Raw genomic sequence first — 288,358 nt, 5'->3', positions numbered from 1 at the left:
TTTTTAAACACCCTTTCAAGTGTTAAAGCCCCTAATGAGTTAAATTAACAAACCATTAGGCTTAAGAATAGTGGTGTGACTGTGGACACAGTGTTCCAATTACTGATGCCGGACACCAGGATGCCATGGTGAATGCAACACTACAAATCCCTCTATTTCTAATGCTACTGGACACTTGGCAAAGTGTTTACCCTGCATTGCTGTGTGGTCCATATGTTAATCCTTTGCCATTTTACAGATGAGGACACTTAGAAGCTTAGAGATGTGAAGTGGTGTGCCAACTCAGAGCTAGTAAGGGACATTTGCACGTAAGCTCTGAAACACCAGAGTCCCCACATCACCCTAGAGAACACCTGTTTTGCAGATGGCACTTGGTTTGGTTGTGGGCATATGCACACTTTTTGAATTTCAAATATAAACTGCCTGGGGCCTACCTCAGTACTGGCTTGAAAGTGATCTACCACGTTGCCACTTAGAGATCGAACTTAGCTGCTAAGCACAATCTCTTCATGCAACTCAGGGACTCCAAGGAGACCATTATAAGGACCATAGGATGTTGTTAAAAGAGATGTGTTGGGGCTGCCCCTAAAATCTGATGAGGTGCCCAGCTGCTGTCTTTGAATGGATGGAAACCCAACCCCACTGTGCAGGGATAATGCAGCTGCCACAATGGGAACATCCAGAGACATCCTCTAAGTGAAACTGTTCACAGGGCCCTAGCATACCTGTTTCAAGCTGATGTTACTAATCTTAATTATCACCATCATTTTAGCTTCCTTAATATTGGATGCTTAGCAGTTCAGTTAAAACATTTTCTTAAAATACTTTAAATGTGTATTTAAAACATCGAATCATCTCAACTCTCATATGAGGATAGTACTATTATTTTCCTGCCTTGCAGCAGAAGATGTTGAAGCTCAGTGCAGTCGAGTGGTTTTCCTGAAGTCAGAGTGGCGACTCCTCACACGGTCTCCTGGGGCACTTTGCCTGAGATGTCTCGGCTGGACCTCTCCTTTGGGTCGTTCGAGCTTTATTGCTTGTCTGCATGATCTTGTGCAGTCAGGTGAGCCCCAGGTGTATCAGATTCATCAGACTTTAGCAAGCCAGCACCAAAGCTTACCCGAGATGGCCAGCAAGAATGAGTCAGAAGGAGGTTCAGGTCACTGACATGGCCTAAATCAACCACAAACAGACTCTTGTATTTTAGGACAGTGGGGAAAGGAGCCAGGAATCACTCAAAATCAAGGGCTTCTACTCTGTGGGACATGTGTTTCTGTTGCCTTTCGTAAAATGAGTGGCTCCTGTCTCAAGTTTTCTAACTAAAGTCTAGCTCCCCAAATTCAGCCTCAACACCACCTATCTGCTAGTGTGAGCAGCACACCGCTAATGGGGGCTGCTTGCTGCTAGGGGAATTTGACTTCTTCTTAATATGGAATAATCACTATTACCTCTCAATTACTTAACAAATAGAGAAGCACAGGGCCATGTTATTTCAAAAGAGCCTCCTGAGAGTAGGGCTGGAGATCTCCAAATGTTACCCGGAATTAGCTAGGAGAGGGCAGGTGATCAGATCTTTTAATATATCTACCCAGGGGAAAATGCACATATTATGTACTAATAACTCAGGCAGCGCCTTAACTATTCCTCACCCTCTTACTTTAAGCGTAGACCTGGGAAACACCCTCCTCCTTCTCTTCCTGCTAAGAAATAGTTAGTTAAATAGTAAGTAAGAGGATTCATCAGGTCCCTTCGGTCACTAGCAGTGGGGGTGGATGGGCTGTCTTCCTCTCAAACTTAGTAGACTCACTTCTTGGCTGGAGATCAAATAGCAGTTTGGTAGAGATGTAAAAAAATGAGAAGAAAAAAATCATTAAATTAAGTAGTGGCGAAAAAAAAACCAAGTTAAATGGGTTGGTATTGTGCAGACAAAACCCACCACCCTGGGTTGTAAGCCATCTCCCTATCCCCTTTGGAACTATAGTGACTATCTTCTATTTGGGGGTTTCTCATAAGTCAATATTGTTAAAATTCTATGAAAAAGATGTTTTGGGTGAGTTAAACATAGTCCATTTTCTTGAAAAATACATTCTTTCCCAAGACAATTTTTTTAGCATCTTAAACCAGCATTGTTTCCTATGAGAAAGTAGGAGTGAAAATAGACCTTTAGGTTTATTTCCAAGATTTGATTAAATGTAATGTAGAATTGCAACTTTGAAAGGAGCTTCGGTTTTTCTGCTGGCATGAGAACTAAAATTAAATTTGGGTTAACTAAAAGTAAAAAAAAAAATAATGTGTAATGAGGATTAAATGTTAGGGACCAGTCTGCCCACGAGACTTTCGATTTCATTCTGCTCAGCATCTCTGAATGTTCGGAACAGAAGGCACGCTTTACGTTTACAGGAGCACGGAGACTTCAGATATTCTGCTCACTAGCTTTGCGTGGGTCTTTACGCTGAGTGAATAACTGTGCATTTGTTGTAGAATCAAGGACTAAAGAAGTAAAGGGGAGAGGAGATTACCCTTTCAGAACCCCAATTCCCACTAAACCAAAGGTAAGTTCTTTGTAACTATTGATCAGGAAATAAATCCCCTTTTATTATTCCACAGATGCAGGAAAACCTTTTCTCCTTCTGCTATTTCCCAACTCTTTCTACAAATACATAGTTTATACTGACTTTGCATTTCTTCTTACAGACCTGCTAATTCTGAACATTTATGACCTCAATTGCTTAATTCCACCCCCCACCCCACCCCAGGAAAATGGCAAGTGGAAACACCCCAGCTGGTGAGTTAAACTTTGTCATCAAAAAATATTCCAAACCATTTACTATTTTCAATTCACCCAATAAGAAAAACAGTGCAATCTGGGTCAAGTCATTGCAGCCCCCAATATCTCACATTCATCATCTAAAACAATGCTTTTAATTACATATGGGGAGTAGTGATGTAGGTACTTCAGATTTTTTTCTATTTGAATTTAGAGATTATGACTGTAGATGGGTTCTACACACTTTTTGAGGAAATGTAATTTTTCTTATCAATGCTTTGCATAGCAACACTCAACTTTGCTCAACTTACAATAAGTCTTTGTTGATGGTTGCTAGTGATCAACTACTGTAGGGGCTGGGGGATTGATTAGCACATATATGTTTTTGTTATTTTAGTAGAATATCCTTGTGCCATTGATAATGAATTAAGGTTAAATGACAATTTCTCTTTACAACCACTCTTGTCATATAGCCTGTGAACTGAAAACTGGATTAATCTTTAATTACCCTCAGTGATCTCTCAACCCCCAGACAACATTACCACTCCTACCAGTAGTATTTGCATATACAATTTAATGAGAGAAACATCTGTTTGCATATTTGGTATCATTAATATGATGCAGATGAATAGATATTCACGATGTGACAGGCATTTGTGCTAACATCTCATTTTCTTCCTTCATTTCTAGTCTTTCTTCCTCCACCCACTGATGCAGCTGAACTTGTATTAATTAGAATTAAGGCTGTCTGGAGCCAGCAGTCTTGTGCAGAATGCACAAATGCAATGTAATCTGCATGCCTGCAAAGCCACATTTTTTTCAACTGGGGAAAAGATACAACTGCTGAGTCTTATAAAATGTACTCTGCATAGGCTTGCGTGCAGTGTGTGTGTGTGTGCATACGGCTGTGCACTCTTTAAAGAAAACTATGTTTTCCACTCTTCACCTCCAATTTTTAAAACAATCCTTCATATGTGTATTTTTGGAAACACTTGCTTTCACACATAGCTTTCCCCTGATGGCTACATCAAATGCTTCCTACACAGAGATTGACAATTTCAGAGCTGTCCCAACCCTTGAGAGTCAAGCCAATTGAACCTTTATTTTCCTCACTGAAGCCTGACTGGGTTAAACAAATTGCCCGCATTCGCCTAAGTGGTTAGTGGTCTGGGTCTGGGCATTTGCCTGAGTAGCCATGTCTGGGTCTGGGCCTCTGGACTCCAAGACTAGTGCTCTTTTGACTGAGCTGTGCTGCTTCTCTCTATGAGTGAAGTTTGAAGACATTTACAGCAGCAAGTAAACTGATTTTATACAATTTCTTAGGAAATTTGTGTGGTTACCAGTTAAAGCCATCATTTTAAAGGTGTACACATATGCATTGCACATACAAGATGCATACTATCTATACAATATTTATCACCAAACATTATATTTTGTGTACATGTGTTTTGATTCCTGCATATGCAAAGTTTTTACTTTTGCATTGGTTCAAAGATAATGACAGATTCCTTAGAGATTTTCAGGGCTTTAATTTCATGGTACATTTTTCAATACTTCTTTCAATATGAAAAAAGAGGGCTGCTTCTTTGTGCTTTTTAAAGTAAAAAATTCTCAGTTCTAACTTAATTTCACCCCCTTCTGATCACAAGCCTTGAGCCAGGCACCACCACTTTCAGCACTTCCAGCTTCTCAGCATATGCCATGGAAATTATTTTATAGAGCTACTCCCCATGACTGTATTGTCTCATCAGAATGAAGAAAATTCTTGGCTTTCATTAGTGAATCTATCCTCATTAATTCAAACTAAATGGTGGTAGTGGTGAAGGGGCAGCCAGATTAACTAGGGAATACTTTGAACCATAGAAATTTTTTATGGGAATGTACTATTGTTACTGACATGGATGTTCTATAATTAAAGCTGAGCTGTGACTCTAAAGGTCTTTAGGATACATGATTAAATCAATTGGTTTGTGATTTCATATCCATTATTTGTAGGCAAAGGTATTTTATGAAACTATTGGAAGCAATTTGTTCTCTGAGTATTTTCAACATCTAATTTATACACGATTCATTTACATGATCTATAAAATAAAAAGCACTTCTTTAAAAAAAAGAGGGAGCTAGCTCAAATAGCATCTGGGTTAGGATCATTTCCAAATAAGTAAGATTTTTACCATATTATCCAAGTAGAAATGAACATAATATGACAATTTGATTCAAAAAGACATTTAAACACCTGCTGTAAAAAGAGCACTGATCAAGGATTAGGTTTCTATCTGAAGTACACTTAATTTTTGCAATCACTTTAGATTCCGTCTCCTGCTACTGTCATGCAAGTAACATTTTAATACCAAATGAAAATGTGTCCCATCCAATTGTGACTATAAATTCTGTGTATGAAGCTTGACACACAGAAGGCATTCATTCGGTTACAGTAACTATTTGTTGGATGGATGGATGAGTGGATAGATGGGTGGATGGATGGATGGATGGGCGGGTGGGTGGGTTGTGGCAGTGTGAGGCATCTTGACTATCTTAGCCATTTCTAAAATCTCAAAGAATGCACTGTTGCCAATGACCTAAGTATAGATTATGGTCCTAGGGCAAAGTTTGCAAAGAGAAGTGTCACTATAATTCATGGCTTCTAGCAGGTGTGGATCTATCCTGTATCTTGTGGGCACCCAATATAGGTTCCTGATCACTCTAGAATTGTCAGTAGACCTTGGGTAGTAAAGTTAAGGGTGTGTGTGTGTGTTGGGAAAATTCATAAAGGACTTATGGAAAAGTGCATTTAGTAGACAATTGGCAAGTACAAATTAGCTTCTCGTTCCATTGCGACATGTATGTTCTTATTATTCTTTTCATTTTATATTAATTGACCTATATACTGTATTAATGTGACCTATGGGTATTGGTATTTTATTTATGGCTGTGTTCTAGGCTCTAGAAACTATTGTATGTACTCTCAGGGGTGTTGACTTTCGGGTCACGAATGCATTCACTTCAAGAGAGGAGAAGATGTTAGAAGATGCAGGACCAGTTTCCCCTGTGGGCAGAGTCTGTGGAGGACACGTCTGCTGACCCACTGGTTGGGACTGCTTTGGCTCTTGCTGAAATTGCATTTCACTTGTTTCTGACCTAATTAGGTCTGAACTCTTGGAAAGTGGTCAGGCTTTTGCTTGCATGTGGGAGTGCAAACACAGATAGATGCCTTACTGAGATGGACAGGAAGAATCTCTGGGACAGAACTTGGGCTTCCATGGGCCCATCAACTTTGGGGTGTTTGCACTGTCAACAATCCACTGGGATGAGAAGAAGATACTAGAACTTCTCTGAATATATTTTGGTCAAAACGGTCAGAAAAGGTAAGAAATTAAAAGAAGCATGACTAGTACTTAGTATATATAGCTTGAAATCAATACATGTATACAATTTAATCATGACTATTCATATACCAGGGATGATCAAATAATTTAGGGATGGGGATACATGATTAAAAAAATTTGACAACCTCTAGTCTATGGGAAGACGCACAGTGTTTTCCAGGGCAGCTGAGTAGAGCCCTTGCCCACCCTCCCAGAGCTGCTCCAGCTCCTTCCCACTCATTTTCCCGTATTCCTGGACAGTCTGGATATTCCAAACAGCCCCCAGCTCTCTGAATGTGCTCTGCTGTTGTGTGCCGTTGGGCCTTTGCACCTGCCATTTTCAACTTTGGATCTCTTTCCCTCTGCTTAGTAAACCTTTTTTTACTTCTGTAAACAGTTTCCTGTACTTGCTGGACAACATGGATATCTCTCTGTCAGCCCTATTACTCTCTCCTCATAACTCTGTTATTGCTTTACAAGTTTGTCACCCTTTTATCTTTGGAGCAGCTGAAAGATAAAGCTTGTTCTTTTACATTTGTGTATAAACGTCTGTAGAATGAACGAAAGAATGAAGTTAACAGACCTGGCCTTCATTGATGACTAGCTGTAGGGTTTGCACCCTGAGACTTGTTTGGGTCACCAGGAGGGGTCGCTGTTGGCACTTCCTGTAATGGCCAGCGCCTGGCTGGTGGCTCTTTTCTGAGCAGTAGGTTCTCTCCCAATATAGCAGAGTCTAACTTATTACCTCCTTCCCTCACCCTTCCTCACCCACTTTCTTGAAAAGGAGACAGAGGCTGAGCCTAGAAGACAGGACACAGCCTCTGACTTCATAATAAAACTTTGTGTGCCAGGGGTTCCCCAAGAGCCCCCAGGATGAACATGTTGCTGGATAGACTCACAAATGCTGCTGGGGAAATTGTTGATGCTACCTTGCTTCTTCTAGACCAGAGAGCTATTCTGGAACAAGCAACAGTACATAAAGAGGCTTTTGAAAATGTCAGTGGCTGAGAAACTGCAACCAGCAGCTATGAGCGGATTTTGAGGGGCATAAAACCACACAGCTCCTGAATGCAGCTGGACGTTCCACTGGCAAGCTGGACAGAAAAGTGCACCAAACTAGGCGAGATCTTTTGATTAACCACAGTGTCAGAGAATGGAGACTACACGGCTATTTGGCTGTAATTATGAAAGCACTGGTACAAATAAAAAAGGAGTACAGAACGTCTCAGTCCCATCCTTTAAGATTTCTGTTAATTTTTAAACTGTATTTTAATTTAAGGACGTTTTTATACCTTAGTAATAAATTAACATTTCAAAAGTACTTTTACCTGCTGAGATGGTTCATTCCGCTAATATGGGTAACGCTGTGGACTCGAATAATTAGTGTAAATTGCCTTTGAATAACACAGAGCTGGGAACAACTTTAACTTGCTAGGGCTTAATGCCCCTTGCAGTACAGGATGAAGAGTCCTTAATGGGGCCTGGAAAAACAACTAATACCTACAAATCAAAGGAGAAAAGCCGTTTTTGATGCATTTGTCTGAGAGTGTGAGTTTTAAACTAAATTGTTAACACTTCCTCCCCGCTGAGGGTCATGGATTAGCTAGGCTGGGAGATTCTTTGAGAATCTTTCACACTGACCAGGGGAGGTGGGGGGTTCCAAATACAAGTGTTTTCTTAACCTTAATCCCTACCTCCCTGACCAGGACAGCTCTGCATTTCCCTCTAATTAGTTGAAGAATTAGGAGGTGGATAAATGTGTTCAGGGATGAGGATAAAGTGATTAGTTCACTCCAGACCATGATAGTGATTTCTAGGTGCTACTTAGTTCCTTTCAAGATAATAACTTTTCTCTTTTTTACAAAAACGTATTCAAGCAAACCTCAAACATGTATTTATAGGCAATGATAGTTATCTCTGGGCAAGTTACGGACAGCATATTGACAAACTATTTTTACTTTCCTCTGCATTTGCTTAATTTTCATAAGTTTTTTATCCCATAGAGGAACATCTAGAGCAGTTTCCAATCTGAACCACGTATTGTAATTATCTGTGCAATCTGAACAAAATTTAATAACGTAACCCAAAAATGTATTCACATTTAAATGATCCTTTCAGCGACAAGGGGAAAAGACTTGTTGCTTAGTAGCTGTCTGAGATAAAACCATTTGACACATTTTCTGCATATGAATAGATTCTACTGTGTATGCATTTTAAAAAGGATCTTATAGATATTCCTTACTGACCTGTAATTTTAAATTTCAAGTTGATTAAAAGCAGTTACTGAATAGCAGTGAACTTGGTGATATTAGCAAACTTTACCCAGGATGAATATCCCAGAGCTGCCCTGACCTCTAAATCAGTTTCTACACAAAGAAACCTAGACAGATATCAGAAAGAACACGTTGTCTTTTGCACTCAGACATCTGTTCCAGAATCACAGGGAAGGTTTCCTCCGCTTTTGCCCTTTTAGCTCACTAGCATACCATGAACACATTGCTTGCTGGTCTTACCTAGTAAAGGTCTATGTGCTATAAACACATAACAAAAATAACCTCGGGAAAAAGAAAAGTGATAACCACAAATAACAAAACATAATGTTCCTCTACCTCCTTACCGAGGGCATTTGAAGGCCCAAGGCGTTAGTCCCCTTGGTCCTTTTTGAGGGCTCATGTTTGGGAGTTTCAAAAGGCGGTAATCTAATTGTTAAATTTTGGAACAAGTTCTCCCAGTTTCATCCTTCTTGGACATTCATCTCTGAGGATTTTAATCAGCCAGAGCAAAACAGAAGTGAAATCATGAAATGGGTCTCTAGGCTAAGTTGACCAGGATTAGACACTGCCATGGCTAGCCTCCTCCCTCTGGAAGGCACATCACATTATTATTATTTTAAAAATCAAACTTCTTTTTAGCTGAAGTAAGTTTTCCTTTCCGCTCCTACAAATATCATGGCTGGTTTAAGGTTTGATGTCTGCTTAATGCCCAATTATGCTATACAAGACAGATCACACTACATTAGCCAGGATTATGTTGCCTCTTGATCTTATCAGCTTTGTTTCCTAAACTACAAAAAGATCTAACACAGTACTGGTTAGCAGTTTGGCTTAGACAATCTCTATCGTCATCCATCACTGTCACCAGTTAGCAGGAGGCATTAGGCACAAAGCTAAGAGACAGGATGCAGAGCTGACATTCTCTTCCCAGGCTAATTCCACATTTACGCCAGCTCTTCCTAGGCTCGCCCTTCCTTACTACGGAAGCTTTCTTTCCCTTGCTTATTTTTGGAAAAGGAAATCTATACTCGTAAGTTGTTTGCTTGCTTGGTCTTAAATTCTTTGTAACTATAGAAAGGAGAGGGAGTAAATGCATAAAGAAAATTAAAATATATATTCCTCAGCTAAAACGAGGGTAGTAAAGTCAGAGATCTGAGGGAGAAGATGGAGACTAATGGATTGAATCTGACCATTCCTATCTCTTGGGGCTGACTTGGGTAAACTCCATGCACAAAATGGGAATTCTCAGTGGCGAGGTACAGCCGGTCTAGCAACCTGTATTTAGCATTTTCTTTTCCATCATATGTGGGATGACTCCAAATGTGTCTGTGTCTGTCTTAAACTCTAGTTAAGTCAGGTGGGATTATTCCCAATTTGTCCACGTCTGCCTTAAACTCTGGTTGTTTTAAGTAGCATCAGGAGTGAGCCAGGATATCTGGGTTCTAACACATTCTATGTCAGAGCAGATACTGTCTATACTGGGCACTTGTTCTAGTTCAGCAGCCTTCACGGGAAGCCTCACACAGAGACACGAAAGAGCGCGAGATTTCAAAACAGACTCCATTACCCCATTTGTGGTCAAAATCTGATAGGATCAAGTAATAGGAATCCCAGTAGGGATATCTATGTGTCAAGTGGTAAACTTGATAATTGTAAGAATACATTTAATGTAGCAGGAGAGAATACCCAACCAGAAGATTAACATTTCTCTTATATAATTACAAGTTCAAGGAGTTCAGCCTCTTATCACTTTATAGTGAGCATAGAAAGTAGGAGTGATCCTCTTTAATTTGTAATTATTTAACTGCAATGTGAGGTCCAGCGGCCTTATTCTTACCCTTCTGGGCTAGAAGACATTGGTATGCAGAATCCATGCGAGAAGGCGCAGTACACTATCAGAAGAAGACATGTTTGATTATTCTTTAAAACCAACTAAGAGAAGTTAATCTCATTGAACTTCTTTTTATTCAACAAAAGAGTTGGATGTTTCCAAGTCTAATGTGACTATAATGTTCATTAAATGGACTTCTTTACACCTTTAAATGGATTAACTGCACATCTTTACAGTCTAATTATTATACACGTCATTCAAAAAAATCACAGATCTAATTCAGGGGATGATAAAGGCCTTTCTTTTGCGACTATGGAAAAGACATTGCAGTAAATGGATGTGATTTTTATCAGTGCCATTTTTTTAAAAAGGGCACATGTTGCTCCAAGGAGGTGGGAGGGAAGGACGGCACTGGATGTGCTGAATTTTTCTTCCCTGGTAATTTTATTTCAGAGATTTAGGATCTGACCATGCTGATGCTTGCTCCTTCCGGGCTCGCTGTGCCAGGCACCTTAGAGGTTCCTCCCGCCTAAGCCTGCCCGGCTAATGACTTCAATCTGTCCAAGACAGCTCTTAGTCAGATAAGCGATAAATTATGGACAGCCCCCCTTCAGTCCCAGGCCTTTGGGGATCCTCTGAGTTCTTTTACCCAGACCTTTCTTGAAAATGAAAGACACTCTCTCACCACGCTTCAAGAACATACCAATTCAGTTTTTTTTTTTTTTACAAATACATTTGCCATTATCTCTCTTTGGGCCTATACTTCTCTCTCTCGCTCTCTCTTTCTCTCTTTGCTGGGGGAGCATTAAACTTGGCATGTGATGGCAGTTCACTGGTGTCCTGAGGATGTCAGAAGCCTTGCTTGGCTCAGGCGTGTACAGATGCCCTGGAAGCTATCGAGAGATGCAAGGACATTTCTCTCTTTGGAGAAAGGAAGTCCTGAGGGGAGGATCCCAGAAGCCCCCTGAGTAATAATTCAGGCTTTTTCTGTTGGAAACTGAAGAAGGCACAGATTTGTCTTCATTCATTCATTTCACTGATATTTATTGAGAAGTTATTATAGGTCACAGACCATGTGTAGTCAACCAGATGCAGCCCAAAGTTGAGCAGACACAATTCCTACACTCAAGGAGCATTTGGTCTGAGAGACATTAACATAAAACTTTGTAAATTGAAGGAGGCTCCCAGTTTTCCATTGAGGAGGGGCTAAGCATTGGCAGTCTAGTTAGAAGGCGTGTTTAGAGCTTGGAGGCTGTGCTTGCTCAGCAAACTTACGCTATTTTTCCTGATGTTGAACCTACATGGTGTTTCTTTGGAGTGGTGAATGGGGACTTGAGGGAGGAAATGAAACACCCAGCCCCTCTCTGGACACTCCCTTGGAGCCAGTCAACAGTCACCACAATCCCAGTCCTGGCTCCCCCAAGCGAGAGGCTAGACCACAGGCAGAAACATGAGGTGCGTCTGTCTTTGGAGTGTCCTCGTGGCACCGTGGAAGGCGTGCACATGGAGCCAGGCAATGCTGTGTGGAAATGCCAGCACTGCCACTTCCTAGAAATGTGACCAACAACAAGTTACTCAACCTCTTTAGCCTCAGTTTCTTCATCTATAGATGGGGATAATTACATCCATCTTTCAATGTTCTTATGGGGACTTAGAAACGACAAATATATAAAGGGACTAGCACGATGCCTAATGCCTAATAAATAGGAGGTGCTCAATCCATTTTAGGCGCCTTGTCCTTCCCTATTAGTTTCCCTTTCATTGCCCACCTCCCCTCCCCTCCCCAGTGTGCCATTCTTAATCCTCAGTCGTGTCCAATTAACTGGGACTAAGGTCTTACTTCATAAACAAAGTGCAACAGCTCAAAGCTTACCTGTACTAGTGGTCTTTGCCTTTTGGAAGGCAAATCCTAAAGCACTGAAAATCCCAAGAAGCAGCGCAGTGATGGCCAGTGGGGTTGGTATTTGGCACATGCAGACATCCCCTTGGCATGGGTAGCCACAGAACCACATGATCGTAGACTCACTCAGCCAGAAGCCCCCTTTCAGGCTCCAGGGTCTCACTCTCAGCCTGGTGCCTCAAACTCCATCTCCAGCCTGCCTAGCATCTGCACTTCCAGTTCTGGATGATGCACAAGGCCTGGGTGGCTGGGGGCTAGCATGTGCTGTCCCTGTCTTCACCCGCCTTCTGGTCTCCTTCATTCCTCGAATTCCCCAGGGCATGGCAGCAACAGGCGAGGTTACTTTCAGAGATGCCTGTCTTGAGGCAGAAAACTCTTTCATAAATCATTTAAGGTCCATGTTGTACTAACATCAGTTATCAGAATTAATTGCTCCTTAAAATATAAAGAATTGTGCTACAAAAAGTCAACATTAGCTCGGGAACTGTAAGTCTCTTTCTCAAGTCTTCTGAAGGCTCACAAGGCAGGTACTGGGGTAAAGCAAACAGCAGCTCTTTGTGTGCTAGGTGCTGTGTCCCCCTTTCCAAACTCATAAATACTGAATGAGTAAATAATTTTGTTTTCTCTCTGTGTTATAAAGATTCAGTCGTATCTGGCCAAGTAACTTCAGGGAATATCATTAAATACTTTTCAAATAGTGCTTTCTTTAAGCCATATTCTGCTCTTGGAAAATGTCTACAGATCCACTTAGAAAGCAGAGGTGGAAGGAGGCCTATGTGGGGTGTGGGCTCAGCTCTAAAAGGCTCCTCAAGATTGAGCCTTGCCACTCTAAGGAGAGAAACCAACAGTGGGAAGCACCTATTGTTCATTCATTCACTCACCCACTCACTCATTTGTTTTCTTATTAATTCCAAATGGGCTAGGGAGTCAATGGTGTACAATGGAATATTAAAAAGAATTAAAATCTTACCCAAACAATAAATTTTATAATAAAAAGCCAGAAAAATTTAGTTATAAAGATCTGACTTCAGAATATTTAAGAATACAATGTTAATATTTCATTTTCTCTGTATGCAGCATATACAGGGATATCACGTTTATAATATAAATGTGTTAATTATATATAAATAATATGCATGTTACATATGAGATGATGTTAATTCCAAAGGTATTAGCCATGTAGGAAGACATACATTATTACTTCAAGATTTTTCTCTACCAGTGCACTCTGTGGTGATCCTATTTCCATCATACAGTTATTTGATCTATGAGACAGGAAGAGTAGAACAGCCTCATTATTTTTTATATTAATTTTATCCGAGGCTTATCAGGTAATAGACAACAAGCATTTGTCTTGTTTGATTTGCACATAGTCAGAGACCTGACACCAGCTTCAGTGCTTGGGAGGGAAAGAATCTTTGTTCAGGAAGTTACTTATTGGGCGATTAACATGTGGAAACTATACCAAACAGAATGTGAAAATGGTAAGTTCACATTGAATTTCCAAAGGGCGGAGGCTCATTCCTCTTGCAGCAAGACCATGACAACTCTTGCTGATGGAATAAATGGGATCATTATATTTCAGTCTCCAAGTAATTATCAGAAATGAAGCTTTGTGAATTATTTCCATTAGGAAAAGACCCTTCAGTCTTTTGTGTTTAATGGCATTTTGTTTTTGAAAACCTGGGCCTGAGTTTAGCTCTTCCAAATGTTAGGGACCGTGTCCTGACTCCGCCCTATCTTGCTATGATGAATAGATACATCAGCTGGTTTTCCATCCGCCACCCAACATGTGATTTTACGTGTCCAAAGTGCCTGTGGCAGGTATGTAACGTTATAGCGAAGCCAGGTGTTCGACCATAATTGTTGGCTCGTTGGTGGATTTGATGGCTGACACATCCATGGGGAGCGGGGGCTGGACAGTAATTTACTCACCACAGCTTCCCCTGGCTGCCTGCTGAGACCCAGGGCTGGAGCATGGCTCTGTGTGGGCCATGGTCAGGGACCTGGGGCTTCCACGACCTTGCTCAGGCCTAAGCCAGAATGCCAGCTCCACATCTTCTCTGCCGGCAGTCTGGCTGCATGTGCTCGAGACTTTGGCTCTGAGAATACAACTTGGCTCTGAGGTTGCTTATGTGACTCATAGGCTCTCAAATACCCAGCTGTCTCCTGAACCTCTGGTCGATTATTCAAGATTTTTCTCTACTAAGGTATTCAACCACTGGCATCATAGATTTGCTTGACCTGTGATATAGGAAGAGTTAACCTCATTGCATTTTATGTTAATTCTGTCCTAGTCTTATCAAGTAATAGGCAACATGCTTTTGTTTGTACATATTCAGAGAACTGGCACCAGTTTTGGATGATCAGGAGGAAAAAGGATCTTTGTTCAGGCACTTTCTAGTTGGACAATTAACATGTGGAAACTATACCAAACAGTGTGTGAAAATAATAAGTTCACATTGAATTTCCAAAGGGCGGAGGACTACCTGTTCCTTTTCTCACTGATCAGGAGGTTGTATTGTTTGGTTCAGTGGTATCTTTAAATGGCAGACATTATTCCAGAGCACTGGGTGACCCTCCGGAGTGGCTGTGGCTTGGCAACCGCTGAAGATCCACTAAAGATCTCTTTTAGTGGGCAAAAGAGTGTAGACAGAGTACCAGGTCCACAAGGAAGTGGCTTGATAAAGTACTTTCATTAGATAGTGCCTTCTGTTGAGCTCTCTAAAACAAGGAGGGAAAAGCCTTGAAAGTCTTTCTCATCTGAGTAATGATGTGAAAGTGCTTTTCAGGGCTTGGGGGTGAAGGTGGGAAATAATATTGAGTCCAAGTCCATGTAGTCATTGCACCTGGGCCATCTGAACACCTTCCTTACCTGGGGAATTACAGTCCTAAATGTCTGTATGGATTGGGGCTATAATATTTCTGGGAAATATAATTTCACACTGTTTAGGACTTCTCACAACCTACTTTCTGAAAAATTCAGATTTGCATTAGTGTTGCAAATTTTAATCCATAATCAAAAGTGGTCACTACCAATACAGGAAGAATTTCCCAATACTCTTACGTCAACAAAATACTTTCTACACCAAGCTGGACCCAGTGAAAGTACATGCCAAATTGGCATCTTAACATAGTTAAGTCTTGAATTCTCTTGCAAGTGATCGTTCTTTAGAAACATCCCCAAACCTCCTTTCACTTCCTAAAGCTTGACAAGACACAGGCATATCAGCACCTGAATGGCTGACCTGAACCGAGCCCTACCAACTTCATTTAACAGGTAGTGTGATTCTGACCACAGCCCCCAAGTTGACACCTGTTGAAATAATATTGGAACCACGTTTGTAACTAATTGCAATCAAGATGTCAACTCAATTAATCTGACAATAGAAATACTCAGGAGAAGCTGCTCATACCCAAGCTGCTGCTCCCAGTCAAGTCCGGGCTTGTTGTCTATTACCTGACAAGCCTAGGACCAAATTAACACTAAATATAAAGTAATTTAATTAACTCCTCCTATCCCAACAGGCAGGTCCCAGCACCCTGAGTGCCCCAGGCCTTCTAAAACAGAGGACTATTGCACCCCCAGCGGGTAAACACTTAGATGGTGCTTTTATTACTTTACGTGAGTGATTTGCAACCAAAGATCTCCATGAAACTCCTTTGGCCACTAAAGCAAAAGTATAACTTTTTAAAATCACCCTTAAAGACATGGTAATAAATTGCATGAAATTCACTCAAAACTTAACTTTCAAGAGTCATTATCCTTCAAGGAATACATGCGCTTCCTGGACAGAGGGGAGAGAAAGGGTTGGGCAGAGTCAGGGGTGAAGAGAAAGGAGAGAGAATCTGATTTAAAAGCAACAACAACAAGAGGACAGTCTAAAAGGCCCAAAAAATAAAGAAGCCATAATAGATATAAGAAAAAATACACTTTGTGGAATTGTCTTATTATAAAGACATTTCTTGAGCTGATATTTTGAAGGGACACAAAGGCGTCTTTTATTTCTAAATTAAAAACAAAACAAACAAACAACAACAACAACAAAAAAAACACTGGCCCTTAACTCTCTCATCTTCAGTGAACTGAACATCAACCCATTTAATTATTCTTCCCATTTCCTCACTTTCCAAGATGAAACCATCATAAAGGACATAAAGCAACAGGTTGTAATCTTTATGATTGCAAACCGAACTGTTCAGTCTGCAAAGGTAAAGTAGACAAGTGGAAAGGCTGGTAGGCAAATGAGACAGCTTATGGCCATAAATGTTAGCAAGTGGAGTCCTTAACCTGTGAATAGATTGCCCCTGGAGGTCCTGGGGAGGATGTAGGCTTTTCATGGTCAGGTTTGTGGAGTGGGAGAACTGGCTGAGAACTTGTGCATGTTCTCTCCTTGGCCTCCGGGTGGTGAGGGATGGCACAGGCTGAAGGCTGGCTGGGGCTTGGTTTATGTGGTTGTGGGACAGAATTTTTCTCCATGTGAGGCCAATTAGATTAGACATCAAAATGATAAGGAGGTTGCAGCACATTTTCAAGTGTAGATGAAATAGGTACCAGGGTCAGGAAATACTAGGTCAATAAAAGCCTGCAGACATCATGAAAAGGCAGATCAGTGGGATGGACCAACCCCATGAAATGCTTTAATTTGCAAAAAGGAAATGAAAACTCTGGGAGAAGCCTGTAGCCAATGGAAGTGCCAGCCCAGGGTTCTCTGCTTGGTGACCTTGGGTGATCTTGGGTGTTCTGGGCACCAATTTCCTTGTCTCTTTCTTGAGAGAGTTGGAGCACGTGATCGAAATTTATCACAATTCCATTTAGTACTTGACAACTCAGCACTGAAGACACCTTCAGCAGCTGCTTCACAGCCACAAGTGCACATTAGAATTACGTAGGGACCTTTTAAATATCCTAATGCCTAGGGTGCATCTGGACCAATTCAGTCAAGATCCCTCAGGGTGATCCCAACATGTTGCCAGGATCGAGGACCACCAAGCTCTCGTTCTTCCCAATAAACAGGAACCAGGGACATTTCCCTGCCATCCTTGAGAAGATGGGGAGGGATCAAAGGAGTTGTGCAATCTCTCACTCCATTTCCTGGAAAACAGCTCAGAACAAATTGAAATCAGTGACGGATAACAAGTGGAGACAGCAAACATCACAAAGTCCTGCAGCTGCCCCCTGGGCTTGCTGGTGGACAGACCTGGAGAAAGCTGCATGGGGCCCTCCCAAGCTGGTGTGTAAGGCATGGGTCATTGTGGAGCACCCAGAGCTTCTTGCTTCTTTGACTGGTGCTCCCAGCCTGCACTGAGACACAAGCAGTGCCTACCAACCACGTGCTGTCTGCAAAGCAGCTATCATAGTGTACATAGGCGCTTGACCTCTCTCCAAGGGAATAGGGATGAGGGAGAAAACTGAGACCCAAAAAAATAGTCAGTGTGAAAAATAGATTAAGGGGAGCTCTTTTAGAAAACTGCCCTGGGTTGAAGAGTGTCCTCCCCCAAATTCACGTTTTTCCCAGAATCTCAGAATGTGATCTTACTTGGAAATAGGGTTATTGCAGAGGCAATTGGTTAAGGTGAAGTCACACTGGAGGAGGGTGGGTCTTTTTCTTTCTTTCTTTTTTTTTTTTTTGAGATGGAGTCTTGCTCTGTTGCCCAGGCTGAGTATAATAGCATGATCTTGGCTCACTGCAACTTCCGCCTCCCAGGTTCAAGCAATTCTCCTGCCTCAGCCTCCCAAGTAGCTGGGATTACAGGCACATGCTACCACGCCTGGCTAATTTTTGTATTTTTTAGTAGAGATGAGGTTTCACCATGTTGGCCAGGCTGGTCTCAAACTCCTCATCTCAAGAGATCTGCCCTCCTCAGCCTCCCAAAGTGTTGGGATTACAGGCATGAGCCACCATGCCCAGCCAAGGGTGGGTCTTATAAGAAGAGATACACAGACACACAGGGACAGTGCCATGTGTATTAGTCTGCTAGAGTGGCCACAACAAAACACCACAGACTGGGTGGCATGAACAACAGAGATTTATTTCCTCACTGTTCTGAGGGCTAGAAGTCTAAGATCAAGGTGCTGGCAGGTTTGGTTTCTCCTGAGGCCTCTCTCCTTGGCTTGCAGATGGCCAGCTTCTCACTATGTCCTCCTGTGGTCACCTTCTGTCTGTTTTTTTGTGTCCTAATCTCTTCCTACAAGGACACCAATCATATTGGATTAGGGTTCACCCTAATAATGCCATTATAAATTAATTACCTCTTTAAAGGCCCTGTCTCCAAATGCAGCCACATTCTGAGGTATTAGGTTTTAGGACTTCAACATATGAAATGGGGACTAGGACACAGTTCAGCCCATAGCACCATGTGAGATGAAGGCAGAGATTGGAATGATGTGCCTGCAAGCCAAGCCTGCACTTGTGAGCCCCTAACTCTCTGAAATCTGTCTCTGCAGCTCCAGCAGCTGCCTGGCATGGACAACCAGATGGGTGCTGGTTCATTCATTCATTCAAGTTACAAGTCGAATGAATGAATGAATGAATGAAGGAATGAATTGAATAAATGAATGAATGAATGAATTTAAACTGGGAAGTGATTTAAACTGGAAAGCAGCTCTCACAAGGCAATTTTGCACTCAGCTTTCACTCCTCCAGGTAGCTGCAAATCATGAGAAAACGCAGCATGTGCACAGTCCAGTGCCCGTCTGACAACACCGCTCGTAGGAGGACTCAGTTTAAGAAAGATTTCAAAATGTAGGAGAAGGGAGAGAAGGGGCAGAGTGCAGCAAGGGGGCTGCAGAGTGCAATTAGATCAGCGAACAGCAGGCAGCCTTTGTCCCTGGTGGGAAGCATCCAGCAAGGGACCAGTGGCAAGGAGCCGCTGAGAGGTGCCTGCTTTTTAAAGGGAAATGTAATTTGTAAACAATCAACATCTTAACAAGCTAAAAGCAATCAGCCCTGACTTCTAGCAGATTTACTGATGCTTCAGTGACTAAAATTCACAATGTTTTTCCCACCTAACTTTGTTAATTTGTGGCCTGTGTTCATTAGGACAATTCCCTGGGGATGATTTCCAGCTCGGCTTCCAACGTAATGACGCCAAGCCAGGGTCCTGATCACTTCTCCAGCATGGGTGCCGGCCCACGGCAGCCCAACCCTGTCTTTCTCCCTTTCTCACTGTGTTATAGGCTGGCCTGGTAACTAATAGGATAGGATATGTTTGTTTTGTTTGAAAATTCTAGCGTTTCAAAAATCACCCATCATTTATCACTCATCTGAGATGAGCAATTGTGGGTTGATGCTGGCTGGATGCTTTTCCTCTGAACCCCTCCTCTCTCTACCTCCTCCCACCTCCCACCCCCTGGGGGAAATCAAGAAAACAAGATTCTACTTGTCCAGGCCCTTCAAGACTCCTCGGAATTGCTGGAATCGTCACAATAAGTGGCAGTAATAGAACCATATACAGGATTGTAAATACAAACTGCTCCATGGAGTGGCAAAAAATAATGAAGTAATTAGGTGAACTATTATCAGCACCTGTGACTGATGGGTACAAGCACGTTTCTGGCTTTATTACATTGTTATTTGTCAGAAACAATGTGCAGATTCTGAAGTCGCCTAACTTATTGTCCTGCGCCCAGCTTCCCTCTCCCGAGAGCCTCAGTCACCCCAGGTGGGTCGATGCCCGGGTCCAGCCTGCAGAAATGCACAATGGGGAAATGAGAGTCCTGCTTTGCAACCCATTAAGGGGTAATGCCATTTTAATTAGCAACTGATGTGAGCCTAAGAGGTGCTATTTCATGCGTCATTTCTAGGCTAAGCATGGGGCCCACGGACAGACAGACCAAGCCGTAAGCCCATTTCGATGGGAGACAATTGAGGGGATGGGGACTTGCAAATAAGTCACCGTTGATTCTCAATGGAAATGGCCATTCAAACGCGCAGCCTGCATTCTTGTAAGGCAGATGGCCCTGTCTCCTCATTGAGATTTCTGAACGAAAGTTCCCACTTGCCAGAAATCATGATAATTGGATGATGATAATAATAAATCTTATCAGTGTGCACCAGGCCCTGCTTTAGGCATGGCATTTGTACTTCCGCATCCATTCCTCACAACAATCCAGTGAGATAGATACTCTCATCATCCCCAGTCGACAGATGGGGAAACCGAGGCACAGAAGTTAAGTGACTGGTCCTAGGTCACAGAGCCGGGTTTCCAACCCAGGCAGTTTGGTGTCAAAATGTACCCTCCTCATCTTCTGTTCACTGCTCCTGCTTGGTGGGTGCCTTCCAGAGCTATGGACCAAGGCATGTTGACACTGTGGCTGGAACTGGCTGAGCACCAAGAAGGGAAGTGAAGAAGAAGAAAAAGCATTGTGCTAAAAAAAAAAAAAAAAAAAGCAAGGCCAGAAGACGATCTCTCACAGGCTTACCCATGGACTTGGGAGGATCCAGCGCCTTCCTGGAGCAGGGACAGGGAGAGACCCAGGTACAACCATTATGCACACGGAGATACAGATCACAACTCCCATCATTCTCTAGAGAAATGCATGACGTGGACAGGGTAAATTCATTTGCTGAGAGCCACACACACACAGGCTTCTTCTAAGCTTCCTTCCACCCAAAACCTGTCAGGGCCCACACACTTTGACTGGCTGGTTCCTGAAAGCGTTTTAAACCAATAGAGTTGGTTGAATTGCTAGCAGGTGATTGTGTTTTGCAAGTTCCACTTCCCCCAGCAGCCTGGGTCTTCCCCCATCCAGTCAACATTTCCAGGCCGGGCGCGGTGGCTCACGCCTGTAATCCCAGCACTTTGGGAGGCCAAGAGGGGTGGATCACGAGGTCAGGAGATCGAGACCATCTTGGCTAACACGGTGAAACCCCGTCTCTACTGGAAAAAAAAAAAAAATTAGCCGGGCGTGGTGGCAGGCACCTGCAGTCCCAGCTACTCGGGAGGCAGAGGCAGGAGAATGGCATCAACCTGGGAGGCGGAGTTTGCAGTGAGCCGAGATTGCGCCACTGCACTCCAGACTGGGCGACACAGCGAGACTCCGTCTCAAAAAAAAAATTCCAACTTTGCTGGATGACCGAAGACAAGTTACCCAAACTCCTGGGACCTCAGATTTCTCATCTGTAAAATGGAAATAATGACCCTACCTGTGAGGATTAAACGAGTTAATGTTAACTGCTAATTATCATTATTTTAAACAAAGGAGGATTGTCTGAGAAGCTAAGGAAGCTTAAGCTTCAGGGCCCTGTCTTGCAAGTTCACTTCCTCAAGTCTCTGTATTCTGTATCGATAATTTTGTCTTCTTTTTCTTAAGGAGAGCATTGCTCCCCACCATCCCTCGGATTGTATAAGCTTCAGGCTCCTCAAACCTGGATCTACCCCATGGTGATTAAGGCAAGGAAGCACATGGCTGGGCTAACCACTACAGCTCTGCCTAGCTCAAATGTGCAGAGCTTCTAGATAGTAGATCTGAAAACACGTGTAAAGGTCTCTGCTTTGTGAATAGGGGCACAAACTTCTAAGAAGATGAGAAGCCATAGAAGACAGTATGTGCTAGACTCATTATAGGGTGACCAACTTGTCCCTGTTTGTCCAGGACTATACTAGTTTAAAAGCTGAAAGCACCATGTCTTGAAAATCTCTTCCGTTCTGGGCAAGCTGGGTCAGTTTATCACCATCCTTGTTAAGAAGCATGTCACTACTATTCACCACAGGGCTCCTGGCTAGCTGAGTGCTTGGCACGTGGTAGGTGCCCAGTAAATATTTGTTAAATGAATGGAGTGTAAACCAACCATTGGTACCTCACGGGCTCAGAGGAGGACGAGTATACAGTGATCTAAGGTGGACAGGTAGATTTCATGGAAATTTAACATGAAAAAATAAGCTTGTGATGGTGAAGTTGGATCAGAAAACCACCATTATTGAAAGGAGGGTTATGGAATGTGATGAGGGAATCACCAAAATGCAGGGGGGCTGCTTATACCCCAGGATCATTTCTGTTTACTTTTGTGTACCTGATAACAAACAGTATGTCTTCCATTAGAATTTCCACATCATCATTTTCTCAGCTTAGAAACAATGCCTGTGTTCAAGGCAGAACCCTGAATACAAGCTGAATCTGGTGTGTGTGTGTTTGGTGGGGGCGGGGTGGGGATAAATGGTGCCCCAGGCAGGTCGGCGGTGGGATTTGGGGATGAGGGTGAGCTGCTCAGGACCCAATTCCACAGGCTGTGTAGACTCCAATTATCCGAGGACTTAGAGATCAAACAGCCCAACTGTGCCTCACAATAAAGGAGGAGGTCTTAATTTTACTTCACACTACACCCTTCCAGCCAGATCTTGCAAAACAATGCATTGCATTTATGTCTTCCTGAGCCCCAAACCTCTCTGAAATTGTCTCAGGCTATCCCAGCAATATCGCTACAAAGTGGACAGAGGAGAGAGTTAGATATTCTAAAGAATCATGCAATTTCTACTGGACTGTTCAGAATGTCACGGCAACCACAGATAGCTTGATCAAAATCTCACCCTTCTGCTTTGTTGAGGACAGAGCACTTTTACATGTTATTTATTTTTATTTTTAGGTATATTTGTAGTGGCGACATGTTGGCTTGTGGGGAAAATAGTTTGCATTAGTCCTCAGCTGAGCTTCCCATATGCACAGGGGACTCAATATATAGAAAACAAGAAAGCCCGGAAAATGCCAATGGCTAGAGACTGGAATTCTGCAAATTTTATTTTTCTCCACTCTTATAGTACAAACAGGATTTGTAGTAAGGCACAATACTGCCCAAATTAGTCTGATTTCCTTTTTAACAATAACATCAGCTAATAGGTAAATATTCTAGAAAATGTATTCATTTTGAACATTTGAGATTAAGAAAAGCAGAAAATCTGAAATTTTTTTGTAGACATCTAAATATGTAGGCAACGACAGAGACCCAAGACCGTAAATCTGGTTTATTTCTACATATTAGCATTAAAATATCTGTCTTGCTGTCAGACAATGAGTTTTTAAAAATTAAGAATAGTGCATCAAAATGATGAAAAATTTTAGGATTTTTTGATATGTAACTTAACCCACAGAAAACCAGATTCTTCATCTTGCTACTTGTTTATAGTCCTTTTTAAAAAATGAACATTTCAGACACCTTAAATTGATAAATGTTTCTCTTAAAATAAATCGCTCTTTGATAAAGAGAGTGGAACATAAATGTTTGAGATGTAGCTGAAGCTCTATCACCATTTATGGATCAGGATTATAGTTCAAAAGGCAAAAGCTGGTATTTTTTGAGGTTGAGCATTTTATACTGAAAGCATATAGTTATAATGGAAATTAACCTTAACATGAAGAGGAAATGATGTTATAGGATTTTCTATTTTGGAACTAATAAGCTATATCATTTCTTATTTGATGGTCTTAAGAAGCAGTTAACATGACTTGAAAGCAACATTTTTCAAGTACTGTAAACATGCTACCATGGAAAACCAGAGAGGAAAAATTTTCCTGTCTGTGAGATTCCTAAACAACTTATCTTAATTTGAGTTGTTTACTCTCAAATACTGAATGTTCTTCCCACTGTTCCGCTGTAGTCCGACACAGTGTATTTAATGATTTTTGTGAAATTTACAACCTAGTGACTTATCATCTTACTTTGAATTGTCTTGAAAATACTTAATGCTGATACTTAACCAAAAAAAAAAAAACAGAAACAAAAACAAAAAAAACCCCAAACTCTTAGAGTCCTCACTCTGTTTTGAACTAAGTAACTTTACAAGAATAAACCTGGAGATATTTATTTTTTCACTATTACTTTTGGATTTATTAATTCTTTTTATTATAGTAGCCCTAGGTTAGAAAGCTAAAAATTAAAATGGTTGATAATTGTGAAATATATTGTAATTCATGGCAAAATATCACGATTATGCATGTGTGTAAGAATTAAGATGTCTTAGGAACTAGCACGGAGTGAGCTGGATAAAATGCGGCACCTGCCACAGAATCTTTCCCCTGTGCTTTTCAGTAATGCCGGGCAAGTCCTCCGGGTTGTAGAAGTCATGGCCAGGTCATGGATTTCTGCACACAGCGATGGCTTCTGTGGGACAAAAAGCAGTGAATATCACGCTACTTAACCTTGCTTTATACCACAACTGTTGCAGGCAAGGGTGTCTCCGATGGCGTCTTGGTTTTGCTTACCTGCGTTCCAAAAGAAATCTTTTCCCTGACCAGTTAACTTCTTGGTTGTTCCTTAAGACACAGGGATTTTGGGAAAGACTGTGGCATGCTTTCCTCAGTGGTTCTTCTCAGTTTAATGCCTTAAAGATAGACAAATGTTCACTGGCTGCCCGATAAGCACTGAAATTCGGAGCAATCAAACTTGTTCCAGAAGCGTTTCCCACGGCATATGCACAGTTTCACGGATGGCCACTAGATGGCGTATGACAACCATTTGTGTCAGCCACACGCAAAGGCTTCCCATTCATTCTCCATAAAGGTATCAAAGGCGTCCTCCAGCAATTCCTCCAAGACAACTTCACTATTACGTTGTTTTCATTTCGATCCTTATATGGAAACTTAAATGGTACTGGTTTACGTTTTGGAAGTAAGGGGAAATTTTCAGTGGGCGAGCCTAAATCAGAATGTGTGCTGTTGTATTTATGCATCACCGTTAATAGACATTAGCACTTAAAGCTGAATTAAGGCACATCGTTAAATGTCAGTGTGTATCTACCCACTTATCTACGAATGTTTCAACAAACGTCTATTAAGTGTCTACTACTATGTGCGAAATGTGACTGGTTCTTCTAAAATACTGAAAGGACATTTTATTACCAGAAAGTAATACAAGCATCAGAAAATAAAGACATTTTATGTTGCACAGTTGGGTCATTGATATAATGTTAAAATTAAATACATTAGCTCCTCCTTATCTGAGGTTTTGTTTTCTGTGGTTTCATTTACCTGTGGTCAGTTGTGGCCCCAAAATATTAAATGGAAAATTTCAGAAATAATTCATAAGTTTTAAATTGCATGCCGTTCTCAGTTGCACGCTGAAATATCTCATCCTCTGTCCCACCTGGGAGGGGAATCTTCCCTTTGTCCAGCATATCCACACTGTCTAAGCTACCTTCCCGTCAGTCACATGGTAGCCATCTCAGTTATCACATCGACTGTCACCGTTTCCCAGTGCTGTGTTCAAGTAACCCTTATTTTGTTACATAATGGCCTCAAAGCATGAGAGTAAGGATGCTGGCAATTTACATATGCCAAAAAAGAAGCCATAAAATGCATCTTTGAAGTGAAAAGGTGAAAGTTATCAACTTAATAAGGAAAGAAAAGAATTGTATGCTGACATTGTTAAGATCTACAGTAAGAATAAACCTTCCACCCATGAATTGTGATCAATTAGTTGTAAACACCACTGCAGTTGGACCAGCTTACCCATGAATGGTAAGGAAAAAAAGAAATTCATGCATAGTGTATGTAGGGTTTGGTACTATTGCAGTTTCAGGCATCCACTGGGGGTCTTGGAAGAATATATCCCCCATAGATAAGGGGGGCAGTTGTATGCTCCTGGAATTTCATAAGCTTCTTTTTTTTTTTTTTGAGACAGAGTTTCACTCTTTTTGCCCAGGCTGGAGTGCAATGGTGCAATCTTGGCTCACTGCAACCTCCGCCTCCCAGGTTCAAGAGATTCTCCTGCCTCAGCCTCCCGAGTAGCTGTGATTACAGGCATGTGCCACAAAGCCCGGCTATTTTTGTATTTTTAATAGAGACGGGGTTTCTCCATGTTGATCAGGTTGGTCTCGAACTCCCAACCTCAGGTGATCTGCCCGCCTTGGCCTCCCAAAGTGCTGGGATTACAGGCGTGAGCCACTGCACCCGGCCCAGAAGCTTCGTTTCTTGATATAGAATAAATCTGAATGTCAGGGGGAAAAATCACATGAAACACCTTGCAAATTATATTTCCCCTTATAGCAAAATATGATTCTCCTTGCCTTAATAAATGTAAATTCCTGTAAAGAAAATAAATTAATAAAACATACAAGTCCTATAGTGGAATCACTTTTTCTTTCGTGTCCATTGTCACCAAGTATAGATATGAGGTATTTTATTACATAATTTTTACAAATCCGTATTAAGACAAACCTTAATAAGAATGACTTTATCACAAAGTGTTCAGAAAGACATGAGAAAACATCCCCAAAAGTTAGTTCCATATCTGTGGAGAAAATGAAGCAATCTCTAAGATCATTTCCACTTTTAAAAGTCAGCGGTTTTAAAAAAACTAGTGGCATTTGAGTTATTTCACCCTTCTCAAAAGAGGTGTGATATTTCTTCTAAGGCAATCTCTAACTGAAAGAAAAGAATGGTCTCATTTTTAGAATTACTGGCTTTTTGTTTGAACTGAAGAATTAGTTGCATTTCAAAATAAGGACATGCCTAATCAAATGATTAAAACATACAGAACATTAAATTATAAGCAGATGGGGGTGAAACCAAGGGAGTGGGGAGGTGAGTTTGCTGGAGACCTGAAGTCCAGGGAAGCTGACAGCTTTGGGTTTTCCTCAATAACACAGAAGATGATTGTTTAAGCAACAGAGGGTAAGAAAACAACCTTTGGAAGACAATCTCTCTCTCTCTCTCTCTCTCCTCCCTCTTTTTTGATAGGCAGCAACTTACAAGAAAAGCCAGAAAAGAAAACCCATGTGTATTGTAACAGTTTAAAGAGACAGCCATTCCAAAAGAAAATGGACATTCACATTGATGCCTGGAAAAGAACCAGGAGTCACCATGCAAATGTGTCATAGCAGCGAGAAGTCCTATGAAAGCGAAGGAGATCAGCCAGGCTCCCGTGAGTCACGGTTCAGGATTCAGATCTTCATCTTCCTAAGACACTGATCTCCCTGGTCCCAGTTATTCCTGAAACGCTGTCCCTCCTCCGTTTTCCCGAAATTTATCAATTAAAATAAGGCTCTGTATAGGTAAAAGATAAGAGTTTGATGAGATAGAGTTTACAACAGCTAAAAAAGAAGCTTAGCGGATGGGAGTGGTTCACAGACGGTGCAAATTGTCTGTTAAGTGGCACTTTATGGATGGGCAGAATCCATGAGAGTTTTATCTTGAATTTCTATCAGGCTGCATTCAGCAGAAGCTGGTTCCCTGGAAATTGGCATTAAAAAAAAATCTCTGTCGTGTGTCTATCTTTCCTGGATATACAATGGCAGTTTCGACCCATTTGAGCTGGCTTCCTGAACAGTGGCAGCGATTGTCTCTGAGTGTGGGTTAATGGATGTAGGTCTAGAGATAAAGGAAATAAACCCTCTAAGATGTTGTCTAATTTTAAAAAGGCATCTCGCCTTCCTCAGCTGTGTGTCTTCTTTGTCTTAGATGTCTGCAAGGGAGAGGACAGCATCACTGTGGTGACTGTGGCTTGCACCCAGGGCCAGGGCCAGGCTCCAAGTGAGGGCAAGGGTCGCCTTTAGAATGGAAATCGTTTCTTGCTTTAATAGCAGAAAGAACACCCTGGACATGAGTCGGTATGTGTGCACACACACATACACACACACAACACACATACACACACACAACACACATACACATGCACATACACACACAACACACACAGACACACACACATACACACACAACACACAGACACACACAGACACACACATATACACACAACACACACAGACACACACACAACACACAGACACACACACACATACATACACACACACACACACACACACACACACACACATTCTCCCCATGAAGGAATTGTCTGCTCTCATTCTCTTTGAGGTAAGACCCCTCTCCCCATTCATCTAAGCTGCTCCGTGTGTCCACTGAACTATATCACATCAGTGCTTCCACATTTGTCCTCATGGCACTAAGCACTTCTCTGGAAACTGACCAGTTATTGCAGAGCCTTGTTTCCCCAGCATCATCCTCCAAGAGAAGGTACAAGCTATTGATCTCACTCTACCTCATGCCTAATTAAAATTCTCAGAGCCATCTCTTCCAGGTAGCAATGGCTATGTGTTCAGGAATTGAAGGATGGGTCTCCTTCCCAGATGATTTGCCCCGTTTACCAGGCAGGTCGGGGTTCAATGGAATGCTTAGCTGCACCAATCACGTTGGCAGATTAGGGAATAGTGTTGCTCCCTCCCACCTTCCCCACCCAATCACAATATGATCTTAAGCTTTTCTCTTTAACCTTTAAGGTTCGTTGAATATGTCCTAATGTAAGCCTCTTTCAGTCTTTGGAAAGAAAATGGGCCATAAATATATACATTTAACACTTGTATATAAAAAAGTGTAAGTAGCATCTACTGAAGTTCCACCTTTAGGGATGCACCCTTTGGAGATTTGAAGGTATTCTCATCACTCTATGAGAAAAGAACGTGCTTGGGGAGGTTATCACCTGAAACCTTTCTTTATCAGCTACTGGCCAGAGTGGAAGCTGGGGGGCCAGAGTCTGGAAAGGACAGGAAATTACTTAGCAGCCAATCAAAAGCAAAGCTGATCAGGGCTTCATGAGGAGATAAGACAGAACTGACCAAGGTGGGGGCTGGGGTGGGGAGAGTTGGATATGGGGTGGAGTCAAAGGCACATGTGAGCCACTCTCTGTACCCATGTGACCCACACACTTTCCTGGTCTCTCCAGGATCCTACAGGAACAAAGGGATGCCTGTGGCTCTGCAACTGAATTGGAAGGAGCCAAAACTCTCCTGATTTGAGTTTCTGGTTCTGCTGCAGTCAGGCACACCTTCATGAAGACCTCAAATTTACGTCTTCTAAAAACTCATTGAGTAGTTGCCGTCATCATCACGGTCTTCATCATCATGGTGGTAGAAGCTAACAGGAGTAAGTCACCGGCATTATGCCATTTAGAACTCCCCATCGCCCTATGAAGTAAGCACCGTGTTCACCCCAAGCTCTGGTTGGAGCAGCAGTTGGCGCATAATAAGAGCTGCAGGAAGGGCAGTCACGGCGGCATTCTGTGCGCAGCACTTGCATGGGAACAGCCCCTTGAAAGGGAAAAGAGGAAGCTCTATGGCCTTCTAGGTGCTAAGGAGTGATTAATCCACACTCGTCCACTGAGCACCTATTCCATGTCCTTGTGGAAAACACGGGGATGCTGGGTTTGTAGGCGAGGCTACACCTGGCATGCTACGTTGGGCATGTAAAGGTTTGCCAAGTCAGCTGATGGGGGTCTTGAAAGTGTGGATGGACTACCCCTTGCCCTTGAGAAGCTATCTTTGAGGATGAGGGGAGGAGATGCAGAGTGGCACAAGGTATGAGGACGAGAAGCACAGAGCCTCTGCCCAAGACATCTGCCTCCCACACTCAGCTGCCAGCAGCATTTCTCCACCTTGCCTGGCCCAAGGAGCACCTGAGGGAGGTGGATAAAGACGCAGACATCTGAGCCCTATCCCCAGATATGTCGCTTTGGTGTGTCTGGAGTAGGCCAGGGAATTTGTATTTTTACCAAGTTTCCCAGGCGACCTTGGGGGCCCACAGACCTGCTGAGGAACAAAGACCTAGAGGAGACAGAGATCCGAGTGGACCAGGGTGCTGTCGGCAGGGGCTGCCTAGAGGAGGGGGAGATGTTGAGTGGGCCCTGACCTTTATCACAACTGGGACCATTTACCCCCCTGGGGGCCCTGTACTTCTTCAGGACCGGGTGCCTGGAAGGGGAAGCAGAGACAAGACCAAGTCACGCATCCTACCTTGGGAATCCATGCTTGGGAAGATGAAACAAGCTTCAGATTAGCTCTGAGGCCCCCAGAGTGCAGCTCAGGGCCCTGACTAGCCAGGAGGAGGCTGAGGGGCGCCTCACTCAGCTTTGTGTCCAGCTGCCTGGATGGAAACAGCTGAACTTCAAAGGAAGCATGGGGTTTACCCAAGGGCAGCTGTGGATGTGTGGGTGGGTGGGGCGCCAAGGGGAGCTGAGGAAAATACTGGAGAAGAGAGAGAGAGAGAGAGACTGAGATTCCGGGAGGAAATTAACAGCCTTGCATTTGGGCTTTATTTACGAGATGAGGTGGCTATACTTGGGATTGTCTTTCACTTTTGTGTTTTAATCAGCACTGAATAGTAAACTCACCCTGATCATCCCTTGAATATCCATGCAGAGAAATTGTTTCATGGTAATTCCGTCTGAAATCCTTTCTTGCACGCATCCTTTAAGGACCACCATTAAAACTCCCTGGGAGACAGAAGGTGAAGAACTTGGGGCATCCACGTCACACCCAGCAGATGCTTTTGTGAGTTTATTTTTTTCATGAGATGCAGTGATTTTAGAGAGTTTGGCTAAAGGATGTTGAAAACTTCAAACAAACAAAAGCGAGCCACTCAGGATTTGGAAGACTGAACAGTTAAGAGCTTGAACCATGTTCTGTCTCAGGAAGACAAGGGAAGACAGACAGGGCCCCCTCGCAGTTTCACAATAGGTGAGAAGATGTTATCGAAGGAATCGCTTTCAATGGCTTAAGTTACAGGAGGGAAAACATGGGCTCAGAGCCTGAAGAAGTTAAAACAAAACAAAACAAAACAAAAACCAACAACAACAAAAATCAGGGATTGTGCAGAAAAAAAGAACTAGCAAATTAAGGGAACGAACTTCCAAAGAAAGTGGAATTTCCATCCCTGGAGCTATTTTGAGTGGGAGGAGGGACCTCTTTATTACAGGTTGTTCAGAGTAATGAACTCTATCCCACCGCAATGCCTGGGAATGAACTAAATGACCCAGGCGAAGTTCCTTCCAGCCCAAACAACTCCATAATTATTGACCCAGGTGGCCAAGGGTTTGTCTCAGAGGATGAAGAGTCCGTTTTCCACTGACTTGCAAAGGCTCTGTTGCCAACAGTGCTTTGTCATTGACTGGATCATCTTCAAGTCATTCCGTTCAGCAAAATCTCCAATGGGAAGTCCACACAGCAACCTGCTAAGCACTTGCTGAGGACTCTGAGGCCTCAGTCCTTTCTGGCCAAATCTAATTCCCAATTGCATTGCGCAGGCTCAGGAAAGGTCCTAAGGTCTGCTGAAGAATTCTGCAGAATTTCTCCCAGGAGAAATGGAAGTAGCAAATACCCTCTGTGTTTTCTCTTGCTAGAAATTTCCATCTATTCATCTCTAAAGCTGGTGGCTGGAGTCCTCCCACCCCCCAAGGATTGTAGAGCAGAGCCTACCTCCATCCTGTTTTCAGTCACATGGATGTGAAATTACTCTGCCTTTCGCCTCTTTTCTCACCCACGGGCTTGGCATGCGGATATCCTCTCCTCAAAAAATAGTCAGAAAAGACTCCCAACCCATTTTCCATTTCTACTTCTCCCTTCATCTTCTGGCCTCAGGAAGGTCATTTAAAAAGGGGTTTTAGAAAACAGTTTCATTGTTTTACGTCCTTAGGCAATAAATACTTTTTAATAATAATTAAAAAAAAAACACGAGCCTTAATTTTCTCAGGCTTTACCAGCTTGAGGGGGCAAATGGCCCCACACTAATGAATAAACCACACACGACCTTGCTCCTGCCCCACCTACATAATACCTGGGGCCCCTCAGTGTGCAGCTCCATCTGGGGGACCTCAGAGGGTTTTTGAACGAGCTCCCACAAACAGACACAGGCAGTCCACTCTGGCTCCCCTCCCCAGGGGTCACTCTGAAGGGGAAATTCATCACGGTCCTCCACTGCCAGGACTCATAGTGACAACATGGATTTCCAGGCTAGAGCGTTTATTCTAGATGGTTCCTAAGTGGCCAACCCAGAGGCTGCAGCAGAGCTGTGATTCTCTGGCTCCTCCAAATGCTGACAACACGGGTTCAAGTCTTGCTGACACATGGTGATATGGTTTGGCTGTGTATCCACCCAAATCTCATCTTGAATTGTAACTCCCACAATTCCCACGTGTTGTGGGAGGCACCCGGTAGGAGGTGATTGAATTATGGGGGCGGGTCTTTCCTGCACCGTTCTGATAGTAAATGAGTCTCACTAGATCTGATGGTTTTAAAAATGGGAGTTTCCCTGCAGAAGCTCTCTTTTTGCCTGCCTGCTGCCATCCATGTGAGATGTGACTTGTTCCTCCTTGTCTTCTGCCATGATTGTGATTCCTCCCCAGCCATGTGAAACTGTAAGTCCATTAAACTTCTGTTTCTCTGTCATTTACCCAGTCTTGGGTGTGTCTTTATCAGCAGTGTGAAAATGGACTAACACACATGGGGAAGACCCCTGACCCTCAGCACCCATCTGTGAGACTCAGACACCAGTCATGGGGCTTAGCCAAGGTGCTAAAACTTGGGACAGATGAAGCCCTGCCCATTGTCCTCCCCTACCAAGGATCAAGAGCAAAATTCCCTCCTGCTTTGCACTCTCAGTGACCCCATCCACCAGACAACCAGATATGAATTCAGTTGTGCTTCTTGCAGTCATTTTCCAACTCCAGAGACTGTCATACTTTTTCTTAAGTTATGCCTGTTGACCCAATAATTCTATCTGAGTCATTTTTTTCTAGGGAAATATTCTGAGTACAGAAGAGCTAGTATACACAAAGATGTGTACAGAAGCTCTCATGTAGAACAGTGAGAAATAAGAAATCACCAAAATGTTCAACCATTAAATAATGGTTGGATAAATTATGGTCTATCCCTTCAAAGGAATAGTTCATGGCTGTGTGATGCCTTAGAATGATCTTTTTATATCTCTCAGTTATCTAGTTAATAAGCTTTGGTCTTATTAACAATTCTTTATATAAATTATCTCTGTTTAAATAGCTGGAGTGACTTCTGTCACTCAGGTAAGATTGCAAATTTCCAACTGCAAATACCCCTCAACCCTCACCATGCTACTTCTTTTACTTCACAGAAAAAGTAGACACCTTCAGCTGAGAATTACCCATTTCTCACAATCCACACATATAAATGTACCCACATCTGTTCTCTCCTCTCACCTCCTTTTCTGTTTTACAATAATTAAAGCCGTCTCTCCTCCTGTTTAAAAGGCTGTCCTACCCATATGCTTTTGAGTCCCTCTTCCTCCTGTCCTCTGAGCAAATGCACACTATTGACTAACATCCATTTCCTCTCATATATTCGACATTTTCTCAAATGGATCCTGTCTACTGGGTTTTAAATATGTGCAAATCTCACGGAATAAAAATAATGCTTCCTGAGTTCCCACCCCCCAACCAGCTACCAACCCCTCTCTCTCAACAACCAAACCTCTTTAAGAGATGTCCCTTGGGAGGCTGAGGCGGGTGGATCACCGCCAGGAGGTCAGGAGTTTGAGACCAGCCTGGCCAACATAATGAAAACCTATCTCTATTAAAAATACAAAAAAATTAGCTGGGCATGGTGGCGGGTGCCTGTAATCCCAGCAACTCAGGAGGCTGAGGCAGGAGAATCACTTGAACCTGGGAGGCGGAGGTTGCAGTGAGCTGAGATCACGCCACTGCACTCCAGCCTGGGCAACAAGAGCAAAAAACTCCGTCTCAAAAAAAGAAAAAAAAGAGACATTCCAACTCATTGTCTCCATTTTTCCCCTTTCCACTTAGTCCTCGGTCTACTGCAATCCAGTTTCTGGTCTGAGCTGTCTGCTCATGCACCCATGGGCCACATGCAATGGTTATTTTGAGGGAAGTCTTCAGTGTTTCTGCCTCTCTGGCTGCCTCAGACACTGTGGCTTGTGTGGCACAGGCTATCTCTAGTCAGAGACACTTCCCACAGGTAGGATTTTACATTTACACCTGGGGTTGATGGGTTGATGTTGGTCTCCCAAGTTGTATGTTCCAAGCAATCAGGGCGTGTACCTGCCTTGCTCTCTGCTTCAACTCTCAGGACCTGTCTCTTTCTTAAGATAGATGAGCATTTGTTGAATGAGTGAATTAATGAGTTTGAACTGGGGACCACTGCTCTCGGGACGTTACTCTCTCAATCTCTTTACACCAAGTTTGGGCCATAATCCTGGAAGATATCACTCCAAACTCCATAATCCCAGATATTGGAATCCTGAAAGATCAAAATTCCGGAAATATAATTCAGAAAAATAAAAATTTCTTTAAAAGACATTCATTTACATTTTTAAAAGGTGATTTATTTGAGAAAAATATAAAACATGACAATACTTTATACACCACTTTAAACAGTAAAATAGTCAATAATAACATATATATTTTTGCAAGCATAAATACTCGAGTACTAAACACAGTCACATGGATATAACAGTTGCGAGCAGATGAACCATATTCATAAAGGAATAGGTCAAAAGGAAAATGTAAAAACCCATTTACACCCAGCTTTGTAACTGCAGTCATCTGAAATACCTTGACAAATAACCTAAGTCTTTGACAAGATCAAAAACCACAAGGAATCACTACCGCATATGCAGTCGTCTAAAGAGCTGAGACATGGAGAAATTTCATCTTTCACAAATGCGGATGTACAAAAAAGACAACTCTTCGTTTGTTGAGGAAGTTTCAATGTTTTTGCGCACATACATAATGCTTACACACAAAGTCAGTATCATGATGATGCACTTTCATGGAGTCAAATTTGCAAAAATTGCGTAAAGCAAAGTAGAACTCTAAAAGTCTTTAGAGAGTTTATACCTCCAGTATTGGAAATAATGCCAGGATGAAATACATAGCATAGTGAATTGTAAAATATAATGCCAACAATTTAAAATAGTGGTGGGGGGGAACAAGAAAATAACACAACCCCTTTCCCCAAAAAACTAAAAAGAAAATTTGACATATGCAAAAGTGCATTACAGGGATAGGTTATGGGCAATTAATTTCAGAGGTAGTCCATAAAAGCTGGCTGACGTTCATGATCATTGACAATATTTTGAAGCCTTATATCTTGATGAATAGCTGCTTTTTCCTTTTTAGGGCATAGGTCCTCAGAAAATATGTTCCCATCCATTTTCTATGTAGCACTGCTCTTTTTGAAATTCTTCTGTGATTCGATATACACTGACATGAAACTTCCTTATTACATTTTCCCATTTTTTGTTCTATGCTTCTATGTTGTTTTGTATGTATGTATCCACGCATGTGGAAATCCATTCCCCATGTTCTTGTATACAGGCCACAGATCTGGCAGAAACAATGCAGGTAATGGGACAGCAACGTCATTGGGAAAGTCACTTCTTATCCTACCAAACACATAATTATTTTCCAACCAGTTAGTAACTTTGTTGTCTTCTTCAGGCAAATGCAGCTTTAGTTCATTAGACAGCTCCCAGAACTTCATCAGTTGGAAGGAATACCAATGCAGATAAACGATGGCATGGCATCCCTTTGTTGGTTGAAGCAGTCATAGAGGCCATATGGATTTAACAGAAGGGAACAGTAATTCTACTTCTGGATGTGAGGAGGGGGATAAAAGCTTCACTTCAATGTGTCATAATCAGCTACATCAGAATTATTATCTTTCAATGCTTTGAAGTATTTTTATTTTTATGTATGTATGTATGTATGTATGTATGTATGTATGTATGTATGTATGTATGTATTGAGACAAAGTCTCGCTCTATCGCCCAGGCCAGAGTGCAGTGGCGCAATCTCGGCTCACTGCAACCTCTGCCTCCAGGGTTCAAGTGATTCTCCTGCCTCAGCCTCCCAAGTAACTGGGACTACAGGCACGTGCCACCATGCCCAGCTGATTTTTTTTTGTATTTTTAGTAGAGATGGAGTTTCACCCTGTTAGCCAGGATGGTCTCGATCTCCTGACCTCATGATCTGCCTGCCTTGGCCTTCCAAAGTGCTGGGATTACAGGTGTGAGCCACCATGCCCAGCCACTTTGAAGTATGTTTTTCCTCAGATTTTATTTCTATTTAGGGTAAATACTGCCTATAACTATAATTGATCATTGTACTGTACAAGTCTTCACATTCTTACAATAACATCTATAGATTTAATAACTCAGAAGTGTTTATAGCAATCACAGCAGGCCATTGAGATGGGAGGTAAAGTAAAAAGAACAGAAGGGGTAGCAATACTTTGTGATGAATGAGTCCTAATAGCTAAAATATAATGACTCCCAGCAAGTCGTGGACACTCAAAGAACATCTGAAATGGAATATTATTATTAGTGTTTCGATCTCCTCTGTTTTCATTATTTCTTCTCTGATGCTTCTTTTCATTTTTTAAAGTTGTTGGGTTTTAATTGGTTTATTACTCAAATATCATTCTTTTGTCTTACAGCTTTATCAGCCCTTTCCTGTATTTTTAAAAATTAAACTTTTAATTTTGAGATAATTCTAGATTCAAATGAAATTGTAAAAATTCATATAGATATCTTGTACACTTCACCCAGTTCCTCCCAATGAGAACAGTTTGCAAAACTATAGTACCATTTCACAAACAGGATATTGACATTGATAAAGTCAAGATACAGGACATTTTTATCACCGCAAGGGTCCCTCACGTTGCACTTCTATAGCCACACCCATCTCCCTCGAATTCCACCCCTCCTTAACCCTTGGGAACTACTCAACTGGTCACTATTTTTATAATTTTGTCATCAAGAGTGTTACCCAAGGAAAATCATAGAGTATGTAATCTCTTGGGACTGGATTTTTTCACTAAACACAATTCTCTGGCAATTCATCTGGATTGTTGTGTTTCATGGGTTCATTACTTTTTATTGCCAAGTAATAGTCCATGAAATGGATGAACCACAGTTTACCTGTTGAAGAATATCCGGGTCATTTTCAGTTTTTGGCTATTACAAATAAAACTGCTATAAACATTCACTGACAGGTTTTAGTGTGAATCTAAGTTTTTATTTCTCTGGTGTAAATTCTCAGGACCGTAATTGCTGAAGATTGTAGTGCGTGTTTCCTTTCTTAAGAAACTACCAAATGGTTTTTCAGAATGGTTGAATGGTTGTACCATTTAGCATTCCCATCAGCAATGTATGAGTACCCAGTTTCTCCACATCATCTCCAGCATTTGGTGTTGTCATATTTTAATTTTAGCATTTTCCATCTCTATATCCTCTTCAGTGAAGTCTATTCATGCCTTTTGCCCATTTTCTATTTTGATTGCTAGCTTTCCCACTGTTGAGTTTTGAGAGTACTTTATATATTCTAGATATTAGTCCTTTGTCAGATATGTGGTTTGCAAATATTTTCTCCCACTCTGTAGCTTGTCTTTTATTCTTTGAACATGATCTTTTGCAGAGCAAAAGTTTTTAGTTTGATGAAGTATAATTTATCAAATTTTTCTTTTATGGAATGTGATTTTAGTGACAAATCTGATAACTTTACCTACCCTAAATTATGAAGATTTTCTCAATTTTTTCCCTAAGAAAAAACCCCTCAAAATCCATTTTGATTTTTAGTTTTATGTTTTTAATTTTTGAGGCAGGGTCTTGCTCTGTTGCCTAGGCTGGAGTGCAGTGGCATGATCACAGCCCACCGCAGCCTCAACCTCCTGGGCTCAAGCAATTCTCCCACCTCAGCCTCCTGAGTAGCTGGGACCATAGGTGTGCAGCACCACATACAGCTAATTTTTTTAGATTTTTGGGGGGGTAAAAGTGGTGTTTCCCTATGTTGTCCAGGCTGGGCTCAAGAAATTCTCCCGCCTTGGCCTCCCAAAGTGTCAAGATTATAGGCATGAGCTACCATGTCTGACCTGGTTTTATCTTTTATACTTAAGTTAGTGATCCATTTTGAGTTAACTTTTGGATAAGGTGTGAGGGTTAGCTCAAGATTACTTTCCCCTTATGGTTATCCAGTTGCTGTAGTACCCTTCATTGAAAAGGCTGTCTTTCATCCATTGAACTGGCTTTTTCACCTTTGTCAAAAATCAATTGAGCATATTTGTGTGGGCCTATTTCTTGGTTCTCCATAGTGTTCCATTGATTTATGCATCTATCCCTGTGCATGTATGACAGTCTTGATTATGGTAACTAGATAAACAGTCTTGATGTCTAGTACATTGATTCTTCCAAATTATTTTTTCTCTTTCAAATTTGTTAGCTGTTGTAGCCCCTATGCCTTTCCATATAGATTTTAGAATAATCTTTTCTATATCTATAAAAGTCCTGCTGAGATTTTAATACGAATTATGATAAACCTGTATATTAATTTGGGTAGAATTGGCATCTTTGTTGTGGTGAGTCTTTCAATTCATGCATGGAATATGTTATACCATTTATTTAGACTTTTGATGTTTTTCATCAGCATTGTGTAGCTTTAAGTATACAAGTCCTGTACATGTTTTATTACATTAACAATTCAGTATTTTATTTTTTGAAATGGAAGTAAATGGCATTGTATTTTTAATTTTGCTGTTGTTCATTGCTGATATATAGAACTATAATGGATTTTTCCATATTTATCTGGTATCCTGTAAACTTGCTGCACTCCTTTATTAGTTCTAGGAGGTTTTTTTTGTAGATTCCTTGAAATTTTCTATGTAGACAATTATGTCACCTGCAAACAGGGACCGTTTTATTTTATTTGTATGCCTTTTGTTTTTCTTTTCTTGCCTTATTCCACTGGCTAGCAATTCCAACACTATGTTGAATAAGAGCAGTGAAAGTGGACATCCTTGACTTGCATTCAGTCATTCACCATTAAATATAATAGCTGTAAGTTTTTTTTTGACTGATGCTATTTATCAAGTTGAAGATGTCTCCTTGATTTCTATTTTCCTGTGATTTTTGTTTTTATCATTAATGGGTGTTGAATTTTGTGAAATGCTTTTTCTGCCTCAACTAATATAATCAATTGATTTTTCTGTCATAATAAATTACATTGATTGACATTCAAATAGTGAACCTGCCTTGTGTCCTTGAAATTATTTCCATTTGATCATGGTGTATAATTCTTTTTATATGTTGCTGAATTCTATTTGTTGATATTTTATTAAGGATTTTTGCACCTCTACTCATGAAGAATATTAGTCTATAGTTTTCAGTTTTTGTACTGTCTTTGGTTTTGCTATAAGATTAATATTAGCTTTGTAAAATAAATTGGGAAGCATTTCATTCTTTTCTATTATTTAAAAGATATTGTGTAGAATTGATGTTAATACTTACAACATTTGGCAGAATTTTCCAGTGAAACCATCTGGGTTGGAGATTTCTCTTTTGGGAATTTTAAAATTATGAGTTCAATTTCCTTAATAGTTACAGGGCTGTTTAAATTATCTATTTCATATTGGGCAAGTTGTAGTATGTTTGTTTTTTCAAGTAATTGGTCTGTTTCATCTGAATTGTGACATTTATGTATGCAATGTTATTGCTGTATTCCCTTACTACCCTTTAGATGTTTTCAGGATCTGTAGAGCTATATTCCATGTTTCATTCCTGATACTGGTAATTTATGTCTTCTCTTTCTCTTTGTCAACCTTACTATAAGTTTGTCAGTTTTATTTATCTCTTAGAGAGTCAGCTCCTTGTCTCATTGATTTTTCTCTATTTTTTTCTGTTTTCAATTTCATTGATTTCTATTCTTGTCTTTGCTTGCTTTGGGTTTATTTTGCTCTTCTTCTAGGTCCTTGAGATGGAAGCTTAGATTATTGATTTGAGACTCTTCTTTTTTTTTGAGACAGAGTCTCACTCTGTTGCCCAGGATGGAGTGCAGTGGTTGATACTATCTTGGCTCACTGCAACCTCCACCTCCTGGGTTCAAGCAATTCTCCTGTCTCAGCCCCCTGAGTAACTGGGACTACAGTCTCACGCCACTATGCCCAGCTAATTTTTGTATTTTTAATAGAGATGGTGTTTCACCATATTGGTCAGGCTGGTCTCAAACTCCTGACCTCAGGTGATCCGTTTGCCTCAGCCTCCCAAAGTGTGATTTGAGACTCTTCTAAAGTAGGCATTTAGTACTAGAAATTTCCCTCTCAGTTCTACTTCATCTGTGTCCCACAAATTTTGATACACTGTATTTTTCTGTTATTTAGTCCTATGTATTTGCTGACTTCCCATAAGATATCCATTTTGACCCATGGATGATTTGGAAATGTGTATTTTGTTTCCACGTATTTAGAGATTTTTTCTTCTCATTTCTCTGTTATTGATCTCTACTGGTCAGAGAACACCCTCTGTTTGATTTCAATCTTTTAAATTTGTTTGTTTTATGGTCCAGAATGTAGTCTATTTTGGCGTATGTTTCATGGGCACTTGAAAAGAATGGGAATTCTGCTAATGTTTGGTGAAATGTTTTTTTAAATATTTATTAGATCCTGACAGATGATGGTGTTGTTGAATTCTTCTATATCCTTGCTAATTTTCTGCCTAGTTGTTTCATAAATTATTGAGAGAGGTGTTAATGTCCAATGACAATTGTGGATTTGCCTAGTTCTCCTTTCAGTTCTATAAACTTGTACTTTACATATTGCAGCTCTATTGTTTGCTGCCTATGCATTTAGGATTACTATGTCTTTTTAGTAGACTGACTTTTTCATTGTTATACAATGTTGCTCTCTGTCACTGGTAATTTTCTTCACTCTGATTTTCTTTGATTAATATTTGCATAAGATACCTTTTCCCATCCTTTACTTTCAACTTACGTACTTTGTTATATTTGAAGTAAATTTCTTATAGACAAAATATACTTGGGTGATATTTTTTAATCTACTTTGCCAATGTCTGGGTCTTTTAATTGGTGTATGTACACCATTTACATTTAAAATTATTATTGGCTTATTAGGCATTACATTTGCCACTTTATTTTATTTTATTTCTGATTCTCCCACTGTTTTTCATTTTTGTTTTCTGTTTCCTGACTTCCTGTGTTTCACTTGAACATTTTTTGGAATTCCATTTTGATTTTCCTGAAGTGTTTTTAATATATCTCTTTTTATGGCTGTTTAAGTGGTCGCTCCAGATATTATATTATATACACATAACTTATCAGTCCACCTGTGTGATCTTTTTACTAGTTTAAGTGACATGTAGAAACATTATTTCCCTTTATGTCCATTTATCCTTCCCCATATAATAAAATTGTGTTAAATATTTTCTTTAGTATATTTGGGACCACATTAGACAGTATTACAATTTTTGCTCCAGTAATCAAACATAATTTAAAAGACTCAAAAAGAGAAATGAAGTCTCCCATATTTTTGCTTTTCATAATCTTTCCTTCTCGCTGATAGTCTAAGAGTCCTTTATCATTTTCTTTCTGTTTAGAAAACTTCTGTTAGCTATTCTTTTAGGGTAGGTCTGCTGGCAACAAATTCTCTTAGTTTTTCTCCATCTGAAAACGTTTTGATTTTCCCTTCATTCCCAAGGAATATTTTTTCTGGATATAGGATTCTGTGTTGACAGTTATTTTCTTTCAGCAGTTGAACAAGGTTATGCCACTTCCTTCTGGTCTCCGTGGTCTCTGTTAAGAATTTCATTGCCACTAGCATTGTTTTCCTCCTGTATGTAAGGTGTTGTTTCTCTCTCATTGCTTTCAGGATTTTAAAATCTATCTTTAGTTTTAAGAAATGTGACTATGATGTGTCTTGATGTAGATTTCTTTGGGCCCCTTCTGTTTTGAGTTCACTCTGTTTCTTGATCATAAAATTTATGTGTTTAGCCAAATTTGGGATGTTTTCAGTCAGTCAATCTGCCAGTCCTTTTTTTTTTTAACTTCACTCTCTTTTTCCTGTCTTTCTGGAATTCCAGTGGCATAAATATTAGATCTTTTATCAGTGCTCCATGGGACTCTGAAGCTATGCTCATTTATTTTCTGTCTAATTTTTCTCCTTTGTTCAGGTCAGGTAATCCTATTGTTCTATCTTCAAATCCATTGATTCTTTCCTCTCTTCCCTTCATTTTGCTTTTGTGCTTACCTATAGAGTTTTAAATTTGTTATTATATTTTTAGTTATGAAATTCCCATCTGGTTTTCCTTTATATTTATTTTGTATTGCTTGGCCAAGACTCTATTTTTTTATTCATTTCATGTTGTTCATAATTGCTCAGCAAAACATTCTCATCATGGCTGCTTTAAAATCTTAGTCAGATACTTTGAATATCTTTGGCATCTCAGTGTAGGCATTTAATTGACTTTTTTCACTCAGTTTGAGATCATCCTGATTCTTGGAATGATGAACCATTTTGAAGAGAGGGCCTCACCTCCTATTGGCCAGGTAGGGGTGGAAATCCAGTTCCCACTTGGCCTCTGTTGATACCCAACTTGGAGGGGAGAGGTTCCTTGTTAGTGCTAGTGTGTGAGAGTTCTCATTCCTCATTAGGCCACTATTGACACCCCAGGGTGGGGTGGTCTCCAATTCCTGATTCTTCAGGTCCCCTCTGATACCACTCCAATGGAGTCAGGGAACAGGGGCATTTCATTACTCTTAAGTGGGGGCTAAAATTCAGGCTTCCCATATGGCCTTCACTGATTTCACATGGACATGGTCGGGGGAGCTCCTTATCACCTGGCAGGGATGAAAGTCCCAGCTACATAGCCATCTCTAACACCACTCCAGTGGGGATGGGGGTGGATTTTGGGTGTTTCCTTACAGCCTGGTGGGAATGGGCCCCATCCCCATCCATGACAGCAAAGGCCAAGTGGTAAACCTGGACTTCCATGTTTTCTGTGATGCTGTAGCAGAGTGATTGTTCACCAAAAGTGTTCTTTCTTGGTAGGCCACCCCTTACCTTGTCCGTTTGCTAGAGAGAGCAGGTTTTTGCAAAGGCTTTTTTGTCTGTACCCATTTGCATTTCTAGGTTGCTGGCTTTTCCAGCACTCAGTCTGGGATACATGAGTCAAAAAGAAAATCCATATAGCTCATCATTGTGTTGTTCTTCAGGTCTCCTGGCTCCTGGCCCATCTTCCTCCCTCCCCATCTACCTTTCAGAGCCTTCTGATATTTGTTTTGTATATAATGCTCAGGATTTTTAGTTGTATTTAGAAGAAAAAATAGGGAAAAGTATATCTGCTTCATTTTTCTAGAAGCTGAAGTTCTCACTTATCTTTATTTTTAAAGAGAATAAATATTTTGCTTTCAATAATAATTTCAAAGATGCAGGTTGCACAGAAGGAAAACAAATACAGCCAAAATAAAGCAAACTTAGATGTGGGGGTGGAGATAAATACTCAGCAAATTCTTTTAAAGAGCTCTTCAATCATTAAGACTGTTTAAAACCCTTATTAAATAAAAACAATGCTCCCTTATATTTAGAGTTCTTCATAGTTTCTTAAGTAATTTCTCATTTGTTATCCTATTTGATCCTACTAGGAATCTTGTAAAGGAGGTAAGGCAAATAACCTTATTCCAGTTTTACAGAAAGGGAAATGGTACTATAAAAATCAGAGTATAACATAGGCTCTACTAAAAATTTATACCGAGCAATTGCTATATTTGTTTTCCTACTCTGAAATAAATAATTGTCTTTTATTGAAAATATTGAAAACTAATATTTTCAGAAGGCTTTCTTCCCTATCATCTAAAAAGAGAATAATTTACCTGCTATCATGTTTCTAGGTTCCAACCATGAGAATACTAGTTTGGAATCAATGAGATGATGGGAATTTACTGCTTCTCCACCCACTTCAAAAATACCACACTGTAATTCCTCCAACCCATGAATCATCTTTTGAAAGCCTTGAGTTATATTCTGAATCCTCATCTGGACCCAAGCTGGAGAAATGGCATCTTCTTTGAATTTCAGATTCCTTCTGTGCAATGGAGGCCAAGCCCTGCAGTGTTTTCCCTACCTGCCTTCACATGTGTAGCATGCTGAAACATGGGAACCATTTTGAGGAACATGTCATAATGAAATGAGATGATACCTCTTCTGACCCTAAATTATAGACAAAGTACTTCATAGCTGAATTTTCCTCAGGCACAAAAATGTCTCACATGATGGAAAAATTCCTTGGACCTGAATCTCAACCATCTGCCTCAATAGTTCCACAAGTGGCAGAGAGCATAGAGGAACTAACTAGTCATAGGGCCTTCTCTTGGAGATGCGGCAGTTTAGTTACGTTGTTGTGCAGATTTAAGAGATTCAAATACAGAATCTACTAAAGAGGAGAGTGAAGAAAATAATACATTAAAATAGGAGATATCTTTTATAAAATCATGGTAAGAAAGGAAATGTTGAGAGTAAGGAGTTGAAGCATGGCAGAGTGTGATCCTGAGTTAATTGAGGTGCTCAGTAATGACTCCCAAAATAACTGAAGCAGTAACATGTCTTTACCACCCACTTAGCACCTCCTCATCTTCTCATCACTAGATCTGGCCTCCTCAACTGGATTGGAAGCTTCTTGAAGGCAGAGGATGAGTCTTCTTGACCCCAAAAGTTGCCTTATTCAGAGGTGATGGGCAACAGGTAATTCCTGAGAATGAATAGGAAAGCCAGACCTTGGCCTAGTTGGGGAAACGGTATGGGGAAATGCCCAACAGATCCAAGACATGGCATGGAGAAACCATTTCCCCACCTAAGTCAAGGTCTGGCTTTCCTGTTCATTCTCAGGAATTATCTGTTGCCCATCACCTCTGACTAAGGCAACTGCTGGGGTCAAGAAGACTCAGCCTCTGCCTTCAAGAAGCTTCCAATCCAGTTGAGGAGGCCAGACCTAGAGATGAGAAGATGAGGAGGTACTAAGTGGGTGGTAAAGACATGCTACTGCTTCAGTTATTTTTGGACTCAGTTGGCCCTATGAAGTAGGCCAGAGATGTAGAAGGGGAAAGAGATTTCAGCCAAGGAGGAGAAAGGAGGAAAAGCAGGTGGGTCTCCACTTTATTTTGAGGGACAATGAATGGAAATGCCTCTAGGATCACCACTAATAAGAGGGCTTTAGAAGGACATGGTGAAAAAGAGGGCCCAAGAGAAAGGACAGGTGAGACCGGGACTTTAGTTGGCAAGGAGGGAAAGCTCCTAATGGTCAGTGGGGGAAGAAGTAACTCACAGAAGGAAGTACTTTAGAAAGATGAATCCTGCAACGGAATATAGGATGGGTTGCAAAGAAGAGACTTGTACAAAGTGGTGACAGGTCATTTATTTAGAAAGAAATGTTTCCTTTTTGTTTAAACAACAAAACTTCATAAGGGAATAATTAATTTGCATTATCTTGATTTGTTTACAATAAATATGGTCAAATAAATGTCCAAAATCCAAACTCAGCCAAGTTCAAGTTTTCTCAACCCTGGGGATTTCCCTAATGTAATTGAAAAGCTATTATTCAACATCCTCTGAGCATCTTCTGAATCTCTGCACTGGATTATACTCATCATCTAATTTATGATGCAGGACTGAGAACAAAAATCTTTTTACGCACCAAAACGAAAATATTTCCCAATTTTGAAGTGCTACATTTACCCAAAATAATAAAAATTTGCTTCATGTTTGTGTAAACATGATTCAGATCCTTTGGGGCATCAGCTGCCTATGCTTGACAGGAAAAGTTAAATAATTCAAATGGTAAAAACAAAACAAAACAAAACAAAAAAACCCACATCCAACTGAAAAGTTTATGTAAGATTGTATTAGAAAAAGGTTGGTTAGTTTTGTCTTAGCATTCAGAACTAGGAATACCCTTTGAGAGCACATTTTACAAACTTTCACTTTATAGGAGAGGATGTTGAAGACCAGAGGGGTTTCAGGGCCTGTCACCTGTCTGATGAGTGGCCAGGCAGGACTGTGCTGGACACAGCCCACAACTTCCCTTTGACGTTCCCTAGGATGCATGTTTATTCTAAATATCTTCCATCTCAAATGCATTACATATTTTCCAGGACAGAAGAGGAATATCTTTTTTCCTTCCTCCTGGAAATCTGATTTAACAAAGTTTTTTGAGAGGCTACTGTGTGGGAAGAATCATGCTAAGTGCTGAAGAGGTAAGTGAGAAGGGCCCAGCTGCCCTGAAAACAGTGGAAAGGGGAGGAGACAAGTACAAAGCTCTTACCATCCTAGGCAGAGAGTCAAATATGGGAGAAATGCTAACCCAGGCTGATGCAGGCCCATAGCACCAGGTAGAGTTGCCCTGGCGAGAAGCAACTGATTACAAACCAGCATGAATCTGGGGCACTTTACACCTATAACTTTTGGGTTCAAGGTTTTTGAAACCACTGTCTGTTTGTTCTTGAAATGCAAGTCACAGCACTCCCCACTGGCAGTCACACTGGCCTCTCGTGGCACCCAGTTTGGGTTACTCTGAAGAGTAAAGACACTGGTCGAGTCCCATCCCAGGCTTCACTACAGTGAGTCTCACATAGGTCACATGCTCCGTGGTTCAAGTCAAAATTAAGTGAAAAATCTAAATTAGGTGAAAAATGAAATCTAAATTAAGTGAAAAATCTCTCTAGCCATTTTCTTGTGATGCTTTTGTAGAAATTTAATTTTATTTCAATAAATGTTTGTTCTATTTCTTTGAGAAAGAAGATTAAGGCAACTAACAATGATTCAACGGGATCACAAAGTTAAAAAGCAAGTGTATACCTTTCCTAGGGCTGCCATAACAAAATACCACAAATTGGGTGGCATAAGACAATGGAAATTTATTGTCTTCTAGTTCTGGAGGTGAAAGTTAGAGACCAAGATATCAGCACAGCCGAGCTCCCTCTGAAGGCTCTAGGGAAGAATCCTTGCTTGCCCCTTCCTAGTTTTTGAGGGTTCCTGGCAATCCTTGGCATCCCTAGGCATGTGGCTGCCCCATTCCAATCTCTGCCTCTGTTGTCACAAGGCCTTCTCCCTCTGTCTCTCTGTGTGGCCTCTCCTAGTCATAGGGCCCACCCCAACTTGTATGACCTCATCGTATCTAATTCCATCTTCAAAGACCCATTCCCATCACATTCTGATGTTCCATGCGAACAAACATTTTGAGGGGGATGGTATTCAGTTCACTACAGTAAACAAGAACATCAGGAACAGGACAAGGAAAAGAGCTTGCCAAATAAAACCAAGGGTGCGGCCGGGCGCAGTGGCTCACGCCTGTAATCCCAGCACTTTGGGAGGCTGATGCAGGCGGATAACTGGAAATCAGGAGTTTGAGACCAGCCTGGCCAACATGGTGAAACCCTGTCTCTACTAAAAATACAAAAATCAGCCGGGCATGGTGCTAGGTGCCTGTAGTCCCAGGTACTTGGGAGACTGAGGCAGGAGAATTGCTTGAACCTGGGAGGCAGAAGTTGCAGTGAGCTGAGACCACACCACTGCACTCCAACCTGAGAGACAGAGTGAGACTCTGTCTAAATAAATAAATAAACTAATAAATAAAAATAAAAATAAATTAAAAAACAAAGGTGCTATGGTCTAAATGTGTCTTCCCGAAATTTATATGTTGAAACCTAATCACCAAGGTGATGGTGTTAAAAGGTGGGGCCTTTGGAGGTAATAAGGTCATAAGGGCTGTACCCTGTGAATGGGACTAACGCTTTTATAAAAGAAGCCCCAGAGAACCTTGTCCCTTCCATCATTCGAGGACACATAGAAGACACTGTCTATGAGGGACGGCCTCTCACCAGACACTGAATCTGCTAGAGCCTTGATTTGGAGCTTTCCAGACTCAAGAACTGCGAGCAATACATTTTTATTGTTCATAAATTACCCAGTCTAAGGTATTTATTGTAGCATGTTGAATGGACTATGACAAAGGAGAAGGTTGATACTCAAGATGCCTGCCACAGGGTATTCCACACGCGATTAGAAGGTAGGCTGCAAATTTGTCATGGCAATTTCTTACATAGTAAAGTTGCTATGATTAAGAGCTCGGCCATCTGCTGAGTTGCTTATGGTTTGAATCCTGGCTGATTTCACCAGTGTTATTTGGAGAGAATTACTTAACTTCCCTGTGCCTCAATTTCTTCATCTGTAAGATAGGAATAATGGCTGGGGGAATAAAATTAAATAATGCATGCAAAGCACTTGTCACAAGTCAGTTCTTGCCATGGAAATGTTTGGTATGCAACGTCTAGAAGGCAAAAAGTAAAGGAAGCTTCAAAGTTATGGTGTGGGAGGGAATTTCAAATGAATGATAAAATCTGGCTAGGGAGTTTAGAAAAGGCTTCGCGCGAGGAGTGGCCATTAGAACAATTTGTACACTTGGAGGTGGGTGGGAAGATGCTTTTTCCAGCCAGTCTGGTTTTGGGGGAACAGGGACCAGTCTAGTTTGGCTGGAGCATAGAAAACAGAGAGGAAGTGTGTGGGACTAATTGGAAAGATGGGCAAAGCCCACCTGTGGACATCAGGGTGAAGAGGCTAACCCAATTGGCACAAGCGATCATGTCCTCTGCCCAAGTTCTGACATCTGCATTGGCAATGGCTCTCCCAGGAAGAGGGACATTCCCTGGTCTCTAGAGAAGCCTAAACCAGCCTATGCCCTGCATCTCTGCACTGCTCCGCTGCTGTTCCTCCTTCTGTCTGGTGGTTTTCAACCTGTTGTAAATTTTGTGGTTCTGCTTTGATGTATCTCACACCACTCCTCATTGGTAGAAACAGAACTGCCCACTGTTAGGGTTTTACACTTAACTCAGATGTTTTATTCCAAACTTGGAGTTTTACAATCTTGTACTGTGTGTCTCTCCACCCCCTCACTTCTTTATCTATACCCAGGGTTATATATGTGACTCTGTGTCTGGTCCACCGTGACCCCTGGATCATTTCCATGCTGTCTCTGGGATCCACAGGCATTCTAAATCTTATCCTGACCTAATTCGCCTCTTCCTTCTTTGCAGGGCACTACGATGCGCTCACATAGTACTGCTCTGTATCAGAGATGTGGCAAGCTGCTCTCCCCCAGCCATAAACCATCAAATTAAGAACGGCAAGACTCTCCTGATTAATTTCATTTGTCTGTCTTTAAACGTATTAAAGAAAATGCCTGTTTCAATCATTCTTTTGCAAGCATATTTGTAAATAATACTTAAAAAACACTTCGTCTAATTATTCTTACCACAGCTGAATGCTAACAAATTGAAGATGAGATTTATGTTTAGACAGCTTTAAGGTACTAACTTTTTCACAACAATAGGCGCTGCAATTGCCAAATTTAAAGAGAAGATGTAGACCAACAAAAATTAATTTGCACCAGGCTTAATAGTTTCTCTAAGTAAATCAGCCTCTCCTCGGCTGCCTAAGAAAAGCCATAAAAATTTCTGAGAAGAATCTGGAGTTTAGGATTCCACACTAATTGCTTTCTCTCCCCTTTTACGTCACCTCCTTTTCTTGTTCATCTTCACTGCAAGGGGACACGCAGTTTCCATGTTCAAAATGCCTTCTGCTGGGGTAAGGAAGTCAGGCAGAGGAGGGGGCAGGCCAGGGAACCACATAAATAAATGGGAATTTCTACATGGACATGAGGATTTTCTTCTTCGTTTTTAAAAAATGAGAATAAGGCACGAGTATAAATTCCAAAAAGAGCAATTTATTTAATTCTATCATTTTTGGCAACACAATAGAATGCGCTTTGGGATGAACAGTCACAAATCACTCCCCTTCCCACTGTTTTCTCCACCATATGTTGTGGAGAATACAATTCACATGCTGAAGCTTCACCTCCTCTCTATGTGAGAAAGCACACTGTGCTGTCAGCGGCCTGGTCACTGAGCCAGTGTTTTGGAGTGGTGGGGTGGGAATAAAGAGAAAGTAAGGAAGACAGCTAACCCTCCAGTCAAATATTTTTCTTTTTTCTTTTCTTTTCTTTTCTTTTTTTCCTTTGAGATGGAGTTTCGCTCTATCACCCAGGCTGGAGTGCAGTGGCGTGATCTCGGCTCACTGCATCCTCCGCCTCCTGGGTTCAAGCGGTTCTCCTGCCTCAGCCTCCCAAGTAGCTGGGATTACAGGCGTGTGCCACTACACCTGCCTAATTTTTGTATTTTTAGTAGAGATGGGGTTTCACTGTGTAGGCCAGGCTGATCTCAAACTCCTGACCTCAGGTGATCTGCCTGCCTTGGCCTCCCAAAGTGCTGGGATTGCAGGTGTGAGCCACCACGCCCAGCCACCAGTCAGAATATTTTTCAAAACCCCAAGAACTTTAAAAATAGTTTACTTGGCAGCAATATGGACTGGCCTGAGCTGGACTGGGTACTTCTGATGATCACTTTCATCAACTCTCAGAACTTCTGAGCAGAAGACAACTTGAGGGGCCACCAAGCAAGCAGGTGGCTTTGATGACCTATCGATCTCTTTCTCAGTTTGCTGTTTTATACAGAGTGGTCGCTCTGCTTCCCCAGAACCAGTGAGATGTGAATCAGAGGTATTTACTGAGTAGAAAACTTAGGTTTTGATATTTGCCCATGCCCCCCATAGACTCTCGTGGTCCTTCCCTGATGGATTGAAATGAGAGAGCAGTCATTGGTGAGACAAATTAAAAGTAACTGCCTGGCATACCAACTATTGCAAACTCATTAGTACTTTGTTGTAACCTAACAAGCTGACACATTCACAAGGCATCTATACACCCAGAGACACACTAAAGCTATACAAGATCCTTCAATACCAGTCTCTTCATCATGACAATGACTGTTGGACGTTCTCTGTGCCATAGCTTTCATAACTCCACATCCATGTACAGGGCACAGATGGCCCTGATGAAACAAGTCTTTCTAGAGACATTCTAAGCTGACTCAGTATGAGGTCAAATATTTTATTAAGCCCTGCTCTTTCAGATGTTTAAAGAGGAAAAAAAGAAAAAAAACCCAACCCTTGTGTTTTCATTTACAGCATGACAATTTTGAAGCACTATTTTAACAATGTTCTAATCAATTACAAAATGAAAGTTAACCTTCATGCGACTTTATGAAAAGCAAGAAAAATCTTGGGAGTTTTGAGAATCACAGGTGAAAGAGGAGATTTGCCTCCTTAAGTTGCACATCAAACTTTTCGTCTTGTCTAAATTAAACTGAACAGATGTGGAAAAAAATGAGTCAGGGTCTCCCCATATAATTCTAAACGAGCTTTCAGGTTCTGCTTCCTACGGCCAATTTTAGCCTAAGCTGCCTTATTGCCTAAAATCTGCAACTCGATACTAAAAGCTTGTCAAAATTAAGTGCATGCTTTATAAGTTTACATTTTTACAGTCTAACTGTTTTTCTTTGATATTTGACAGGGACACAGGTTCCCGTGTCATCTGGCCTTGAAGTACTTTTAGAACTTTCTCCTGGACCAATCTGAGGGAGCTCAAGGTTGTGGTGAGTTATGGGGTCTTTAAGTTGCCTGCCCAGCAGCCAACCCTTGGGCCCACACTTGAGGGCTAACACCTGCTGGCTGGACAGAGCAATTAATTTTTTTAAAAATGCGGTAAGCTGCCAAAAATCAAAGCTAGAGGATAAAAATATAATTTTACCTCTTGAGCTTCCAGGGGTGGCCTTTGATCTCTTCCAATGCTTGTGTGGCAGGAGGCATGGATCTTAAATTTTCCTCCAAAAGAAGCACCTTTGAAAGACACCAAACACCAAACGCTGACTGCTGACTGTCTCTATCCTCCGTCCTATCACTCTCGCATAATTACACTGACACCTAACCGAGATAGTCCCTCACAGCAAAAAGACAAATCTACCAAATGTCCCCTTCTTGAAGAAAATTATCATTGGAAGCTCTTAAATTATACCACAGTCCATCCCTCATAAGATCAAATGTTATTTCTCTAAAAGGCGATAGTTGGGTTTTCTGGTTGATGATTATAATGTGGCATTTGTTTCAGAATGCCTGTACATTAAATAGATAACTGAACTTCAAAGAGCTAAATACCAATCATGGGCTGGGGCACGGCCACACATACAGCCTCCCTCCTTCTCCAAACTCTTTGGTAGCCAAGACAAGGTCACTGGTCAGGGTAATTTGCAGGAAAAGTCAATTTCTCAAGTACTGAAGCAGGTGTTGTGGCACTCTATGACAATTTACTGAATCTAAATTGAGGAAGTTGAAAAAAGCAAAGGTCATGATCCACAGGAAGAAAGGAGGAAAGAAAATCTCTTTGACTGTATTTTTAACTCCTTTCAACCAAGATGCACTCACCAACCGAGACAATGAACGCTAAAAATAAATAAATGAAAACTGGAGTAGCTCATTCCAATCAGCAACTTATCTGATTTCTTTCACTAAAAGCAGAGGATTTCATGTTTGCTTGAATTCACAAGGAAATAAGCTCAATTTATAACAGCTAAAGAACAACTCTTCTGCTTGTGAGTGTTTGGGTAGCAAAAATCAAACCGAGATATCAGAACTTTCTGTCTTTAAATCAAATAATATATATTATATAATACATACTACTTATCATAGAGTATATAGCATAGTTATAGAATAATATATGATAAACATATAGTATATAACCTTGGATATTTTATTTGAAATCCACACAGTCCCCATTTCCCCAAACTAGGGACAGGGAACACAGTCAAAATGGAAAATACTTTCAAGAAGGGAAAAGAAACATGAAACTTACAATCCATAATGTTGTTGATGTGGCAAGGAGATCATGGGATGTGGAGTTAGATTTGAACATGAATCTAGTTAATCACGAATTAGCTGTGTAATTAGAACAAATCATTTAATCTCTTTCAGTCTCCATTTTCTCATCTGTAAAATTGGAGGTTGTAAGGATTAGATAAACTAATATATGTGGACGCATTTGGCAAATTAGAAATATTTCATTATCACTGCCAACCCTTATGGCATATTTTCCCGAAGGGTGAAATGCATATACCACTGGTATGCATGAGGTTGGGGTAGGCACTTAAGGTTTAAAAAAATGAGTCAGTGTGAAAAAAAAGTTAAATAAATAATAGTACAGGTGGAAAAATATTGAAAGTAGTGTGCAAAAGATTGACATTTGGGTGACTTCTCCAGATATAAATTCTTCTTGGGAGGAAGGGAAAAGAGATGGAACCCTCTTGGGAGGAAGGGAAAAGAGATGTCTCTAGCACAAAAAAAATTATTTTAAAATGTAGATAAATGGGTTACCTTTTAGTTAAACACTCAACCTAAAAAGAAAAATATACATATGATTTGCTTGCATGCCAACTTCTCTTATTAAAAAAAAACTCATGAAAACAACACTGTCCACATAATCCAAAACTGAGTCCTAGCCTGTAGGCTCAATATTTTCAAGCAATATTACATGCAATAAATTTGCATTTAATTGCTTTTCCAGAATAATCTGAATGTTCCCCCTTGGAATTTATGTCCTCTGTCTAACAAGGGGAGCTCATATAGTGTTTTTGGTCAGAGTATAATCGCCATAAGTTATCATAAATGTACACTAACCTCCTCATTTTATAGATAGGGAAACATAACTGGAGAAGGGCAGCCATTTGGTGACTCCCCATATGTTGTAGATCTGGAACTAGAACTGGCTTTGGGTCCATAGACTAAGTCCAGGGCCTCTCCTACTTCCTAAATGTCAAGTACTTAATGTCCAAGCAAAGTCAGGAGAAACATTTGACATTTAAATTCCCTCTGTTTATTTATTTATTTTTTTAATTTACTGGTGCTAGTGAAAATCCTGTGTCAAGCACAGTGGGCAACCTTAAAAAGCATTAAGCACTCAGTACATTAAGAATTGAAATATATTACCTTCTTCCAGTCTCATATTCTTATCTGTTCTTAAATTTTATGGTTCTTCTATATTCTTAGTTTAGTTCTGAAGTTACTTTCCCTGTTTCTGTTATCTCCCCTTGAGTATAAAATATACTTTCACGAAGATGCTTCTTAATCTTATCCAGGGTGCTTGTGAACCATCTACATTTATAGGAATATGTATTTTTTTCTTTATGAGATGGAGTTTCACTCTTGTCGCCCAGGCTGGAGGGCAGTGGTGTGATCTCAGCTCACTGCAACCTCTGCCTCCCAGTTTCAAACGATTCTCCTGCGTCAGCCTCCTGAGTAGCTGGGATTACAGGTGCCCACCACCATGCCTGGCTAATTTTTTGTATTTTCAGTAGAGACGAGGTTTCGCCATGTTGGGCAGGCTGGTCTGGAACTCCTGACCTCAGGTGATCTGCCCACCTCGGCCTCCCAAAGTGCTGGGATTACAGGTGTGAGCCACCGCGCATAGGAATATTTTAATATTTGGTATTGATAACTGAAAATTCAGCATACAAAAACACTTGTCTATAAGGAAAACAATATACATGTTGACACATATTATTACACTTGAAGTATTTAATGCGAAGGTAGTGTGCCTTTTTTTGTTGTTGTTGGTACTCCTTGTTTAGTGAAACATCTTCCAGCAGCCAGTCAAATAAATTGCTGGCAAATGAGCAATATTTTAGCCATCAAGTTTCAATGATCATGTTGGCCTCCAGAAACCAAACTCCAAACATGTTGAGAGAAACATTCTCTGCCATGGCAGTCTCAAAACACCCTGGCATTTTACTGATACCTCTGGCACTATGCCTTCCAAAATCAGGCCAGCCCAGAGGCACGCTTATTTTAAAGTTTCTTTTTTTTATCATTACATTTTAATTTTGAAATAATTTCAGGCATATGAAAAAGCTGCAAAAATAAGACAAAGAGCTTCCATATACCCTTCATCCAAATTTCCAAAATGTCCACATTTTACCACAGTAGCTTTAGCGCACTCTCCTTCTCTCAAAAGACTAATAGATCAGTGGGTACATTTTTTTTTCTTGAACCATCTGAGAATAAATTGTAGGCATTATAACCTTTTACCCCTAAATATTTTAGTGTTGTAGTTCCCCCATATAAGGACATTGTCTTTCATAGCTGCAGTACAAAAATCAAAATCAGGAACTTAGAATCAATATAGCACTGTTACCTAATCTATAGACCTTATTCAGTTTTTCCCAATTGTCCCACTGATTTGGTTTGCAATACTTTTGATACTTCATGTCATCTTCTAAATGCATTGCACTGCCCTATACATTGGGAATTCTGTAAGCCAGAAGCTCTTGTTCCCATACAAATAGTTCAAATATTTCAAATTAATTAGTTATATAAATTGCTCAGATTGAAGGAATATTCATGTTTAAATATGTATACCAGACATGTTAACATAACTTCTAGTGACTCAATATGAGTCATGTGATCATGCCCCCAGAGTGTGTTTCATGCTAAAACTGCAAACTTGCCTGAGTGCTTGTGCTTTGTGGAGGTGGGGTCCATAGCCATGGAAAGTTAACCATAGACCCTCACCTAAGTGCCCTGGAGAAATTCTCCCAGTGTCAGTCTTGATAGCAGGCTTGATCTCCTCTTCTGGCTAATGGGTCACTTGAGATCTTCCCATTGCTTCATGATGTGAATTACATGAGATAAAGAAAGCATTAAGACAGGGGCTGGCTTATTAAGTGCCCAATCACTTATAGACATAATTGGTTTTATTAGTTGAATGAACTAACAGTCAAATACACTATGTTTTGCATGAAACAGGATAAAATTTATTTTCAATTTGATTTAAAGTAATTAGCACATTCATTTTCCACAGCTTTTCTAATCAAGCTAAATCCTAGGCCTCCTCATGGAAGAATAAATAACCACAATATTATCTTGAAATTTAAAAAGTTAAGACAACACATGAAAGTAAGAACAGAGAATAGGGGTAGGAGCTGTATTATTTGTATATTGCCATGGATACTTTACTTACAATGCAATAGAACAACACATCCATACACTTTCTGTCAGATCATATTTCTAATCTTTGTCTAAAGTCTTAATATAGGAGCATTTATTGGAGAAATGAAATAGAAGCCTCCTTCTTTCCTTCTCTTTCTTTCTCCTTCCTTCCTTCCTTCTCTTTCTCTCTCTTTCTTTCCTCTTCCTTTCTCTTTCTCTCTTTCTCTTTCTTCTTGCTTGCTTGCTTTCCTCTCTTTCTCCTACCCCCCACCTCAGTCTTTCTTTCTCTCTCCCTCTCACTTTCTTTCACAAAGGGACACATCTAGCTTAGGAATGTGGCACAGAGCTAATTAGCCAGGCAAATAAATAAATACAGTAGAATACACAAATAAAGGTGGCCACACCTGCAGGCACTCAGGTTGAGTGAGAGGGGCCCAGTCCTTCACAGGTCACACTGGCCTCTTTTCCACCACCACTGACTGTCCTGTAAGCACAGCTGACACCATTTTGCCTTCAGCAAGGTCAGAGCACAGCGTCACAGGAACAGAGGCAGCATTGTCTTCATGTTCACACGGAAACACCATCCAATGTGCTCTGATCAGCAGCTGCAACATGGCCTTCCCCATGGCGGCAGCTCCAGGGCCTCCCTCGAAAGCCATCTGCCTCATCCTCCAATGGCCACCTTTCTTCCATCAACCTGCCTTCCATAAAATGCCTTATCTTGGTTTTTTAAAACTCTTCAATCTCTCTGGGACTGTGAGAATTCTCACCTTCCCTATTTGTACAAATTGCCTTTAAATGAGAAGTTATTTGGCCTGTGGTGGGCACTGTCACCTGGAGCCAAAAGCTCAATGTGAGCTATGATTAATGAATTGTAAAAGCCAATTCACTGAGCCATTACATTAGTGGAGCACTGTTGTAAGCAGGAACTAATTCTATGTGGAAATAAGCATTCAACCTGAGAAAGGCATTTCCTATCCATGAGAAAATACTACGAAGAGATAATACTTAAAAAAAAAAATCCACATACTATTGGCCAAAAGAAAATATTATTCAACCTTTGAAAACAAATTTGAATTTTGGCTTAATTGTAGGTTTTGCTCTTATAATAAAAGAAATGCTACTTGATTATTTGATTATAAGCAATTTAGTACACGACCAGTTCTTGAAAAAAAAATTTCTTTTAATTAAAATCCCTCAATTTGTGTTTTATTACCAAAAGCCTCCATAGGGGAAAAAATGTTTTTAAGACTATAACACAGGTTTAGGGAAAAATTTTGGTGATTATTGTTCATTTATTTTCCTTATTAAGCTAATTTAATTATCACTGAGACACAAACATTAGCTCCAGTACTGGGCTTCTCACATCTGTTAGTAAAGATTTGATTAGGGCTACACAAATGTGCTAGATTAAACTATCTAGTTGGTGAAATTCAAGCCACCTGGATATTTTAGCAACATCAATAAGAATAATTCTCTTTTTCAAAATCAGTAAATCCAAGCTATATTAAAAAGAATTAATTAATGAGTGCCAGATAGGCAAAACAAACATTTGACAATGAATCATATTATCAAAGGTTTTGAGGGAGATCCCTCTCAGCTTATGTTTAGATGTCAAATTATATTACCAAAACTAAACAATCTGTTAAGATGATGTCTTAATGCAATAAGTCTCTAGTGCCATACGGGGTTTTCTTGATTTTTTTTTAACTTCTTAAACATTGTTAGTAGAAAAAAAGATATGCTCTATTTACCGATGATAATCAAATCATAAGACATTTGCCCCCAAATGTTACCTTGGATATTTCCAAGAGCTGTTAGTCATTGAAATCCTATTTAAGATACTGTTAAAAGTTTAGTTAATGTATCACACATATATCTTGATGTATGCTTCATAGGAGGAACTCAGTAAAGACACAGGTATTGAAATAATTAATATATAAACATTAGGGGTTTCATAAAATATATAAAGAATTCTAGAATTAGAAAGAACTCAAAAAATTATCCAGTCCAGGGCTGGCAAACTTACTCTGTAAATGGGCAGATAGTAAATAACCTAGGCTTTGTGAGCCTGATGGTCTCTGTAACAACTATTCAACTTTGCCCTTGTAGTCATAGACAAGAGTAAACTAATGGGCATGTTTGTGTTTCAATAAAACTTTATTTACAAAGGCAAGTGGCAGATGGAATTTGGCCCACCAGCAGTATATTGATAATCTCTCATGGAACCCAATTTCTGTATTTTAAAAACCGACACCTTTGGCCTCGTGTGGGATGGCAGCTTGCCCAAGGTTAAACAGCAAGTTAAGCAGCAAGCGGCAGAGCTGAAGTTGAATTTGACCCTTCCAGCTTCCAGGGAAGTGCTGAATTCCTTGTAATGACACATGGATGGTCGCCTGTGTCCAGATGGAAAGTCTGCCTCAGTCTTAAAGCAGATCCGAAATGCTTCATGCATTTGATGTCTATAGAAATGTGATGTGTGGATGGCTCCTCACATCTCCAGTGAATAAGTTGCTTTTCAGAGACCTAAGCAGAATCACAAATAATATTTTTTGGGAAAGGAACATGAACATCCTTACAGTTAACCAAGCATGAAAATGCTTGCCTGAAAAGCCACACATGGCTTGCTTCATTAAAGACCATTTCAGTCTTGAAAAACTGCATTTCTATTGAATATTTATAACAAATATGATTGAATAAAAAGAATTTAAAGTGGAAAAAACCCTATGTGTTGTGATTCCAAATTAAATCTTATTTTCATGGTTGACAGTGTTTTGTATTCCCCTGGTTTGCATGGTATAAAGAACCATCTTATTACAATGCCCTTTTCCAGCACCAAATCATAAGACTTTCTAGATTAACACTTGAGTCACCAACATTCATTTTCCAGTGGGGTTTTCCCCTTTCACATAGCTCATTCTTTTCATTTGGAAGGAAGCTGAAGAAATGAGTCCCTAAGCAATCCTAAATGGGGATGTGGGTCTGGGTCTTTCTCTGTGGATATCTGCATGGAAGGGCTTTGTAATCCTTTCCCTAAAACTGACAGTCCAGAAAGACATGATTGATGAAAGGGAACTGGATATTTGAGTCAAAATGGACCGTCATTAACTAACTGAACCAAGTAAATGAAATGGAGTTTCCAAGGGGCAGTGGGGCACATTCTTCTTGAAAACATGGGCCCAATGTTCAGGATGTGTTTTACTGAAGGGGGTGGGGGAGTGGTGGGAGCCATTACTTAATGGCTCCCAGCTTGCAAAGGTGAAATAGCCCATACTATATATGTAAATATATATATATATATACTTATACATATATATACACATACGCACACATATTTTTTTCTTCAGCAGTTCTGTGTTGATGTTGATTTGCACATCTCTCACTGAACAGATGAGGGTGCATCTTCTCCTGTGTCATGCATTTTCTGGCTCTGCAATCACAAAAATCATACTCATAGATGCAAATAAAATTATGCTACTGAAATTGTTTTCTAGTTTAGTTAGGTATTTTATATCAGCTTAGAAGTAAATTAAGCTGTATCTTTTCCTACTTTACGTAATCAAACAAAAATGCACAAGATAAAAATCTTACATTTATGTGAAATTATATTTTCATATATGGGTTTCTTTTTGATCAAAATGGTAGATTTTTAAAATAAATTGTATCATTCTTATAATACTTCATGTTAGAACTTAGCCCATATGTAATATCAAGTACAACTTTAGAATATAATAAAAATCCATATATTATTGAAATATTGGAGCATACAAATGTTTTTAAAATAAAAGTTCAACCTCTGCCCCGCCACCAGCCCCCACACAAAAAAGCTACCATATTGCTTTAGGTCACGGATAACAAAAGCATGAATGATTCAGATGAACACCTTTTGAACTTTTTTCACGAGGACTTGAGTGGTAAGATGACTTAAAGTCTTAACCATAATGCATGCAGGTGGCCCTTTCTCGGCTTGAAACATCTTGAAACAGTTTCCGTGCCTAGCAAGGAGGCTCTTGTGTCAGTGTGGCTTGCTCAAGAAGGATGGAAAGAGAGTATGCAAATGAGTGCATATTTATTGGTTCAGGAGCAAGACTTAGAGTTGAGCGGTGCAAAATCTCATTACCCTTTCTTAGAAGCTGGCCAGAGTTCATAAAGGGAATAAAAATGCGTTTTTCATTATGTTTTATTCACTGAAGGAATTTCTGTCTTTTTTTGTTTTTTTTTGTAATAGATGATTAAAGAATACAGGACAGCATGTTATGCAAGAATAACAAAGACAAACAATTAGCAATCTATTGAGTTAGAGTGGATCTACTGTGGTGCATGCATAATTGTAGGACTAAACAAACGCCTGTGCATTGTTAATGGGTGAACATATTGGCTGAGCTATCTGAGCTATTCCTGCTTATAAAATAGAACCTGAAGCAAGTGTGTAAGACTTTGTAGTTTGTATTTTTATATTAGCCTTATTCTTTACTCCATGTTATGTTCTTACTTTTGTTTTTCTCCTCATTTATGTTATCTTGAAGTGTCTTATGTACCCTTAGAAGCTACTTTAGGTCCAATTTAGAGCTACACATATAGTTTGAATTTTACACAATTATGGAAATTTGAAGATGTTATCATTCACTGATAGGCACAAATTATTATAAGAAAAGCTGAAGTCATTAGCCCAAATAAAGGATTAGAATTAACAATGAAAGTGAACTTAGAGTATAATTAATGAATTCTCTAATTGCTCTTCCTGTGTTAGTTCATTAAGCCTGACTATTGAGTGGATATTCAGGCATCTGTCTCCAACATCTGTCATCTCATTGATTCCCGGGTAGACTCTGTTGAAGCCTGGGAGGAAGGGTTTGCCTTTCCTCCTTCACTGCTCTTTGCATTTCCCTCCAAAATCTGAACGTGCTATGAAAATGAAAACCTTTCTCTAATATAATTGTCTGACAATGGGCAGAACCACTGTGAGAAAGGTTTAAGACTTCCATGGAAAGGTTGCAGATTATGCTCACTTCAACCTTTGCTGCCATCGATTGTGCATGGTTAATAGCAGAGCAGCTCTTGGCCATGTGTCACCTTTAGGCTCAGAGTTTTACTGGTAATGAGATAGTATATGGGCAGATATCTGCTCAGATAGATGACATTCCCAACCCACAGACTCATTTGTTGGGAACAAGTTCACAGCCAGTGTGTGGGAGGCACCGCACGACCCTCCCCAGCAGGAAGACTCACAATAGGTCTCACTGTGTTCAAAGACTGACAGCATAGAGGGGAAATGAGCTCATCCTTTTCTTGTCTGGTATTCCATCCAGTCCAACCTTTATTGGACTGGTGTTCTAGGTAACCCACTCACTAAAATTTGCAGGAGCAGAAATATCTGGTGGGGTGGAGGCACAGAAAGAGACAAAAAGTGAGTCACTATCTTGTAATCAACTTGTTAAGTTCCAGGACTTTGCATTAAAAAGGAACAGTTGCTTAGGCTATTATTAAAGGGAACAATAGCACTTTAGCTGCAGAGTGGTTGGCTAGCAAAAGCAGTCCCAGGATAACTTCAAAGCTGGCAATGATGTTGGTTGGGGGCAGCATGCTGGGTTAAAACACTTTCTCTGCAGATACAGGTGGTGATTTACACATGCAGTTGAAATGAGTTCAGGATATATATATTATAAAGCTCACTGCTATTTTTAAAATAGGTTGGCTTCAGCTTGTACCTGCAGATACTTATATGTATACTTGTTCATACTTATATGTACTTACATGTATAGTTATATACAGATATACAGATACTTACATGTATACTTGTTCGTGACCACTAGTATTAACAACATATAACATTTGGGATATTTCAGAGTTCCACACTTGACCTTACCCAAAAGATCTAGAAGTGATTGTTTTCAGAGTTCCAGCTGCATGGATTTATTAGAAAATGCTCTTCTGTATGGAAGATATGGCTTGCTATTGTATTTCTCTTTTGCAGAAAAGCAAGTCCAGCAAATCAGTGACATTATTATAGCCAGAAATTATCTATGGGGCTCCACTTCCCCAGGCTCTATTTCAAATTGGTGTGGGGCTATATGGAAGTTACGGGGTGGAAAGACCATGGAATAATCAGGAGATTAAGTTTCCAGTCCAGGTTCTGCCACCAAACAGCTCCATAACCTCAGCAGGTCTCCTCCTTGTTCCGTCTTTGTGGAAGAAAGAATTGAACTCACTGATTTCTAAAGCTTCCTTCCAGGTCTTACTTGTTTGGACATTATGTTCTTTCCCCTCTGGAGAAACAAGGGTTATTCCCTCCGGGTGGTGGTCTGAGGAAATCACTCTCAGCGAGTAAACTGCCCTCTTCTCCCTGCAGTGGGAATCACAACTTCCTCTCAGCTTAAGTTGATAGTGCTTTTGCATTTTAAAATTACTAAGATAAAAGATCATCATGCAAGAGCCACCTGATCAATCAATTCATCCAGAAGGTCCTGGTTTATCATCTTATAAGTAAAGTACACTTATTGATTCATTGGTTTATTTATTTGTTTATTCACTTTTTCAACAAATATTTACTAAGTACTCGCTATGGGCCTGTCACTACAAAGAGGATAAAGCAAAGAACAGGACAGAGGAGTCCCTGTCCTTCTGAAGCTCATGATTGAATGGAGGATGCTGATTTTAAAGCATAAGTAATTACAATAGAGTGAAAAGAATAAAAATGTAAGTAGGTACAGAAAGTGGTGAGAATACTTAGCAGGGGAGTCCCAATCCAATCTAAGGGTCAGGGAAAGATGCTTCCCGAAGAGCTGGCATTTAAGCAGAGCCCTAAAGGATGAGGCATAGTTAGTGAGCTTAAGGGAGTCTTGGAGGGAGGGCAGAGAGCGAAAGTCACGTATCCATGCTCTGCAAATCACCTGACAGATGAAGCCACCTGCCCCAGGTGACAGGATCTTAATGGGCAGCTCAGGAGAGAAGGGAACCCTTCAAAACAGGAAAATATGTGAAGTCTGATTCTGCCCTTTGGAGGGACTGATGGATTCAAACAGGATGTAACATATAGGTTCTTACTTACAAGCAGTAGAGCTTGACTCTAGAAGATATATGCACAGAAGGTACTTATGTAAAAAGATATTGGGCAGGGCCTTTTTCTTTCAATCAAATTGGAATAAGAGAGATTGATTTTATTCTCCTGAAAAAGCCAACAGAATATCTTCAAAACAGTTTTTGAGATACTGATTATCGAACAATGGAGAACACTGATCCCTGAGAGACAGGTTTATTAACGAGGTGACCCTAGGATTGCCCCAGCTTACTGCCTGGAATGAGTTTCCAGGTGATGGTGCAGGACCAGACAACCTGGCAGACTCTCTGATTGAAGAGGTGGAACTGAGAATCTGGGGAGACCAAAGGAGCTGGAGTTCACAAGACACAGGGTGCCAGGGAGGAGAGAAGGCACACAAGGAGAATTCCAGAAATCTGCCGAGGACCCCCTGCAAGTATTTAGCTGATGATTGTTCATTGCAGGTGTGTGAAGAAACTATCCAAACTCAGGTAAAAAACAACTGAAAGGATTAGAGGCCACAGCGTCCAGCATAACACAGGATCTGGAAAGTGGTGTGTTCCCACCAGCCAGACTGGACAACTTCCTGGTTCATACAGCATTAGTTCATAGTGCATTGATAGTGGTGGGAAATTAATGTCTTTAGGCTGAGTACAGCTCTGCTACCACATAACAAATCTTAAAAGTAAGACCCAACAGTCCAAACTGTTTTCAAATAACTCAACTCTGTCACAAAACAGCTCAAAAATATTTACAGGAATACAAAAATATCAAGCACCCAATAAGGAAACTTATACTGTCTGGCATTCAAGTAGAAATAACTAGGTATGCAGAAAAATGGGAAAATATGACCTGCAATGAAAAAAAAAATCAATCAAAAGCAACCTGGACTGACATAGATGACAAGCAGCAAACAAGAATACCCAATTATTGTATGTATTCCATATGTTTAAAAAATTAGGCAGAGACATACATGGAAGATATTTTTAAAATACTCAAATTGAGGTCCTAAAAAGAAAATCTACAATGTATGAGATGTCAAATACATTGTATGGGATTAACAGAAGATTAGAACTTGCAGAAGGAAAGATCAGTGAACTTGAAGATATACCCACAGAAACTTTCAAGATGAAGCACAGAAGGAAAAAAAATTTTTTTAAATGAAAACAGCATTAGTGAGCTCTGGGACTTTCAAGGCTTAATATAACTAGAACTGGAATTTTCAAAGAGCAGGAGGGATGGGGAAAAGAAAAAAAATTTGAAGAAATAATGTCTGAAAAGTTTTCATGGAAACTGTAAATCCAGAGAGCCAAAAAGCTAGACAAAACACAAGCACGTGAAACATGAAGAAAACCACACCCAGACACATCATAATCACATTGTTCAAAAGTAAAATTGTTTTATAAACTTTTCTAAAAAGTAAAAAAATTCTCAAAAGTAGTCATAGGAAAAATAAAATTATGCTGCATACAGAGGAATAAAGATATGGATTCTAACAGATTTCTTGTCAGAAACAATGTGAGAAGACAGTGGAGCAACATGTTTATAGGGCTGGAAAACAAATCTGTGAACCCAGAGTTCTGTACCATAAAAATATCTTCACAGACAAAGGTAAAATAAAGCCTTCTTCAGAGTTTTCAGAAAATATAGATTTTCATCAAGGAATGAAAAGAAGAGGATATGGTATCTACATAGTTAAATATTTTTTTTCTGGTTTTAAAATATTTTTAAACAATCATTGACTATTTAAACAAAAATAGTTACAATGTAGTATGGATTTGTAACATATGTGAAAGTAAAATTTGTAGCAATAGCCAAGGCCTAAGAAGGGAGAAACGGAAGCATCCAATAAAAAAAAATCTTATAACATATGTGAAGTCATATAATATCACTTGAAGGAATAGCATAATAAATTAAATATATATACTGTAAACCCTAAATAAATTAAATATGTATAGTATAAACCCAATCATAAAGATGACAACAAAGAGTTATGGCTAAGAAACCAACAAAGGACATAAACATTGAATAATAAAAAATATTCAATTAATCCAAGAGAAGACAGAAAAAAAGAGAGGAAAAGGGAGCAAATAACTGAAGGGATAAATAGAAAACAAATAGTGAGATGAGAGACTTAAACATAACTATATCAATAAGCACATTAAATGTAAGTGATGGAAACACCTTAACTAAAAGCAGAAATGATAAGATGGGGTATGCTGCCTATAAGAAGCACACTTTATACATAAAGACACAAAAAGGTTAAAAGTAAAAGGATGGACAATATATACCATGCCACACTAAACAAAAGAACGTTAAAGTGGCTATATTAATATTAGACAAGGTAGATTTCAGATCAAAGAATATTACCAGAAATAATGAAGGCCATTTTATAATTTTAAAAGGGTTAGTTCATTAAGGGACATAATGACTCTAAATATTTATGTACTCAATAACAGAGCTTCAAATTACATGAGCAAAACTGACGGTACTGGAAAGAGAAATTTAAAAATCCAAAATGATAGCCACAGATTTGAATACACCTCTATTATTAATTGGTCAAAGAAGTAGACAATCAATAAGAATATAATATAGAATATCTAAATATTATCAACCAACTTGATTTGATTGGCATTTATGGAACACACCACCTAACAACAGCATAATACACATTATTTTTTAAGGACATGAATTACATTTACCAAGGACTATACTTTGGGCCACAGAAAGTGCTCAAAAAATCTAAAAGAATTCAAGTCGACACAAAGTATATTATTTGACCAAAATGAAATTAAATTAGAAAACAATCACAGAAAAATATTTGGCAAATCACCAAATATTTAGAAATAACACACTTCTAAATAAACCCCTGGTCAAAAAGAAATCAAAAAGGGAAATTAGAAAATAGTTTCAACTGAATGAAAATCTAAATACAACATATCAAACTTAGTGAGATGCCATTAAACAGTACTAGAGATACAGTTATCATTAAATGCATACGTGAAAAAAGAAGAAATACCTCAAATAAATGACCTAATTTTTCACCTTGGAAAAGTAGCAAAAAAGAGCAAATAAAACACACAGTAAGAAGAAGGAAGAAATCATCAAGATCAGAGCAGAAACTAATAGAATAAAAACCAGAAAAACAGTAGAGAAAATTAATGAACCCAAAAATTAGTTATTTGAAGGCGTCAATAAGATTGAAAAATCTCTGGCTATGCTGATCAAGAAAAAAGTAGAAAACACAAATTACCAGTATTAGAAATGAGAGAGTTTGGTGATATCACTACAAAATCTACAGATGTTAAAAGAATAATAAGGAGATTTTATGAACAATTTTATGTCAATAAATTCAACAGCTTAGACAAAAGAAACAAATTCCTTGAAAGATACAAACTGTCAAAACCCACTCACAAAGAAATAGATAACCTAAGTAGCCCTATGTCTAAATTGAATTTGTAGGTAAAAATCTTCCCACAAAGAAAACTCCAGGCCCAGGTGGCTTCACTGGAGAATTCTACATTAAAGAAATTAATAACAACAATGGTAAACAAAGTCTTCCAGAAAATTGAAAATGAGGGAATGCTTCCTAACTCATTCTATGAGACCAGTCTTACCCTGATAGCTAAACCAAACAAAGACATTATGAAAAAAGAGAACTGCAAACTAATACTGTTGTTAACATGGATGTAAACATTCTAAACAAATTTCAGCAAATTGAATCCAATAATATATTGAAAGGGGTAATACATCATGCCTATTATGTAAGGTTTTTAATGTAACATTAAAAAAGCAATCATAATTCACCATACAAATAAACCCAAAACAAAGATCATGTGATGATGACAACACATGCAGAATCAGCATTTGACAAAATTCTACAGCATTCCTGTTTCTTTCTCCATAAACATTTGATCCTCCTTAAACTAGGAATAAAAGGGAACTTCCTCACACTGTTCAAAAGCATTTGCTGAAAACCTACAGCTAACATTATACTTAGTGGTGAAAGACTGAATATTTTCCCTCCAAGAACAGGAATGAGACAGGAATGTGTACTCTCCCCACTTCTATTCAACATTTATTGGAATTTCTAGCAAGTGTAATAAGTCAATATATGATATAAAAGTCATCCAGATTGAAAACAAGTAAAACTGTCTTTATTTGCAGAAGACATAATGATCTGAGCAGAAAATGTGATGAAATCTACCTAAACATTACTACAACTAATAAATGAGTTTAGTAAGCTTGCAGGATACAAGATCAATATGCAAAAAATCAATTTTGAATATATATATGAATATATATATTCATATATATAAATAAATATATATATGAATATATAAAAATATATATTTATATATCAATATAAATATATATTTATATATCGATATAATATAATATTATATTATATATCGATATAATATAATATACTTATATATTTATATAATATATTTATATTATATAAATATTATATATTTATATATATTTATATTATATAAATATTATATATTTATATATATTTATATATATTTATATTATATAAATATTATATATTTATATTATATAAATATTATATATTTATATTATATAAATATTATATATTTATATATTTATATATATTTATATTATATAAATATTATATATTTATATATATTTATATATATTTATATTATATAAATATTATATATTTACATATATTTATATTATATAAATATTGTATATTTACATATATTTATATTATATAAATATTATATATTTACATATATTTATATTATATAAATATTATATATTTACATATATTTATATAATATAAATATTATATATTTATATATATTTATATATATTTATATTATATAAATATATTTATATATCGATATAATATGATATAATATAATATATCGATATTATATATAATATAATATAATATAAATATATATTGATATATAAATATATATATATCAATATAAATATATATTGATATATATATATCAATATAAATATATATTGATATATATATATCAATATAAATATATATTGATATATATATATCAATATAAATATATATTGATATATCAATATAAATTTATAAATATCAATATAAATATATATTTATATATCAATATAAATATATATACACACATATACCCTAGCAACAAACAGGAATTAAAATTATAAAAACAATACCATTTATAATAGCATTATATAACATGAAATACTTACAGAGAGATCTGGCTAAAGATCTGTCCCTAAAGAGAAGCCTGACTAATGCAGATGTGAAAGACCTGCATACTGAAAACTATGAAAACATGACTGAAAGATATTAAAAGACTTAAATAAATGGATATCATACGCTCATTAGTCAAGAAGTGAAAGTATATTTTCACTTGTTTCCTTAGTTCATCTACAAATTCAATGCAATCCTAATCAAAATTCCAGCAGATGATTTTGTAGCAATTGACCAACTTATCCTAGAAGTTCATATAAAAACATGAAGGATCTGGAATAGCCAAAAGAGCTATGAAAAAGCAAAACAACTTTGGAGTACTAACACTGCCTGACTTAGGACATATAAAATTACAGTAGTTAAGACACAGTGGTATTGACATAAAGATTGAAAAAGAGACAAATAGAATAGAATACAGTACAGAGCTAGACCTTCACATATCCAGACTACTAATTTTCAACAAAAGTGCAAAGGCAATACTGTGACAAAAGGATAATTTCTTTTTTAAATGGGTCAGAGCAATTGGATAAGTATTTGCAAAGATATGTAAAACTTTGAGAAAATAACACAGGAGAAAACTTTGTAACCTTGGGTTAGGCAAAAAATACTTACATACAATGCCAAGCTTAATTCAGAAAAGAGCCAATTGATAAATTGGACTTCATCAAAATTTAAAACTTCTGCTGTTCAAAAGACACTACCAAGAATATGGAAAAAAGAAGCCACAGACAGGAAGAATACATTTGCAAATTATATATCTAATAAAGTACTCGTATACAGAATATATAAATAACCCTCAAAACTCAATAATTAAAAAAACAAAAAATGGGCAAAAGATTTGAAGGATACTTCATTAAAGAAGAAATATAGTGACAAATAAGCACATGAAAAAAGGCTGACATCATTATACAATAGAAAAATGCAAATTAAAGCTGTGATGAGATACCACTACAAATCTATCAAATTAAATTAATTAAAAGGCTGACTATACCCGACGTGAGTGAGGAGGTGAAGAAATTAGAACTCTCACACAATGGTATAACTGATGTGGAAAACAGTTTGCCAGTTTCTGAAAACATTAAATATCCACTTACTATATGATCCAGCCATTCCACTACTAGGTATCATTTATCCAAGAGCAACAAAAGCACATGTCCACAGGAAGATTTGTACATGACTTATATAATATGCTCATAGCATATTCATTTGCAATAGCAAAGATCTGGAAACAAAATGTCCATTAACAGGGGAATGAATAAATAAATTGGCAAAACCATATAATGGAATATTACTCAGTAATGAAAAAGAGAATGAACTATTGTTAGACACAACAACGTGATTGAACCCAAAATTAATAATGCTAGGTGAAAGAGTATCAACAAAATAAGAGTACACATTATGTGATTTCACTAACATAAATTCTAGAGAAACTTAGTGTCAGAAAGCAGATCGGTGGTCACCTGGGGATGGGGAATGAACAAGTCAAAGAAAACTTTTGGGGGCGATGAATAAGTTCATTGTCTTGATTGTGTTGATGGTGTAGGTTCAACTTTGTCTAATTTTGCACTTTGTGTGCAATTTATTGTATTTTCATGAAGCTTTTAAAAAGCCAAACAAAATCTGGAAAAGTATATTTGCAAAAGATATAAAAATTATATCTATAATAGATAAAAAGTTAATATAAATTGACACAAAAACACTGATATTCTAACAGATAAACAGGCAAGGTCACACACAAATTTTAAAAATAATAAAAATATAGACTGGGTAAGGTGGCTTATGCATGTAATCCCAGCACTTTGAGAGGCCAAGGCGGGCAGATCACTTGAGGTCAAGAGTTTGAGACCAGCCTGGCCAACATGGTGAAACCCTGTCTCTACTGAAAATACAAAAATTAGCCAGGCATGGTGGCACCTGCACCGGTAATCCCAGCTACTCGGTCAGTCAAGGCAAGAGAATCGCTTGAACCCGGGAGGTGGAGGTTGCAGTGAGCTGAGATCATGCCACTGCACTCCAGCCTGGGTAACAAAGTGAGACTCCACTTCAAAAATAAAAATAATAAAAATATGACCAGTATTTTAAATGAGAAAATGTTCATCCTCATGGAGAACTGAGAAAATGGAAATTAAAGCAACTCAAATATATCAATTTTTACTTTACAAATTAGGAAACATTAAATTTTTTTTTTAGAGACAGGGTCTCACTGTGTTGCCCAGGGTGGACAACCTACTGGTGCAGTAGCTATTCACTGGTGGTATCATGGCATACCATAGTCTTGACCTCCTGGCCTCAAGCCATTCTCCCACTTCAGTCTCCTGAGTAGCTGGGACTACAGGTTCGTGGCTGGAAATATTTTTAAATGATAATAACAATGTTCATTAAGGTATGATAAAATAGTCTCTCACATATTGCTAGTGAGCATATAAATTTATATTATTCTTTTGGACAACAATTTGGCAATGTGGATTTCAAATAACAAACAACCTGAGCCTTGAAAATGGACCTGATATTGATGCAGTAATTCTACGACTGGGAATCCACCCTAAGGAAAAAAGTTCCAAAAATGGAAATCCACCTTCTTTCCCACAAAGATATTCATGGCAATAATACTTATAATAAGGTAGTCTTGGAAACAATGTAAAATTGAACCACAAGGGATCTTTATGTTATTGTTCTATCAATTTCCTGAAAAATTATACAACCATATAAATTCTATTTATAAAGATTTCATAATAACTTGGAGAACCAGGGGAAAATATTATAATATTAAAAATAAAAAACAAAAAGTACACAAAGTCACAGTATGATTACAACTGTTTTGTTAAAAAGTGTTTTTACAAGAAAAAACATTAAATAAAGATTACATCTGAATGTAGCAAGATGTTGACAATAGTTTTCTTTGGGATTCTAAACGTATAGCTGAATTTGTTTTCCTTCTTTATGTTACTCTCATATTTCCAATTTTTATGTGGCTATTGAACTTTTGTATTAAGAGGAAAATAAATCTTTTTAAAAAAGAAGCAGAAAGTCTGACCAGTTCTTCACAGATTTTATAATTTGAGAATAAAAGCTTTAATTACATTTTTCTTCCTAGTTATTTGGAGACTGTTCAATATAGGCTGTTTCTACTCACAAATTGATACTGGAAAGAATCAATATTGATCTGTTTCCCATTTCCCATTTTTTGTCATTTCTCATCTTTGTCACCAACTCTCTGTGTGACAAGGTTTTTTTTTTTTTTTTTTTTTTTTTTTTTTTTTTTTTTTTAATCTAAGTTTCTTCATCTTCTCAATGAGAGAATTGAACTGGGTTTATACATTCCTGCATCACATATTTCCAGAACATCTGCTCTGGGCAGGGCCTTCAAGATGGGAGTATGGGCAGCTGGAGAAACTACGAAGCTCCCAGTCCAAGATTCCCACTAGACAGCTCATGTGAAAAGCAGGTTTCTGAGAAGGGGTGATTTTCCATGGGCTATCCTCAGGGGATGAGACTAGCATCAGAGTAGAAAAAAAGCACTCACCCAGAAGGGTGAAAATAGCCCACTGATCAGCAGGGTAAATGCACCCTGCTGGGCATGTCCACCTCTAAGCCAAAAGGACAAATAAGTTGGGAGGAAAAATTTTTTAAAGATCAGACAAAAATAAAGTGCAGCATTTCTTAGAGTCCAGATAATGCATCCACCAGCATCTCAGAGAGAAGCAAGAGTGTGGAGGTGCTTCCCTGGAGAAAGAGATGGCAGTGTGAGGGAATAGGTTAGAGAGACAAAAAGGCAAAGTGACAGTGAAATATGTGTGTGTGTGTGGATTCACCCTAGATGCCAGGAACTTATAATGCGTTTATAACCAAGTTTACTTGATCCCAAAGACTGGGGGTTTTATATTAGCGGAATGGGTCACAAGCTCTACTTTCACGGAAGGTTACATTGCTCCAGCAAACACCTTGACTTCAGAACACACCTTCCCTACTTCTACTCCTGCCTCTTTTCCATCCTGACGTGAACTTTGATGGTTCCAGAGGAAGCTGACTGCTTCACACACTCATCAGGAAAAATGTGCTAGCTGCCTTTAGCCCGAATTAACATTATGCTTCTGATGTAAGCCTAAGAAAAGAATCTATTTTGACTTTCTTCTGTAAGCAAAAAGTGATCATTTGCTGATGGCTCCTTGTGCAATTCGAAAAGAAAATTATTAGATGTATGTAAGCAAGTACTGACTTGCAATGATAGTTTCTGCGAAGATGTAGAATGTATCAAGAATATATTGCTAGGAATTTTCTGTTTGTTTTCATTATCTAATGTGCACTAGGTTTGAGGGAGGTGAGTGTGTGTGTATACGTGTTTCCATGTATGGAGAAAGTGCAAAGTTATTAACATTTTCATCTGCAGAAACTGATTGAAATTGTGTTCATTGACTCACAAGTAGGATCCATTACAGGGTGCTGGTTGGCAATGTCTTCTGAAAAGCACATAATAAATGAGAAATTGTCGTGCCCAAGGCAGCTGCAGCTGCTTCTTCTAGACAAGGGTTTTGATGGTCGGTTTTCAAGGGACCTGGCTTGAGTTGGAGGGCCCTCCAGGCTCCAGGGAAGGGTTTGATGATAGCCAATGGGTCACACTATGGCTTATCACTTTCTCAGGAAAAGCTGTTCCCTTTTCTAAGTCCGCAAGTGACAGGATTATTGTGTAAGTGCTTCCGAGATGCTTTCATCTCGACTGTTTTTGTCTAAGGCTGTTGGAAGGAGCTTTGCCAAGAAAAGCAAAGAATAAAATTGAAAGACACCCAGTGCTAATGTCCTAGGTTCCACAGGCATGGGTGTCAGGGACTGCAATTCTAAATGGGATGGCCTTTGAGAGGTCCTGGAGATGGGAGGAAGCACATCAGAGAACAAGACACAGCCAGGGGGACACTAAAGGGCCTCTGTGGCTACTTCTCTTGCCCAGGGAAGATCCTTCAGGCATGGGGGTTTTCCATTCTAGCCAGGAATGACAAATTCATCCAAAGGTTACATTTTCAGCCAGTGAAACAGTCAATTTTGTGCAAGACCACAGGCTACGTACATGTTGGTGACCACACTGCCTCCCCTTAAGAGGCTCAATGCTTTCTCAATGTTCTTCTCTCCACTATAACGATGTCATGTGTTTCTCTGAGTCTGGTTTGCAGTCTCCCCGCTAGACCCTTTCCACTTACCCCTGTCTGTCCTTCACACTGGGACCAGGGGCACCTCTTTTTTGTATGAACAGACTCGCTTTTGTCATTGACACATTCTTTGGATATCATTTTTCTATCCTTTCTAAATTTCCATTCCAGCCAGGAGTGTCAGAATCTCTGCAGTGATAAATCCATCTAAAGGGTACATTCTGGCCAGGACCCACTGATGGCAAAATGGGTCAAGTGGGACATTTGTCTTCAGCATCTCTCTACCTCTCATCTGACAAACATCCTGTACCTGAGCTGCTTGTAGTATGCAAGGAACACCAAACACTTCTCTCTCTCCTTCCCCTTCTCCCAACAAAACCTATATATCCTGGGTACCAATCTCTCAGGGCCCTTTTAGGGGCTGAAGTTAAAGTACAATAGCTTGTAAATAAGTGACACCTTCTCTACGGACACTTTGGTATTTAACAGGGGCTCTGAGTGCTTTGAGCTAAAATGGGAAGCAAAGTTGGCCTTTTAGGCTCTGAAGTAGATTAGAGTGGGGAAGAATTTTGGAACCATGGAAACAGTGTAAGGGCCACTGCTTAGGATCCTTCATGTCAGGCTTAGCGATGGATATCCAGGAAACTACTGCCTTGAGAAATTCATGCTAAGTCCAGGACACTTAGCACAATATCTATTATGCTGAGAAAGCAGTGCAGCTTTTAAAAGTGGTTCAATAATTACTCTCAGACACAGAGTGTGTGTGCATGCGTGCATGTGTGTGTGTGTGTTAGCGTCACTATGCATGGTTATGCAGGTTGCGAACTGCAAAAGGGCTGCATGTAGGGAGGTACCGTTCCTATGGCAAACATTAATGCATATCTTAGGTATGACAATCAACTGGCAGAGGCTATTTCTAACTGGGAGATGGGAAAGGTCAATGCAGGTTTCAGTGAGAGATGGAGGCAGGTTCTAGCTCATCCCTCTTGGGCTCTCCCCTACTTCAAGGTCCTGATCATCTGCCCTATAACTTCAGGCTCAGCTTAAGAAGAAACTGCGTCTTGAGTTTATTTCTCCCGCTCCTACGATTGCTTGCTCTACACCATCTTAATGGTCCTGCTTCTCTCACCCTGACTGAGACAGCCCGGCCTGAGACTGCCCACAGCTTCTCACCTCCTGCACTCCAGCCTCCCTGGCTCCTCTTTCTGTTCCTGGGAAATGCCACAAGCTGCTCCCTCCCACCCTAGAGCCTTTGCAATGCTGTGCCTTCAGAGTACCCAGATCATATGAGAATATAACTTGACTCACGCCCTTCAGCTACAAAAGAAAGAAAAAAGGGATGTCCCCAGTTTCTGATGAATAAAGTGTCAGACCCTTTTCCAGCCAAGACATGCCCAACATGCTTTGCCCCTTTCTAAGAGCATGTGGTTTCCTTTTCCTCTCCCCTATTGGACAGCTGGCTGAGGCTGTCACTGGGAGCTCCACCCTCTCTGAGCCATGAGGCCACCAGCTCCCTCGAAGCTTCACTCTTGGGAATTTGAACCTTGAGCAGAGGGACAAACAGCTGGATCCAACTAGAATTGCATCCTGGCCATGGCTGCCTGTGTCTGAGCTCGCAATTGGGGCAGAGCCTGCCCTCCAGCCTCCACGCTGCCTTGGTTCCTTCCTATTGGTGGGGCCTTTCAAAATCCTTTCAATAAATTCCTCACTGCTGAAGCTACCCAGAATTGGCTATGGTCCTTGTTAACTATCAAAGAGTGTTCTTCATACCCTTGCCCTTCTTGTTCTTATTGCCAAATCTCACTCACCTCTCAAGATGATGTTGTGCAAATACTGCTTTCTCCACAAAGTCTTCCAGCATCTTTGCCCTCCCATCCCAGGCCAAAAGGAATGATCCTTCTTACTTCTTCTCTCCCACAGCCCTTTATCCTTCTCTGGCACTGTGTATCAGATAGTACCGTGTGTGAGCTCTGGATGAGGTCTTCATTCATTTGTGGGTCCCAAAGGGCCCCTCACAGTGTCTTACACGTGGTAGGTTCTCAGCAAAGCCTTGGTGGATGCATATTGAATTATTAACAGCTGGGGTGGCTGGGGCACATTATGTTCTCTCTGCCTCCTTGGCTAGCTCTGTGATTGTGTGATTATCTCTTCTTGTTTCCTTTATTTTGAAGAAACAGAGGTATTCCTTTTTTACAAGTTTCAGAGAACTCTACCCAGTAGTATTATACTGGCCAGCTTTGATCTTGTAAACAGCTAAAAGTGATGATTTTAGGGGATAAAAATAAACCGATGGCACAGAAATGTTACAGGCTCAATTGTACCTTGAAATGTAAATAGAGCTGGGTAAATGAGTTCTTATAATCTATGCCAATTGGCAGTGGTCTTCCAGTTCACTTCACACGCAGGTGAAGGCTCAGTGTCTCACAGCTTCCCTTGCGTGTGTCTCTCTGACGCCAAGCACAGGGGCGAACAGCACCAGGCTGCTGAGGCTCTGGTGTTCATTGCTCTGGGGCTCGGTGGAGCTGCTGAAAGAAAATGGCATCCATAGAGAATATGGGGGAGAAAGACAGAGAGAACAAAGCCTTTCCTGTTTCAGATTGAGAAGACATGTTTCAGGCAAATTGAGCAACTGAAAAGGCATATTTTCTTTCAGACTCTTTAAATTCTTACAGGAAAATTAGAGGAGACATGGAAAATTCAAAGCATGCCATGCTTCCATGAATTGAATTGTGTTATCTGATTTGAAGACTGCAAGGTTATTAATAATTTTATTTATACTAGCTCATGAAATTGGTTGACTTTGGAATATATCTTTGTTAAAGTGAAGTGGAATGCGAGTGATCTGGGGACAGGCAGAACATCACCATGACTTTTGAACACATCACTTGGTTTTGTCTCATCTCGTCTAGTGCCTTGCATGTCACAGAACATTGAATTTGGAAGGAAACCTAAAAATTCTGCTATGTGTCAGAAACTATTTTATTGAGCAATTGGCCTTTTAAAAATTACAAACTGAATTTCCTTTCAAGGACATTTTAGCTTGGCGTTGGCGTTACTCATTCATATGTGTAGTGCTACAAGAACATCTTGGGTATGGTAGAAAATAAATGCAATGTACAGTTTTGCCCAACTTTCCATGACATATTGAAGAGCAATGACACAGTGTAAAGAAATTTAGATGAACTGTACTTCATGTCCTAGACCATTTCGGGAAAGACTATCCCAGAGTCTTCACAAAAGCCTCAATAAGACATTGTTTTCAAGATGATATTGCCTGTTTGTGGTACTAAACTGATCTTTACTGAGAGTGCCTCTCATTGACCAACCCAATTAGAAACTTGAATTGTGATGATGGCACTTCAGGTCCAGTAGGGCTCCTCCTGATCATCTTTCCTCATGTCTTCACATTGTCACTTGAATCTGCTCTTCTTCCAGTGTCTTCAGCTCAGTAAGTGGCCTGCCTTTATCCCATTGCCAGCATGTGGTCCTCAACATTCACCTAACCAAACCCCCAGTAGAACTGTATCTTGCACCCATGTCTCCCTTCTCACTCCCATTCATAGTCCAAGCACCATCATCTCTACCCTAGACTACAGCCATGGCATCCCAGTTGCTGTCCTCATTTTTTTCTCTTCTTCCTCTTCCTTTAACTTCCATTCTACATACAGCAGCCTAGGCTATATTTTAGGACACCAATCTTACTGTGTCTTACCTCTGCTTTTCACCCATCAGTGGATTCCTCTGTGATACTTTAGCATGGCCCCCAAGGCCCAGCATTTTCTGGCCCCTCTCTCGCTCTGTATCACGTACCATGCATTCACTCTACCTATGCCTTAGCCATGCAAACTTTCGCCGTATTCCTCAATATGCCAAGACTCTGCCAATTCAGGACTTGCATTTATGCCGTTCTTTCTACCTGGAACTATATAGATCCTGCTACTTTGCCTCAAGCCTCCACCCCTCCACAAACTTTCCTGGATACCCCATTTTCAATCACTGATCTTACCTTAAATGCTGGTTCCTCAGAAATACCACCCTGAACACTGAGATTAGATTCTTTCTGTTAGATGTATCTAGAGGAGGGGCAGTAAACCTTTTCTATAAAGGGTCAGAGGAAAAATATTTTTGGCTTTGCTGGCCATACGGTCTCTGCAGCAACTACTCAACTCTGCAATTGTAGCAGAAAGCAGGCATAGACAATATGTACATGAATAAGCATGACTGTGTTCCAATAAAACTTCATTTACAAAACCAAACAGTGGGCCAGATTGAGACCAGAAACCATAATTTGCCAATCCATGCCTAGAACATTCTATCTCTTTGCATTGTACTATTTATAACAATAAGTAAGTAAGTAATTGTATCTCCATGATTATGGGTTAATGCCTGTCTTTGCTCCCTGGACTTCTTTTTCATGAAGACAGATCAAACCTGCCTTGCAGCCTCCAGCAGGGACAATAGACACCCAGATAAAACAGTGACTTAAGCCAAGCTAGTTTGCCCAGTCAGGCTTTATCCTAAGTCTTTAGCTTGAGCAATGGGAAAGGGGCCTTTATTCTTTCCTATAGAAGACAATAACTTGAGTGTATGGAAAAGCTGAGCTGCTCCAACGATCTTGGCATCAGTAGAAACTGAGAATGGAACCAGCACTGAGAAGTAGGTCTGAGAAATTAAGAGAAACTAACTGGATTATTGCTATATCATTCAGGACCTAGATCAAGCCCTATCTGACTTAATCTATCTAGTTCTTTTTTTTTTTTTTTTTTTTTTTTTTTTTTTGAGACAGAGTCTCACTCTGTCTCCCAGGCTGGAGTGTGGCGGTGCGATGTCAGCTCACTGCAACCTCTGCCTCCTGGGTTCAAGCGATTCTCCTGCCTCAGACTCCCAGTTAGCTGGGATTACAGTCACACACCACCACACCCAGCTAATTTTTGTATTTTTAGTAGAGATGAGGTTTTGCCATGTTGGCCAAATTGGTTTTGAACTCCTGACCTCAGGTGATCCACCCACCTTGGACTCCCAAAGTGCTGGGATTACAGATGTGAGCCACCATGCCTGGCCTTCTAGCTCTTGATTCTAAAGTTTCATGAGTCAACATATTCTCATTTTATTAAACACATTTTAATTAACATTTTCTGTGGCTTGCAGTGGAAAAATATGCATAATATCTGATATGTTCTCATTTGTACAGTGGAGATAATAAAACATAACTTGAAGGGCTATTGTTAGCATTTAAAAATATACATAAAGGTGCCTAACTGTATATTGCACACAGAAACCACTCATGTTTGTTAAATAAATAACTATTCTCATGAGCAAATACATATATTTTATGAAGCACTGTTTATCATAATATGCCTTTATCACACACCTTGCCCCATTTATGATTTTGATTATGGAAAGTTTTGACATTATTGTCAGTTGGTGAGCAATCAAAGTGGAGTGATCATCTTAATATGTACTACAAGGCACCATGAAAAGGAAATGCAAATTACAAAAATTGGTTTTAGCCACAATTTCAGGAATGTATACTGTATTTGTTCGTTTTCATGCTGCTGATAAAGACATACCCGAGACTGGGTAATTTATAAAGAAAAAGAGGTTTAATGGACTCACTGTTCCAAGTGGCTGGGTAGGCCTCCCAATCATGGCAGAAGATGAAAGGCACGTCTTACATGGTGGCAGGCAAAAGAGAATGAGATCAAGTGAAAGGGGAAACCTCTCATAAAACCATCAGATCTCGTGAGACTTATTCACTACCATGAGAACAGTATGGGGGAAACCGCACCTATGATTCAATTATCTCCCACTGGGTCCCTCCCACAACATGTGGGAATTATGGGAGCTACTATTCAAGATGAAATTTGGGTGGGGACACAGCCAAACCATATCACATATCTTGTCTAAAAAGAGGCTTGCTGACCAAAGAAGATATTAAAATGGTGAGTAAGCATATTAGAAGGAGTCCAACATTATATGTCATTAGGAAGTTGCAAATTAAAATAACAATGAAGTATCTCATTGTTGGAAATTAAACTACACACCTTTGAACAAAGTCCCAAACACTGACAACATCAAATGCTGATGAGGATATGGAGCAGCAGGAATACTCATTCGTTGCTGATGGGAATGCAAAATGGACAGCCAGTTATGCAGTTTGGCAATTTCTTACAAAACTAAACATACCCTTATTATATGATCCATCTAGCATGCTCCTTGGCATTTACTCAAATGAAAACTTATGTCCATACAGAAACCTGCATATGGATGTTTATAGCAGCTTTCTCATAACTGCCAAAACTTGGAAGCAACCACATGTCCTTCAGTATTTGGATGGATAAACGGTGGTATGTCCAGACAATGGAATATTATTCACCACTAAAAAGAAATGAGCTGTGAAGCCATGAAGAAACAGGGAAGAAATGTAAATGCATTTACTAGTGAAATTAGCCAACACAAAAGGCCACATACTCTATGATTACAACTATATGACATCCTGGAAAAGGCAACACTATGGAAACAATAAAAAGATCAGTGCTTGCCAGAGGCTGGGGAAAGAAGAAATGAATAGGCAGAGCACAGATGATTTGTAGGGCAGTGACACCATTCTGTATGATACCATAATGGTGGGTACACATTATTTTACAATTGGTCAAAACTATAGAATGTGCAATACTAAGAGTGCACCCTAATGTAAACTATGGACTTTGGGTGATAATGATATATCAATGTAGGTTCATCACTTGTAACAGAGGGTACCAGTGTGGTGTGAGATAGCAACAGTTGGGGAGATATATGTGGAGGCAGAGAGTATAAGGGCCCTTTCTGTACTATCTGCTCAATTTTGCTGGAATCCTAAAACTTCTCTAAAAATAAAGCATATTAATTAAAACATAAAGTGTATTTTAAAAAGAGGCTTGCCCATATCATGGTTCAAATAAGATGTATTTAATAATAAATTTTTTTCTAGGCACCTCTCTTCAAAAAAATTCTTCTCCCAAAGAGATTATTTCCGAAGAACCAGAAAAGAAAAAGAAGGAAAAAATAAAACAACCAAACCTCCACATGTACCTGAGGATTGAGCAGACTGTGTCTTTGGTACCAGGGTTTTAATGAGTTTGAAGAGAATAGAATTTGTTTGCTTTTGTCTTACAGCCCAGGTACATGAATAACCATTGACTGAAGCTTGCAAAGACATGGAAACAGTGAGAGTTCATCTGACTCAAGGAACAGTCACATGAATCAGAATGGAAGAAAGATGACAAGACCAAAGAAAAAAGCACCACCTAAAATATAAACTGGAGCCAATTTTTCCCTATCCTAGGCCATTGACTGGCCCTTTAGTTAGAATCAATCCCTAAGTTCTTACCAGTCCTGAAGAAGCCCTGTGTGAGCTGGTCCCAGGCTACCTCTCCAGTCTTCTTCCCCACCACTCCCTCCCTGCCACGCTGGCCTCCTGGTTGCTGCTTCAGGGCCTTTGCACTTGCCTGGAAAGCTCTCCTCCTCTTGCATGACTTTCTGTTGCTTCATTCTAGTCTTTGGTCAAAAGTCACTTCCACAGAGAGCCCATCCTTGGTCACAAAACTTAAAATATAACCTCCTTCCAAACTCTCTATTCCTCTACACTGCTTGATATTTCTTCATAATTTTAATCACTACCTGATCCTATTCCATGTCACTTTGTTCAATTGCCCCATGTCTGTCTTCCCCACACGTTTTGCATATGCGCTCCTGAGGACAACCTCGGCATCTGAGCTGGGCTCAACCTCAGCATCTTACCTCAGTATCCTCACCTCAGAATCTACAACAGTGCCTGATACATGGTAGCAACTCCATAAATATTTATTGATTGAATTTGGTGCAAACAATTTCTATGTGCCAACTTGGCAATCACATTAAGTTTATTGTTTGATTTTTTGGCAATAAAAAGAAATATCAGTTACTACAGACCTCCCTGGAACAGCTCACGTGTCTCCAATGACGGAGGCATAGGTGGCTGAGAGTGCAACCTACCTCATTTATTCCAGATCCAACTCAAATACTCATAATGTAAAGAATATCACATGCTTCCTTATGGCACTGAGACATACTTTTCAAGAGGATTAGCTTGTAAGAGTCAGATAATCCTCCTGGGTTGGATAAATAGATCTTATAGAAATTCCTGGGGCGCATTCTACATAAGGCCTTTCACTAAAATTAAATTAGCAACAAAATGAGCTTTACTTAGGGGTAAATTAATTTTTTTTTTTAACAAGCTGTTTTAAATGATCACAATCTGAGAGGTAGGGCCTTTCTTAGACACATATGGTGTTTCGCGTGCCTCATTGCAATCCCCGTGCCCTCACCCTAGGGAGTGAGGCAAGGAGAGGAAGGCTAGAGTTCTCCAAGGGGCATTAGCCATGTTTGCAAAGGAAAGCAGATTTGGGATTATAAAAAAGAACCTAAGAATTCCAAGGGTTTAGGAAAATGACTTGCTAAAGTTGGCATCTATAACAACATGAAACATGCACACCTCCCACCCCCTAACACACAGAAGCTGAGATTTTGATTATATCATACCTCAGCAGAGTTTGTCAATAGCTATCAGTGGGGCAGTGACCTAACCCAGGGCATATCCACAGAACAATACTAAAGTTTGCTTCTTTACTACAAAAATGTCGGTCCTGGTAAGGTCAGCCAAAGCACCTTCTTCTCCCTCAGGTGCAGTACTGTATCTACTCTCGACTAAATCACATAACTGTACAAATATTTTACTTTCATATATCATCTATAGCAAGTATAATACTGAGATTTAAAGGTAAACAGCTAGAGAAATTGCAGTTGCATTGTCAGACTGACATTTCTATCATCACAAATCAAATTTTGCTGTGTGCAGCCAAAAGCAAATAGTGGTTTTTAGACACAGCCTTTTTTATGGGCTCTTTCAGATCATACATACAAGGCTGTGGTTTTGGTCAACAAGTAATGAGGTAAAAATACATTTTGTAAGGATTATTCTTAGCTAAGGGGTTGAACTCTTTAATTTAGCATCACATTCTCTTCTCACTAGAAGGAGTTAGAACTAAATTGGGGGGAATTAACATTCTCATGGTGACTTAGGAAAAGGAAAAGAGTAGATTTAAATTGGAATCTTAAAGCATGGTTAGCTCCTGAAAGGAGCTGGTTTAACATGTCATGTCTCTCATCTCGGCAGATGTCTCAACTGAAGTGTTCAGGCCTGGGCTGTCATTTTTCTGTGATGATGAGTGACATTTTCCAAATGTGAAGGTACTAATCAGGATGAAGAATCATTCATTGAATCAATTCATCCATCCATCCATCCATCCATCCGTCCATCCATCCATCCATCCATCCACCTACTAATCCATCCACTAACCCATCCATCCATCCATCCATCCATCCATCCATCCATCCATCCATCCATCCATCCACCCATCCATTCATCCATCCATCCATCCATCCATCCATCTGTCATTTGAGACAAGCCTTCAGCCAACCTCTGTGCTAGAATTTGGGGATATAAAACATCCCCCAACCAGTTATTTATGTAAGTATCAGGATAAATGACACATGAGCACTGATGAATATGAAGTAAATGTATTACATAGTTAACAGTAAAAGGATTCCCCGAGGAGAAAGGCTCAGGTCCAGTATGGAATGAAGCAAGAGTGAACCACATGGGCGATTTGAGGGTGTCACTAGGGTGGAGTTCCCTCAGCACTGTCTAGAGGCTGTGCTATTTGAAATCCACAGAGCGTCCAGGCATTTCTCTTACTGGGTCACACAGGTGATTGGGGAAGGGGCACACGCAGAGAGTGAACCTGGGGAGGTTGTCAGTGGCCAAATGCCAATCATGGAGTCAGCGGCTTTATTACACATGTTCAGGGTAATGTGATGTGGTGAGAGATTAGGCCCAGGCCACATGCTTCATACTGAGCCAGGTACCAAGATGCTGGCAGCACATGAGCGGAGGGTGAGGGCAGGCTCAAGGTCACATAGGCAATAAGGGCAGAGTAGCATTTGACACATGGCCCGGCTGTCTCCACAATCCCTGTTTTCCATATGTACTCAGTCCTGATGAATTCAGCTTATCATCTCGGTCTATCTGTCCAAGAAGAGCTAGAAGCATTGTATGTTGAGTTTCTTAGGCTCTGGCAACTTTGCAAACTTCATAAGTTTGTAAGCAGGAAGGTTTTGAATATTCTTCAATCTTCTTTTATATTCTATCCCATATAAATAAGGCTTTATTTTTACCCAACTCATACATGGATTCAGGAAGTAGCCAGGTCTTCTAGCCTGAAAAGAGATTTAGAAGGCCCTCAGCACTTCTAAAGGGAGTGATATGGGTGAGACAGTTATCTCTCCACTCCGTTCCGTTCTGTTCCGTTCCATTCCATTCCATTCCATTCCATTCCATTCCATTCCATTCCATTCTATTCCATTCCATTCCATTCCGTTCCACAAGGAATGACTGAGTACCTAGTTGATTCCTGGCAGAGTGGAGATTGCACTATGATTAAGACACATTTTCTGCTATCCATAGGGTAGGAAAGACATTCATCTATAGGGCATAAATACAGCATATGGTACAGATAACGACATGTGAGTCTTGGTGCAAGACAGTCTGACTCCTACATCAGAAGGGAAAAGGTCAGACACTCATTTTCCCAGCCTCCCTTGAAACTAGCAAGTGGCATATTGACCTAGACCCCAGTGGTCAGATTCAATCATCCTAGACTTTTCAACCCATGGTTCAGACAACTAGGGACAACCAAGGATTCTTTCTGAGAGAGAAGAAGGTGGAGGCATGATGCACGTACCCACTGTAGTAATGACAATGATGTTAATGACAGCAATCAGGGCTGGGTGTTAGGTTGATGGTATAAGTGATGTCATCAAGTCTCCTAAATGAAGCAGTTCTGTGGCTTGAAATGAGGCACATAGATTACAGAGGCACATGTCATCACATGTCTTGGTACATACATTACGCTGGGATGTAACAGTACATTCCAAAGATTTGAAGAACTGCCCTAAATCCCTTTTTTAAGTGACAATTAAAATCAGCTTTATTGAGATATAATTGGCATATAATACACCACACATACTTAAAGTGTACAATGGGACAGTTTGACGTATATACATACACCTGTGAAATGATCACTACAATTAAGATAAATATAGACCTGTAAAAGTTTCTTCAGGCCTTTGATCTTCTAGTAGATCAGCTGCATTTTCTAGAACTTTATATAAATTAAATCGTACAGTGCAATGGACAGAGTGAATGTCTGTGTCCCTTCCAGATGCATTTGTTGAGATCTTAACCCCTAACGTGATGCTATTAGGACGTGGGGCTTTTGGAAGGTGAGTAATCTTGAGGGTAGTCACATGTTCTCACTCATAGGTGGGAATTGAACACTGAGAACACTTGGACACAGGGCGGGGAATATCACACACCGGGGCCTGTTGTGGGGTGGGGTGCTGGAGGAGGAAGAGCGTTAGGAGAAATACCTGATGTAAATGATGAGTTGATGGGTGCAGCAAACCAATATGGCACATGTATACCTATGTAACTTATAAGTGGGAGCTAAGCATTGGGTACTTGTGGACATGTACCCCAGAACTTACAGTGTAATAATAAAAAAAAATCATGAGGGTGGAGTCCTTGTGAATGGGATTTTTACTCTTACAAAAGGTATCCAAGAGAGCTCTCTCACCCTCTTTTAGCCATGTGGGGGCACAGCTAGAATATGGCTGGCTATGAATTAGGAAGGAAGCAGGTCCTCATCACACACTGAATCTTCAGGCACATTGATCTTGGACTTTCCAGCCTCCAGAACTGTGAGAAATAAATTTCTGTTGTTTAAGCCACCGAATCCATGATATTCTATTATAGCACCTCCAACTGACTAAAAAATACAGTGTGTCTTCTTTATTTGTCTGGTTCTTTCAGTCAGCATTAATATTTCAAGATTTATCCATGTCATTGAGTGTATCACTAGTTCACTCCTTTTCATTGCTGAGTAGTATTCCTTTATATGAATATACCAGTTTGTTTACCCACTCACATGTTGATAGACACACTTGGGTTGTTTCCAGTATTGGTTATTACAAATAAAGTTTCTATAAACATTTATGTATACACCTTTCTATGGACATATGCTTTCATTTCTCTTAGGCAAATAGGAATAGCTAAATCATATGGTAAATGTTTAATGTTTTCAGAAACTTGCAAACTGTTTTCCACATTGATAGTACCATTTTACATTCCCACCAGTAGTGTACAATCAGTCTTTACTTTAGCCATTGTAATAGGTGTACAGTGGCATCTCACTGTGATTTTAATTTGTATCTCACTAATGACTATTAACACCAAACATCTTCTTTTTCAACTTTTCTTTTAGATTCAGGGGGTACATTTGCAAGTTTGTTACCTGGATATATTGTATGATGCTGAGGTCTAGGGTACAAATGATGCCATCATCCAGGTACTGATCATAGTACCAAATAGTTTTTCAGCCCTTGCCTCTATCCATCCCTCTTCCCTCCAGTAGTCCCCCATTTCTATTTTTGCCATTTTTACATCCACAAGTGCCCAATGTTTAGCTCCTACTTATAAGTGAGAACATGCAGCACTTGGCTTTCCATTCCTGCATTAATTTGCTTAGGATAATGGCCTCCAGCTGCATCCATATTGCTGCAAAGGGTATTATTTCATTCTTTTTATGGCTGTGTAGTATTCCATGGTATATATGTACCACATTTTCTTTAGCCAATCCATCACTAATGGGCACCTAAGTTCATTCTGGGTCTTTGCTACTGTGACTAGTGCTGCAATGAACATGTGAGTGCATGTGTCTTTTTGATAGAATGATTTGTTTTCTTTTAGCTATATGTCCAGTAATGGGATTGCTGGGTCGAATTGTAGTTCTGTTTTAAGTTATTTGAGCAATCTCTAAACTGCTTTCCACAGTGACTGAACTAGCTTACATTCCCACCAATAGTACATAAACATAATGTTGAACATCTTTTTATGTGTTTATTTGGGTATATGTATCTTCTTCTGTAAAATGTCTGTCCACATTTTTTTGCCCTTTTCAATTGGGTTGTTTATTTTCTTATTATACAGTTTTGAACAGTTTTTGTATATACACATGCCCTTTATCAGACATGTATTTTGCAAAGATATTTTCTGAGTCCATGGTTTGTGTTTTTATTCTCTTAATAGTGTTTTTCTAACAGCAAGAGTTTTTAATTTTGATGAAGTCCAATTTATTCATTTGTTTTTTTATGGATCATGCTTTTGATGCATATCTGAGAACTCTGCCTAACCCAAAGCCACAAGGGTTTTCTGTTTTTAAGGAGTTTTATAGGTCAGATTTTAAATTTGCACCAATGACCCATTTTGAGTTAATTTTTTAGGTGGTACAAAGGTATGCATCGAAGTTCATTTCTTTGCCTATGTATATCCAACTGTCCCACCACTTTTGGTGAAATTAGTGGTTCTTTCCATTAAATTGCCTTTGCACCTTTATGAACACACAGTTCTTCACATATGTGTGAGTCCATTTCTGGACTCTATTCTGTTCTATTGATCTATCTTTATGCCAATACACATTCTCTTAATTGCTGTAGCTATATAGTAAGTCTTAAAATCTTTTTTTCCAAGCTGTTTTAGCTATTCTAGGTTCTTCATATTTCCATATAAATTTTAGAATAAGTTTGTCAATTTCTACCCCAAAAAGACTACTTGGATTTAAATTAGAATTACATTAAATCTATAGATTACTTGCAGAGAATTGCATGCTTAAAATTGTTGAGTGTTTCAACCCGTAAGCACTCTGTATCTTTCCATTTATGTAGGTCTTCTATAATTTCTCTCAGCAATATTTTGTAATTTTCAATGTCAGGTCTTCCACATCTTCTGTCAGATTTATTCTTATGTATTTCATAATATTGATGCAATTATAAGTATTATTTTAATTTCCAGTTATTTGTGTCAAGTTGTTTTAATTATAATTGCTATTGTTTGAATTATATAATTCTTCAAGTAATTATAGAAATACTATGAATTTCTCTATGTTGATCTTATGTCCCAAGGATTTCTAAAATCACTTACTAGTTTAGTAGCTTTTTACAACATTCCACTGGATTTTCTACATAGACGATAGTGACATCTGTGAATAAAGAGCATTTTACCACTTTCTTTACAATCTGGATACCTTTTATTTCTTTTTCTTGTCTGATTTCATTGTCTAGAAGCTCCAGGAAAATGTTGATTAAAAGTTATGAGAGACAAAGTGATGAGCAGTAAGACATCTTTGTTTTATTCCTAATCATAGGGTGTGATGGCTAGTTTTATATGTCAACTTGGCTGGGCTATGGTATCCAGTTAGTCAATCAAAGTCTAATGTAGGTGTTGCTGTGGAGGTATTTTATAGATGTAGTTAACATCTGCAAGCAGTTGACTTTAAGTAAAGGAGATTATCTTTGATAATATGAGTGAGACTAATGCAAACCAAGTTGAAAGGTCTTAAAGAGAAAGACTGAAGTTTCCCGAACAAAGAAGAAATTCTGCCTCAAGAATGTAGTAGCATCAGCTTCTGCTTAAGAGTTTCCAGTCTGCTGGCCTGCCCTATTCAAACTTGCCAGTCCCCAAAATCACATAAGCCAATTCCTTGAAATAAATCCCTGTAGATATATATCTACTATATATCCATCTGATATAGAGATACCTATGTCTAGATACCTGGCTGTAGATATAGATAAAATAGATATAGATATCTCTGACTGGTTCTGTTTTTCTGGAGAACCGTAACTGATTCAGTCTTTCATCATTAAGTATAATATTAGTTGTAGGTTTTCTCAGATGCCTTTTAATCAGAGAAAATGCCCTCTGTTTCTAGTTAGCTGAGACTTCCTGAAAAGGAATAAATGTTGGATTTAGTCAAATGCTTTTACTGCGTGTATTAAAATAATCAGATAGTTTTCTTTTCAAATTTGTCATATGGTGAATTATAGTGATTGATTTCCAATGTCAAACCAGTCTCACATGGTGATCATGATGTGATATATTTTTAATATATTGTTGGATTTAATTTGCTAAAATTTTGTTTAGAATTTTTGCATCTAAGTTTATGAAAGAGATTGGTCTGTAGTGTTCCTTTCTTATAGTGTCTTTGTTTCGGTTGGTATGAGAGTAATGCTGGTCTCATAGTTGGGAAGCATTACATCCTTTATAATATTCTTGAAGAATTTTTATAGCATTTGTATTATTTGTTCTTTGATACAGAATTCACCGTTGAAGCCATTCAAGCCACAAGTTTTCCTTGAGGGAAGGTTTTTAGCTACAAATTCAATTTCTTTAGTAAGTATAGGGCTAAACAGATTATCTAATTCTTCTTAAGTGAACTTTGACAGTTAATATTCTTCAAGGAATGTATTCACTTCATTTAAGCTGTGACATTTATTGGCATAAAATTCTTCATATTATTACCTTACTATCCTTTTACTATCTGTAGATTCTGTAGTGCTGTCACCTCTCTCATTCCTGACATTGGTAGTTTGTGGTTTCTCTCTTTTTTTGCTGATCAGTCTGGCTAGAGATTTTTCAGTCTTATTGATCCTCTCAAATGACAAATATTTGTTTTATTAATCGTCTCAATATTTTTTTCTGTTTTTATTCCATTCATTTCCGTTCTGAGCTTCCTTATTTCCTTTCTTCTCATTATTATGGATTTAATTTGGCTTCCTTATTTCCTTTCTTCTCATTATTATGGGTTTAATTTGCTCTTCCTTTTCTAGTTTCTTGGGTGGAATGTGAAGCCATTGATTTAAGACCTTTCTTTTTTCTAATGTAAGTATTTATGCTGTTAATTATTACAGTTTTTTGGTTAATTTGTATTTGTTAATTTGTGCTCTTAATTGTTATAGTTTTACAGTATTGTTTTTGTGTGCTTCAAGGAGGGTATAGTGGAGCTGGCTTTTACTAGTCCATAAAAGCTAATTCTGTCTCTTCTCAACTCTATGTTCAGTAATGTCTCATTGGTAGCTTGAAATTGATCCATGCTGGGAGTATTTACACCACACAAATTGGTAAACACTGCATATTGGGGCTTTTTGTTGTTTTTTGTTTGTGTTTTTCTTACAAGTCAGTTTACCAGCACACCATTGGGGTTAGTTCTTCTTCATAAATGTTTTCTTACATTATTGTTTACTATTCACATGTATCATACCATAAACTTTAGGATATTTTTATTTAAGATTTTTTAGCATTGTATTCAAGCTAAATTTAATTTGGAAAGAATTCACATCTTCCATGACATTCAATCGCCTCATTCTGATAAAATATTCATAACTATTGACATACCTCCTCAAAAATGGTTGATGGTTTTCTTTGTATGAATCACCTAAATTTTATGGACTACACCAGTAATAGTATTCTAGACTGAGATTGTGATAAAGTTGCAAAATGATTGACTCAAAAAGAAATGAGAATGAGAAAAAATATATGAGGACATTCCTTAGAAAGTTCGGTTCCATGCTCATCTTGTGCCGACAACACTGACTCATCTAAATTCAAAGGAGCAAATGAGAAGCAGTGTCTGGGATGCTCATTCTCAAAAAACTGAACCAAGAGATAGAAAACTGGTCTTATGAGGTAAAAGCAAAGGATCTTGATGCTTTGTCCTGAAGAGGAGAAGGCTAACGTATAATCTGATAAAAAATACAGAGAGTGTTCTAAAAATATGCTAAGGAGTTTATCCAAGAATGAGCACTTGCTGGAAACAATGAAGAAGAAATTCATGCAACAGTTACAGTTGAATGGATGAACTATTCAGGTTCTGCTAATTCTGATGGGTTAAGAGTTCAATTCTCTTTGACTATGGTGAACAAACAAGAAGAAGCTAACTGACATCAAAGTAAAAGATTCGGTTCAGTGTAGGGAGAATTCCAACTCTCTTAGTGCAAAAGCAAATGGAGAAACAACAAAAACAACCAACAAAACACTGGAAAGGGGGTTGAAGGAGGCTGGGTGCTCTCCAACTCTGTAGACTGTTTAGCAGTTCTCTTGAATAGCTCAGAACAGTGGCAGCAAACTGGAAGATGATGGTCTCCGTTTGGCAACAGACATATTTTATTCATCTGGCAAGGTAGCATTTGAAAACAAAATGACACCTGTATGTCTCAGGTGCCTGGGGAAGGGGTACATTCTCCTACTTGCCATACACCTGCTGTCTACTGTCTAAAATATTTTGGCTACAAGGTCTGCTGTAGTCATTTTAATTACCTGGTTGGCTCTGGGGGCAGACACATTTGAAGCCTCTGGCTTAAGCATTCAGTGCTCTGAATTTTACATACTAAATCCCAACTTCAGTCTTAAAATTATAAAATTCTAAACATAGGATTTTAAGCTGAAAGTTATTACCACACCTTGGATTTTTAGTCTTTTTTTGATACTTGCTAACATGGATTCATGCTCATAACAATGATTCAAAAGTAGCATTTAGCAGTAGGTAATGTTTTCTGGCCTCAGTTGGAAGTGGTAACATTTTCACCTTCAGAGATGAGTGTGCTAAGCCATCATTTTGGTTGATTATGCCATTAAGTATTGAATGATGAGGCCCATACATCAATAGTGAGTAAACATTAATTTACATATTCTTAAAATGTATTTCTTTAAAAATCCCAAATAAATAAAACAAGATATTTAAAAATACATTTCCAGATAATAAAATAATCTTTGTTTTCTACATATGGAGAAGTCTGGAGCCATTTTGACCATCACATTAAGAAATGGATAAATCCGAGTTCTAAAAGTTCAACTATTTTGAAGGCAGAAAATGGACTTCTAAAAATCCATCCTGATTTAGTAAATCACAATTATTGAACTTCTGACCATGGTTTCTGATCTTTCGCATCCAAGAGTAATGCAAATGAAAAGAAAAATAGCACAGAACTGAGAACAGCAACTCCCCAGAGGTCTGTGTCTGAGGTTCAATCTATTTGGCAGGTTTCTTGTCTCTCTTGCCCTTATCTTCTTAGCTTCAACTTGGAATGAGAAAGTAAGGAGAGAAGAGGCCTCATGAAGAGCAAATGTCACACTCTCAACATGGCTTTAATATTTACTATATTGAAAACAATATAAACTGAGGTTAAAGAAACTGTTTTATTTTCTTTAGATGGAACAGCAGAATTCCACACACAGTGTTTTGAAATCCAGAGCCTCCTAAATAAGAGTTTAAAGTTATTTCTTGGTACTCGTTTAAGGAGTTTTGGACAGGGTCATATTTTGAACATATGTTTAAGACAGCATTCCATAATTGATTTATTAACATATGAGGTCATGTTTATGATTTCTTTCTGAAATATTTAAAAGCAAACTATAACTGTATAATCCTATAAAATCTATTCATCACAAACCTGCTTCAAAAGTTCATAAAAAGCACAAAAAGAGCCAGCATATTGTATTTAGTTACGGTTGAAGTTTGTACTCCAAAGGATAAATGAATACGATTTGTATTTGCTATGGATCGGGCTGTGTTTTATTCACATTGTATTACATCTCAGGAGAGAGTTTGCTAAATAAGTCCAAATGGCAGAGATTCAGAAATCCAGAAAAATGCAAACATCACATTTTTTTTTTTCATGGTGGACAAGACAGGAATGATTAAGAAATCCTTTAGAAACTATTACATTTTCAAATGTTTTCTAAAGGACACAGAATTCCTAAAAGCTAAATCTCTTCCCATTCCATTCATCTTTAACTACCCTGTCATTGCATGTGATCTTTAAAAAATATAATGTGCATACTTTGCTCTGCTAAACCCTTTTAATTTAGGTTTCATGCATCCTTTATATTCAGATAAATTACTTGTCATCCCCTGCTGATCCCAATGGTTACCAAAGAAAACTAAGACCCTATGTTAGCTCAAAGATAGGGCAGGACACTTCTCCAAAAAAAGTATGTGTTAATAGCATACTTCTTTTATTGAGGGTCCCTGGAAGAGGCGACATATTGAATCAAAGTTACTCTAAGTTGTAAACATTATTAGATCTCTTTCTGAGAAAAGTTTTTTACTGGAGCAGATGGCAGAGATCTGGCACTTCTAAGAGCCCTTAGAAGGAGGAGAAAATTTGTAGAGAATGGGGTAAAATATCAAGAAAGGAGAGGCTTGGGGTATCAAAAACAATCAGCCTATTTCACAGATTTCCTGAGATGACTTAGGAAAGTAAAGGAAGGTAAAGAATGTGACTTTATCTGAGCACAGCTAAATGCAGGGACAGTGCTATTCTACAGCTGGTCCTGTTTAATACAATTGTAATCTTCAGAGGCTATCGTTTTATTTTGTTGATATGAAAGCATAATTTTTAAGTGGATAAAATCATGGCACTTGTACAAAAGATACACTTGTTAAAGGTTTTATTTAACTCATTAGTTAATGAGAGAACGAGTCAGATGTAACAGTTACAGGAACGATCCTTTGAACAGGAACATAAAAAAGCAATCAAGAGTGCTGAAATAAATTTGCTAACAGACATAAAACTGGTCAATATCCACATGGTAATAATCAGTTGCATCTCTACCAGGGTAAAGATCGTTTGTATCTGTATGGACAAGAATCACCAGCATCATTATTAGTTTCCTGCAATTTACAGAGCTGTAAAATCGCTCAAACACCACAAAAGGTATAGAACCCTAAAGAATCAGATAACCTAGCTAGAGGATCTGTTCAGACCAGATTTCTCAATCTCATTTTAGTCCAGATAATTTTTTTTTTTTTTTTTGCAGTGGAAGGCTGTCCTGTGCATTATAAGGTGTTTCACACCATCCCCACCTTCTAAGCACGGATTCCAGGAGCAATCCAAAATGTGACAACCAAAAATGTCTACAGAAATTGCCAAATGTCCCCTAGAAGGAAAATCATCCAGAGTTGAGACACTGGTTTAAATAATGCTCAGTATTCCATTGAAAGGACACAAATAAATTCTGCCCATTTCCAGTCTTCTACAGTTTTTCCAGGCAGAATGAGATTCAGAAAAGTTAAGTACCTTGGCCAAGATTCCAGAGTTGGTGGAATGGACTTCAAAACTATTTCCAACTCCAGAGCATATTTATTTTCATTCCACCATTCTGAAAATAGGAATTGATGACATGTAGCTCCTTACATGAAATGTTCTCTTAGTACTTATAATGTAAATAATCGTGAATCTTCTTGCTCTTGCCTTTAGAACCATTTTTGCTTGGTGTCACCATTAAGAGAAACACAAATCTAACTCTAAAGGGCTAGAAAACTAACATCTTCACTGAAGTCTCTTGAAAAACGGAGGAAATTAGAATTTCTTCACAAAATAAATAGCAAAACTTTAAAAAGCCCTTTGTAGGCATCTCCCTGCTGAAAGAAGCTCCACTTATCTTTGTAACTGCTCCCCTAATATCTCTTTGGACTCCCTGAAACTCCAGCTTGCTTCTCTCACATGCCCTAGTCCCATGTTCCACAGAGAAGCTATGCCCTTACATAAATCAATCTGGTCTCTACTTTTCAATTCACCTTTCCATTCCTTATTTCAAAGGAATAAAAAGGGTAAAACTATAGATTTTTACATTTTTGTATTTTTTTATCCTAATGCAAAAGTAAAAAATTCTCATTTTTAAATGAGAAGTCAGATAACATATCTGAATATCTCTCTAATGAAAGAATCTAGAAACAGTGACACTCCAGGACCAATAAGCCCACCTCGCACCCAGGTCTTGTTCTCTAAGTACCAAGTCCCTAAGTAGCAAGATCTCCACTGAAAGAAACGAGGATTCTTTAGAGAAATATACTGGAGTAGAGAAGGAAGAGGATGAACCTAAAAGTGCTCAAAAAATAATGGGAACATGTAAAAAAAATACAGGAGCCAGCTAAAAAAGTTTCTGTTGCAAAATTTGGGACAAATTGAGCAGCAGGAAGAATAATGACAGTTACGAATCACAGCACAAAGAATCCATGAGTCTATAGTGATGCTGAGAACAAAATGAAAACCAAAAACCTTGGGGTGCTAGAAGGAGCGGGGGAAGGGAAAGATTTTCTTTACCAAAGAATGCCAACTAATAATGTAGAAGGAATACTAGAGTCATACGATAGTACCTGCAGTTTGCCTGCATGATTTCAATTTAGAGAATTCCTCAGTTGGCTATATGTATATATTTACAAGTCTCTCTCTCAACCACCTATCTATGTATCTGTGTACATTTGGATTTCATATAAGAATGTTTAGATTCCCCAGCTGAAATAAAATTTAAGATTATTATTATACAATTTATTTTTTGTATCTCCTTCATATGTTTGCCTAGATTTCATTGCCTAGGTTTAAATTTTATTTGTTTATTTATTTTTGAGACGGAGTCTTGCTCTGTCTGTCACCAGGCTGGAGTGCAGTGGCGCAATCTCGGCTCATTGCAACCTCTGCCTCCTGCGTTCAAGCGATTTCCCTGCCTCAGCCTCTCAAGTAGCTGGGATTACAGGCACGTGCCAACAGGTCCAGCTAATTTTTTGTATTTTAGTAGAGACGGGGTTTCACCATGTTGGCCAAGGTGATCTCCTGACCTCGTGATCCGCCCGCCTTGGCTTCCCAAAGTGCTGGGATTACAAGTGTGAGCCACTGTGCCCAGCCTAAAATTTTTAATTGTTAAATTTGTTCAATTATTGCCAACCTTTAGCATATTATGTTGAAACGAATATTGCTATCCATAACTCTCTGTGTAGATTTCTTCTATTTCCTCCAGATAAATGCTGAGAAGTGGAATGGCTGACTCAAGAGACAGAAACAGTTTCAGAACTTTTGGTATAGATTTTCCAGAAAAACCATGTACCAGTACTTCCCTCCAGCAGTGGGCTTGTATGACTGTGTTTTATGAATACTAACAGTCATGCTAATTTCCATTTTCCAGGCCTCTGCACTATGCCCTGTAGTTTATCGACATCCCTCATATAGACCTTCCAGCAACACCCTGCAAGGTTGCTAACATTTTTCCATACAAACAACGGACCTGAAGCTCTGAGGTTCGGTTACCCAGAGTCAGAAAGTAAGGAACAAGGCATGCTGGAATTTGAACTCATTTCACAGATCTCTAGAGCCTATGTTCTTTCCACTTGACCAAGCTACTTTCCACAATGTGCTGAAAATAGGGTTGCATTTCCTGTGACTTGATGTCTCTCCATGTTTAAATTTCACAAACTACAACCTGCCCTTTACTCAGGAGATGGCACAACCTGCTCTCTCATCCTATTTTCTTTCTTTTTTCTTTTCTTTTTTTTGAGATAGAATCTCACTGTGTCACCAGGCTGGAGTGCAGTGGCACGATCTCACCTGACTGCAACCTCTGCCTCCCAGGTTCAAGCAATTTTTCTGTCTCAGCCTCCTGAGTAGCTAGGACTACAGGCACATGCCACCATGTCCAGCCAAGTTTTAGTAGACATGGGGTTTCATCATGTTGGCCAAGATGGTCTTGATCTCTTGATCTTGTGATCCACCTGCCTCATCCTCCCAAAGTGCTGGGATTACAGGTGTGAGCCACCACCCCCGGCCTCTCATCCTATTTTCTTCAATACCTGGATTGGATCCCATTCCCTAGAAGGCTGGCTAAGCCTAACACTGCCTCTCTGCCCCGAGGTGTCATTCAAGAGTATGTGAACAGGACACATACACACACACACCCCTGATACCTCCAAGTCTAATCCAAAATTATATGATTATTTCTCTCCATTCTACCTTTGTTATCTCTTTTTATCCACAGTGAGGACCTTGGTCCCCAAACACATTGGATTATTTACTTATATTCTCAGTCCTACATTACAATATTTTAGAATAATATCAATACTCCTTTCAAACAACAAGGCTATTGAGTTAAGTTGAATTTCTTGCAATTCTTTTATTTCCTTAACCTATATCCCATTAAGGGTGGACAGTCAGAGGAATATGCTCAAAGCTCACTTAGATTCATTCCTTTTTTTTCCTTCTGTGTGGTTATGTTAACAATTTCATACACAAATGAATTTGTTTCCATTTGTATTAACATTTAGCTCCTCCTCATCCTTTCTAAGTTTGAAAAACATAAACATGATTTAAAAGTCAAAACTATATACTGATAGAAATCTTACTTCCTCTCTTTCCCTTCCACTATGTTCCCACCCACCTCTTGAAACTAGCCAGTTGGATTCACTTCTTGCTTATGCTTCCTGCATTTCTTTAGGGGAAAAAGATCTTATTTCTCTTTCTGTCTTACACACAAATAACTATATATATATATATATCACTATATATATTTTTTTTCCTGTTTCATCTTGCTGTTTTTTTAACTTAAAAATATATCCTGAAATTATCTATCAGTTCATAGAAACCTTCTTTCTTCTTTAATTTTTTTAACATCTGCATACTGCTCCCCTGGGTAGCTGTATCATTGTTTATTGAACCATTCCCCTATGCATTGGCAATAAGACTATTTCCAATAATTTGCTATTATAAATCACAACTTGGAATAACTTTCTGCATAATTTTTTATATTCTTAGAAGTATATCTTCAGAGTAAATTCCTACAAGTTGGATTTCTGGGCCAAAAGGTAAATGCATATGTAGTTAGACATTGATGACTAGAAATGTATAAGAGTGTCAATTTCCTCAAAGATTTATCAAGGGTATGTTGTCAAATTTTTAACATTTTGCCTATCAGATTCATAAAAATTGGTATCTCTGTGCAATTTTAACTGACATTTTTCTTATAGTAAGTGAAATTAAATGAATTTTAATATATAAGGGTCAACTGTATTATACTTATATACATTGTGTATATGTATATACACTTATATTTTTTGTGTGTGAATTCTCTATCTCTTTTGCCCATTTTCCGGTCAGGTTTTCTTTTTTCCTCTTATAGTTTTTGAGTTTTTAAAAATACATAAGGGATATTAACTCTTTCTCTGTGATATATGTTGCAACTCTTTTATTCCAGTTTAAAAATTGTGTTTTTACTTATATTCTTTTTTGACAATTTTTAAAAAATTCAATGTTTTCTTTGCTACATCTGGATTTTGAGTCATAGTTGGAAAACTTCTCCCCATATCCAACTTATATAATGAAATTCACCTGTGTTTTATTCCAGTACATGTACGGTTTTATGTTTTACATTTAAATTTCTCACCCATTTGGAGTTTATTTTTGTGTATGGTGTGAGGGAAAAGAAGATTTTAAATTAATTTTGAGCTGGCTGGTTGCCTGGCTTGTGATTTCTTTTAGGAGCTTGCTAGAATGTAAGACATGAAACACAAGTGGCATAAGGACAGAGGGCATTAAGGTGGCAGCACTGAGAATTCTAAAGCACGGGAGGCATTGTCTTGCTGAAGGGACTAACCCGTCCAGAGCATCACTGTTCAGAAGTCTCCGTCTTCATCAGCTCTGTCAAGGGAAGTTTGAGTCTAGCCAAGGACAGTTAGAGTTTCTGCAGGTGTTTGGAAAGATGGGCCAGGGGAACCAAGTAGCAGAGACAAGCAGTAGAAATCCTTCCCTCTAGCAAGGGGGTAAAAGGCAGTGACAGAAAGTCAGGGAAGGAGGAAAAACGGGGCTGGTCCTGCATGACTTCAGAGGAGAGAGAATTTCCTCCAGCTGAGCTCAGACAGCCAAGAAAGAGGACCAATCATGGAAGCAGGGCCTGGTTCCTGCAAAGGGCCAAAGTGGTAAAGACTTAAGTCAGGCAGGACATGAAGAGTGTCATGGGGTGATTATAAAGCCAAACAGGAGGAAGATGGGGCCGGGGTCATGGCATTCCCCTGCTGAGATAGCTGATGTTAGTCTGAGCTCTATGCTCTGGATCCAAGGTTTGGATTTCACCCAGTATTTAAAGAGATCTGTGTTCTCCAAACTTGGGGGTGGGAAGAGAGAAAGATCAGCCATCTGAGGGAGTTTTATGGATAAGCCCCATGAGCATTCAAAAATGCATCGAACAGAACAAAACACAACTTACAAGGATTTAGAGAGATTTCTGACTCAGACCATGAAATCTGGCTCACAGAAACATCCATGAGTCAGGGGCATTGCTCTTAGTAAGAAAGGACTAATTCTGCAAAGTGAATTATTGCTGACTATGAGACCAAAGGAAAGTTAGTATTTAATTTTAGTTCATATAATTGCTGCCACTTTGCCCGTCCTCTCCTGCCCTTTTTGTGGCTGGTTCCTCTAACACCAGGAAGCACAGATATTTAAGAGAACATAAATGGCTGGTGGCCCAACTGGGATTCAGAAGGATCCCTGATCCTATATTCACATTTTAAAAGTTGAAGGCAATATATTCTGATTGCAGATGCAGAGCCCACTGAGACGGAGGTCTGACCATATTCACTGAAAAAAACTGGACCCACCAATTTTTTTTGACCTTTGGCCCAGTTCAAAGCCATGTTGTTCAAGGGTCTCCTGTATTTTTCACATTGAAATGATGTCCATCAATGCCAGGAGTTATTGTAATAGGTCTAGTTTAATTTATGATGATGTGTTGCTAGCCCCATGAGATATTGAGATAGTTTCTTACTGTGTCTTTCCCCTACAGGCATTCATTACCAATAGTCGTCCCTCAGTGTCTATGGGGAATTGGTTCCAGGACTCCCCTGCAGAAAGCAAAATCCACATATGCCCAAGTTCCTGATATGAAATGGTGTAGTGTTTGCATATCACCTATGCACATACTTTAAGTATACTTAAAGTATGCTCCTGTATACTTTAAATCATCTCTAGATAACTTATAATACCTAATACAATGTCAATGCCATGTAAATAGTTGTTATACTGTGTTGTTTAGGGAATCACGAAAGAAAAAAGTCTGTACATGACACCATCATCTTTTTAAAAAAATATTTTTGATCTGTGGTTGGTTGAATCCACTGACACGGAACCCACAGATATGGAGGGTCAACTGTATAATTAACATGGTCCTCTGCTGGGATAAAAATGCATGTTGGGGTTTCTTAATAAATACAACAAAAATCAGTCTTGCTATTTAACCCCAAATTGGCAACCATAAGACATAGTGCTCTTTTCAATCAGCATAGCGCTCTTTTCAATCAATTCTCCGCTAACAGCTCCGTTTTGAACGCATTGCTCTGCATTGCCCATCAAATGCAGGACAGGGATAACAGATGTTTATGGAACTGTTAAGGGATATTCCTCTATGTCCTTTATGCTCGATTCCAGTGGTCCCCAACCTTTTTGGCACCAGGGACCAGGTTCGTGGAAGACAGTTTTTCCACAGACGGGGCGGGATGGGAGATGGTTTGGGGATGAAACTGTTACACCTCAGATCAGGCATTAGATTCTTATATGGAGCGTACAACCACAATCTAGATCCCTCAGATGCGCATTTCACAATAGGGTTTCAGCTCCTATGAGAATGGAATGCCGTGGCTGATCTGACGGGAGGCGGAGCTCAGGTAGTAATGCTCCCTGGCCTGCTGCTCACCTCTTGCTGTGTGGCCTGGTTCCTAGCAGGCCAAGAACTAGTATGGGTCCGAGGCTAAGGGGTTGGGACCCCTGCTCTATCTTGATGGCAAGTCAGAGCCCTGGGCTATAATGTAGATGTGCTTTCACTAAACAGTCCTCCCAATCAACAACTTGTCTACCTTTCAAACCATTGAAATTAAAAGTGTCAATATAAATAACATGTCTGGATTGTGCATAGAACTGCTTTTTAATGAAACTCATTACCCTATTAAGTGTTATTTGATGCAGATGTGTACTATACACTCTGTTTAAGATTGAGTACCAGCAAGTTTTTTTACCAGACAATAAGAGATATGTGTCTTGCTAGATTTTCCTTCTCATCTTGGCTATCAGGAAGCTCAGAACTAGATTTAGCATCCAACTAATGTATGTATCTAGTTACTATCTCTAGTATAATTATTTCATCTTCTATATAATTTCTGATCTTGTTCAACCTTATTTTAGCTGTCTTGTTTACAGATGGTTATAACTCCAAAACACCAAGATAAAGAAGTGTCATGGATATGCTCAGGCAGAGACTTCAGCCTGGTTGCTCCAGAAAATGGATGCTTTTTAGAACAATAAACCAAAGACAACTGGCTTCTCGAAGACTATCTCAAGCTAACCAAACTCATAAGTGACCAATAATGCTAATACTGCTAATCATCTTGATAGTAATAGCTAACATTATTGAATTTATGTTTTGTGAAATACAAAATTTTGTGAAATACATGTGGCTGCAAGCAGCCAAATGTATGTTTCCTAGAACAATAGAGTTCCTCAGGCTTTTGGGGACTGTCCCAGGTTAACCAAATTTAGAAGAGACCAGCAATGAGTGCTAAAAAAATCATAATAAGTGTCACCCACTTTGAGAAATACGCCTACTGGCAAGCAGCTAAGACAATCAGTACAGAATAGTGGTTGAAAGCATAGGGTTTGGACTTGGGTCTGATTTCAAAACCGAGTTCTGTTACTTACTCAATGCGTGACTTTGGATAAGTGACTTCACGCTTTGTGCCTGCCTCCTCATGTGTAAAATGAAGATAATTAGACTGCCCACTTCTCAGGTTTGTGTGGACACGATGGATACAAGTCATTCAACACAGGGCCAAGCACAGAGGAGGGGCCTAACATGGCAGTTGTGCTGATGAGTGCACATGGAGGTGGTGATAGCAGCTCTAGGAAAAACCCCTGTGTGAAACCCAGTCCCAAGTTGCGATCAACAGGGTAATCCATGATCCAGGATGGATGCAAAACCAAGGGAGGTAAAATATCTTCACAAAGTGTCCTCAGCTCTCCGAGCTTGAGACACCTCACCATTCCTAAGAAGGAATGGGGCGCTTCAGGCCAGTGGAAGAATGGAGTCTCCTAGGAACAAGTAATATTCCTACGGGGAGGGTGTCCATGACATTTCTTTATCTCAGTGTTTTTGAGTTACAACAATCTATCAACAAGACAGCTGAAAGAAAGCTGAGCAAGATCAGAAAGTATATAAAAGATGAAAGAATTATCCCAGAGACAGTAATGAGATAAATGAGACACATATTTTATTTATTTATTTATTATTATTATTTTTTGAGACAGGGTCTCTCTCTGTTGCCCAGACTGGAGTGCAGTGGCATGATCTCAGCTCACTGCAGCCTCTGCCTCCCAGGCTCAAGTGATTCTCCTGCCTCAGCCTCCTCAATAGCTGGCATTACAGGCATGTGCTACTACCTCTTGGCTAATTTTTTTGTATTTTTAGTAGAGATGGGGTTTCACCATATTGGCCAGGCTGGTCTTGAACTCCTGACCTCAAATGATCTACCCACTTCGGCCTCCCAAAGTGCTGGGATTACAGGCATAAGCCACCACACCTAGCCAGTAATGAGATACATATTTTAGTTGCATGCTAAATCTAGTTCTGAGCTTCCTGTTAGCCAAGGTGAAAAGGAAAATCCGGCAAGACACATACCTCTCATGGTCTGGTGAAAAGTAATTTATCAGTTCTTCAGGAGGGGCAAACTTGCTGGTATTCAATCTTAAACAGAGTGTATAGTACACATCTTCCTCAAATAGCACTTAATAGGGTAATGCATTTCATCAAAAAGCAGTTCTGTGCACAATCTAGACATGTTATTTATTTCCTCCTAGGAAGGAATGGGGAGCTTCAGGCCAGTGGACGAGGCCCGTGGAGCACAGCACATGGGTTCCATCTGCCCTTGTTGCCTCTGCAGCTTTCCTTGGCTGCAAGGTAAGCACAGTCACTGCCAGCACAGTCCCAGTGGACTGAGTCACTCACCCCTCCAGGATCTGGTGTCCTTTCACAGCACAGATTTCCTCTTGTCTGGGAAAGAGGTTCAGGAATGTTGGCTCCATAACTTTTCCCCGATCACATTCAAAGACAAGAGTGTTGTCACATATCCTCAAGTATCATGCTTTCTTTTCTTTCTTTTATTTTATTTTTTTTGTGAAAGCAAGTTCATTAAGAAAGTAAAGGAATAAAGAACGGCTACTCCACAGGCAGAGCATGGAGCAGTTTCAGGATGAAACCGTTCCACCTCGGATCAGGCATTAGATTCTTCTTGTAAGAAGCGCGCAACCTAGATCCCTGGGATGCGCGTTTCACAATAGGGTTCCAGCTCCTATGAGAATCAAATGCCATGGCTGATCTGATGGGAGGTGGAGGTCCCCAGAGTAGCCCCATGCCATACTTTAAAGAGAGATTATTATTTTATTTTTTTTTTATTTTTATTTTTTGAGATGGAGTCTTACTCTTTCGCCTGAGCTGGAGTGTAGTGGTGTGATCTCCATTCACTGCAACCTCTGTCCCCCAAGTTCAAGAGATTCTCCTGCCTCAGCCTCCTAAGTAGCTTGGATTACAGGCATGCACCACCACACCTGGTTAATTTTTGTATTTTTAGTAGAGACAGAGCTTCATCATGTTGGCCAGGCTGGTTTCGAACTCCTGACCTCAGATGATCCACCCCCCCTTGGCCTCGCAAACTGCTAGGATTACAGGCATGAGCCACCTTTCTCGGCTGGGAGATGACATTAAAAATCATTTTGATTTTATCCATTTAATGTCAATAAATAAACCTCCCTCCAACCAGTGTTTGTGTCACCTTATCTTTGCTTTCTGTCTAATCAGGTGCCTATGTATTTCTGTTTTTCACTGTATAATATGTTGCTTCATATTCTTTCTTTTTACACTTGGAAATGGGCAGAGTGTTATTATTTTAAAACCCCCAATCAATGGTATATGTAAAAACCTATATCAAAAGCTTCTAAACAATGAGTGCACTGGCCAAGGGAAAAATAATTTTATTAATTTTAAAGCCTCACACCTACTTGATGGTGGGAAAATGCAGAAGAAAGAGCAGCTGGTTTTAAAATAATAACAACAGCGATGACATCCACAGTAATACTGTGTGATTTGTCTTTGCAAATCTAAGAGGAAAAGCCAAACTCCAAGAAACCATTTGGTTTAGTGCGGAAATAAGTCATAGGTTAATTTCTCTTTTCAGTGAAATACTATTCAAACTGAGTATTTATATTCTTCCCTTCACCAAAATGCAATTGAAAATGAACGTGAATCTTGTGGGAATTTAAGCATTGCATATTGTCTAGTTGACAGAGTCATTTATAAAAGTTGGGATATTTTATACCCCATCAGGGCTTAATTAGGGTTTATAAAGATCACTGGCAGTTGAAACAGAAATATTGTATTCTTCCTTTCCCCAATGACTTTCCCTTGTTCTTTTATGAGGGCCTTTAAAACTCATTTAAGTCTTGCAGAAGTTAATCAGAAAGATAGATACTAGCCATTCTCCAGGGGAATCTGCTCCTCTGAGTTCTTCCCCTTTCCCCCAAATGCCTTGGGCCGCCATAGGCAGAGTTAGTTCCAAATTCTGTCACTTCTCCTAATAGAGTTTTGAAAGGAAATTTTCTTAAACAAGAAGGTGATAGAAAAGACACACAAAGCTCAAGACATCTGCACTCAGAGAATTTTAGCTGACTTAGGCCAAAGGATTAAAAAGTGAACTGTTTGGTAACTCCACACAGCGGAAAATGCTGACAAATGGTATCTCTGCATGGGAGATATTAACACTCTGACTGCGAGGGTGCAAAGTTGAACAGATGGCACCTCTAAATGCAAGACTCATATAATCTATTTCCACTAGTGTTTTTTGTAAACTTTTATTTTAAATTTGGTGCTAAGAACAAAAAAAAAGTGCATTAATGGCACCATCCAGGGACAAACTTGCAGCAGCTTCTCTTTAAGAGCTCAATTCATGCGCCTCTAATTTAGTCTGTGATTCTCATCCTCTTCCTGTTCTTAAGTTTTCCTGAGAACCAGCGAAGGTGAGACTTTGAGGGAACCAGGCTGTCTGGCCAGATAATAACCATACTAAGGGTTGTACTAAAACAGGACCTCTGAGGCACTTTACATCAAAATAAAAACCCGAATCGTTCTCACTCTGGCCTGTCTGCCTTACTGCCTCTGCATATCCGCGCTGAGCATTTTATTGAGCTGCAACTATGGGCAAAAGGTGTGCAAAAATCTTACCATGGACTGTTAATTTTTTTAAAGATAATGGGTTGACCAAGGCATGGTTTAATTGTCAAAGCAAACTGTCAAAACATGTTCATCTTAAGTTAGCTGTTAAGTCTTGGGTGAGACTATAAAATGAGAATATTTTAGAGTGTTTAGAATCTACAAATTCCATCCCTCTGGTTATATAATATAATTATTTAATAGTTGTTTTTGTCATGTTGCTCACAGAACAGGTAATTGGGGAGCTGCATTTTTATGTTGACATGTGTACATGTCTAATCTTCTCAACCAAACCCTAAGAACCCTCAGAGCAGAGGCTAGATGCTGCCTTGCATCCCCACTTCACCAGTTACAAAGATTGTATTAAGCACTCACTAAATGTGTGTCAACTGAGCTCTCTAGCCAAGTTTAAAATGAGAGTGGAAAGATCACAGTCAGATAATATACAAATATAAAAACTGTTTAGGAAAGTGAGTGCTGAACAAAATCACTTTGCTAAAAAAAAAAAAGCCTCATAACTCAGTAAGCTCTGGGTCTCTTCCTATTGGTACACTTGAGTGTCAGCTACAAGAACATCATCATTTCTACAGAAGAACTGGGTGACCCCATAGGAGTTCAGATGCACACATCACCATCACTACTCTGCCCCGTGCTGGCCACAGACAAGCATGGCATCATTCTGACCCTTAGGTGCAAGGCACAGAAACCGGCACTAGATAATTTAATGATTACCCTGCAAAGGGTATTGGGCAAATCACAGTATCTCTGGGAGACCCAGAAAATGCGGTTGGAGGTCAGGCAGCCAAGGACAAGCTTCAGATGATGCTACAGAACTTGTCTGGTAGACACTGATGTGGCTGTCACAGGGCACAGACGCCATGATTTGCACCACAATGCCACCGCTGCCAGTACTGGATGTTAGATGCCATCCCCAGAACCACTGCCATGGCCACCTCTGGAGGTTAGGAGCAGCTGTTGTTGCTGTTTCCAAATTGTAGCCCCTGGGTAGAACCTGCTTCTGTGCTGCACGAGCTTTCGTTTGTTTGTTTTGAGACGGGGTCTTGCTCTGACGCCCAGGCTGGAGTGCAGTGTGGCACGATCATGGCTGACCACAGCCTCGACCACCCAGGCTCAAATAATCCTCCTGCTTCAGCTTCCCGAGTAGCTGGGACCACAGGTGCATGCCACCGTGCCTGGCTATTTATTATTATTGTTATCATTATTATTATTCATAGAGACATGTTCTCGCTATGTGTCCCAGGCTAGTCTTGAGCTCCTGGGCTCAAGGAATTCTCCCACCTTGGGCTCCCAAACTACAGGGATTACAGGTGTAAGCCACCACACCAGGCCCGCACCAGCTTTTGATTGGAGACTGAGGGCTCCCTCTAGTCCTAATGGTGGAGATTAAGCCAAGTGTTGTGCCCTAAGTGCAAGGGAAGCTGGCAAACCAGTCTCTAGCATTTTTGGCCTCTATAAAAGGAAGAAGGCTGTGTGTCATATGGGGCATGTCTGCTTAAGGGGATGGTATTTTCCAGGGAAAGGAAGAGGCTCAAATGCTGGGTAGATAACAATAATGACAAATGTTCACTGCAGTCACCATTTCATTAAATCTGGGGTTCTCTGCAGGGCTGATTTTGTTCTTCAACAATCCATCGCTGTTAGCCACCATTCATTCCCTCACTATCTTGATGCTTTGTAATATCTGCTTACCTAACTGTGCACTCATTAGCCCATAGGCTCCCTGAGGGCAACAACCCTGTCCCTTCACTGCTGTATTCTCAGAGCCCACCCCAGTCCCTGACACAGGGTTAATAAATATTCCACTGATTCATAAGTTTGTGTCCTTGGAGGCTGGGCTCTAGGCAAGTTACAAAGAAGGGGTGTTGGGGCAGTGGGAATGCCTCTAATCTGTTAAAATTTTTAAGCACTGGCTTCAGAGCACCTGTGAACCACAAGGAACCTTACACAAATGTTTGTGTGCGTGTGTATACGTGCATTTCTCTATGGAGAGAATCCGTTGATCACACCACTTTCTCAGAGGAAACAAGGGCCCCAATACAGACAGGATCTATTTATGTTTGATGTGTGCTTAAAGGAATACAGGGCTTGCTAGGAATGCTTTGAAAACATAGCAAAATCCCACCGTAGGGTGTTTCTGTGGAACATAGCAGCATGTTCCTTTCTTCATTTACATTTTCAGAAAGATAAAAATGTCAGTATACACATATGTTTATCAAAGTATAAAAATGTGGAGTCAATAGAAGAAAAACAGCTTAAAATGAAAGTTTGGATTCAACTTCCACTGTTAGCTGTGTGTCTTGGATAACTGGTCAACCTCTCTGAACCTTGCCTTCTTTGTGGATAGATTAGGGATGATTCTTACTTCTGAATATTGCTGGAAAGATTAAATGAGATGGTTTGAGTAAGTGTTTGGTAAAGAGCTGGAGCTCAACACACAATATGTTTTCTCTCTATATCTAAAATTTCTAACAGCTAGACAGACAAGATTTCTAAGTTAAATTTACTCCAGCTTTAGAAAGATTTTACTGTATTGTTCTCTGTCTCTGATTTCAGTACTTGGGAATTTGACGTTGGGATTCAATTCTCCACTTTCAATGAGGCCTAAGCAACAGAGTGACATGTCAATTGACAGAGGAAGAAGTGTGATTTGTCTTATGGCATCACTGAGATGTTGGCTACTGAAGGTCCTTAGAAAGCGAGTGACCCTGGGGTTCCTGGCTGAATGTTAACAAAGAAACAGCCTAGGCAGATTTGAAACACAAACTAGAAGGGCCAGTGGGAGAAGCACTCTCCCAACCCCACTTAAGAGCAGAGGAGCCTCAAATTCTCTCTTCCAGAGAGGTCCCTCCCATCCATTCTTGTACCTTCCTCCTGACCAGCCCCCAGCCTCTTTCCCTTGACCCAAATGGTCAACAGGTTCAAGAACCAGCCAGGGTTTTATAAGAAAGAAGAAAAATTATCTATGGTTTTGCCAGCTCAAATTATGACATATTCAATACTTTTGAAAAGTACTTTCATCAGAAAAGAGAAATAATAAAATGGCTAAAGGAGACTTAAAGTGAATCATTCCTGTATCCATGTGGTATAGTAGAGGTCTCTCTACCTGTCAAACTGAGCTCCTAAAAATCCATGTGAAAAGAAACAGAACTGATCATGGCTTCACCAGGCCTGCAAGAAAGACCACTACTGCCTTAGAGAGTAAGAGTAATTTATTCACAGTTACACAGCTTAGTGGTGATGGAATCAGGCATCAAATTCCAGTGTTTGGCTCCCTGAGTTTAGCCACTATGCCATGCTGCCTTTGAGGCTCTAGAGTGAGCTTGGGATTCCCTAGAAAGAAGCTTCCCTTTGCTGGATGGTACCTATTGGAAAATCCCATCCTATCTGTTTGTTCCTCCGTGATGGAACCCAGTGCTCAAGAAAAGAGTACTACAACCAGGAAACCTGGGTCTTCCTGTTGCCTAGGGCAGACCTGTCAAGTGTAGAAAGATTCCAAGGACACTCATCTGTCAGAGGGCCTCACCCATCGCCTGAATTCTGACTTGAAGACCAGTATCTGTGCACTGCCAACCAAAAAGTTCTGGGTACAAAGTGGAAAGGAGAGTTTTGTGCTATATGTAAGCTATCAGAAAAAAACCTATGAAGGCAGGATCATTTATATTAACTAAAGAGATTAGGTTTTGAATTATTAAATTTGTTCATGTAACAGTTCTTAGGAAGTAATCCAAAACATAACATACATATTGTGATACAAGTGAGATGATCTGGAAAAGGGTTTTAGATGTCATTTTTCATCTTCAAAGAAAAAGTTACATTTCAAAATGTCTTTGAAGAAGACTTATTGTGGTTTTAAAAATCCAAGAATTTTTAGAGTTGGGAAGGTCCCTAATGCTTATCAACTTCAATGTTCCTCCCCACCCATATATTGCCCCCACCTTATGATGCCTGAGTTTCTCCTATGCACTCCCTCACTCTTCAAGCCAGTCAAGGAACAAGCATTATTGTCTCCATTTAAGAGTGTTTTAGAAATCTTAGGCCCCACCTCAGACCTACTGATTGAGAATCGGCATTCAATCAGGTCCCTAGGTAATTCATATATACATGAGAGCTAAAGCAGCGCACTGCTTCTCAGCCTTAATCACACATTTGAATCACCAGAGAAGCTTTCAGAGACTACTGAAGTATGAGCCCACCTTCAGTGATTATGGGTTAATCACTATAGGATGCATCTGAGTAAGGGGAGTTTTATTTATTTATTTATTTAATTGTTTTATTTATTATTTCAGATTCAGGGGTACATGTGCAGGTTTATTACATGGGTATATTGTGTGACGCCAAGGTTTGGGCTCCTAATGACCTGTTGCCCAAGTAGCAAACCCAGTACCCAATAGGTAGTTTTTCAACCCCTGCCCTCCTCCCACCCTCTCTCCTTTTGGAGTCTCCAGTTTCTATTGCTCCCATCTGTGTGTCCATGTGTACCCAATGCTTAGCTCCCATTTATCAATGAGAACATGAGGTATTTGGTTTTCTGTTCCTGAATTAATTTGCTTAGGATAATGGGCTCCGGCTGCATACATGTTACTGCAAAGAACATACTTTCATTCTTTTTTGTGGCTGCGTAGTATTCCATGCTGTAGATAGAGCACATTTTCTTTACCACCACTGATGGGCCTCTGGGCTGATTCCATGTCTTTGCTATTGTGAATGATGCTGCAATAAACATATGAGTGCAGGTCTTTTTAAAACAATTTATTTTCCTTTGGGTATATACCCAGTAATGGGATTGCTGAATCAAATGGTAATTCTTAGTTCTTTATGAAATCTCCAAACTGCTTTTCACAGGGGCTGAGCTAATTTGCATTCCCACCAACAGTGTATAATCATTCCCTTTTCTCCACAACCTCACCAACATCTGTTATTTTCTGACTTTTTAGTAATAGCCATTCTTGCTAGTGTGAGATGGTATCTTATTGTGGATTTGATTTTCATTTATCTAATAATTAGTGTTTTGAGCATTTCTTCATATATGTGTTGGCTGCTCATATGTCTTCTTTCAAGAAGTGTCTATTCATGTCATTTGCCTACTTTTAATGAGGTTTTTTTTCTTGTTGATTTAAGTTCCTTATCGAGTCTGGATATTAGACCTTTGTTGGATGCATAGTTGCAAATATTTTCTCCTATTCTGTACGTTGTCAGTTCACTATGTTGATTATTTCTTTTGCTGTGCAGAAGCTCTTTATTTTAATTAAGTCCCATTTGTCTATTTTTTATTTTGTTGCATTTGCTTTTGGGGTTATCATAAATTCTTTGCCTAGGCCAATGTCTAGATAAGTATTTCATAGGTATACTTCTAGGATTATTACAGCTTGAGGTCTTACATTTAAGTCTTTAATCCATCTTGAGTTAATTCTTGTATATGGTGACAGGTAAGGGTTCAGTTTCATTCTTCTGCATATGGTTAGCCAGTTTTCCCAGCACAATTTATTAAAAAGGGTATTATCCTCTTCCCATTGTTTATTTTTGTTAATTTTGTCGAAGATAAGTTGGTTGTAGGTGTGCAGCTTTATTTCTGGGTTCTCTACTTTGTTCCATTGGTCTATATGTCTATTTTTGTACCAGTACCATGCTGTTTTGGTTACTGTAGCCTTGTGGTATAATTTGAAGTCAGGCAATGTGATGCCTCCAGCTTTGTTCTTTTGCTTAGAATTGCCTTCATCTATTCAAGCTCTTTTTTGGTTCCATATGAATTTTAGAGTAATTTTTTTTCTAATTCTCTGAAAAATGACATTGGTAATTTGTCAGGAAAAGCATTGAATCTGTAGATTGCTTTGGGCAGTATGAACATTTTCATAATATTTATTCTTCCAGTCCTAGAGTAGGGAATGCTTTTCCATTTGTGTTGTCTATGATTTCTTTCAATAGTCTCTGGTAGTTCTCCTCATAGTCGTGTTTAATCTCCTTGATTAGATGTATTTCTAGGTACTTTTTTTGTGTGGCTATTGTTAATGGGATTGAGTTCTTGATTTGGTTCTCAGCTTGAATGCTATTGGTGTATAGAAATACTACTGACTTTTATACATTCATTGTGTATCCTGAGACTTTGTTGAAGTCATTTATCAGGTCGAGGAGTCTTCTGAGAAAATCTTTAGGGTTTTCTAGGTATAGGATCGTATCGTCAGTGAAGAGAAATAATTTGACTTTCTCATTTCCTATTTGGATGCCTTTTATTTCTTTCTCTTCCCTGATTGCTCTGACTAGGACTTCTAGTACTATGTTGAATAGGAATGATGAGAGTGGACATCTTGTCTTATTCCAGCTTTTAGAGGGGAATGCTTCCAGCTTTTGCCTATTCAATATGATTTTGGCTGTGGGTTTGTTGTAAATAGCTCTTATTATTTTGAGGTATGTTTCTTTGATGCCTAGTTTGCTGAGTTCTTTTTTATCATTAAGAAATGTTGGATTTTATCAAATGCTCTTTCTGCTTCTATTGAGATGATCATAAGATTTTTGTTTTTAATTCTGTTTATGTGGTAAAACACATTTATTAATTTGCATATGTGGAACCATATTTGCATCCCAGGAATAAAGCCCACTTGATCATGGTGAATTAACTTTTTGATGTGCTGCTGGATTCAGTTTGCTAGCATTTTGCTGGAAATTTTTACAACTATGTTCATCAGTGATATTGGCCTGTAGTTTCCTTTTTTTGTTGTGTCTTTGCCAGATTTTGGTATCAGGATGATACTGGTTTTGTAGAATATTGTAGGAAGGAGTGCTTTCTCCTCAATTTTTGAAATAATTTCAGTAGCACTAGTACCAGCTCTTCTTTGTATGTCTGGTAGAATTTGGCTGTAAATCCATCCGATTCAAGGCTTTTTTTTCTTTTTTTGGTTGGTATTTTTTTTTTTTTAAACTGATTCAATTTCATTACAAGTTATTGGCCTGTTCAGGATTTATGTTTCTTCCTAGTCCAATCTTGGGAGACGGTGTATTTCCAAGAATTTATCCAGTTCCTCTAGATTTTCTAGTCTGTTTGCATAGAGATGTTCATAGTAGTGTCTGAGGGTCTTTTATATTCCTGTGGGACTGGTTGTAATGTCACCTTTGTCATTTCCGACTGTGATTATTTGCATCTCTTCCTTTTTTCTTTGTTAATGTAGCTAGTAGTCTCTCAATTTTTTCTTTCAAAAAACCAAATTTTCATTTTGTTCATCTTTTGTATGATTGTTTTGAGACTCATTTTCACTTAGTTCTGCTCTGATTTTAGTTATTTCTTTTCTTCTGCTAGCTTTGGGTGTAATTTGTTCTTGTTTTAATAGTTCCTTTAGGTGTGAGATTAGGTGGCTATTTTGAGATTGTTCTATCTTCTTGATGTGAACATTTAGCACTATAAACTTTTAACACTACTTTTGCTACATCCCAGAGGTTTTGGTATGTTTTGTCTCTATTTTCATTTGTTTAAAATATTTTTTGATTTCTGTCTTAATTTCATTGTTTACCCCAAAGTCATTCAGGAATAGGTTGCTTAGTTTACATGTATTTGTGTGGTTTTGATACTCTTGGTATTTATTTCCATTTTTATTGCACTGTGGTCAGAGATGAGAGCAAAGGGAGTTTCAAATGCTTCCCAGGGGATTCTAATATGCAACAAAATTTGAAAGCCTTTGCTTCTTTAGCATATTCAACAAGTGGTTGCCTGACTTTTAAAAAATATATTCAGAGACTGTCAAAGTCACCTATCCCATTGTAATTGCAAAGTGCCACTTGAGGCTAAATTTGAAAAACTGCCTCTATGTAATGTGTACACTCCTGGTGTAGTTTCTGTCCTTGGAGGCCTTACAGAAAATGCCAAATCCCTGCTGAGGTGACTAACTCATCTGACTTGCTCAGGACCTTCTTGACTTTAGTACTCAAGATACCAAGTCCTAGAAAACCCCTCAGTCCTGGGCAAACTGAGATAGTTAGGATAATGTCACCCTCCTAGGTATTTTCTTCCACAGGCTAAGTATAAATGTTTTTCTTCATTGCATTCACTGTTCCTTAAATTTCTAGGGAAACACCTAGATCTGTTGTCCTGCAATACTGGGTCTATCAACCAACCTAGAATGGCACTGAACCCTTAGGTTACGAGGTCAGAAAGGAATTATGATCACAAAATAAACTGGCCTTTGCAGAGCTTCCTTTTTAAAAAATTGATTTTAAGAGATTCTTCTTTGAAAATTAACTATTACCCTCCGGGAGCAGTGGCTCACGCCTGTAATCCCAGCACTTTGGGAGGCAGAGGTGGGCAGATCACCTGAGGTCAGGAGTTCAAGACCAGCCTGACCAACATGGTGAAACCCCCTCTCTACTAAAAATACAAAATTAACTGGGGTGTGGTGGAGTGCACCTGTAATCCCAGCTACTCGGGAGGCTGAGACAGGAGAATCACTTGAACCTGGGAGGCGGAGGTTGCAGTGAGCCGAGATTGTGCCACTGCACTAAAGCCTGGGCAAAAAGAGCAAAATTCTGTTGCAAAAAAAAGAAAAAAAAAAAAGAAAAGAAAGAAAGAAAACAAAAAAAGGAAAATTAACTATTATCAAATCTCTTTCCTATAATGTTTGTGTTATTTCCACAAATTTTAGGTGCCAAATTCTATGCATATTCATCATTTTGTTTCCCTATCATCTTCCAATGCAATCATTGGCCATAATTAAATTACCAAGACAGCACAATAAATTATAAAATGAACTTTTGAAACCAAAAATAATCAACTGCAGAAGTCTTCAAGATAATTATCTTAGTTTAAATTAATTTTTAAGATAATCCTAATAAATGTGTTTATTGCAATGTTACTTGAGATTGTGAAGAAAATTGGAAATAATGTAAATGTACAATAGTAAGGGATAAGTAAGTTATGGACTAGTCACTTGATAGAATGTTAGTCTACAATTTAAAAATATGATTATAATGACTATGTAGCAGCTTGGAAAAATATTAACTGAAGCAAAACTAAATTAAGTAAAGCAAAATCCATTCTCGATTACATGTATTAAAATCACAATTTCATATGATGGAGATTTAAAGGAAACATTTTATGCCATATCACAGAGGATGGTACAAGTGCTGCTGACTTTATCCTTTTTTTTAAAATTAGGTTTCTGTTAATGTTGTCAAACTAAAATAATGACAGAGAGGGAGGCTCTCAAAAAAGTATATTTGGGAATATGCAGGGGATAGTAATTTTGCAATTTTGAGACATGCATGTTATGGTGGATCATTGGCATATATGGAGAGGTTGAAGCAAGAGGAAACTTCTAAAGGCAGAGAGAAGAAATCCACGTAAGCTGCTTTGAAACAAAGTTCATTGGTCACAGAAGCTCATTGCTGGAGTTGGTATTAGCTCATTGGTAGATAGTAGGGCGGCTTATCTGGAATGCTATAATCTTGAGGAATTTATGGTGGTAAGTTATGTCACATGGTACATGTAGGGCATGCAGGACATGTGCGGTTTGTGGAATGTGCAGGGATTTGCTGTGATAAGGAAAGTCTCAGGCATGTGTGTGAGGTGTGTGAACTGGGGATATGAATTGGTGTACGAGCCACATCAATGTTAAAGGAGAGCAGATGGAAATCTAGGCAGCCCCACTTCTGGCTCTAAGCATCAAGCAGGGCCCCTCACTGGGCAGGCTCCTTTCATGCCCACTTAACTCCATTTTGTTAGGGTTTTGACGTAAGCGACTTCATTTTGGTACTGGCAACTTTCACAATATTATTAGTATGAGAGAAAAAATGTATGCTCCCAAGCCTTGGTAATTATTTTTAATTCATTTGATCTTGTTTAATGCAACATTTCTATCCAAGAAAGATGGTAAAGGGGAGTGATTGTGAGCATGCACTTAATAACTAACACCAACATCTCTGTCTCTCAGCTTCCTCTACTGGGAAATGGGGAAAATACAAGCTACCTCATAGTGTTGCATTATACTATGTGTACACACACACACACACACACATAGTATCCCTATTCTGAAAATTCAAAATTTGAAATGCTCCAAACCCAAAACCTTTTGAGCACCAACATAATGCTCAAAGGAAATGCTCACTGGAGCATTTTGGATTTCAGATTAGGGATGCTCAGCCAGTAAGTGTAACGCAAATATTCCCAAATCTAAACCAATCCAAAATCTGAAATGGTTCGAGGCTCAAACATTTTGGATAAGGGACACTCAACTTGTGTATCTATCTAATTGTAATAGATAGAGTAGATATAGATACATAGATATAGGTATTGATAGATGTAGAGAGTGTGCATGATTGACTTCTCAGTGTGTCTATTGCTGTGTGAGTCTCTATGTTTATGAATGTGCACACACACCTGTCTAAAGTTATCCATGCACTTGTGCATGAGACTTGAGAATCATCTACCAAATCCTTTCCTTTTACCAAGGAGGACATTGTGGCCCAGAACTAGAGTGTGATCTACATCAGATCATAGCATTAAAGCTGAGCAAATGGGAATCTGGGCAGCCCCACTCCTGACCCTGAGCGCCAAGCAGGGCCCATCACTGGACAGCGCGGCCTAGTGGTTGGGAGGGTAGGCTCCACACTGAGATTGCCCAGCCTTGACTCTTGGCTTTTCTGCTCCAAGCAGGTGGCTAAGCCTCGCTACCCCTCCTTCTCTTCATATGAGGACTGAGAACAAGAATGCCCATCTCATCCTTACTGTGAATATAAAAAATGAGATAATGCATAGTGCCTAACAGATAATGAGAGCCAACGAATGTCTGTTGTGATCAGAAAGTTTCCAAGGGAATCCAACCCAACAATGTCTTATCAACTAGAGAAAAAGCAAAAAAAGTGTAGATTGTCCTTATGTTTAATCTCAAAGAAATGAAGAGCAGTAACACTTATTAAATGCCTCTTAATGTGTACATAACTTTACATGAGCAATCTCAGTTAATTCCTAAAACTAGGAAAGGTACAGTGTTAGGCTAGGCAGGCAACAGTATTATTATTCTCATTTTACAGATGAGAAAAATGAGCCTAAGAAAAATTAACTATTCAATGAAAATTTATAACAGAAGACATAAAAATAGTTAATGAACATGTAATTAAACCTACTAATAATCAATGAGCTGTATATAAATTACCAATGAGATAATACTTTTCATACACCTATTTTTTTCCTTATCATTTTTGAATAAGATTACTCCAGCTTGTATGGTTGGAGTGAAGTGCTGGTAAGAAAGCAATCTTGTACAACTTTTCTGGAGAGCAATTTGGCAAGGTGATTCATGAGCTTGAAATTCATGTTCATACCGTTTGGCACATTATTTGAACATATTAAAATCTATTTTAAGGAAATCATCCAAAATGTAAATAAAGATTGATGCAAAAAGATGTTCATCACAGTGTTATCTACAATAGCAAAAAAATCAACCATGTAAATGGCCAATATCAAACTAAGGTTAAATATATTATACACAATGTACAATTATATTAATATAACTGTTTAATATGATGTTTATGAAGGCCTGGAAAATGCTGATATAATGACATTAAGTGGAAAGCAAAGTGCAAAATTATAAATGCAGCGTTACCTCAATCATAGTTTAAAAATCAGGGAAAATTGAATGATAATATACTTACATATTATAGTTATTAAACTGAATGATTCCTTTCTTTCTGCTTCATACTTTTCTTTATCTTCATTCATTTAATGTGTATTAATTTAGAATTAGAAAAGGTGAAATGAATATTGTCTGAGACAACACGTAATGCAGGACAGAGTCTAGATGTAAAGCAGCCCATCAGACTCTGAAGTTACATTTATTCTACCTCATCAGGGGCCACAAACTCAGAAGTTACATGGCCCATCAAGTAAGGTTAATGAGCCAAGAGAGTAGGGTGTCAGTATGACAGAAACAGATATTTTTCTCTCTGAGTAGTAAATTTGGGGTACTAATATCTTTTCCCAGAGTGACACTTTATAGGTTATATTATGTAACATATAAGTAAAGTTAGAATAAAGTTGAGTTCTGTACATCTAGAAAGACAGATGCTTGGTAAAATTCTAGGGCAAAAAAGTGAACATTCTTGCAAAACTGTTTACAAGACTATAATTCAAATGCCTAACCCAGCATAAAAATGTTATTCTCCTGGGAAAATCTCACCTTCTACTTAGGCACCTGCTTTCCCAATTTTTGTTTTGAGTTTTAATTAAGGAGTTAGAATGGATTCCTTTCCCCCAGTGTGTAACAACGAGGACCTAATGGGTAGGCAGCTTTTTCTGTAACAGGAGAATGTCTTTGTCTATTTTCCATAGTAAATCTCAATTCGCTGGCAGAGCACGTTGCAAACATTTTGTACACTGCAGTGTTTAGGTGTTTTCCAAGATTAATTGTTTGCTAATATCCCAAATTACCCTCTGTAGGTACAGGTGGTTGTTTTTCTTCCTTTGGCATAGTCCTTTTATTTTGACAAGAATGTGACAAAGGATTAATTGGACCCATTTATTCTTCAAATACTTGACTCTCAGGGAATTTGCTAGTTCTACTTCTAATCAAGAGCTAAACTGGCAAGTGGGTAGTTAGCAAAGTTGGCTGCACATCTGCAAATATCAAATGTCTGTGAACAAGACTAAGAACTCTCTCTCTCCTTTCTGGTCAGATGGTTTCATTTAAGATCCAAAGGGTCAAGGGTCACAGCATGACCTCATCAAATTAGACCCAACTGAGAGAGGTGTTTAGCACAACAGAAAGGAAATAATCTGAAGGACATTAAATGCAAATGAAATTGCCATCTGCAAACTTCAAAAAACACCTGATCTAAAAAAATAAATCTCCTGCTTAAAGCTGAAACCTTGCCTCCTTTTCCCCTCCAGAGTGGACACAGAAGTTTGTTCTCGTAGCTGCCTGACAATCACTCAACTTGCCAAAGTCCATTTGCATTTAATATTCCCCTCCTGACTTTTGCAAGTTAAAAAAATTGACAATGATCTCCTCAAAACACGAAGAGGAAAGTTCAAGCATGGATATTACTCCTTTGCTTCTTGTGCTTGGCTGGCCAAATTGGTCACAGAAACCTGTGATTTCCAAAACTAGAAGCCAATCACTTTGGGGCAGGTTTGCATGAGCATGGATGGGAAATTCCATGGTGTGGAGTTATGAGATGAAGATCCCAAGGGTGACGGGAATTGTAGTTTATGTTTTTTTTAATTCAGAATAAAAGTCTTTACATGCCAGGGACCGTGCCAGGCCCTGGAGATACACTGCTAAGCCCGCCAGACATGGTCCCTGTCCTTGAGGAACTCAAAGACAAATAAACAAGTAATTGCCTCAAAGTGAAATAAATGCTCAGAAAGTGTGGTGCACAACAGTGGTCACTCTGGAATACCTAGACACCACTCATGTGGTCTTGTCCTGCCCAGATCCAACCCAGATAGAAAGGATAACAAGGCAGGTGGTAGCATGTGGCAGTATCTGAACCCTTGCTCTTCTCTGGGGTGCTGGAGTAAGACCCTTGGGGGACACTGTTGTCGGATCCATCAGCCCTGCGACCAGGCAAGAGTGGGACACTTCACCTATCTGACCCTTGTTTCCTTATCTGACTAAAAACAAAGGCTGACAGGTAGAAGTGGAACTATTCTGTTGGTGTAAGGAGTTTCTAAGAACATAAACTTCGGGCAGAATTCAACAAGCTGCTTTCTGAGAAGGTGAGATTCTCTCTCACAGACTCTGTTCCAGAAAGGGGTGAAAAACCACTAGCTAGAGATACTGGCGGGCAAATAGGGGTGGACGAGTTGATGATCTTTAAAGCAAGTTCCAGCTCCAGCATCACAGAAGACTAAGAGAGACTTATTTTCAGTTGTAAATCTCTCTGACTCTATTCATTTGAGTGAAAAATCACAGTGAACATTTGGCTCACATTATATTATTGAAAAACTCTCATTTGCCCAAAATTATCAGTTGGATGGTGCTTCTTGGAGTCATTCAAGGCTAAGACCCTGAGTAGCTTAAAGCAAGCATCCTCTCTGACAAAATTTAAGTTTCCTAAAAAGACTGTGTATAATAACTTCTTCAGATGGCCATCAATGCCCCTTACAGAACCTGTGATCAGTAAACCACTTGTGATCTTCATCAAGGTCTGTGCGATTTCTCCTGATGATGTGTGGGGTTTGTCTTTGTGGCACTCTTGTTTGTGGCTCATGAATAATAGTTTGTGTTATACACAGCAGTGGAAACTGGGAGATTTTGCATGCTTTGCCACTTGCTGTTTTATTTTGGGCAAGTTCCTTAAGGTTTCTGAGATTTAGCTTTATATTTATAAACGAGGATTGTAAGAAAATGACCTACAAGGATTTTATACACTGTAAAGAACTATGGAAATGAAAGGGGCTACCACTGTCTTTTAACCGTGTTGGACACCAGGTATCCCATGAATGATGATGAAGAAATGTTAGGAGTGGAAACAGGGATCTTCGTGCATCATGACTCTTAGGGGTCTTTTTGTTGCCAACGTGAACTGAGGATGAACTATGGGCAAATATTACTTCAGAGATAATAATTAGTTTGCAGTTCTGCTTCCAGTTTTCGAGACTGTATAGGAGGCAAGTAGAGATCATAGCTTACGAGAAAAAGTAAAATTTTAAAAAGTAAATTTATTATCCTGAATAGTATCTTGTTTATCCATTGACCAGGGTCCACATCCATTACATGCAAGAATTCCTTGCTCTGAACTTGTTAATTTATCCTGTGAAAGCATCTGGGAGTCAGGAAGAGAGGGGCCAGTAACTTCAGAGGATATGAGAGATGGCAGTGGGGTTGGGGCATTCATTTGATGATGCAGTGTCAACAGTTTTGGGTACCTGGGATACTGGGCTTAGTGCAGCAGCTTTCTCTAAGACCCATGGAGACACAAGCAACCATGCATGCTGTAGAGGCACATGGAACAGTGGAGTGGAAAGTGGAAGAGAGGGCAGTGGAGAGGAGCAGAGGGGAGTAGAAGGAGGTGCGGACTAAGAACAAACTGGACCTGGTGGCTCCTGGTTCTACCATTGTCTGTTGGCAGTCAGGTTTCAGGAAGTCAAGGGGCTCAGTTCACTCACCAAAGCAAGAAAAGAACTGAACCATATACCCTCGAAAATCTTGGCAATGATGTAGCAGAAATTTTGCAGGATTTGGCAGTGGAAAGTACCATCTGTAAAATATACCAGTAAAACCTATCTCACAGGGTTGTAGAGAGGATTAAATAAGAGAATCAAGACGGAAATCCTTAGTAAAGTGCTACACCAGTGTCATCAACTGGTTTACGGCTCCAGAAGTGAAAGGAAAAGAATGAAGATGGAGAAAATATGCACTGAAGAAGATAAATGGTTTTTCTCTAGCAAAGATGAATCTGAAATATTAATGGCTAATGCTGGCTTCCCTGGAGCTAATGCACTATATTCAATATTTTTCACCACTGAGTATTTTTTAATGCATCAATAGGTAAGAGAAGCCAGACAGAAACATTTAGATCCTGGACAAACAACAAGGGAACTGGACATTCACGATGGTGTTTTGGCCTATGTGGATGGAATATGGAAATTCATCTTGTGTTGCAGGGATCCAGAAACCTCTTGGACCCAGTGGTGATATAGGATAACTTCATCAGCTTGGTGCTTGCTAAGAAAGGAGAAGGAGGATTTGGGCATGAGGCCTAACTGTCATCTTCTTAGGTTTGGGGATGATGACACCTCATTGATCTTGTGTCATTTCAGAAAATGGCCAATTGCCTCCCTGCCTTGGAATTGGGTCAGGGAGCAGCCGTCCAAAGAGGCATTTGTTAACAGTGAAGAAGCAGTCAGTGCAGGTAGCAGGGGATTTATGCATTTCAGCCCAGGAACGCTGGCTGTGGGGGCGCACATCTGGCCACAAGATGCTCTCTGGCTGCCTTTTGGATGAAGAGGCTTGGTCAAAGGAGGTCATGGCAGGTTCAGTGGGATTGCAAATGGCGGGGGCTACAGTGAAAGTAAACAAGCTGCTCTTCTGACTTCAAGCTTCTCCCGAACAAGGAGAAAAGAGGTGCGCTTGTGTGTATTTGCAAGATCACTGAACTATTTTTAAGCATTTGGAAACTCAAACCTGACAAATCTCTCATCAATCAATATTGAAAGTTTTGTGTGAGAACAATGACAATTAAAAAGCTACCCAAATCAAAAGAAAACTGCTCTAATTACAAAAGGGGTTAAAGAAAAAAATATGTCCTTATGTGCTATTGGTTCTGCAAAGTAAGTCAACACTCTAGTCTACAGAATTCTTACACAATAACTTTTTCTGTTTTCCTCGACTAATTTTTAAAAATTATATTAATAAAAGATTTTCATGCATTTAATAAGGTTTCTTTCATTTGGTTTTATTCTTTCTGTTTTAAATTCAATATTATAAACTAGTAGTCAAGAGTATGAATAATAAAGACAGGAATTAAACTGATCACTCTGCAACTCTTTCTGTAGAAGGAAAGACATCCCCCAAAATGGTCAATGACTTGATTTGGGATTGAAGTTCCAAGGAAATCATTTATTTAATAAAATTTTTGCAGCAGTCACCAGTCTTAATGCCATATTAAAGAAGAAAAATGTGTCCAGCAACAAGACTGACTTTTTCCCATGTGCTTTAGGTTTTGAAAATACTGCTACGGAGATATCTTGATTTTGCATTCACTGGGCTTCACAGTTTGGGGACCCGTTTTTATATTCATTTTCTGGTGTAAAAAGTATACACCATGAGGGCCATATAAATCCACATGTGACTTCATTTTGACTTCTCATGGGGGACTCCCTCCAACCCCCATCCAGTGCCCCAGATAAAAAGACATGTCCTTGTTTCTTTTCTTCTAAGAACAAGATCTTTCCCTTCTAAAATTCCTTCCAAAGGTCTTAATTTCTAGTTCCTGACCCTGCTTGGGCCTTAAAACCCAAGGCCCCAGCTGTTAGGGCCTCTGTCTGGGTCCATGACCCTACAGCAGCCTCTCCACAGCTGGCAAACTTCTGCACTTGCTTTGCGAGTTTGCTATCAATTTCTGGCATGCGGAGATTTTCATTTCTTTCTTTCAAGCTTAGCTATACATTTTTCAGTTTGTTAGATTGTTTTAATTTGTTTGCATTTTGCCCTGAATTTCAAAGGGATTGTAACAGATGGAGAGTTTCACATTGGCTCAGATCACTAAGTTGTTAAAACTAGAATCCCACAATAATGTTGATAAAATTCACTCTTCCAAAAGTTTCTTCAGATGGGTTTCTCATGAAATTGATTCTTACAATGTCACCTTATAATGCCATGTCTCTTTCTGTCACATGAACAATAATGTATTCTTGAAATTGGCCAGGCCTGATGGTGTCAGAGGAAGAATGTTGAAGAGGAGAAAGGGGTGAAGTATTACTCCTGCCCCTTCCTAGCCGTGTGACCTGGGACAAGCCACTGACCTCCATCTATTCGGTGGAGACAATAATGTAAGCTCCTCACAAATATCTGGGTGTATTAGAAAATTCGAAGACTGTTACTTCTCGTTTGGTTTTCACCAGTGGCCTTACCAGGGTTCCTGGCTAGGAAGCATGATGAGTCTAGAAGATCTACTAGTTTTGAGAACTATAAAGATGAGAGTTATTCTGCAACATACAAGAAGTTTTTAAGGCAGAAAAAAATCAATGTTCCCCTGGTATTTCTTGTACAGAAGCGTGGTTTTCTATGCTCACTATGAATTTGTGCAACACTTATCTCTCATGCCATGTAGGGATTAAGTCATCAAATGGAACCCCTCTCCTAGTTCCACCCAGACAGACACCTGTATGCTCCATGCATAATTTCAGCCTGATTCATTTTCTTTTCTTTCTTTCTCTCTCTTTTCTTTTTCTTTTCTTTTTTTTTTTTTTTTGAGACAGGGTCTCACTCTGTCGCCCAGGCTGGCATACAGTGGCACAATCTCGGCTCACTGCAACCTCTGCCTCCTGGGTTCAAGAGATTTTCCTGCCTCAGCCCCCTGAGTAGCTGGGATTACAGGTGTGCACCACCATGCCTGGCTAATTTTTGTATTTTTAGTAGAGATGGGGTTTCACCATGTTGACCAGGCTGGTCTCAAACTCCTGACTTCAAGTGATCTGTCCACCTCAGCCTCCAAAAGTGCTACGATTACAGGTGTGAGCCACCATGCCCAGCTCTGATGCATTTTCCCTCCAAATAGTCCCCTTTGACCCTCCTTCATCAAGCTGGATGTGTGTTTGGAGGTGAAAACATTTTGTGTCAGGGTATAAAGCACATTGTTAATAAAGACAAAAGTACAATACAACCAAAGTGTAGGACCCAGAGTCAGAGCTCGGGATGCCAGAAAGAGTTGATCTCATCCACTTCCCCACACATGGAAGAGGAAGTGGGAACGTTTTCATACCATTGTTGTGTTTTCTTTTCTTAGGTGAACTTAAGAGAAAATGCCTTGGTTACCCAAGATTTTGGTCCAAGAGTAGAAAGTCTCCAGATACCTTCTCAGGAATCTTTCTATCTGGAAGAAGAGAATTGTGTGAGAAGGGTTATCTTACTGAGAAAGACCCACTGGCTGGGCCATTCCAGGAGGGACAGTAGACCCCAGAAAAAGAAAGGGCCCATCCAGATTGCTGCAAATGCTTCAAATACGTTCATGCTCTTAGAAAATATAGATAATTGTCATTTTCTTCTTCCATGCACTGTTCTATGTTTTCTAAATCTCCCAAAGTTAAACAAGTATTAAGAAAAATATTGAAATGGAGATAATGCAATAAGAACATAATCATTGCCTATAATTTTAAACAACTCTTTAAAGAGACATTTGATTGAATGTCACTAAGTAAACATACAAATATGTAAACTTTCAAAATCTCTTATTAGGTCCTGAATGATAGATTTTCATCACAAAGATATATGAAATTTTTAAGCTCAAATAATTTATGTGTTTTAATTTAAGACATCTGCTTTTCATTTGACTAGTTTAAATACCTTCTTTACAATATTTAGATTCTTTATTTTTTTACTCAGCATCATTTTTGTTTGACCATCCTTTCAGTTTGAGAAATTTTAAAAGTCCCAATACATTGAATATATAAATCATTTTTTAAAAAATACAAATTGACAACTCTGTCTTGTCACACCACATTATTCCACAAGCTGCAGGGTTAAGTTCTCAAAAGAGGTCATTCCTCATGTTCGTAAAATTGTTTTCGTCCTTGACAACAGAAGGAGAAAAGGAGACCAGTTCACAAAGTTATGTTTCTTTCCTTTGTGGCTCTTTGAGCATTTGCTCTACCTTTCCAGATTCAAGCACTTCTATTGAGGGCGATACCATTTAACCAACATGTGCAAGCCTCCACTGGGTACAAAGTGCTATTCTAGGTAACGTGGCGGATTATAAATAAGACACAGTTAAATCATTGAGGAGTTTATGATTTACTAAGGGAGACAGAGATGTAACTAATTCATCTGATTAAGGCAATATGTAGTAAGTGCCTTGATAAGGTGACAAAGAAAAATGGGATTGCAGTTCAAGAAGACATGAATTCTAAGTATGGAAGGAGGAGTGAAGGAGGGGGAAGTCACTCAGGCCAGGGTTTGAAGGGTGACTGGTAGGAGATGTGCACTCCAAAATGAAAGGCTATATAATGAGAAGAAAGAACTAAGCTGAGAGAGACAAGAAAATTTACAGCAGGTACAAGGAATGGCAAGAAGGCTGTGTGGTTGGCTTGTGGAGGTAGGTTTAGGAAGGTTGCAGTGAAAGATAAAATTGGAAAGAAACTTTGAGTCAGACTCTGAAGAGACAGAAATAGCATATTAGGAGGTTTGAAGGTTTTTTTAGATGATGGCAGAAGATGGGCATTGAAGGTTTTTAAGCATGAAAATTACATGATCAGATCTGCACTTAAGGACAATAGCTCTGGCCAACAGTCGGGGAAATGCGTTAGAGGAAGAACACATTGGAGACCAGTTAAGAGGATATTGCAATGGTCCAAGTAAAACTTTAAAAATGACCTGAATTAATACAGCAGTAGAGAACACGGGAGAAAAGGAATAGCTGTTTCAGAACCTTGAAGAAGATGGATGGATAACTTAGAGAGACCCATTAGATGCTAGAGAACGAGAGATCATAGATGACCCCCAGCTTTTATACTTCAGGAACCAGAATGGTGGTTTAACCATCATCAACTTTAATAATTGGAATAACTGAGGCTACTAAGGAAAAGCTTCTAAATCTTGGAAATAAGCTTCAAAAATTACTGCATGCCTTTTTAATGTACTATTGGAGTATTGTGTCACAATATTGGACTCTAAGGAAATGTAACTTTGTTTGCCTTACTATTACTGTTGACTAGGACTCAGAATCAGTAAGGTTATGTTAATTTATGGACTTTTATAAGTTGCAAATGAATTTTGTATGGTACAGACACAGAGGATTTCTGTCCAGTAGAAAATAGAAACCTAAAGGTAATGATTACATCGACCTGTGGGACATTAAACAATTTTACATCTGATTTAGCACTCTTAGGCCAGCATTCTTTTTTCATACCCTCTTAGAACCTGATTTGTCATTCTACTGGTTCCCTCATTAATGATTTGAATAAATACTTGACATATGCTTACTCTATACTATATATATTTTATTATAAATGTTTTTAACTTCTTGGTAATTATACATTGATAGGGCCTGAAACCAGTAATATGGAAATACCAATGCTTTCCTTGCAGTAATAGGCAAATGAATATATTAAAAATTGTCCCAAAAGAGGATTTTAACAACCAGGAGACACAAAAGCATGTTTTGATTGAGAAGACAATGTATCCTAAATATTTAGTTGTCCAAAACCCTATACAAGGCTCACTAAAAATATTTCCCATTAGCACAATTTACTACCTTCTGATAATATTGCAATGATGGTAGCTATGTCTTTGCCCACATTCTTAATTATTTAAATAGATAATTTATTTAATTAAAAAATTATTTCTTAGATATTAAATATTATTTACTTAAATAATTAAGGACAGATTACCAGGATAGGATTGTCTATTCTAGGGATATGCACATTTTTCTAAGGCTTTTTATATGAACTATCTAATTCTACTGCAATCTATATTCCTACCAAATGGTGTATGTGAATATTCATATCCCTAAACAATTAGCATCAACTAGCATTATCTTTTCTTTGTTTAATCTATACCAATTGAATAACAGAGTAATAGTTTTAAGATATCTCAGATGACAGAGAAAACCTCAGCCCCTCCAAGACCATTGTTTAAAAGCACATAAAATATATCATCATAAAACGAATAAATGCATAACCAAGCCAGAAATTAGTCAAGGAAAGTACCTGGAAGCCAACTTCTCCAAATAGCAGCACTGAGTGACAGCAGAAGCAGGGGAGCTCATGGGAATGGGAGATGGGCCTGGGTGGGGAGGGGCTCCAGAGTCCTCACCAGGAGGCAAGTGTAGGGTATAGTCCCCTATCACACCCAGATATTGAATGATGCTCTGTGCATAAAGCAAGGAGAAAGAAAGAGTAGCCAGTTCCTTGTCAACTATATGGGACTGTAAGTGGGAAAATGAGTCATCTCCAGGAACTAGAACAGGACTATACCACATACCAATGTGGTGTCCGACTCCATATACTCATTTGGTACAATAATTCAAAACTGAAAAATTAATTTAAAAAGTGATTCTAGAGCAACAAATTCTATGGGTACCTACAGAAATAAAAGCTAAACCACTGTGTGAGGGTACTTTTACAAAATAGTAATGAGACTTCCAGGAAAACAACCACTACTGGCTGGGTGCAGTGGCTCACGCCTGTGATCCCAGCAATTTGGAAGGCTGAGGTGGGTGGATCACCTGAGGTCAGGAGTTCGAGACCAGCCTTGCCAACCCCATCTCTACAAAAATACAAAAATTAGCTGGGTATAGTGGTGGGTACCTGTAATCCCAGCTACTCAGGAGGCTGAGGTGGGAGAATCGCTTGAACCCAGGAGGTGGAGGTTGCAGTAAGCCAAGATCATGCCACTGCACTCCAGCCTGGGTGACAGAGCGAGACTCCATCTCAAAAACAAACAAACAAACAAACATACACTACTAAAGATGATTTCACAACAGAAAATTACAAACCACATGGGGAAATGAACCACGATGGAGGAAGATGAGACCACATAACCATGGGAATTATGCACTCCAAATACTGGATATAAAATAATAATTTGAAATAATCTTGAGAATATTCAAGGAGTTAAGGAAGTCAAAGAAGCCATAAGATATAAGCAGAGCATTATTGAGAGAGACAGAGAGAGACAGAGAGAGAGAGAGAGAGAGAGAGAGAGAGAGACAGAGAGTCAGAGACAGAGAGACAGAGAGAAGGCAGGTTTGAAAATAACCAAAAATGGGCCGGGCGTGGCGGCTCATGCCTGTAATCCCAGCACTTTGGAAGGCCAAGGCAGGTGGATCATGAGGTCAGGAGTTCAAGACCAGCCTGGCCAAGATGGTGAAACCCCGTCTCTACTAAAAATACAAAAAATTAGCCAGGAGTGGTGGCGGGCATCTGTAATCACAACTACTCGGGAGACTGAGGCAGAGAATTGCTTGAACCCAGGAGGTAGAGGTTGTAGTGAGCCGAAATCATGCCACTGCACTCCAGCCTGGGTGAAAGAGTGAGACTCTGTCTCAAAAAATAATAAATAAATAATAATAAATAAATAAATAAGAAATAAATAAAAATGAAAATAACCAAAATGGAAATTTCAAAAACAAACCCATTCAATTTACAGGATAAATATATTAGCCACAGCTATACCAAAATTCATATCCAGAAAACTGATAGTGTAAAAACCAGTTATATGATTATAAAGCAATTGAGTCACAAATCCAGTATAAAAAGATAGTTTCAAACATTGGAAATGAAAAAAAAGTCAATCATAAATCATCCATATATTATACAAAAAAAATGGAAATTATGAAATATTCAGATATAAATAATAGCAAAATTCTCCTTATAAAAACAGGTGGGATACAACTTAAAGAAATGCTTAACGTGAAATGTGTAGTCTTAAGCATATTTATTGAAAAATAAGAAAGAATGGGGATAAGCAGGAGCGATTTCATTTAAAAAGCCAAAAAAATTAAAAAAAATAAAAGCAGAATTAATGAAATAGAACACCAAGGAAAAAGAATCAAGATTATCAACAAAAAACATTAGCTGCTTTAATAAGTATTAATAAAATAGGCAAATATATATAAAGATTGTTCAAAGCAAAAAGAAAGCACAAATAATATTAAGAATCAAAAAGAGTATGCATCTACAGATGGAGATATTTAAAATTATATGAAGATACTACAAAAACTGTATGCCAACAAATTAGAAAGAAATAGATAAAATAAGTAATTTTCTTTAAGAATGCAAAGTATTTGAACATATCATACTCTACAAGCAAAATCCAAGGTACTCTATAGACAAATGATTAAAAGAAATAAGAGAGCTTAGTGGGGTTGTTGACTACAAGATCAAAATATACAAAAAAGTCACTTTTCAATATACAACAACTAACCAATTGGAATATGAAATAGAACAAAATCATGGCATTTACAATGACAGTAAAATCTATAAGGAACCTGGGAATAAATGAAACAAAGATGTATAATAAGGTCACGGAGAAAAGGGGAGGCGCCACTGAAGAATATAGAAAAGCTGTGATCAAGTGAAATCCATGTTAATAGATTCACAGACTCAATATTATAAAGATAACAATTTCCGATCTTCATCAAAACTCCAATGGGATATCTCAGTCCACTAGGGCAATCACTCCAAGTTCATTCAAAAAGTAAAGATCCAAGAATAATGAAGAAACTCCTAGAAGTGTAAGAGGGAGGGAAAGTGGGAATAACAAGAAGAAAAGATTTGTTATACTGAATATTAAGTCTATTGTAAGTTATAGTAAGTAAAACAGTTTGGAGGTGGTAGGGGACTTGTAAACAGATTGATAGATTGGAAAGCATGAAACAGAGCAGAGCATAAATGAGGAACTTGGAATGTGACCAATGTGACATTGCAAACATCAGGAAAATGATGGACTGTACAGTTAATAATGTTAGGGATAGCTGCATGTCTGTGTTATTAAAAATGATCTTTACCTCATGCCATACACAAAAACTAAATTCCAGATAAAGAATGAACATAAAATTACAAAACTATACAAACCACAAATATAAAATATAGTCAAATGCCTTTAGAGTAGGAAAGCATTTCTTAATGACGAGTACAAAAAGCACAATATATTAAGAATAGGATAATAAATTTGGCCAAATCAAAAAATAAAACATCTACAAGATTAAAGACATCATAAACAAAGTTAGAAGGCCAGCTTTTGACTAGGAAGTCTTTTCTATACATATGACAAGAAAATCCTTAGTGTTCAGAATAACCTACCAATCAACAAGAAAAAAAAAAAACCCTCCAATAGAAAAAATGGCTTAATAATATGAACAGGCAATTCATGAAAGACAAAATTTAAATAGCCAAGAAACACTTAAAATTTTCCATTAACTCACTAGTAATTACAGAAATGAAATTAAAATAATAATTAGACACCATTTCAGATTAGCAAAAATGTCAAAGTTTGACATATCTAAGCACTGGTGAGGATGTTGAGAAATACTGCTGATGTAAATTTAAAAAATCACTTTAGAGAGCAGTTTGTTAGTATCAGGTAAAACTCAAGAGGTCCATCCCCTAAGATCTAGCAACCCAATTTTTAGAGACACTCTTGTATATGCATACAAAGAATGTTCATTGCAGTATGTTTATCAGTAAAAGCTTAGAAATGACTAAATATTCACAAGTAATTAATAAATAAATTGTGGTGTAGTCATACATTGAAATAAAATCAGAACTAAAATAAATGAACTGTATCTAGATGCCCTGATATGGTTTGGCTGTGTCCCCACCCAAATCTCATCTTGAATTAAAATTCCCACAATTCCCAGGTGCCTGGGAGGAACCCAGTGGGAGGTGATTGAATTACAGGGGTACGCCTTTCCTGCGCTGTTCTTGTGATAGTGAATTAGTCTCACGAGATCCGATAATTTTAAAAAGGGGAGTTTCCCTACACAAGCTCTCTTCTCTTGTCTGCTGCCATGTGAGATGTGCCTTTCACTTTCTGCCATGGTTGTGAGGCCTCCCCAGCCATATGGGACTGTGAGTTCAATAAACCTCTTTCTTTTGTAAATTGCCCAGTCTTTGGTATGTCTTTATCAGCAGTGTGAAAATGGACTAATACATGCTCCATTATGAATTTATCTCAAAAACAAAACAATAAGTAAAAAGAGACAAGATCATATAATGTCAGATATAGTATGATAGCACTTATTTATGAAGTTTGGAAAACATCAAGCTGACATTCTATGTATCATTTTTTATATATAGCAGCTGCATAGTAATAGTATTAAAACACAGACTCAAAGTATATGCACCAAGTTCTTTCCAATGGCTGTATCTCAGGAGCAAGGGACAAAGATTATAGACCTGAGAGGCTTTTGGTTTCATCTGTAATGTTCTTTTTCATACACACACACACAGTAAAAATGACAAAATGTTATTTCTGGGTGATAAATACATAGACATTTTTCACATTATGCTTTTTACATTTCTATTTTTATTTTACAATTAAAATAAGCAAAATAGAATGTTGTTTTGATTGCACTTCTTTGCTTATTAGAAAGCTGAAAAGTTTTAAAATATGCTATCAGCCATTTCTACTTTTTCCAATGGAATTGTTTGTTAATATCCTTGGTCTCTCTTTTACTGGAGTTGTTTCAGGTTTTTTTTTTAAAGTCGATTGTAAATAATATTTTTTCTATTTTAGATAAGGTAACCCTTTGGCCGTCATGCAGATTGAAAATATCTTTTCAGTCTATTGTTTGCTCTTACTTTTATTTAGGTTATTTACTGACTTTCAGAAACTTACAAATTTTATGTAATCACATCTATCAACCTTTTAATTGTTTTCACAAGATCTTTCTAAACAGTCATCTAAATCCTCATCTCATGTTTTTAGGACTTAAACATTTAAGTATCTGAAACATGATAATCACTATATTGATATTTATTATTGGATAGAATCTTTAATATGGATAGAATTTAGGTTGATACATGTCATAAGGTAGGAATCTAAGTTTATTTTTTCAAACAACAGTTAGCAGTTCATTCAGCACCATTCATACCAATTTTTAAAATAGTGCTAATTTTTCACATGTACTCTGTTCCATATACAATCTCTTTCTGAGTTAGCTATTCTGTTTTATTTATCTGTCTTGCCTATTTTGGTACCACATTCCTAATTGTTGTAGCTTCACAGTGTATTTTAATAGCTGGAAGGTCAACTTCCTCTTCTTTTTCTATCAGTTGTTTTTGTTTATTCTTACGCATTTATTCTTCTAATGAATTTTAAATCAATATGTTAAGTCCTCCCACCCCAAATGCTGTTGGGATTTAATTGGAATAGAGTTTTATTTATTGATTAACTTGAGAAGTGTCCTTATCTGTACAATCTTGCACCATCCCACCCAGGAACAAGGCATTGCTCTCCATCTATTGAGGTCTGTTTTAGGCCTCCCTTCAAGTTTAGTGGTTTTTCACCAAACAGATTCTGCATGAGTAAATATTTGTTCATATATATATATATATATATGCACAAAATATGAGCTTCTTTTATTATCCTTTCAGAATAAATATTGCTAAATAAAGCAAAGCTATATTTATATTTGTTTTACAATCAGGTCTCTTACTGAACTTAATTGTAACAGATTTTTCAGACTATTCTTTTAGAATTTATAAATGTGTCATTTATAAATGATGAAAATTGTTTTCTAATGAACTCATTTTTTAAATTTTGTTTTATTGCACTAACTAAAACATCCAGCGGCTATCTTTGTTTTCACCCCTATTTCAATGGAAATGTCTCTACTATAGTACCATTAATACGCTGATGACTAGTGTTTCAGAAGAGTTATTAAGTATAACTGTTGATCTTTGCCAGATATTTTTTGGTATCTGTTGAGATGGCCATGTGATGTTAATCTTTTGATCAACTGATGCACTCTATTATAGTCATGTATTTCTCAGTATTAAACCTATTATATATTCCTGGAATAAATTACACGATCATTTTTTAATATATTGCTGAAATTAAGGTTTTGATTTTCTTTACACCTCATAAGTTATTAGTATAGAACTTTTAATTTCAAGAGTTTATAAGAATTTTGATTGAAGCATTTGCTATTAACATTTGATTTAATCGCATTGTAGCCAGAGGAGGTAGACTACACTACTTCAACTTTTAGAAATTTATTGATGTTTTCATTTGGGACTAATACAGAGTCAATGTCTGTCAATGTTTTATGGGTGTACACACAAAAAAAAGGTCATTCTTTTAGGTTAAAGTTATACATATAGCTATTAAGTCAATCATGTAATTACATTGTTCAGATCCCTAAATTATTATTTATATAAAGTATTGAGAAAAAAATATGCAAAACATTTTCTCTACTAATATATTTATGTTCAATATTCCCTATATTTAACAAGTTCTGTGTTATATATCTTTTTTTATATACTTTAAGTTCTTTTTTCAAAAAAAGTACCCTCCTATTTAATGTTTTGTCTGTACTGAATTTTATTTTACATGACTCTTCTAGGTACTTTGGAGCTTTGGCATCTGTACATTCTAAATTAAGTCGCTCAGCCTCCTGCATGAGACTTGCAAAGAGGTGAGGAACAATGGACACAAAATTCCCACACGTGCCTCTCTCCCGCTTCCATGCTTGTGATGGAACGGTGGTTCTCAAACTTCCACATGCATCAGAAGGCCCTGGAGGGCTTCTTACAACACAGATTGGGGAACCACCCCAGAGTTTTTGATTCAGTAGATCTGCAGGGAGGCCTGAGGAACTGCCATTTTAACAAGTCCCCAAGTGATGCTGATGCTGGTCCGAGGACCACACTTTAAGGACCGTTCTTATTTAGGAAAGGGCTAAGAAGTCCTCGAGGTGACGTGTCAGGGGTTAGGACTTCTTTGGAGAGAGTTGGTGGGGGTGCAGTTTGCCCTCATCCTCCGGGGAAGTGCTGCTCCATCACTCATAGGGTTGACTGGGACCCCTCTGTGCTTCCTGCCCAGGAAACACGAAGTCAAGAGCCTGTGGCTGAGGGTGCCCTTACCGGGGGGGACAGCCTGTGGTCAGTACTGTCAGGGGGACATCCTAAACCTCCAGACTTGGGCAGTGAACAGACATGGGCAGTGTGTTCCTGAGAGCCAGATGTGGACATGCAGAAAGGAGCTGGACTTGGGTCTTACAGCAACGTCCACTGAGGGACCAAAATGGCCCCAGCAGAGAGGGACAACTCCAAAACCCAGGGAAGTTTTATCTGTGTTGTCTTTTTGTCTGTATGAACCATGATTTCTTTCTTTTTTTTTCCCGAATAATCTGGAATACATATATAGAGCTTATTTTAAACAGTATCAGCAGTTGTTTTAAAATAAAAAAAAACTTGACTGACTTCCTGTTTCTGGATTTTAATAATTAAACACTATCCATGGGTATCCTCATTTTCCATCTTTATGCAGAATTAGGAAAGCAGCATATAATTAACTTCTTTTTTCTGCTCCAATCGTTGTTTACAGTATATATATTTCCTTTCACAAATTATCACATTTGCATTTATTTGTAATTATATTCACAAAGTTATTTACTTTTAATGCAGTTAATTCATACCAATACTTTCTTATTTATGTGATTTATAAGTTCCTTTCTTAGCTGTAGAACATCTTTAAGGTTCTTGGTTTGTTTGTTTGGGGAGGATTCTTCTGGGTTTGCTTTTGGTTTTTCAGTAAGGTTTCATAGATACATTAGGGACATCTGCACAAGAGGCCATCTGTACCCTGGCGTTTGGTTTTACTCCTGTTTCTAAAGGGACTTGGCCCATCTTTTACCATCAATTCTCTGTGCTTGAAATCTTTATTTTGAGTCATCTTGGTGGGCTAAATTTCATCATGAATTTTTTTTTTTTTTTTTTAGATGGAGTCTCGCTCTGTCGCCCAGGCTAGAGTGCAGTGGCGCAATCTCGGCTCACTGCAAGCTCCTCCTACCGGGTTCACGCCATTCTCCTGCCTCAGCCTCCTGAGTAGCTGGGACTACAGGCACCCGCCACCACGCCCGGCTAATTTTTTGTATTTTTAGTAGAGACGGGGTTCCTCCACGTTAGCCAGGATGGTCTCGATCTCCTGACCTCGTGATCCGCCTGCCTCGGCCTCCCAAAGTGTTGGGATTACAGGCGTGAACCACCGCGCCCGGCCCATCATAAGTATTTTTTTAAGAGGGATTCTGGTGTTCCAATATCTGCCTGTTTCCAGACAGTTTCGATGGGTACAGTATTCATGGGTCTTTCTTGCTCTTGGATCATGCTGTACACCGTTCCATCTTCCTCTGGCAGTGAATGCTGCTGTGGCCAAGTCTGAGACTGGTTGGATTTCCCTGTGCCACTCCCATCCTGTGGAGAAGTTCCCCTTTCTTTATCTTTGAAATTAAGTAATTCATCCAGACAAATACGGATTCTCCATGATCTTCAAAGAGCTTTACTTTTATTAAACCTCTGAATGTTCTAGGCTCTGAACAGTACTATAGGTTGCAGAATCTCTCGCTTTTCCCCGTCCACCTTCACATTCTGCTCTGCCTCCTACAGATTAGGGCAATCTGCCAAGATTTCCTCTGGCCTGCAGCACCTCTGAGAGGAGAGTTGTGACTTGCAGCTTGCTTCTCTCTAGTCCCTCACTTTATGCCTAGCATAAGTTCCTTGAAGCTTGTAGCATTTTGATTGCACGTGTCTCTGTCAGAATGAACGCAGGTTCCCCCACTGTTGCTTCCCTTTATGTTTTCTATTAGCTGACATGTTTGCTACAAACTTAAACTACAATATGAATATTCTAGCATAGCTCATTATTCTGTTGATGAGGTTTTCTAGACATTTTCTTCATTTCAATTTCTATTTACTCGCCGTCTTTCAGACATTCCTAGTTCCAAATAAAAGTGAAAAAAAAATTATGCAATTTGACTCTGCTTGCTATAAGAGAAGTTTTGCCCATTCATCTTATCTTCTACCCATTCATTCAACTGGGGGACAGGCACTGTGCTAAACATTGGGAATAATAAGGTAAAGCCCAAAACTTAGCTAAGGAAAAAGATAAATGCATTAAAAAATTAAAATACCACATGTTAAACTCTATTAGAGAATTTAAGAATTTTAATTTATCCTAAGAGCAGTAGGATTGTACTGGAAGGAGAGGTTCATTCTGTCTAGGGGGATCTGGGAAAAAAAGTGACATTTATTGAGTACTTATAATATACCAGACACTATATTAGCATTTTAATTGTATTATCACATTTAATCTTCAAATATGCCTATGAGACAAGTATTGTTACATCCTTTTTACAGCTGAGGAAACCAAGGTTTATTTAGGGGCATTAAGTAATTTCAGCACAAATGGTTAATTGCAGAAAAGTCTTCGATTCCAGCTCCATCTAACTGCAAAACCTGAGGTCTTTCCAATACAGAGATTGAGTCATCTTGGAAGGTGAAGGGAGACTTTAGAGGGAACTCTGTGTGGGCACATGCACATGTGTATGTAAGCGGAGGTGTGGAGGTGAGTGGGCAAACCTGTGGTTTTTATGTGCTTGGTTATATTTGGCCTTTATGCTCATGTACAATTCAGAATTATGAATTTCATCTTATCTTAGAAATAAATGATGGGATCAACATTATTCCTTTAAAGCATTGATCATTTACAAATTTTAGATCCCTTCAGTGATCCTGGGAAAGAGGCTGGGTTTTATTTATGTCTGAAAAGTTGACATACCTGGAATATGAAACCATGGCTAGGTTAGAAGACTGAATTCCAAATCTTGCAATTTAGAAGTATCCAGGACATCCCCTATTCTGGTCCCCAGATATTAGAGGAATTGGTGGCTCGAGTGAGGAATGTTCACAGTCAGAATCCTGAGGAATGCATGGCCCCGTTTTTTTTCAAAATGAACTACTTGAAATTAATTTCTATAAAAAGATTAACAACTCAAATTTAATTAAATCCCATATTTTAAGTCTTAGAATAATATTGTTTAAGAAATACTTAATCATTTTATTTTGTTGTGTTGGATTAGCTGTTTAAAGACAAAAGACTCCAGGCTCCAATTAGCTGCTGCCAAAAATTAATTTAAGTAACCTAATTGACTACTTGCTTTAAGCTACGTAGTCTTGGTGCTTAAATAATTTAATTCCTTGCAAAAGTGGGTATGAGCTTTATACCCTCTTATAAAACAATATTAGATCAATCTATTGCCAAATACTGAATATCTACCCAGTTAAGCTCTGCCCTGGCATTTGGTGTGCCCACAACACACATTGTCAGCTTTCACACAGGTGTCCAGAAATGTTTGCTTCTGATTAGTGGAGGATACAAACAAAACCAAGACCCTGCCATGCCCTCAATAAGCTCACATTTGGGAGAAACAAGATCTGAAGGAGATATAAAAGGTAACATATGATTAAAAATTAAATGGATGACTCAGACCATGAATTCAGAGGAGAGGGAGCGAGACTGCTATCAATGTAAAGGTTGAGAGAGCTTCGTCGAAAAGAAACAAATTGATCAGGCTGTGTTTCTTGGCTTTGAAAGGAGAGAGAAGGAAACAATGGGAAGAGAGGGAAGCGAGAAAGTGGGGAGAAAAAATAATGTGCCATTTGGAGCTTAATACATACTCTCTTATGCTGTTAGCTATTTTCTATGTGCCTATGACTTGACTCTCCAACTGAAGGGAGGAATTGTACAGAACGATGATGATGATGATGACGACAATGCTAACACTTACTGAGCTCTTACTATGACCTGTGGAGCCAGCCAAACACTTTACATATATTATCTCATCTGGTCTTCACAACAACTCTATGAGGAAACATATACCAAATAAGCTCTAAGAGGTTCAGTAACCTGCTCTGATCACTTATCTACAAAAACACAAAGCAGGAAGCCGAATCCAAGCCATCAAATTTCAGGGCTGGTAGTCTCACTGGCTGAGTGGTTCTTTGACTTTCCTAAAGCTGTTAATATAGGGTCTTATACAAAAAGGTGCCTGGTATATTTCCATATATTGATTTGCTGACTCACCAAAGTGAAGGATATTTGATGAAGAGCAATACAGAGGGAAAGGAAAAGTCAGATAAGAACGGATTCTGGAAGGCTCTGAAAGCCAGGTCGAGGGATTAGAAAACAAGGAGTCTTCAGAGATGCTGGAGCTGAGTTTGGACAAAAGGCCACCTTTCAGGCCCTGGCTTTGTCATTCAATTGTCCTCTCTATAGATCACTCTTTGCCCCCATACAAAGGGAGCAGATCAAAAAAAATCTACTCTTGGTAAATAATAACAACAGCTCCTTTGGGTGGGGTGTCTCTTCCCAGTTTCCAAAGCGTTTCACTGCAGTGCCCTGAACAGGCTCCATCTCTGGCTTCTAACAGTCTTTTTTTCCCCCTAGATTCAATTTCTTGAAAGAGGGAGAAACTCTCCTACCTTTCTGTTTCTCTCATGGAATAATCTAATCATGCTTTGAGTTTACCTGAATAGTTGTTTTTTCCCAAATAGTTTACAAGTTCGTGTCAATCATTTGGGTCACTTATTATTTCATTCAATAAATATTTACTGAGGGCTTACTATAGGTCAGTTTAGAGACACAAAATTAAGCAAGAGAGACCCAGTGCTTGCTCTTGTTGAGTTCTTGGTCTAGCTGGGAATACAAGCATTAACCAAAGAATTACAATCTAGAGTGACGATTGTTTGGAAGCAGAAATGCAGGGGCCCTGGGGTAGCTTATGATGGGAGGGGGACCAAGGAAGTTAGGAAGGAACTGGCTTCCTGCTGGAAGTGCCATTTAAATTAAACCATGGAGGAAAATTGAGACATGAGTAAACTAAGGAGGGGTGTGTGTGTGTGTGTGTGTGTGTGTGTGTGTGTGCGCGCGCGCCTGTGTGAGAGAAAGAGAGAGAGCATGGTGAATGCAAGAGGAAGCTGTTTGGATGTTTGGAGGCAGAAGAAGTGGCAGATGGAGGAAGGGGAAGGGAGGTTTTGTGTGTTTCAGGCAAGGAGAAAAGTCTGTACAAAGGCCCGAGCATGAGAGAGCCCCAGTGTGTTCAAAGGTCTAAGAAAAGTCTAGTGATGGGGGCAGTAGGTGTGAGAGAGCAAAGGTGTGAGTGGTTTGAAAGTGTTTGAACAGGTTGGTGAGGCCAGCATCTACAGGGATTATAAACCATATAAAATGGGTTGGGCTTGATTTTCAGGTCATGGGAAGGCATTGAAGAGCTTCTGGCTGGGGTGACATGATCAAATTTGCATTTTTTAGCATCCTTGACTATTTGAAAGGAGAATGGCTAGAAAGATGTGAATGAATGGAAACAATGGAGAGCAGGCAGGAGGCTGTTGCAATCATTCATGGAAGAGACACTGGGGGCACAGGGGACAGAAAAAGTGGCTGGAGCCCAGGCAAGGTTAGGGTTAACAGGAAGTGGTGACAGATTATGCAGGAGAGGAGTCCCTGATACCTCCTAGATTTCTAGATCAAGGAACTGGCTCTTCACACTTTGCACGTCATCTCATTGCTTGTGTATCTCTCCATCTTCCTCCTGCATGCAGGAGAGAGCCACCCAGAAGCGTGCAGCAGGAAGATGGGCCATTTGCCTAAGAATTCATGCTTGCTGAAATATTAACTAGCTAGTAGTTTCCTCTGGTGATCCCTAAAAATTCTTATTTAGGAATTTATTATCCAGGAAATGAGAATATTCTGTACTTTCCTTTCAAAGGACCCTCCATAAGGCAGAGACTTACTGAAAGCAAGCTTTATACATTCCTGGTGTCTTTCCACCCATTGAGATCAAAGTCCTCAAGAGTCATTGGTTTGGGTTACAATGACCATTCAGAGTTTAAGTAAAAATTAATGAAGCACACATTTTTGTTCAATGTAAGGAAGGACTTTTCAAAAAGGAAATGAGCTGCCTCAGGGGCAAGCGCTGTTCACTCCTAAGGACTAAGCTCAAATATCACCTCCTAAGATGCCAGCCCAGAGTCCGCCAGGCAGAGTTCAACATTCCATTCTCCTTGCCCCTGCACATTGTTTATTCCTCCACCATCATGCTCACTTCCTCTTATTATACCTTATTACAAAAGACTGTGAATATGGTAAAGTTTTGGGAATTTACATACAGAAATAAGTAGCATTTCTATACCCCAATAAAAATCCAGCCGAAGACCAAATTGAGAAGGCAATCCCAATTACATTAGATACCAAAAAATATATATTTAACCAAGGAGGTGAAAGATCTCTATAAGGAGAACTACAAAACACTGATGGGAAATTATAGATGACACAAACAAATGGAATAACATCCCGTGCCAAGAATTGGAAGAATCAATACAATTAAAATGACCATGCTGCCCAAATAATTTACAGATTCAACACAATTCCTATCAAATTACCAATGTCATTTTTCACAGAATTAGAAAAAACTATTCTATAATTCATATAAAACAAAACAAAACAAAAAACCCAAATAGCTAAAACAATCCTAAGCAAAAAGAGCAAAGCTGGAGGCATCACATTACCTGACTTCAAAGTACACTACAAGGCCATAGTAACCCAAACAGCACAGTACTGGTATAAAAATACATGGATCAGTGGAACAGATGAGAGAACCCAGAAATAAGCCACATATTTACAGCCAACTGATCTTAGACAAAGTTAACAAAAACATACACTGGGGAAAGGACATCCTATGCAATACATGGTGCTGGGACAATTGGATAGCCATATGCAGAAGGATGAAACTGGACCCATACTTGTCACCATCTACAAAAATTGACTCAAAGTGGATTAAAGACTTAAAGGAAAGACCTGAAACTATAAAAATCCTAGAAGAAAACCCAGGAAAACTTGTTCTGGACATTGGCCTAGGCAAAGAATTTATGATCAAGTTCTCAAAAGCAAACACAACAACAAAAGTAGACAAATTGGGACTTAATTAAACTAAAAAGCTTTTGCACAGCAAAAGAATCAGCAAGGTAAACAGACAACCTAAGGATGGGAAAAAATATTTGCAAACTACACATCTGACAAACGGCTAATATTCAGAAACTACAAGAAACTCAAACAACTCAACAAGGAAAGAAAAACCAAATAACCCCAATACAAAGTGGGCAAAGGACATAAGCAGAGAGAAGATATACATCGGCCAAAAAACATATGGAAAAAATGCTCAACAGCACTAATTATCACAGAATACAAATTAAAGCAACAGTAAGATACCATCTTACACCAGTCAGAATGGCTATTATTAAAAAGTCAAAAAGCAACAGAGTTGGCAAGGATGTGGGGAAAAGAGAATGCTTGTACACTATTAGTGGGAATGGATATGAGTTCAACCTTTATGGAAAACAGTGTGGAGAATCCACAAAGAAGAAAAAAATAGAACTACTCTTTGATCCAGCAATCTCATAACTGGTATATACCCAAAGGGAAAGAAAACACTATATCAAAAAGTTATCTGCATTTGTATGTTTATCACAGCACTATTCACAATAGGAACATGGAATCAACCTAAGGTCAACCTAAGTGCCCATGAGTGGAGGACTGAATGAAGAAAATGTGGCATTATATATATATATATGAATACTATGCAGCCATAAAACAGAATGAAATCATGTCTTTTGTAGTGACATGGATGGAACTGGAGGCCCTTATCCTAAGTGAAACAACTCAAAACAGAAAATCAAGTACTGCATGTTCTCACAAGAAGTGGGAGCTAAAGAGTGGGTACAAACGGACATACAGAGTGGAGTAATACACGTTGGAAACTACAAAGATGGGAGGATGGGAGAGCAGCTGAGGGGTGGAAAAATTACCCATTGGGTACGGTATTAGTCTGTTCTCACACTGCTATAAAGAACTACCTGGGACTGGGTAATTTATGAAGAAAAGAGGTTTAATTGACTCACAGTTCTACAGGCTTAACAGGAAGCATGACTGGGAGACCTCAGGAAACTTACACTCAGGGGAAGAGGAAGCAAGCACCTTCTTCACATGACAGCAGGAGAGAGAGAGCAAAGGCGAAAGTGCCACACACTTTTAAACCACCAGATCTCGTGAGGACTCACTCACTGTCACAAGAACAACAAGGAGGAAATCTGCCCCATGATCTACTCACTTCCCAACAGGCCCTTCCTCCAATTCAACATGAGATTTGGGCAGGGACACAAATCCAAACTGTATCAGGTACAGAGTTCACCATTCAGATGATGGATGCACTAAACACCCAGACTTCACTACTCTGCAATATATGCCTGGAAGATATCCGCACTTGTACCCCCTAAATATGTAATAATTAAAAAAAAAGTTAAAAGACCGTGAATACCTATTTGTATCCACATTGTGCCCTGGCATATAGAAGGCACTCAAATATTGACTGTATGAGTGAGTGAATGAATGAATGAGTGATGTTAGTTTAAAGACTGAGTGATTCCCACACAACTGTGATGTGAAGAAATTCAAGTAACAGCTAAGGGGTTGGAATGATAAGACTTTCAAGATCTCTTTTATAGAAGCCAGCACCCTTCTTAGCCATGAGCAGCCTCCATTCTTACATTGAAGCCCTCACCCCTTGTGATCATGAGCCAATGCCACAGAAACCTTCTCTGATCTTCCGGAACCTGAGCCTGAATCTCCCCACTTGCTGCCTCACTTGTAAAGCTTTCACTTCATAATCAGTTTTTATTACCAATTTGGATTTGACAATAAGGGCAGTCCTTTTTTCTCCTGCAAGTGGGTGCCAGGGACACTGTTTCACTCCTCTTTGCTCTGTACTTTTCAATCAAGGACTGATTTCCCCCACACACACCTAAGCCTGGTCTCAGCATACAGAACCCAGGTAAGAGCCCCAGCTCTCTTCTAAGAAAAGAGTTTAAATATGTTTCAGGTCACAGTCTCTGAGAGCTACATTAAAATGCATGTTGAAAATGTTTACTTAATAGTCAAGCCTCTAAGTCAAGTCAGTATGTTCCTTTACAAATGTTTTCCTACAAGTATTATAGGAAATTTCAGCAGAAGAAGCATTTTTGACATAACCAGGTGTATTAGTTTTCTGTGGTTGCTATAACAAATTATCACAAACTAGGTGGCTTAAAACAACAGAAATGTATTCTCTTACAGTTCTGGTGGCTTAAAGTCTGAAATCCAGATGTTGGCTGGGCCACATTCCCTCTGAAGGCTCTAGGGGAAAACCTGTTCTGTGCCTCTTCTGACTTCTGGTTCCAAGCATTCCTTGGCTTGTGGCTGCATCACTCCAATCTCTGTCTCCATGGTTGCATCACCTCCTCCTCCCTCCATCTCAAAACTCCCTCTGCCTCTCTCCTATGAGGATACATTTGATTGCATTTAAGGTCTACCCAGATAATTTAGGATACATTCTGTCTCTCAAGATCTTTAACTTGATTACATTTTTTTTTTTGGCCATACATGGTAATACTCATGCTTCTGCCACGTAAGGTAACATTCGTAGGTTCCAGGGTTTAGGATATGGACATATCTTTTTTTTGGGGGGGGGCACCATTCAGCCTACTACATCAGGTAACACTTATTTTACCCTATTCATTTTGGAAGATGTTAATGTTATTGTAAAGGCCACTATATGTTAGCGCTGATGAGCCACTGAGAAAACAGGTGAAGAAGCCTGAGCCCAGGAAGGTTCAGGGGCTTGCCAAAGGTTATACAATAGTACAGCTGGAACCAGAGAGAGCACTCCAAGCATCCAGTCCAGGGAACTTGAGGGTCATATCATGCAATAATCCCAGAAGCAGTGGTATACATGTGTGCATGTAGTTCAGAAAAATTAATCCTTGCATCGTGTTTGCGTGGGTGACAGTGTGACCTTATAAGAGAAAAGCCACGGGAAACAAAACAAGTCTGAAGCTGTTTCACTTGTTATCATCCCTTCATCATTGGTGACAAATAAAAGAAAAATGGTCAGATAGCCCACTCTGTGGTACTTAAGAGTGATGTGAACAATTCCACAGAATAAATGTGTCCAGAGAAGCAGAGCTTATTGTTTTCATAGAAAAGGGCATGGAGGGCTCTAGAAATAAACCAGCATAGGCTTGAATTATGGTTCCTCCACTCCAATGGTGGATCTCCAGTAAAGTGATGAACACCTTCTGCAAATGGAAAATATTAATCACAGTGCATTTCTCCAAGACTCAAATATAAAAAATGCATAAAGCACCAAGAACGATGACTGGCGTGTAGCAGGCCTTTGACCAGCAATGGCATCATCATCCCTATGTTGGTACATGGAAGGGGGAAAATAAGTCCTTTGTAAATAAGTTAGGTGTGCTTATCTGGAGAAAACAAGAAACCTAAGGCCAGATTTGGCAAAATATTTGGCAACTCATCTTAACAGACTATTTTCTTATTACCAAATCATAAAAATTTGGCTGGCTATTTTTAGAACTGAAATTATTTTAAAACTTCCTAGGTCTTAAGGACTCTTGGGCCATATTTGTTCTTCAAAAAAAATGTAACATGCTTATTTCAACAAAACTTCATTGAATGCTTAGCATGTGCAAAGAATTATACTCTGGGACTTATAAGTGCCAATTTTAAAATTATATCGAGGGCAGAGAGCTATTCAACCAAACAAGCGAGGGTGGTAAGTGTGCCTAGATGTTCCACTTAAGGACAGAATAACTAACAAAATTGTCAAGCACATGACTTTTGTGGAAGTCATTGTTCCTGCTTTTGCCTGCCACAGAATAAGGGCAAGATCACCATATATTTAATAAAAATGCTGCAGGATCAGATGAGAATCTCAGGTTAAAGACTACTACATAACTTAACATAGTGAAAAACAAATACAGCATGGTTTTTAAACAAGGTAAGAAAATCAAAACAGCACAAAATTGGAAATAAATAATTGAATTCATTTCAAAGGAGGCAATCTGAAACAGCAAAGAGCACGGCTTTGAAGTCAGGCATAGTTGGGTTTGAGTCCTGTCTGTTGCTCCCTGGTAAGACTAAAGAAAAGTTACTTCTTCCTGGGCCTTATTCTCCTCATCAGTAAATGGAGATAAAAATGGCTGCTCCATAGGATTGCTGGGAAGATTAAAATCGTGCTGAGGATTAGGCTTACTGAGTATCTGGTACAGAGTAAGTGCTCAATGAATGTTGTCAATTTATAAAATTAAGAATTGGTAGCAAAGTTGCTTCATTAAAGGAAGCATCGCACCAATATTTGCATCTAAAGAAAGAAAAGCATCTATCTTTATTATTTATGTTGAGGTTTATTTTATGTTTCTATTTTATTTGTGTTAGTGCACATTGTTGACAGTTACAAGGATCTGTTTCAGTGTTTGTTTCATTTCTGTATTTATTTCCTACCCACACAGAAGTACATATCCAGAAAGAGAGACTCACATGCTCACCTTCGCGCATGCCACAGCGGAATTTCCTGTTAGCTCTTTGCATGAGAAACCAAACTCATCCAAATGTTAGGTGAAAATACCCTGATAGAGCTCTCCTCCGACATCCTTCCATTTTACACCCAAAAAGAAGTCAGCCTACATTGTCGTTTACTGTAAACCCTGGCAAAGAGTTCAGAATTATCTTAGAAGAAAACGTGTTTTTTTTTTTTTAATTTTCATAGTTTGGGTTTTGTGGAAGACAGCCTCAGTGTTCAATGCAATAGCTTTAGCTATTTTTTTTTGATAGAACTACATCCCCAAGTGTGAGTTAATCTTTACTTCCCCATGGTCCTTGGACAGAAATAGAATGAATAAATCAACAAGTTTCATTTTGACCCATTCATCATAATTACCACTTGCACAAACACTTATATTAAGGTTACTCAAAAGGAAAAACCCAGTTAACTTGAGGAACAGCTCTATCCATTTTGTTTTTATAACTGGTACCTATTTAATAATAAGAATTGGTAGCTTATTTGTATTTGGGGGCAGAGATAAAGGGAGAAATGAGTGTGTTAGAGTAATAACGTAATGGGAAAGTTAAAAAAGTTACCCCAGGGCCTTTGCTTTGAATAAGAGAGGAATAAATTGCAGACTGCCTTCCTTCTACCTGTGGAGGTTGGTAGACTAGTCAAAAATTGCCTAAGAACACAAACTAGAGCAAATGAGATGGACAATAAAATTATAAAACTTCTGTTAATGTTTTGCCTTGCTAAAGGTATGGGATCTTTTGTATAGGAAAACACTTTTCTGGGCTTTCTTTGGTGGTTAAAAGTTTAGAAGGAGACAGTTGATACAAAAGGCCCAGATTACATTACATAATAAAGCTTAAACAATGCAGCACGGAGATGCTTCTCAGAAGCTGGAAAGCAAAGAAGCTCTGGAGAGGTGATTTCTCTTATCTGGGAGGAGAGGAGAGGGAACACCCAGGCAACGTAGTGATTTTCCAAGCAGACCCCAAGAAGGAAGATGACCAGGGAGACATTCCTAGGAACAGGATGGCATAGGGGCTTTTAAGAAACAATGATGACTGCAGTTTAATTTTAAGCTGTTTCTTGCATAGGATTGCAATCCCCTCTAATATTTTCAACCTCTATAAACATCTATTTCACGCATCACCCTTAAGTTTGTGGTGCTTCGGAGAATAAAGAAGAGACAGGGACCAAACTTGAGGTTAGGTGGGTAGAAAGAAGATAGCAACCAGAAGAAGCAAGATGAGAATTCAATGGGAGCAGGAATCTGGAGGGAAAACCTAGTGCATTGTGGTTCTATAGGATGCTCAAGAAATGTTCATTGAATGAATGAATGCATGAATGAATGAATTCCTGGAAACTTTGGGACAGGAATGCTTGACTTCCAAGAGCCTGTAGGATGGGAAAGTATTGAGCCATTTATTTGGATATTAATAAAAAGAATGCTCTTAGAAGCTTGTAGTACTTGAGAACATCCAGGCTAAAAATGGCTAAGACCTAGATGTTGGGAAATCGTCAATAGGAAGTTGAGGATGATTTAAGGTTGAAGACGAGAAGGATGAGAAGTTGTGATGCCTGTTCTAGCAAACTGTGCTTTGTATTTCTGCATTTTGCGTACTTGTTTTTGGGAGGAAGATGAGGAAAATTTTTCTTAGATTTTTTTTAAAAACTCTTAATTACATTTAAAAGAGAGAGTCCCACTTCCATTAGTAAGGACAAATACTTGATGACATTTTATTCCTCTCAAACAAAAGTTGTCATCACACACAAAAAAAAGGTATCATGTGACATCTAAGATAAGGTAAACAGGAGTCATTAAATCTCATAGCCTTGGAGTCACGAGAATTTGGTTGGGCATCTGTTTAAAGTCATAAGGGCATTCCATGAAACCATCTAAAAGGGGAGAACATGGAAAAAACAGCTGATTTGTCAACCCAACTTCTTCATAATGACAGAATATACGAAGCTGCCGTGTTTGTTCTGTATCCTAGAACTATGGTACTTGGCTAACCCCAGGCCACTGGCTCAACAGAATCATGGCATTACATTCCTTGATTCAATGAATATGATATTCTCAAACTAGCAAACACTGTGTTCTCCACTAAAATTACCTTAAAGTAAAACATATGCAGGGTGGGATGAATTAATGGCTGACAGTATTAACTATTAAATTCCTAGATTCAAACAATACAATTGCCTAATTTTTACCTATTAAAAGTAGGCAATTGTTGTTTTGCACTCAAAAACTCAGAAGAAGGAAAACAAGACTTCCTTTAGCACTGCAGTTTTCAACCAGGGACAATTTTATCCGCCAGGGGACATTTGGTAATATCTGGAGACAATTTCGGTTGTCATGCTTGAGGGGTTGCTCCTGGTATCTAGTGGGCAGAGGCCAGGGAAGATGCTAAACATTCTACTATGCACACAACAGCCCCCACAACAAAGAATTATCCCCCCCTTTATGTCAATATTGCTGAGGTTGAGAACCCTGCCTTAGCACTAAATGCTTGAGGTGCTTTCAATCATTCTTCACTTAACAACATTTACTAAACAACATTCACTTAACAACATTTACTAAAGCTTACTGTGTGTCTGATGTGGCCCAGGTACTGTGAGTTCAGAGTCCTGCTCTTGAGAAACTCACCGTCTCCAAGGAGAAGCAGGTAAGAATGGAGGCAATTACAAAGAGGAAAATGTATTAGTAATGGTATATCTGACATATTTTAGTAACACAGACCAGGGAGAGAGAAGTTGACAATGAGAAGTTGAGTGTTTTTAGGAATTGCATTGCTACCATTAATTAATTTATTTATACAATAAAACTTATTAAACAGCCAAAATGTGCCATGCTTAGTGCTATCTGGTCATAATATTGTTCTGTGAGTCCCTGACTTGTAATTTTAGAGGTGGAGGAAGTCAAGCTCTCTAAACACATTTGATTGGAAACTTTATGTCGATAGATACAAAGTGGTTTTCCTTGAACAAAAATAGCGATATTAAAACAAATTTCCTGATCTCCTGGGCTCCTTGGATTGGCCTCAGCACTGCCCAGGATAGGGGCAGAAGATGAAATGGATGCCAATAGGTGGAATGCCAGGTCTCCTATCCTCACCTCTGCCACCTCACTTCAAAAAAAGCAGCTCTGCTTCTTACCTGTGTGTCTATAATGAAGCACATTAAGAGATATTTTTTAAAAAAATTTTCAAGTATTGGTTTAAGGAATTCACGTTGCCATGTTAGAAATTAAGAATGACATTGATTTGAGTTTTAAGGACAACATATTATAGTGGGAAGGATATGACACAGGCTGGTGGGAAGGCTGAGTGGAGTTTAACTCTGCTGCTGCTGAGTTGAGTGACCTTGGGCAAGGAGTTTTATCTCTCCAGGCCTCAGTTTCTTCATCTGCAAAAGGTAATGATTATTCTAGATCATTTCTGAGGTCACTCTCAGCTGTAAGATGCTGTTATTTATGTAATTATTATGTAATTACCACACAGGGTCCACTATTGTGTAATTGTATGAAATAAGCAGACTGAGAAAGTGTTACACACACAAGGGTAAATAAAACCCTTGACCTGAAGGTTAGTTGGAGGGGTGATGGGAGTCCTTTCCAAAGAGAATGGGAACTTCCAGTTTGAATCCATGTAGTAAGCTGGCATATAAAAAATTAAGACTTCCCAGTCTACCAAGTTCAAGGTCTGAGAAACATCCTTGGATCTTTCATTGTTCTCATTAAACATCCAAACGAAGAAAGAATTCATTTCTCTCAAGGTTACATGTAAGAGCCTAGTTCCCCTTCTCCTTTACCTTGACAGGTTGCATAGCTTCATTAAGTAATATAACTCTGCTTGCAACTGCATTGACTTCAGCATATCAGATAAGCATGTTTCTAATAATGAGAAATATCATCCCTTTCATTAATTCTTTCATTCATTCAGCAAAGATGTATTGAACACTTGCTATGAGCCATATAGGTTGTGTTCTCTTATTCCTATGATCACCCCTTAAAGATGAAGATGATTTAAAAATGCTGATCACTGGTCCTTCCTGCCATCTATGTTGTCCAGAAGCATTCCATTTTCTGACACCACAAGTCACTGAACCTTAGCATTGCAACTTTCCCAGCATTTTCCCTTTTTGTGTTTTATAACTCTATGAAGTCACATCTCCCCCAGGCTACTGGAACACAGAGCTCAGCTGAGCCTGAAATCTACTGAGAGAGAAGAAATTAGAAAAGGAGGAGAGGGGAAGTTAATGGCAAAAGCTATTCACATGGCACCACCCCCACAGGTCCAACAGGTTCTGTGATATCCTTACAAGCCTGGTTAGTGAGGCATGCTGCCTCGGGGAGGTACCGGGACAGCCAGTTTCTCTAAAGGCCCTGCCAGGCCAAACTTCCTGGAGAAAAATTCACTATCCATAAAACAAATTTTGAGTAACACCAAAGTGCACAGTGACCCATAGCTTTCTTCTTCTGAACAAATTGTTTAAAGACCAAGATGTGTTGGGGGAGATACCGGGCACTGGAGAATTAGCAGCAGGTGCTATTTATAGAGCCACTGTGCTCGGCAGAGGTCCCTCTGCCCAGGGAAAGCCATTAATCTTCCCCAGCAAAAGAAAAAAGAAGTAATAAACTTAATAATGATTTAGAGTAAAGGAGGGAGAGAAAGCACTGAGGCTAATACCAAGGTGGATCTAAGCCAAGAGATTAGTTTCTCTCAGTGGAAAACAACATGCACACTCACGCGCACACACACAGACACACACACGTGTGCATGTGCACACATGCACTCTCAGTAATGCAGGCCTGGTTCCCTCCTGCCTCCCAAAAACCGATCACTGCTGCTCAGCCTCTTAAAAAAGCAGTTAAATGGCTTTTCTTTTTGGGAGGCTGACAGACAAATGTCTCTAAATAGCGCACTGCTGCAAAGAGCACTCTAGATATGCCATGCTAAAGCAGAAAAGTGGAGGGATCCAAGGTTTATTAAACCTTACAACACTGTCACTCACTGCTATGACAGTGAATTAATTCCTGGGTGATGTCCTTTATCAACAAAAAGTGTCAGGATATATTTTTAAAGCATTCATATTTTAGCATAGTTTAACTCATGTTCCGGTGGGGAGCCTTAAGAGGTCATGAGGAGCTTGAGAAAATGATTTCTGTTTTCATACATAAAAGAGGGTCCACCTGGTATATCAGCATTCAAATTCCTATTCAGTAAAAGGTATTTTGCATTAGGAAATTCTCTCTTTCTCTTAGGGTTCTCATGGATTGCAAACATAAACTATAAAGAGCAAAACGTGCAAAAAAATAACTTTTTTCCAGGAAAGACGCATGAAAATAAATATGCTTCCAAAGGAAGTGACTGTCGTCATTTGGGTCTTTAATGTTCTCGGAGAGTGCCAGTTAGCGGGAAGTATTTTCATTGCAAACAATTCTGCCTTTTTAAATGTTAAGTATCCTTTATTCCTGGACACCAACCAGAGACAATGGAAAGAAAGAAGACCTGGGCATCCAGGCAGAAAACAGGCCTTGTAACGCAGCCAAAATGAATTTAGAATTCTTGTGTGATACAATGTTAAGGCAGGAGTGTTGAGTAGAAATGTGTAATGAACTCCAAGTGGCTGCCTTTCAGATCTCAAGAGCTGAAACTGACTTGACGCCGGAGACCGCTGCTTCCCCTGCTCAAGTATTCAAGTGACTATGGCACCCAGGAATAACAATGAGAACGGCACAAAGACCACCACTTCAGAATGGCGTTCATGGATGGAGATGGGCCAAGTGTGCAGGGCAACAGACCCCCAAAGCACTTTGCATGTGACAACTTCAAATTTTTGATAGAACTAGGTGTTGAAAAAAAAATTAGGGATGGATGGCAATTGAATAATTCTGTGTCCCTTTGGGGAAGCTCTCAGGATGTAAGAACACTAGAGCTTTCACATTAATATCACATAATGGGAAGAGCATATTACAGGGTTTTATTAAGTGAAATTTGTCTTATTGGACATAGAGTTGTCACTTTGTTGACTCAATTCTTAGCTATATGAAAAATACCATCTAATAATTTATTTATGATAATAATGCCTATCATCTCAATTACTGTTCATCAGGACACACTTGTAAAGCAGATCTTGCAGGTATTATTATCCCCATTCTGCAACAGGAAAACTGCAGTGTAGAGAATTAAGTGCTCTGTGTGAATAGGGTAGTAGCAGAACCCATGCTGGACCATTTTACTTATCAATATGTCATAGCAAATTTAACGTGGAACACAAAGTCTCTAAATGACTCTGACAGTCTCTAAATATAGTTATGGTGTCACTGGGCCAACTGGTTGGAACACAATGCTAATAAGGCAAAGATAATAGGAACTGTAGGTTGAACTGTAAAAAGGAAAAACTAATCTTGCTCCATTTCATGGCCACAGACCACATCCTAACTCTTGAGTTACTTCACAAATATATACTCAGGAGTAAAAGTATTTGAGATAGGGAAAGAAGAAAAATAGGCTAGCAAAGACTCCTTATCAAAAATGGGGGAAGATTAAAAAATCAAGATAATTTTAGATTATTTATAGGTCAGTGATGAATTTCATAATGGAAGATATCACATCACCGTAAGGTAGCAAACGTATAACTATATTTGAACCTTTCTACCCATATAAGAGGACAGAACACCACATCAAGAATACAGTCACCACCTGCTACCACCCAGATTTTGTGCTTCACACATCCACCAACTTACAGTTACTCTGGTTCTTTGCACCGTCACTACCCAAAGAATGGAATTCACATAAGGCAGAATTATCTTTGTTCTCATGTAAGGTGGTTTAGAACTTTCTCCTTCTAAGAGTTTCAACAATGATAGGAACCCACGACCTAATTTTACAGTTCACATTATAGTGAGACTCCATCTATTTCTAGTCCACAGTGCCATTGACATCCTGTTCCATTTTTCTTTGACAGCTCTTTTATTTTCTGTGTAATGACCAATGCCTCTAATTTGCATTTTCCTGTTGTTGAAAATACCCTTTAAAAAACTTGCTTAGTAAAAAGAAACGTTCCAGAAACTAGTTAATGATGGGCAGAAGCATTTCCATGTTTATTTCCTCTGATAAAAAATGATGTTTCTAAACACATTTTTAAGGGCTATCAATTAACAAGCCACACCCAAATTCCATCATGTGGGTTTTGTTTCGTTGGGTTGCGTTTTGTGGGCTCCTTTGACCTGAAGATGATTCTGAGCAATATGCATTTCACCTACTCAGTTCTGAGTGATGCCAGATTCTATTAGCAGGAGAAAGAAAAAGTGGAGAGGGATGAAATGGTAATACACTTTGGATACAAGAATTATATGGAATTACAGAACAGCTTTATTCTAGAAGAAAACCACAATGATGGTTCAAAATAACAACATAATGTATGAAACTTTGACAACTCATTTTTAAAATGTTCTATCTCTTCCTGGAGTATAAAATTAGCTAGAGACAGTGAGCAGATTAGCCTCTATAGTTTTTAGTACTAAGTTACTTAACTGCTATGTGATATTGTGTCAACAAGCTTTTGTGACCATATAAAATGAATAATGTTTTGCATAAAAGTTTTCTCATTTACTTTTCAGAGTTTCCACCATTGAATTCAGAACAAAAAGTACTTCCTATGATTTGTTTTTGGGTCATTTCTGTGGCTATTGGGGGAATCACTAGGCTGGACATGAACATAAGACAATTAAAAACACAATATAGGTACTACACTAAGAAGAATTCAACCTAAATGAAAGATAACAAGCTATTAAAAATCTGGATTCCATGTTAAAAGAATGGCTGAAACTAATGACATTTAATTATCGGTTTAATCTCACAGATTTTGCCATTCTCACATATACATATCAACATTTGTTTTAGGTGAAAATAAGCAAGATTGCACATGACCATTCAATACTGTAGTTAAGATTTGTTCCACGGAAAGATTTTTAAAATAAAATCAGTGAAAAATACTATGAAAAAATGCTTATGCTGAAGATATTCTGTCTTTCTTAAAGCAGGGGAAAGTTCATGATGTAGTTTTGTGTTTTTTTTTTTTTTTTTTTTTTTTTTGAGACAGAGTCTCTGTCACCCAGGCTGGAGTGCAATGGTGCGATCTCAGCTCACTGCAAACTCTGCCTCCTCGATTCAAGCGATTCTCCTGTCTCACCCTCCAGAGTAGCTGAGATTACAGGTGCCCACCATCACACCCAGCTAATTTTTGTATTTTTAGTAGAGACAGGGTTTCACCATGTTGATCAGGCTGGTCTCGAACTCCTGACCTCAGGTGATCCACTGGCCTCGGCTTCCCAAAGTGCGTGAGCCACCGTGCCTGACCAATGTAGATGGTTTTTGGATATTCATCTCTGGGTTGTCGTTGAGAGTTTGACAGTACAAAGATGAACACCCTGCACAGAAAATGCAGCAACCTCAATGCACACACCTGACCAGGTTGTCAGTCCACCCACGCCAACGAAGGTTGAGATTGCATCAAGGAAGCCAAGTCCTCTACACAGTATGGCTACTGAGAAATTATGAAACAGTTCATTTGGCAAAGAAGTGGCCCAGGTTATTCCACTTTGCAATCCTGGCCAGCAGTCCCAACCAGAGGAGCAGGCGCGGCCGCATGCAGACTGGCAGCACCAGCATTCTTTATGATTTGCCCCCAGTCAAGTGGGTGAGCACCTGTTTGGAAGGCTGATTAATCAGTAATTCAAGATCAAAATCATAAAATTAAAAGACAGAGTTCAATCATATCATGTAATAGAAGGAATGTCCTAATGGCTATGGTGCCCAACACAGGATATAAAGCGAGTGTAAAAGGCAAGATGACCCCTCCTCCACAAACCTGGAGGAAGTGACTTAGTCATTTTATGCCAAAGCCCAGAAGGTTCTCTACTCCAAACCTCCAAACAATAATAGTTTACCAAGTCTTCCCTGGTGCTGCCGAATAAGGCTGTCAAGCCAGCAAACTGCTAGGATTTACTTTTTTTAAGAATTGCCAGCCAGACATGTCAAAATGCACACGGAGCCTCCTAGCAGGGACACTTCAGATTTCTAATTTGGCAATGGTCTCCACTCTTTCCTGACACTGACAGCTGATTCCTGAAAACAGGACTGCTCCGCAAATGCTGCCCGGTTCAGTGAAAGTGAAGAAGGACACCTTCACACAGTCTCTCCCATCGGGGCGGTCCTCAGTTTCAGGACAGCCAAATTGAATAATCATAAAGACAGGGCACCAACTGGTCTCCATCCCATCTGAGGGCCTTCCGCTGCAGTGTGTCTTTGAAATCCATGTGAGGATCACTCTTTGGCAGAGGCCTCTCTGCTCACACCCTCTGGAAGCTGCGTCCTTTGGCCAGGACTCGGTGAAGCAATTTAGGCAATTGCTTTGTTCCCAAGCAGCTTTCAAAGGATGGGAGTTGGATCCTGAACCTTTTTCGCCATATATTTATGTCTGGCTAGTGAAGATTCTTTCATGACTGTTGGAACAGACATGATTGCAACAATTCTGAGCTTGGCTTGATGAATCATGCAGAATATTCACTTGAGTTTTCTTATATGCTCCCCTGAACAATACTATGTCCCTCATAGACTCAAAGACCTCAAAATTTCCCAGTGATGTTACAGGAAGCACTTTTTAAAAATATGTTTTGCTCACAACTATATTCTACTGAGATACACCACAGGTGTCTTTGCTCTGATCACTTTTTACCTGTTTTGAAAGAGAAACTAGATAAAGAAAGCCTATGAGGAATTACCCGATAATTCTACATCCAGAAAAAAAATCATATTTGTTTTCTCTACCTTTAAGAGCTTATTTTCTCCAGTATTTTTTTCTTTAGCAGGGTTGTATTATCCTTTATAATTTCCAAGGAATGTAGAAAACTCCAAGGACATTCCAAAAATTGTTATTATTATTATTTTTTGAGACCGAGTCCTGCTCTGTTGCCCAGGTTGGAGTGCAGTGGCACGATCTCCGCTCACTGCAAGCTCCGCCTCCCGGGTTCACGCCATTCTCCTGCCTCAACCTCCCGAGTAGCTGGGACTACAGGTGCCCGCCACCACGCCTGGCTAATTTTTGTGTGTGTGTGTATTTTTAGTAGAGGGGGTTTCACCGTGTTAGCCAGGATGGTCTCGGTCTCCTGACCTTGTGATCCACCCGCCTCGGCCTCTCAAAGTGCTGGGATTACAGGCGTGAGCCACCGCGCCCGGCTAAAAATTGTTATTATTACTACATCCAGATGAGGAAACTGAGGACCTTTTTGTTAAAGGAAGCCCAGCCCGCCACTAGCACAGCTGGGGTGAGACCATGTGAAGATCCATCCGTTTATCATTAGAACCCAATACAATGTGAGTCTGTCCTCACTGTGATGAGACCAGAGCCCAGCATCCCATCAACCTGTCCCAAAAGTGAGAATCTGGTAGGTGGCTAAGAATTTTAGGGCAATTATTTCACAGAAAAACCATAGCCATACACTTCTACAGAAATAGCAAACTCTTCTGCTGGAACATCTCCCTATACTAGATGCTTTGATCTGGCATTTCTCATCTTTATCACTTCCTTAACTCAGTTGCTTTCATTGTCTTTTTGAGATAAGTGACTTTTGTAGTTGGACAATAGGAGATGGTAAGAAAATCAGGAATTCACTAATGAGTCCAGAAACTGCAGTGCTCAAAATCTATACACACATATACATATTAATTAAAAACCAAGTCAGTATTTTAAAAAATCTGTGTAGCTTCTTAGTAATTGAAACATAACACAAATGAATACACAGTACTCAGCACAGTGTCTTGCACATATTAGTGCTCAGGAAGTAGTTTTAGTGAATCTCATTTTAGGGTACAGGATCTTTGCAAGTCTACATGGTGTGTGCATTTGGGGTATTTGGCAACAGCAACAAAAGAGCACATCTTTCTTTCTCTGAACAGAGTTGTAGCTGCTCACACTGATGTTCCTTCACTTCTATTAGGTTGGTACAAAAGTAATTACGGTTTTTGCCATTACTTTTGCACCAACCTAATAATTTCATACCATGTCTTTTGCTCATCCCTAGCTAACAAGGTCTGCTAGATGCTGTTTGTAAATTTTCATGAAATGAATATAATATTTAAGAAAACTGAGCAATAACATTTTAATGTAAATATTATACATATACTATGTAATAATAATATAAAACAGAACGTCATGTTGCAAAAGAGAAAAGCAATGGAACTTATGTTGACTTTAGAGCTGGGTTAAAAGCCACCCTTAGAACCACAATCTGATGATCCTACATTTCCGAATCACTTTGGGGTTCACAGATGTTTCATGATCGTTGGCCTTTAAGGGCGCTTAGTTGTTTCAGCAATGGGAGCCCTGCCGACCCACAGCAGATGCCCTGGGTAGGAGGGGTAAGATTTTTCTGGTCAGAGGAGTTTTGTTCAAAATGGGAAATCCCCTGAGATACACTGATAGGAAATTTTAATATTTTTTAACAATTAGCTTATACAAGTGCTTAAAGTGAAAGCAGGTAGTCCTCAATGCTCCAATATATTGATTGAATTTCTTAATGGAAAAAAAGGAAGAAAAAAATTCCTAATTGTCTCCTGCTAACTGACAAAGCAGTAGCATATGCTGGATGATCAATTTCTTTGCAGTATTGTTGCTCAGGTAGAATTGCCTCTGTCTTTAAAACAGAATACGCATCAACGAAATCATAAACAGGTCACTCACAGCAAGTCAAAGAGGACTGATTCTAGGGCAGTCCTTTTAAATGACCTTATTTCAAATACTCAGCTTTTATTGACATCTTAGTGTTCTCTCAGCAGACAGAGTAGCTCCTTGAATTGAAAGCCTGCAACTGTTTTTGTGACGGAACTATTGATTTTTTCCTTCTGATATAACTTCACATATCAGACTGAGTTTCACACCCCATATCCATCAATACCAAATAATTTTTAAAGACCCCCTATAGGAGTCATCTGTAGGCCACATATGTATATAAATATATGTCACAGGTTTTTTTTATTCCTAAGACTACACGATAACAAGGAGCATGTCATAATAAAGTTAATGTATTTATTTAATACAAAGTTTGCCTCTTTTATACCAGGTGACGTTCCTTCCATGCTGAAAATACCAGGAGCTGCCAATCCCATGCGAAGAATGGACATGGGGACGTGAATTTCTCATTTGATTTTTTTTAACTGCATATTCAGAGAATTTATTATTCCATTTTTTAATTAAAGAAGAGCCTTGCTATCAAAATGCTCTCCTACACATCCTTTTGCACTAGGTAGCACAAACACAGTTTGAGATGGAAACAGGCTGCCCAACGTACTTATTAAGGAACTTTCCTGGCGAACCACTGAAAAATATCCTCAAGTGTGACCATCACATCTGCATCAAGTTATGAAAAAAGTAAGGCTTGTTAACCTGCTGTTTGGAAACCAGAACACTTTTATCAGTTCATATAATTGCTAACCCCTTATTCACTGCTCAACGCTGGAGAGTTCTTTACCTCCTAAGATCCCACTAATTGCTGACAGATTTGATTTCTCCCTGACAGCAGGAGTCCTGTTTCTGGCCTTTACATCAAGTAATTGCTTTATTTTTCTCCCTCTGCTCTAAAAAACGGAATTCCCTTCTCCTCTGCTTGAACCCCTTTAATGGCTTCTTTCTCTGTTATTAAATCCTTGCCATTTAAATCACATTTAGCGATGTTTTGAATAACTGATTCCAATTACTAAGGCTCTTACCAAGAAGCAGCTGAAAACGCAAGTCATTACTTGCCCACAGACAAGCGGCTACACCTTGCAGCCAAGTCTCTGGTGAACTGTATTGTATTTCTCCTCAGTACGGGGCAATTTATACTCACAGAAGGCTGATGTCCAGCAAATACACAGCCGCCGGAGCTGTCTGACACTATCATTTGTGCATAATGGATATTAGATTTTATATTTATTTTATAAATAGCCCCGTTCCTTAAAGAAACCATTCCCTTCTTCCCATAGCGGCCGAGGGAGGCCACGTGGAACAACAGCAGAGATGAGTAGTGACCGCCCCATGACCCACCGTTAGGGTGCTCTTCAAAGTCTAATAAAAGCCACGGCTGGGCCCAAACAAACAGAGCGATGGAGCTGCCGCCTCTGCCAGGGACAGCACTCCGCATTGTCAGAATTTGCTTTGACAGTCCAGTTTGTTTTCCCTTGACGTTGTGGAGTTTGGGAAAAAAAAAAAAAAAAAAATCCCTGCCATCTTGTCTTCCCTCTCTTCCCATGATGTTGAATGTTGCCGTCCTTTTTTTATTTTTTATTTACTTGGCAAAGGGATGTATCTGATAAATTTCATGACGCAACCATATTTCTCCTATCATTTCAGGATTTAAGGCGTTGTGTGAATCCTATTTCTCAATCCCATTGGCTGTAAGATGACCAAAAACTGTTCATTTTGGTAAATTTCATCTGACACAGTGGTTTGGCCTCACTAAAATGATGTATTTTTCTGCCCCATTTGCATTGATGAAATATGATTTTCTAGGGCATATTTAATGCAGAAGAGCCTCTGTTACCCAGGGTATGTTAGTAGGTATGGCATAATTTATACCTCTTCAGAATTTTTATTTTAAACATTGAATAACCAATTAATTGTGTAAACACATGTATAATGTGTTGGGTTTCAGTGGTACATCAGGTAATCATGACACAGCCTGGCTATCATGGTTACCAGGCAGATCTAACTTAATGAACTGGCAAATGTGAAGGCAGAGCTCATCCTCCTAATTTGATTAACCAACTGTTCAGCTATGACTGGGGCTAAGGAACGTTATCACTAATTTCCAACTTGAGGTTATCAGCGAAATTGAAATGTTTCTCAATTCTATGTATGACACATAAATGTGAAAAGAGTTTTGTGTGTGGGGCTGTATTCAGGAAGTTTAATAAATGACACCACTATCAAAATAAATTGTTCGTGTGACAATTATCTCATATATTGTGCTATACTTTTCTCTACTTTTGTAGGGGTTCAACAGGGGTATAAGTAAATTCTGCACAAAATAGAGTGATGACTTTTCTTCCTAAATCCATGGAGATTTTGGTTTTCATCTTTTCATTAAAGTAGGCAGTTTAAGAAAGACTTTTGAAACTCATTATTCTATTATTTGATCATCTTCAAAACAGTGACAAAAACCACAAATGTCTAGAAGGATGTACATGAGGTGTCAGAATGACTCACGCTGCTTGCCATGTGCCCATGGAGATTCAGGAGAGGCACAGGCACAAAGAAAGAGACAGAAGCAGCAAATTCACCTGGGATTTTGCATTTTCCATTTCTAAACATTGCCTCTTCAATTATTTATGTTTGATATTTGTGAAAAGTGATACCTTGGATGGCCCAGAAACCCCAGTCTTAATATTTGTCTGTGGAGAGAAGGATGCCAGAGCAGTGGCACTGCCCATTCTGGAGTCTGGATTATTAATGTGTTTCTAACCTAAAGGCCAGTAGCTCATTCCTTCACTACCAGGGTGGTGCTTTTTCATCCACAGAGACAAGAAACTTGTTATGATTCTGAGACTGAGTACATATAGCAGAGATGGCCCAGCCTTTCCCAGCATCTATTATAAATAGGTAGCCCTCCATTTTTACCCAACACCATGCCTGTCTTACACCTCCTAGGCTCTTTGTTGAGAAGTCCATTTGCCAAGGGACTACCAAAACCTCAGAGCTTCTCTTAGGAAGGGTCCCAAAGGAGCACCCCAGGGCAAACAGTGTACTGGAAGGGTCGTCAAGACTAAGCAGCTTTTGGGCTTTAAATGCAAACTCATTTTATCAGACAGCTAGGGGGCAGGGGAGAGTTATTAGAGCTGTTTCAGTAGTGAGGAAAACAAGATAAATCAGCCAGGCTGTTACACTGACAAAACTGTAATGTAGATGAATGGTCACTACAGTGCTTCAGGGCTCAGAATTTGGAGCCAGAAGGCATATATTTGAAATCTGCTATTTATCAGCTATGTAAACTTGGGCAGGTTACTTAATATCTCTACCTCTATGTCCTAATCTCTAATAGGGATAATTGTAATAGCATCTACTTTATAAGATGGAGGATTACATGAATTAAGCTTGGAGAACAGTTAGAACATGCTCCTGACATGCTATAAAATCACCAAAAGTACAGCTTTCATGAGTCCACACCAGCGCTGCCTCTCCCTGACCATGTCCCCTCCCTGAGTGATATTCCCTTCTCCTTAGCTGCTAGTACCACTCAGAGTCCTCCTGTGTTTGCTTTCTTTTTCCTTTCCCATCAAAACTCATGCTCCAAAGCTTTATTTAGTTTAAGGGAGAAAATGTTAGTATCTTGGGTCATTCTTACCAAAGATATTTGTGCATTAATAGGGATATAAAACTAGGACAAATGAAATATAAATGGTGGCCTCTTAGATGGCAGCCAAGAGGTTTGTGGATATAGAGAGATAGAATGGGGTCTTCCCAGAGTTCTGAATTTATGCTATTCAGGGGGCTGCCTCCTCCATGTGTTGAAGGTTACCCTGACTGTAGTACACTCCTTGTGAACAGAGAAAGATGTTTATCTACTACTTTATTTTACAGAACAACCCCAACAGGCCACAGTGCTATTTGATCTGCCTGTCCTGCACTTAGAAAACCCTTTGAGAATGAGATGAAATGGGTGAACTGCTTTCTGGGCATGGAATCAGACTGTCTCTCCATTGGTTGAAAAGATGTGACAACATTCATATCCTACTCAATGGAACTCTTGACAAGGGTAAAGGATAATTTGCAAAATGCTTTCACTTGCATTTCATTACTACAATTTTACAAATGTTTCAGCTTTCCATGTGGCAAAGTTTCATTTTGATCCTGAATATCTCCACAGAGTAGTATCAACAAGGATGGATGAACTTGTACCTCTTTTCAAAAGACAAGAGGATTTTGATGTAAGTGACATTCTGATGTGTTTAGTTTAGGAGAGGTGCTATGGCCATGAAGGAGCCAGTAACCCACTGTTGTTCCTGAGGACAAGTGAGCCATCCTTCAGGTCTTGGGGAAAGTGACCTGGACTAAGATCCAGGAGACTTGGCTTCCCAGTGATGAACTGGGTGGCCTTTGCAAGTCCTTTCCTTCTGCTCTGAGTCTCCTTAGTCATAAAGAGTTGAACTAAGTGATCTTCACAAGTTCCTTCCACCTTCAACATTTAATGTTTTGAAATTAATCAGTCTTCCGTTTCCAGGGATCTAGTTTTGGGTTGCTTAGCCTATTTATTTATGTCTAGGTATTCAGCTAGACAGAGAAACACACTATTATTTAGAACACAATATACAGATATTAAAGATACAAAGTATAATATTATTAAAGAGTATGTTAAATACTCCAAATAATTCTATCAGGCTGTGTGTGTGTATACAGTGTACATATTCAGCCACAGTTACTCACTCTAAACTAGCTCTACTAAGACCATCCTTGTTTCTCTAGAGCTAGCCTTAGTAAAATACTTAAAGAGTATACGAGGGGAATTCTGAGCTTATCAGAGCAAAGTGCCTCAGCGGTACAATGTTTCCTTAAACATTTGTAGCTGTTTACAAGAAGGAGACAAAACTGATGAGACTACTACATCTTTACCTTGGAGTTCTCCAAGAAGGCAATTCTTTGTAGCCTTCATCTTTGAAACAAGCTTTAGATCTTATCAGGAAGATACTTTTTTTTGTTCAACAGTAATATTTTTTTGACTTGAATTTAAAGATAAGCCAGATGTATAATATAGCATTCATTATTATTATAATATTGCCTGTTATATTTAATATAAATTATAACAATACAGCATTAGTATTGACCAAAATTGTTGGGCTCTTGAGTGTTTGAAAGTTCTTTATAATCTGGTAAAACTATCGTGAAATTCACTTAGAGCATTCTATTTAACAGACCACATCTGTGCCCTTAATGAATAGTAATTAAAACTCACAGCAGCATTCCCATTAGGTGATGAAGAGTTATTATACACACTCTCTAAAACAGGTAGGCTTTAGACCATGTAGTCTGCCCTTCTATGTGGATGTCAAATGCAGGAGGAAATGAAGACTTAATTAGTATTTTTCCATTTTTAGAGGACTAGGTACTTTTTTCCAAGTAAGTGTTAAGTCTGAGGATCAAAATTCTGATTTGATCATTTTCAGTATAGCATGGAGTGGTGGATAAGTACCAGTGGTAGATTCTAGTCCTGGTTCTTTAACTAAATGGTTGTATGATTGGCCTCTGGTAGGACATCTGTCCTCTTAACCTCGGTTCCTCATCTGCAGGACAGGATGGATTAAATCCTGACCAAGATCATGTTTGGCTCTAATAAGCAGTGAATTTCTCCCACCTCAATACTCCTGGCCTCAGCCCCAGGGGCCAGTGGCATTTGCTTGTAGGTTCTGAGCCTCTCATCCTCACGTATCTTGCCTGGCCTGTGGCTCCTGACTCTTCACCAGACAATGGATCTTCAATGCCTCTGTCACCAATGTCTTCTGGGCCCAATCTGCTGTCAATCAGCAGCTCTGACCTACAACTTGCAATGAATTTCTTGGCTATGGTGAGACTTCATGGGTCTGAACACTTTTTATCTTCCTGGTCCTTTCTTTAGTTCCCTTGGTCCCTGGTCCTGCCCCTGCAGGATGTTGCTATTCCCCAAGATGACCATGATTCTTTCTGCAAGGTGCATCTTGTTCAGCTTCCTCCAGACACTGACTTTGAAACAAGGACTCTAATGCAAGTAGTTTATTTGGGAGGTGAAGGAAACAGGAAAAGGGAAGTAGAAAAAACAGACAGGGAGGTAATTTAACCAAAACATGGAGCATTATCAAGCAGGCTACCATGACCATGGTGAATACCTGGACCTTAATGCCAAAGGGAACTCTGGAAGCCAATGGAGAGCATGTGCTCAGCATTACGGCCCTGATGGGTGAGGGAACTGGGGTATTTATGCACCAACTCACATCATCATCCAGTGAAAGAGAGGGGTTTTAATTCTCAGGCACTTTCTACCCACCCACGCTTAGACAGAGTGGATTCTGCCCACCAGAGAAGACCCTCAGGTAGAGAGGTGCCAGTGTCGGTGACAAAGAGCATGAAGGCCAGTGGTGAGATAGAGGGGATCCGTGCAGGCTCTCCCAGCACACCTGGGGTCAGATAGAGCACCTGGGAGGCCATCGCTTTAAGGATTCTAACCATCATGTAAAAGAACTCAGTGATGAAAACCATCTGTCAGACTCTTCTGCACCAGCCCATGTCCCAGCTTGGCCACCCTTCCTTTCCTCCCAGCGTCTCTCATTCCTTTAGCTATCTTTCCTTCTTGTGACCTTGCTCTTCCAGCTCCCAAATTATTGCCTCTTTTCTCAGCGGATGACCAGCCTTTGTCCCAGGGCTGAGTTTTCTGCTCCAAATATCTGGCATTTCACTGCCATTTCTGCTTTGGTTCTCTCTGAACTGTCCTGTGAAAAATCCAGTAACAAGTCAGGAATGGGAACATTCCAACATTTCTCTGACTTTTCCTAGTTTGGCCTCAGATAGGAGTAAGGTCAAAGGGGTCTGATCATGTAATACCTCTTATTTATAGGTCACTTTACAGTTTATGAAGGAATCTCATGGAACTTTATTAAAAGGGCGTGGAGGTTAGAATCAAAAGCATTGCACTTGCATCTTGGTTCTTTCAGGTACTAACTCTGCCCAGTGATGTTAGACAAGTGATTTCTCCATGATGTGTTGCTTTCCTTGTCTATAAAATTGTAATAATCATGGTGATACCTGTTGTTCTCACTTCCCAGAGGTTATTGCCAGGTTCAGCATGGCCATGGGCCCTGGAGAACCATCCAGAACTCACTCTATACCTCAGTTATCTGATTTTTCGCAATTTTAGTGTTCACAGCAGCCTTGGGAGAAGGTAAGTGAGATTGTTTTCATTGTTTTAAGGAAACAGAGAAGCTCTTCTGAGTCAACTGCCAGAATCTGTAGTTCTCAAATGCATGCAAAGAATTATTGTAGCTTCACATCAAATCATATTTAAAAGACATTTGTAATGTTACATTCTTGAAGAGAAAAGCAAATGCATGACATTCTTTGAATAAGTACAGTCACAAATCTGAGATCTTGGAACAACTGAGAGAGTATGATACTTGAGTCATTTAGAAAAAGTTTTACTCTCCGTCTTAAAATTAGCCACATAGTTAACATGATCAGTCATTTGAGATACTAAAAAGTATTAATACGGCTGGCTGAGAAAGCAAGAACTATGTACTTATCTGTTATTGCTCTTTTTTAAAAAAATCTCTCCAATGATTTTTAATTTCCTAGATAGGGGGCAGTCAGCCTTTTGAAGAAACTCATTTATTTCAGCATCACTCTGAGTTCCTAATGTAAACGTCTTTAGGGGCTGATTTGGAGAAAGTAGGACAAGATATACAAGACATTTCCACTATTGCCTGGAGGCAATTTGCATCTCTTAAAGATGAAGAGGCAGAGGTTAAACATAAGCTGAAACTCATCATGACTTATATACCATGAGATTTTTTTATATATCATTTCACACAAATCCATTTTTAAAAGTTGAGTATGTCATTTTTAAAGTCAAATATCTGCAAAGGAAATTGGACTGACCCGAAACCGCCTTCAGTGTTTAATGGTAAAGGATGTTGTGAAATCTGAAGCAATTTTGTTTTCCATGCACACATTCTTTTTTAGGAAGAAAATCTTTCTTTGCTCCACATTCCTCTTTGTGCCCACAGAAATGCTTGATTTGGTTTGGTATGAGTCAAACAAACTATTCTCATCACAAGTGGAGCAAAGAAAAAAAAGAGCTTTTCATTCAACTTATGGGTTCTGGAAAAAATTGTGTAAAAGCAGGCTATGTAACCGTAGTTGTTGGCCACTCTTCTGTGAGCTATCTGTAGAATAGTTATTTTTTCCTGCACCCAACAGAAAATAAAGGGGCACAAAAAGTTCAGCCTATTACAGTTTAGGGAATATAGAAAAGTGCTTATAGAACTCCTTTTTTTTTTCCCTATCCTATGAATGTTCATGCATGTCTACGGAGAATTCTTTCTCTTCTCTTTCCATGCTTCCCCCAAGATTGTGCCCTGTCAGCCTAGCAGGTTTAATAGGTGAACTACAAGACAGGAACAAGACAGCGTTAGATATGGTTATATCTAACACTGAATTTCATGTGATGGCATGCACTACCTATTAAATCACATCTATCACTTGTGCTGTGATTTGGTTAACACATTGTATAGGAATAATTATGATTCTTAGATCATACTATTTAAAGGTGGATGTTTAATAAGAAGGAAGTTAAGATGAGCCAAAGATAGGAATGGCAAGATTAGCTATTCCCTCTACTGCAGAAAGCTTCTTAGCAAATGAAAATAAAAATACCATCAATGATCACAGGGAAATCAAACTAAAACCTCCACAAATCCTCCTAGAGATTGTTAAATCCAATCATCCAGGATAACAATTTGGAGAGAATGGAATAACTTCTCCATGCACTAGGACACAATTATGGTCAACTCTGAAGCTCTTTAAAATATTGAGTGTAGAGGCAAAGCTGGGATATGAAAATGAGAGCTTAAATAGGCCCGAAAAATCAAAGGAGATTGGAACACCAGGGAAGAGTCTCATGGTTTCATTGATGGTGGAGTCAGCAGGCCAAGGGAGCTTCGTGAGTTCCAGAAAATATCTTGGGAAAATCTCTTAGGATCCTAAATCCAGGAAGAAATGGAAAATGCCATTCTGTCTGCCCACCTGCCTCCAAGCAAGACCACACCAAAACTTTTTAAAAATCCCGTGGAGTATCCACATTGCAATTTAGTAGCATTGTTGTATAAGAAACCTTGAGAAAAATTTTCCCTTCCAATAAACCAACATTGACCTAAAAAGAATTAGTTAACAGCTCTAAAATCATCACTGATTCTCAGATGGGAGTTGAACAATGAGAACACATGGACACAGGGAGGGGAACATCACACACTGGGGTTTGTTGGGGGGTGGGGAGTAGGGGAGGGATAGCATTAGGAGAAAAACCTAATGTAGATGATGGGTTGATGGGTGCAGCAAACCACCATGGCACATGTATACCTATGTAACAAACCTGCACATTCTGCACATGTATTCCAGAACTTAAAGTATAATAAAATAAATAAATAAATAAATAAACAAACATTGTACAGAAGAGCCGGGCACCATCATTCGCAATGCCTTTGGAAATGAGTTGTGGATGTTTTGTCATACTGGTTTGAGATCTTGTTGGTAGAAAACACTAACCAATAAGTAAATGTCAAAAAATGAAAAAAGTTTTCCACTATGTTCTGTTTTCATTTAAAAAATACATTTAATAAGTCTCTAAAGGAGAACAGGATGGCCACGTTAGAACACTGCCAAACTTATAAACTTCAACAGTCCCACATACTGAGATGAACAGAAAAATGCATTTCACAGGAAATAAAATACATTTTTCGTCTTCTGGGTTTGTTGAAGAAGAAGAAGAAGTAAAAACCCACATCTGTCCCAAATTTCTTTGAAGAAACTGAATGCCATTCAGTTTTCCTAAGCCAACAGGCTTACCCTTTCTACTGGGTTACCGTAGATGGCTTTGTAAAACTAACTTTAATGCTATAATCCAACAAAATCAAGGAGACAAATTGAAAAATCTTTGTCTCTACTAACATCTTGGGAATGGAAATAACATTTTTCTCAGATGTAGGAAGAACATCAATATAAGTAATTAAATATTTATCGGGTTGTTCACCAAAGGGTTGCATACCATAAATACAGCATTTTATGCCTTTATAGTATCATTTTAAAAATGGGGATAATCATAGCCATTTCATAGTTCTTATGAAGATCATGTAAATTAATGTGTATAGCTATACAAATATAAGATGCATTTATTGTTATTCAATTTTATATTAGATTATGGCAGCATAAAGAAATGAGTAACAGCATGGACTCCCGAGCAATACTCCTAGGGTTCAAATCTTTGCTCTGTTTCTCGCTGTTTAACCTTGGGCAGGTTTCTTAACCTGCTTGTGCCTCTGTTTGCTCATTTGTAAAATGTGGATAATAAGAAAATCTACCTCATCTGGTTGTTATAAGGATTAACTGAGTTAATATGGGTAAGCACTTAGTGCCTGGCATGTAGTAAGCATGTTATAAATTATTTCTAGTTCTACTATTGTTGCTTCTGCTTCTGCTGCTGTTGTTATTGTTGGTGTTGTTTGTGTCATTGTTCCAGTCTAACTGCCTCCCTGGGGACAGGCTGCAGCAACCTAAGTGGCCAAGGTTATCGATGAGGATGTCTGAAAGTAAATCCCAGGACTCACATTCTCTGGATTTCTAAGTTGGAGATTAAATGAATGGGACTGCGGTTATCAAGTCCAAAGGGGAGAGAAAAAGAAGGACTATGATTTGAGTCCAGGAAGCTCAGGGAAGCCCATGGGAAGGCCCAGTCTGGAAGTGATTCCTGTACCATGCGGACCAGCAGTGCTTGTGCTTTGTACCTGGTTCCTAAGGCTGCTGTCCAGGGGGTGCCCTGAGGACCCAAGGGCAAGACGCTGGGAACAGATAAAGGCCATCACTTGACCTCCTTCTGAAGGATTTCTTGCTACAAAATAGCAAATGTTGAAAATGTTTTAAAGTGACTCCCTAAAATAGCAAGGAAGTCAGAATTCAGTGTTCAGATAAATAATGCTTTTTGTGCAGTCTTTCCAGAAAAGATACACCTTCAGGTCTACCAAGAGACTATGTCAGTGAAGCTAAGAGTGCTGATTCAGTAGAGAGTCTCCAAGGACTGGATCTGTGTCTGCTTATCTAACTCAGTAAATGTCGTAGAAAAACCTAAGTAAAATCATTGAAGACATCAGTAAACAAAGGGGCAGTTGGCTTTATGTAGACAAGAGGTCTGAAGTGTTGATTTTCAACCACTAGCTGTTTTCTGCATGGATAAAAGAGAATATACTTTTCTTGTGCCTGAATATAGGCCTTTTCTTCTTTTAGGAGAAGATCACTTGAAACTTAGTGGTACTGCTTATTTTTACTTTTATTTTACTTTTCTTCTGAGAAAAAGAGTTAGGGAGAAATTTCCCTTGGATAGTGTCTCTCAAACTTTAGCCAGCTTTAGAAATGTCCAGGGTACTTGTTTAAAAATGCAGATTTCTGGGCCTCACACTATGAATGAATCAACATCTTTGACCTGTGGGGGAAAAGCAAAAAGGTACATAAAAACATTAGGATAAGAAATGTCTTTCAGAAAACTTAATGATATGTGGACTACACCTCTTCATTTACAAAGTTAGAAAAGGAGTCGTGGTGAAATATGTGTCAGATTTTTTGATATAACTATCTCCAAATCTAGTTCCAAAACTTCACTCCATATCAGTCTTTTTTGTTTATTACATTTTATTATGTTTTTGATTATATGTTTTGTTTTTCGTATAATATAGACTTGATTTGTTTCTAAAGAAGGGCATTGTTTTATGGTAGGCAGTTTGTTTGGAATTAATCCACATATAAATAAAGGAATAAATGACTAGGAAAAAATTACAAGAATTATGAGTGGAAAAACATTAACTGGAGACACGATGTTCCCTCCTTTTTTAATATGTATGTTTTACATAACAGGAAATCCCCCGGTTTATTTTTAAAAGTATGTAACATACATGCTTAAAGAAATAACCATAATCTGCTCTTTCATAAGAATACAGATAAGACCTACTGAAATTCCTAAATACTACATTTTCTGGAAAGTTTCCAGCAATCACAAAGATGGCCTAGTATGAACAAAACTAACATCATCAGAGAAGAGCTACCATGATCTTTAAATTCATAATCCCCATGTATTCTATGACGTGAGGTGAATCTTCTGAAGAGTAGGATATTCCCTGAATTAAAATGGCCCTTATCTTCTACTTTCAATAAATAAATCCAACCTGATGTTTGCACAAGGATGATAGTTTCTGTGCACCCAGGCACTCTTCTTTATATTTTTGGCACCTGTTCTCTCTCCCTTTAGTTTATATCCGAGTTTTGAGGACGGTCTCCCTCCCTTTCCTTCCCTATTATTCCCCAGCCATTAAACACTTATCAGCTCTCTGTCTGAGGAAATCTGAGCATGGTTACATTCAGAATTACTTATGTGTTTGTTTATATGATCAAAATGGATGTAAATGTGCTTTATTCTGCAAAGAAAATTGAATACTTGGATGATATGGTTAAGTAGAAATGATACTAATATGTCATTTTGTTTGAAAACAGAGCCAGGTTAACTGTTATTGTATAAAAAAGTCATTATTCTTTTCTTAAAAAAAATCCAAAGAGAAGTCTTTCCAGATATCATATATATTACATTCTAAACAAGGCATATTAGTCGCACTATTACCCAAGAAACAATGAGAGCCACAATCTGATTGATGCAGAGGACATTTACTTAGATACATCTAAAACCAGAGACGGACAGAGAGGAGCAATTATTGGAATGAATATCTGTGTCTTTATTGATCCAATACATTCAAAAAAAGGCTAATCAATGAATTAGTAAACCTCATGTCATCTGAGGTCATGATTTCTATTTCCACTGTTCATAGATTTCAGATTATATAGCAAGGAAAAAAAACTTTCAGGAGGTCTAGGTCCTAATTCTGACTTTATGACCAATTAGTTCTATAGTATTGGGCAACTAATTAAGTTCTGTTGGATTCAGTTTCCCCTTTGCAAAATAAACGGATTGTACTAAAGGACCCCTAAAACCACCTCTGGCATTAGTACTTTAAAATGAGCACGAGTGTTTCTGTGTGTGTGTGTGTGTGTGTGTGTGTGTGTGTGTCTGCACAAAACTAAGACATCCTCATTTCTTTCTATATAAAAATTCCATATAAATGCCTTTTCTCCATGCCTAATAAAACTAGCAATAAGTAGCTGAGTAATCAATGACATTTTCAACTTGTCCATTTGAATTATAAACAAAACACTATGCAGATCTCATTGTTTCAGAGAAGCCTTCAGTTTGTAGGGTATAGGAATGGAACAGCAGAAAAAGTGAGGTATCCATCTCTCAGTCAAACCAAAGCTATCAACAAAATTAGGTTGACATAAATGATAAAGATCTTGGAGCTGCCTGTTAAAAAAGCTCTGGCAGGAAGAAGTGGGAGCTGTGTGCTTTCTCTGGAAGGTCCTTTGCAACAAAAATGGACAGTTTGCCTTGAAAAATTACTTGTATACTTCCAAAGTCGTTTATATAACCAAGTGAAAATATACAGAAATGCTCTAGCTACAGAAAGAAACTAAATGAATAATGGAGGCAATTTTCCAGATATGGGGTCGGGGAACAGAAATGCTAGATGTTTGACTCACTCTGATTGGCATTCAAACTGAGTGATCCATACACTCAATTCCTTATTGCAAAAAGAAGATCCTTGTGTTCTTTAGGGCCTTAGAGAAAGTAAAGAGAACCATGCCAGCCAAGAAGCACTTTAAAGTGCAATAAATGTTCCTTGTGAACTAAATGTACGTAAGAACTTGTGTGGTGGACACAGATATGCTACTGCTGTAATAATTTCTGTTAAATGCCCTAAAAATGATGCAATGTGCTTCTTACTACTGCAGAAATGCTAAAAGTTTATCCATCATCCTTGTTCTTTTCTTTTTTCTATAACCTCTAACTCAACTAGGCTGCTGAAGGCCTCAGGAGCTTCCACTCCAATGTGTCCATTGGAAGGTACCAGATTAGCCCTAGGATTAATGAACTCTAGTCAACACCCATATGTACTTCCCTCCTTGAGAGGCATGGTCAATATCCCCAGGCACCTTCAAGAATTAATTGATCTATTACTAGTTAGATAGGGAAGCATCATGTAGAGGGAGGGAGGAGGGAAGAGGGAGGGCAATTTGGAAGCACTGCCTTCATCAGAGGCATCGCCATGCAAGTAGGCAGTCATGTCCTCCTCCAAGACGACCAATAAGTTCTCTAACTCAAGGAGCACCACCTAGCCTAGCAGTGCATAGAGTCTTCCTCATATCCAGTGAGGGAGCTGGAGGCAATATGTTCCATTTTTTACATAAATGTAGCTCTGCGGGGCATGTAAGCTGACTTTGTACTTCTGAACCACACCGAAGCTGAGATAGTCCCTGAGCAAAAATAAACACAACTAGGGGCTTCTGGAAAATAGCTTAGAAGTTAGAGAAGCTTGGATTTTCTCTTTTATTTTAAAAACAACTGCCTTAAAAAAAACATTTATATTATCCTTATTAAAGTCCAATAATTAGTATCGTAAGAAATTGTTAGCACAGGCAATATGAGAGAGGAAAAGTTTGGTTGTTTAGGGAAATGTTAGTTAATCTGGATGCTATAGGTAAAAGATTCACTTCTCTAAGTAGTAGGCTACTTTGTCTGATTTATTCATCCTACATTATCTTTTCAGTCAGAAAGTGGAAAAAGTTGTTTTAGAAGCCTTGCCATCTTTGTTATTGGTCGTTGGACAACAGTTTTGGTATGTGCCACATATAATTTCTCCAGGTTTTATTCTACTCGCTTTTGTTTGAAAACGTTCGGACAGTGAACTGTTATACAATGAAGTGTATCAAAAGTTCTGTATAAAAAGTAGTTTTGTAAGCAAATTATTCAACATGGGACAACTAATCCTTGCCCTTGACACATAACCTGAAAATGCTTGTCTTCCACCCTTTGCTTAATAAGCTGTTTCTTCCACCCAGACTGCTCTTTTGATGATATTCATGGCTGCATAAACAAATCACATTATTAATTCTATCATTTATTCATTCAACAAATATTTATTGAAAGTATACTATGTGCAAGGTACAGTTCTAGATGGTGGGCGATGAACAAGACATAAAAAATCCCTACCCTCATGGAGCTTCTATTCTATTGGAAAGAGATGAATAATATCAACTTTAAATGGCAGTAGCTAGATAAGCCTAGGTGAGAGGAAGTCTCTGTTATTCTTCCCCTGTTGAAGATCCATCTCTGCCATCACATCCTCTCCTCTTCCTCTCCTGACCTCCCATTTTCATTGACCCATTGCACCAGCACTAGGTAGCTAAGGAAGGGGGTGGCCTGGAAACCCCAGGACAGGAAGCAAGAGAAGGAAGACATGGTTAGCTTGTACATGGATAAAGCTAGCTGAACCCTATATCTAACAGTTCCCCCAGAGCAGTGGCTGGAGTAAGAAGTGGGGCCCAGATTATTTGAAGTAATGTACGAAATATATCTGATAAAGCTACAGAAGAAAGTGTTTTAAGGAACAGGAACAATCAATTGCATCCAATGCTGCTGATAAGATGAGGACCATCAGCAACACTGGAGGTCATGGTGACCTTGACAAGAATAGTTCTGTAGTGATGGGAGCCGAAGGCTGATTCATCCACCTAGTCTCACTCCTCCTCCAAATGGCCATGAAAACATAAAACACAAGATAGTAACCTCATCAACTTCTGCCACATAACCTTCAAATCTATCTTGGCAATCATCCTTTGTTTTTCCTTTTAGTTTCAAGGGAGGTGGCAGTTTCCTTCACACGGATCTAAGGGCTATCCTGCCCTATCCCAGCTTCTCAGAATCTTCAGCCTCTTCAGTATTCACTTTTCCACCTAGGGGAAGGCTGAGTCCCATTTAGCCAGCAGCCAGTCCAAAAAAAAAAAAAAAAAAAAATAGGAAGAGAGTTTTTTAGATATCTAGAATATAAGGAGCCACCAATAGTTTTTATATAGGACAAAGATATAAACAAATTCGCATTTCAGAAACATGACTCTGGCTGATGAGTAGTGAATGAATTAGTGACTAAAGGTAAGTAGCATAGGGTGTGTTGCTCCAACCCAAGCAATACCTGGTGGCAGCCTTTACTGAGAAAGAGGTGGTAAACAGGGGTGATATTAATAATATTGAGCAATCAGTGCTCTAGGGTCACTGGCCAATCAAAATGGATGCTAGCTCCAACAACTACTGTAAATGTACTGGCACAGGACCACAGAATATAATCTGCTTGTATACTTAGGAAGGACTGAATAGGTCCTAGAGCAATTGAGAGGTTATAGTTGACAAGATTTGTTTATGGATTGCCTTATTACTTAGGAGGTCAGCAGGACAAGTAGGTCTGCCGAGAGGAGGTGGGCAAAGTTTCAAGTTCGATTTGGGTCAAGCTGAATTCAAGGAATGGTCCAGGCTAGGTGTGGTGGCTCATACCTGTAATCCCAGCACTTTGGGAGGCCAAAGCAGGCAGATCACTTGAGCCTAGCATTGGCAACATGGCAAAATCCCGTCTTTACAAAAAATTTAAAAATTAGCTGGGTGTCATGGCACACGATTGTAGTCCTAGTTACTTGGGAAGCTGAAGTGAGAGGATCACCAAAGCCTGGGAGGTTCAGGCTGCAGTGAGCCATGATTGCACCACTGCACTCCAGAAGCCTGGGCAACAGAGTGAGACCCTGTCTCAAAAAAGGGAGTGTTCCAGACCTATAAGTGCAAATATCCACTAGGCCTTGGAGAGGGCTGGGCTGGCAATATGGATTTGGGCATCATCAGCATGTGGACAAGTAATGAAAGCCAGGAGAGGGAAGGAGTGCACCAGAGGAAAACCACAGAGTCAGGAGTAAAGAAGGCCAGGGATAGAAACACCAGCCCTTGATGCAGGAGCAGAGGAAGAAGAGGCTTCAAAGAAGTGAGAAAAGGAGGGCAGAGAAGAAGGACAGAAGCCAGGAGAACTCAATGTCAAAGAAGCAAACGGAAAAAGTGTGTCAGGAAGAAGGAAATGGTCAAAGGAGTCTTGTGCCACAAAGAGATCTAGAAAGAGAAGGAAGGAAAGATTCTTTGGGTGAAGCAGCAACAACATCATTGATGCGTTTGGCAAGAGAAATTTCAGTGTGGTGGTGGAGGTAGAGGACAGACAGCAAGGAGGTGACAGGAAGAGGTAAGAATATGGAAACAGTGAAGTTGGAAGCTCTTTCAAGGTAAGAAGGGGATGGGAAATAAAGTATTAGTTGGAAGGGAACATGGAGCTGGGGAAGACCTGAGCGTGTTGAAATGCTTCCTGTGCTCGTGGATTCCACATCTTTGGTTCATAAATTGGGAAGGCAGTCTGTGTCAGACTCTCTGGTGGCTTCGGGATGGGAAAAACTCGACAGAGAAGGACATATTGAATACCTAGGTGGAAAAGTGAATACTTTTTTCAGTTCTCCTGAAATGTTTTCTTGCTCCCTCCCCACCCAAATCTTGGCTGCTCCTGTCTTCTCTCATAGCATGCTGTACTCCTTGATTGAGACGTCCTTTCTGGCACTCTCTCCTACTTTACCGCATATTCTATCTGTAATCCATGTTGCTAAGCCTTTCAGCCCCACCATTCCAATGACACCACACATGTAAAGGCCACCATATTATCACACCCAGTGATGAGTCTACTATTCTCATGTTCCTGGACTTCTCAGCAACATCTGACACTGTCGGTCACAAATTCTGCCTTGAAATGCTGTGGCTTCCAGGACCACAATGCTGTCTTAATTTTCTTCCTGCCTCCTTTTTAGGTGACTCCTGCTCTTTTACAAGACCTCTGGACTTACTATGCTAGTAGGGGATTGAGTTGGTGGCCCCCAAATTATATGTTCATGCCCTAACCCTAACGCCATGCATAAAGTTAGTATGACCATTAACTTACTTAGAAAAAATGTCTTAGCAGGTGTAATTAAGTTAGGGATCTCTAGATTAATCATCCTAGTTTATCCAGGTGGGCCCTAAATCTAATGACAAATGTCCTTAAAAGAAACAGGAGAAGACATAAACACAAAGGAGAAGGCCATGTAAAGATGGAGGCAGAGATTAGAGCTGTGTAGCTACAAACTAAGGAATGTCCGGAGCCACTAGAAGCTGAAAGAGGCAAGGACGGATTCTCCCCTAGAGCCTCCAGTGGGAGCGTGGCCCTGATGACACCTGGACTTCTGGCTCCTAGAACTGTGAGAGAATAAATTTCTATTGTTTTAATCTACCAAGGTCATAGTAATTTGTTACATTAGCCCTAGGAAACCAATATAATGCTCAAACGGAGTTCTTAATTTCCTCTCCCAAGCCATTTTCTTCCTGGTCTTCCTCATATCAGTCAAGTGTGCAAAAATCCACAAGTTCTTCAGGCCTAAAACCATAGGAGTTATTCTTGGTTCCTCTCTTTTTCTCCCACTTCACATGCCATGCATCAGTTTTATCCTCTCTATTTAAAAAAGTTACCCAAAGCCTGATTACTCCTCATTGCATCCACCATTACTACACAAGTTCAAGCTATTTCTCATCTTTCTTCTAGACTGTTGCTTCAACATGCTAAGTAGTTTCCCTGCTTCTTCCATTCTTAACAATTCCAGCCAACTCTTAAACTCAGATCCCATCACAATTCTGATTAAAACCTTCCAGTAGCTTCCCAAGTTCTTGGACTATGGACTCAAGGGCCCAAATGATCTAGCCCCAGCCACTGTCCAGCTTCCCCTCCACTACTTCCCTTATGGTGACCTCTTGGGCTGCCTATCTGTTCCTCAACATCCCTACGCTCCTCCCTCTCACTGGCATTTGCCATGATATCTGGGTCTTCTGTGGCCAACTTCTCTCATCAGTTAGATCTTTCCCTTCCAGAGCCTTTCCCTAGCCATCCAATCTAAAATAGCCTTCCATGTCTTTTCATCATCTACCCTGCTAAACCAATTTACTTTCTTTGCAGCATTAATGATCTAAAATTGCATTATTATGTATTTACTTGCTTGTTGATTATCTTCCCTACTAGAATGTAAGCTCTGTGAGAGAAAGTGCTTTGCCTATTCATCAAACAACCCCCAGAGTCTGGAACAAAGCTTGTCATGCAGTAGACCCTCAATATATATTGTTTGAGTGATCAGATGAATGCCTTTTAACTGCCTGCTTACCCTCTCCTTCACTGTTGTGTATTCAGTGCTTACCATAGTCCCTGACTGTGTATATGTGATAAACCAATGGGCATATGAATGAGTGAATATTTTCTTGATCACTCCAGCTGAAAGGAATCTCTCCTACCTCTGAACATATACATGCTATTGCTTTATATGTTGACACATGATTGTGCCTTCATGTCAACTCATTTCTCTGTGCCATCTCTCTTTCTCACTATAAACTCCTTTAGCTCAAGATCGTGATCTCTCTCATCTTTATTTCCCACACAACATATTTTGCCATATGTTACAGAGAGCAGCACTTCAGTGGATATTTGGTGATTGACTGACTGAATGAATAAATAAATGAATGATTACAAAGGACACAGTCTGGCAACTTGTAAACTTCCACTTGCTTAAGACTGTTCAGTCCATTCCTACTTGTCCCAGATTCTCTATAGCTCTCCACCAAATCCACCACTTGATATATCAGAGGATCAAAAAAACTTCACTTCTTCCCTCTGAGCAGTGAATACAAGAGGCAGCAAGTAGCAAAACACTCATGATATCCATGGGTCTATTGGACTCTTTTTTGGCCACTAACCCACTTAATTTGGTGTAGTTTAGCACATTACAAGATTGTTCAAGAGTACTATAAATGATGTCAGACACCATCAGAAACCACTTCAGAAAATCATTGCCTGTAGCTGGATCAAAAGGTGAACACCTGGAAACTAGCAATGCTAGGAAAACAGAATAAATCATGTTTTCTACTCTACCTCTTAGAGATTTACACCTTTTTGCCCTAAAGGATGTCCGTATTTTTAAAACTTTTAGGCTACTATAATATATGCATAAGTCATTTGTACAATAATAAAATATTTGGGTACCTGATTGAAGAGAAATTATTCTGGCTTCTCTCGCTTCTCTTTGCAATTATTCTGAGCAACTTTCAAGTCATTTTATTTATTCTGGTCATTTATTCAGGTTATTTTCATGTGGTACTACTTTCAACAAGTTAAACAAAGACAGCCACATGTATCCAAATAAATAGATAATAATAGTGACATTTGAATGTTCAATGGATTATTGAACTTAGAGTATTTTTAAATGACTTTAAAAAGCAATATGGTAGTATTTAACTGCTTTAAGCACACTAGTTTAAGCAAAATGCAGAGCTCAGAACAATAATACTTTTTTTTCTATCTCAGAGCTGTAAAAACAGGTTGATAAAACAGTTATTGTGTGAATGATAGTTAATGCACTCCAATTTTAATCCAATTATTTATTTCTTTGAGTGTTCAGTTGCTCACTAATGCCTACTTTGTGCCTCACAAAACGGCAAATGTGGTCAAAATGACTCCACCAGGAGAAGATAACTTAAACTAAATTATGAATAGATTCAGCCATTGGGCAACAGCATGTGTCTCCACAGCAGCAACCCTTACCAAAGAGACAGCAAAGCTGAGCTTCCTTAAAGTAGTGTGGGAAAAAGAAAGGAGATGTGGGAAAAATTAAGACTTTTGGTGGGGGGTCATTTTTATAGCTTGAACGTGGTTTATCTGAAATTTTGTGAACTTGATATGCTATTGTGTTCCAGGCTGCAGAGTTCAAAAAGAGATGGTTTGTTTGAAATTATGGCACCAAAATGTGTTTCCACTTAGGATTTTACAAAACAAATGCTTTGGAGATTCAGAGAAGGGGGCAGCATGGAAAGAAATAACTTTCCAATTTTATTTTAACATTAGTTCTTGGCACCCAGAGTAATTTGGTCCCAGTACACTATGACAATCACATCTGTCAAGCCCCTCTGGATTTATCTCAGACTTGAATGGAACACACAAAAATGCCCAGAAGGATTTTGTTCTTCTAGAAAATGAACCTGCTTCGCTTTGAGGACCCTTCTTAAAAGACTGTTACTTCATTCAGCTGTTCCTAGACTGAAAATATTATGAACCACACCCTGGGTTTCCGTGTTCAAAAAATGTAAAATCACAGAATTAATCAACTGAACAAAAATGTCTCCAAGTAGACAGTTTTGTCTCAAGATCTTTTTTTCTGCTATATTGAATGGCCTGCAATACAGTGGATAAAGAAACTGTGTGAGTGTGAGCGTGTATGTGTGTTTCTGTGTGTGTGTGTGTGTGTGTGGTGTGTGTGTATTGGGGGCTGCTTTGTTGTGGCTGTTTCCCCCTCCCTTCTTTGGACCTGAATGAACTAGGAATGCCTTACTGGAGTTAGTTGTTCTCAGCCGTTTCCTCTGCCTCCACACCATGCACAGTCAGAGGGAGCCGGGAAGGAAATAAAGACCTGTTAGAATGTGTTAGTGGGGAGGTAAGCAGGGAACATGCGCACTTTGAAAAAGTCAGTTCTGGCAAGAATTCACCCTTATCCTTTTCAGGATCACTCCCTTACACCGGTAAACTTTTAAAAAGCTGAAAGATAAACCTATAAACAGAAGGTCTTTTTAGAGATATATTTCCTAAACTTGTCATTCACATATGATCTTCATGATTTTAGACATATTCAAGGATCACTACCTACGAATTACTTAATCCTTGTTAGCAAATTTGACTCCTAAAAAAATCTAAATTTATTTGTTTTGTTAAGGGGAAGTTTCTTTCACTATCATACGTAGATGTGCTGGTTACATATATATTTATATATTTATTTTAAAAGTACATTTATATATTATGTATATATTATGAAATGTGAATATATAATGTATGCATATTATATGTATGATTATTACATTTATATATAATATATATTTTTCTGAAATAATATGTATTAAGTGTATACAGATATATTTATTTATTTATTTTTTATTTTTATTTTATTTTTGAGATGGAGTCTTGCTCCATTGCCCAGGCTGGAGCCCAGTGGTGTGATCTCAGCTCACTGCACCCTCCGCCTCCCAGGTTCAAGTGATTCTCCCGCCCCAGTCTCATGAGTAGCTGGGCTTACACGCATGAGCCACCACACCAGGCTTATTTTTGTATTTAGTAGAGATGGGGTTTCACCATGTTGGCCAGGCTGGTTTCGAACTCCTGACCTCAGGTGATCCACCCACCTCGGCCTCCCAAAGTGCTGGGATTATAGGCGTGAGCCACCACACCTGGCCTGTTTTTTTTATTTTTTGAGACAGAGTCTTGCTCTGTCATCTAGGCCGGAGTGCAGTGGCACAACCTCAGCTCACTGCAACCTCTGCCTCCTGGTTCAAGTGATCCTCCTGCCTCAGCCTCCCGAGTAGCTGGGATTACAGGCACGAGCCACTGCTCCCGGCTGAGATACATTTATATTTAGAAAAATATTTGCCACCTAAAAGCCACTCACTTTTGGAAACATTGGTTTGAAGTATCCCATAGTTGAATGATTTTGCAAACAAAGATGAGAGGCTCAGACATTGACATGGCACAAACCCACTTGTCAGGAGTATATATAGCTGATGCTGCCTTTCTTTCCTTGGTGACTCTCTTCTCTTTTTCTCTTCCCTTCTGCTTTAAATTATTCCAGCATCCCTTCCCACTGTCATGTTTTCCTCTCCTTCAACCCCTTACCTTGACACACTCCACAGAGACTACATATAACCTTTGTTTTCCAACAAAGCGGGGAAAATACATTCATGTCTCCCAGGGAGAGTAAGCAGTTGGTTCTACAAAAGCGTGGTTTCACTGTGAGAAAGGGACCCCGATGTCCCCACATCCTACCTAACTTCACATTCCTCCATGAAACTGCACGTTAATTATATGAGGTCACCAAAATATTGGAGGCAAGAGATCCTATTCTAAAAGTAAAGACTCTAACACAGTAACTGAAATAATGAATTGAGGCACAGTTTTTATTAAAGAATGATAGGAGATACACCTGTTAACAACAACAAAAAAAGAAATTCTAAGACTATATTTTATGACTGGGTGATCTAATTTGAATATATGTCCCTGCCAAATCTCATGGTGAATTTTAATCCCCAGTGTTGGAGTTGGGGCCTTGTGGGAGGTGTTTGGGTCATGGACATGAATCCCTCGTGGCTTGGTGCTGTCCTCATGATAGTGAAAGAGTTCTCACAAGATCTGGTTGTTTAAGTGTATGGTTCCTTCCCCTGCTCCCAACACACACACACACACACACACACACACACACACACACTCTCTCTCTCTCTCTCGCTCCTGCTTTTGCCATGTGACATGCCTGCTCCTGCTTTGCCTTTTTCCATGAGTAAAAGTCCCCTGAGGCCTCTGTAGAAGCTGAGCAGATGCGGTGCCATGCTTGTACAGCCTGCAGAAATGTGAGCCAATTAAACCTCTATTCTTTATAAATTATCCAGTCTCAAGTATTTCTTTATAGGAATGCAAGAACGGTCTAATACAGAAAGTTGGTACCAAGGAATGAGGCATTGCTATAAAGATATCTGAAAATGTGAATGTGACTTTGGAACTGGGTAACAGGTAGAGGTTTGGAGGAGATTGGAGGGCTCAGAAAAAGACGAAAAGATGAAATAAAGTTTGGAATTTCTTAGAGACTGGTTAAATGATTGTAACCAAAATGCTGATGGTGATATGGACAGTGAAGTCCAGGCTGATAAGGTCTCAGATGAAAATGAGGAACTTATTGGGAACCAGAGCAAAGGTCACCTGTGTTATGTCTTAGAAAAGAACTTGGTTGCATTCTATTCATGCCTTTGGATCTGTGGAAGTTTGAACTTCAGAGTGATGATTTAGGCTATCTGGCCAAAGACATTTCTAAGTAACAAAGCATTCAACATATGACATGGTTGCTTCTAATAGCATACATTCAGATGTGGGAGCAAATAAATGACTTAAAGTTGGAACTTATATCTAAACAGGAATAAGAGCATAAAAGTTTGGAAAATTTGCAGCCTGGTCATGTGGCAAAGAAAGAAAGAGCTTTTTTAGGAGATGAATTCAAGGAGACTGTGGAGCAACCACTTTTTAGAGAGATTTGCACAAGTAAAAAGTAGCCATGTGCTAATAGCCAAGACGATGGGGAAAAGACCTCAAAGGCATTTCAGAGATCTTGGAGGCAGCCCCTCTCATCACAGGACCAGAGACCTAGGAAGACTGAATAGTTTCATGGTCCAGGCCCAGGGACACCCTCCCCACTCACACCTGCACCCCTACCCAACCCCCCCCCCCACCCTCCCCCCAGCTTCACACTGTTCTGCACAACCTTGGGGCAATGCTCCCCACATCCTGGCCACTCTGGCTCCATCCTCAGCTCAAAGGGCCCCTGATACAGATCAGGCTGCTGTTTCAGAGGGTGTAAGCCACAAGCTTTGGCAGCTTCCATGCCATGTTAAGCTTGTGGGCATGCAGAGTGCAACAGTGAAGGAGGCTTGGCAGCCTCCATCTAGATTTCAGAGGATGTATGAAAAACCCTGGGCACCCAAGCAAAAGCTTGTTGCAGGGTTAGAGCCCTCATAGAGAACCTCTACTAGGGCAATGCAGAGGGGAAATGTGTGGTTGGAAGCTCCACACAGAGTCCCCACTGGGGCACTGCCTAGTTGAGCTGTGGAAAGGAGGCCACCATCCTCCAGACACCAAAATGGTAGATCTACTAGCAGCTTGCCGTCTGTGCCTGGAAAAGCTGCATGCACTCAACAACCTATGAGAGTTGTTTTGGGGGCTGAACTCTGCAAAGCCATAGTACAGAGGTGCCCAAGCCCTTGGAGCCTACCTTTTGCACCAGTGTGCCCTGGATGTGGCACATGAAGTCAAAGGGGATTATTTTGGAGCTTTAAGATTTAATGACTGCCCTGCTGGGTTTCAAAATTGCATGGGGCCGGTAGCCCCTTTCTTTTGACAGATTTCTCTTTTTTGGAATGAGAATGTTTACCTAATGCCTACGCCCCCATTGTATCTCGGAAGTAAATAACTTGTTTTAATTTTACAGGCTCATACACGGAAGGAACTCATTTCCAGATGAGACTTGGGATTTTTGATTGAGTTGATTCTAGAATGAGTTAAGACCTTGAGGGACTGTTGGAAAAGCATGACTATATTTTCCAATGTGAGAAGGACATGAGGTTAGCGGGGCCAGGGGCAGAAAAATATAGTTTGAATGTCCCCATCAAATCTCATGTTGAACTGTAATCCCCCGTATTGAAGGTGGGGCCTGGCGGGAGGTGTTTAGGTCATGTGGGCAGACCCCTCAGTGGCTTGATAGTGTCCTCATGATAGTAAGTTCTCATGAGATCTGGTTGTTTAAATGTATGGTACCTCCCTCTCAACTCTCTCTCTTGCTTTTGCCATGTGATGTGCTTGTTCCCACTTCGCCTTCCACCGTGAGTTAAAGCTCCCTGAGGCCTCCCTGGAAGTCAAGCAGATCCTGGGAGCCAAGTTTGTACACATCGCGGAACCATAAGTCAATTAAACCTCTTTTCTTCATAAATTGCCTAGCCTCAGCTATTTCTTTATAGCACTGCAAGAATGGTCTAATACACTGGGCAACTGCTCAGCCTCCCATTTCATTTAATTTGAGCATAGATTTAGAAATTCAGGTACAAATGCAGAAAAAGAAAAAGAAAAGAGTATCATTTATTCCCTGTGTTTTTTCTTAATTCAGTTAGAAATGGTTATGTGATAGAAAACAGAAACTTTTCGTTTTGATTTTATTTTTAAAATGAATATTTGACCCAAAAGATATGTCAAAAGCAAACAGTTTTAAAGTACTTAATACTTTTAAACTTAACATTACTTTCTGCTTGGCAGGTTCACTGACACTTTGATGATTTGATGCATAATACAGAAGGTTTTAGTAGGATACAAGGATCTTATTTTATGTAAGACCTAAATAAAATATTCTGCTCATGACAAAAATTGTGATTCAATCAAAAGACAACTGATCCTACCCACTCTGGTCTTATGTTTCCCCATTTGTAAAAGGAGTGGGTCCAATGAGAGGGTCTTCAAGCCCCCCTTCTAACTCTAAAAATTTATAATTCTGAGATCCTGCATTTCCCAAAGATATAAAATGCTTTATCTTAGTGTCGATCAGATAACTAAAGCAAACACGGCCGAGTGCAGTGGCTCAGGCCAGACGTGGTGGCTCACGTCTGTAATCCCAGCACTTTGAGAGGCTGAGGCAGGCGGATCACTTGAGGTCGGGAGTTCAAGACCAGGCTGACCAACATGGAGAAACCCTGTCTCTACTAAAAAAACAAAATTAGCCGGACGTGGTGGCGCATGCCTGTAATCCGAGCTACTCAGGAGGCTGAGGCAGGAGAATTGCTTGAACCCAGGAGGCAGAGGTTGCAGTGAGCCGAGATGGCGCCATTGCACTCCCGCCTGGGCAACAAGAGTAAAACTCTGTCAGAAAAAAAAAAAAAAAAAAGAAGAAAACACAAGTTAAAATATCAGAAAAATTATATACTTCTGAGTTTATTAACCAAGCACACTAAATATTTGTGTATTCACAATTTCCCTATCTTAAAATTAACTAAAAGTCCAACATCCAGCCTGGTTAAGTGTCATTTTTTATATTTGTAATTAAAAATAAAACAACTACTCAGTGTTATCATGTACCAAAATTGCATGTCAGGAACAAAACATTAGTGAGTTGAATTGTAGTCATCGTATGTGTCATATTTCAGTGCTTGATTCTAGTCTGAGACAGAGACATATATGGCTCTATATCTCTTTAAAATTTTTTAAAAATTGCACGTATGTCTTTTTCTGATTTGATGTAAGGCTTTAATGTTGATATGCTATTTTATAGGCTCCTTAAACTAAAAAAAAAAAAAAAAAAAACTAGTCTAGATAAAAAACAAACTATATGTCTAAGAAATTTACCCTGAACAAAGGCTGAGAGGGAAAAAAACCTTCATTATTTCAGCTGAAAAATGGCAGATTAGTTCATTGAGTTTTAACCAAGACTGAAACCCAGCGTTAAGTTCGGGGTGGGATAAGGTAAGTAGGTACGGGTGTTGGGGGGTGCCTACAAGAGCCCCTTATGGCCCACCTGAGGTCTCAAACTTTTTTACTTTTGAGATTATTTCTAAAAGAGATGAAATATTCTGTTATTCTATTTATTTTGTGCTATAAGCAATAATTTATAAAATATCATTTAAAATACACTAACATTTAGGAAATCTGATTTTGCAATTTTGTTCTTTTTTTATGTATTCAGAAGCCTTGAGAAATGTAGCAGACTTGATGACTTGATTGTGGCTTCATTATTGGTTTCTAGAGCTGCTTATTGGTTATTGACAGAATCTAAGCTCCACAAAACATGGGATGTTTGTCTATTTCACTCATTGCTGTGTCCCCAGTGCCCAGAACAGTCCCTGACACACAGCAGGCACTCAAACAAAATTTGGTTAATAAATAAAGGAAATTAGTATATTTGTGATTTCTGTTTGCAAAATGTCCATTCTCGAGTGAGAGAGAGGACTTTGGGGAAGGCTGCAGGAATTAATTGATAAATAATGTAATATTTCAATCTTTCTATGCAATAGCCCTCAAATTGTGTTCTGATCCATTCTTTAAAGCAAGAAAAAGTGAATATGCAAATACCCAATAAAAGCAGGCAGCAGTAATAGATAATACAAACGAGGATGCAATTTTTAGTTACTTCTCAAACTCTCTCTCTCTCTCTCTCTCACTTCAGGCTGCTTATATTGGTCAGAAGAGAATTGGATGGATGGATGGATGGATGGATGGATGGATGGATGGATGGACAAATAGGTAAGATTGGGAAAGGCTGACTGCTTTATCTCCCCTTTAGAAACTTAATAATTATAGCAATAATAGCTAATACAGGGCATACATGGTGCTTATCTTGTGTCAGGCTCTGTTCTAAGGGCTTTATATATATACGATATATATCAATGGAAGTAATTCTCACAACTACCCTGAGAGATATGCCCTATTTCTGACTCCATTTTGCAGATGAGGAAATTGAGGTGCAGAGATATTGACTTGCCCAAGATCACACACTTAGTCAGTGGTGGAGTCAAAAGTTAGATCACAGTGGGGTCTCTGGAGTCCACACTCCTAACCACTTTGGTATACTGCCTCTAAGACTCAGTAAAGAAACATCTCTAGCTCTCTTTAACCCACTGTTCCCAAAATTATTTGACCACAATGTACCAATCAATATCTCTAGAACATAATCTGGCAAACACAGAAGCATGATATCTGTTTGGTTCCTTACAAGTCAAAATGTTTGACCTTGTAAATAGGGAGATGAGTTATAATCAGAAATGTTCTCCTAATTTTAGGAAAGAGTTAGCATGAATTGAGTTTGAATTCTCAGCTTCCACATGCCATATAACTCACCTATGAAACAAGAGAAGGAGGCAAGACATTCTTTGCCATTTCTTAAAAATGAAACAACTTCTTTGATTGATATTCGTGAGTTGCAAACCAAACAAAACTATGTAAAAAAGTGTGTAGCTGGCAAAACGGCATGACAAATGATACCATGAAGTTCATGAGGAAAGAAAGCTAAGAAATGTTCCATTCTCCAAAGCAATTGAAACCTAGGCTTTACCATTCACTCATGAACCATTCCAGCTGAGAGGTTCTTCTCACAGCCACCAGCAGACCCTGAGTGAACCCTGGTGCAAAATCTAACATAGAACACTGCTGTGTTGTGCATGCCTGCATAGGCCCTCAGGAAGGGGAAATACGTTTGGCTAGGTAAGGATATATTTCTTAGGGAATAGGAAAGACAAGCTTGCCCCTCTGAGAGGCACACAATCCAGGTCTGCCATACAGAAGAAGGAGCTTCGAGCATCTTTATTTTAGCTGCACTGTGAATTCCTGCTCCCATCCACCAATATCAAGTTTAAGGTGGGGAAGGGTGTCAGGTGGGAATGACAGAAGGGCAAGACCCACAGGTAGAAAAAGAAGCTGCCAAGTCACTCCATTCTCACCCCGTCACCTGGGGTGGACATCAATGGCAGCTTTGTTTTAAACAAAAGCTTTGGTCAAGCAAAGGCCTTTTGCAATACGCCGACAGCTTTGGTTTAGTTTTACCATTAATCAGTGCTGAATGGAACATGGATTCAATACACTCTCAAAAGGAAAGGGCTTGGTAAGCTGAGGCTTTCTGGGTTTTCTTTGGAACTTTTTTATTAAAATTCTGATTATTGCTGGGTCTACAAATCAGATAGTAAAAGAATCCAGAATATATGGCCATGCTTTATAATGCATAGCATATGAACTAACTTGCAAACCATGCTCTTTTAAATAATGAGTAGAGGAAAACTGGCTTTTAATTATTTTACTGCTAAGCTCTAAAGTTTGTTTTACTAAATATAACTTTTAATGTTATTAATTAACATAACTTTTGAACAAAGGAAATATCTTATGTTGATGACTGTAAAGAATCACACGCATATCCATTCTCATAGTCTTCCAAAGTTAAAGGTACAGTATGAGATACATCATTCAAATACATAATGGACTCCTTGAGTGGTTCAATGGACGGCTTGAATTAATAAAAACATAGGGAAATTATTCTTTAAAACCATGAATTCACAACTACAAAGCCTATTTTTGCTTTGCTATTATTAATACAATAAGAGGTTTGACTTTGACCTTGAAATCATAAACGTGGAAAACATTAACAGTATTATATTGACATGTCTGAGCCTCTCTTTTTCTGTATTAAACTGAGGCTTCTGATAAGTTTGAAGGAGTCCCTATGGCACCAAATAAAACTAAACAATTTATACAGCCTAAGATCAAGGAGGTCTAGTGAACCAAAAGATCCCAGCTCCTTGATAAAAGGAACTCTATTTGAAACCACTGGCAATTATTAACGTTTTAAAACCATAATACAAGAAATCATTCTTGTTAAAAATAAATATTAACCTTTTGGAAAATCTAACCTTTCTAATAATCTATATAACAAGCTTTTCAAAAACATTTCAGATTCGTGTTGATAAAAATGTGTTCATATTATTAACCTAGCCTTTTTCCCTCAACCATGATACATTTAAACTAAGAATGAATTAGAAGGCTGCAATTGTCTTAAATGTAATAGCATATCTATTATAATAAATTGTCTTTTGGAATGTTAATGGTTTTTCCCCAGAAGTATTTAATTTTTTTTTTTTTTTTTTTGAGATGGAGTCTCGCTCTGTAGCCCAGGCTGGAGAGCAGTGGCACGATCTCGGCTCACTGCAAGCTCCGCCTCCTGGGTTCACGCCATTCTCCTGCCTCAGCTTCCCAAGTAGCTGGGACTACAGGCACCTGCCACGGTGCCTGGCTAATTTTTTGTATTTTTAGTAGAGACGGGGTTTCACCGTGTTAACCAAGATGGTCTTGATCTCCTGACCTCGTGATCCACCCGCCTCGGCCTCCCAAAGTGCTGGGATTACAGGCGTGAGCCACCGTGCCCAGTCTCAGAAGTATTTAATTCTTAAGATTGGGTTTTGGTAACAAAATAAAATGGGATTTTTGTCTTCCAGATCATCACTTAATCTCCTCTGGGGTAACAGAGCAGCAGTTTGCTATAACCTGTGAGTTCTGCAGGGTTACTCTGTACATCCCTACCAGGGAAACTGCTGTGGTGTCACAGATTACAGTGGAAGACACATGCTGCCTTTCTCTTGTTTTCAATCTAAATAGACCAGTAGCCATGAGCCATGCTTGAGATGGAACATACTCCAGAGATAAGCATGTAACAAAGTGGAGTAGCTAGGAAGCAATTGTCACTGGTTGTGATACTTCAAATCAGTATTCAAGACTAGCTTACCCCAAGTGGGATAACAGGCCTTTTGCAGCCAGAAAAGAATGTGCATGAATCTGAGTGCCTATAAATATTGTTGACTACAGCTTGGTGGTTCTTTGGACGTCATGTTTTCTTTGACTTTCTATTGAAATTACCACTTTGGTAAAGCTTGCAGGATAGACCTTATTTCCAAAAACAGTTTTTGTCAGAGAAATAAAGCAAAAAAAAAAAAAAATTGTGAATCTTAAGAGGTCATTCCTTTTAATCCTGGTTAAGTATAAGCAATTTAAAATATTTAAATGTAGTGATATTTACAAATTATTAGAATGGGCATTAATCCTGTTTAATCTTTAGCGACATTATGGAGGCAGTGCTCCAATAAGAGAAGGAAAGTACTGAGACCATTTTTTAGCTGAAAATGTCACTCAATGAAGGTGAGCTGTCTCCTCAAAACAACAAAATGCAGTTTAAACTGATCTTCAGACTCTCAAAAATGATGTTTTCATTTCAAATATATATATATGGTTACAATAATTAATGTGTTCTATTGATTTGCTTGACAACTATTAATGTACCCCATGTTACCAGGATAATCTGAGTCCTTTTGAAACTCCTTAAATGGAAGTATTTTTGAATATCATGAGCTGTAGCTGATGCCAATTTTTGGTCCTATAGAGTAGCTTAATATTCCCAAAAGACTGTTTCTCAATTTGTTTTTGGTTTAAACAATGGGTGTTTAATTTAACTAAGGAAAACCTTAAACTTAAGATTCGATTGTGGCAACACAGAATGAAATGGGATTTTTGTCTTCCAGATAAATAGTCATTAAGTTCAGCTCACAAATCTCTTTAGTCTGTATATAAGTATAGCAAATGTTAATAATTATTTTTAAGTGGGCTTTGAATAATGTTTGGTCTCATTAATTAAACACTTTCAAATATTTAAACTTTGTTTATAAATTTAATAAATTCTATATTTTTAAGTACTTCAATTATCTAAATTATAGAAATTACAGCAGATACTTAAGAAGCTGTTTTATATCTTGTACATTAAACTTAAAGACATTGAAGTTCTCTTAAATGCTCCAATATTGTATATGAGCTTAGTAACATTTCAATTTAAAATCTCAAGTCTAAATAAAGTGATAAACCATCCCTAACTGAGGAGATGTCTGGTATACAGAGCTTTCTATTTTAAAATGAAGACAATTCTGAGCAAATCAGGACAAATTGGTCACCCTAAGTCAAAATCACACAATTACAAATTTTCAACTGAAGTCGTAAGACTGTCATTCCAAAAAGACAAATTTGTAAAATAAGAAATATGAACAGCTTTCTTCTTAACCCCCAAATATTATTACTTCCATTTTAATTATTGCAATCCTTCCTACACTTAATTCTAAATCTCCCCAGAGCTAAAAGATTCTTTCCCACTAAAGGAAACCTGTTACCATGCCATGTAATTTAGGTCACATGTGCATAGAGATTTTGGCCCACATAGGGACTAGACTTGTTAAAGACCCTGATGAGTTTCACTGAACTTTGTTTCATGGTTGAAATGTCATGGACTTCTAAATATGAAGGTGAGCTCAACATCACTAATCATTAGGGAAACGCGAGTCAAAACCATAATGATATATCACTTCATACCGATTAAAAGGGCTACTATTAAAAAAACAGAAAATGTTGGCAAGAATGTAGAGAAATTGGAACCCTATGCACTGTTGGTGGGAATGCAAAATAGTGCAGCTGCTATGGAAAATAGTATAGCAGTCCCTCAGAAAATATAATTACCATATGATCCAGCAATTCCACTTCTGGGAATATACCCGAAAGAATGGAATTAGCTGGGTGTGGTGTCACATGCCTGAAGTCCTAGCTACTCAGGAGGCTGAGGGAGGAGGATCACTTGAGCCCAGGAGTTTCAGGCTGCAAAGTGCTAGGATTGCACCCCTGCACTCCAGGCTGGGAAACAGAGAGAGACCCTGTCTCTGAAAAAAAAAAAAAAAAAAAAAGAAGAGGAAAGCCGAATCTCCAAGAGACATTTGTACAGCCATGTTCATACCAACAATGTTCACAATAGCCAAAAGGTAGAAGCAATTTATGTGTCCACTGATGAATGAATGGATAAGCAAAATGTAGGATATACATTCAATGGCTATAAAAAGGAAGGAAATTCTGATACATACTACAACATAGGTGAACTTTGAGACATTATGGTAAGTGAAACGTCATTCACAAAAAGACAAATACTGCATGATTCCACTCATGTGAAGTACCTAGAGGAGTCAAATTCATGGAGACAGAAAGCAAAATGGTGGTTGCCAGGGGCTAGGGATGCAGGGGAATGTGGAATTTTTTTTTAATGGGTACAGAGTTTTAGAGTTGTAAGACGAAGAGTTCTGGAGAATGGTTGTACAACAGTGTGAGTGTGCTTAACACTACTGAACACTACTACACTTAAAAATGGTTCATATGGGCCGGGCACAATGGCTCACGCCTGTAATTCCAGCACTTTGGGAGGCCGAGGCAGGATCACCTGAGGTCAGGAGTTCAAGACCAGCCCGGTCAACATGGTGAAACACGTCTCTACTAAAAATACAAAAATTAGCCAGGTGTGGTGGCATGTGCCTGTAGTCCCAGGTACTCGGGCAGGTGAAGCAGGAGAAGTGCTTGAGCCCGGGAGGTGGAGGTTGCAGTGAACCAAGATGGTGCCAATGCACTCCAGTCTGGGTGATAAAGCCAGACTCCATCTCAAAAAAAAAAAAAAAGCTTAATATGGTAAAACTTATGTGGCATGTAGTTTATCACAATTACAGTAATTTAAAAAATCAAAAAGTTTGGTAACAACAAGTATTGATGAGGATATGTAGAAATTAGAACTCTCTCATACATTGCTGGTGGGAAGGTAAAATAGTGCAGCCACTTTGAAAAATAGTTCAGTCATTCCTTAAATGATTAGATGTAGAGTCATCATATGACCTAGCAATTCCACTACTAGGTATACACCCAAGAGAAATGAACACATGTGTTCATGTAGAAACTTACACATGAATGTTTATAACAGTATTATTCAGAATATTCAAAAGGTGGAAACAACCCAAATGCTTGTCAATAGGCAAATGGACAAACAAAATGTGGCATACAATGGAATATTATTTGGCTCTAAAAACTCATGAACAAACTTCTGGTTTCCGGTTCTAACAAGAACCTGATTCCCAGGTTCTAACAGTGGAGATCGAGAAAAAACCCCCTCATGCTTCTGGCAGGGGGAGGAGAAAAGGAACTATTTTGGAGTATGCAGAGCACTCTGTTTTTCTTAATAAGACCTGCCCTGAAAAGAAACTATTTTACCAGAGCCTAACCAACCTAGATGTAAAGAAATGCTCAACTCCAGCCCCCTCTATGGCACCTACGGCGGTGGAAGTTTGGCAGGGTTACTGGGAAGCATTTGTGAAGTTCACAACCCAGGGACCCAGGCTCACTAAAAGACCAATGCTGAATCATACATGGTACTATATAATGTTTTATCTCCCCTCTACACCATATTATCACATTACTAAAGGCCTATTTACTGCAGTTCCTTGTACCCAGTACATTACCTCTCGCTTTCAAAAATTGCAAGGCATACTAAAAGGCAAAAAACAAAACAAAAACATAGTTTGAAGAGAAAGAGCAAACATCAAAACCAGACTCAAATATGGCAAGAATGTCAGAATTATCAGCCTGGAAATTTAAGACAATTATGATTAATATACTAAGGGCTCTAATGGAAAAAGCAGACAACACACAAGAATATGTGGATAACGTAATCAGAGAGACGGAAGTTCTAGGAAAGAATAAAAAAGAAACGATACAGAGCAAAACACCGTGACAGAAGTGAAGACTGCTTTTGATGGGCTCATTAGTAGACCGGACATGGCTAAGCAGAGTCTCTGAGCTTGAGGATGTGTCAACAGAAACTTTCAAAATTGAAGAGCAAAGGCAAAGAAGACTGAAAAAAATGGAATAGAATATCAAAGGATGGTAGGACAACTATCAATGTAACATGTGCATGATGTGCATGATGTGCATGACAGGAATAGCAGAAGGAGAAGAAAGGAAGGAATGGAAGAAATATTTGAGGCAATAATGACTGTGAATTTCCTTGAATTAATGTCGGACGCCAAACTACAGACCCAGGGAGTTCCAAGTACACCAGGCAGAATACATGCCAAAAAGAATACACCTAGGCATATCATATTGAAACTGCAGAAAACCACAGATAAATAAATCTTAAAAGGAGCCAGAATAAAAATGAAGTATTGAAATGTGCTACAACATAGATGAACCTTGAAAACGCACTTAGTGAAATAAGTTAGTTACACAAGACCACATATTATATGACTTCATTCATTTGAAGGTCCAGAGCAGGAAAGTTTATAGAGACAGAAAGTAGATTAGTGGTGACTTACGGCTGGGGGGAGAAAGATGCAGTGATAGGGGAAAGGCAGCTATAGGGTATAGGATTTCTTTTTGAGGTGAAAATGTTCTAAACTGACAGTAGTGATGGTAGCATATATCTGTGAATATACTAACAACCACTAAATTGTATATTTCAAATGGATGAATTGTATGGTAAGAGAACTATATATCAAAAAGGCTATTAAGTTTTTTAATGTGAAAGTAGTTGGTCTCAGAGTTCACATTGCCTAGTTCTTTGTTTACTCACAGAGACCTGTAACTCTTACCCAGTTTGAACCCTTGCTTGAATTTTGCGTTTCTTTGACTTTTAGGATGTGTCGAATTCTAAAGACCTTTGGCTCCGATGAAGGCCTTAGATTTGCAAATGTATTTTCTATCTGACCTGATGAAATCTTGCATTCTTTTATAGTCTTAGGACCATCCAGCCCTTAGGGATATTTAAAATGATATCCAAAGAATTCTGGAGACCTCTTCTAGCTTGTCATCACCATACGCAAGACCTTTCTACTGCCAATTGTGATATTGGTGACAGTATGACTATTCCTAGCATGTTTTTCTATGGCTGAATAATTTATAAATAATAAAAAGTCTCTGAATCACCAATTTACCAAATTTATAAAATTTACTAAAATTACTTGAAATTTGATGATTTTGCCTAGCATAAAGTTTATGTAAATTAATCACGGGGATGGTGATTTATCAGAGATGTTTTTTATAGCTTAACAGGAGAGTTAAATTTGTCAAAAGCTAGAGATCATAAAACTATTCAGTCTTATGAATAATATTTAATGTTCAGAAAAGGAACCAAAATTTTCAGCAATTCATAATAAATCAGTACACAGATACAGGTAACTGCAGGATTTATGACTTTTAATTTACATAGGAATTTTGTAGTTCATACTGTTATGAACTGAACTGTGTCTCCTCCAAATTTGTACATTGACGCTCCAATCCCCAAGGTGACTGTATTTGAAGATTGGGCCTTTAAGAAGGTAATTAAGGTTAGATGAGCTCAAAAGGATGGGGGGCTCTAATTTACTAGAACTGGTATCCTTACAAGGTGTTGAAGACACATCAGAAATGCTCACACAGAGAGGAAAGACCATGTAAGGAGACAGAGAAAGCAGACCATTCACAAGGCTGCATGGGAGGTGTCACCAGGAACCAACCCTGCTGGCACCTTGAACTTGGACTTCCAGCCTACAGGAACTATAAGAAAATAAATTGTTGTTTGAGTCACCCAGTCTGTAGTATTCTCTTATGGCATCCTAAGCAGACTAATACACTACCAATTTTTCAAAACGATTTTGATGCCATTTTCTATTTCAACAGACAAAGAGTCTGTTGAAAATGCTAAAGAAGCATTTTTTAAGATTATTTCACCAATTTCCCAAGTGGTATAGCAACTTCAACTTATTGTTTTTAATAAGTTAGAGGCCAGAATTTAATTTGCAATATGGTAGCTCCTGTATCTTTCTAGTTATTTTACATTTGTGTCTTTATTCACCTTATTGCATTCCTCAGGGATTTGCAACAATTTTACTCTTTCTTGCATAATTCTTTATGGCTAATGCATTTCAAATTTGAAGTTCTATTTACAATAGGTACGGTAATCCCTTCTCAGAATCTTCACTTCACTGCTGCATGTAGAACATGCTATCAAGAAGACATAGCCCCTGTCAGAAAGCAAGATTTCAGCAAATTGTGTGGCTGAACTGTTCAATAGTTATCAAAGTGTTGGTTTTAGTTCAGCTTTAGTTCTGCTGTATTCTTTTCACTCTAGTCATTTGTAGTGGACTTGTCAGTTCAGTAAAATGTTAAGTTCATGTGCATTTAATATTTGAGACATTGGGCACTTCTCAAATGTTTAAAATGTGTACAAATGTTCATATTGAATTGGGTTGATTAATTGGTAAATTAAGAAAAGTGCAGAAGGCTGGACTAAAAATATGTTGGAAAAAAACCCATCCCATTGTTTATATATCATAAGACATTCAATACAATTATATTTGTAGTTGAAAATATTTACTTTAAAATTTTTGATTTCCCAAAGTGAGAGTATGATAAAACCTGTGATAGTCTAGCTTGGCTAACCACTGGGCTGCAGAAAACTAAAGCTCAATGAAAGCTCCGAGAAAAGAGTCCCTATGAGTGTTGCAACTATCTCATGCATCATGGTTACTGATTATATTAGACAACATTAATGGAAGCAATGTGATTTTCAGCAAATTACTCATTCAACAAATGGATTTTCCAGCAAGTTGATTTTCTCCTCTCCCTTTTTGAATATATGTGTGCCACAAATATGCATCCATACAGAAGTTTTAGCAGTAAGGTAAATGCATTCAGGAACTGAGTTTTTTACAACGTGTTATTTCCATAGTTGAAACAGAGGAAACAGCCTCTCTATCAACTAAGATGATACATTTGCCATCTGAAGAGACAACTATCAAGTTTGCAAAGTTTTTAAGCTTAACTGAGGTTACTAGTGACAAATTTAATCTCATTGGAAACCTTTTTGGTGTTCTATCCTAACTAGAAAGATGGCTTTATTCAGCTGGACATTTTAAAGCACTTAGGAAAACAGCTACTTGACATTTAACATTTTTCCCTCTTGAAAACAAATTTATCTTTATAAGAGTTTGAAGTGATAAATATACTGAATGTAAATGAATACTTCACATGGTTATCCACCCTGCTCCATTAATGTGTAATAAATAGATGTTTTAAATATTTGCTCCTAAAGGTCTCTTCTTGAACTTAAGCGTAAGTTATCTAAACAGATGAAAAAAGATTTATAGTTATGAAGAGGCCTATATGTCAAGGAAAGTTTTATGATATGTTCTATAATAAATTAGCAATAAATGGATACAGGTGACTGTGGAATTTATGACCTTTAATGCTTTAATACTGCACTAAAGAAAAACTAATTATTAAGGTCCTAAAGGGTAATAAAAGAATACCATATACAAATTGTCAAATTAAGGCATTAGTGCTAGGTATTTGAGGTAGGTGCTTTTTATTGTGGCTCAGCTGGAGAGGTAGATGCAAATAAATGCAAGAAAACTCAATGCTATTGAGTAGTAGAAAAGCAACAACAGTCAGGTTTTCCAGCTGAAATTAAAGGATTCCTTCTCCATTTTTTTTTCTGCTGCTTAAAAATAATCATTCAGCACTTTAGTGAAGTGCTATTTTTACTGCAAAAAAAGAATAATTTTATTAGATTCTCACTTGGCATTTGAGTATTTTCTCCCAAGTGCCCATGAAGATGCTTGAATACAAGAGGTCCCAGCAAAAGTTATCTGACAAAAAAATCAAATTTAAGTTACTTACAGGTTTTAGAACTGTCCTTTCTGTAAGAAATTGCAATTAAAGCACTAGTTGTAGTGAGGCATCTCCACTTTCATCTTTAGTTTTTCATAAGAAAAAAAAAGAACTCACCCGTTTATTCCTAATTTGAACCTCACCAGGAGGTAGATGAGTTTATTTCCTAGAGGGAAGAGGCTATTGTGAAAGTCAGCCTCTGAAGTGATCTTCCAGTATCCAGTCTTTCACCCTTCTAATCCATTCTCCACACTAACTCCAGAATAGTCTTTATTGTCTTTATTTTTAGGGGAAAAATGTGATTATATCACATCCCTACTTAAAATCTTTTGATGGCCTCCAGCTGCTTAGCCCCAACTCCTTGGCAAGGCGTTTGTTGCCCTTTGTGATCCAGCTCCCACCTATCTCTCCAGCCACGTTCCCTCCCGTAACCCTCTGTTCTGATGCAGACCACTGGCCATGCTTGCAGGGCACGCTCCTGACTCCCGGTGTTTATAGCCTTTGTTTCTGCTGCTTAAACGCCCTTTCTCCTGATTCTCCCTTTTCTTCCAAGGAACAGCTCAGATGTCACTTCATGTGTAAAAATTGTCCTGTCGCAATCGGTTGCTTTCTCAATGCTTCTGTAGCACTGCATCCCTTTCCTTACATGTGGTTCACTGTGTAGGTCTCTGTCTTGTTACTCAATTGAAAATCGTGGATGGCAGGGATTTCATTTTCCATCTTTTCATTTCTAGCTTCTAAGTTTATAGAGACATAATAGTGCCCAGTAAAGGTTTATTGGATAAAAAAGCTGGGGAAAGGGTATTAAAAGGGGGAAAGGTAATGGGAGATGGACTGTGAGCCCGAGAGATGGGTTGGTAAACTTTTCTTCCTCTTAGGTGGCCAGGCAGTCAGCATCATCACCAGAATCTTCAAACGTTACAGTGGCTCTCTGTGGCTCAAAGCCTGTCTTCCATCTCTCAGAAAATCCCGTCCACCACCTTCTGAGTTTAAATGAATATGTTTACGATGACTCTATTCAAATAAAATAAATGATGTAAAACGTAGAATGTAAAGAGGTACCTCAGCGAGTTTCTCTGTGGTGATGCAACAGCTCTGTATCAAACAATGATGATGGCTACATGAATCTGTCCACCTGGTTCTCTCCCACCCACTACTAGTCACATGCAAAAGACAGGAAGCTTTCCAACAGTTGGATATGCAACAAGCAGATCTTATCTACGGTGGTTTAAAGAGGATAATTGTATCGAGTGAAAGGTTAGACTAGTTCAGTGATTTTTAAAACAAATAGACTCTGCTAGTATAATACGAAGATTTCAGATGTCTGCTGCAAAATTAGAAAAGAGGACAACAGAGTAAACTAGTCATTTTAAAGTTGATCTATCAATTTTAAGAAAAGATCAATCTTTCATCCTGACATTATGTCCTCCGAATTTTGTTTGTGCACGTTGAACTTCATTTATAAACCCTATTTTTGTTTTGCACTGCATTTTATGAAATAATGATGATAGTAAATGATTGTCTAAATTTACTTAGCAACATTTAAAACTGGCAATTCTAAGACCCCTCCCCATTTTTTCTTATAATTCCACCAATTTCTGAAATCCAAAATCCATATTAAAGCATATTAACTATGCTTTAAAAATTCTAATAATTTTTCATTCACTTAGTCATCTATCCAGGGCCTATTATTTGCAAAGCACAGTCCTCAGCAGTATGGGATTCTGCCTTCTAATAATAGAAGATAAGACAGGTACAGAATATGAAGCAAAGCAGAAAGTGAAAAGTGCTGTGTGAAGTTTGGAAAATGAGCTGGAAATTTATTCAGATACCTGCAAACATGGGTAAAGCGGGAAATGGTGAGGACCAAGATGTCAAGTGGCATGGGAGTCACTGGCTAGACCTTTCTATAGAAAAGAAGCCTCATATCAAAACTGACAAGAATGGAGGCTGGGAAAAGGCAATGATTATTAAGCTTGAAATAAACATGCACTATACTCAAGCAACTGTAAAGGGACACAGCCAGGAACCAGAATACATGTCTCAGGGGAGTCTGCAGAGCATGAAGGAAATAAAGTCATTTATCTTTGAGCAGTTTAGCAATCAAACTTTTTACCATGCTGAATCTGAAAAACTACTGAGTCTGACCAAATCATTATTTGATAATACATTTTTTAAAGCTGAATCCTTAGTCAATACCCTAAAAAAAAAGCAGTACCTCATTGTATGGATTACATAAACGATGAGCAAAAGGAAAAAGTGAAGAAAGGGAAAGAAGGACAATGTGAAATAAAAGACAATCACAGAAGTGACCACAGCAAATAGGGTGAAGGCAGAGAAAGGATGGTGATGGAAGACTCAGAAATTCCTCCTGAACAGAAGGTTTTGTTTTCTCACTTTATATATATATATATATATATACATATGTATTTATTATACTTTAAGTTCTAGGGTACATGTGCACAACGTGCAGGTTTGTTACATATTATCCCTCCCCCCACCCCCACCCCACAACAGGCCCCGGTGTGTGATGTTCCCCTTCCTGTGTCCAAGTGTTCTCATTGTTCAATTCCCACCTATGAGTGAGAACATGCGGTGTTTGTTTTTTGTCCTTGTGATAGTTTGCTAAGAATGATGCTTTCCAGGTTCATCCATGTCCCTACAAAGGACATGAACTCATCATTTTTTATGGCTGCACAGTATTCCACGGTGTATATGTGCCACATTTTCTTAATCCAGTCTATCATTGTTCGACATTTGGGTTGGTTCCAAGTCTTTGCTATTGTGAGTAGTGCAGCAGTAAACATATGTGTGCATGTGTCTTTATAGCAGCATGATTTATATTCCTTTGGGTATATACCCAGTAATGGGATGGCTGGGTTAAATGGTATTTCTAGTTCTAGATCCCTGAGGAATCGCCACACCATCTTCCACAATGGTTGAACTAGTTTACAGTCCTACCAACAGTGTAAAAGTGTTCCTATTTCTCCACATCCTCTCCAGCACTTGTTGTTTCCTGACTTTTTAATGATCGCCATTCTAACTGGTGTGAGATGAGATGATATCTCATTGTGGTTTTGATTTGCATTTCTCTGATGGCCAGTGATGATGAGCATTTTTTCGTGTGTCTGTTGGCTGCATAAATGTCTTCTTTTGAGAAGTGTCTGTTCATATCCTTCACCCACTTGTTGATGGGGTTGTTTTTTTCTTGTAAATTTGTTTGAGTTCTTTGTAGATTCTCGATATTAGCCCTTTGTCAGATGAGCAGATTGCAAAAATTTTCTCCCATTCTGTAGGTTGCCTGTTCACTCTGATGGTAGTTTCTCTTGCTGTGCAGAAGCTCTTTAGTTTAATTAGATCCCATTTGTCAATTTTCGCTTTTGCTGACATTGCTTTTGGTGTTTTAGACATGAAGTCCTTGCCCATGCCTATGTCCTGAATGGTATTGCCTAGGTTTTCTTCTAGGGTTTTTATGGTTTTATGTCTAACATTTAAGTCTTTAATCCATCTTGAACTAATTTTTGCATAAGGTGTAAGGAAGGGATCCAGTTTCAGCTTTCTACATATGGCTAGCCAGTTTTCCCAGCACCATTTGTTAAATAGGGAATCCTTTCCCCATTTCTTGTTTTTGTCTTTCTTCACAGAACTGGAAAAACTACTTTAAAGTTCATATGGAACCAAAAAAGAGCCCGCATTGCCAAGTCAATCCTAAGCCAAAAGAACAAAGCCGGAGGCATCATGCTACCTGACTTCAAACTATACTACAAGGCTACAGTAACCAAAACAGCATGGTACTGGTACCAAAACAGAGATATAGACCAATGGAACAGAACAGAGCCCTCAGAAATAATACCACACACCTACAACTATCTGATCTTTGTTTTCTCACTTTTTAAAGTCACTTAGATCTACATTTACGAAACATACAAGTAATTGTGCATTTAAAAGCTCTAGAGTAGATGCTGTATTTGTTTCAGTGTCTGCACAGGTAAAATACCAATAACCAGACTCATAATTAATTATGCTAGGTGTTTCATGCAATATAGTTCCAGGAGTTTTAAAGCTTGATTTAATAGTTTTCCCCAGTTTCTAATGATTTTCTCTATTACAGTAATAATATAAAAGCAAAATATTGAGACTACATTTTAAGAGCTAGAAAAACATAAGCATTTTCTGTATCATATAGTATTATATGTATTACTCCATAGCACATTTTTCTAACATGATTATTTATAGTGCCAAAGAACTAATAATTCAATCTCTAGTCCTTACTATTTTTGTTCCTAATGATGTCTATGTATATTTCAAATGTGGGTGCTACATTAGTTATCTATTGCTGTGTAACAAACTACTGCAGACTTAGCAGCTAAAACAACACACATTTACTACCTTAAAGCATCTGTGGTTCAGGGGTCTGTGCATAGCTTATGTGGGTCCTCTGTTAAAAGTTTCACAAGGCTACAATCAAGGTATTGGCTAAGCTGCATTCTTATCTGGAGATCCGACCGAGGAAAAATCTGCTTCCAAGCTCCTTCAGATTGTTGGCAAAATTCATCCCCTTGTGGTTGCAGGACTGAGGCCCTCAGGTTGTAGAGGCCACCCACTGTTCCCTACCACATGGACCTCTCCATGGGCAGCTCATAACATGCCAGCTTATTTCTTCATGAGCAGCATGAGAGTGAGACCTAGCAAGTTGGAGCCTTATATAATGTGATGTAATCATGGGAGTGACAGCCCATCACCATTGCTGTGTCCTAATGGTTAGAAACAAGTCATAGGACCTGCCCACACTCAAAGGGAGGGCGTTATACAAAGGAGTGGACACCAAAAAGCAGAGTTCATTGGGGGTCACTTTAGGGTCTGTGTGCCACAGGTGCTAAAGTAAACTTTTCATATTTGGGGTACCTTTTCACATGCCAAAAATAGACATAATTTCCTCTGAATATATGAAGATAAAACTTAGACATAATTTTGGGCAAGCACAGTGGCTTATGCCTATAATTGGAGCACTTTGGGAAGCTGAGGTGTGAGGATCACTTGAGGCTAGGAGTTTGAGAGCAGCCTGGGCAACATAGTGAGACCTCATCTCTACTAAAAACACAAAAATTAGCCAGCATGGTGGTGTGTGTTTGTAGTCCCAGCTACTCTGGAGGCTGAGGTGGGAGGATGGCTTGAGCCCAGGAGTTCAAGGTTAAAGTGAGTTGTGATGGCACCACCGCACTCCAGCCTAGGTGACAGAGTGAGACCCTATCTCTAAAAAAAAACAGAAAGATATAATTTAAGAGATGAAGGTGATAATGCGAAATAGCATTCTAAAGGGAGGGAAACATTTAAAATAAAGAGAAAAAAGTTATAAGGTACTTTTTGTCAACTCAGAATAAAATAAATAAAATTCAAGCTTATGTTTTAAAATTATTTAAATAATAATTAATGTGGAACTGAATAAATAAGTAAAATGAAAACTAATTAAATAATTTGTGAACTGAACGAATAGTTAGCTAGCTGCTTTCTTGAAATTTTAAGTGCTAGCAATGTTGTTACATGCTAAAACAGGATTCAGAAATAAAGCTCAAAAAAAAAGCAACAGACTGGAAGAAAATATTTGCCACATATTTAACAGAGACTTAATATCCAAAATACATAGAAAGTGTCAACAAGTCACTAAAGAAAAAACAAACAACCCCAAAGAAAAATGTACAAAAAATGGAATAGGCAATTCAGGAAAAAACATAATTAGTAAATAAAGAAATAAACACACAATTGACCATATAATTAAGTAAATAAATATTAGAACAATAATGAAATATAAATGTCCACTCCCACAGCTGGAAAGATAAAACAAAAATGTTTATAATATCAGGAGCTTTCAAGGATGTGAGAAAATAGGTATGCTTATATATTTAATGAAAAGATAAATAAGCTTTTTGGAAGGCAATTTAGTAAAACCTATAACACTTTTAAAAGGCTTACTATTTGACTCAGCAATTCCATTTCTGGGAAGCTATCCCAGAGAAACACTGTCACTTTTTTAAAAGTAATATACAAGAATATTCATTGTAGCACTTTTATAACAGTGAAACCCTGAAAATAAATGTAGTAAAATAGGAAACTGAAATATGATATAACCATGCTATGAAATTCTATGTAGCCACTTTAAAAAAAAGAAAAAGGTGACATGTTTAAAAAGAGCTCATGGCATATTGAGTGAAAAACAGGCTGAAGCGCAACAGATAAATTATGATCTTATTTATGTAAACAATATATGTACAGGTTTGTAAACATATGCGTGAAATCCACAGAAAAGACTGAAAGAATGCACATCCAACTCTTGACCATCATTTCTTTGGCAAGACATAGGAGGGAGTCAGAGAGACTGTCATGCTGTGTGTGTGTGACTTGATTTGTTTGGCTCATGTGAGCTGAGAATGCACAATGAGAATAGAAATAAATGAAGCGGTATCATCTTTGTCTTTGCCACTCTAAATGGAAAAAGCAGTTGAATAACAAAAAAATTAACAAATATTTTTAAAAAATCAACCACCTAAATTACTTTGTGCCCTTCCTTTCCACTAACTAACTGAGCTAATTTTCTGGCTTATGATAAATGTAAAAAAAGATTCAAAATTAACAAGAAACTTCTCTCTCTCTCTCTCTCTCTATCTATCTATCAATCATCAATCTAACAATTCTCTAACCCTGCTATTTATACACCCTATTTGTTCTTGATAGTTTATACTAGTTCATTCTGGTCCTAAAATGTTTACCTTTTCCCTCTCCGAAGGTTTATTTTCCAAAATTCATGACATAACAAGAAATAGAAGGCCTGCGTCAATATAGCTGAGGATTTTAGCATCATCTGGAAAACCTTTCTAGCCTATGTTCAGCTTCGCCATATAAAAGCTGCCAGTAGCTCTATTTTCTTAGCAAAATGATAACAAGCTGTAAAGGGTTTACCACACAATTCTGATTTATTTTATCACAGTGAAGGACTTTTTAATGCTATCTTGTGTCACTTTTTGCTGATATGAGTGTTACAGTAGTCAGTGCATTTTATTATAATACAAGTTTTATGGAGAGCAGCAAATATCTTTTTTTTTTAAAAAAAAAAGGTTAATCATACTTCTTTTACATCAAAAAAGCAAACAAAAGAGCTTAAAAATTAAACCAAAAATTAAAAGCATATGGTATGGGGTCTTTGCATTGGATTGGGTAAATGTATATATAAATTATACTTCGACCTGAAGGGTCTCCTTGCCCATTTTTATTTTATGATTACCTCAAGTCAATGTGGTGCTGTGTAAAAGCTCACCTATGCTGTAGTCATTCCATAAACTCCATGAAATAAAACACATCTTTCTGGCTCAATGAAGTTCAGAAAGCTTGGGTCTTCACTCCTATAAATGTATCATATTGCATTTACTGGCTAATAAAGTCTCCAAGAACAAGATTGCCATTCTTTTCACAACTTGATCCTTTACAAATTTACAAATGTAATGCTTTAACCTACTTGAACTCAACTCTGGCTTATGGAGGAAGATGGAACCAAGGGAGGGTGTCTGTTCTCAGTTAGCAGGGCTCCAGCAGCCAGACCAGGAGGGGCAGCCTCATGCCTGAGGGGTGTGCCTGGCCTCTGATAGAGGTTTGTGTAGCTTGAGTTAATGAGGTTAATGAACCAAGGTCAAAACAAGAAGACAAAAGGAGAAAGTGGGCACTGAGAAGGCACAAAACCGGGACCTGGTACCAGAAGGCTAGGTCACGAGGTAAGGGCGAGATCTGTTATCAGGCTAGAAGCCAACTCCCTGAAAACCAAACAGAGATAAGAGCTGAAGGACAAGTAACATTCTTTAGACACTAGGTGTTCGTTCTTTCTTAGGCATCAAATGGTTAGAGGAAATTTCTCTGCAGAGCTTCTGTATTTAAACATTCTTAGCCATCCCACCTGAGGAGGTTGTGATAGTCAAGTGGCCTAGAGGTTCTGCAATAACAAGTTCTTGCTCATTCAAAGCCCATTCAGGGAAATTCATTTTAATTTATTTCCTTAAAGGATATAGTTTAGACATAGAAGCTCCAAAGGTAGTATAAATATGTAAGGAAAAACTACAACAACATTGGAGGCAGTAACTTGAATGTGACCTTGAATAAAAGAAGTTTTTTTAATCAAACGATAAAATGTTTTGCCTACACAACTCAGAGCATTCTGAACTAGGAAAAGCAAAATAAGTTTGTGTAGGAAGGAGTGGGTGGGTGGAGAAAAGAAAGACTAAAGAAAAGAGAAGACTTAAGAGGTAGTGGGGAGGAGGGGTGAAGGGTCCCCTCTGAGCAGCAGGGCTACACACTTCACTCACAAGGTAGAAGAATCTATTCCCATTGCAGGCTCAAAGGTTTGAAAATTATCCTTGTGCAAAGCTGGATATTTTCTGAATGTCCTGGATGTTTGACATTGAGTCTATTAACTTGGTCAAATGGATAAAGTTGTTTGCTAAATAATTCAGAGAATCGCTTTAGTTTCAGTGACAACCACAAAAATACCAAGCGTACATGATCTAGGTAATTTCAAATCAAGGCATTTGTGCCTAGAGTAATTGCCTCGTTTTCCATTTCACTCTGCTAGTTGATCTTCACTGGAAGCATAGAACAGATGGCTTTTCAAGTCTGAAATGTGTATACCCCTTTTGTATCGATGTATTTACCAGGGACAACACACCGACTACTAGTGGTTAGAGCCACCTCTACCTGCTTCTCTGCCTTCCCAAAGAAAACACAGACCATGATCCCCACCCCACTGGTGACAGTAGAGTCTGTCACTGTTTCCCGAATCGTCTAAACCACTGAAAGCACTCAGTGACCACTGGCCACCTGTGCTCAGTTCCGCCATCTTAAAACAATTTAGAATCTTATTGAAAGCAAATCATTTTAATCAAAATGGTGGTAGCTCTGGCTCTCCTTAGATGAATGTGGGAACCTAAGGAAATAACATCGTGTAAGGTCCCCACTTGCTAACATTTTTATCCAACTGAAAAATCAAATTACATGACCCTTTGTGGTAGCGCTAAAGAATAAGAGAAGGGCGGTCTGAAGGTGGCCTGTGGAGGTCAGGAAGGTTATAGAGAACATTCTCAGGAAAGCAAATGCCCTCCACCTTTCTCCACTTCTATTCCATACCCTGTGATATAAGAGATGAATTTTTTTTTTAAATAAAAACATATATGAGGACAACCTCCACTATTTCCTGAGTTGCTGTCTTTGTTTTTACAGGTCAGGGGATTGAAACAACCATCTTTAACACATAGAACTGAAATGCCAGTTGCTCTGTTTCTGTAGTCTTATCTTTATTTCTGATGCAGTTGAGACACCACTATATACATACACACACACACACACACACACACACACACACACATAAACATGAAAATAAGAGAAAAACTTCGCAGTGTAAAATGTGCTTGCAGTGGTAATATGCTTGCCTGAACATTTTGTGAAATATTTGCTTATTCCTCACAACAAATATTTGGCAGAGCAACTGTACCTTAAATAGTAGCTAAAATTCTGTAGTGGAGACATTGTTACTGGAGGACTGGCAAACATTCAGTCCAGTTAAATGGAGTATTTGGGCCTCTACTCTGTACTTAGCATTTCTAAGTGCTGGGAGATACAAAAGAAGTGTAAGAAGCACTTCTAGCTTTTCTCAATATTTTTGAAAAGAAGAGACAAAGAACTGTGGAAGAGAGTACGTAATTAAATACCAACATGCTTCATGCCAAGGGCATGTTTTTGTTTTAAGCCCTTAACGAAAAAATAAATTGTATCAAAGCTCTGCTAAGAAAAAAGGTTAAGTTTTCCTTGGAGTAGCGGGTGTGGGGGAAGATGAGAAGGGAAGACTTTAAAGTTAGATCATAACAACACAGGTAATCAATGGGGCAGCAAATATCTCATCCAGATTATCCTTACACAGAGCTGAGTTTGAATTCTGACTCCTCCAGTCATTCATTTTGTGATCTTGGACAATTTTTTAAACTTATTTGAGCTTCCAATTCCAAATAAAGGTAATAATGTAATTTATTTATCTCAAAGCCTAAGTGAAGTGGGGGTATAAATGTAAAAGAGCTTTATTTTTGTCCAATCACCACTTTTAGCATTGATTTGCACAAATCTGCCGTTCTCATTTGAGAGCTAAAACTCATATAATTTCTTGTCCCCGTGTTAAAACAGTACTGAGATCAGGAATAATTCTCTCTCCCTGTGTTCAACAACACTGAGACCAAGTAAAATAACATGGCTGCTTGATCCAGAAAAGAGCTGTTCTGAAAGAGAGTACTATAAACCAGTTCTCCAAGGTAAGCTGTCAATAAACAGTTTACAGATTAAGACTAGCAACTTCCTCAGAGGATTCACTTCAAGCCCCTAACCTTGCTTTAAACTAATCAAAGCTATTATGTCACACTGCCCAAGCTCATCCAGTTACTCCTGCCCCTGCCTTGCAATATCTACCTTAAAACAACCAACCAAGGTCCCAGCACCTTTTCCTCATTCCCCCACTTTGAGGTACCACTAAGACTCCACAGATCTAATAAACTTCGCTTCACTTGATCTACAGATTTTTCTGTTTTTTCTTTAAGAAGGTTTATGGTAGACACATCCCTTAACAATATCTTCAACAGGTTTCATAATATTCTGAGCACAGTGGAATTAAAACACATACATATCTGTTCAGGCTTACAAAGTTCAATTTATATCCTCTCGAAAGTACTCGCCCAATCTTACTTCACCCTCGATGTGTAGCTCAAGGGACTTGGAATGGGGAGGTAGCTTGGTCTTCTCTTTAAATGGGAGTGAGACAGGAAGTGGAGGGGATATTTGGTTTGAGATGACCCTACTTCCTTTGGAGACCTAACACTTCCAGGGAGAAAGGATCTTCTTGGGTAACTGGTTACTTAATTGTCAGCAGTGTGGAGGGCTGCTTTTTCATTTTGCTGCTCTGGCTGGTTCCACATGTTCTGAGGTCATAGTGAGCATCATGCTGGCCTCTCCATCACTGATGGCTCACTCCTTTTTTTTTTTTTAAGATGAAGTCTTGCCCTGTCACCCAGGCTGAAGTGCAGTTGCATGATCTTGGCTAACTGCAACCTCCCCCTCCCAGGATCAAGTGATTCTTCTGCTTCAGCCTCCTAAGTAGCTGGGATTACAGGCACCCGCCACCATGCCCAGCTAATTTTTGTATTTTTTTTTTTTTTAGTAGTAGAGATGGGTTTCACCATGTTGGCCAGGCTGATCTCAAACTTCTGACCTCAAGTGATCCGCCCGCCTGGGCCTCCCAAAGTGCTGGGATTACAGATGGCCACCACGCCCAACCTGATGTCTCACTCCTAAGGGATCACCCTCTCCATCAGTTCTTGCCTCTAAAATCTTTTCTTGGTGCAATGTTGCCCCACTCTGCCCCCTCTTATAAACTCTGTGCTCCTTTCTATGGAGCCACAGGAACTACTGAGGAAATGAGACTAATAACGGAACATTGTAGTAAGAATCAAACACACTACTAATATATGTGGCACACAGGCAATAACTAGTAATCTTCTTTCTTCCCTATTACATGCAATGCACTGTGTTAGTGATGGTACCTTTGTAGTTAGGAATGAAAATATGAGTATTTTTTTTAAGTATATAAGAAAAGGTTCACAAACATTTATACTTTAAAACCAAAATCTAATGTACTGTGATTTCATTAAACTACAAACAAATGTAGATTTACCATCAAGTCTTTTAAAATTCTAGACAAGACCAATAAGGAACAAAACATTGATGTCACAGTGACACTTCATTTTGACTGTTTTTGTTGTTGTTGCTTCTACTTTTTGTTGTTGCTGTTGTTTCTTCTTAATAATAAAATAATTTTTAATTCAGCATCTGAAAAGTAGATGCTTCATTATTGATGAAACTAGGCTCCATTCAAGGTGTGAAATTAATATGTACCAACACAAAAGTGGGACATTTCTCTTAACATTTTCCATGACATGTCTTAAAGACTATTGCCATTTAGGGAGATTCAAAAGAGCAGAGTGAGAAATATTTATAGCATATGAGTGTAATAAAAAAAGTTTAATCATGAACTACCAACACACCAAACTGGTAGGACAGAGTTTACATTAGATCACAGGAATGAATATCAAAAATACAGGCAACATTTTTGAAAAAACAACCAGCAGTGAAAAATTTATTTGTAACATAAACCAGACACTCCAAAATAATTTGTGGTTTACTTAATTCTTACCGTTCATCCTATATTCTTCTGAATAAACTGAAGGAAGGCACCCGAGTAACTACCTCAGCTGTTTTTGATTTTGATTCTGAATTTTCCATGAGATGAAAACTCTATATAACAAAAAAAGATGGCATGTCATTTTTTTAAGTTAGATTTTTTCCCTCAGTGTAGATACATATTAAAAAGAAATGTATTACAATAAATTACTATATTTCCAAATTTTCTCATTATTTTTAGGCAAACAATAATTGCATACAAATTCTGAATAAAGGAATATCACATTGCATCTTATGTGTTCTGCAATATGCACTCATAGAAAATCATTATAGTAACAAAACCAGCTGCATGTAATAGAAAGCAAATGATTTACAATGTTACTGTGAGAAACTACTTTATTTCATATTATCATAAAAAGAACAGAGCTGAATGTTTGCATGACAAACAGAAAAATCCAGAAATTCCAAATGCAACTCAGTTTTTTAAAATTTAAATAGGTATTAATGTGGAAGGTGATTTGAAAAGCCTTCCACTCTAGAGCATATTAGCAATTATAATTTGCAAGGTCATTATTAGTCCAACAATTGAAAGAAAAAAATCTACGAACATTAATATAGAAAAAATGGAGTGATATGTGCTTCTATCATACAACATCTATGTTATAAGAGCTTATACTTAGTGATTTTGAACACTATATTTCATTTAAACTGAGAAGTAGAATGTATTTTTGTTCTTAAATGAAGATTGACCCTGAAATTTGAACCACATCAGAAGCTTTCAATGACTGTGTTTTAATATGTTTTATATGTCAGTCATCACATCTGCCTACCACAGCTCCATTCACATGAACTGGTCCCGCCCACATCCCTAAGTCAAGGGAAATCCTATGCAGATCTCAGAGCCCTAGCTCTCTCTCTCCACCCAACCACAGGTCACAGAGCCAGAGCTGCTATGATATGTCCTGTCTCAAGAAAAGCTGATGCTTCCTCTCAATCATGGAAGTTAAGGCTAAAAGCTGTAAGTCAGTGCCACAAGAAATCCTGGCAAGAAGAAGGAGCCTTAAGAGGAGGAAGCAGAACAGGAGTAGGCAGGGGCTGGGAGGGAGAACCAAAATACAGAGTACTAGGTGACAGTGAGGAGATGGAGACATAGGGAGAAGGAGCCAGGCGCGTCAGGAGTGGATTACCTGTATAAGCCGTGAATTCCTGCTGCCAAGACCCCTCAAACTCCTGCTAAACTCCAGGACACCTAGCCCAGGACTGACTCCTAGGCTTAAATATCCATGAAATTCCATACCTCTAATTTTGCTCCACATATATCAATATAACAAAACCATTCTAAGCAAATTAACTGGTATGAGTCTCAGGTTCCTGCAGCCAAAGAATATATAAATTATATACATATGTATAAAATTCAACATATTAACTATATATGCCTATAACATAATAATTAGTATATAGTGTTTGATTATGTTATATATTTATGAATTATATTTATAATAGTATACAATGTATACCACAATGTATTTATGTTTCTAAGAAGTTTATAATACTAAACATAGAAATTACATATAGTATGTTAATATTACATATTATGTGTATAAAATTTTAGGTTATTATATATATCACAAAACCAGAGAAAAGTTCCAAGACTCAAATATTTATGCCTGAAGTCCCAGCTTCAAATCCCTTGTTCCAGCTATTAAATTAGGAGTGCTCTTTAGCGATCATGCTTTTTGGAGAAGCAGCTCATTCAAGTTATCTAATAAATTTTATAGTGGATGCACTGAATGAATAGAAAATATATTTTAAATATAATTGAAAAAAATACATTAAATAAGCATAGTAAGCCAGCTTTGGGGTTAAGTCTTTACTACTTATCACCATGTATTATAATGACGCTAAACTATAATATACCAAATATTACAATAGAACAGGCCATCAATCCAAACCTTGGAGTTCTCCTAAGATGTCCTGCTTTATAAATGTAAACACTCATTTTACCTAATCCATAAAAAAATAAGCGACGAACTGTGTGAGGTGCTGCTAATTGGCCAAATAAGATATGGACTGTGACAATGTGTAGCCGTAGAGGGGTGACAACAAGAATCTGATTGATGTATGTTCGAGAGAAAAAGAGCAGAAAGAGAAAGTAAGTATGAACAAGTCTTTCATTCAGTAAGTTTTGCTCTAAAAAGAAACAGAAAGGTAGCTGGAGGAGGTACAGGGGTGTATGTGCAAGTTAAGTTTTTTTTTTAATATGAGAAATACTAGATAATATTTGTTTGTTGATGACATTGATCCAGTAGAGAAGAAAACGACTGAAGATACAGGAGGGAGAAAGGATAATGGCAGATGCAAAATCCTTGAGAAGACAAGAAGAGATGAAGTCCATTACCTGAGTCCTCAGAGGGGAACACAGATGGGTGATCTACTGTAACAGGAGAGGAGAGGTAGGGCAAGTAGTGGGGCACCTTCATGAACTATATTTTTATTAGTTCATCTCAAATTTGCATTAATTTTACAAGCTGCTACACCACAAAATCAATGTCTACTGCAGTGAGAATCAACCAAGATCCTGTATCTTTTCCCTGTATGTTGTTGGTAGGTCACCCAACCAAAATGCTCTTAATTTTTAAGACCAAGTTCACTAAGGACATCACTTCAGGTTTATGTTAATGCATCTGGAACATTTAGTCCTAATGTACCACCACAAGCTAATCATAAAGGGGACCCAAGACCATCTCATCACATCATAGAAGGCTCCTCAAACCCTTGGGCTCTGGCCATGACCTCACTTTGCTTACAATGTAGGTAGCAGGTACAGTATTTCAGGCTGTATACTCAGATGATAGGCAAGAACTGTAACTCTATTTCCCTGTTACTCAACATAATCTCTATTTTGATTCCCTTAGTTCTACTCTTGTCAAAATGTATCGAGAAAATGTCATATCTGCATAAATTCAGGTTTTTTAACTCAGGTAAAATTTCCATCTCCCTATCCTTCTCCCTGAGACCAAAACTGAGTTCTAAACGCTGGACTGAAATTGAGGCCCCAGGGAGAAGCCCAGGAGGGTCTATGGCTGTCAGCATTGACTCCTATTAGCAAGTCATATGAAGTAATAGGTGTAGGTCCTATCATGGCCAGTCCCTGGTTCTTTATCCATGTATACTCTGAATTTTCCCAATCCCAACCTGGAGGACCCTAGTCTATCAGCCCTCTCTCAGTCATTTTCTCACCTTCCAGGGGGAAATGAAATTTTTGGAGGTTCTCAGGTACCTCTCTGATGGCAGGAGGCTCAGGGAGTTGCCTGTATCAAGACCGTCTTGGCCTTGAGTCCCCCTGCTCTGCTATTCTACTGCTACTGTTGCTGCTCCAAACCAATGTGGTGCATGGGATTAGGGAGCTCTGGGACTTTGCTTACTTTCAAGGTCCTTGAGAAACAAGATGCAAGTGACATTTACTTTTAGATGCCAAAATTTATCTGGATGGTCTATCATCAATTTGCCCAGCTCCCATGCTCAACAAGTGGGGAGGTGAGTGGAAAGATCTTGGAGACATTCCACCTGTCCAACTATCTTGATCTTCTTTACAAGCTCGCTATCCTTCACTTTGTCCAGTGAAATCCTTGTGTAGTGTAGGTCTTTCATTAATTGCATTCTTCCCCAATTTTTTCTTTACTGCATAAATTTTGGCTTTTGTTATATCTTCCCCTATTGTCTACTTTGAAATGGAAAAGCTGAGAAGTGACTCTGTTGCATGCCTTGGCCTCGCTTCTCTGGAGCAGTTAGTCTAGCTCTCCTAGCTACTGCCTGAAACTAGGCAGAAGGTCATAAGTAGGCCAGCAATTACTAGGAATAAGAAAAACATAAGTTATTATCAAGATATTATCAACCTTGCAACCACATGAGCTTGTTAAGGCATGTTTTTCCAAGAAGGCACTAGGTTTGCCATTGCACAATACATTTAAATTTAGTCTGTTTTATTAATACAGTATATTGTCCTGTAATAATCAATTTGACTCATCACATAATTTATCTGCATATATTTATCTTAACTATCAAATTTTTATTTATCCTTCACATGTTCCTTAGCTTATAAAGTTGAGTTGGATTTAACGTAATTTGAATGATGGTAAATTAGAATTCTCTTGCTTTTAAATGTTCCACTGTTATTTTAAGTAACTTTTGATGCTAGAAGAAAAAAGTGTGCATGCTAATAGGTATACATTTAATAGATACAAGACTAAAACCATAATAAAATTTCATATTTGTAAAATTCTTTACAGTTTACAAAATGATTTTACATGTGTTATTGTGTTTTATTCTCTAGCAAGTGTCTACTGTAGGTTGAGTTAGTGGGTAAGTCTTGATCTCCTGAATGAAAACTCAACGTTTTTCCACAAGGATCAGACTATTAGCATTTTGACATTTGGTTATGAAGGCAGAAGAGTTCAGTGATATCCTAGGTCACCCTTTGTCCATGCATAAAGCTTATTAATATATTTCAATTTCTCTGCAGTTTATGGAGGCCAAACACCACAGTATATGTTGCTGCTCATCGAGTATGTCATGCGGCACAAAATAGATCAATTATCTTTTGCTTGTCTCTGTGCTTTCACTGAAGCAGTGTTAGGACCTGGCATCATGTCAAGGATGCTCTGATAATGCTTAAAGCCAACTGAAGTACAAGAGTTGTCCAAAGGATATGAAGGATCTGTTTTTCAAGTGTCCTGATGTGAGCAATGCCTAAAGAGAGTTCTCCCACAACCTCACCTTCTTTGTAACAGGATAGGAAAAAAAGTGGTAATGTGTGTATTGGCTGTAGCTTTATCTCCTTCAAATTAAATGAGATTGAGATGTTAATGAATGCAGTGTAAGGCAAGTCATCAGCAAATGTCAGCTATTATTATTATTAAAATTGAGATAACAGAGTTAACATTAGAGTAGCAAATGGAAGTCAGAATATATTGGTTAGCACCAAGGTGATAATATTGGGAGGTAGGGCCCCTGGCAAAGCCCTCTTGACTGGGATTAGCACTTTTATAAAAGAGACCCCAGAGAGCTGGCTCATTCCTTCTACCCTTGAGGACACAGTGCAGACTGTCATCTAGGAGGAAGAGAGCCCTCACTAGACAACCATTCTGCTGGTACTTTGGTCTTTGACTTCCCATCTCCAGACTTGTGAGAAATACATTTCTGTTGGAAGGAAGGAAGGAAGGAAAAGGAGGAGAAGGAGAAGGAGGAGGAGAAGGAGAAGAAGGGGAAGGGGAAGGGGAAGGGAAGGGAGGGGAAAGGGGAAAAGGGGAGGGGAAAGGAGGAGAGGGAGAGGAAAGGGAAGGAGAGTATGGATACACTGGTTAGCAGAATGTTTGTTGTAAGATTCACAGGACGTTATATTTTTGTTTTTAAATTTATCATAATTCTCTCTGAAGTGAAAATCTAGAATATTAAAATACTATCTGGTATATGATCTACTACATAAATTTCTAATTTTGCTACTTATAGGTATATAATGTAAGGAGCTATTTTTCTTCAACTCGAGGATCTGATTCATTTTTATAAAGTTGTTAAAATGATATCTAGAAAGTCATTATTGAATTTTAAAAGAAGGTTTGAAATACTATTAAGGGCTTATTCTATGTTACTTTTGTTTAGAAAAAGAGTGTCCAATAACATTGAGTTTGGCTTGAAACAAAAATAACTCAGGGTCTCCATTGCTGGGTTACAGGGGCACCTGCCTCAGCTCAGGATCCTTAATTATTTGGTGAGGAACAGTCCAGACCAACTGCTGTGTAGCCTTTGCCTTCAGATAGGAGGAAAGTAAGTACTTGGAAAAAAAGGGACACATCATCAAGCCAACAGCAACAAGCACCTTTTGAGTACTTCCTATGTATCAGGCCCTCTCTGCACTTTTACCTGATTCCCCTATTTAATCTTCCCAACAACCCACTTTGCAGATGAGGAAACCTAAATTTGGAAGGTTTACACAATTTGCCCAAGGTCACACTGTTATTAGTGCCCGGGGACAAAAATCTACCACAGGGTGAATACTCAACAGTGTTCAGTGTCTCCATCCAAGGAACTTTGCAGCAAATCTTGTTTCAGAAAGCGTTACAAGCCCTTAATTCCTGAGGTGCCTAATTCAGAAGACTTCACTTTTACAAAGCTAGCTTGCTCCATTTTTTTTTTTCCAATTTCCAAGTGTAGACAGAAAGGAAAATGAAGACCATCGAAATTATAAAGGTGATCTGGGCAAAACCTACCTTAGAAATTCATGCAACACATTTCTTACTCGGAATAGGGTTCTTTGAAAAACTTCCTGAATTTTCCTGTGTTAAAAGAACACAGTTATAGGCATAAATTGCACAATCCATATACCTTCTCATCTTGCATAAACTTGATTTAAAAAAAAACAGTAAAATGCAGTTTCTCATTGATTTGAATTTACCGGGAAGCCACTCTGGATAACCCAAGATCCAAGTTTGGAGAGAGAAGAAATGTAAAATTCACTGTTTTCTGGAAGAGGACTTTAAGTTGCTCAAGGTCATATACAACATTAGTTTAAGCCAGAAGATTTCTGTCCACTATACTACATAATTCCTGAAAGGAGGTATCTCCTTTAGGTATACATTGCTAAGCAACATCTCATGCTCAGTTTTGGCTATGCAGATCAGCCATGATCATTCCAATAACCAGAAAATGATTATAATACATACTGGCAACAGTTCTTCCCTATATTACAACCTATAGGTGCACTGAAGGCGACCTAACCCAGAATGTGTAAAAGATAAGCACACAGTTCTAAGCCCAAAGTGCTTTTATGATCAGATATCCAGATGGACTAAAATATTGTTCAGGTCAGTTGAAAGCTGCTTTAGGAGAAATGTTTAAAATCTGGCCCTGGAACAAGAAGAGTTGGATCTATCCCTCAAAATGTCATTTTCCCCCAGGCTTTGTATCAAACACACAAAATATAACAAATGAAACAAAACACAACAAAAGTCCTTTACTTTTTTTAACATAGATCAAATAAGTAGAAAGGCAGAGAACACTAGATCTCACATGTAGGAAAAAACCACCACCACCAAATGTTTTTGCCAGCCGCCCACCAGTTTAATGCTCTCTAAATGAATGTATTTCCAGAAATATTATCCCAGAAATTTTATGGATTCCAGGCTATCCTAAATACTATAATTTGAATCTGCTATTCTTTGTTTAAAAAATATCCCTGTCTTGGATTTTAACTGAACATAAAAAATTTAGCAGATGTTTACAAAGTACAAATATGATAAGTTTATATAACTCTGCTCATCATTGCTTGCAGGAATAATCAAAATTCTTCAGCCCTTACTAACCCGCACCTAAATCTGTAGAAGCAGCGATGCTCTGGAAGATTTCCAAAAGACTCATGATGATGAGACAATTGAAATTTGAAGACAAATACCAAAGTAGTCACAAAATCCTCTTCCAATAGCAATAATCTCTGCTTCTCAGTAAATATAATAAAAGGAATTTGAGAATTCTGGATTTGGAAGGGGTCCCTGAGGCACAGACAGAATATGGCTTGCCAGGTCTATAACTCCTTAGTTTGTAGAACCAGGATTAGAATTCAAGTCTAATACTCAGGCCCATGGGTGTTCCATACTCTCATTCACAAACTCCCAATAATTTCATCGTCAATTATCAAAAAAAATCCCTGCATATGTGCATAGGAGACACATATAGATGTTTATGCCGCATTGTTTATGATAATTGAAAAAGTGGAAATAACTTAAATGTCCTTTGGAAGGAGAAAAGATCAAATGGGGCTTATTCATCTCACCCAATGCCATATACCAGTTAAAGTAAATCAATTCGTGTTCTATGCATTAATATGCATTTTGTTGTAGGAATAAAAATTATACAACAGAATACTATGATACTATGAAAAGGAAATCAAAAGATGTTCCCATACAAAATCTTCTTATATGCAAATGTGTATTTTGCTCCATAAATTCTTACCAATCTCAGCATATTTTCACAGTTCAAAAAAGCTACAAATACTACAGATAGAAGTTATGTTTATTACTACAATTAAAAAGTTCAAGGCTGCTCAAAACCACTTGCACATACATGTAATTTCTTCCAAATCTTGAGCTGTTGGTGTCAATTGCCTCATGCAGAGCCTATTAATAAAACTTATATTTACTTGCTTTCTGTGATCATTAATTACCTTCATTTGGGAGACAGAGCTCTCAGGACATCTTGAAAAATAATTTTTTTCTCCTGAATTAGAGAATTCTTTATTAATATGTTACATAAAAAGGAAATCTGCTTTAGTATATTGATCAAATTCAGTTAGATAATTATAATGCAATTTGCTTCTTTGCGTTGTGGATATACTATGTAGCATCTTTAAATGTTAGAGGATCCTTTGGTGGCTGCTACAAAAGTCTCATTTTACAAGATGGCCCAAAGAAGAAAAATGACTTCCCTAAAGAGTAGCTAGCAATAGGCAGCCCTGGGATTAAGACCCAGGCTGCTGACTAGAGCTCTTTACACTACATACCATGTTACTTCTTGGGCATCACAAAATGTATCCACACACTGCCCAATCCCAGAAGAGAAATTGATCAGTCCAGCGATGAAAACAAAACAAAACAATCACCAAAAATCCCCAAATGCCAGTTCATTGCCATAACAATTTCAAGTCAATTTGCCAAATACTCTTTCACTTTTCAACCGGTTATGCGGAGATTGATCTATCTATCTATCTATCTATCTATCTATCATCTATCTATGTATCTCCAATATAACTCTGGGGCTTTGTCATATGTACATATATATGAATTTTACGTACATTTCAGTTGTGTATACATTTGAGGTGTGGTGTGTGTCTGAAGTCTAAAGACTGTAATGATACCTTGGGGAAGTTTCTTGTTGTCCTTATGTTTCTGAATCTCCATCTGGAAAATAATTAATATCCATTACATAATGTACATGGGAGCATTAACACCCTTGACCCAGTGGGCTATTTAAACATGAGAGCATTATCATTGTTCTGCAACAGATTTGCAAGATGTGATTTTAGAGATGCCTTTGTCCAAAGGGAAAATCTCCCCCAATGTCTGGAATAAGTCTCCTTATGGGACTCAAAGGGGCAACATGTAGTAAATATTTTCATCTGTGAAATCCTCTACTCCTGGGGAATAAATATTGACTATTTTAACTTTCTGGTCAAAGCATTCTTATTCATTGCTGTAGGCATTGTAACAGTTTAAAATTAGAATGTTCAGCATTTTCCTTCTAAAATATATTATTTTCCCAAGACTTTGATTTTGGAATTGTACCAAACATTTCCGGATGTATCATTAGTCATAGGATAATTTTTTAAAAAGTGACTCTCTTCAATTCTGGTATGCTGTCCTTACACACGCAATCCTTTCCTTTTTAAATTGTTGTCCATGTATATCTTAGAATTAGTAAAAATAATTTTTAAAACTGTAAAACAATAAACATTTTGGGAGAAGCACTTTGATCCCAGATCTTATGTAATTGCCATTATTTTTCACTATAAGCCAACCATATCTTTGACTCCACTGTCATGTTTTTATTCTCCTAATATAATCAAAAAAGGAAAACATTCTATAGGAAGTCATTTCCTTATTATAATGCAATCCCAGATTCTATTTAGCTCATTTGGTTTGTTTGTTTATTTGCTTTCCCCGGGGGCAAAAATATGTTATTTTATTATTCTGGCTTAAAAAATTTTAAGTCATAATTTCTGATTTCACCAGTAAAACTAAACAATTTTGGCTCTAGCCAGGTGTTGGGAAAACGCAAAAGAAATTTAGGTGCTACAGAAAGAGAGGTTAGTAATTCCAATTGTTCAGCTCTTGCCTTTAGAGTATTCTCCGCATTCTGTTGGAGTATGTTATTGCGTTGCTGTGAACTACTGCTGCCAACTTCTACCCTAGAGATGGCTATATTTCAGAGATGAGTGAAATTATATTTGTAAACAAGTTTATAATCATTAATAAAGCTTACCAAACAATTTAAGCTCTTCAGAAATACACATCCACTATTATAATTAATTTTCTATTGTTTAATTACAACCTTTAATAGAGACATGAAGACTTTTAAAAATGTATAAGAACTCTAAACTTAATTAAATTTGATTTCATGATGTTTATTTGGTTTTTGTAAGTTTCAGGTGTCAAATTATTTCTCCTTAGAGATCCTGGTGAAATTCCACCATTGACTCTTCCAACGTACTGTTTAAAAATCCCTAAGAATATTTCTCTTTAAAGTTGACAACTGTGCACTCTGGGATCCAGACGCTATATTCGCAGTATGATGATTTTGTTCTGTTTTCCACACATGGTCTTTTCATACACTGTCTCCCAGGGATGAAAAATTCTGCCTTGAATGAGAAGTTTTAAACCTTGCTTGAAAATAATAAACACGATACTTTACATGTTTATGACCATTTAAGTTAAAAAGCGTGCATTTACATGTATCATATTGTTTCACTCTCAAAATTAGTCTTGTAAAGGGAAAAAAGGCATTAAGTAATTCAATAAATTGTCTGCTGCATGCTAGCCACTATGAAGGGACTGCATGATAGACAAGGCAGTCCCAAAACTTAGAATTTCCTTGGGAAGGCAAGACACGAACAGAATTAATGGCAATAGGGCTAGTACGTAAGCGTCTCTTCCAATTGAGAAATAGAGGGGCAAAAGGAGATTTATGCGCCGTATTGTGCTAGGAAAGGCACATGTATTATCTCCTAAAACTCGAAACCCATGTTTGGGGCATGGTCTCCACATGATCTGCACAGTCTACCACAGTGTGAGTCCCCACGTGGGTCCTTTTGACGCTGAGCCCATAGAGTCGTAATGGAGTCTTAGACATGAGGTAGAACTGGCTTTTTTACTCGTGAAAACACTGAGGCTCATGAAGGTGAAATGACTTGGCCAAGGTCACACACACTGATAGCGGCAGAGGCGCGGCCGGAACCAGGTCTTCTGATGCCAGCTCAGTGCCTACCTACATCTCTACTCCCTGTGTTAGTTTTGGAAAACTATTTGCTTCCCTATCGCCCTTCGTCTGGGTGGGGGATGTCATTTTCAGTCAATTTACGGACTTTTCAGAAAGAGAAGGGTGGATAGGAGATTGGAGAAAAGTTTCCTTTCGGTCAGTGAAGAGGCCTGATTCGTTCCAACACCATTTATGGACCTGCTCGTGCCGGGCACTGGGCATCCAGGACACAGCGAAAACAGATTCCCTGCCCTCAAAGACGCCGTAGTTAGGGGCGTCTCCGGGTCTTTGATGACCTCCTCTCACGAGCGGTCCCCAGCCCTCCCCAGGGCTCACCTGCTGGCCTCTGCAGGTACCCACGTCCTAGGACCCGCCACTGGGCCAGGCCCAAGCAGCATCAAGCCCCGAGTCCCCGCCATTGCGCCTGCGTCGCGCGCCTCCAGTCGCCACGGCAACCAGGGAGGTGCTGACCCCTGACCTCGAGGCCCCGCCCCTTCACGTTCCCGAGACCAACATGGAGAAGGCCAACCCGGAAGTGCCGCCGCAGCCGCAAGCCGGGTGTTAGGAGCCGCCGGCCGGGCCAGGCCGAACCAAGCGCCCGCCGCCCTGCAGCCCGCGGCCCGCCCCGCGTCCCGCCGGCGCCGGGGCGGCCGCGTCCCCCGCCCTCCTCCACTCCACCCCTGGCTACCTGCTCCCGCCCGAGAGGAGGAGCTGAGGCAAGGGGGAGGAGGGGGAGGGAGAGGTTTGCGAGAGGGAGCGAGGCCGCGTTAGCCGCCGGCGGTTCGTATTACCGGGGTCGGGAGGAGGAGCCGGGCCGGGCTGGGCCTGCGGAAGAACGCTGGGCGGGCGGGAGGCGCGGAGGCAGCGGAGGCTGCTCGGCCGCAAGGAGGCAGGCGGGAGACCAGGGGTGCAGAATTGGGGCGGGGGGCTCCCTTCACCCCCGCAGCCCTCCGCCTGGGTCCGGGTGGCCAGGCCTCACGTGCCCGCAGGCCTGGGGAAGGTGGAGACAGGAGCAGGGGTCCGCGCAGAGGCCTGCACGGCGCGGCCAGGTGATGGTGGGCCTCTGTGTTTCTCCAGACGAAAGGGGACCCCCGGAGCGGCCGTGCCCCTGGGCTGCCCCCGCGAGGCGTTTTGACATCAGCCATAGGGAAGTCGGGGAGCCCTGAGCCTGCCTGTCTCCGTTAAGTGTCCTTAGTATGCAGTGATTAAGGAATTAGGCTCTCCCTCCGGGAGGGGCACTGCCTGTGCTTGTGAACTCGGGTGCAGAAAAGCAGGACAGGATGATGCTGTCCGAGCAAGCCCAAAAGTGGTTTCCAACCCACGTGCAGGTCACAGTGCTCCAAGCCAAAGATCTGAAGCCAAAAGGCAAAAGTGGTACCAATGACACATACACTATAATTCAGCTGGGCAAGGAAAAGTACTCCACCTCTGTAGCTGAGAAAACCCTTGAGCCAGTTTGGAAGGAGGAGGCCTCTTTCGAGCTACCTGGATTGCTAATGCAGGGAAGTCCAGAGAAATACATTCTTTTCCTTATAGTTATGCACAGGTCCCTGGTGGGTCTGGATAAATTTTTAGGGCAGGTGGCAATCAATCTCAATGACATCTTTGAGGACAAACAAAGAAGGAAAACAGAGTAAGTTATGTAATTTATTTTGAATTTGGGGGAGTTTATGTCTTATTTATGGTTTTTCTGTTCTTGGAAATTATCCGTATACTTCGGGCGTTGGTTTTTGGATTGAAATATGATCCAGTTTTAAGCACCATATTTGCATGAATCTGAAGTAAAAGTAGCGCTCGTGATGAAATTTTTTTAAATGGAATCATTAATGATCCCTTATTCTTTCTGTTAAACATCTGTCAAATAATTGAATATTTTGCGGTGGATTTTAAGTAAGTTAACATTGTTTCAGTATAAGAGGACTGGATCACAGTATTGACCAACTAGAACTTCATATAAATTGCTATGGATTTTAAACCTTGCAATTATCAATGAAATGGAAGATGAGAAATTAAATCTGGCAACGTAATGTTGATGTGTCGCACTTTGTAGCTGTCAAAAGATAAATTACCAGATTTATAACTCAGTATTTCATTTCAACGTTATAAACACAGCCTTTATTTTAGCTCAGCCATTTTTCAGGGTCAGTGCGCCTTGATGGGAGTCTATACCTGTTAGAAAAAAAAGAAGTTTTAAAAGTGTGTACAAACATCCTCAACTTCGAATGCACTAACATTTTCCTTTGAATTTGCAATTACATCAGAGTTATTGTATTCAGAATTGGTTTTCCAAAGCTATTGTGTTTAGACCATATTAAATGCTGTAGGATGGAGAGAATGATAAATTTTTGTGATGAAATGATTTGATGACATCTTCAGTGGTCTTTTCAGTATGACTTTTGAGCTTGAGTTAGATATATTTTAATTAAAAAAACCATAATATAAATTAACACTAGGATATTGTGTCTTAAATGGAAAAAAAATATGTTTTTAGAGATAGGTATACGCACCCCTTCCATAAACTTAAAAGGACATTATATTAATGAAATTAGTGGGAGAAAAATACTGGTTGAACTTCTAAGAGGACTTTCCATTTCCAAAATAGTGTTGATGTTTTGTTCAGTTATAACTGAATTTATTTACTCTTTAAAAAACTTTCTTATAACGATAGTTTTCTTGAAGTTTATGTTAATTATTTACATTTTAAAACGACTCTCTCTTGTTCTTTTCTGTACATTTCTACTCTCAGGCTTCTCTTGATTGGAGTTTTTTTGTTTCATTTTAAATCAGGTCTTAACCTAAGATTTAATATATGTGGAGTAAAAGTGTAGAGAGACCGGAAATATAGGAATGCAGGAGGAAAAATGGTACCATTTAATTGAGATGAAAATATTTTAGAAGGAGAGAAAAAGTTTTTAAGTGTAAAGTTTAATATATATCAATGATTTGAATAATAAAATTATTTGATACCTAAAGAGTGGCATTCAGTTTCCTCTGAGGGATTCTTTATTAAATTGAAAGTGAAAAATGGATAATTACCAAATAATCTGTTTCAAATTGCCAATTTTGGGTGACACTTAGTAAATATTTAACGTGTTTTGAATGTAAACTATTACGTATATTGCACCTTCAAACTCCTCACTTCATTTATAGTACTTTAATATTCATGGATCATGTATTTCAGGCCTTCTCTGAAACATAAATTTTCCTAGTGAAAGTAGGCCCAAATGTGAACCCAAGGAGTCTGAGGATGAAATAACTTTTTACAGTTTCTTCTTGTTTTACTCCTAGTCCTGGGCAACATCACAGTTACAATACATTTGGTATGAGCAATACTCTAATATTGTGGTCTCTCCTTATAGAAATTCTCTACTGGCTATTATATAAAATTGATTAGAACTTTAGGGGTAAAATGCTTTTAAATGTTATCAACAGGGTTTGTGATGTTATTGCATTCAAAGTGATTTTCATATGTTGTTAAACCCTTAACATTTTATTTGTGGATAAATGGGGACCATGTATTTGATGAGGTATCTTTATTGGTAATATTTCTAGTTTTTTAATATATTTAATAGCTTCCTTTTCTAGCACAGCTGTACCTGTGGCCCAGTAAGAGACAGACTTGAGCTGCTGGTATATTGCAAGAAAGATATTTAATATTCTGCCCATTGCTAAACTTTGTCAGCATATTCCCAAGTGCTTTTTAGAAAACTGTTTCGAGTGATGAGGACTACCAGCTGACTTAGAAATCCTATAAAACCGCTGGGTGTGACACTTTTTACATTTTGACACTGAAGACATATATTTACAGCTTGTCTTCCAGTTGTGTCATGATAGTTAAAGAAGTATGACAACTAAAATTATTACTTTACTTATTTTCTTACCTTGAAAATAAATGTCTTTTTTCTCTCTTAAGGAATGGGGAAAAAGGGTCTGAGCCAGAACCCTTTGAGCGGGCCTGGGAAGAGAACTTCTGTATCTCCTCCTTTAGAGGATGTCTGCATTGGTTCTGGCATGAGATTTAAAGAAATAATACAATGTTTAGTAATAGAATGTTAAAATCGTTGATGCTGTTGTGTAATATCCATTGATTTTTTACAATAGAAATAGGTGATGTTGACTTTTTTTTTAATGCTCATGAAAAGTAATAACAACCAGAGTCTCTAGAGTTAGATGTGACTCAAACATATGCAGATTTTAGGACGTGTGTGTGTCTCAGCGTTGCACCTGTGTCCTGGCCTCTGGCACCCTTACTGCCAATTTTGTCCCATTTCTGACCACACAGCACCAATTGCTTGGGAATAGTTCCCACATGTGTGCTGGTTTTTGAACATGGACTTGTGCCCACTAAAAATTGAACAGAGGCCATGTACAGTTTAAATCCAGTACTCCAGAGGTGAAAAAAGTCAGCTAATCCAGTAAGCTCCAAATGCTGTGTCTTCGTTTTATCTTTCTGAAAACTGGAAAAACAAATGCTATCTCCGAAATGATTCTTGAAGATCTCATTAAGACTTCCCTATTATATCATTTTCAAAACAAAGCAACTAAAGTTATTTGTCATTGCTACATTTTCAATGAGTATATTTGTAAAAGTTCTTTGCAGTTTTTTTGGGGGATGGGGAATGGACATTATAGTGTATTTACAGTTAGTAGTCAAATACTGATTTGCTTTATTCAGGTTTACATAGGTCTTTACAGTTCCCTACTAAAAAACAAGACAATGTAAACACATACACACACACACAGTTGTAGCTTACTTGTAAGAATATAGTTCTAGAAATAAAAATTGAATAAACATTTAATGCAAGGCAGACTGCCTTCCAGGAGCTTATACTCTAGCAGTAGAAAATTTGCATTGTCTTTCTCTTCAGCTCTCATGTCTCCTTATTAAATACAGTGTCCTGCAGTATGTGCCAGCCATGTGGTTAACCTTATTAACATATGTGGTTCATCAAATAAGAAAGCTTGTATTTTCCTGCAGATGTTATTCATCAACTTTAGATTTTTTTCTTTATTGACTTTAATCTGACATTGGGAAGTTACATATCATTCCTTGTGCCTCAATTTCCTCATCTATGAAATAAAGATGTTAAAGTAGATGATTTATTGGTCTTATCTCTAAAAGTCTGTGAATTTCCACTACCCCCACCCCCTTCCATTTTGGGGGTAATTGATTTTTTTTTTACTCATATTTGCTTTGATTTGTTACATACATGCTCGTTTTTGTTTGCAAATTTTTGGTACATTTTTCGCAAAGTATATTCACCTACATTCTATAAAGCCTGAGGTACTACAGAGTATTTCTGAGATACTATTTGTCAGATGCGTTTCTTTCCCTATTGAAAATAGCTCTGTTTTCCAAAACTTTGAGTTAACTGGGTGTATAATCTGCTTCATTTCCAGGCTTTTTGAGTGCTCAATTGTATGTTATTTAAGGTTGTCTATTTCACAGAAATTGCTGTCATTTCTTATATCTAGCCCCTGTTTCTTCAGATTTTACCATTTGCCTTACATAAGTGAGTTTCTCTGTTTAAGGTCTCAGGCTAATGGTATTTTAAAATATTGATATTCTAAGAAATGGCTAGTTTTGATGCAACTATATCTGAATTGATTGAATTGCTCCAATTTAGTTAATCAAGAAAATATTTTTCTTCCATGTTACGTGCAAAGATGTAGCTAGTATTTATATCATGTGCCAGTATTTCAACTTGATATACAGTAAATGTAATCTTCTTCTGGCATATCCAGTTGGTAACAATGAGAGAAAGAACTAATGTAAAATTAGATCAGAGTTCCTTTGTAGCTAAGAAAATTTGTTACACTCGATTAGAACTATATTTAAATAATAACCTGTGTGCAGGAATGGATATTATGCCTCATTGCTAAGTTACGTGAAAACATTGTAGAAACTCTTTCAGGCTTGATTTTGTAGTTTTTTTTGGCTGTTTTCCCATAGAATGACCACTTGTGACATGGACAACTGGAGAATTTCTCATGGATAAAAATACTATAAAACCAAAATATTGGTTCTTGTATATCATTTAAATACAGATAGTGCCATACATTGAAGGGACTAAAACATAAGATTTGGCTTCATTTACAAAATAATTTTTATTTGGTATTGTCACAGTAGCAATAGTAAAATGAAGCAAATAGATTCAAACAGGAAGCATTTTAGGTTTTTTTTTGCTTTTGAAAACTTCACAAGATTTATTTTTTGTCACTTCTTGCATTTTACTTATTTTTTGCATATTTTATTCAGGAATAGGCTTTGATTCATTTTATATCAATCTAAATGACATCATATGCTGTTTTAATGATTAGCAAGCTATATGCAATGATCTCCAATGTTAACAAAATTCTTTTGCTACTTTTACATAAGTAATATTTTGGGATGGGGCCAGATATTTATTATTGTATTAAAATGTCATCAGTATTCATTTTATAATGCTCAAAAATAATTTGTATTGGTGAATTCTTTCAAAGTCTCTGCCTCAATGTCTTTTAATGTTAAAAAAAATATATCCTTAGGCCATGAGCAACACTTAATCCCATATGGAAAACTTCTAGCATTGATAAGAATTTTTGATGAGTGATTTTCAAATCACAAAAGAAAAGATTATCTAAAAACATTTTCAAACTTGCCAAAGACTTATTCATTCCTTTAGTATATGTTACATCACAGAGACAATGATCAGTTTTTTAAACTAAACAATAAGTAAAGCCCGAAATACTGTGGCTGACAGATTCTTATTCAGAGCTTAGGTTGCCTTGATGTATAGTTACTTTACCTAAAAGGCTATTTGTATGTAACAGAACTCAGTATCCCCTCTCTATTATGTGTTACAGCCAATTTTTTTTTCTTCTCTTTAAGGTGGTTTAGATTAGAATCCAAACAAGGAAAACGAATCAAAAACAGGGGTGAGATAAAGGTCAATATTCAGTTTATGAGGAACAATATGACCGCAAGTATGTTTGACTTATCAATGAAGGACAAAACCAGATCTCCTTTTGCAAAGTTAAAAGATAAGATGAAGGGTAGAAAAAATGATGGAACATTTTCTGATACGTCTTCTGCAATCATTCCAAGTACTCACATGCCCGACGCCAATAGTGAATTTTCAAGTGGTGAAATACAGATGAAATCCAAACCAAAAAAGCCTTTTCTTTTGGGTCCTCAGCGACTCTCGTCAGCGCATTCAATGTCCGATTTATCTGGGTCCCATATGTCTTCTGAGAAACTGAAGGCTGGCACCATAGGTCAAACACATCTTCTTGGACACCAGTTAGATTCCTTTGGAACAGTTCCAGAAAGTGGTAAGTGCCGCATTCTTGTGTCCTCATTGGTCTGAACTACCCTTTTAGTTTTTAAAGTTTAATTTCTAAATTTAGTAAATCAAAATAGCAGTTGCTTTGTAGTATTTTCCAAATTTTGTCATTCATCAAATATTGAGTACCTACTATACCTCAAATTGGTAAGTTCCTTGAAGGCAGAGCTTGTCTGCATTTGTATTTATATTATTAGATGATAATAAAATGAGTGCCAGTTTCCTTTTATGGCCTGGCTGCCTGTTTTACTGCTGTTTCTACTATCTCAAAACCCTGAGCATAAATGAATGTTCCATTTCATCATAAAGTCCCTAGAAGAAAACTTTTGTGTTCAGAAGTAAGAAAGTAAATTTAATGCTAATGAAAAAGTCTCTGAGAATTTTTAACATTATCGTGCCAACCAGAACCTCTAGTTTTGACATCGTAGTTTATATGATTGTGAGCTGAATACATTACTAATGGTCTAGCAATATGCTAGTTGTTATCAGCCTCTATGCTTCAGACTGCTACACCTTAGCATTTTAAGATTGTTTCCTTGATTTTTTGAAGGTTAATACATTTAAGTGGCTAATTGCTCTCATTCTAAAAGCAGCAGAATGCACACAGACTGTGTCAAATAGTGTGATGTAATGTGTCACTGATTATGTACTAACTACAAAATTGTTTGTAGGAAGTCTCAAATCTCCACACAGAAGAACATTAAGCTTTGATACTTCTAAAATGAACCAACCTGACAGCATTGTGGATGAAGGTGAATTGTGTTTCGGAAGACAAAATGACCCATTTACAAATGTGACTGCTTCATTACCCCAAAAATTTGCAACACTGCCAAGGAAGAAAAATCCATTTGAAGAAAGCAGCGAAACATGGGACAGCAGCATGAATTTATTTTCAAAACCAATTGAAATAAGAAAAGAAAATAAAAGAGAGAAAAGGGAGAAAGTTAGCCTGTTTGAAAGAGTGACTGGGAAAAAAGATAGCAGAAGATCTGATAAACTTAACAATGGGGGATCTGATAGCCCTTGTGACTTGAAATCACCTAATGCATTTAGTGAAAATCGCCAGGACTATTTTGATTATGAGTCAACCAATCCATTTACAGCAAAATTCAGGGCTTCAAATATAATGCCATCTTCAAGGTAAGCTTAATATGGGGGAAGTTCTACTATTTGGGAAAATCTTGGAAGTATCAAATATTTCTTTTAAATACTAGAATATTTTCAAGTCATTTTATTTTATTTGAAAAACATTTTTATTTCTGTAATTAAATTATAGAGCCAGGCAATGTTGCATGTATTTTTGGAACTGCACTTTTTAATCTTAAGAAGATAAAAGACTCTTACTCTCTATCCTGGTCTACTTCCACTTACGTGAGCCAGAAATTCACCAAAACAGAGAGAAAACAACACGGCTTGTGATGAGACATGGCGAGAGTGAATTGCCAGTGGGTGTTAGTTCAAGCCAGAAATTTAGGTGATAACGTTTCTAGGGATTCGTTCATGGGCTACCTGGAAAGGACCAACAGCAGCCCGTGTGCTATTCTTTAAAAAATACCAGCTTCAGTATTAATGGCTGTCCTAATAGATGTTAATTATCTTTATTAAATGGCTATTTAGAAGTGGTTTTTATATGAGAATGCTTGTTATTGGAATTCAGTAACCCTCATGGGTTCTGTAGGTACACCCAAGGGATTTATATGATGATTTATAGTCAGAAATAATCACTCATGAGAAAGATTGGACTTTCCAACTTTGAGTTTTCAGTTATATGTATAATGGTGCTTTTCTTACTCCTTAGTATATCTAAATTTTATCTATATATCTAAATTTAAATCTATATCTATATAAATTTATATCTACATATATAGATATAAATGTAGGTATGCTAAGGAATAAATTTAAATATGGTTATGGATTTTACAGAAGTAAACGATGAAATAGCTGATTAAGGAAACCTCAAGCAAAGAAAAGATAAATTGATTCCCATCTTATGTATAGTTGGCCCCCTATATTTGCAGGTTCTGCATTTTTGGATTTAATCAACCATGGTGTGAAAATATTTAAAAAATAAATAAGAAATAATATAGTAATGAAAAAATAATGCAGATTTAAAAAACAGTACAGTGTAACAACTGTTTACATAAATTTACATTGTATTAGGTATTATAAGTAATCTAGAGATAATTTAAAATATATGGGAGGTTGCGTATATGTGCAAATACTGTACCATTTTGTATAGGGGACTTGAATATCCCTGGATTTTGGTATCCTTGGAATCCTGGAACTAATCTCTCTCAGATACTGAGAGATGACTGTAATTATCTTGGAAGAGCATGCTAGAGTGTTTACTATGTAATAGAAGATTTTCTTCAAGACAATAATATAGAGTGTACAGACCTGAATGGGAATACTGGCTTAGAAGTGCTATGACCTCCATAAACCTCAGTATCTCCATCTTTGCAACAAGGAAAATAATCCCACTTGATAGGATTCAGTGAGGGTAAATGAAAATACATAATACAAAGCCAGGCCCCAAATAGGGAATCAATAAATGGTGACTACAATTATGTTTGATGTATTGTCATGTTATATTTTACTTAAAAAACAGTGCTTTGTTTTGTCCCACTAGAAACAACAAATAGAGTATTAACAATCAATCACGCTTTTAGGCCATGCCCTCTCACCTCTCTTATGTATCTTCCATGATATTTTAAAAATTTGCATTTAAAGTTTTCAAAGTGAAGTGTACTTTTTTGTTTTCTTTTACCTATAAATGGATATTTGCCATGGTTTAAAAGAGTATTCTGTTCTGTTTATAAACCATTCTCCAGAAAAATAACATTTTTATCGTATGGTATCAATATTTTATTGAAGAGTTTATAGTTTTGATATGCCATTCAAAAATATTTTTGTATTTTACATACTGTACTTCACATATTACATTAAATCTTATATGGGTAAATAGAAATATATTTGCTTCTTTCCCCCTTTACTAAACTTTTTTTTACAGAAGGTTGTTGGAAACAACTGTCCGAGATAACTTGGAGATGGGGCAATTTAGCTAATTTTAGAGTCAAAAGAAAAGCAAGAAAATGGAAAATGGTAGGAAAATAATGTTTTTACATTATGGGTGCATATGGAAAAAAAAAGCTTATTGAGTATTCGCAAATCTTTAATTGCCCTGTATTTGAGCTGTTTATGTGGGCTGTTACAGTTTTAAAAGTGCCTGTGGCATTTTGACACATCTAGGCTTTGTTTTCAGTTACTTTATTATTATTGGCTGTTTCTAGCAAAATTAGAGCTGTTTTGTGATGTATGAAATGATTGCAAGCATGTAAAAAAAAAAAGTTGTTTTTCATTTTATGACTTTCTCTTCTTCATATTTATGAGATGCCAGATATGAGGGCAGAACATTTGTGGATTCCTAGGAAGTTATTCTTTTTGCATCACAAACCATCCGTGTGGTAAATGTAAAACATTTGCAGTAAAGGGGTAGTTCTAGTTAATCTTATAAAAAAGAAGAATTGAATATAAATAGACCCAAGAAGAGTGTGCAGTTCACACTTTTGGCAAGCAGCTTTATCTTGAGTGGAATTTGGGAGGATATTGCCAAGGTAGCGTTGTCTTTATGTAACAGTATATTTCTATTTTTCCTCCCACTATCAACCCTCAGCTATCTGGGACATTTTAAATTTCTCACATTAACATCCTAACCGAATGCACTTTTGGAGCTATGGACTCACATCATTAAGACACGTGCTGTGAATTTTTTTCAGGAGTGCTAAATAGACCTATTTACAGTTTCCTGGACTCTTGTGGCCAGTGTTTGTGAGAATGCTGAACAAGGTTAAGGGTAAAATACATAGCCATGGAGCTGCATTTTCTTCTCGGTGAGCGAACTGGCTCACTTGTGATTGCTGGTACCTAGGAACCATATTGTTACCCTCTGGTTGAATAATGTATATGATTAAAACTGGAGAATTTTCTTTATGCCCAAAATTTTAAAATGTACTAAGGCACACTTTTTTTTAGAAGTTAGACTTTTTATTCCTTAATGTTAAGTAAAGTCCGCCTGAAGAAAGCACTTTGGAGACCAGAAAAAATACCACATTTTGATTCTGTCCTTGGAATAGGTCCCATAGTTTTACATAAAACTGATAGAGGAAATTAGGCATTATCTTGGGTTACTTCAGCAAAGAGCAGGGCTCTTTGAAACACTTTTCCCCAAAGTTACTAATTTGCAGTCTCTTACATGCCCCTATTTCTTTGAAGCGTTTCCTGTTCTTGTAGGGAGGGGTAGTTGTTCCCTGTGCTGCAGCATTTTCTTACGTAAGTCTTGTCTTCTGTGGGCATGGCATTGTTCACTAATAGCTTAGTCTCACTTTTCTTGCCCACTACCATGAAGAGTTTGATAGCAGGGTCTGCATTTCATTCCTCTTTTTGCCCTTAGTCTCCAGCGTGATGCTTGGTAGGTAGTAGGTATTAGATATTTTGAATAAACGCAAGCAGTATAGCAGACCAGTTTCTTAATGCACACAGTGTAGCAAACCAGTTTCCTAGTGCACACAGTATAGCAGTTTCCTGAAATGCTACTCTCATTCCGTTAGCCTCCTACTTCCAGCCCTGCTTGCGTGGGCTGTGAAGATCTTTCTAATAGACTGAAAACAGATCCATAAAGCCATATGTATGCATTTTTATGTACAACTAAACATTGTTAAAAATCTAAGTTTTAAAGGATTACTAAAATTTAATATTCAATCTAAATAACACATTTCTGGAGCCTATTAAGAACTGTGTATTATGGTAGGTTGTCAGCTGTAATAACCACAGGTATCAGTGGCTTATCATAGCAAAAGTTTATTGCCCACTGTTGTCACAAAGGAGTTCACTGGGATGGTGATAGGAAAAGTGAGTGCTTTGCTCTATGCATTCATCCGACTCTGCACAGTCTCTCAGGAAGCAGGCTTCTTCCTTCTTGTGATGCCACTATTTAACACATGGCCTCCAAGATCAGTGCAGCGCGGGAGGAGAGAGAGGATCAAAGGAGGGTCATTTCTGTGTGCCAGGCCTAGTGCAGTATGCATTACTTCCACATATGTCCCATTGGCCAGAGCTCACCCGTGCCCCAGCCTCACTGCAACCTGTGAAGAACTGTGACTTAGCTGTATACCCAGAAGGAAGCTGAATTGGGTTTAGTGAGCTTACAATATTGTGTGTGCCATTGATGCCAAATCAGCTTGCTACTAAGAAGTCGGGATGCTGTCCAACGCTGGCATGCTGCAAAACTCCTACGACACATATACAGTAAGTAGAGTTGGAGTTCTCGTAATCTTCAGGAGAATGTTTTCTCAGTTTATTACTGGTACTAAGCTGTTTGTATTTTAAAATTGCTACTAGTCTTGTTGTTTAATTGTAAGTCACAGGTTGTTTAGCATCATCAGTATCAACTAATTTTTTTATGCTTTATCAAATAAATTGTCAACTAATTTATCATGTGGTTTATCCCACAATTTGCGAAGTAATCCTTTTTATCTGCAGTATATCATTTGCCAAAAACAAATATGCCTGAATGTTTGTTATACCATTTTTAATTTGTTCACAACGAATTATCTTTTAATATATTATAAATAATATCACAAATAATAAATTGTAAATAATGTTACCACCAGGCTATTTTTCACTTAAAAGTGGAAATGATGGGTGTGTGTCTTCACCAAGCCAAATTTGTTCATTTCTTTTCTTTTTTTTTTTAACTAGGACATAGCAAGTTCTGGCTTATTTAAGAGTTCATGGAAGAGATGTATACCACTTTCGGGTCTGGCCCATGGAGTGTCCTCTTAACACTCTTAACACAATCCTCCATTTTGCCTCTTCCTCCATATCCCAGACCAGGGATTGGCAAACTAAGCTTGGAGGCCAAATCTGGCTTGCTGCCAGTTTTTGTAAAATTTTGTTCGAACACAGCCGCATTATGGTCATTATTGTGTACAGTGGTAGCGTTGAGTAGTTGTGACAGAGACCATATGGCCCACAAAGCTAAAACTATTTATTGTTTGGGCTTTACAGAAATACTTTGCCGACCCCTGCAGTAGCTGAATGGAGAGGATCTTTGAGATGGGCAGAGCTGTAAGTAGGAGCAGCCTGGGTCTCTGCATGCAAGTGGAAGGCCCACCTGACGAGGAGTAGCCAAGTGGCCCTTGTCCAAATGATAAATTCACAGGATATAAGTTACTGAGATTTATATATATATATGTTTATTACAGCACTTAGCATTATTTATCCTACTGAGGAGGGCACATGGGCTATAGTACCTTTTGTTGTGTTTAAGAAAGCCCTAGTCAAAAAAGTTTAAGAACCACTGGTTTGCAACACCAAATCCAAACTCCTCTTTCTAACGTTCTAAGGCTTGTTGTATTTTAGGCTTTTCTTAACCTTCCAAGTTTTATTTTACTGTTCCTCACCAACCTGTTCTAGGTAAGTTAATTTCCTTACTGCCATGTCTCTACACTGAGGTCCTTGTAAGCCATGCCGTCTGCATTCCCGGGCTCAATTGTGGGGTGCACTCTCAACTCATCTCTGAGTGTTCTTTTTTGAGTAATAACCTCGTGTTTCCCTTTGGATTTCTGCTGATATAGAAGTAATTACTATACAATGTTTATTATACTAGGTCTTATATTAAGCTGTGTAAGCTTCATAACAGTTGTGCAGAATCTTCTTTCTTGGGTGCACCACAGCACCTAGATTTGTGCATGACCTCAGTGCTGATCATCAAGGGCTCCTGGATATTATTTTTTTTTTAGCTACAATTTGTTGGGCCTCCCCTCTGACTGAATTAGAATCTTTAGTGAGTGGGCCCTGAAATGAAAATCAACATTTTAATAACTTCCCATTGACTATCAGGTTTAAAAATTGCTGACCCATATTATATCACCTACAGTGGTCCCCCTAATCTATGGGATACGTTCCAAGAACCCCAGTGGATTCCTGAAACCAGGCACAGTTCCGAACCCTATATATCCTATGTTTTTTTCCTATACATATATACCTATGATAAAGTTTAATTCATAAATTAGGCATAGTAAGAGAGTAACAATAATAATGAAATAGAACAATTACAACAATATGCCAGCATCACTCCTCTTGCACAGTGGGGCCATTATTAAGTAAAATAAGGGCTACTCAAACACAAGCACTGTAATACTGCAATAGGCAACCTGATAGCCGAGATGGCTACTAAGTAATTAAAGGGCAGGTAGTGTAGACAGTGTGGGTACACTGAACAAAGGGACGATTCACATCCCAGGCAGTACAGAATCAGATGGCCTACCATTTCATGAGGCTACTCAGAAGGACACGCAAATTAAAACTTAGGAATTATTTCTGGAATTTTCCATTTAATATTTTTGGACTATGGTGGTTAATTGAAACCATGGAAAGCAAAACCACAGATAAGGGGATGGGACTACTTTATTTCCTAAGCTTTCAGTAAGTATTCATTGTGAGTGGAGATCAGGAGTTGTGCTGGCAAATGCGTACTGAAATTAGACAACTTAGTCATATTAGCTCTGGTTGCAGGTCCCTAACTAAGGTAGAGGGTACAGTAAGGAAGTTAGCTTGGCTAAAACAGAGATATGGTGGAAAGGAGTAAAACATATGGCTGAATAGGTTAAACACACACACACGCACGCACACACATAATGCACACACACGCACCCTAAATTATAGTGAGCATTGAAGACCAGGCAGAAAAGTCTATTAAATATTTATAGCATCTATGGATGAATTGTTTCTCAGGATTGAGGTAAAACCTGAGAGTCAATAGTGATGAATGACACTTAAAAATATGTTTCTATTTGTATGCTACCCATGGTAAATTGAGGAGAAATTCCATGATGTGTATTCTTTGAAGGAGGTGTAAGTTCCTTGAAAAAGTTCAGGACCACAGAACTCCACCTACTGAAGGGAATTCTGCTTGAGAGAATACGATTGAGAGAGTAAGATTTTCTCTCTGTTAGAGAAAATTGCTTATGTATGTCTTATTCTGAATTTTTTAAAAAAAATCAGTGTAAGCCTACTACTCTGTGTGATGAGTTTCTGTTGTTTGATGTTAGGGGGGCAGCTGTTCTGAGAGTAATAATTTAATGGGAGATATTTTTACCAGAGAATTTTGTTTGGGGACTGACCTTCTATTTGTGACTCATAGAAAGAACATGCTTTCATTCCATTATTTTCTGCTGTACTGTGGTAGTTGTGAATGCCATGTAGCAAATTCTTAACTACTCTTGGATAACTAAATGGTATGTTCTATAATATTATTTCTAGTATTAATTGATTTTCCAAAGCATGTATTTCCATTTTTAATGTTTGGTGGAAGAGCCTGCCTCCTTTTTAGCAGATGATCTCACGCCAAATAGTTATTTTTTAGGATGGTACAGAAATAGTATCTAAGATCCAGACTTGTAATGTTTTAGTGATTTTTCATGGCAGTGTGCCTTCCACTTCTGAGGTCAGGTCTACCTGATTCTCCCCCTCTCTTTCTTCTTTCCTTCCTTAATGAGTCAACTCCTGTCTGTGCTTGTGTCATACCTTCCTTAGGAGGTACAAAAAAATTGGTTACCTAGAATGTATATTTAAATGTCTTTCTAATTTTCAAATCACCATAAGCTTATAAGCATGTAGCCATTTTTATGAAATTGAATAACATGTTCATTAAAAGTCAAAGACTGTTTACTGTAGAATTTACATTTTGATTTTTAAAAAGTATAGTAAATAAATGATCCTAAAGAAAAAGAGCCTATTGATAGTTTTTAAACCTTCATTTTTATAATGTCCCAATGGACTTTTTTTTCCTGAATGAGTTTGAAGTTCAGTCGTTGGCATCATAAACCTTAACATGCAAAGGATTTGTTTTAATAGCAATGTTTACTTTTTGTTCATATTTGTCTAGTATTAAAGATAATTTGCCTGTTATTCATGGTAGGCTATAAATCTTTTACACACTTGAAAATTTGTGCCTTCATTTATGAGACAGAAGACAAAAACTTTTGAGATGATTTTTAGACCCATTAATCCATTAGTGCCCAGAGATTTACAGAATGTATCCAATGAAACAATGACTATGAACACGAAGTATGCAACGTGATTAGTTCCCTTAACACTAACTAGAACTTTTATATTTAACTCCCCAGATACTACTTGAAACTTTTTTACCCTTTGTCATCCTAATGCTCATTATAATAGCTCTCATTAATTGGTGCATCTCCCAGTGGGTTAATTTGCGGATACCAGCCATGCCATCCTTGTGCTAACTCACTAATGCAAATTGATATTTATAGTCTTCAAAATTGAAAACAAAAAAAGCTCTGTAACAAAAAAGACAAACTTTGCTGTTTTTTTTTTTTTTTTTTTTTTCTTGAGAGAAAGATTGAGACATAGCAAGATTCTGAGAGAGAAGAAAACAGGCCAAAAAAATTCACAAAAACTACTGTAGGCTAATAAACTGATGTGAAAATTTCTCAATTTACAGCACTTGACAGGTGCTAAAAGAAAAGCATCTTTAATTTTAATGTGTTGTTAGGACCTCTTTAGAGAGACTGTACAAGTTATTAACAAGGTCCTCTGAGACAGGAGACGGGTAATTAACAAGACCTATGGAGATATAGTTTAGGTAATTAACGAGCTCTTAGGCACTGGACACCGGATAACACGTAGCGAGTCCAATAGTTAAAGAAAACAGGTTGTTATGATATAATCAAATATAAGATACAGCATGTAAGCCCTCTTGAGGTTTCTGATAGGAAAGTATGAAGATTGTATTCCAGTGACCCCAGTGCACTGACTTTTGTAAATCAGTATGTAAGGTTTTTGGTTTAACTTTTAAGGTAGCATTTGAGAGAATTATTTTTAATTGTTGTTACATGTAGATTAATTATCTGTGCTAATTGCCATTAATGAACATGTATATTTTGAGAAAAAATGCATTGGAAACACATCAGTTGTATGATTCTAAATTGTCTTAAACATTTATTTTCAGCTTATTTTTTACCTGTGACTTGTCGGCTAAAATTGCCTATTGCAAATTAACCTTGCTTTCCTTGTCTACTTTAAAACAGTCAGGATCTAGGCCAGCGAGGAGACGCGGTCCTGGCACCAGTTTGGTTTTTACATGTTATGCCCAGGTTCCTCCAGTCATGCCCCTATGCTACCTTCAAGTCTGAGATTTTATATTCCCAACTTCAAATATTTGGTCCAGTTATTTCCTGTGTAAATTTGAAATTGCTGAAGTATGAATCTTGAGTTTTGGCTCAGAAAATTCCCACATTCAGCAAACATTTATTAAGAACATGTTATACTCTAAAGGTTAAGCATATAAAGAAGGCCCTTGCGAGGCTCCTGATTCATTCTGTTACCTGCTGTGTCAGTGGTGCTACTCTAGCCCATCAGGATGATTTTTTTTCTGAATTTCAGCTCTGAAAATCAAATGATATTTTCATTATTATTTTTGGAATATTTGCTGTATATAAGGAAATCATATTGTTGAGATATAAATCCTGCTCTTTGTGCTCGTAGAAAAAGGTGTGTAAATATTAGGTCTGAATTTCATATTAAGGGTTGGACATTGTATAGACACTGGGGAACCATGAAAATGTTTAAGTTGGTTTGTGATATGATTGAATTAATGTCTTCTATCATGAAGTAGCTGTTGAGGACAGAGGATGGGAAAGGGAAGAAGGACTTAAGACAGGGAAACTAGTTAGGAAGTTAATATAATTGTTTTAGTGAGAGTTGATGGAGGTCATTTGGCAGTGAGGAGGGAGAAGAAGGGAACAACTTTGAGAAATATTTACCCATTATGGGACTTACCCATTCTGCTTTTGGGTAGGGGGGCACTGGGGGGACTGGGAAGGGAGAAGAGACAATAAAAACTATTCCAATGGTATGTTTTCAGCTGGTGTCTTAAGTTTAATGAAATGTAGCATTTTAAAACCCATTTAATTTAGTACAGCAATGTCAGGTCTATAGTCTTTGAATCAAACTTGGGATTGTAGTCTTGATAGAAAGGTTTGAATTTTTTCTTTTTGTTTTTTTAATGAGGTGCTATTGTTTTAGTTTTTTTTTTTAGAGACTAGGAATTAAGTGTTTTGAATTGTTTGAGACTAGCAAGTTAGCATGAAAACAGTAGCAGCTTTTGAAAGTTTGTTTTTCAGCACCGAAACACTTTGGCTTCTTTGAACACAAGAGTGGAAATTTCAGTAACTGGTTGTGGATGTATGCATTTAAAGTGTTTCTTTCACCTTAGCATTGACATTACTAAATATATTTCTCTCCGGTGGTTTTGGCTTGACCAAAGCTTGTCTCTGTTGGACACTTTTTGTTAGTTTCTCAGTAAGAGGATAACTTCTATTTCTTACATAATTAGCCCTCACTTCTGTGGACACTACTTTTCCAGGCTTCTATGCTTAGAACATTTCCAGTTGGGCTACTATGATCACATCATCTGTGATTACTTTTTTCCCATGACAATAATGCTTTCACTTTTGAAATACAGATAGCATTCCTGTATATTTAATTTATGGTGGTACTGTTACCTTGTAGTGGAGGTGTTTTAAATAGCTGCTGGTGATACAAATTAACTATGAAGTGATTTTTCTTACCTGCATGTAACTGGTATCTAAGACTATTAGGATCCAGACACTTGACATTTGTCTCTTTGAACTTATATTTTAAGGATTAATTCTTGGTCTTTGACATGATATATTAAATATAATATATTGCTATGTAATAAATACTTATAAATATTAAAATCTTATATATTTAATATACACCAAATAAAATGTCTTTATGTATTTTATATATTTAAGCTTAGAAATCTTGGATAAAAGTACTGATACCACTTAAAAAGCAATTAGTTGAATCAGCTTGGCCTTCTTAGAGTATACCTTAATTCAAATTGCTATTAAGAAAAAAATGTTTCACAAATGTTGTGTGTAAAGCTCTGCTAGGGCTGGGGAGGTATGGGGGATGACAGTCCTAGCCACACCAGCTATGGAGAGGGATATGTAAGAAATAACCTATAATCAAAGCAGAATAAACTGTGTTAAACAGAAGTACATGGAGTTTACTGTGGAAAGGTAGATGAAAAGAGCAGTTCACTCTACTGGAAATTGGGAAGTGCTTCTTCAATGGGGAGAACTTTGAGCTTGATCTTGACCATGGAACATCATTTTGTAAGTTGGGGCATGAGTAGATAGACAACTCCGTTTTAGTAAATGGCAATAAAGCTCTTTTTGAAAATTATTAGATAAGTTTTGAAGGGATAATTTATAAAAAGTGACTAAATACTATTATATCATTAGCTGTTTATTAACAGCTTAGTAATTTTACCATTTCTTTTCTAGTTGGAGTCATGGAGCTATATTCTATGTCATTCCCTGACTGGTAGGTTCCTGAGGAAGTATGTTTGCTGCTTTAGGCTACCAAGGAGCCAATTAGTGGGTGCGCTGCAGCAGCAGCACTGCGTGAAGTATAATGAACTCTTTGTTACAGAGCCTGGTATGGGAATGGGGGTGTTCCAGTTAGTCACATATTTTGTTTACTAGAAGTATACAATGCATTTGTTTCATAGAGACTTTTTATCTTCAAAGAAATTAAATGCTGCAAATAATTAAAAATGAAAATCATACTGAACATAATTTAATATTTGACTCAGAAAGTACATTTGATTCACTTCTTTCAGTGAAAGGTTTTACGGTATAACATGAAAACATTGAAATACTAATAATAGGATATTCTGAAGGGAGTATAGGATAAGTATTAAGAGTTCAGATTTAGGAGTCAGGTCTGCGTTTGAGTCTCTGTTAGCCGTGTGGCCTTACTTAACCTTTCTACACCTCGTTTTTCCAACTGCAAAATGGAGATAATAACCTTGGTGTAGGACAGATTAAATAATGTCTTGTACAAAAAGTGCTGAGGGTAGTGTTTTACGCACGGTGCATCCAGAAACGATAGCCCTTGCTAGGATCTTAATATACAGCATCTAGAGAATACTTAACAGTCGCTTTAAATAAATTAGGTGGAATTTTTTTCCAAGTAATAATATCTTCTCAACTTAAAAAAAAACTTAAATAAAAGTAGAATTTAGAAGCCTCTGGTTTTCACCAACTGATAAAGGACATACATTTGGCAGGAAGTAATAAACTTGATAGTTTTTCTGGTATCTTTCAAGACGTATATTCAGCAATAATCTTTGATGAGATAAAACTAAAACCACATTGAAATTAAATAAAAGTATTCTCTGTATTAATACAATTAATTAAGTATTAATTATATAAATTAAGAAAATTTATAAGGCAAAGCTATTATGGTAAATATTGATACAAAGTCTTATGTTCAGAAATTCTTTCATAGTACTAATAAGGATATTGCAGGGTAGATATCTAAGCTGTGGCTTTCCATTAAGGGATGGTGACAATTTCGTAAACTCAGGTGGCTGAGCTCAAATTAGATTGTTAAAGAAGGCAGTTCAGACTATGATAGTAAGAAAGATAAAGGCTGCTTATTGAAAACTCCTCAGAACATTTCAGTCCCCTTTGGGAAAAGGGCACTTGCCTTAGGAAATTCACACAGGCACTAGTGTCTCTCTTCCAACCAAGATTCGGAGGTTGGCTCTTTTATTTCTATGTCAGAGCAGGTGCCCTCTTTGTTTTTCATCAAGAGTGTAAGATTCTACTCTAGTAGTCTCTGAATTCAAGGTTCTTTAATATATCAGAAATAATATTCATTGTATTTTTAATATTTTGTCATCCTGGTTTTAAAAAATAAATATTCTTCACTTAACAGAAAAAAATATATAACCAAAATTTGAATGTTAAATATTGTTAGACTGTCGTCCTGTCATTTTATGGAATAATATCTCTTGTACTTACAGAGATGGATAAGATCTTATCATGGCAACTCTTTGTGCCTCCCATCTTTAGACTACCGGACAGTGTATATTAGGGTGACATTCTAAGATTCAGATGTTTATTTTTGAATTTGATAAGGGATGGAAATTTTTGCTTTTCCTTTGTTAGATGTATTATTGCTGTTCTTTCTCTGTGAGGGTTATGTTGATACTCTGATACAAAGGATGCACAAAGCAAAGTCTCTGTCTTTAAAAGTATAAGCAGTAGATATAGAATGTGTAATTAATCGTCCTAGTTGTAAATAACTGTCCTGGGTGGTGCAGTTGGTAAGTGCTGATAGAGATAAAAATTATAGATTAGATGGGTAAGGTTAGGCAGTCTAGGCATTACAGAAAAGGTAGAACTAAAAGTCTCGAAGGATGGATCTGTGAAGACAGAGAGGTGAAGATAAATGAGAAAAGGTAGAGAGGTAAAAATGAATGTGTGAAGTGGTTCTCAGGGACCTAACCTGCCTAAAACTGTTAAGGGTTGGTAGTAGTAAAGATATGACCTTATTAGTATGAATTTAGCATACCAGAATGAAGAATTTGCATCTAATTCTATAGAATGTATGAAGAGTTTTCCATATATGACTGATGTAATGAAAATACTATTTTAGGAAAACTCAGAGAACAGTGCCATCGCTGTTATATACGTAATAATGCCGGAATCGGAAGAGGTGCACATGAACTCAGAAAAACTGCATTTCTAAGTGTGATTTTAGATTCCGAACAAACACTTCTTGTAGTGAAACATTTTAATGATGTAACTTATAGAAGCAGGACAATAGTGAAATAATTGCGGCATAAAAAATTTGCAGATATTAATGTGTATTAGAGGTACACTCTTTAAATCAATGGGTACCTGTTTTAGCTGTTCTTTGAATAGTTTATTTTTTTCTTCATGCAGAAACATTTTTAAAAGCTGACTGAAAGTTGGATAGGATAATGTACAATTTCTAATAAGATCATTGTATTCATCTGTTGGGGGATGGCCCTGGAAATTGTATTTTACACAAAACAATATATTCTTTTCTGGCAAAAATTTTATAATTTAATAGCCCCACTGAAACAAACTCTTGACTGCCAAGAATGTTTTAAGGCTGGGCTTCTCAGCTTGGGTTGCAGAGTGGTGAAAATCCCCCAGTCATGCCAGCAGTTGCTTCTAAGAAGCAAGTGTAGGAGCCTGTGGCCAACTGGGGGGCCCCTGGAAGTCTGGCTGCCTTGATGTCCCTCCTTGAAGGCTCTGCAGAGATGGCTGGGGCTAGGAAAGTGGGTGCTTGCTGGCCAGGGCTTCATTGCAGGCTGTTCTTAAACACCTGAGGACTTCCTGGTAACCAGAGGACACCGTGACTTCTCCAAAACATAGCTTTGTCATAGGCCCACACAGAGCCAGCTTGGGATGCTTTTGGCCAGGGTGTTGTGGGCCTTCTGTCTTTTTTCACCTGGTTCACAGGGACCAGGGATGCCTTACTTGCACCCTCATGGAAGAGTCACATCTCTCCAGATTGTCCTTACACTCTCTCCTTGCAGGAAAAGCTTGATCAAGACCACTGGGTCTATCTTGATCACGTAGACATGCAGAGCTTGTGCTGGGTTTGGCCCTGCGGGTGCCTTGCTGTCATCACTCCTGCCCACTGTTTTGCTGCTAAAATGAACAGGACTTGATTACACACACACACACACACACACACACACACACACGATGGTGATGACTAATGGATACATAGCAGGTGGCGGGCAAGGGTCTTCTCAGGGTAACAGGCCAAACACAACACAGCTTCCCAAAGTGACAAGTTTCCTAAAGATATAGGGAGAAAATATTCATTTTATATCAAGAGACACATGATTATATTAGTAAAATGCAAAAATTCATCTGCGTTTTTAACTTGAGATGTCAAATTGTACACTTGTTGTTGGATTTATTCTTATGTATTAGGGATATTAAAGAGAAAAAAAAGGGTGAGAAGCTTAGTTTTAAAGGAATGGAGAACTTCTGGAATCCATAGGCTTTATGTTGAAATTTGTGGGTTGTTTGACTGTCTTTGAAATAATTATTTCTATTCTATTCTTTTTTTAAGACAGAGTCTTACTCTGTTGCCCAGGCTGGAGTGCAGTGGCGTGATCTCAGCTCACTGCAGCCTCCGTCTCCCAGGTTCAGGCAATCCTCCTGCCTCAGCCTCCCGAGTAGCTGGGATTATAGGCACATGCCACCACATCCGGCTAAGTTTTGTATTTTTTAGTAGAGACAGGGTTTCACCATGTTGGCCAGGCTGGTCTTGAACTCTTGACCTCAAGTGATCCGCCTGCCTCCTCCCAGAGTGCTGAAATTACAGGCATGAGCCACTATTTCTGTTCTTTACCAGGAGAAATGTGTAAGTTAGACTTGATTGACTATTATAATAGTCAAACCAAGCCTTAATTTCATTGATGTCTTTAAATCCTCAAGTTCTAGGACTTTCACCAACAACATATTCATTATTATTCATTATGGAAAAGCAGCTAGGTCTGAATTTGCTGTCCATGATCTTTGGTGTCACTGACCACAATTTTTAATTGTCTTGCCTCTGAGAGCTCATAAAAGATACCCCATGAGAATATTAATAAGTAAATTACTGTTAATCCCCATAGACATTTATGTATTAGGCTCTGTTTTGTCATCCAGGTTTTGGTGTACATGCCCAGTCCCGGGAGACAGAATGTAGCCTTTTCATCTATAATATCATTAATTTGATTTGGTACTGAGTTTTTTGCTTTTTTCTAAAAAGAAAAAATATTGAGTTTCGTCTTGCCTCTTAAGGCTTATTTGCATGTATAATAATCGTAATTGGAATGTGCTAAAGATTCCAATGAAATCTCTCTAGTGGAATCTCTTTGGGCACTTCAGTTTTTTAGAGCTTTGGAAAGAGCATTATTAAAGAACATTTAAAAAAAAAAAACTTCAACATGTAACCTCTGTGGAATAAATGTTTTCAGGATTTACCAGAAAAATCTCTAATTAATCTGTATTGTGTCAAATACCTATCCTGGTAGACCTAGTTGGTATACTGGATAAACTGGCTAATTGAATTGATTCTTTTGGCAGTCCACCAGTTTGAAAATGTGCTTTAATTCCTATTGACTTAAATATGAGAATAATTCTTCCTATCTTAAAAAGAACTGAAAAACACTCCACTAATGTATCATCAGGTATAGATATAAATAATCTTTCTTATTCAGGAAAATTATTTCTTCCACTCTTTGGGGACTTGGTATCTTGTTGGTGGAACTTATATTGCCCTAACATAGATGTACTCAGTCAACTCACCCCAGTTTTTACACATTTTTATTAAGTACTGGTTATTAATGTATTCAGCATACTTTTGTTAGGAATCTTTCATGCTGGCACTGTGTCAGATGCTGGGAATGAAAAGAGGAATGAGATATGGTTCCTTCCTTTAAGTGGCTTGCAGTAGAAAGGGAGGGGATCCAGGGGTAAGATAGATACACAGAAGCAAACTTTCATACCATATATTTGAAAAGCACTTTGTCAAACAAACCATTTTCATACTCATTTCTTTTAACCCTCTTAATTCTATGAAATAGATGGTAGCATTTCTGTTTCTTAAATATGAAATTTAGAGCAGTGAAGTAGATTGTTCCTCGGCTTTAGGGGATGGGCAATAAGTCTGGAAAGGTAAATTGGATAAAATCCAGTGGACTTTGAAAGCCAGTCTAAGAAATTTAGTCATTATTCAGGAGGAGGTTGGAGGTCAAAAGTTTTTTGACAGATGAATAATGAGGTTAGACTTGAGCTTGAGAACGCCATATTCAGTATGCATAGGCTGGATTGGACAAGGAGGGATGGGCAGAGACTGTGAAGAGGCTGTTGCAATAGGGTCAACAGAAGGCAGTTTGGTCTTATGGTCAGAAAGGTAGCAGTAAAAATGAGCGGGGAGTAAACGATGAGAGTTCTGTGGCAGAGGCTGAATGGTGAGAACATGGCAGTTTATTTGTGAGGCATGTAAGCTGAAGACTGGAGTGAAGGGTGTCTCTGAGGCTTCACCTTCAGTGTGCAGGAGATTGGTGGTATGAGTAGGAAGAAAACCAGACAGAACTGTTCTAAAAGACATGATTGGTCTTTCAGGGACAGGTAGGATATTCGATCTAAGATTTTGATCAGACATTTGTAAGCATGATATTATAAAGGATAAAGGATTGGTGGTTGAAAAGATTTACTACTCCTCCATCCATATAGGGATGGTAGTTGGTGGTGAGAGAATATGAAATCTCCAGGGTAGAGCAGAAAAGGCCTGAAAACAACCTTAAGAAATATCCAGTGTTTCCCACCTAAGGGTGAAGAGGAAGATAACAAGGAAAAGGAGTGATTGGAAATATAGGACAAAAGTTAGGCTACCAGATAGCAAGAAGAGTGAGTTTCAAAAAGAAGGAGCAGCCATTTGGTATCACATGGAGCTGAGAGGTTAAAGAGTGAAGTGATTTTAGTGAAAATAGTTTTTTGGTGGCCTTCGTCAAAGAAGCAATGAGTATTGATGGTGGGAGTTGTGTTTCAGATTAAAGAATATGAATGAGTCAAGGTAACAAAGTCAGCAAGGGCTACTTGGTAGGGTTTAGAGATTGGCAAAATAAAAATGGTAGAATGTCCAAGAGAGAATGGACTGTCGACAAGTCCCGGTGAGAGAGATGAGTAAATACAGGTGGATTAGGAGACAACTGGGATGATAGTGGGAGTGCACCAGCAGGTCTCTAGGAGAGAGGGGTGTCAGAGGTGAGATTGATCAGATGGGATTCTGATTGTATGAGATTTTATGGTATAAGATTTTATTGATTACTGTTCCTTTGGAAACATGTTCAGAGAAATTCAGTTTGTGAAAATGCATTATTATAAATTGTAAGGCAAAATGTAAATATAAGGTGGTATTATTCAAATCCAAGTCACTTGAGTAATTATACCATTTTACATACTGCAGGAGCAATGAATCTTTAAAAATGCAATCCTAAATGGAAAATAATTTTGAACACAAGTACTCTAGCTCTGTGAATTGGAAAAACATATTGTTAAATGAAGGCCAGGAGTTTGTGTGTGTGTGTATGTGTAGGCAGGGTGGGTGGGGGGAGGTTAGCAGTGAATTATCATTTACAAAGTAAGAAGAGGCTATGCATATTTTGAAAAAAAAAAAGTTAAAATAAGTAGTTATGGAGCATAAGCCAGAAATTGAAGGGCAAAGGGAAGTATAGGTAATTCATATGAGTAATTATTTTTCTTTGGTTCTTTCTTTCTTTCTAATAGAGAAATAGAACAAACCTTTGTCCTTAATTATTTTACATTATTAAGTGAATGGTATATGGCATTTATTTTATATTCATGTATCATTTAAGAACCTAATAGGAAACAAATGACACACTCAAAACGAATAATTGAGGGAAGTTTAGTGGAGAGGTGTCTGCAGGGTTAAGGACATCAAGAAGGAATAGTACAGCACCAGAGACCAGCATTGCATGCTTAGCTGCAGCTGTGGCTGTAGGTGGAGATGCTACTGCAGCCCAGCAGGGAGGGAGGGGAGTGGTGGTGGGATGGGGCTGGGGGAAGGGGAGTAAATACCCTGCCTCCTATGCTTTCAGTGCTCCAACCTCTTGGAGGTGCCTCCCAGTGGCGGAACATAATAAGCCAGTGGGCAAGCCCAGGTGATACACTCTCCAGAGGTCAGTGTGCTGGGGTGCAGGGAGGGTCAGAGTGGAGCAGGAGGGGCAAACAAAGTCAAGAGCACAGTTATTTCCAAACCTGTTGCATTTCAGCCATTATTCTATCTCTTTTAGACTAAATCTAAGACTTACCTGAATCATTTCTAATTGGAAGAAGCCTCATGAAATTGCCCTGGACTCATTGAAACCAGCCAACAGTGAGCTCACAGTAGAACTGACAGTTTAGAGCAGCTCTGTGGAAGAAGTAGAGTTTATGACTAAAGAGTTTGGACTGTGGAGTGGGGCTGCCTTTCTTTCATCCTAACTGGGCCACTTACTAACTGTGTTACTTTGGATAAGCGCCTTACCATCTCTGTGCCCATTTCCTCATCTGTAAATGAAGATAAATAGAGCACTCAGGTCATAGGATTGTTACAAGGATTAAGTGAGTTAACATGTAAAGTGCTCAGAAAGTTACCATGGTTAAAGTCCAACAAATACAGTTGCTTTTAGGATGTTATTCTTTGCTTCATTATCGATGAAATACACGGCGTGTTTCTCTTTTCCTCCTTTTAGACTCACTGAAGATTTTTGTTACATTATGTCACAGTTCTCAGTATATACCTTTGTCGTGAAAGTGAAGCCCCAAGTCTCTTTTTTTTTTTTTTTTTTTTTCAGGCAGAGTCTCGCTTCTTCCCCCAGGTTGGAGTGCAGTGGCGCGATCTCAGCTCACTGCAAGCTCTGCCTCCTGGATTCATGCCATTCTCTTGCCTCAGCCTCCCGAGTAGCTGGGACTACAGGCGCCCACCACCATGCCCGGCTAATTTTTTTTTGTATTTTTAGTAGAGACGGGGTTTCACCATGTTAGCCAGGATGGTCTCGATCTCCTGACCTCGTGATCCACCCGTCTCTGCCTCCCAAAGTGCTGGGATTACAGGCATGAGCCACCGTGCCCAGCCATGAATCCCCAAGTCTCTAGAGCCCACTTGGTTAAGATCAATAGGACACACTCCTTTGAAAATAGTTAATGTTAGTTCTTCTGTGATAGTTTGAAGTTATACTTATTTTCCATACACATTAAGGAGTTGACTGGTGTTTGAGAAAGTTACTCCTGTCCTGCCCCTTCCCTCTTCCTCATCTTCCCTCCTCCCAGCCAGATGGCACACCTCCTGGATTTCACATTTAATTTGAATTCACTTCTTAAATACAAAATGAGTCAAGGTGTAGGCCAAAATGAACTTTGCTTTATAATTCCAGCAGTAATGAGGTTTGGAAAGAGATATTATGGAAGGTGTAATAATACTCTAAATACTTAAAAATACTTATTTTTAAATGCCCTCCGAAGAGCTTGTTGTTATGTGACTTCTCATTGAAAGATTTAAAATCCTAGAACCAGGAATTTATGGTTTGCATTGTCTTATAAAAGCACTGTTAACCAGTTTTAATAGATCTTTGTTCTTATGTAGGGTTTTGTTTTTTTTTTTTAATCTTTGCAAGCACTGTATGCTTTTTACTCTGAATAGTTTCTCCTCCTTAGGTATTCTTGTTCCAAAAGAATATATATGTTTAAGACAGAGAAACAAAAAAAAAAAAAAAAAAACCCACTTTGATCACTGCCAAATGCCGTAGTGATTACTGTGGTGATCAGTTTTTTTGCTCTAATGATTGAGTTATTTTCTGGCCGATATATGGAAGGTTAGTCCATAGCACAAATTAGACAGTTTTAGGACCTCACTGATTTACTTCTTATCTCTTTACTTATTATTTATTTTAACTTTGAGGTAAATTAACAAGTGATATTGTAGAAGAGATACTAGTGATTCCTGGAAATATTTGAAAACATTTCAAATTTTAGAATTAGAGTTTACTGGGGAAAATTCTTTAATATTTGGAAATATCACAAAGTAAAACTATTGATGCTTTTGCGTAAAAACTTCAGAATGTTAAGGTAAGTCATTTTTTTTAAATAACTTTTAAAATACTAATTTAAAATGTTTAAATTCTGTAGTTTCATTTTACATAGACTCCTTTTTACATGTGAGTGTATCTAGGTTTATTTTGCACCTGATTAAAAACACCGTTTTCCTTAACCTGTCAGCAGCTTGGCTGAGCAGTCAGACCGGATTATTCGATATCTTGTCTGACATGAGGACGGCAGTCCAAAGAGAAAGATATCACAAATTGGTGCCACACTTCAATAAATAGAGACATTTTATTTTTCACCAAGCTAATTCAATCCAGTTCAGTTAACTCTTTTTTCCCCCTTAAGGACAGATCAAAAAAGGCAGCCATGAATGACTGAGTTCGTCAAGTGTTTGACACGTCAGTGTGTGAATATAAAGCAGACCACAAGGGAGGGGTTCTGCCTTTAGACTTCAGACAATACCCAGTACAAGAGCCTCTCACTCAGATCTGCACTGTGGGGAGCGGGAGAGAGTGGCTCAGATCACTCAGGTAGAATGGGAAGTAGCCGGGCTTGCCGCACTGCAAACCCTTCCCCTTAGAGTTGCGACATTTTCAGCATTCTTAGGAATTCTCAGGCATTTTTGAGCAGCCATTGAGTTGCATTTTAGTTTTATAAGCTGTCGTTGGCTACTACATATTGTTAGTTTTGTGATTTTGATAAAATCTTTGTCCTAAATGTTGTTCCTTGAAAACCCTTATTGCAATAAATATAATACCGATATTTCTGTTTCTTAGTTCAGTGATTTCTTCCTGAGACATATACTGAAATTTATATAGTCATAATACTGTTCAATCTCAAGGATACAATGGGATGGATTATGCCACCAAATATAAAATGTTTAAATATTTACAAGAAAAGATTAACATTGTCCAAAGCTTACCTCCTGCTCTACAGATTGGGCCTGAGGAATGCGTCATCAGAACCTTTATGGGCTCCTGCCGACCCTGCTCCCTGCTGCCTCGCTGCCAGTCTCCTCCGTGTCCTGCAGCGACACTACTGTCTGACAGCCCCAGGCCACGCCATATGTTTGCAGAGCCCTCCTGGTCTAGCCTGCCAAACATATCCTTGATGTCATTTTAAATCCTGCTTTTTCCATGAATTAGGCATTCCTTGACTAATTGCTGTGATAGAACATTTCATTTCTCTGTGAGGTCTAAAAATTTAATTATCCCGAGTGCTCTCCCCCACCTCCCACAAGTACATCTCTACCGTGTGCCTTCTTGAAATGCAACATTGTTATTCTCTGATTCATCTATGTGGCCTATATGTTCTGCAGTGCAGCCAGTGCTCACTAAGTAAATCTGTATACAGGGAATGGGGCTAGGGCTGTGTATCACAGGAGGACGCAGTCTAGAGCCAGACAGCTCCAGCAGCTACTAACAGAATGACCACACGCAAGTTACCTAACCTCTCTGTGACTTGTTTCCTTACCTTTAAAATGAAGATGTGGAAGATACTGGACCGTAAGACTACCGTAAGGATCATGAAGATTAAATGAGTTAATTTTGGTAAAGTGCTTAGAACAGCTTCTGGCACACATTAAGTGCTATGTAAAAGTTTATGAAATAATTATTTCATTATTTTATTTATGAAATAAAATAATGTTCTATCTGGTAGTCACAGTGCTAAGTGTTTTCCATGTAGTTAACTTATTGAATCTTCACAGGAGTCTTATGTGGTAGATACTGTTGCCATCTCCATTTTACAGATGAGGGAACCAAGACACAATCAAAGTTAGGTAACTTGCTCAAGGTCACAGGGCAGAAACAGGATTTGAATTCACACCACCTGGGTCCAGCCACTTCTCAGCTTGCAAGCACCTTGTATGCTGTCGGGCCTGAGTGTAAATCATTTTGTTTTTTAGAATATCCCAGTCAGATGGGAGATGTAGCAGAATGTGTTTCTTGACCTATTAGAAAACATGCTGTGAGATAATGGTGTAGGAGAGATTAATCCCACTGGACCCCCTGTTGGCTACCTTGGATTGAAAATCAGAGAGGATGGAAACCACATGTGTTAGCAGCTGCTACCACGGCACTCTAGGCTAAGGTGGACTATGTGAGAATGCTTTTTGGATTTAGTTTTTGTCTTTTAAGCCACTCCTTTGTGGGCTCTTGATGCTTTGCTGGTATAGTGACTTGAGTACAGGACCATGCAGAATACCATAAAGATGTTAAAAAAATGTGCCAGCCACACAGGCCTTTAACTGGTGCTTGGTAGGTTTTTAAAACATGTTTCACTCTTTCTACATGCAACCCAGCTCTGCTGAAATACTAAATTTATCCTCAGGAGTTCTAGTTAGAAAAGGCAAGCAATCACTTCTGGAAGCTAGTACTTCAAATCTTAGTCATAGCCAGTGAAATCTTGGTTACACGGGAAACTCTCTGGAGGGGGTTGTACATGTGTGCCCCGTACATCTTAGAGCGTAGGATTTGTACACGTAATTACAGATACTTTACCAACATTATATCCAGTGTCCAGACTTTTTGTCACACAATCAAAAGTTTTAAAAGTAAGCCAGTTATTTTACTGGCAAGGGACAGATAATGAAAACATACATATTTTACAGTTGTTGTTCTGTGTGTGGAATAAAAAGGTTCCTAGGACACTAATGCTTTGTGAAGGTTTTAAAGGCTAATGCCTTTAAGTGCTGGGTAAAAATTAAACTTGAATAGCACCGATGAAATATTTACTCATCGGATGGCTTTGAAGTTTAGCGTCTTTTGGTTGCAGTCCCATCTAATAGACATGTTTCAAAGAAGAAAATAGTTATAGCATTCAGCTGTGATGTTTTCTTCTCTTCATGGAAGAAATCTGTGTTGTTTTGATTCGTTTCAGTATTTAAATTTTCAAGACTAGCTACTTAGAAATCACATTAACGAGAGAAATGTTTCCCACAATTCTGAATTTATTCTTATTGATAGGGTAATGTTTGAAAGCTGAGTTTTCTAACACTTATGGCATTTTTAAACAGATTGCTTTAACTCTTTTATTCTATAATCTTTCCAACCTAAATTTACTTAATTCTCACTAGTTTTATATCAGAGGGCCTAAGGTGAGTGACTGTGTGTAAATATAATGGGAAATCTCTCACACAAATTAGTTTTACAAAATGTCTTGCTGGATAAAAGTGCTATGTTTAAAGTTGTTTAGAAACTTCCTATTTCATTCTTCAGTTCTGATAACTAAAAAGTTTTCCTTCGAAGTTTGAAATTGTAATGATGCTTTAAGAATGTTGGGGAAATACTGGATTTTTTTCTACTTCTTGGATTAAATTTCACTCATCTGAATAATGTAGGGCTTTAGAAATTTGTATTACAATGTTGGTTAAAATTTTTCTATTTTTATGTTTCCTCCCACATGAGTTATGACACTTTTACATTTGTTTGTGTTTTATTAGTTTTCATATGAGTCCAACAAGCAATGAAGACCTCAGGAAAATCCCGGTAAGTTGCTGAAGGGGTTAGAGGGTTGTCAAAGAATAAGCCGGTCTTTTTCTCTGCCACACATTTCTAAAAATGCCGTTGTCTTCTTGCCTTCTGCCTCACTTACCTAAGAATTGTAGCTTAGCGTAGTAATTTTAGGAGAAAGAAAGTAAAATACAATCTTTGCTTTTAATATACAATAGGGTGTGACTCGTATGATCTATGAAAGTTCAAGCAAAATTGGTTATAACTGAAGCCAATTTAGAATATACATATTTTATTTACAGACTTTTGAAATTAATATGCAAGCTGTATGTCAGGGTCAAATTTGTGGTTATAAAATAAGAGCACATAGAAAAGACTATTTTTTGTTGTTATTGGGACAAGGATTGAAGAAAGAATAAAGCTGCTTGTTAACATTCAACAATGGAAAAGCATCCCGGCAGGAGAGCCAGATAACCAGGAAAGTATTTGAAAGAACAAATACTTTAGGACACTTATCTTTCTCGTCAGAACAAAACCAAATATGTTAACAGGATTGGTAGCGACCACTTAAATCAACTCACGTATTTTGCAAGGATTATTCAGATAATCTGAACTTTATTGTAGTATTTGAAGTCCAATATTTAATCTCTGTTCAGAGTTCCATTGTATCTGCAATCAATTCTAACTGTATTAAACGTAGAGAATAAATTACTTTGCCAAAATATGGGCAAGTGTTCTTGGTAGAAAACTAAATTCTCACTGAATAACAGAAATAGAGGCTTTATTCCAAGACACTGGTGGTTGCTGTTTCAACCATCTGTCCTTGATGTGTGTGATCCAGATGTATAGTAAGAATTTTTTTAGGCAATCCCATATCACATATCGCTATTTTTTAGGATGTGACATGGCTAGAAGAAGCTAAGGTGGGTTTAGGGTTTATTTTCTAAACCATTCTAAACTTAGTTGTTTATCTTTAAAATTGTGGAAACTGTTACAGAAGCACAGGACTTTGTACTGTGTTTTTGCTGTTTTATTTAAATGATTCGTAAGTTTTGATGTTTTATAAATTCTCAAGTCTTTATAATATGGCAGTCTGGCGAGAAATGTGAGAAAATATGAAGTCAGCCTTTGATCAGATAGTAAAATGAATTCTATCAGGCGGTTACTTAATCTCAAAATGCAACATCAAAAAAGTCGATTTAATGTGTAGCTATTGTTTATTAAGTAACCTTAATTACAATTTCGATTGCTTGTAAATGTACTTTTCCAAATCTTGTAATTTATTGCTGTAAAAGCATCCTTAGAATTCTTTAAAGAAATAAAATGTGAAAATTGTTTTAGTTAAAGGATTTAAAGGTGATAAAAGAATCCTTGATGTGTGATTATTTTTCTCTGGAATACTAACTATTCTAAATGACAGTTAAAGGATTACTAGGTGTTGTTAATTTACTGCAAGATACAATTAAGAGGAGGAAGCGCATCTTCGTACTGATCATGGATGAAGAAAAGCATTCAAAAATTTTTATGTTGAAGATTATAAGATGTTTGAAGTAATTTACATTAAGTTCTCCAATAATAGCCATCCACCAAGTTATTTTTTCTCCCTCTGGACATAGTATTTTGTAATTAAGTTTGTATGTCTTATATGCTAGTGCCAACACCTGTCTGTGAAAGCACAGTGTTTAAACAGGAGCAGTAGCCAGTTGAAAGGGCAGTGTGAGCTCTTTAAGGCCTAATTAAGAACTGAAAGGGAGATGAAGGGAGTAGGACAAAAGATGTGAAAGTAGCTGAGATGATATTCCCAGAGCAAAGTTCCTCATTAGAACAATAATGAGATGATCAGAGAATGCCAAGCCTTCATTTTTTTTTCTCTCTCTCCTCCAGTTGCCTTGGATGTCAGTTAGTACCCCACCAATATTTGGTTACCAGGACAACCTTTCTTTAAATCTTCAGTTATTTTGAGTCCTGATAATTTGCTTTTGTTTAAATTTAAATATTGTAAAAAATATACATTTCCTAGTTTAAAAGGCTAGACTGTGTAAAGCAAAAATAGATGACTAGCAGTTCTCAAAATCTTATGCAAAACTGTATTATTTAAAATTCTGGGTTAGAAAACTTTATGTAGTAATTCTAATATTCTCTTACCAGTCCACATCTTCTACGTCTTCATATGGACATTTTTAACAGAGGTGGGGTAGAAATGAGAAAGGGTTGGTTGTAAAAGGGGAAGAGAGAAGAAAAATTTACATTAAATTTCAAAATAAGAAAACATCTTAAAAACATACGTGCTGTCTGTATGGAGTACTGTAAGAAAAAATGTTGAGCACTTTGGAGTAACCATTGTAAGTTGCATTTGGTCTTTGCCAGTTTAGAGAGTTTTGAATTTTGCAAGTTTTTGCAAGAATAATAATCTTTTGAAAAAATAATTTTTATATTTACCTGAGAGTTTTCCTCTTTAAAAAAATAATTTTTGTAACGAGCATATGTTTTAATTTTCTATTGTTTATATTACTTAATCATTATTTTATTTGGAGTTATACCAACAAACAGAAATATATATATATGTGGAGTATATCAGTCAATTTAAGAATCTCATGCCTAAAATTAGAAGGTTTACATTGTTTTCAAATATCGGATAAAATCTGGAACTCAGCATGAAACTGTTTTTAATTATTTCATATTCTTTTCCAGAATATAGTTCATAGTACATACGTTTCTAAGATGTTTTCCTGCCTAGAAACTTGATGCTAAAATTTGGGGTAAAATTTTCACATAAAAGGACAAACGGAAAATTTATTGAAAAGGACAGAAATGTATTTCCAGGAAATCTGTCTACACATTAGTGTTAGATTGTTGTAAAGAAAAAAAAAATAATCCAAATAACATATCTGTATATTCTAGAGTGTGGCTATAAAGTATGACCAGTAGTCTGAAATAATAATTGATTATTTTGAAAGATTATTAATTTATATCATGGCATTAATTTATATCAAAACACAAATTTTTGAAACGTCTTTCATCTTCAGTGTCTTTAGAGAAATGTTACAAAAAATTTTTAACTACATTAACTGGTAATAGTGGTAAATATAACTGCACTTTTTTTTAACTATTTCATTGCTTAATTAGTTTGGAGAAATCAGTTTATATATGTGTAATTTTATTAAGATTAGAGAGACTTGAATAGATGCTTTTATTATGTTAAATAAAGAAAAAGCATAAAGCAGTCAACTAATCAGTAATGAATCCCATTTAGCTTCCTTTCATTAATCCCTTCAATTCTCACAAGAACATGAATTTCTCAGTAAATGTTTTATTAGAAAAGTGAAATCACATTAATTAGACTTTATTAGTTTTTAAAGTGTGGTTTAGAAAAATCACTTGGTATACCAGACAATTTTAGAGTTGAAAGGGACCATGGAGAACATCTCATCTATCAGATAAGGAAAATGAGACCCAGGTTGCTTTCTCTCTTAAATTTATGCAGAATTACTTGAGTTGAAGTAAGAAACTTTAGCTTATTTTTAAGAAATTTCAAAAGTATACCGAAATCTACACTATGTCTTCTCTTTACTGTAGAAAACGGCTTAACATAATCTTTTATAAGAATGTAATTAATATTTATGTATCTCTAAACTATATATCATGACCAATTAAACTAGTAACTACGTGCGTGAGAGAGTGTGTGTGTGTATGCGTGTGTGTGTGTGTGTAGACTTATAAAAGATTAATTGATCTGAGAGAGGAGAGAGAAGTAAAACAACTCTTGTCTCTAGAATTGTCCTTCAATGGTTTTAGAACAATATTTGAAATGTTTTTAAGGATGAGGGAAATATAACTGAAACTTACATCTGTTTCCAGTTTCTAATGCTAAAATAAACTAAGTTGTTTTAGACATATTTTATAGAATTTAAACTCACTTCCCTTTAATATCCTCTCTATTCATTCTTACTAACTCTGGTCTTTCATATTTCAATAGCCGTATACCTAATCTTAGCCCCTCCAAATGATTCCACTGTTGCCATTTTACTTTTCCTGGAACATAGCTTTAATCATATCCTTTCTCTGTTTAGAAACCTTCAGTGGCTTCCTATTTTCCATAGCAAAAGTCTAAAAATTCTTTATACTACCATTCAGCATCCTTGGTGGTCTATTTCAAACTTTCCATTTCAGCCCCTCTCTGCTCGCTGTCCTGTACAGTATTTTCCAGCCATGCTCTACAGAGTACCTGTTATTGGATTACCTGTTGGCCACTGTGCCTTGAGCCTTGTTTCCTTCTTTGAACAAGCAGAGCTCACTGCTTGAAATGCCCCATTACGCATTTCTGCCTGCAAAATCTTGAAGGCCTAGCGCAAGCTGTATCTTCTCCACAAAGCCTGAGAGATTCTATGAAATTGGAAAAGTTTTTCAGTCCTGAATGTTTCCACTTATCCTGGAGAAGTGGGTGTGCTTCAGTGACCCAAGCATCAAATTGGTATCTGTACTCTAGCTTCTCTTTCTCTGGTCTGGTAAAGTCCTGGTTCCTTGGGCTGAGAGGCTGGGGAAGTGGGGAGGGCCAGTGAAAAGTTAAACTTTGGCTTTTCTCTTGAACACCCCCAAATACATAGCACTATTAAAGTAGATCCTGAAAACAGGGAAAGACAAGTTTAATTCTTATTGGGGGTGGGGGTCATTCTGCATTCACCAGTCCCCATTCCCCATCCTCCTCTGAATAGATTAGATAGTATTCCTTAAGAGCAAGAAAACCAATTTCCTCAACATTTAAGTTAAGTTTCCTTAAAGCCAAATGGAAATGTTTTAAAAGATAGTGGTGAAAATCATTTTAAATTGTTGGGCTTAGTGAGAGAACTATGATTTAAAAAGAATAAAAAATTGCTTAGTTGTAATTGGGCATTATGTTTTACAGAATGAAAATTCTTAATGCTATACACTATAAATAAAAGATGATGTTACAGGGCCTCGATTAAATTCCTGAGAAATATTTTTCTTTCGCTTTTGTTATAACATTAATATTAGAATGCTTTGTAATAACAGTGAATTAGTAAGTGTCTTTTAAAAAATATTTTTGGTTATATTTATGCTTTTGCCTAAAAATAATTTTTGTCAATAGAATAAAGTTAAGTAAATAGATGAAATGGGAGAGAATGCAAATATACTAACCATAGTATTAATATGGTTGAACTCTTGAGTTTCCTGATAACCAGGGTCAAAAAGGGAAAGAAGATAAATTAGATATTATTATAGGAGAAAGAAATAGACCAGTTACTCAGGGGAGGAAAAGTTCTGCCTGTTTCTAAATTAAAACAGAAGTTACTCCCATGGGGCTTCCTGTAAGGATAATCTTTGATTTAATTCTGAGTGCTTCCATTTTCATAGCAAATTAGAAAAGATTTTCACTGTAACCATCTTCACTAAGAAGCCAAACATATAACATTAAATCACAGCTCAGTGGAAGCAGTTTCATAAGGACACAAGTCCGAGTTTATAGTTTTCAGTTGCTTCTTACAGTTCCTCTGAGTTAACTTTTAGAAATCTTTAGTTTTCATCTATTTTAGTTGTATTTATTATAGAACATTTCATCTCTTAATGTAATCTTACATGATATAACCAGTCTCAGATATTAGGAAATTGCCCACAATGTTAGAAAGGGTTTTAGGATTTAGAGTTATAGTCAAAACTTTGGTGCATCTGCCCTAGTTCTTGCCTCAGGACTGGCTAGCCAATTTGTGAACTGTCACATTCACTCTAAGCAAGGCTAGCGAAAAACTTCATCAGGGTTTGAAAAACAAAAAGTCGAAGTTCTAGATAATTCTTACTGTTTGTCCCAGATGTTATATCTACGAAAGTGACAGTCTTTATCTTGTTCTAGGACAGCAACCCCTTTGATGCCACTGCAGGGTATCGTAGTCTGACCTATGAAGAGGTTCTGCAGGAGCTGGTGAAACACAAAGAACTCCTTAGGAGGAAAGACACCCACATCCGGGAACTTGAGGACTACATCGACAACCTCCTTGTAAGGGTAATGGAAGAAACGCCCAGTATTCTCAGAGTGCCATATGAACCATCCAGGAAAGCTGGCAAATTCTCTAACAGTTAATAAAGCCAATTGTATTGTATTGATAATTGGACAAAGAGAGAGAAAGAAAGAAGGAAGGAAGGAAAAACTTGTTACTGAAAGAGACTACACTATCAGGTTTCATTACATATTCTCCTTTATTGTGAAGAGTAGTTTTACCTGTAAATATGAGCAGAGACTATCAAGAGTGACCTTTGAAGCAAGCTAAATCATTTAAATGTTTAAATTGAAAATGGGCCAGATTCTCAATGAATAAGGGGTTCCTTAGGACTCACTCAGGTGCTGGTACTGACCCACTAATCTGCCATAGGCCCAGAAATATCTTCAGAAGTACGTGAGTTGTTCCTCAGGAATAGATTTTTCATAAAGCAGAATTGATGCTGTGGCTGGTTTCTCAGAAATCAGTTTGTAGAAATATTTAGCTTCAGGAATACTGCTCGTTATAAACACTACTGAAAAAAACAGTTTATATTTTATATACACATATGTACATGAATATATATTCATGTATCTTGTGTATAAAATATAGGCATATACCTCATATATACATGTGTTTTTAGAACATTTAGAAACAACTGATTGCCTCTAAAGTTAGGCTACCAATTTCTTGATTTGAAAATGTGTGTGCTCTATTGATGCAAGACAAGTCATCATTCCTACTGTCATGGTTTGTTATAGAGAAGTTGCTTCAAATCACTCTTGACTACATGGACCTTGGTTTCAAAGTGAGCTGCTATATATTATTCTAGCATCAAAGTTTTTCTCTTTCCCCAAAAGTGATGATCTCAAGTCCTTTTTTAAAGAATGACAAATTTTAGGAGACTTCATTAACTTCATAACAGCATGAATTTATTTGAATTAATTATCTTAACATTTGAGTTTGTTTAAAGTATAAGCAGAGGATAAGCTAATATAGCTTGTTTTGTTGAAATTCTGCATGCCTTTAAATCACTAGCAAAGCAAATATTATAAAGTTATATCTGAAAATAATTGTGGGAAGTATGTGATTGCCTGGTGTGTCTGATAACCCAAAGCAGCGGGCAGATTCCAGGAATGAAGAATTAGGCTTGGTTTCAGGTTACATAAATAATAGAGCAGATGGTTGCCTTTGGGTCTTGAACCAAAATAAGACTTACTAAAAGAAGAGTGAGTTTTTAGAACAGACCTTTACTAGCATGACATTATTCATTACTCCACATCCACCCTTTAAGAATTGATTTATTACAAAATTATGTTCTATTTTAAAGTCCACTCCCCCAAAATGTTGATTTCTTCCATGGATTATTTTTATATGATTTGTACAAATTTTTTCTGAAATTTAAATTGACAAGCAATGTTACAAAAATATTGCTAATCTTCTGCCTATTTTTCAGCCTTAAAAGTCTGAAATACTATAAAACACCGAGAGTATCTGTGTCTTTCTGAATTTAAAATGAAAATTCATCTCCATATGGAGACTTACATATTCCCCAGTCTTTCCATGAATTGCATTTTTTTCTAATACCTAATCTCTGTTAAGACTCCATTGAAAGTTAAATAAAAAGCCGATATAATAGTTTGGGGTTTTTTTTTGCTTATTTTAGTATTTTGAATCAGAGAATACTTGGCCAAGCTCATATTTGTAAACTAAAACCCCTTGTTATTTGTATCTTCTACATTTCAGTTTTACTGTAAGAACATACATTTTGAAATTATGAACATTTTTTTCATAAAAATTAAATGCTTTAAGAAATGGAGAAGGAAAAATAGCTTTTATCAATTTTTTTCTCCTCAAGATTCTGTAATAAACCTCAAAATCTGGTATAGAATGGTATTTTCCCATTTGAGGTCTTGGTAGTTTTTTTTTTTTTTTTTTTTTAAACATGGTGCCACTTTTAATTAACTAAATGTTACAAAATTCTCAGCATTTGTTTTTCTCTGGTAGTATTATTAAGTCTTTTCATACACTTCTTAAAATGCAAAAATCTATGTTTTCAGTATTATGACAGTATCTGCAGATACAATAATAATATGCTTTGGCCAAATTTGCTGTTTATAGAGTGAACCAAGATGTCAGTTTTGTATTGGGGATATGTTTTACATAAATAGAACTCATTTAAAAGTATGGTTCAAGTACTGCTCTTCTTTTTATGGGGAAATTGATTTTTAAGGAGCGATTCTTTTCCTATATAAAAGCTATTGAGGCTTAGCTTTATTCATACATGAGTGATTTGGTTATAACTCAATCAAAATTTTTATCTTTAAATCTGAGACAAGTATTATATTTAAAACTGGATCTATTAATACATTCATCACTGCCTGAAAATTTGCTGTTCTAATGTTTGTGGATTTTCACTCATTACCAAGAGTAAAAACTTACTGCATATTTTCATAATCAGTCAAAATAATAAACTAAAAACAAAAAGTAAAAATGAGTTCCCAAGTAAATATATCAGTGTTTCCTGTGTTTGGGCAGAAGTGCAAAGTAGTTTTAATTTCTCACGTTGTAGAAAAAGAGGCCAAAAAGGTCACCTTAGTTTATTTTTCCAAAACGTAACTTTAGGTATTCTAATATATTTTGTTAGTTGCTTAGAAATGGAAATAAAATATATGTGCTTATTAAATAATGCACAATACACTAGATTATAGAGTTTATTTTTGCTTTTATGCTTTCAAGAATGCATGCCCAAAACACTTCTACCAACAAGGGGATTTTTTAAAATCACAGAATTGATATTTATCTCAAGCCTATCTTAAGCTAATGTACTTCTGTTACATAATTAAACTATTTCTGCTATTATTTTTAAAGCAGTATTATTTTATAACCAATTCTAAAATTCAGCTTTAAAAATATTGAACATACCTTCCTACCACTTACGCGTCAAGTTTCATTTATTGAATACCGGGGTCATATCTTAGAATTGTAGATAAAACAACATGTAACCCATTCATGAAAAACGTTTAAGTATTGCTTTTTGCTGCTATGTTCTGCATTGAGCCTAGTTTTGCCATTGTCCCCTGAATGTAGTATTATCCGTAGATTATACATAACTACATCTATTGCTTTTGGCGGTAAATCAAGATTTAGTTGTAATTTTCCAGCTGTGAAAACGTTGCCTTGTATTTAAAAGGGTTTCATGAATGGAAACCTAAGTAAAACTAAGCTCATTAGTGACAGACTTGTTTTCTTCGTGTTATTCCTCCAGCAACTCCCTCACCACCACGCCTCCCTGCTTACCATCCCCGGAAGGGTGCTTATTCTTTAACAAAGAGAATCTAAAAAAAAAAAAACAAAACAAAAAAACTGTTGTCTAATATATCTACAGTAAATGTTACACTAGAGCTTTTATTTTCCTCTGTAGCTTTTCAGAAAAAGCAATTTACCTTGGATTTATAAATCAAGCTGAAACTTTTTTGATGTTCATGTACTCATATGTCTTGTAGGTGGTAGATGTCACTTGTGTGTATGTGTAAGTGAAGTATGATGCATGCTCATTCACTTGGTCCCTTTGAAGTAAGGGAAAGGATCACAGTGCTGCTGGGCCATGATGGTATGTAGAAGGGTCTGTCAGCACACATGGAAAGCCCCCATTTGCACAGATGTAGAACTTTAATAATCCAGATGCAATCATTGGAAGTATTTAATATGCAATTGGTAGCACCTTAGCTAATTAATCTGCATATGAAGCATTTTCTGATATATTTAATAAGAGGTGTAGAAGCTCTTCAAGCATTAAAATAGAGTTGATGTTTCATTCCATTTATTTTATCCATCAAAAATTGCACTCTCACAGTGGAGTTGAAGTCTAATACATGATACATGTGGGCCTGTTAATCTTCGAAGCTTCCAGATGGTTTGTGTTTTGAGGTACAAAAAAATGATGCAGATCTAGAAATGCATATATTTAGTGGGTATTTGAAAGATAGAAGCGTTATTTATAACTGAAGAGTATAACACTTATCATCTTAAGTAAATGCTCTCATAACTTGTATACATTTTTGCAGCTACAAATTCAAAAGTATGTAAGCATTGTATAATGTGACAATTGTATAATTTATGTAATCTGATGCATGAATCAGAATTTTTATATAATATATGATTAGTGACTTATAGTTGATTAAGGTGTTTAAACTTAATTCAGTTGTCAACATTTATTACAGTTACAATGGTGTTACCATAATGGATTTATATATGAGTCCTCCTTGTCTTTTAATAAATACCTAGGATGCCTCTTGTTTGGTGTAATGTAGCACATATTCTGTAAGACATACAAACTTATTTTACTATGAAAATAGTTCTGAAAAGCCATTCAAAAGGGTAGTTTTTAAGTACAAGTGAACATTCTTCAACAAATGTGTGGATGCCCTCTACGTATAAGACATCCTCTCATAGGGCTGGAGCTTACGATTTAGTAGAAATGATATTTGAGTATTTATATATAGGCTAAGGTCTCTGCTGAGTACTTCCTATTTATGCTTTATTTTATTTCTCACAACAACCCTGTAAGGTAGGGAATGCACAAGCTTTCAGAGGAAATGTAAGAAAACCCTTTGTGGTACTGAAGAAAATAGAATAGGGTTGGTAAACCTGGTAGCATTTTTCACCACTTCTTATCCTCCAGCATCTACCAGAAGTCCAGTCCCCTCAACACAACAGTCTAAGTGCATGCCTCTCCATCCAATGTATGGGTACATTTTTATGGCAGCGTATTAGGCAGTTGTATTCTAGATTATGGGACGTGAACCATGTGTAGTCTTAGACATAAATCATACATATTTGGCACAAGGAACTTCTCAGCAGGCCAGAACCCCTTTCTGTTCTGGAATTGTAGTCCCTTCTGGAGGCCTGTTGAACCTGTCCCTCTACTTCTCCCAGCACATCTCCTTTGGATTCTTCTTTCCACCTGCCCACAGCATACACGTTTCTTTTTCCTTACTCTGCTGAGACAAAAATATTTGGAGTAATTTGGAAGTAGAGAGCTGTTATGAGTCTGTTAAGGTGGCCATTTTTCATGTAGGGCTTGTGACCTAAATGCCCAACATTTGACATTTTTCCTCAAATAATTTTACATGATACCACAACTTCATACTTTTGTATTTTTATGATTATACAGTTAATACTTATAAGCAATATTTAATTTTGTATTTATGTACCTATAATTGCATGAACTAAAAGTGCTTAATGTTGAGCTTACAGTCCTCACACCCTAAAATTTGATTCTTAAATGTTCAGTGGTTTCATCATTTCTGAGGCATACTGAAAAGCCGAATTTATGCTAGGAAGCACAAAATCAAATTTCTCTGTCAGAGGATTTCAATTATGGTGTGTTGTGGTCAGATGTAAGGTATGGTATGGTTGGTCACTAACATTAGTACCAAAGTTTGCACGTAATTTTTAAAAATTAGAACAATGTAAAGATTATTGCTATGATAGTGTTACATTCTGTTATACTCTGGCAAATGATGGAAAAGTGTATTGAGAGTGAGACGGGGGGGTATGTGCAGTTCCCAGCAAACTTTCTCATTTGTGCTGCAACTCTTAGTGCAAGAATTGCAAACTCAAACATTTACAGAGCCAGGAAGGTACAGTGGATGATAGGGCAGGTGGAGTGGAAAAGAATAGGGATTACTGAGGACAGTGGCAATCTGGAGAGCTCATTTTTTTCCACTAAAAAGGAGCAACAGCTGTTCAGCTCCAGCTCCAGCTCATTGTGGCCATTCGGAAATGAATGTTAAGTCCAAGATTGCTAAACCTGATCTTTCTAGAGAAACTGAAAATAATACAGATTATGTGAAATATGATCTCCAAATGTTGGCAGTTAACTCATTTTCTTTTTAACCAAAAAAATTTAAGGGCCACCTGTTTGCAATCTCTTTTTTTTTTTTTTTTTGGTGGGGGGGGGATGGAGTTTTGCTCTTGTCACCCAGGCTGGAGTGCAGTGGCTCCATCTCAGCTCACTACAACTTTCACCTCCCAGGTTCAAGCGATTCTTCTGCCTCAGCCTCCTGAGTAGCTGGAATTACAGGCGCCCACCACCAAACCTGGCTAATTTTTGTATTTTTGGTAGAGACAGGATTTCACCATGTTGGCCAGGCTGGTCTCGAACTCCTTACTCAAGTGATCCATCCGCCTCAGCCTCCCAAAGTGCTGGGATTACGTGAGTCACCACACCCGGCCTGCAGTCTCTTCTTAGTGAGTCAATATTTCTGATGTAACATCAGTTATCATCGTCATCATGGTAAGAACAGTTTGGAGGAGGGTTGTCGTTTACTTCCTCCCCAAGTGATTTTGTGTTTAATCAAAAACTGGGTTGGCTAAGGAGCATGTGGGGTGTGTGTAACATGTTAGACTGCGAACAACCCGCCCAGGACTTCAGGGGTGATGGGGGGTGGTGTTGAGGGAGGAAATAGAGAGTAACTATTCAATGGTTATAAAATTTCACTTAGCACCATGAGTAAATTCTAGAGATCTGCAGAACAGCGTTATGCCTATAGTTAACAATACTGTATTAGACACTTAAAAATTTGTCAGGAGGGTAGATCTCATGCTAAATGTTATTACCACAATTTTTTAAAATGTAATTTAAAAAAGACTTTCTCCAGTATACCTGTCTCCGAGCCTGACTACAGTTGCTTTTCAGAGAACAGTGCAGGTAACCAGAGGTCCAGTCTGCGGGTCACTGCTTCTAATGTTTAAAGCGTTTTCAAGTGTTATCTTGGGATCTGTCACATACTTTTGCGGTAGTTGTGACTTTTCAATATCTTACTTATGATGATCTTGCCTTTTTGGTAAAAATTGTATAAAAATTACTGGTGTCCCAAAGATCACTGCACGTGTATTGTGCTGTATTAAGGTCAAATCACATATATTGTATGACAATTTTCAGTAATAGAAAGTGAATAGACATTTATGCAGCCAAAAGACACATGAAAAAATGCTCACCATCACTGGCCATCAGAGAAATGCAAATCAAAACCACAATGAGATACCATCTCACACCAGTTAGAATGGCAATCATTAAAAAGTCAGGAAACAACAGGTGCTGGAGAGGATGTGGAGAAATAGGAACACTTTTACACTGTTGGTGGGACTGTAAACTAGTTCAACCCTTGTGGAAGTCAGTGTGGCGATTCCTCAGGGATCTAGAACTAGAAATTCCATTCGACCCAGCCATCCCATTACTGAGTATATACCCAAAGGACTATAAATCATGCTGCTATAAAGACACATGCACATGTATGTTTATTGTGGCACTATTCACAATAGCAAAGACTTGGAACCAACCCAAATGTCCAACAATGATAGACTGGATTAAGAAAATGTGGCATATATGCACCATGGAATACTATGCAGCCATAAAAAATGATGAGTTCATGTCCTTTGTAGGGACATGGATGAAACTGGAAATCATCATTCTCAGTAAACTATCGCAAGGACAAAAAACCAAACACCGCATATTCTCACTCATAGGTGAGAATTGAACAATGAGAACACATGGACACAGGAAGGGGAACATCACACTTTGGGGACTGTTGTGGGGTGGGGGGAGGGGGGAGGGATAGCATTGGGAGATATACCTAATGCTAGATGACGAGTTAGTGGGTGCAGCGCACCAGCATGGCACATGTATACATATGTAACTTACCTGCACATTGTGCACATGTACCATAAAACCTAAAGTATAATAATAATAAAAAAAAAGAAAAAAAAAAGAAATGTAATCATCAATTAAAAAAAAAAAAAGAAGAAAGTGAATAAATTTCCATGTGACTTTTAGGGCATAAAATACATATTTCAATTAAAATATAATGGCCATTGATTTCATAGTTTAACCTTTACATCGGCTATTTAAAATTCACTCATGCTTTTTGATCCCAGCCCTGACACTGGTGCTCACAGTGTCATCCCCAGGGCAGCAATGTCGACGTCACCTGGAAACTTGTTAGAATACAAATTCTCAGGCCCTAGCCAGACCTACTGAATCAGAAACGCTGAGGGTAGGACCCAAAAAGTCATTTTCACAGGCTCCCCCAGGTGGATCGAATGCATATTCAGATTTGAGAACCATTGAGATAGGGACCCTGTCCACTCTTTTTCCCCCCATAGTTTAATGTAGTTTGGAGAGAATACTGTTTAGGTTTTTTTTTTTTTTTTTTGGCTTAATGTAACTTTCCTTGCCAATTTGTTTATAAACTGATTTTTAAAAAGTTTTTTGATGAATATATTTTAAAGAAAAACCTCATGTATGATGAAACTTCATATACGTAGAATGTTCATAAGTACAATGCCCTATGCAGAGTAGATACATGATAAATATTGTTGATTAATTGATATATGTTTTGTTTGTGCAATAAGAGTTGGTACTGTGATTGAGAAGAAAAAAATACACAGTGGGCCTTAATGTAAAAATGCCAGAAGAGTCTTCCAATTGGTCTGACTTGACTATGCAAAGTTTGGTTAAGGAGGGCATCTTTCTCAACCTCACAGAGGCCATAACTGAGGTAAAAGATACTAGTGTAGAAAAGGAAATCAAGAATGTAGCCACATAGGGAGTGTGAGAGAATAGTTTTCAATGTATGCCTGAAATTGTGTAATGGGCCTTAGGATAGCAAATGAAGCCCACTTGTGATTTTAGGTGAGAGGTTTTATTTAATGGATACTTTCTAATTTTTTTTTTTTTTTTTTTTTTTTTGAGATGACGTTTCACTCTGTCGCCGAGGCTGGAGTGCGATGGCGCGATCTCGGCTTACTGCAACCTCCGCCTCCTGAGTTCAAACAATTCTCTTCCCTCAGCCTCCTGAATAGGTGGGATTACAGGCCTGTGCCACCATGCTCGGCTAATTTTTGTATTTTTAGTAGAGGCAGGGTGTAACCATATTGGCCAGGCTGGTCTTGAACTCAAGTGATCCACCTGCCTCAGCCTCCCATCAAATAACTTGTTTATTAAAAAGCTTATGTTCTTTTCACAGTCAAAACTGGGTTGAGGTTTTGTTTCTAGGGAGATCTAGAATGAAATTGGAAAGTCTTGTTAGGTCTTGCATCAAATATTAGAAACCCTAAATGATTAGAAAAAGATCATTATGCATTCAATTAAATAACGTAATTTAAAATAAGGATGGGGTGAAAGAGAACATCCAATAGGGAGAGTATTTTATTGGTTTTTATTCCTCAGTGGACTAATGTCTGGAACATTGACACTATGAAATGAGTTCAAAGGTATCTAAACAAGGCAGAAATTGTTGCGTTTGATTTGTTTTTGTGTTTGTTTGTTGCTTGTTTTAATCATGCAAACCCTCAATGAAAACTTCAATGCTAAACATTAGGTTAGTCTATGGTACAAACCTAGTATTAGGAAACTAGAGAGCACAGATAATGAAAACCACAGCTAATTCGGAATCCTCAGTTTGAACCTATAGTTTCAACCTCTTTCATCAAAATTTTGCTACCAATAATCTAAACAGTAACAAATTGGTTTATGAGTTTCATCTCCTTTCCTAGTTTTGCAGGCATTAATAAGGGGGAAAATGGCAGAGAAAACTGTGAGTTGGATGGAGAAGGGAAACAGTAGGCCTCGTTCACTGGGAAACTGGTTGTCAACCTCAGATTAATTTAGGTTATAAGAGACCATACAGGACAAACACCTCTTTTAAAGAAATAATTCATTTGTCATGACCAGTTCACTGATCCAGTAGTTGCATTTAATGTTTTTATGTTTACACTGAAGATTTTTTCATTAATGTACTGTTATTGAACATCTTTCATGAATTATAAGCTGTAAAATATTTTAATCCTTGACTCATTTATTTACCAAGCTATTCATTTAATGCTATATAATATGTAGCACTTGAGACCATCTGTTAGGAGTATTTGAATAATACGCACACTGTGAAGATATGCACAGCAAATAAAGCACAAAACACATGAAATATTCAGGAAGAGTTTGCGATGAAGACAATCCATGTGTTTTAATTTTTTAAAATGTCTGAAATCTAGCAGTAAGTCTTTCCAAAAATGAAGCTCTCTTCTTATTCTGGGCAAGTTGCTATATTGAGATGGCATTAAGGTGTCATCCTAACTTTAAGTGAGCAGATTTTACATTAAAATATTGGAATTAATGCCAATTAGAATTGTGGTTTCTAAGAGCCCTTCATTAAATGGGACAAGATATCACAGAGTAAGTGCCGCAGTCACTTGGGAATCATAACAAGCATTCTGTTTTGTGAAGCAAGCCAAAGAGGAAGGCTGTGATTAGGGGATGACTTGGATGTCCTGGGGTCATCCTTGGAGGCAAGTATTTGAGGGGAGCACCAGGTTTCATCTGTAGTCTTGGAATTACTAAGCTTGGTGCGGTGATTGGGCTACAGAATCCTAGGTATTGAAAGGTCCTTTAATCCCATTGGAGGCTGAGGCCATGTATTTCTGTCCTCTGACTTGGTGGAGGGTCAAGAGGAGGTTAACATCATGCGCAGGTCCTCCAAAGCAAGGGACCTTTTGGAAGATCAAAAATTGAGGTTTTCTTAGTCAGCTGCATATAGACACCTGGATTCTTAGACCTATCCACCTCTCAGCCCTGACCGATTCTAAGGAGCCTCACTCACCCCTGACAGACTTGTTGTCCAGTGTTACACCACTTGATATGCTATAGCCTGTCACGATGCCTCCTGTGAGAATGGACCAGGATGGTGTATACATGGGACAAAATGTGGTTCCCGCCAGACTAAGGGGGGATGTCTGGCCAATTACAGTTCCCAATCCTAGTATTCACTCTTTAGCAGTGGCTTCCCTAACTGCTTTCAACTCTGGTGTTTTGATGCCCAAACCAGACCCCCTTGGAATTAAAAACAGTCTACTTTTTTAGTTTTTGTTACTGGTCTCACAATAGTAGAGCGATGCCACTCGTAGGTGTCCCTCAGGCTCCCAGAGCACATCCCTTTGTTAAAAGGCATAAAAAGACCACAGCAGCGAACCACGCCTTAATTTCTGATGTGCTGTTCCATATATATCACTATATTAGGATACTAGCATATTATTTCAACCTTTCATCTTGTCTTTACTCTTTCAGCTGTGTTACGGACTCCATAATATTTGTTATTATCCACTAATTATTCCTCTCTCTTGATTCCCACAGACTGGCCAATCATTTTATAAATGCCTTTCAGTTGTCTTTACACTTAGTTCTTATTTGTTGAGCAAATTGATGCATTAAATGGGCCTCACTTAAGTTACTCTTCGGTTTTATGTTTGGCATTCCCTAGTAACTAAATGAATTTCAGTGTGCATCTCTAAATGGTGAATATACTCCTACCTTTATCATCTTCACACTCATATTTCCCTTTGTCCTGACTCATTTATTTCATCATTTTAATTTGTATGCATTTTTGTAAATCCCTCAAATCTTTTGTGGGATTGGGCATCTTATGGATAAATGTTTTAAATCTGGCATTGCTTCCAATCCTGCTTATTCCATTCCATCAAACTCGCATCTGATCTTTGTTGACCTCCAACAAACTCCCTTGTGCATTTGTGTTTTTTTTTTGTCCTTGCTTCTGGGTCTAATAGTTATTTCTTAAAAATAGACTAAGAATTCCTTGAGCCTCTAGTCATTGTGACCCCAAGATGGACACTTAGCATAGTGGCTGTAATATTGTTGGTACTCAATAAGTATTTGTTGTATAAGTGATCAAATTATTTTTATCAAGATTTATATGAAAATGTAAACAATGTTATCCTATAGGAAACCCCTTTGAAGTGATTAAAAATAGGGGTTTTTAACAGGCAGTGGGAGTTGGCACTAGAGGACAAATTATTGCTACAGAAAACATTGCAGAGTGAACTGGGAAAAAGCAAAAATAAATGTTCATCTCAAATCATAGGCAGTCTACCAAAATTTGATGAGTATCCTTAATCAACTTCTTCATTCATTCCTTCATTTTAGTGAGGACTTGTCATATCCTCCTGCAGATATTTGTTTGCTTGTTCATCTGTACACATTCTGAGCAGAACAGAATGTCTGCTTCCTAATGCTTCCCTACTGCTTATAGGTCACATGTCACATTCTAGGTCCTCAGTAATGCGTATTAGAGAAAGGAGTGGAGGGAAGAGCTTAGAGGCTGATTCTTTGAAACACAGTGTAAGAAGGTTTTACTTTTTTGTTGTATGTGATTTGGATGGCAGCATGCTGAGATTTTAATTATCTACTTTAAAATATTGCAACCATGGTTATTATAAAACACTTTCCATTGTCCTTGATAAAGAGAGGAGTTCCCATTCTAATTTGACTTATATTTGTAATTAATGAGAAAGAAAGAAACCTTGAGTGGTCCCTAATTGAAACAGGGTGTACCTTGATCCACTTTTGTTTAGGAGTCTTATAGAAACTCTAGACATAACAATAGTTTTCTTAATTATATCATGATCCAAAAATAAACATATTATTTTGATGAGAACACTAAGCAAGATAGGCTTTTCCACCCGAAGTCCTTTATTTAATATACATGTCTTTCATTGAACAGTCTGCAAGAATGAGTCCAGAATAAAACCTCAGTGCAGCATGCAAAGTAAATTTCATCTTGAGTGTTAATGGATTGATCAACAGTTGCTGCTGTGTTCTGGAAATTGATGAGATTTCATTTGGGCTCTCTCATTCATCCATCAATCCAATCCACCATCCATACATACATCCTTCCTTCCTTCTACTCAACAAATATATATTGAAAATCTGCTATGTGCAAAACACTATTTTAAAACACTGCTGGTACAGAGTTGAACAAGATGTGCAAAAACGTGCCATGATTAATGATGTCTACCAAGTGCTCATGAAGTTCATGCTTCCCCCCAGCCCATTTTTTTTGAGGAGCAATTTTGAATCTTTTAAGGCCTGTTCAAGTTAAAGTGACCAATTAAGTACTCGAGTTAATCATAGCAGCAGCAATTCACAGAACTTGAGTGTTATGTTCTGTGAGGATGATACTTCATATCATCTCACCAATGCTGATCTTAGACGATGAGGTAATCTAGATGCACCCTGTAGCATGAAGAACTAATGATGAGCTCACATGAATTTTTTTCATGACTCTCTTAGTTAACCCATGGGTTTAATTTTGAAAAAAAAAAAAAATGTAGGTGAAATATGGGAGATGTTTCTAAGCAAGATTGAAAGAATGCTGAATTATCTTCACTACAGGGACAATTCTTTAATAATTTAAGTAATAATGTAAATGGACTGTTGTGATCCTTTTCTGTATTGCAGAAAACTCACTACCATTCTTCACTTGGAATTGCAGTCATATAATTTAGAAATGAAACATAAAGTAAATTTTATATAAGAAATCTGCATCAATGTTTATGACACATGAATTCTTTGGAGAAAAATAAGTACCAAATTGCTGAATGGGTTGAGAATTGTATGTAAGAGGACGTTTTCAGTAGCTTCTAAATTGAATAATACTAGCCGAAAATTTTTCATACCCAAAACCTAATGATGCCTGATTTAGCCTTTTTTTAATTGAGAATAATTATCTTCATAAGATAAATACACTTACCATCAAAAACAAACATTGAATCATGGGGAAAGATGTGTTAATCAATAAAAAATCTTGAGGCAACTAAATGCTATCTGGAAAAAATATAAATTCATATCCATACCTCAGTCATTCCAGCAAAAGAGATTCAATATGGATTAAAATTTAAACATAAAAATGACAAGTACCAAATAAAATGTTGGATTTTTTGTTCTGTTTTGTTTCTTAATACTCTCAGAATAGAGAAGACCTGTCCATTCACATCATAAAACCTAAATTCTGTAGAGAAAAATATTGATATAGTTGACAATATAAAGTTTTTTAAATGTTTGAACAACAACAACAAAAAACTATAAACAAAGACAAAGGGAAATGACAAAATGGGGAAAAGATTACAACACATATGACAGACAAGGTCTAATTTTTCCGTTATATCAAAAGCCTTCATGTAGTAATAAAGAGACAAACCCTTAGGAAAATATTCAGAAGACAAAAAGGCAAAAGAAGAAAGCCAAATAACCTTGCAAACATTTGCAAATTAGAAAAAACAAGAAGATGCCACATTTCACTCATCAATCATGTTAATACACAGCTTTGCCTGGAGATAGGGATGTGGGCATTCTTCATACATCGTTTGGAGTGTAAATTGAGACAAGCTCTTTGGAGGGCAATTTTACAATATTACTAATATTTTAAGTGCATACTTTTGACCCAGCAATTTTATTCTAGGAATTTGTCTTACAAATATTTGGGACATGTATACAAACATAAACTTGCAGCATTGTTGATAATAAAAAATTGGAAATAAGCAACTAGTCAAACGGTTTTTGGTATCCATTTGAATACTATGCAACAAGTAAAAAGCATGAGGTCTGTATTGCTGATGTGCCAAAATACCCAAGATACATTGTTAAGGGGGAAAGAAAAGTCAAAGAAAACTATGTGGAGAGCACTTCAGCAATTTACATATTAAAATATGTGGATGTATTGATGTGTTTGCTGGAACATTCCTGGAAGAATACGTAAGACCAACAGTGATTATTTCTGTAGAGTAGGACTAGGTTTTTGCATAGGAGACAGACTAACTTTTCATAAACCTCTATGGTCTGTTTTGGTTTTTCGTATGCATGTGCCATTTTTAGAATTAAAGATACATCTTTTGGTCAATTTCAGGACTGTTTGGCTAGTTATTATCTGGTTTTAGGGTTTAGCCATTCTTTCTGTATATAATTTAGTTCTGTATTTGGAAAATAATGTGTATAGAGCTTCAAGTAAACCACTGCCCTGCAAAGGTGAGTGGTTCACCATCTGGTCAAGAACAGGAGTCAGGGTCCTCCATTTTCACAACTGTCAGCTTTCTCACTGGAACATCTGGCATCCAGAACCCCGGGGGGCACCTGTCCAGCCCAGCACAGAATCCCTGCCAGCCAGGCTTTCCATGAAGACTGATGCTGCCTCTGCTGGGGAACCACAGTGCAAGGTGCTGCCCATCATGTTTTTGAAAGTGATAAATTCCCTGTGGAATTTAGTCCAGCAATTTCTTTTTAGATTTTTCTATATGAGTTGAACAGTTCTAGAATTTGTGTTTTTTTACCAGAGTTTTTGTTTGCCTGGAATCTTAGCATCAAATTCAGTGCTCAGTATATAACTGGGTGTTTAATAATTATTTTAACGATCTGGTTGTGTTTAAAATATATCGTAAATCTTTTTGGGGGAGAAACCACAACATCAACATAACTTGTAAAGAAATGAACAAGCTTAATGCTACTCTAATGAGGACCTTTTGTTATATAGGGGAGACATATCCCTTTGAGGTATGACTTCCTTCTAGGAAAGGCAGTATCTCCTGTGTTGTATTCTTGACCAAGATATTTAATTTTAATCTAATCATGAGAAAACAATCAGACAAATCCAGAATGTGCCACATTGTAGCCGATTGGGTTCAAAAACTTCAGTGTTATGAAAAACAATGAACAAGGGATTGTTCCAAATTAAAATAGGCTAAAGAGACACACTAAATGCATTGCACAAATATTACTGGATTCTACATTAAAATAAAGGCCAGAAATATTTGGAAACAACTGAGAAAATGGAATATGAATTATAAAATAAAGTTAATGTTAATTTTCCTAGGTATGTTGATGGTTATGCAGTAGGATGGCCTTACTAGGAATTGCATGTGAAAGTATTGAGGACTGGCTGGGCGTGGTGGCTCAACGCCTGTAATCCCAACACTTTGGGAGGCCAGGATGGGTGGATTGCTTGAGCCCAGGAGTTCAAGACCAGCCTGGGCAACATGGAGAAACCCTATCTCTAAGTAAATGAATAAATAAATAAATAATAAAAAGCAGAAACCTGACATTTATTTAAAAAAAAAACAAAATGTTGAGGAGTGAAGTGTTTTGATGTTTGCAACCTACATTCAAATGGTTCAGGGGAAAAAGGCTATAGCTAGATAGTGAAAGCAACTGTAGCAAAACGTTAACAATCGGTGAATCTAAGTGAAGGGTAGATGGGTGGAGAGTATTTTTCTTTCAATTCTGTAAGTTTGAAAATTTCAAAACGAAGAAATGGGGAGACAAAAATCCCATTTGGCTTTCAAAAAAATCATATCATTAGTAAACGATAGCAAAAATTTGTTTTGTTTTAAAAGACCTTTTAGGTTAGGCTTCTCTCCTTTCTGTTGCCCTTCCTAATTTGACTTTATCCCTTGTTTTACCCAAGTGAGGACATGCTCTTGGTTAACTGTTAGTATCGTGGGTTTTTCCTAGTTCTTGTGACATCTCTGGACTACAGCAGGCTGCCCCCTCTGGCGCCACCATCTCTGTGCTCTGGTTTCTGGAAGCCTCCTTGACCCGCCCCTTTACTCCATATCCTGGGGGGAGTGTTCCATCAGGGGTCCCAGGTGGCTTGTTGACGCCACCTTTGCCCCTGACCCCCAATTCGCTTTCAGTCCCCAGGTGTCTCTGCTTTCAGGCCACACCCCACCCCCAAGCTTGTCTAATTAAACTGAAGTGGTGCCACCTGGCAAAGTCTTCCTTCCTGGGTGGTTTTTTTTTTTTTTGTCCTTTTTCCCCTCTGGGGTTGTCAGGAGTTTCTTGTCAGCATCTTTGGCCTTTCCTGCCCTCTATTTCCCTGAACTGGGTCTGTGGTTTCCCCAGGTGTCCAGTTCTTAGATGTCATGTGAATTGCTGATGGCTTTTTCAGAAACAAGGAAGGCCCCGTTAAGACTGCCCCATGCCTTTCTAGACAAAAATTCCAAACATAGGTGCCCTGGGAGGTGTTCTTCAGTCCTCTGCCCCTGCGCTCTCTAGCTGGGGCACGATCTGGGCTTGCATTCCCCAATTCCCTGCAGCCTGTGTGCCTGGAAGAGGAGCTGTGGTCCTGTCCTCAGCAGGGTCCCTCCCCGCTCCTTCCCCTCATCCTTCCCTTTGACTCTCACACTTTGAAAGTTGATGCCAAAATGTTTCCTGTCTTTCCACCAGAATCCCCAGGACCCTCCAAACAACTGCCAAATCAAATCCTAAAGTATTGAGGCCAATTTAGTGATTTATGCTCCCGGTCTGTTCAGGGAAGGAAGCAAAAATTCAGGGATCAGTTTTTACCTGGATTTCCCAGATTTGAGCTGTGATCCGTCTGATAGAGTTAGACTTAATACCGTGACCATAGTATAAAATATACTGAGAAGAGAAATGAAAGCTGTCAAGCACTGGCAAATTGTGTGAACCAAGGGACAGTCTTGCTTTGGGCTAGAACATGGCATCTACAACAGATTGCAGACCTTCGTTAATACTCCAACAAATTAGCATGATACACAGAATACAGATATTAGATAGAATCGCACTACCTTCTTTTAAGTCTTGGGTATTCATCCCTAAAGTTTCCAACATTTGAGAAGCAGAGATTAAGAAAGATAGATGGAGAACCAGAAAACCAGTTGTACTTCTGACCTACTTACTGATGAGCTTTGTAATTTTGCTCGAGTTAGTAAATGTGTTTGCTTCTATTTTCTGTTTGTAAAATGAGGAAGTAGGTTGGGTGGAGGTGTCAGATTTGATCTCTACAGTCTCCCCCGGCGCTAAAACTTCATGATGATAAAATACAGTGGTCTGGGGTTTTACATTCTTCAATGTTTTTTTTAGAAAATGCCCTTTTAAACACTGAGAAGAGGTCTCTGTATTTTTTGCAATTCTAGTATTTGGTTTTGAGCACAGTCAAACCTGATCTGAACCCAAAGCCAGGATAATATGGAAAGAACTGTGTGGAAATCAAAGACTGGCACATGGAAGACACCTGCAGAGTATCAACACTGAGGGTCTTCCTCATTGATTGCAGTCTCGGAGGAGCCACTCCACAAACACCCTGGACGCCTTGCCTGCGTCTACACTACAGAGCCATGTCTGGTGTCATCACCTGTCGCTAAGTGTTTGATGCTGGTACCTTTGATCTGAGCCCGAATCCCCAAATCAAAGTGATCGTTTGTTTAATATTTGTCACACATCCGGAAATTCTAAAACCCCAAACAGAATAGAAGGCACACTATAACAAGGATTTCTCTTTCCAGCCAATTAAGGTCATTAAAGAACAGTTTCCCAATTTAAATACTTGCCTAAGCTTAGAATTACCAAGTTGCCCCAGCAACAGTTTACAAAAGGGCATACAAAATCATGGTGGAGAAGAGAAAGAGAATGCAAGCGTGTAAGTAAAAGTATTCAAGTAATTCCTTTGACAACAACATAGTTTAATCTAAACAGAAGGCAGATTTAAAACATTGATCTAAGCAATGGAATGAATATTAAAGTTAGCTGGAGGGATATTTGTCAAGTTTTACTCTGGTTACTACAAGAATAGAGTTGAGAATGTTAGCCCTAGTGGACCCCTTTATAGAATAGTACAACATATAATTTTGAAACAACATTCCCCACATTTTACTCCGTGGTTATATGTTTTCAGAGATGGGCAACAATTTCCATTCTGCTCCCAGAAGTAAAAGCATTGGGAACACTTCCACCTTCCCTCTGCCCCTCTGCCCCTTCCTCATCAGGAAGGGTGTGGCTTACCTGATTGGTGGGTTTGGGAAAGGAGGCAGCTTGTGCACAGGATGCTTGCATTCTGGGATGTCCGGGTCATGGTCATTCAGTGAGCTTGGACAGGTGCAGGGGGACTGCTAGTTGTCAGAGCTGCCCATGACTGAGGGGTCAATCCCATCTAACTCAGGATGAAGGATTAAGAGGCATGCTGCAGCCATGTCTTCTAATTTAGTTTTATCTTCAATAAAACTGACCATTTTTGTCTCCAGTTGTCTGACTCCTGTGTGTCTCAGGTTGGGAAGAAACAGGTGTTACTTATTGTGGCCACTGTGATTCTGTAATAATAAGTCGATCAACATTTACCTACAGGGAGCCAGACTCAGTCCCAGGAACCGAGTCTATAAAGTGAGACTCGATCCCCGTCTGGAGGAACTTGCAGTCTAGGATTATGAAATTCAATTTTATTCATTTTAATTGTGAACAGTGTTCTGCCTCACTCTTCTTTTGATCTCTTTAGGTGTTATCAGTCTTATAAATAACTAGCATTGCATTTCTAATATGAGTTATGGAAGAGCTATTTTGGTCACTTTGTATTACTGTAGGGCTTTAACAGCTCACATATAACAAATTTGATTGTGTTTATATTTAAACCTTCTTAACAAGGGAAACAGAAGGATTAGATTCAAGAAAAACAGGAGCAGCATTCTGAATGTGTTTAAACAAGTTTTCCCCACTGATAAATAGAATAAATAGTATCATTTTCAACTAGAAAAATAACTGACTGCCAAAAAAAAAAAAATACACACACACACACATGCACGCATGCACAACAACTAAAAAAAGTCACCAGTTCCCCTAAAGAATTTGTACAATCCTCAAGGCAAGTTACAACTGGGTCCTCTTAAAGAAATCAATCTTTTCTAGTAAATGACTTGTAAGACCATTTAAATCTATGAAGCTTTTCAGTAAATTTATTCAATTAAAAGGATTTTCAATATTTTGAGATGAAATGCACTCTGGGCACAGAGTGTATTTCATCTCAAAATAATATTTTAGCAAATATTAAATTACACATAATATTCTTGCCATGTCAGAAGAGAAAACAAAGCACACCACAACCCCGACAGCCGCTCTGCAGAGGCTGCAGCTGATTCCTCGGCAATGGCCTTCCAGCCTTCAGGCAAGTCTCCCTGCAGAGGGATGGAAGTTCCTCTGGTACACTAATGCTGATAAATTTACTTATTCATGATCATCACTTCTGCTGCTTTAGGGGAAAATGTTTTGAGTACCTAAGTGTTGGAGGATTACATTATGCCATACTCAAAAGGAAGAAAATAACCGCCTCTAAGGACAAGGCAATGTCAATCAAGACTCCGGACTAATCCTATTATTCTCTTAGGAAAACAGAGTCACTTCTCTGTGCCCAGAATGTATTTCAGCTCACATTAGGACTGTGACTTTTTCTTTCTTTAAAAAAGTCATTTGAGAAGATTCACTCTACAGACTATGCTTGGGATTTCTGTTTATGTGACTTTCATTTTGGGACTTGACAAAACACCATACTACCAACCATGTCTTTTATTTCCATTCAAGAAGTATATTCCAATGATTAGAAAACTGAGGTGAATTCATGAAGGAATACAGCAAGAAGAAAGGCGGTCCTCAACCCTTCCTCCTTGCCAGGAGTTGGAAGTCATAGAATTTAACAGGTAAGGTCTCAAAGTACCCACTGGGAGGAAAGATTTGGGCCTTGCCTTTTGGTGTGTATGAGTCACCAGTAAAATGGAGAGAATCACCTACCTTTCAGGTCTGAGGATGAACACAAAGAGTTTTTGAAGTCTTCTGAGGTTCTCAAGAAAAAGTATGTTAATTCTGGAAGTACACCTTGGATTCTTAGAGCAATGAAATATCACTTTCCATTAGGCAGGAAAGAAGAAGAAAGCTGGACGATGCCAAATGTTGGTGGGGATATAGGAATATAGGCGCCTTCCTACACTGCTGGTGAGATGGTAAGGCAGCACTGTGCACAGTACGCATGTGCACCTTATGGTCCAGCAATCCTGTATTTCGAGGTACACCCCAGACAGATGCTTAGACAGGTTCCTAAAGGTCTGGTACAAGTTTTTCATAGTAAGACCTGGAAGCAACTCGGGAGAGTGGGCAGGTAAAACACAGTCCAGGCATACCGTGTACACATACACACACCTCCAGATAAAATGACGAAAAAAGTCCTAGCCACAAAAAAAAAAGGCAAAAAGTTGAATGAGATTTCTAGAATAGCACAGTTTATGTAAATTAACAATATTTGCATACGAAATGACAGTATGCATTTTACAAGGACACATACAAACAAAAGACCCCAGTCAACTGGAATGGTTGCATATGGCAGGGCAGGCACATGATAGGAGTAGAAATGATGATAGAAGGAAATAAATAAAATGTAATTAAAAAGTACAAAAAAGGAAGCCATGCAGAGAACGATGCTAATAGTACTATGAATGTGGTAGGATGGATTCAAATCTCTACATTTCAAGTGCTGTCCCTCCCCCAAATGTATAATACACACACACACACACACACACACACACACACACACACACACACACACACAGTCACACACAAGGTGTTGCAAGGTAGTGACACATGGGCCAAATCAGGCCCTCAGATATGTTTTGTTTGGTCTATGCAGTACATAAAAGTGGCTCGAACTAGTTGCCAACACTTAAAATGCAGGTCTTCAGCTACTCTAAGAAGATCCAACAAGCTTGGGCTGAAGACAGCAATCCCCAGTTATGCTTGGTGGCTTGCCCCATCCCAAAGAGCCTGCAGTCTGCTGGTCACCATAGTCCTTATCCTTTCTGCCCTGAAAAAGGAGGAGGATAGGCTCACACTTTCCTTTGCACGGTGAGCTGAACCAGATGATTCTCCTGTTCCATTTCCTGCCTGGTCCCTAATCGGATACTGGTTGATACAGAGGTCACCTGCCCTCGCTATCTCTCAACCTCTCAGAAATTTGGTTCTACCAGATCAAGTGGTTAAGGCAAGTGGGTGGTTTGGGCCTTTTGCTGAAATGGGAGAGGCAAGACAGGAGCAGGCGTGGGGCAAATTCAGAGCCCCCTTTCCACCACGACATGTTTCAGATGCCCATTACATATCCAGGTGGTGAAATTAAACAGACAGCACTTATGTGAGTGTGGAGTTCTAGGGAGAGGTCATGGTTAGAGGATAAACAGTTGGGCAACATTGACATGAATGGTAAAGATGTGGGACCAGATGAGATCACTCAAAGTATAGAAATAGAGAAAAGAAGGAGGAATAATGAAAACAGGAGGGGTTGAGAGGGGGAATGCGAACAAGATATGAAAATTTGGGAGAATTCCCAGACAGCAGTCTTTTTTCTCGAGAGCAATAATCAATTGGAGAGATCTCAAAAATGTGTCACTGATTGCAAAAGCATGCTGCAGAATGACGTGTAATATCATAGTATTTTTGACTATTGAAAAGAATATACAAAACAATACAAAGTATTTTTTCATGAATGTGTAAAGTCTGGATGGATGCATAGCCTCTTGAGAAAGACAGGAGAGCAGGGCTGGGGAGGGTAGCAACAGGGCTACAACCATCTATGGTGTTCTTTTTTATTTATATTGTTTTATTTTATTATTTAATTTTAAAATAATTTTAAAGTAATTTTTAATTTTAAAATAATTTTATTTATATTATTTAAAAACATTTCAAAAAATAACTATGACAATGAGCAATTTTAGTGAAAATGAAGATGAAATTAGGAATATTGGAAATCTGTACAGTACTTTGAATAGGGGAATTTGCACATAAAATATAGGTAAACTCTTAATAGTATGTGTCATGGTTAATTTTATATGTCAACTTGACTGAGTCACTGGGTGTCCGCATATTTGGTCAAACATTATTCTGGCTGTATCTGTGAGGGTATTTCTGGGGCCAAGATAACATTCGAATCAGTATTCTGTGGAAAGCAGGTTGTCCTTCCTTATGTGAGTGGGCCTTAGCCAGTTGATTACAGACCTGAACAGAACAAAAAGCTGAGTAAGAGGAACTTTGCCTGCCTGGTCCTTGAGCTGGAGCATTGATCATCTCCTGCCTTCAGACTGGAACTTACACTGTCTGCTCTCCTGGTTCTCAAGCCTTCAAACTCAGTCTGGAACTACACTGATAGGTCTCCTGAGATCCAGCTTGCCAACCTCAGATCCTGAGACTTCCTAGCCTTTGTAATCATGTGAGCCTATAATAAACCTCTTTTTCTCTATATGTATATCTGATTAGTTCTGTTTCTCTGTAGAACCCTGCCTAAGACAGCATTTAATAGCAAAATTACCACCTTTGTTTTATTCTCAGCAAATTGAACTGGGCTATTCAACATACCTTTGATTGCTGATGCGAGTCTTTTTTTTTCTTTTTCTCAAAAGCATTTTTATCAAAGGAATGCATGCATATAATTTTAAATGTTTCAAATCACTGTAAGGCAAAAAATTAAAAATAATAGTCCCGTGCCCTCCTTGCCCACTGCCCAACCCTGTTTTAGCTCTCCAGAAGCTTCATTCATTTCTTCTGATATTTATCTCCATTTCTCACAATTATAGTGCACACTGTTGGATCATCACTTTTAGACATTTGCCATTAACTCCCTATTGTGCAGGATGAAGTCAATTTTATCTTATACTTCCATTCTCCTCCCTCTCTCTCATTCTCAAAATATAGGGATACCACAATCGTAGATTAAATTCACTGTTAATGTTTTAATTAGTATTATTCTACAAATGTAGCTCATCATCTACTGAGCCAAGTAGAATACCAGGATTACAATTACCTTTTTGTACTATTATTCTACAAATGTAGCTTATCATCTACTGAGCCAAGTAGAATAGTAGGATTACAATGACCTTTTTGTACTAATGTTTTGTTTTTCCCAGACTTAACCCTTCCTTCCTTCTTTCTATTTTCCTTTCTCTCTTTTTTCTGTATTTACTTGTTTTTCTTTCTTAATTTTCTTGTGAGGCAGACTAGTAGTTTCTGGAGCCCCATTCCTTGGGTTCAAAACCATCTCTGCCCCTTGCTAGCTGGGTAAGCTTGGGCAAGTTACTTCCCATTTCACAGCCCCCATTTTTTCATCTATACAGTGAGATTGGTAATGGGATGGCCTTACAGGATTGTGATGAGAATTAAATGAGTTAACATAAGTGAAGCACATAGAACATAGTTGGGTCTTTTCTTTTTTAATCTGCTTTGATAATACCTGCCTTTAAGTGGAAGTTTAACGCATTAAAGGTTAATGTAATTATCAGTATGGTTAGAATTAGGCCTACCATTTTATTTGTTTTCTGATTGTCACCTCTCTTTTTTACTTCTGTTTCCCTGCTTCTGCCTTCTTTGGAATTATTGTAATAATTTGTCTTTTGAATTTTTAGATATCACTCTACACAGTTTATTTACTTTTATTTTTTATTTTTAGTGATTGCTCTAGGGATTACAAAATCCGTTTTTTACTTTCCACAGTCTACTTACAGTTAATATTGTACAATTTCATAAAAATTATGGAAATCTTGCAACTATTTTGATTCATTTACTACCTTACTGCCATCCTTTTTGCTATAATTGTCATGTTTTTCATTTACATATGTTATAAACCTCACAATATTATAATTTGCAGTTTAAATAGTTGTATACTTTTTAAGAAAATTAAGAGAAGAAATAATCGTAAAGACAGCCATTCAGAGAAGAGGAGATCACAACCCCAAGTTTCTGTTTCACAGATAAGGTAGTTGCTCACACACATGCCTGCAAAATGAATGAGACAGGATCCCTATTCCCATTCTACATCACTACCTTTTTCACCTAGGTTGCCGTTGGTGACTGCATTTGTTATTCAAAGTCATTCTCAAACTTCATTGTAGCTGGATCTCACCTGGGAAATCCTAGTAGGAAGAGAGGAAAAGTGTAGTTTGAGCTGACTTTGCCCCACACCTTCCTAGACAATATCCTACTTTGAAAATTCACTCCTTAAATGACAGTCTCTTTCTGGATGGTACCATAATGTTATTAGTTGCTTTTCAATGAAGCAAAGTGTATTAGTTTGTTTTCATGCTGCTGATAAAGACATATCCGAGACTGCGAAGAAAAAGAAGTTTAATTGGACTTACAGTTCCACATGGCTGGGAAGGCCTCAGAATCATGATGAGAGGTGAAAGACACTTTTTACATGGTGGCGGCAAGAGAAAATGAGGAAGATGCAAAAGCAGAAATCCCTGATAAAACCGTCAGATCTCATGAGACTTATTCACTACTACAAGAACAGTAGTGTGGGGTACGAAACAGTCCCCATGATTCAAATTATCTCCCACTGGCCTCTCCCACAACACATGGGAATTATGGGAGTACAATTCAGGATGAGATTTGGGTGGGAACACAGAGCCAAACCGTATCACAAAGTGACCCAAAGTCTTATCAAAGACAATGAAGATATGAGTTTTGATTGTATCAAGCTGTGGGGTGGGGTCGGGGGAAGATTGCACTACATTTTTCAATGAACTTTTCCTTCCAAATGACTTCCAGTGTATTCTTTCCTAAAGATCAGTGATTGTAAACCCACCTTAGCTAGACCTGTGTGGGTTTCAGCAAATCCATCTCTAGACCCCAGAAGCAACCCTACATCCACGAGAGAACAATAAGAATAACGTTTCAAAAACAAATCTCAAAGTATTCAATACATATATCCTATGCCATCACTACCTCAAGGAGAGATATCTTTTGCCCTGTCTTTAAAAATATAGTAAAATGGGCCAGGAATTTAGTAAAATTTCTTTTTTTAATTTGTGGGTACACAAATGGACCGCAGCCATTCTTAGGAAACTGATGCCATTGAACATCTGGGCTCACCTTCGTTTCCTAAACAAGTAAGCAAATCAGATTCCGAAAACAAAGCTCTTTGCCTGAGTTATCTCTCTCTTAGCCTTCTCCTTTACTGACCTCCCCTTTATATGTGACAATTAATTCATATTTATGAGGACTATAATGCAGGTTTTATTCATGCTTGCGCTTCAGCTTTTCTCATTAATCTTTGCTTTTGCAAAGTTTCTAGGTAATCTTTACTTTGGCCCTAGGGTTTTAAGCTTTTCTCCTGATAGCCTCTTGCCCTGGATTACTCTGTTTTCTATTTTATGGCATCAGTGTTTACTTTCCTTTCCTCCCTAACTGTGAATCTGAACTTTCTGCTCTTGTGACTTCACCTTTATGCATCTCCCTATCTTTACTTTCCTCCTATTTTATTTTTCTCCAGTGGTTTTATCATCTGGAAAGGTGTCAAAATAGTGTTAACATTACTCAACACCTAGTCTCTTCCGTGCACCATCAGCTGAATTTAGTCACATTAAAGTCTAATTACGGAGCTAAATGGATTATGATTACATACTCTACTGCTTTGGTCTGTGAAGTGTATTTTCAGTAAGGTGAAAACTTGCCACATTACCTAGGAAGAAGTTTTAAAAAAAAGATGCTAACTCTTCAGCTAACATAGTACTCATTTTTTCATTTGTTGAATATTTATAGAGCTCCTATTATGTGCTAGACATTTGTTGAACTTTTATTATGTGAAAATTATTGAGAATATACTGAAGAATAAAATAAACATAGGCTCTGCCCTTAAGGAGCTTAAAGTCTAGGTGGGGTTAGGACAATAAACAAGCAAATGCATCCATATATGCTTTAAAATCATGGTGAGTGAACGAAGGACAAAAATAGAGTGACGTGGTTGAGAATAACACCAGAACACATTGGGTGGTCAGTAGAGCTGCCAGATCTGTCAAATAAAAATACAGGATGCCCAGTTAAGTTTGAATTTCAGATAAACTGTGAATGCATTTTTGGATGGGCATGTCCCACGAAATTTTTGGGACTTAGGCAGAATAAAAATGTATTCGTTTCTTATCTGAAATTTAGATTTAACTGGGTATCCTCTATTTTATCTGGTAACCTGGCTGGTCAGGAAAGGCCTCTCTGGAGAGGTGACACTTGAACTGGGAACTGAAGGATGAGTAGTGGGTTGACAAAAGAGCTTTGAAGACCCCAAGAGTGAGAACTGGACACATGAGGGGCGTGGGCTGGGACAAGGGCCGCTGCTTGGCGTGGAGCCGTGGACAGAGCAAGATCATGGGGGGCTCTCCAAGCCATGGTAAAGAGGGTGAATTTTATTTGAAATATACTGCAAAGCCTTTGAAGCATCTTAAGCATGGAAATGGGGTGGTAGATCAAATTTTGATATGAAAATGATTATTCTAGCTGCAGCATGGAGAAAATATTGGAGGGGTGAGAGGGGAAGTGAGGAGAAAAGTGAGATGGGTATTGCTGTTTTCCAGGGAGGGATAACAGTTGTTGGGGTGAAGGTGGAGATGACATGGGTAGATTGGAGGTAATTTTGTAGGCAGAACTGACTGTAGTTGCTCAGATACTAGATATGGAAAGCAGTGAGGGAGAAGGGGGAAACATCCAGAATGACTCTTGTTTAAAATGGAGCACCTACATGGGCTGAGGAGCCAGGCCTGAGATGAGTGAGACAGGAGGAACTATGAGGGGGATGGGCTGGGGTGAGGTGATCAGGAGCTCAGAATCACAAGGTTAAGGTTCTGCTAACCATGAGACATCCAGTGGCCACCAACGCTGAAACATGCACAGATCTGTGTGGTTCATTCGTGGCTCACACCTGTGTTATCTCATTTGACATGGCACTTCCTTAAGTTGGTTGTTATTTAATTCCTGAAGCCCTAAGCTGGTATTATTGTACCTGAACCCCAAACGATCCCTGCTTGGCATTTCGCTTAGGCCCCAGTGATTTGGGCCCTGAGTGGTGTATGATGTCTGTGGCTTCATAACTGGTGGAAGTTTCCCTTCTTCTGCAAAGCCAATTTATCATGGTCTTCTAATACGTAGATCAGAATTGAGCCAGTGCTCTGTCTGATAATGCTGTCTGCACACTGGACTTCAATGGAACCAGCTATTTGTTGTGTCAGTTTTGGGAAATGTTAAGTACCCAGCGACAACCCACCCTCTGACCTCCCACCATGTCATGAACTCCTGGGGTTATTTATGGGTAACAAAAGGCTTCATGATAGAGAAACTCTGATTTTCCATATATGTATATGTATATGTGTATATATATATGTATATGTATATGTATATATATGTGTGTGTGTATATATATAGATTTTCCATATATGTACATGTGTATGTGTATGTGTGTGTGTATATATACATATATGTATATGTATGTGTGTGTGTGTATATTTCCATATATATACACATATATATCTACATATATATACATATATATATCTACATATATATATACATATATATATCTATCTATATATGGAGTTTATTAAGGAGTATTAACTCAAATGATCACAAGGTCCCACAATAGGCCATCTGCAAGCTGAGGAGCAAGGAAGCCAGTCCAAGTCTCAAAGCTGAAACTTGGAATCTGATGTTCAAGGGCAGAAAGCATCCAGCACAGGAGAAAGATGTAGACTGGAAGTCTAAGCCAGTCTAGCCTTTTTACGTTTCTCTGCCTGCTTTAAATTCTAGCTGTGCTGGTAGCTGAGTAGATGGTTCCCACCCAAATTTAAGAGTGGGTATGCCTTTCCCAGTCCACTGACTCAAATGTTAATCTCCTTTGGCAACACTCTCACAGACATACCCAGAATCAATACTTTGCATCCTTCAATGCAATCAAGTTGACACTCAGTATTAACCGTCACAGCCTGGAATTTGCAGCAGCCACCATTTTGCCATTCTGAGAGAAGTCAGCCTGAGGCAAAGCCATAACATACGGGAGAGCAGAGTCGAGAGAATTGCAGAGAAACATAGCTGGACCTCAGAGAACACCATGAACCTTTGGATCAGACCACGTCTGCAGGTTACATGCCTGTAAAATATTTTAGTTATGTCAGCAATAAGTTCCTTTATTGTTTAAGCCACTTTGAGTGAGCTTTTTTTCCTCCTTGCAACCTGGCTTCTTCCAGACTCAGAAATCTGATTTTTCAGCCCCTGAGCAAAAATGTATCTCACCATAGCCAGTCTCACAAAAACTAGTATTTTTCTCTGGAGTCATTGCATATGCAATGCCCAATTGTAATGAGAAGATTGCTTGATGTACATGGGATCAGAGAAAGGGGAGTTATTTATATGAGTTGAATGTTTTATGACAATAAGATATTCTGAGATATCCAGTTTTCATTCCTGAAACCAGATGGAGTCCTAAGAACTGATGAAGTCCTTAGGGAGCTCTGTCCTAGAGAGTATGGGTGCCATATTTGTCAGTATCAGCAAGGTTATGCTGCAGTGAGAAACTACCCTCCAAATCTCAGGAGCTTAAAACAACCAAAGCTTATTTCATCCTTATGCTGTCTGTCCACCGTAGGTTGGTTTGGGGCTCTTCTCTGAGATGTTCTTACTCAAGGATCCTGGCTGATGGAGATGTTACCCTTTGGAATGTTATTGGTTGCTGTGGCAGAAGAAAAGAGGTCTCTAGAAAATCTAGTTAAATCTTCCAGCCTAGAAGCAACACGTTATTTCCATTCACAACTTATTGGACAAATTAAATTGGCTATTTAACTAAATAGCTCTACTTCAACCACAGGAAGGCCAGAAAATGCAGTTTTACTATGTGTTTGAAAGGAGAGAGCCAGAAAATATTTGGCAAACAGAACTCCTACCTTGACTTCTATAGACCTCCTTTTGTCCTGGTTTTTATGACTACACAACTTCTTTTTTTGATTGACTCATAATTCATGTACAGTAACAGATTCAGTTAGGTTACAGTCAAATAATGAAGGCATAGGAGGCGTTTTGTCTTTGTTAAATGACATTGCATATCTCTGTTCTGATTCATCATTACACATACAATAATGTAATCCTGTAAATTCTCTATGGATGAGAATACTGTTGGTTAGGTCATTCAGTCCTTTGCTTGTCTAAGACTATGTTGTCAAGTTTTCTACCACCTCACCACCTTTTCTCTAAATCGTTGAAAAGGTGTATTTCTCTGAAGTGTGATTATGTTAGCTTGACCAGTGGTCTTCAAATAACTTTGCTCACATTCCAACTAAAAGAATTGTGAAAAATTATGCACTTTAAATAGAATTATCAGCTGATCGATCATAATAAGTAGTTACTGATATTATAATACTATGTGACTTTTGTAATTTAATTCAGAAGGATTTTAAAGAATTGAACAGCATTGTATAACAACACAGAAGGCAAGCGATACCACTTCAAGAAAGGCAGAGACACCATTACCTACCCAGGAGAGTGGCTCAAGGTGAGGTAAATATTTTCCATCATTTTCTTCCCCAGGTGCATTTGCCAAGGCTGAGCATGGGCTAAGGCCTGGTCTCAGCCCAGGTAGAGGGAATCTCCTGGGGAAAGATAAACCAGGCATTTGCATGGAGAATTCAAGCACACAGCCAGTTTTTCCACTGTTAACTAAGTTCTGATGTGCTGTGAGAAGATGACAGGGTAGGCTGGGAGCTTCTAAAAGCAAAATAACGTCTCTCAAAGACTCATGATGCTTAGGAGGCAAAGTCCTATTAAAGGAAAGAAGCCTGCTATAAATACCTAGCCAGCGTTCCCTTCAGGACTGTGGCCAGATTTATTTTTAAAGTAGACTTTACTGGCCGGGCGCGGTGGCTCACGCCTGTAATCCCAGAACTTTGGGAGGCTGAGGCAGGCAGATCATGAGGTCAGGAGGTCTAGACCGTCCTGGCTAACAGGGTGAAACCCCGTCTCTACTAAAAATATGAAAAACTATCTGGGCGTGGTGGTGGGCACCTGTAGTCCCAGCTACTCAGGAGGCTGAGGCAGGAGAATGGCGTGAACCAGGGAGGTGGAGCTTGCAGTGAGCTGAGATTGTGTCACTGCACTCCAGCCTAGGCGACAGAGTGAGACTCCGTCTCAAAAAAATAAAAAATGAAAAATAAAGTAGACTTTATTAAAATAAACTATTTTTGGAGTAGTTGTATGTTCACAGCAAAATTGAGAAGATACAGAAATTTCCCATATACCCCTCCACCTCTACGCATACATTGCCTACCCCACTATCAACATTCTGCACCAGAGCAGTCATATGTAACAATTAGTGAACCTACATAGACACATATTATTACTGAAAATCCACAGTTTATTTACAGTAGGGTTAATTCTTGGTGTTGTATGTTCTGTGGATTTTGACAAATGTATATATAATGACATGTATCCACTATTACAGTATCATACAGAATAATTTCACTGCCCTAAAACTCCTCGGTGCCCTGCCTACTCATTCTTCCCTCCCCCAACCCCTAGCAACCACTAATCTTTTTATTGTCTCCATTATTTTTCCTTTTCCAGAATATCATATAGTTGAAATCATATGGTATATGGCCTTCTCACCTTTTCAGATTGGCTTCTTTCATTTAGTAGTATGCATTTAAGGTTCCTTCATATCTGTTCATGGCTTGATAGACTTTTTTTTTTTTAGCACTGAATAGTATTCTGTTGTATGGATATACCACAGTTTATTCACACTCAGCCATGGACAGACAGCTTGGTTGGTTCCAAGTTTTGGCAATTATGAACAAAGCTGCTATAAATATTTAAGCATAGGTTTTTGTGTTAACAGAAGTTTTCAACTCATTTGGGTAAGTACCTAGGAGGACAATTGCTGGATCATAAGGTAAAGGTGTATTTTGTTTTGTAAGAAACTGCCAAGCTGTGTTCCAGAGACTCCCATTTTGGACTCTCACCAGCAGTGAATGAAACTTTCTGTTGTTCCACATCCTCATCAGCATTTGGTGTCAGTGTTCTGGATTTTGGACATTCTAATAGGTATGTAATGTAGTATGGCATTGTTTTGGTTTACAATTCTCCAGTAACATACTATGTTGAACATCTTTTCATATGTATATTTGCCATCGTATATCTTCTTTGGTGAGATGTTTGTTCAGGTCTTTTGCCCATTTTTAATCAACTTGCTCATTTTCTTATTGTTGAGTTTTAAGAGTTCTTTGTATATTTTGTATAACAATCCTTTATCAGATAAATCTTTTGCAGATATTTTTCCTAGACTGTGACTTTTCTTCTCACTCTCTTGACAGTGTCTCTCATGGAGCATATGTTTTTAATTTTAATGAAGTTCAGCCTATCAATGATTTCTTTTATAGATTGTGCTTTTGACATTGTATCTAAAAAGGGATCACCATACCCAAGGTCATCTAGACTTTCTCCTGTGTTACCTTCCAGGAATGCAATAGTTTTGTGCTTTACATTTTGGTCTATGATCCATTTTGAGTTAATTTTTGTGAAAGGTGAAAGGTCTATGTCTAAATTATTTTTTATTTTTTGCATTTGTATGTCTAATTGTTCCAGTTCTATTTCTCAAAGAGGTTATTACTGCTCTATTGTATTGCCCTTTCTTCTTTGTCAAAGATCAGTTGTCAGTATTCATGTGGGTCTCTTTCTGCACTCTCTATTCTGTTCCATTGATCTATTTGTCTATTCTTTCACCAGTCACACTGTCATGATTATTGTAGCTTTATGGTAAGTCCTGGAGTGAGGTAGTGCTCCAACTTTGTTTTTCTCCTTCAGTATCGTGTTGACTGTACTGGGTCTTTTGCGTCTCCATATAAACTTTAGAATCAGTTTGTTTACATCCACAAAATAACTTGCTGGGATTTTGACTGGAGTTGCACTTAATCTGTAGATGAAGTTTGGAAGATTGGTCATCTTGACAATAATGTGTCTTCTTATTCATGAACATGGACTGTCTCTCCATTTATTTAATTTTTCTGATTTTTTTATCACAGTTTTGTAGTTTTTCTCAAATAAATCTTGTACTTTGTAAGATTTATCCCTAAGTATTTAATTTTTGGGGGTACTAATGTGCTAATGTAAATGATACTGTGTTTTTGGTGATATATAGAAAAACAAATGGCTTTTGTATATTATTAACCTTGTATTCTGCAATCTTTATATAAATAAACTACTACTAAGCAAAGAAAAGAAACAAA

The 288,358-nt window shown here is 38.4% G+C and overlaps 2 protein-coding genes and 1 long non-coding RNA gene across 10 annotated transcripts; 2 read left to right on the top strand and 1 right to left on the bottom strand.

Annotated features, from left to right (window-relative positions):
* Window positions 1–57,436: 57,436 nt before the first annotated feature.
* On the bottom strand, window positions 57,437–212,620 carry LOC129006063 (protein CASC2). 2 transcript variants are annotated; one of them, XM_063670319.1, is made up of 4 exons: window positions 212,600–212,620; window positions 206,347–206,447; window positions 58,934–59,042; window positions 57,437–58,138 (listed from the first exon to the last, which is right to left on the bottom strand). In XM_063670319.1, the coding sequence occupies exons 3-4, from the start codon at window positions 59,027–59,029 to the stop codon at window positions 57,917–57,919; spliced, it is 318 nt and encodes a 105-aa protein (XP_063526389.1). In that variant the 5' UTR covers window positions 59,030–59,042; window positions 206,347–206,447; window positions 212,600–212,620; the 3' UTR covers window positions 57,437–57,916. The 2 variants fall into 2 exon arrangements, 1 of the variants encoding a protein (XP_063526389.1); XR_008491900.2 differs by lacking the exons at window positions 57,437–58,138; window positions 58,934–59,042; window positions 212,600–212,620 and adding exons at window positions 169,355–171,317; window positions 172,722–172,855 and having other exon boundaries at window positions 206,347–206,449.
* A 5,232-nt stretch (window positions 212,621–217,852) lies between these two features.
* Window positions 217,853–259,869, top strand: RAB11FIP2 (RAB11 family interacting protein 2). Of its 7 annotated transcripts, none has more exons than XM_054435275.2 (6): window positions 217,853–218,988; window positions 224,227–224,669; window positions 225,352–225,820; window positions 230,747–230,806; window positions 249,671–249,716; window positions 255,547–259,869. In XM_054435275.2, exons 1-6 carry the CDS (start codon window positions 218,636–218,638, stop codon window positions 255,772–255,774), a joined length of 1,599 nt encoding a protein of 532 aa, XP_054291250.1. In that variant the 5' UTR covers window positions 217,853–218,635; the 3' UTR covers window positions 255,775–259,869. The 7 variants fall into 7 exon arrangements, 6 of the variants coding, with proteins under 6 accessions (XP_054291250.1, XP_054291251.1, XP_063526388.1 ...); XR_010127481.1 differs by lacking the exon at window positions 255,547–259,869 and adding an exon at window positions 229,792–229,984 and having other exon boundaries at window positions 218,508–218,988; window positions 249,671–249,717; XM_063670317.1 differs by having other exon boundaries at window positions 218,508–218,988; window positions 255,552–259,869.
* A 1,357-nt stretch (window positions 259,870–261,226) lies between these two features.
* Window positions 261,227–269,614, top strand: LOC134740186 (uncharacterized). The gene is made up of 2 exons (XR_010127480.1): window positions 261,227–261,971; window positions 264,429–269,614. It is a non-coding gene; the product is annotated as an uncharacterized LOC134740186 (long non-coding RNA).
* The last annotated feature ends 18,744 nt before the right edge of the window (window positions 269,615–288,358 follow it).

This window comes from Pongo pygmaeus, chromosome 8, assembly GCF_028885625.2.
Source record: "Pongo pygmaeus isolate AG05252 chromosome 8, NHGRI_mPonPyg2-v2.0_pri, whole genome shotgun sequence".
NCBI classification, from domain to species: domain Eukaryota; kingdom Metazoa; phylum Chordata; class Mammalia; order Primates; family Hominidae; genus Pongo; species Pongo pygmaeus.
This window is presented reverse-complemented; position numbering and strand designations above follow the sequence as displayed.

Excerpts from the sequence above, each read along its gene's own strand:
- LOC129006063 (XM_063670319.1), bottom strand. The coding sequence starts at position 59,029 with ATGACACAGGAGAAGATGCACCCTCATCTGTTCAGTGAGAGATGTGCA. Across the intron at positions 58,139-58,933 it reads AAAAAAATATGTGTGCGTAT|GTCTCTGAAAAGCAACTTAT; the intron begins GTGTATATATAT and ends GATTCTGCTTAG.
- RAB11FIP2 (XM_054435275.2), top strand. The coding sequence starts at position 218,636 with ATGATGCTGTCCGAGCAAGCCCAAAAGTGGTTTCCAACCCACGTGCAG. Across the intron at positions 218,989-224,226 it reads AAACAAAGAAGGAAAACAGA|GTGGTTTAGATTAGAATCCA; the intron begins GTAAGTTATGTA and ends CTTCTCTTTAAG. Across the intron at positions 224,670-225,351 it reads TGGAACAGTTCCAGAAAGTG|GAAGTCTCAAATCTCCACAC; the intron begins GTAAGTGCCGCA and ends AATTGTTTGTAG.